The sequence below is a fragment of the Carassius carassius genome, chromosome 16, assembly GCF_963082965.1.
Source record: "Carassius carassius chromosome 16, fCarCar2.1, whole genome shotgun sequence".
Classification (NCBI taxonomy): domain Eukaryota; kingdom Metazoa; phylum Chordata; class Actinopteri; order Cypriniformes; family Cyprinidae; genus Carassius; species Carassius carassius.
In genome coordinates this window covers 30,970,999-31,257,911 of record NC_081770.1, presented here as the reverse complement: position 1 = coordinate 31,257,911, position 286,913 = coordinate 30,970,999, and the positions used below count along the sequence as shown (strand labels likewise).

Genomic DNA, 286,913 nt, shown 5'->3' with positions numbered 1-286,913 from the left:
GACACTGAACAAATGTTTTTATACATACTATGATTTTACCCACCGGAAAAAACCCAACGGAATGTGGGTTTTACAGAAACAACGTTTCTTTTTAAAGAAACAACGCCACCGCCTCACTGTGCTGATATAGCCAATGTGAAGCCCAGCCTATAATAAATAATATTTTAGCATCTAGATACATCGCAAATATGTTAACATTTGGATTTGTGCTGAATGAGAGATGTAGGCATCAGTTTCACCTTAAATTAATTTTTTTCTTGATTGAGGTTTTTATTTTATTTTAAATTTTTTGCCTAAATGCATAGCCTTAACTTTAGAGGATTTGTTGTAGAGAAAAACAAATTACTGTGTTTATAGTGTTTGTAAACATTTTGCTTTAGCCTACCACAATTTTAGCCTACATTATATCTGAATGTAATAGGGCTAATAAAATGCGATGTGAGCCTATATGCGACTTATGTTTTTTTCACCCTCAAACGCAATCTTATACAAGTAGCGTTTTTTTTTAAGAATGCAGCGATACCTACTTGAACATTTTGAATATCTTCAAAAAAAATACTTTAATGTTTTTAATGTGTTAATAGATTTTTTATTTTGTTTAGTATCCTACATTTGGCCAAAATCTAGAAAAGATGATGCTGTATTGGATGTCCAGATCTCTTTTATTATTATCTTTCATTATTATTATAGGCAAAGAAAATAGTAAAAAAAAAAAAAAACATTATTAAAAGGTATTATTTCTTTTCGAACCAGTTTCAGAACAGTAATAATACAGAGGAACACAGGAACAGAAAACATTAAAATATCGTTTCTGCTCAGAGTGAACCGATTTATTTATTCATTTTTATTTTATTTTGTTTTCAAGCCCTGGTAATATAAAATAGATATTTCTGTCATGAAATAGAAAACTATGAAATATACATTTTTACAAATCCTGGCTTTTAATCAAGCCCCCAAACCATAGATGTGTAAGACTAGGACAATTGTTTCTGTTTTCTTAAAACTGCTAGTGTTAAACATAATTAGAGCTTTCCAATGAAGCATTCATTATCCGCTCCCTCCAGCTGGTTTTCCCAAGACTTATTGCCATCTGTGGAAAGGTCAGCTTACTTATGTCTTATTTGCTCATAGGCGCCACTGAAACGCTCTCTTATACTTCCTGTCTTTAATTAACTCATGAATATCACATTACACACGCAGCATTGTCATAAATATTGAACCCTTTGCGAGGTATTCCTATAAATCTGGTAGTTATATTATATTATATTATATACCAGTGTTCCCCAATAACAGTTGAGATGTAATTACTTTATAAGTGTACACATCATTATCCACAAGAGGTCTTTTTTTTCCACATTTTTAATCAAATATCATTAATTATTCATTAATAAATAGCAAAACATTTTTGAAGAGCCGGGCCAAATAATGTTTTACAACTAAATGCATGAATCACTATCTCAAGTTCAGCAACAGACTGAAAAATCTGAAATTTTTGCAATAGTCCTCAACTGAAAAAATAAATAAAAATGTCACTGTCAACCTGATTTGGCCCAAAAATTATAGCTTTAAATAATCGCATTTAGCTGGAGACGATTTTGCTCTAACCAGAACTTTAACTTCTTAAAGGTACAATGGGTGATTGTCTTCAGATTTAAAAAAAAAAAAAAAAAAAAAATTATGCTGTTTGAAAGTCTCTTCACATCCCGATAGCAATCATTAAGTTAAATGGTCTAAATTTATTTATATGTATTTATATATTCTGTGGAAGATGTAGGACCAAGAAATGCTCATCCAATGAAAAGGCTTGTTCCGAGCATTTTGACTGACTTTCCAACCTGCCAGTCAACATATATATTTACATACCTCTGCACACCCGGTTCGTGCAGACAGGATACATCATCAGAGCGTTCACATATCCAGACAGCAAGAATGGCAGGCAAACATCAAGAACCTGATCTTCCTTCTTGGTACTGCAGTACTTCACCAACTGTACTATAAAGTTTTCTCAATGGTGAATGGCACATGATGTATTCTAGTAATGTTGTCTCTAATTGTCTGGTCTGTGTGCATTTATGGGTTCAAGGGGGCCTGGCTTTGGACAGCGATTTGCAGGGAAGGTGGAACATTTGCTTTCAGTGCTATTAGGCTAAAGTTAGCATTTTCCAAGAAGTCCTACTGTACATTTAGGACATAATAACAAAGCTGAATGAGAAGTTGGTCTTCCAGGATTAATTGGCAAGTAAATCTGAATATTCTCAACATAAAGATAATACAACATACCAATAATTTTTTTTCTTTGTCTTCGTCTTCCTCTTTCCAAAACAAAAAACAAGACCTCAGGGGAGGAATTCAGAAAAGAGGTTAGGCCCCAAAATCAAACCCTGAGGAACACCACAGTCAAATAGAAACTATGGATGAAGAGAATTCCCCAACCCTTAATGAAAGGGATATTTCCTTCAAATAAGAAGAAATCCTATTTAAAACAGTCCCTCTCAGACCTACAACATCCTCTAATGCTCAGTGTTTGAGTAAAAATCATTGGTAACCCGTAAAAAAAGCTGAGTCAGTGCTATGATCCTGCCCTAAATCCAGACTGGAAAACATCTAGCACATTCTTTTTAGCCAAAAAACATTCTAAACTGTGTTAGAACCACTTTCTTTAATATTTTCAAAATACAAGGCAGCTTTGTAATCAGCTGATAATCTATGAAATCCAGATGATCTAAAGCAGAAATTTTAAGAAGAGGCTGAAAAACCACTCTTTCAGTGCTAATTTGTCACTCTGCATCTTTACTAAATCTTTACTAAAGTTTTTGAGAATATCTTGGTTATATACATTACCCTCATTCCCGGATGGAGGGAATGGAGACGTTATGTTGTGACGACATGGGGGTTTACTTGGGAGCCCTGCTCTGACATTCAGAGGAAATTATTTCAGCCCACAGCTCTACAGTTGTCTGTCAGAGAGGTGCAGTGCGCCAATGCATAAGAGGAGGCAATAATCTGTGTGGAGTGAGCCCTCACCCCCAGGGGGCATGGCTCGCATTGGGATTGGTTGGCCAAGCCGATGGCATCCACTATACAGTGGGCCAACCTCTGCTTGGAGACAACCTTCCCTCTCTAATGACTTCCGTAGCAGACAAAGAGCTGCTGTCCCTTCAGGGGCCACACATATGGAGGTCCCAGAGATCTGGACATAGTTGCCACATGGTGCCGAGCCCCTGAGTAATGAGGTTCTTCCTCACAGGGATGCGCCATGGAGGGGCTGTCGTAAGGACCATGAGTTCTGAAAAACAGGTCTAGGTGGGCCAGTAAGGCGCAACCAGCAAGACCTGTTCCTCATCCTCCCTGACGTTGCACAGTGTCTGTGTGAGAAGGCTCACAATGGAAAAAGCATACTTGTGTAGAGCCTGAGGCCAGTTGTGTGCCAGTGCATATGTGCCGTGGGGGGCCTCGGTCAGGGAGTAATACAGCTGGCAGTAGAAGGAATCATGGGAAGCAAACGGTCTACCTGGGCTTCCCCGAATTGACTCCAGGTCAGCCAGATCATTTCAGGATGTAGTCGCCATTCTCCGGGGAACATGAGCTGATGTGAGAGCGTGTCAGCTGCATGATTGAGCTCCCCCGGAATGTGGACGGCGCAATGTGGGTGAGATTGAGGAGACAGTGCATCACTCACTGACAACCCAGGAGCCTGATAACCCGGAGGAAATGGAAACTGCTCTTTTTTCGAGAGTGTGGATACCGCTGGTCCAGAAACAAAATGGAACAAAGGATTCTCCACTTGACCCTTTCGCCATCTCCTGAAAAAGAGCTTTATCATCTTTTTGGAAGGCTTAGGGGCTGGCTGGGACACCTCTGGTGGTGCAATGAATGAAATGCTGGGACCGTCACGAGCCAGTCAAAGGAAAAAGAAATATGGGCACAAAGATGAAAATAAGTCCATTGTCAGAATTTGTAACTCTTGTGTTGTCCTCTGTCTATACAGTATAAGCTTTCCAACTGAAGATTCATGAGATTCATACCTTTGAGCTATTTCAGAGAAATGGTTTATCATTGGTTGATCTACATTCTCTACATTAGTAAAGATTCATTTGCACAATTCATGCTTGGCAGTTTATGAAAACTAGATTAACCATTTTGCATTTAATGACTTATATGATGAACTAGAGACTAGATGTTTTGAGGGGTAAGACTATTGCACAGAAACTATTTAATACATTTTGAGCAACATGACATTAGCAACTGATAATGTAGGAAACCGCAGATAAATGTGTGTAATGAATTGCGTGAATGTACAAAAGCAATCGCAACTTGTTCAAAAGAATGAGAATCTGGTTTTATGAAGTGTATAAATGACTAGTTGATGTGGAGGTTGTACAAGTAGTTTTGAGAATTTCATTTCTGATTTGAGAAATGCACCAAAGTGACTGAGAAAAATAGTAATAAGGTTTCCCTCTGAATAATTCAATTAACATTTTAATGAGGCTTTTTATTAATATTACTTCAGGATAGTTGTATCACTATTTTCCTAAATTTCTCTGCAAAAACAATATCAAAATTCCTTTTAATTCAGGAATTAGAAACATCACAAACTATATATATAGTAAAGACCAAAAGTTTGGACACACCTTCTCATTCAAAGAGTTTTCTTTATTTCCATGACTATAAAAATTGTAGATTCACACTGAAGGCATCAAAACTATGAATTAACACATGTGGGATTATATATGGAATTATATACATAACAAAAAAGTGTGAAAAAACTGAAAATATGTCATATTCTAGGTTCTTCAAAGTAGCCACCTTTTGCTTTGATTACTGCTTTGCACACTCTTGGCATTCTCTTGATGAGCTTCAAGAGGTAGTCACCTGAAATGGTGTTTCCCGAGAGATGCTTAGCACTTGTTGGCCCTTTTGCCTTCTGTCTGCGGTCCAGCTCACCCCTAAACCATCTCGATTGGGTTCAGGTCCGGTGACTGTGGAGGCCAGGTCATCTGGCGCAGCACCCCATCACTCTCCTTCTTGGTCAAATAGCCCTTAATGCCTTCAGTGTGACTCTACAATTTTCATAGTCATGAAAATAAAGAAAACTCTTTGAATGAGAAGGTGTGTCCAAACTTTTGGTTCGGTACGTACCTCGGTTTTAAAGTCACGGTTCGGTTCATTTTTGGTACAGTAAGGGAAAAAAATCCAAACATTAAACTGCAGGTTGTTTATTACTATAAACTTTTTTTTAACAATTTGTTTACACCTTTTTAAAATACTTTTTGATAAAATATATATAAAATAAAAAAGAATAAGAAATAAAATACTGCTGCAAAGTTCTCCACTAAATAAAATACTCTCAGTCTCAAACCAATATCATATAATAAAATATAATGAAAAATATAAATACATAACTATGATTACAGTGCAGCATTACAAATCCCAGCTTGTAGGCCTGCTCATATTTAAAAAATATATATAACTTTTCCAAAGTGTAAAGTGCAGCATCAACAGTTTCAGTTTTTAGACCTGCTCAGATTTCGTTATTGCGTTGGACCGATCATAATTAAGAGCAAAGGTCTGTTTAAATGCCGACGGGAGCTGCGTTTGAATTACAATAATTTTTTTCCTAGTTGTAGTGATGTTCACACTCGCGTGATGCCTTTTGAAAACCTTAGGCCGGTGACACACTGGCATATTGCACCTGTCAAACATAGTCTATTTTGCCGTCAATACTGTTGACGGTGTCCTTTATCAGTAGGCTTTATATTTATGCTCAACATGAAGTATAGATATTGTTGTCATGAAGACAAGATCCTGGTCTGTCGGCAGTCTCCCTTTATGTCACCTACAGTAGCAGCAGCGCACCAGTGCCGCGTCAGGGACGATTCTGGTGTGTAAAGACACAGAAAACGCGAAGCAGGTGTCACGTAACTGACACGCAGCAGAAACGCCACGCTCACGCCACGCATCCAGTTTGTCGCTGGCCTTAGAATCAGCTGCAGGGCGAGATCTGCACTGAACATGTAGACTTCCCGTGCACACACGTGCACCGTACCGAAAGCCCTGTACCGAAACGGTCCGGTACGAATACACGTACCGTTACCCCCCTAATATATATATATATATGTATATATACTGTATATATATATATATATATATATATATATATATATATATATATATATATATATATATATATATATTCATTGTACATGTGAAGGGCATTTAAGTGCAATATTGTTGTTCCAGAAGCAAAGCAAAACATCCAGGAACATGTTCTACCTTGCAAAATCATAGTCACAAAAGTCAATGGAAACAAACAATCTATGTTTTATTCCACTGAAGTAGCATTATGTTTATATCCATAATTATTCCAGGAACTGGTTCAACTCTCTGCATTTGCACATTCATGTATATTTAGCATAGTGCCTTGGCTTTATTTTGATGGCCCATGTCTGGGTAAGACCTGTAGGGCAGAGGACTCCCTACGAAGAATGTTTGTGGATGCAGTCTGAGTCTGAAGTTTGCCTTCCTGACTCCAGCATGGCTGCTTATGGAAATAAACATGCGCCTGACCCCAAGGCTTTAGTACTCAGGCACTTGATTCATGCTGTGGTCACTGTTTTACTGCACTGAAACCAAACACTCAAGCCTGATGGGTGGCATTTTGGGCAGCTGTAGAGACGGCCAACAGAGTTAAAGGTGGTGCCTTCTCAATGGAATCCACAAACCTCAAATGTAGCAGAATGTTAGACTTATTGTGTTAATTTTATCTATAAACAGATGTATAAAAGGTACTGTTAACAAATGTGATTCAAAATCAACATGAGTTTAAAAAGGGAACCTATTTTACTTTGCACACATTACTAGTCATTCCCAAAATGAGATTCCCAAAAGTCAGAGCCCAAAGGGTACAGGGTCATAGTGAAAAAAGAGGAACACTTTTTTTATTGTTATTCTTTTTTTATTATTCTCACACACAAAAAAAAATGAAACCTATGCAATAATTATAATATATGGTAAGAGAGAGAGAGATATTTCTGTCATGACAACTCCGAGACTTTCCACGGTCAATACATTTACAACATGCTGCTTTGAGCATGTAAGAAATATTGCTGCTGCGAATATAACATACATGAAATAACCCCATAGCATACATGATTTACCTTGTAGTAGACATATATAGGTGGAGCTGGGGAAGGTGGAGGGTTTCTGAAGCCAGCTGCACTGCTACGTCAAGCTCTAGTCAAAAATTTGAATGTTGAGCAGCGGGCTCAGTGGCTATCAATACAGATGAGAACCAATCAGCTGTGCCATGTGATAATGATCTCATTACGTCAGATTGAGTTAGACCTATTTGTAGTAAGTTCGTGAGAGGAAAGGAAGAGGACAAAGGGGTCGGCTGGACTGCTGACGAATTTATTAACTCAAACTCAAACCTTATAAACACCAATGGTGACTTTTACTCTGACATCAACACAGACATAATCGCACAACACTTCCGGGTTACTCGTTCCGGTTCCGTTTCCGGATCGCGTCAAGAGTCCGTCTCTCTCTCGACTGCTTCTGTCTCTACTGACGTTTTATACTCTCTCCGCGCCAATTACTGAAACAAGAGACAGATGTTTATAGTTTTTGCCCCAAACCACTCTCTTACCGCTCGTCTCCTGATTCTCTCGCGCGCTGCAGGCTTCGCTAAACCACGCCCCCCCCTGCCGTCTCAGGCCGGGGAGCCATCCGGTCTGCAGCCCCCCCCCCCCATTTCTGGAGAGGAAATCGGCCGCCGCCATCCGAACACCCGGCCTGTGGATCACCTTGAACTTAAAAGGCTGAAGAGCCAGATACCAACGAGTGATCCGCGCGTTGGTATCCTTCATGCGGTGGAGCCACTGCAGCGGAGCGTGGTCTGAACAGAGGGTGAACTCCTGTCCCAGGAGATAATAGTGGAGGGTGAGGACGGCCCATCTGATGGCAAGGCACTCTTTCTCTATGGTGCTGTTCTTAGCCTGTACTTAGCTGAGCTTCCGGCTAATGTACAGCACCGGCCGTTCCTCCCCCTCTATCTCCTGTGGCAGGACTGCACCCATCCGACACGTCCATCTGCAACAGAAAAGGGAGAGAAAAATCAGGAGAGTGTAACAACGGCCCGCCACACAGGGCAGCCTTGACCTGGGTAAAGGCCTGCTGACATGGCTCCATCCACTGGACCGTATCTGGCACCTCCTTTTTAGTAAGGTCAGTCAAAGGGCTGGTGAGGTCCGAATAATTAGGAATAAACCGTCTATAATATCCTGACAGCCCCAAGAACTGCCTTACCTCCTTTTTGGTCTTGGGACGTGGGCAGGTCGCAATAGCGGCTGTCCTGTCAATTTGGGGACGCACCTGTCCATGCCCCAAGTGGAAGCCCAGATACCTTACTTCCACACGCCCAATCGCACACTTCTTTGGGTTGGCCGTGAGTCCCGCCCCCCTCAGCGATCTCAGGACAGCCCTCAGATGCTGCATATGCCGCTGCCAATCATTACTAAATATAATGATATCATCCAGGTAGGCAGCCGCATATGCAGCATGGGGCCGCAGAATCTTATCCATGAGGCGCTGAAAGGTAGCCGGTGCCCCGAACAACCAAAATGGAAGGGTAACAAACTGGTGTAATCCAAACGGCGTTGTGAAAGCTGTCTTTTCTTTGGATAATGGAGACAAGGGGATCTGCCAATAACCCTTTGTTAAGTCCAATGTCGAATAAGATCAAGCAACTCGTCAACCCGTGGAATTGGATACGCGTCAAATTTCGACACAGCATTCACCTTGCGGTAATCCACACAGAACCGGACTGAGCCATCCGTTTTCAGAACTAAAACAATCGGGCTCGCCCAGTTACTATTGAATTCTTCTATTACCCCCATGTCAAGCATTGCGCCCAATTCAGCCTGAACTACCTTTTTCTTGTGCTCAGGTAAGCGCTACGGCCGGCTGCGAACAACCACGCCCGGCTTGGTCTCGATATGGTGCTGAATCAGGTTAGTACGGCCCGGTAGGGGCGAGAAGACGTCGGCAAACTCTGCCTGTAATTTCGTTAAATCAGTGAGTTGGGACAGCGAGAGGTGATCTCCCCCTGATGGTGATTGTGGTTTGACATTCGCCTCTGGTCCGAGATCATTCTCCCCGCCAATCACCGTTGCCAACATCACTGATTCCGCCTCATTCAATTTCTTTAGGAGGTTGAGGTGAAAGATCTGACGGGCCCCGTTCCTATCGGACCGTATTACCTCATAATCAAGATCTCCCTCGGGGCTGGCGTCCATAGAGAAGCTCAAAGGGGGAAAACCCCGTGGAGGCTTGTGGGACCTCTCGCACAGCGAATAACAAGGGCTCTAGCCACCTATCCCAATTCTTGGCGTCTTCTTGAACGAATTTACGGATCATGGATTTAAGTGTGCGATTAAACCGTTCGACCAGGCCGTCGGTCTGTGGGTGATAGACGCTAGTTCGAATCAATTTAATGCCCAATAATCCGTATAGTTCGCGTAGCGTACGTGACATAAATGCCGTGCCCTGATCGGTGAGGATCTCTTTCGGAACCCCCACCCGGGAGATAAGACGAAACAGGGCATCCGCAACACTCTTAGCGGAAATGTTGCGGAGGGCCACTGCTTCAGGATATCGTGTTGCATAGTCAACTATGACTAATGCAAAGCGATGTCCCCATGCAGATCGCTCTAATGGCCTGATGAGGTCCATACCAATTCTCTCGAAGGGGACCTGCATTAAGGGAAGAGGGCGCAAAGGCGCTTTTGGGGCGGCCGGTGGCTTCACCAACTTACATTCCGGACAAGACGCGCACCACCTGCGCACGTTGTCGTGAATGCCCGGCCAAAAGAAACGGGTCATGAGGCGATTCAGTGTTGCTGCCTGTCCCAAATGGCCCGCCATAGGATTAGAATGAGCCACATGGAAAAGCATTTCCCTGTGGCTCTTCAGAATCAACAACTGGGTTGTATTCACTTTTGTCCGAGCATCTTGGGTCACTCGATACAACCGATCTCTTAAAATGGCAAAATACGGATAGGTGAGCGTGTGGGCAGGTTGGAGAGGCTGGCCATCGATGGAGTGGACCTGTTGAAACACTTGTTTTAATGTCTCATCCTGAGACTGCTCCAGAGGAAAGTCATTACTCTCCGAGAGAATAAGTCTACCGATTTCGCTCGGTTCCTCTGAAGCAGAATCCAGCGGCCCTGGCTCAGTTTCTGCCACCTGCACCCGCGCGGCCTCCTTCCGCGAGGCATCCGCACATAACAACCCCAATAAAACCGTAAACGCGGACCAATTAATTCCCAAAATTATTGGATGCCGGAGGTGGGGACTAACCGCCACCTCCACACTATGCTTTTGTCCCCGGAATTGAATAACAATCGGGACCACCGGATACTCCACCACATCCCCGTGTATGCACCGCACCTTAGCCACGCAGCTTGTATCCAATGCCCCCGGTTGAATCAGGCTTTGATGGATTGAGGTTTGGTTACGTCCTGAATCCACCAAGGCCGGATATGTACCCCCCTTGATACTCACAGGTATTTGGTACTCGCCAGCCTGACCGGGGGTGGCCTGTGGGACATCTGGGACCCTGATCATCGTCCCCACCTCCATCACTGGACACCTGTCCACGAAATGCTCCGGGTCCCCGCAACGCCAACAGGCCAGCCCAGACCTCCCCGCCGCCCCAGTGGCAGGGAGTGGATTGGAGAATTGGCGCGGAGCAAATCCCTTTGGATTCGCGTAATGCCCTTGGTCAATCCCGCCCCCGGGGCAGGACACGAGGAGGGCCGGGTGGACAGGACCTAGAGAGAGGGACAGGTCGAGAGAGAGAAGCGGAGGAGAGAGAGGGAGAGAGAGAGAGAGAGATGTTAAGGGTTCGCCGACCCCTGGGCACGCCACCATGTGGTCTTCTGCTAGATGGATGGCCGAGTCCAGTGACGTGGGACGGTGGCACTGGACCCACTTGGCTGTTTTCTTTCTTCGGTAGCCGAGCGATGAATTGCTCCAGCACCACAAGGTCGATGATGTGTTCCACGTCACTCCCCTCGGCCAGTAGCCAGTTGCGGCAGGAGTCCTGGAGCTGCTGGGCCATTGCGAAGGGCCAACCAGATTCCCCCAGGTCCAGGGAACGCAACCGCTGGCGATGCTGCTCTGGGGTCTGGCCGACCCGCTGAATGATGGCCCTCTTTAGGTCGTCAAAGACTAGGAGGTTCGCCACCGGCAGCTGTTGTGCGGCCACCTGGGACTCGCCCGAGAGCAGGAGGATCAGAAGGACTGGCCATTGGTCGCGGGGCCAGCAGCACGCTTCCGCTGATTTTTCAAACAGTTCTAGGAATACTTCTGGGTCGTCTTGTGGTCCCATCTTGTGGAGGGGTAAGTGAGCGGGAATCAAGGGCGGTCCCGTGGCCTCGGCGCAAACCTCCCGGTCGATCCAGCTCTGGAACCTCTCGCGGTCTTCCTGCTGGGCTTGAAGGATGGCGTGGAATCACTGCTCCTGATCCGTTTTCAAGTCCAGCAGGGCCTGGTGTTGCTCCTGATGTAGGGCCGCGAGGGATGAAATAACGTCCGCATATGGCGTAGAGGAGGGACTCTGCATAGCGGCGGCACTCCTTCTTCCTTTCCCGGGTTTCGGCACCAGTGTAGTAAGTTCGTGAGAGGAAAGGAAGAGGACAAAGGGGTCGGCTGGACTGCTGACGAATTTATTAACTCAAATTCAAACGTAAACTTTATAAACACCATTGGTGACTTTTACTCTGACATCAACACAGACACGATCGCACAACTCTTCCGGGTTACTCGTTCCGGTTCCATTTCCGGTTTGCATCAGCAGTCCGTCTCTCTCTCGACTGCTGTCTCTCCTGGCGTTTTATACTCTCTCCGCGCCAATTACTGAAACAAGAGACAGGTGTTGATAGTTTTCACCCAAACCACTCACTTACCGCTCGTCTCCTGATTCTCTCTCCCGCTGCAGACTTCGCTAAACCACGCCCCCCCTGCCACACTATTGAACTGTGCCATCAGAGTTTCTTGCCAGAAATTTTTATTTCACTATGTTTCTCATAGTATGAACATAATGTAGTGAAAGAACATAACATTTCTTGCATAAACATGACACTTTTAAAGAGGTCATTGGGTGCCCATTTTCCACAAGTTGATATGATTCTTTAGGGTCTTAAAGGGGTCATATGATGCTTTTTTAAAGATCATTATTCTGTGTATCTGGTGTAACAGAACATGCTGACATGCTTTAATGTAAAAAAAACACATTATTTTTCAAATACTATACATTATTGTAGGTCCTCTATGCCCTGCCTCTCTCAAATGCATCATTTTCTACAAAGCCCCTCCTTCCGACAAGCACAGTGTGTTCTGATTGGCCAGCTGACCTATTGTGATTGGCCAAACACCGCAGGCACTCGTTTGAAATGTAACATGTCTTTCCAAAATCGCGAGCTTCATCTTTCAAAATAAATGTAAAGATAGTTAATAATGTCCTTAGTTTTACCATCAGTTCAAGCCTGAAAGAGGAACAGAGTCACGTAGTGAAGCTCATATGTGTTTGCAGTACACAAGACATGGACTGTTAAGACAGCTGACTCCACTGTGTGACCGTCTCTCTCTCTCTTTCTCTCTCTCTCTCTCTCTCTCACACACACACACACACACACACACATACACGCACACAAACACACGCAATGCACACAACTCTGCATTTGAACATTCAATAGCTAATACTTAAACTAATGACAAAACATTCTTACAGTAGCTGATTCAGAAGCGCCAGATTGTCATAGCAAAGTCAGATTTATCTCCTCTCCTAGGTTCATAAAATGGTTGTCCATAAAATGTGTTGCTGTTTGTTTGTAAGTAATCTTTAAGATTCCTAAATGCATCTACTTTTGGAAGGCCAAATAAAGTGCTTTTGCTTTCGCCTAGATAGACACAGCATCTCCCTGACATGGCTGCTTCAACACTAACTGTGTTACTGAAACCACGCCTTTTTTCCTTGCGTGAACATTTGGACGGCATTACGCAAATATTTTCACATACAGGTGCATCTCAATAAATTAGAAAGTTGTGTAAATTTTTTTCAGTAATTCAACTCAAATTGTGAAACTTGTGTATTAAATAAATTCAATGCACACAGACTGAAGTAGTTTAAGTCTTTGGTTCTAAATCCCATCATATGACCACTTTCATTAAAAGGCTATAACATACTTTGTTTAAAATGTCTCACCCTTTTAACCATGCCAAAAACAGCTCTGCACATAGCAACTCTTTTTGTTGCATGTCTCTTTAAATGCTAATGAGCTCTGCTCACCCTGCCCCTCTCTTCCATGGGGTGAGGAGCCATTGTCAAGAGACTGTTTTCTTTAACCTAGTGATGGGAAGTTCGGATCATTTTACCGACTCAAACTTTTGAATCTCGTTCAGAAAAATGAACTAATCCTTTTTCGAGTCATTTCGTTCATTTCGTTCATTTTAGCAAAATGTAATTAAAATGTTACGTGTTACTCCTCTGCATCTTCAGTGGCTCAGGTATCAGAGTAAATGACAAATGCTATTTTCATTATTACATCCAACAACAAAACACCAACATGCAGAGAAAAAAAAAGAATTAAGAAATTATTCACACAACTAATTTATTGTCCTCATCTGTGGCAATATTTTACAACCCATAACAATATTTAATCTTATTCTTTTTTTTATTTTATTTTTTTGCTAATTAAAATCTGTACACACACATGCATTCAATTTTGCAAAAACTCCCATATATACTGTAGCAATAGTTTTTTTATGTTTGAATGGGGTGGTTTTTCAGGCAACTCAAGAAAGAAATATTTAGCAAAACTGATCACATGATCATTGTTTAATGTACTATAGCCTCCAAGAAACACCTCATACATGGCCAAACTCAAGAATAAGGGGCCATGGCTCCACCTCCGGCCTCAAGGTGCTCTGTACCACCTCAACCTGTTGCCCCAGATCCTGCACCAGAACTTCTCTCTCAATTCCAGTGTGGACCACTGGGCATTTGGACTCACCAGGCTCCCTTGGTTTGTCGGCTGCACCTGGGTCAGACATCGACACTCCACCACTGCAGAATTGTGGGTCATCTACTCCTTTGCTCTCCACCCACTGGCTTCGGCTCAGTCTGCCCTCGCTCAGGCTCCGATTCTTCCCTCGTTTGCTCTAGCTCGCCCCTCAAGATCCCCACTTCCATTTAGGGGAGTCGTGGCTGTGGCATTATCACCTCCACCATCATGGTTTCTCCCTCCAATGACACCAACTGTCTTGGCTGCGGTCTGGGTCATCTTCCGCTTGCCTCTGTTCAAGGCTATCCAATTGTTGCCACCTCCATTACCACCCTCTATTTTTTGGTTTTGCCTCCTCCTAGTTGCCCATTCTCCTCCAGAGCATCCTCCTGCATCCCTCAAACTTTGTGTACCATCGCTTCATCATCTCCCCTTTTTCATTGCCTCCTTATCAGCATGGGGCAAGGACATGCCTTCAGTCACAACACATGGACTTAGTTTTCAGTCAGTACAGTTTTCCCTTAGTTTGTTGTTATGGACACTCTGTAGTTTCAGCTGTGCACTAATCAAGAGTTTCACTGTTGGGTCTTGTTTGCTCGTAGGTGGATTTACCCTGTTCAGATTAATGTCATTTGATCTTCATCCTCATCATCATGTGGGTTTCACAACCACATTGTTACAACGTTACATTCTTAGAGTAGACTTTTCTTTAAAATGGTACAAAAGGTTTTCAAAAACATATGAAAACAACATGAACACAAAGGGTACTTTTCTCAAAACTTGATACATGTGTTTTAAACTAATTATTGAAAGATTTTTCTTTTGTATTACAGTGGAAACTCGTGTTATTGACCTGACTGCATTTATTGTTGCCTTTTATTTGGAACGTTCTTCGGTAAGTGTTTTACTAAATTTCACTACAATCTGGATTCAAACATGGAAATATTGTAAGTAAACCATTAAATAACCTCTAAGACTAAAATATGACTTCTTCTCAAATCTTTATATGTAATATGGAAAAGACCATGCCAATTTCCAAAGACTGCTTTTCAAAACTAAACACAGATGTTGCCTCAGTCTGAAAGAGGAGAGAGATGCTTTACATTAATAAGTTTGGACGTTCAGGATTTTAAATGCAGTGGGGTCTTTTTTTCTTCTTTGCATGAAAAGGAATGCTCAGGGGGCTAGCAAAACTATTCTGCGTCAGTTATTTATTGCTCTGGCGCTCTTTCGAGGTTAGCAAGTCTGCCAGCTATTGTTTGGTGTTTTGTAGAGGATGGGACACAACAGGCAGTGTGAATGTTACTGGGAAATAAAACTGCTGCTTTATGCTAATGCTAACCTGTTTCTGTGTTTGTACAGTATAAACTGAATCTCCAATGCGTTTGAATCTAACATTAAGAGACACTTTGAGTACTGTATTTTCAGTATTACATTATGCATGAACTTATCTTCAGAAATGACTAGGTCACTGGGATGCCTCAGAAAAGTTGTTTAATTAGACTGGTTTAGAAACACATCCACCAGACACCAATCAGACATGTTTCTTAAAGAGACAGTTTACCCAAAAGAATGTTGGCAAAAAAAAAACATTAGCCCATGACTTCCATACTATGATAAAAAAAAAAAACACACTTTGAAAATCAATGGCTACTGTTTGGTTACCAGCATTCTTCAGAATATTCTTGTAAAAATAAAGGTTCTAAAAGGATGCTTTCACAGCAATGCTGTAGAAAAACCATTTTTGGACCTCCTTTCAGAAAACAGTTCTTAAAATAACATTAGTTTTATTAAAACATTAAACATTTTAAAGACCCTTTTTCCAGTATAAAGAACCTTTTAAGCATCGAAAAGGTTGATAGATGCCAATAAGGACCATTCGTTTTAAGAGTGTAGTTGTCACAATAAAACTGAACACCACAATAATTCTTCAAAGTAATAGTCATATCTGTTCATTTCGGCTCTGGAAACTCCATGCATTGGTCTATGGAGTTGATGGTATTACTTTAACTGTGTTCTGATCATTTTCCCTCACAAAGTGCTCTACCAGATGTAAAGAGTTTCTTGTTTACTGGAAACCTACTTCCATTGCTATTCTGACATTTCAGTTCACATAAATGTCATGATGTCATGTATGGCTATAGATCATTTTGATTATACATATGGATTCATGCTCTTGTCTCTTATTGTTATTTTCGAGATGATGGCTGAATAGATCAGACATATTTTAGGGTCACGTGTGAAACTGAGGAAAATTACAGAAACTTTATCCATAAAAACTGTACTTTTACTTATTCTTTCTGCTTTGTGTCAACTTTTTAAAAGTTAATTTTTTTTTTACAAAATTTGCTCTTGAACATAAACACTTGTCTATGTATTGACTCGTATGAAGTTTAGTGATTCACCACTCTTCCAGTGGTGCTGGTTTTCAAGTATTTTCTATTTTTTATTTTTTTACACTGGCATTTCAAAACATTCCTTGAACAAATATTTTACTAAACGAGTTTTGGAATGAATTAACTTACATTTGTGATTCTGGGGTCACCACGAGGGGGGAAAAAAGATAACAGATAATAAATGATGTTTATCTGAAAGTGTAACAATGTAAATAGGTTTTCTTCAAGGGGTAGTTCTTTAAATGTGTTATTTATTCATTTATTAAATCAAGATAATCTTAATGAAAATGAGAAAGTTTGATTTGGCAACAAGCTGAAATTTAGTTAAAAATGTTTTGATAATATTTAGTTTACATTTAATCATTTAGCAGACGCTTTTATCCAAAGCATATATGTGTATGTATGTATATATGTATGTATGTATATGTGTGTACCAACATTTTAAAATTAATAAAGTCATGTCATTACATAACAGTAAACATAGTAGTGCAACAGTGAATGAGATTGTTACTTCCAAAACACTGCATTTACTACAGTTTTTGTATCTAAAACAGCTGTAGTCTGTTTGTTTTGGATAATATCACTTCCATAGTAAGGGCTATGGAAAAAAATCTCAGACGGAGAATGGAAACTACAGCTAAAAACTGGGCTTGAGCTGGTTTAAATCTTACCGCAAACTCATTATTAGCCTAATCTCAAGTTCAGCCCTGGAGAGCAGTGCCTACCATAACAATGGGCTGACGTGTGTCAATCCCGCTCATATTTTGGTACGTGCAGTGTGGTCACATCATGTGAGGCCTTGCTTCATATTTCCGCTTTTATTAGCTGCTTGATTTGCCACAAATGAGTGTGGCATCCGCAGTGCTGTTTAACATCTTGTCCATGCGATATAGATGAGATGCTCTTTAAGCCTCATTAACATCGAGCGCTGAGCCTTTCTGGATTTAAAGGACTCCTTCATACTGTGGTCTCTACTCTTTTTCTCTGTCTCTCTCTATTTTTACAACATTAATTCTCCACGACCTCACTGGAGAAAAATGCTGCTTGCGTTTATTTCCCACAAAACAATCCAAGGGTGCCGGGTTAGTCAGCAAACCGTCAATTACTATAGTAAAATCACTGTAAGGCATGGACTTAAGGACTCAGTGTTGTCTTAAAGCAATGGTGACCACAGTAAACAACAAACAAAACAACAACAACAACAAAAAACGTATTGTTCTATAAGTAGTTACATATAATAATAATAATAATAATCATGGGCGGGGAGTGTGACCAAACTCCTACACTGCATAAAAATAATAATCATAACAATCTTCAGTATATTTGTCTTGTTTGCAAGTAAAAATATGTAAATATCCTTAAAAAGAGAGAGAAAAGTTAAGTTAAAGTGCTTAAAAATGTGTATAATGATTTGTTTTTATTTTGAATAAGTTGCATTTAAAAAACAGTGCTGTGCATCTACAATATAAATAAATACATAATTAAATAAATAAAGGAGAATAGAAATATAGATCTTAAATTGAATAAAAATTACAAATACTCATTATTATTATTATTATTATTATTATTATAAATAGTGTTGTTAAGTGTTAACCCCCCCCCCCCAAAAAAAAAAAATATATAAATAACATTAACAAAAATATTAGTTTGTGTAAATTTGATTTAATGCAAAAGGACAGTAATGATTAGGATATATATATATATATATATATATATATATATATATATATATATATATATATATATATATGGCTACCATCTAAAATTAACTAATTCAATAAAAAGAACTTAATTAGTAATAATTATTATTAGTAATACAGTTACTATTAACATATTAGACAAGCCACACTTGAAGCTGTTGTAAAATAGCTGATATACACACATCTATCACGAGAATTCTATAATAACATCTTTATGGGACGTTGCTATGGAACCACAAACTACTAAACGCTGCTTGCATGCACATCCTTTAATAACAGGTTTGTCCTCGTCTTGACTTGTTTGGGACACACTCCGCTCTGTAAATTCTCTTCATGTTTCATTGTTTCATATGCAAATAACTTAAAATACTTCTTCGGTCAGAATTTAAAGGCATGGATCTATTTTACAACCTACATGCATACTTAAACAACACTAGATATGGAAACAACATTCTTAAATTTGAACTGAATGTAATGTTTTCGAACACTTAATTGCATGTTAATTGAAGTAAAATGAAAAATATTTAACATTTATATTAAATGCATTTACATATTTCTATACATATATTTGTGTGTGTGTGTGTGTGTGTGTGCGCTTTGGTATGTCAATTTTGTATGTAACTTCTTTAAAGCAACAACAAAACATTATTAAAACAATGTTTTTGACAATCTACTTAAGTGCACCTAAGTGACCTTTTGTTTCCATTCACATTATATATTAAAATACATACAAATTTACTTTTATAGAAGATACGATGTACACCACAAGTGCACAAAAAGCATGATTTTATCATTTCATGGCAGTTTGTATCCTCCACACTAGTACGAAACCTTGCAAGAACTGGAGAGCCCGGTGTTTCGCACATGCTGGATTCATTTTCAAAGTCATTACAAGAACCAAAAAGCAATACATCTCGAACGCCGCTTTTTAACCATTGCATGAAAAGCACACATTAGCACAGCTGGCCACATCAAAGGCGGCACTGGGCTTCCAAGAGCAGCTCTCGGGAGAGCCGGGAACAGAAAGTAAGAAAAGCAAAAAGGAAGAGCGCTCGGCTTAAAACAAAAGGAAAATAAGTCGAGGGGTTTCCTGGCCACCGTCAGCACGAGCCTATGAGCTGTCAGGGGCCCCGGGTTTAAAAAGCAGGGGCTGGAGGTTTGAGGAGACACTCCTTCCCAGCGTCGAGGTGTGCTCTGAAGTCTCTGCAGCTCGGGATGTGTTTGTTTTACAGCCGGGCCCCCGGCGTGCTGCTCCTCCTGGCCCACCTCCTTCTGAGCACCAGTCTGGAGCCCGTGGGTAAGGACACAGCGCTCCCATTGTCCACATCTCTAAAATTAGCACAGACTGAACTGTAGTGCAGTTTAACACTGCTTTGTGGAAAGTCTGGGGAAGTCGTGTCAGGGCAGGCTGGCAGAAGAGTTATCTCTGAGAAGGACAGGTTGTTTATGGCGTGGTGTTTGTTTTTCTAGCTGAATGGGAGAAGGAACCGGCGTACTGGAACCATCAGGCCAGACGCACGCTACAGACTGCCCTCACACTGCCACTACGAGCGCATCGCACCAAAAACATCGTCCTCTTCCTCGGAGATGGTGAGTTACCGACCCCAACGAACACTGCTGGTCAGTCCGTGGAACTACACGCTAGAGACAAATAGAAAAAAGAGAGGCCACTTGAAAATCTCTGGATTTAGGATTTACACAGTAATTATATGTTTACATAAAACATTGTTTTTGGAGAATTCTGTAATCTACTGCTGAGATTTCTTCCAAATTTTAAATAAAAAAGTTTTAATTTAGAGCTTATTTTTACTTATTTATTTTTTCAAAATGGTCATATTCAAAAAGATTTTATATATGAAATATGTTTTATATTTATTTTGGAATGCAATATTTTGGATTTTTTTTTATTATTATTTTTTATCACAGCAAATGAAAGCATTTGTTATTTTGAACAAATGACATTCATTTTCTGCAAAAATAAATAAATAAAAAATAATAATAAAAAAACTCTAAATGCCTTTAAATCTTAAATAATTTTGTCATTTATAGTTTTATTTATTTATTTAAAAAAAATTGCGGTCAAAATAAGATGCTAAATGTTGATTTCCTAACATTTCTGAAGTTAAAACATTGGTATTGTGTTGTCTGATAATGAATATAAACATATCTGAAAACATCACTCGCTTATATTTATTTTGAAGACAACACAAAACAAATGTTTTAACTTCAGAGGAGTTAAGAAATAAATATTTGGTAGAATAACCCTGATGTTTACACCGAATGAAAGCATTTGTTATTTTGATCAAGTATCATTCATTTTATCCCAAATAAAAAAAGAAAAAATCTAATTGCCTTTATATTTTAAATAATGTTGTCATTTAGAGCTTTTTATTATTTATTCATGTTATTTTATTTATGTATTTTTGCATACAGTACAATTACCAAGGTGGTAAAAATAAGATGTCAAATATTGATTTCTTATGAACCCTTATGAAGCTATTTTTAAGACAACGCAAAACAAATGTTTTAACTTCAAAAGAGTTAAGAAATCTATATTTGGTGGAATAACATTTGTTAGTTTAACCAATTGTCATTTTCTACAAAATGACAACAACAAGGCTCTCATTTGGGAAGAAGTGTATTCAGTCTTTCATAGACTAAAACAAATATCAACATTTTACTCAAACTCATACCTGGCTAATCCAGAGAAACTGGCCATTTTCAAGTGGCCTCTTCGTTTTTTCCATAGCTGTATACAAATGTGTGTCACTACAAGCATTCATAAGCACTATTTTGTCTTCTATTTTCTCTTAAAAGTATACTTTTAGGTAATTATTACAGTAACGATATACTTTCAAAGAATATACTTAACTGTGAACATGTTTGCTAACACTTTTCACATTTCAACTGCAACTTAACGGAAATGTACTACAGTTTAAATGTATATTAAATGCAGCTGAACTTTAGAGTGCTGTTCACATACTATAGCACATTAAAAATATATTAACTTTAAATTTGAATTATATTCAACTACTTTACATGTGCTTTAGTGTGTTAGTCAACACATTTAAATAAGTGTATATTTTAAAGCACATTTTATTAAAACGTATTGACTTAAAATATGCCAGTTTCCTAAGATTTGAAGTGCACATCAAATTGAATTAAACACACTTCTGTTTCTTACTAAATGCTATATTTTTAATTAAATTTACATCAGACATTATACATTAGGCAGTATTATTCATCATGCTCATATATGTTTTAAAAAGGTTATAAAAACTCAACACTTCATGTCTGTTTAGCTTTTATTTGGATGATATTGAGTTGCTGATCCACCTGTGGGCCTAGTCTTGTGATAATGATGGGTTGACTGTATATGAGCCCTGTTTCTTCGTCTCCTGTGGAGTGGATGAGCGGTGTGGGTCCAGGGCCAGGCTGTGATGTTTCTCTGTCCATCTGTCAGGGATGGGAGTGTCGACGGTGTCAGCCGCCCGTATACTGCGAGGTCAGATGGAGGGACAGTCAGGGGAGGAGACACTTTTGACCATGGATACATTTCCATACGTCGCCCTGTCCAAGGTCTGACGCTTCTCTTTAATCATCCACAGATAATTCTTAGCAATCTAGTTGTGCAATTATATGGAGGCAGGTTTGGGATGTCACATAAATGAAAAGCAGAAACATTCAACACCTATTTACTTACTTTCCTACTACACATCAGTGTTTGTATAATGTTTCATATAATTTAATACAGAATTAATTCATAGAATTAAGGGTGGGGGGGGGGGGTGTTCTGACACCCTAATTAAATGAAAAAAAAAGTGGTTCTTAAAAGTATAAATTATATTAATTTATATAAATATATATTTTAATATATATCTTAATCTATTTATATATAGTTTATAATACTTTTATTATTATAGAAAAATATAATGTACAATTTTATTCTTATAAAATACTTAGGATTATATCTATGTGTATTGGTTGAGCCAATGTTTCTGCATATAAAATAAATAAAATTAAATAAAAATCACCATTGTCATTGGTAAATCATAATTATTACATGAAAGATGATGAGATATTAAGTCCTAGTTATGTGATGAAAACAAAAAGTATGGGATAAAAAGTAATAAGTATGAAATAAGGAACTAAAAAGAAAAATCATAACTTTTACTTTTATTCTGATAATTTTTTTATTTATGTCATAATAATTAATTTTATGTCAACTGTTCTTATTACATACATTTAGAATTTTTTATCTGATAACTGTGACTTTCATACTTTTGACTTGTTATAATTTATTTTTATCATCATTTCTACTTCTAAGTCATATTGTGACTCATATTTGTACTGTTAACTTTTTGTCATATTTTGACTATGTTATAATTCTATCACAGTGTTTTACTTTTTGTCATAATAACAACTCTCATACTTTTGACTGTTGTCATAATAATTTTTAATTTTGTAGATTTTACTTTTACTATCATGATTATGACTCATACTTTTAAAGTTTTTTTTCATAATTTGACTTGAATTGTATTTTTATTATAATTTCTACTTCTTATCTCATAATTACAACTTAGTATCTCATAATGCAGATTTTTAAGTCAATTATAATAAACCAAAGCATGACTTTTTTTAGCTTTTCTTCTGTGGCAGAAATGGTCTTTCATACTGTGTTGATAGCAGCACAGGCACAGTTTAAGATATGAAAAGTTATCGGTTGACTGCAGATTATGCATTCCTGATAGGTTTAGATAGCACTGCAACCTCTGATCCTGGAGAACATGAGGACGAGGGAAAGCTGATAACACGTGTGAAGTATCACAGGTCAGATTAGGGTCTCATGAAATTGTTTACCTACTCATTATACGACCCAAAAGCTATGTTTTGAACAACAGAACTATAAGTATTTGATGTACCGAGTTGATGTGTTTCCAAACAGACGTACAGTGTTGACAGGCAGGTGGCGGACAGTGCTAGCACAGCTACGGCGTACCACTGCGGTGTGAAGGCTAACGCCAAGACAGTGGGTTTGAGCGCTAAAGCAGTAGCCTATGCGTGCAACACCACATTTGGCAACGAGGTTTTCTCAGTGTTACACCGTGCCAAAGCACAAGGTATTTTCCATTCGTTTTTGCACTTACAGACATGCAGCCGATGTTTTTCCTGTTGTTGCTGCTGTTCTTCTTAAAGGGACAGTTCGCTAAAAAAAATGAAAATTCTATCGGGTTGTTTCAAATCTGTATGAGTTTGTTTCTTCTGTTGGGCACAAAAGACACTATTCTGAAGAATGTTCCATTTTTGTGATCATGCGGTATAAATGTGACGACGCATGTTTGTGTGTGCATATATCCAGGAAAGTCTGTCGGCATCGTGACCACCACCAGAGTGCAGCATGCATCGCCCGCTGCCGCGTACGCCCACTCGGTGAGCCGCAGCTGGTACAGCGACGCAGACGTGCCCTCCGATGCCCGCCGGCAGGGCTGCACCGATATCGCCACGCAGCTGGTGACCAACACTGATATTGATGTGAGCCAAAACCCATACAGTTTGATGTCATGTGATTAACAGAGGTGGAAAGTAACGAATTACATTTACTCGCGTTACTGTAATTGAGTAGCTTTTTTGTGTACTAATACTTTTTAAAGTAATTTTTTTAATCTGCAATTTTACTTTTACTTAAGTATATTTTGTTTAAAGTATTCGCTACATTTTAAAACACATTAATTACTGAGTAAAAAATAAAAAAATTTAAAAATCGCTCCCTGGAAACTACGTCAGTAAATAATGGGCAGGAGGGCAAACTGGCGCTAAAATCACAAGAAAGATGCAGACAGTCAAAACAGGCGTTAGTGGTGCAGACACCGCTGAAAACGAAACCCCGTCATATTCTGAAGTTGAACTCAAAGGAAATTAAGTGAACCCTGGCCATATGTATGCTCTATTATGCAGTGTAAGCTGTACTTGACTAGGAAGACCAAACTAGCAGCTTATAAAATCTCGACAAGACATCAACCCTTCGCAAGAATGTAGAGGTAAGCTAAATAATTGCATCGTTGCATTGGGGGTTAAAATGAAGCTTTGACATTTTAGCAAGAGGTTTTGCACAAATTAGCCACAAAGACAGTGGTGAGGAGTGTGCTATATATATCGTCTGCGATAATATCATATTTTTTATTTTAATGATGTGCATGCGCATTTATAGTGCGTTCTTTCACTGTGTAATTCAGTCTCCTAAAATGCATTTAGAATGATCACAAAATTGAAGATATAGGGGCAGAAAATTCACATATTTATATAATTTCATATATTAAATCAAAATCACACGAAGAATGCCATCTTTTCCTCCAAAAATCATCATGAATATATACATACATATATATAACAGTTCAGTAAACAAGTTAATTAAGAGACTTGCGTTTTAGACACCATATTGCCTTTTTTTAGCTCTATTTCTACAACAGAATATAATTCCAAACACAGCCACCAAAGCACAGTTTTGCGTCTCTGAGCAACGTGACAGTGTTTCGTTCCTGAATGAATCAACCGTTTAAATGATTCGGTTCAATCGCAATGACTCACTTATTAACAGTGACTTGCTGACACATACTGTCCATTTTAATTTCACATTTAATTTATCTTGTGATTTTTTAAAAATAATTAATTTCTTATCCTTTCAAATGAGTATTCAACATTTTATGTCTTGTATATCAAAACATTATTCATGCATTTGTAACTGCAGGTTAAATGCATTCTTGTCCTGCACTAAACAGTGTAATACATCTAAATGCCACTTCCAATGAATCTTCTGCATTTCCTCTGCATTAAAAGATGAGTTTGTTGATACTGATTTGCCTGGTAACAGCCCAAATGTTTTATTATTCTAAATAACTGATTCCTTTAATTAAAAACAACTAGTTTGAGATTAATAGACCTATCCCAGGGGTCAAACTCAGTTCCTGGAGGGCCGTAGCCCTGCAGAGTTTAGTTCTAACCCTGCTCCAGCACACATATCATGTAGTTTTCAAATAAACCTAATGCTGAGTCCCAATTAGCCTACTTATACTACGACCTAAAAGTATGTACTTTTTTGTGAGGAAAAAGTACATACTTTTGAGTGTGTAGCAAAAGAGTATGCACGTTCTGGGACATACTTCGATGACGTCATGCAACATGAACAACGTGGTTGCCTAGTTACGCACACCACAACTGTTAACGTTTCATTCATTCTTGTATGTCCAATAACATTTTATTTACTATTCCCATCTTTTTTTCTCATTGTTTTTTTTCACAATACATTTTACAATTGTATTCTTCTACCAAGTTGAGGGGTGAAGAAGCAGGGCGGCGTCGTAGAACCAAACGCAGGTCATTTGTGAGGCGGCTGGTTCTGACGTTCATGTGCAATGTGTGTATCAAAGCCATCGCAAAGCTCCTCCCTCCCGCACGCAATGGGTTGTGGGCAATATTAGCACTTAGAGTGTGCATTGATCTTCACTTCGAATTCTAACCGGAAATAGTAGACCATCCGGGTATCTTTGGAATACTCTTTTCAACATACTACGATTTGGGACGTACTAATTCTAGTTTCGTTTACTATTTAGGACGGATAGTATGCGAATTGGGACTCAGCGTAAATGATTAGATTAGCTTGATCAGGTGTGTTTAATTAGGGTTAAATCGAAACTGTGCAGGACTGTGGCCCTCCAGGAACTGAGTTTGACACCCTTGGCCTGTCCCATTTTTGACTCCCTCCCACTGTTAAAATGTAACTAAGTAATTTTTACTCTGAGTAAATTTTAAATGAGCTACTTTTTACTTTTACTTGAGTAGATTTTTAGACTGGTACTTTTACTTGTACTTAAGTAAAATTTCATTAATGTAATGGTACTTTTACTTGAGTAGAATATTTTTGTACTCTTTCCACCTCTGGTGATTAAAAATACAGAGTGGCTATTTACACTAAGTGGAATTAGCCTGCCTTGTTGGCAAGATGCTTTTTACTCTAAATCCACCAATCAACATGTGATTGGGCTACTCAACTCTACAAAAGATGCTGATCTAACTGTAACTCCAGTCGTGTAGATGGTAAAGTTTGTGCGGCAGTCTTTTTGGCGCAATCGACCCGAGTTCGAATCCATCTTTTGTCGCATTCAAAATCTTATATCACATTGGAAAGGCATTTATTTTCAATAAAAATGAAGTAAATAATAAAAAAGTTGAAAATTAAGTCCCAACAAGGTTGCATCCATTTAATAGCTTGAATTAAAATTATAATTTACACTCAATGTGTTATAATTGCATACTGTTTTCTAATGTACCACAATACTTAGGTGCAGATAATAGCCAATATTTACAAAAAGTAGTATAAATAACAGAAAATCCTGCCATTTTAACAGTGTAAATAAAATCTAATTTACACGCTGCACAACTGCACATACTGTTGAGAGCAATTCTACCACAGTTTTTCACATTTATTCTGAGAGTGTACTATTGTATGTACTAAATTTAATATACTACATTATATTGTAGTCAACATTTAAAGTGGATAAAAAATAATAATAATAATAGAAATTATTATTTTGTCCTAAGACAAGAATGAAACCTTGATGAAAGGTTTTGATCCACTTCAAATGTTGACAAGAGTATATTATTCACAGTTTAGTTTGGGAACCTATTCTCACTATTAACTAACTATTAACAATTACTTTTGCCTCAATAAACTCCTAATTTGCTGCCTATTAATAGTTAGTCAGGTATTATGGGGTAGATTAATGGATCTAAAAAATGGTCATGCAGAATAAGGCATTAATATGTGCCTTATAAATACCAATAAACAGTAGCTAGTAATATGCATGCTAACATAGTTAATAGTTACCAGTATATTTGTATGTAATTTACAGTATTTTTGTTGCATTTAGTGTAAATTTACCTGTTCAATTTTGATATTGTCACCCCAGTTGAGATATTTCTATTTATAAAAATATAATAAACTAACTCCAGTTTAGTTTTTGTTGTTAGCTTGTAGCACAGTCAGCTATTTTTATTAACCAGTTGCTTGATTGCTGTTTAACTACTTCCTTATGATTCAGCTTAGTAAGCTAGAGGTTCAAAGCAGCTTTTACAGCAATATAATAACATAAGTTAAATACAAAAAAATGGTCGCTTTTCAGTGACTGTACACCGCATTTGTGCACAAACCTGTAGCCTGAACACATAATACGTATGCATGTGACATTACCATTTTCACAAATTAACATTTTTGTAGTTTATACAGAGATGATAGCTATCAATGTCAAAAATAGCACTTCAAAACCCTTTCTTTTAAAGTTAGCGTTTTCAGGCATCAAAAACACTGTTGTTGTGTACATGAATGGCTAAAACATAAAAAGTTATAGAAATACTATTTGCTACTGGAGCAAATGTTAATGCAATGGGTAAATGTAGTTTCCATTTACCACTTTAAAGGTTTACCCAACAAACTTCCTTTCCTAGAACCCAGGAAATGTGAAAAGTGACTTTGCCGTCATTTGCCAAATATGCATATTTTTGAAATAACTGAAATTTCTGTCAAGAAACCTGAAAATGTTAATATATTTGAAATGGGAAGTTCACAAATTTTAAATATGTCTCCATTTTAGGTAATTCTTGGCGGTGGCCGAATGTACATGACACCCAAGGGTACCCCTGATCCAGAATACCCCTCTTCATCTTCTCGCAAAGGGACTCGCAAAGACAAAAAGAACCTCATTAATGTCTGGTTGAATTCTCGTAAGGTATCTCCAAGAAATTTGTGTATTGCGGCACTAACTGTGTATGTAAATGACCACTTACAGTTTTACGTGATTATCTGTTTTATTTATTAGGGAAGAAATGCGCAGTATGTCTGGAACAAAGAGCAGCTTAATGCAGTGAATGTTAAAACAACAGACCGCCTGATGGGTAATGCCAGTTTATAAGGTTTCCACATTGACTTACTGACAGTATTTGTCTGCTGAAATGACGTTCTCATTCATATTTCTCATTCAGGTCTGTTTGAACCCAAGGACATGAGGTTTGAAGTGTTCAGGAATCGCACACGTGACCCCTCTATTGTGGACATGACAGAGAAAGCCATTCAAATCCTCAGCAAGAATCCCAAAGGGTTTTTTCTCTTTGTGGAAGATGAGTATATAACATTTACTCTGGTGTTACAGTTTAAAGATATTCTGCTAACAGTGAAACATGCCTTTCTTTGTCCTTTACGAGGTAGAATAGACCATGGACACCATGATGGGGTTGCCAAGCTTGCTCTGACCGAAACCATCATGTTTGACCGTGCAATCCAGAGAGCATCTGAGCTGACCAGTGAATTGGACACTCTCACTGTTGTCACTGCAGATCATTCCCATGTCTTCACTTTTGGTGGAAATACCCCCAGAGGCAACCCTATTTTTGGTATATACTAGTTTACTTTACATAATGGAAATTAAATAATGAGAATGTAATTTCTGTCATCAGAACTCTCTGAAAGCTTTAGCATGTAAATATAAATGACAATGTTAATATGTTTGGTCTTGGTGGAATAGATCTGCTATGCTGCTGTTGCAACGGCAGAGCAAGTATTTGCTTCAGCCAATGCATCCACAGACAAGCTGCTGTGAGCATCTAAGGAATACCGCTGTTGCACATATAACATATATGAAATCACCCCCATATACAACTTACATGGTCACTATGTAGCAGGTCTATACATGTGGAGCTGGGGAGGTGGAGAGTTTTTGAAATCAGTGCAACTGCTACAGCAAATACTGGATGAGTATTTGAATATTAAGCAGCAGCTTATTGACTCATCAAGCAGCTCATCAGCTGCTCCATGTGAATAATGAAGTAGTGTAGATCCTCCCTATAATTCTTTTGTGTGTGTGTGTGTGTGTGTGTGTGTGTGTGTGTGTGCTTTTAGCCCACCACACATTTTGCGGTGACAGACTAGATGTCTCCCTTGCAAAAAGTGTTTATTTGTACAAAATTGTACAAAATTGCAGATAATATAATATGAATAAAATGAAAGCCACTTAAGTGTACTTAAAGTGAGTACACTTTCACGAGTCTGTTAACACACTTAAGTACACTTTTAAAAAGAGCTTTTTGTATTAATGTCAAATTAAAAGCTACATTACATTTTAAGTCCATATTGACCCCCCCCCCTCCACCCAAAAAAAGAAAAGTTGGGAGTATACACTATTGTTACGGCAGCGACGAGAGAAGTGTGGATCCATTTGCAAAGCTTTATTATTAATCATGGTCAAAACAGGCAAGGGTCAGACAATGGCACACAGGCATATTGAGGGCAAGACAAGAGTAATCCAAAGCAGGCATGGTAGATCGGCAGATAACAGTATCCAGAAGGCTAGGTGAGAAAATAATCCAAACACTGGCTAGAGCCCAGGCGAGGGGCAAACAATATCCAGAAAGGCAAGACAAGAGGGTAATCCAAATACAGGCGCTAATTGAGACACAGGAGCTCAAAACAAAGACAGATCTGTGAGCAGTGATATGTGCTAACAATACTCGGTGTTGGATGGTGGTGTGAGACTGATTCATATAGTGTGTGTCATTGGTAGCAGCTGTGTGTGATTGGTTTCATGTGAGCTTGTGATTTAGTGCAATGGAGCATGGGAAATGTAGTCCAGGGTGATGTGCCACAGTTTGTGAAGTGCGAGAGTCAATGTAACGGAAGGGTGACCTGGTAGCAATAGAACGGATGTCCTTGGACAGAAGTATTACACTACTACACTAGTATTACACTGCATGGCCAGTGTTTCAGTGCTTTTTTCCCCCCAGGTCTGGCACCCAAGAAGGCTGAGGATAATCTTCCATACACTAGTATCTTGTATGCTAATGGACCAGGATATGCTCATGTAAACGGAACAAGAGGAAATGTTTCAGAAGTGGATTATTGTAAGTATTGCCTAAATTAGTTTACTACCTGTGACTTATTTTGTTTTTAAACACTAATACCATATCTTACTTTATTTGTAGTCGATGAAGAGTACATGCAACAAGCGGCTGTTCCTTTAGAATCAGAGACACATGGAGGGGAAGATGTGGCTATCTACGCAAAAGGCCCTATGGCTCATCTCTTTCACGGAGTCAAAGAACAGAATTATGTGGCCCATGCGATGGCTTATGCAGCGTGTCTAGAGCCATACACTAACTGTCCACTGCATCTTCATGGCTCAGAAGGCTGTAAAATAACTCTTTCAATACCTCTTATGTCAATAACCGGCGTGTTTTGGCTTTTCATGAGATGACAGATTCTAATGCATGAGTGATTGAGGCCCCAGGACTCTTTGGGGCTTTTTGGAGATTTATAACCCAAATAGTTTATATTGTAATTTGGTGCTCTTAGGAATTGCAATGTTGTGTATATAAATGTAAAGTTTTTTTCATGGATTTATTTTATAATCAGATATTTTTGTATATATTGGACTGTGACTATAAATTTCAAACATGTTAGACCAATAAACATTGGTCATATTTTCAGTGTTATCAGCTCTTGTGATAAATGTTCTGTGCCCATCAGATATCGAAAGCAATTATATATCCATTACTGTACGAAGGGTTAGAAAACTTGCCGTTAAGCCATGATAAATATATATCTTGTACATTTGATTTAAATATGGTTCCACTGGCTATTTTTGCATGCAGGGGATGAATGAACTGATAAACATAGAATGCAATGCAATTACATTGCTTAAAAGCATCTGCCAAATCTGTAAATTTTAATATTGTTAACAAGGCAGGGTTGTCAAAAGTGTTAGCAAAGCAGATAAATCAACATTTTGCACAATATATTTACAGATGATCTTGTTGATTAACTGAAATGAATTAATCAGGGCTTGTTTTGAACGGACAAGAACAGTGTAAAATAATATAAAAGTGCAGTACAGTACAGTTCATTTTAGCATAGAACAGAATAATTCAGTAAAGAATTAAAGAAGCACACAGGATGGTTTTGATAACAATTTAGTTCAGTACAAAACAGTTCACTGCAAAACAGAACAAATCAGTAAAAAACTGGAGAGTACAGAGCAGTTGAAAAAAAGAGTTTGATTTAGACTAGTATAGTTCCATTCAGAAGAGCAGTATTCAGTTAAGAAATGTACGTTGTACTAAAAAAAAAAAGATAATTATAAAACACAGGAAAAGCAAGTTAAGGAAGTTAAGGAAAGCAAGTGCATTGTAATTTACGTTAACAGTTGTAATGGTACAATTCAGAACAATCCAGTGAGGAACAGAACAGTTCAGCACAGAACAGTCCATTCGAAACAAAAAACAGCACTCAACAGAACAGTTCATAACAGAAAAGCACAGGATGATTCAAATTTGTTTTGAGTTTAATCATTTAGTTCATTATCAACAGTTCAGAAGAGAACAGAACTGTTTAAAATACAGAACAAGAGACTAGTACACAGTACTCAAATTAATCATTCAGTTACACGAACAGTTCAGGACAGAACAGAATAGAATAGTTATGTGCAGAAAGAACAAGTTAGTAAAGAATAGTATAACAGTTATTTACTGTAAACTCAGTATGGTTCAACTCATTCAGGCCTGAAAAGAACTGTTTACTGAAGAAAAGTACAGTTTAATGAAAAAAGAAAATCAGTTAAGTATTATGCTTTAAGTACTACAATATAGTATAAAGCCGTTTAGCGCAGAACAGCACAGGAACAGTACATTTAAGTAAAGAACAGAACAGTGAAGTGCACTTCGGGAGAGAACAACCAATTAAGGAAACAACAGAATAGAACCGTTCAGTAAAAATGAGTTTAAATCAGTCGAATTTATTCACTCAGTTTCGGTGAAGATCAGTTCGCTACAGAACAGTTCAGAAAAGTACAGAATAGAACAGTTCAGTAAAGAACAGCAAAAGCATAGAACTGTTTATACCAGAAGAGTATTGTACTGTGTATTACTGTAAAGAAAAGTTCAGTTCGGTAAGAAAATAGAACAGTTTGGAAAAGAACAGTGTACTGCAAAGAAGTTCAGTGCAGAACAGTGCAATTTACTGAAGAACAGTATCATTCAGGACAATTCAGTAAGGAACAGCAAGGTGCAGCACAGAACAAAATAATCCAGAAAAGAACAGTATGGTGCAAAACAGTTCAAAAGAGAAAAGCAAAGAACAGTTTAAAATCAGTAGTTTAATCACTCATTTCAGTGTTAATTCGAGAACAGTTCAGGACCGAATAGAACAGCTCAGTGAAGAACAGAATAGTGCACTTGCTGCAGTTCAGTAAATGACTGATTGGAAGAGAAAAGCACAGATGAGTTTAATTATCCTGTCCAGTGCAGATAAGTTAATTTCCTGAACAGAACAGTTCAGTAAAGAACAGAGTAAGCACAGAACAGAACAGTTCAGTATAGTACTGAACTTAAATATTCAGTTTAGTGCAGATCAGTTAATTCCAGAACAGTTCAGAACAGAACAGTGCAAAACACAGAGAAATTTGGTAAATAGGATGGTACAGAACATTATGCAATGCATTTAGTTACTAACGGTGTATTTCAGTAAACAACAGTTCAGTACGGAACAGTTCAGCAATGAATATAAAAAAGGCCAGTTTAGCGCAGAAAAGCACAGTTCAATAAAGAACAGCACAGGTTAGGGGGAAAAAAATCACAGAACTGTACAGTTATTGATACACATCAATATTTGTATCATTATATAGCCATATCTCATCACATCACATGGCCACGAATGATCAGTACATGATAAAAAGTACGTTTCAAAAGAGGGAATGGGAATGACAAATGACCTTTGGTCTGTAAGAAGACTATATACAGGAGGGAATTGAATAGTTTTACAAAGCTGTCAGTGCTGCTGCAGTCAATCAGACCATGGCTACACAACAGACCCTTCTGATTATTGGAATATTTCTTTTGGTAGGATTTGATGGATGTTTCTCTGTTATTCCTGGTAAGTGCTATTCCATAGCTTGAAATTATAAATTTTCTATCCAAACAAATTAAAATCAAACAATGTTTCTTTTCTGGAATCAATTTAAAGAGGAGGAGCAGAACCCAGACTTTTGGTATGTAAAGGGTAAAGAGGCTCTTCATACATCCCTCTCCATGAAGCCCAACCTGCACCGTGCTAAAAATCTCATTCTCTTCCTCGGAGATGGTGAGTTAAATAGAAATTAGAATTTCTTGTTTTTGCATTGTTCTGTTTAATAATCTAGAATGTATTGTAGAATTTTAGCCACAAAGTATCTTTCTAGTCATTTTTGTAGATTTTGAGAATTTGTCAACATTTATTTGCTATTACAATAAATCTTAAATAAACACTGATGAACTTCTGACCGTGTCTGAATTTTGGGTTGCAGTTCTGCAATGTAAAGGTCCGTTCACATCAAGAGCTATAACTATAAAGATAAATATAGTGAAAACTGATAACTGTACTTAACTGATAACAAAGTGTGATATAACTGACAGTTGATATCTGACATAGTTTTTCTTGTCTTTTTAAGGTTACATGGTACAATTTTACATATAGCAGTCCTAAAGGACAGAAAGAAAAAAAAATTAAAACTGCACAGTGGCTTTAGATTAGATCATCAGATTGTTTACTTTAAGATCCCTTAATTAGTTGTACATATTTAGTCATAGTTATCAAATGTTATAAAACGTATCAATAGATAAGAAAGTAGTATTTTCCCCTGAGAATTAGACTTTGTAAATTGCAACTTGTGAGTTTATATCTTGCGATTCAGACTTTTGTTTCTTGCAATTGGGAGTTCATCATGCAGTCAATTTTTTATTCAGGGGAAACATGCTTCCATACAGTATGCCTTATTTACTTGTGTGCCTTAAAGTTGTGCAATGTGTTCTTTTTGACATATAATGAGGCATGGGAATCAGCACTGTGACCGCAGCCAGAATTATGAAGGGACAGATGGAAGGGAAGACTGGAGAGGAGAGCGTCTTAGCCATGGATACATTCCCTTATCTTGCTCTCTCCAAGGTGAAGAAAACTCACTGGCTAGATTGATTCATAATTGATTGATAGATCCAAATACTCTTTTATAACACTGGTGTTTGTTTTTGTCCCTGTGTAGACTTACAACGTCGATCAGCAGATGCCTGACAGCGCAGCAACAGCCACTGCATATCTCTGCGGTGTGAAGTCAAACTATGGGACTCTGGGTCTCAGTGCAGCTGCACGCCGCAAAGACTGCAGCTCCGCTAAAGGCAATGAGGTCAAATCAATCCTGCATCAGGCAAAGATGGCAGGTAATGGCAGGGAAGACCAAATACCAGGACAGTTAACCCATTAATGCAGCAATTTTTCATTCAGAGTTAAGCAGATGTTCAGTTCAGAGCTATCTCATAGTTCATAGTGCAATTCTTTTGAAATTTGAAATGTTTTTTGCATGTAAAGAAGATGATTTCAAAACGTCAGAATTAGGGACTTGGGGATACATATCAAACACACATATATTTAAGGAGGAAAAAATCAAACTTGTGATTTTATGTCTTATAATTGTGATTTCATATTTTATAATTTCAACTTCAGTTCCGTCATTCGTGACTTTATTTCTTCATATTTCACAATGTGAATTTATATTGTGATATTATTTGTGACTATTTCTCATTTAAACTTTATGCCTCGCAATTTCAACTTTATGTCTCATCATTGCAACTGTATTTCACACAACCTGAACCTTATATGATATAATTTCATCTTTTTTTCATCATTTCAACACTTTTTACACACAACATTATTTCTTACAATTGAAACTTTATATATTACAACTTTGACATTATTTCAACTTTATCCTTATTGGCGTATTCTCACAAACCTCTATTATCTCATAATTTTACATTTACTTCTTATCATTCTTGTGATTGTGACTATATCTTTATATTTCACAATGTCACTTTGACACATTCCCACAAACCTCTATTATCTCATAATTTAAACTTTATTTCTTATCATTCTTACGATTGTGACTATATCTTTATATTTCAGAATGTCACTGACGCATTCCCACAAACCTCTATTATCTCATAATTTAAACTTTATTTCTCATCATTCTTACGATTGTGACTATATCTTTATATTTCACAATGTCACTTTGACACATCCCCACAAACCTCTATTATCTCATAATTTAAACTTTATTCAACGGCAACTTTATTTCTATATCGTACAATTTGACTTTATATCTCAATTGCGACTTCTTTTGTCTTTTCAATATCTCATAATTTAAACTTTATTTCTTTTAACTGTGACTTTACTGTATCTCACAATTTTCACTTCATATTTCAAAATTTGAACTTTATATATTTTTTTCTTTAATTCAACTTTATTTCTCCTAATAACGACTATGAACTAGTGACTCATTCTCAAACAGTTGAACATTGCTACTTTGAACCCTTTGTACCTTTACTGATATATTTTATTGGTTAAAGGATGAGTTGAGGCTGATCTTATCTGTGACAAAGCTACACAGTTGAAGGCATTATCAGTTACGTAATGTGCTTATAATAACCTTGGACTGGCTTTAAATTTTCCAGGGAAGTCTGTTGGCATAGTGAGCACGACACGTGTCCAGCATGCATCACCTGCCGCCAGTTACTCCCACACCCCTGAAAGAGGCTGGTACAGTGATAAAGAGCTGACCTCTGAAGCTATCGCAGGTGGATGCAAGGACATCGCATACCAACTCGTTCATAATACTGATATTAATGTAAGTTCCTAAACCAGTAAACCGAATTGAACCGTAGCTAATCAGTCGCTGACAACAGTCTCGATTGTGAAATCCCTCTGTTATTTTATTGTAGGTAATTTTAGGTGGCGGAAGGCAGTACATGTTTCCCAAGGAAACGGCTGATCCTGAATACCCTACAGTTACAGGGAGCCGAAAGGACAAAACAAACCTAGTTGATGTTTGGTTAAAAAAAAGAAATGTAAGTCAAACCTCTCCAAAAATATTGAAAATGAAAATCCTGTCATCAGTTATTCATGAAGTAAAAAAAAAAAAAAAAAACTTTATTATAGAACATGAAAGAAGATGTTTAGAAGAATGTCCGGGTTGTTTTTTTCCATACATTGGAATGAGGATTTTTTTTTGTAGAAATCCAAGTCAATATTTGTGCATATGTTTGCGAATCTCATCCATGCATGTCCATATCCAGTTTGTCACAAGAATCAATCATGACTGGCGGGACATTTTACACAGTCTCTAATGAGTGACTCGAGCCATCCATTCCCATTCCCATTCATTCCAATGGCAGTTTTTGTTGGTTTACATATTGGTTAACTCCATTTGTGCTCTGTGGAAGAAGTTAAAGTCTTTAGAACAACATGATGATGAGTAAAATTTGGACAAACTACACCTAACTACAAACAAACACTTTTTTTCTTCTTTAGAGTGCCAAATATGTGTGGAATAAAAAAGATTTTGATGACGTCAAAGAGGACAATACTGATTACTTGATGGGTAAGGCCTCCTCCTCCATTTGGTGGGAAATCATCCATTTGTTATGTTGATCTACATCATACAGTATAACATTTCCGTCACTGGTTCTCAACCTTTTTGACTTCAAAGCTCCCCATTGTCCACAACAACATTCAAATGGCTTTATGTCTTTTATAGTAGTCTAATCCTTATTAAATGTTGTATATACTGGAAAAGCATTAAGCATTAAATGTCTGCCCAATCAAATATTTTATATTTATCATAAAATTGGCAATAGAATTTACTGTTTTAATAATTGACATGACTCTTCCACGTCTAGAAATCACACTTTTAAAAAAAAGGCTACCTCATATAGGGCTTTTAAGACTCTGGGAATCCTGGTTTTTCAAAAAAAAAAAAAAAAAGAAAAAAAAGTTGAGAGAGGTGAATTAAAACAGGTTACAGTTGGACCATAAACCATGATGATATTCTCAATGGCTTGTACAGCTGTTTAATATTTTGATTCATCATTAAATCTGTATTTGATCACAGGGATTTGTAAAACTTATGTTAATACTGTCCAACATGAAGCAATGTTAGTTACACTCTCACACAGGCACAGCATGCAGCAAAGGTTTAGTTTTGTGTGAAAACATGGTGGAAGACCAAAAGTGGTTTGAACCATCTGTCTTCAGAAACATTTCTGTTTATAAGCACATCTGTGTTTTGTTTATGGGAAACCGCTCTATTTCTGCTGTTCCTTAAGCGCCACCTGCTGTCTGACAGTCAATATACATCCTCGTTCAGCCCATCTGGTGTTTTTCTTCAAACCAATGCAAAAAATCAGACCAACATTTTTTGCACTGTTATAAATGTTAATAGGTTGGTTGATGAAAAGATAATGTGCACTCTTAAAATCTAAACAATTTGTATCTAAGGTATCTACAATCATTGACAGAGCAGATAAAATGCTTATAATTATTCATCATTTTGCCTCATATTGCTTTTCTTAAAAGTGGTTTTAAGTCTGAAATGTGACACATCATTTTAAAACTTTGTTAGTACATGCTAGTAGAAAACATAGCATGTTGTTGTCATGTAAAATCTGGCCATTGCTGTTAATGTAATGCAATGTTATTAATGTTTCTACTGTTGTTGCAACTATTACAAACTTAACAACTAATGGGAATAAAAAAAAAAAAAAAAAGAATGTTAAAATAGGGGTCCCCTAGAAAGGTAGCAAACCACTGGTCTATGTCATAAAAACAAGTTATTTTTATTAATTACTTAGCTATTAATTACTTGAGCACATTTCTTGGTAAATTGCTAATAAAAAATATACATATACCCTATTTCAAATTTTAAGTCATGTTAAGTGATTTTATTGCTGTGCTCAGGGCTTTTTGAGCCAAAGGACACCAGGTACGAGCTGGAACGCGATCCTTCAATGGACCCATCGTTGACTGATATGGTGGAAAAAGCCATCAAGATTCTTCGCAGAAACCCGAAAGGATTCTACCTCTTTGTGGAAGATAAGTTGATATCATGTCTTGTTTCCATTGCGTAGCCCATTACCTGTGTTGAGCATACTTATATTTGTGTGTTTATTTCCTGTACGTGGGAGAATAGATCACGGCCATCATGCAGGGCAGGCCAAGTACGCTTTGACGGAGGCTGTGGAGTTTGACAGGGCCATTGCGCGGGCGGCTGAGCTGACAAGTGAACTCGACACCTTGTCCGTGGTCACTGCTGACCATTCCCATGTGTTTTCCTTCGGTGGCTACTCTTACAGGGGCAATCCTGTGCTAGGTACGCACATGCAAAATTCATCCATGAGCTGCTGAAAACCAAAGTTTCTTGTTTGTCCACACCTTTTGAAATTAAATACTGACAATGGCTTGAAGGGATAGTATACCAAAAATGAGAGTTCTGTCATCATTTACTCAACTTTTTGGCATTTCAAACACGTTGGACTTTCCTTTGTTGTTTGGAATCCAACCAACTTTCACTCTATGGGCAAAAACTGTTAAATACATACTCCAATAACGTGATGGACAGTAAATTATGATATATATATATATATATATATATATATATATATATATATATATATATATATATATATATATATTATATATGGGGTTATGACTGAGCCATTATTTCTGCCTAAGATCCAAAATATTTACCCAGCAGAAAAAAAAAAAAAAAAAAAAAAAATCTCAGTAAGAACAAATCTGATGTTATTATGGGATTAAGAATGACTCATTTACCTTTTTGTCTTTAGGCGTTTCTTATGCAAAAGCTGAGGATGGCAAGAGATTTACTAATGCACTTTACGGGAACGGTCCAGGATACCAGATTGTGAGTGGAACTCGTCCTGACATGAATGAAACAATCTCAAGTAAGTTTTATGAGTTTAATTGTTATTCCCTCAGGTGCAGAAGAGCATTTTTAAGGGCATGGCACAAGCTCAGTGTTATGGCAATGCAGAACCCCATCTCGTGGTCATGCGTGTCACTGCAAGAAAATCAAACAAAACTCTTTTCTTTTGCATTAATGGTATAATTCACCAATAAATAAATACATAAAAATTAAAATTCTTTCATCAAACTGTATGTCCCTCTCTTCAATGGAACACAAAAGACTGAACTCTTCCATAGTAATCCATACGATGAAACAAAGTTAAATATAAATATTATATGAAAAGCAGTAAGTTTAAGTACTAAAATTACCTCAACAACAACAAAAAAAGAATTAAAAAAAATTATATTATAATTGACACATAACACATTGACTAAAAGTTACAATTTAAAATGGAAACATACAAATAACAGCCATTTCAAAATATTAATGTGCACTCCAAATTTGGAGTATTTTTGTACTGAAAAGTTATTTACTGAAATAACATCCTCGTAGCTCTCACTGAAGGTTTTACAGTGCATTTGAGCATGAATAAGATTGACTGCTGAAGTCTTTTCATATCATATGAGGTCTGGAGAATTAGAAAATAGATTAGTTGTACTTTCATGGTGCTTTTTTAATTTTCTGTATACCTCATACTGTACAAGTTTTAGTATGAACTTTCTTTCTTTTATGGTGAATTAATAAATAATTGTATAATGTAATTTATTACTATGTGACTCTTTCAGGCAGTGATGAATATCTTCAGCAGGCTGCTGTGCCTCTAGATTCAGAAACTCATGGCTCTGAGGATGTTGCTATTTTCGCCAAAGGCCCGATGGCGCACCTCTTCCACGGCGTCCAAGAGCAGAGCTACATTCCTCATGCTATGGCGTACGCTGCCTGTCTTGAGCCTTACACCGACTGCCATGTAGATCATCTACAAAACTATGGCGTCTGCACTAAGTTCAGCCTCGTGGTTCTGATGCTGAGCTTGCTCTCCTCACTCGCCACACTAATGCAATGTGACTAAAGCTTTTTATGTATATTTAAATCACAATACATTTGCAGGTTTTTCGCATTCAACTGCAACATTTAGACAACTGAGGGGCAAGTTGCATAAGTTCTGCACTGGATCTGTGTTTGCAATGAATGTTGGATGAGATATAATCTAGATCCTCTGTGAGGACATGGATAAGTGTTGGACAAATGCTGATTAATGTATCCCAATAAAGGTGAACAATGACACAACTGAGTATGTTACTGCACAAACTGCCCTTAAACAAGCATTGCTTTAATGGACAATTGAAATTGCTGTTATAGGCTTATCTTGACCAACATACTTACATTAGGCGTATTTATTGTAACATGCATGGATTTATGTAACATGCATCCAGACATCAAGTCCTGCTGGATTTCTAATGAAAGCCAATTTGAATTCTTGTCACCTGAGAAGATCCAGTTTTTGCCTCACTAGATAGAAACAGATGATTGCAATATTGAGAAAAAGATCTTAGGGATACATTTACACAACAACATAAGCATTTGCGCCAGTTGAGCTTCGCTTACAGACAACAAAACATCAAAATGATGCCCATTCATTCTGTGAAAAGTGACTGCAAAAGCTGTATTATTCATGCCAGGGCAGTAGGTGGCGGTCACTTAAAATAATAATAATAACTGACCCTTCAAATATTAGATATTTACTATTAAGTTAACTGACAAAAGTTGTTATCAGGCAATGACACACCTAGTTAGTAATGCTAGTTAATGTTTCTACTATTCGTAAACCTTTTGATATGATCTTTTATGAATAGCAAAAACAAAAGTGCAATGAGGAACAACACGTAAATAAACAACAATAATGAATTCTATTTGCAATTTGGAAAATTCCTAAATTCAATTACACGTCTAACAATATTCTTCTTGGTTTCATGAATAGCTCAAGGTGGCCTCCTGCAATATTTGGTAATATTAATATAATATAATAATATAATATAATAATATCCAATTTTTGCGGCCGAAATCCAGTCTTGAGTTTCCTCATGGAGATATCGCAAATTCATTCTTTGCCACTAGGTGCCTCTTTTGGAGGTTAAAATAGCGGTTTTCCTGATAACGCTGTACACAAAGCAGCACTGCGCTCACAAACGCTGCTTTTGTCTGGCATTACGCAGGCAAGATGAAATGGAAATGAGACCAGTCACAGCAGATTGCGTCATGCAAAGGAGGCATTTGGAAAAATGTATCCTTAAGCAAATCATTTGGGAGTCGTTGAGCAAATAAGGTAAAAATAAATGCATATTATAAGACAATGAAAGTGTTTTTGACCTTGCATGCAGGGGCGAAAATCTCATCTAAATGTTGTGGGGGACAATAAACATAACATTTGTACTTAATTGTACTTAAGGTTATGTGTACAGAGAGGAAAGCCTTACTATTGCATGGAGACCGTTCCATTATCCTTCTTCTCAAAGTTTCTTTTCGGTTCAAAGAAAAAGCTGACTAAGGGTGCTTTCACACTAGCACTTTTGGTGCGCACCCGGGTTCGATTGATGTCAGAGTTCGGTTCGTTTGGATGATGTGAACGTTGTCTTCCGTACTCGGATGCACACCTGTGAACCGTACCCGAGTCCGCTTAAAAACTGTGGTCTGGGGTATGCTTCATGTGAACTCTGGTGCGGTTCGCTGCTAATGTGAATGTAATCGCTGAAGTGAACGGCTTTTAATGACAAATTATTTGATGAAAATGTGTGTTTGTGTGTGTGTTTCACTCACTTTCCTGATGAGTTACTGACGCGCTGCAAGCAGAGAGCTGTACATCTCATTTATGTTTGCCTTCAATGTTCTTTAGAGCATTTTCAGTACATTCGTAAAACAGACGCAAGTGCCGTTATGTTCCGAAGCTTTATAAACAAAACGAACAGTTCAAAAACGTAATACATAAAAGTGCAGAGAGTAATGTTATGCATTTGCCGCCTTCTCCTGCGCTGTCGTTACCAAGCAACGGGGTAAACAGCTGCTGGCTTGATGACGCAAGCGATTCGGGGTTCGGACTCAAATATTATAATATGAACACAGTCCAGCGGGGGCAGGGGGAGGGGGGAGCAACCCAACTCGGGTTCGGACCAGGCAAGTGAACCAAGTGTGAAAGCACCCTAAATTGACGAAAACATTCTTCAAATCAATTTTTTTTGCAATGTTTTTGAAGTTGTTTACACAATCAAGCCACCAAAATACAATGGAATTTAACTTCAACTTTTATTTATTTATATAGCACATTTAATAGCAATGTTGTTGCTTCACAGTTATAATTAAAACATGCATATATAAAAACATTTGCCATGCCTAGCAAAATGAAGGCATACACACTCTTAGACATACACCCTCATACAGCTGTATAGTGAGATCGGTATAGACGTGAAAGTGAGGGGGGAAAACGAACGAAAAAAAAAAAAAAAAAAAAAAAAAAAAAATTATTACGTCAATGACTGATTTGTTCAAAAAGTGGATTCATTCAGTTAGGAAACACCTCCTCAGTGTGTTTCCCAAAGACGCAATTAGTGCTGTTACTGCTGTAGCTTAGTTTTCAACTTTTTTCATTGGTGAAAGAGCTAAAACAGGCAATATGGTGCCTAAAATGCACTTAATATTAACTTCTTGTTTATTCAATTTTTTATAAAAATCTAAGTTACATTTGTTATGCTAATATCTGGAGAACAACTGCACTCTTAGTATGATGTTACATTAGATTAACTATATTAAATGAAATAAACCGACCAGTGGCGGCTCGTGAATTTTTAAAATAGAGGAGGCAAACTAATTGTATTGGTCTGGGGATCCCTGCCAATTGTTATTATTATTATTTGCTTAACCACTTTAAAATGGCTTTTTGGCAGCTTTTAGTCCGTAGAAACCGTAAAGAAAATATATTCAATATCGCTACTCATTATAAATATGAGGCAAAGCAGGGGGAACTCGAGATGTTTAAAACTTTTTTTGTTGTTGCTCAGTTTGCATTTGTATTGTTTTACTACTAACACAATTAGTTTAACTATATATCATTATATTATTTACAATACACATATTTCAATTATATTTGGGGGGGGGGGCAACCCTCAGATAGGGGGAAGGGGCTTACCGATAGGTAAATTCCGCGGCAAAACCGCGCACTTGGCATAGAGTTCAATCTATTGAACGCATTCTACAGCCTCATTTACAGTCCTGTAAAATATTAAATATAGCGCTACCCTGACTGAGACCTATTCATGTCCATTATGTTACCTCTGACACATTTATGAGATACTAGCTGATAAATCTGATGAAGTTTACCTTGGTTAAATGCACAAGAAGGACTCCTGTTCTTGACCTCACAGCCCCAACAAACATGGCGATAGTCCCTTGACACGTTAGAGTTACGTTTCTATAGCAACGTTGCGCAACTCTCGCGATAACAACGACCGCGAGACTGACTGCGGCGCCCTATTTCCTTTCCTCGCTGTAAGTGCGAGGGCAACAGCAGAAATCGAGTCATCAACCATCACAAACTTTAGTCACAAGCAGCGTTTAAGTTTTATTTGTAGGCGAGCAACACACCAGCTGTTCACAAGGTAGGCCAGGGTGTAGTTTCTGAAGCGCCCCGGCGTGTTTGAGGCGTTTGTTAGAGGCGTAAACAGTGTAAAAGAGGAGTTGTAGGAGTGTTTGACGGTTATGGCAGCATCGCGTCCCGTTAAAGGGATCCTGAAGAACAAATCCAGCATCAAAGCCCGAGAAGAAGAGCCAGTCCAGGACACCCCAGAACCAGGAGCCCCGTTCAACTCTGAAGACGACCAAGAGTGAGTATCGTAACTAGTCTGTAAAACCGCTTACATCAGTCAGACAGGGCGGCCATAGCATCTGTCAATCAAACTCTAACATGATGTCCTGAACTAGTGTACTTAACCAGTCCTCTAGGTTGAGTTTAACTGGTTTTCTCTAGTAAGAGTACTGGGTTAGTAGCTTGGGCTGCTAATAGATTAGCCACTGACCTGTCATGTGACGCAGAACCATCCTGCTGGGTTGAACACAAGTCCATCCAGACCTCTTCTTTACTAACCAGATGCATTACAATATGTCTTTGAGACTGTTATTTACATGCACTGCTCAGTGGTGTACGTTAGTTGAAATATGTGTGTTGTTGTTTTTTCATTGGCAAACGTATACATTATGTAATAATGACGTTAAAAACTCTTTAAACCGTTTTATTATTAATATTATTATGCGTAGACGTCCAAATTAAATATGATTTGGGACATTAGGATTGTTAGAAATTTCTTAAAATAAATTTCAGCGTATTAAAAATATGAATAAATGGGATTTCATCAATTGTTAAGCATTAACTGGGCAAAAAAACTTCCAAGAGCATTCGTGAGACTTATTTCACCCAACACTTTTTTTACTTTTAAGCCAAAATTCTGGTTAAAGTTATAGTTTTTATTCTCTCTCTCTCTCTCTCTCTCTCTCTCTATATATATATATATATATATATATATATATATATATATAATATATTATACACTACCGTTCAAAAGTTTGGTATCAGAATTATTTGTAATGTTTGTTTTTTTACAGGGGTTTCTTCTGCTCATCAAGGCTGCATGTATTTGATAAAAAAATACAGGAAAAAGTGTAATATTGTGAAATATTTTCCTATTTTAATATACATTAAAATTGTATTTATTTCTGTGATCAAAGCTGAATTTTCAGCATCATTTCTCCAGTCTTGAGTGTCACATGATCCTTCAGAAATCAGTTTAATATGCTGATTTATTATCAGTGCTGGGAACTGTTGTGCTGCTTAATTTTTTGGAAACTGTGATACTTGTTTTCAGGATTCTTTGATTAATAAAAAGTTAAAAAGAAGAGCATTTATTTAAAATATAAATCTTTTCTAACAATATACACTATCGTTTAAAAGTTTGGGTTCAGTAGACTTTATTCTTTCTTTTTTTATTAAAACTTTTATTCAGCAAGGATGTCAGATTTATAAGAAGTGAAAGCAAAGATTTATATTGTTGGAAAAGATATATATATATATATATATATATATATATATATATAATATAAACATACTTGTACTTGACAATATGACAGTATTTTTAACGAATGTAGAGGTGTGTGTATTAGACACCCTTCAATCTGTAACCGTTAATCGGCAAAAGCCAACAATAGCCGCATTTCCACTGTCGGGCCAGTGCAAGCCAGGGCTTAAAGCGGGCCGGGCGGGGCTAATAGCCTCGGGCCAGTAGCACCGAGGCCAGAATAGCGCAGGGTTTCCACAGTCAGGGCCTGAAGCTCTGCTGTGCGTCACTAAAACACGCCCAAATAATTACACGCCCCTCAGGAACAACGTCATGCAACCTCATCATTTCACCAACAAAGAGAAGTTATCAGAAAATAAGTCACTGGAACATGCGCGATCACAAAACAAACATGATAAAAGCGGCCGTTTGTTTGTATGCTTTGTTATATATTCAAATTCAAAAGCATCGATGTTTTCACTATAGAATAAGTGATACATTGATCATATTGATTTAATTTATCAGGACTCAAAATTAATCACACATAAATACACACTTATTTCTATTTTATTTATTTTTAACGGTTAAAATAGCCTGCTTATTCAGTCGAGTCTGTTTCTGTTTATTTGTAGCCACAGTAGCCGTCACATTTAGAATGAATGATAATATCTCTATTTTTATAAAAGCTCCCGAACAAAAACATTATTATATTTTTTTATGAAACTCTGCCTTTGTTCATAACCCCTCCTCTAGCCCCAGCTGGCCCGCTTTGGCCCAAGGTTTTCGTCGGGCCAAAAAACCCTGGCCGTTGGCCCCCGAGGAAGCCCCGGCGAGGCACGATCAAGCCCCGGAAGTGACAGTGGAAACGTGACTAGCCCTGGCACGCACTAGCACGCCCGGTTTAAGCTCGATAGTGCAAACGCGGCTAATGAAGAGGGAGAATGTGTGCGCTTTGTTCTCAGATCCTGCCGTTCTCAGCACCATCAAAATAAAAGTCCCACCTCAAATACGTCGACAAAACATGAAAACTTATCAGCTGATACGTTATCAGAAAAATGCCAAATATCGGCCTTCACGACATATCGGTCAACCACTAAATGTATACCTACAGTACAATAAAATAAATATTTCTCCATTTACATAAAATTCATGATTATTATAACACACTACAAATATCTTAATGTTCTAAACCCTTAAATAAAACTGCGATATCTGAAAAATGCCAAATATCGGCCGATATATTGGCTTTCGCGACATATCGGTCGACCACTAAATATATACCTACAGTACAATAAAATGAATCTTTCCCATTTCCATGCCTAAAATTCATGATTATAACACACTACAAAAATCTTAATGTTCTAAATAGTTAAATAAGACTAATATTAAAGCCATAAAAAACACTTGAAATAAACACAAACTAAAATAAAATTTCCGCAACATTTAGTGTACAAGTGTATCAATGATTCTAAAATAACACTGGTTTTTAAAAATAGGCTTGTTGTTGGCTTTTGGGGTGAAACGACTTTCCCAGCATTGATATCTTTTAAATGATTTCTTTAGTAATTAACGAAAATCTAAAATTATTAAACATTAAGTCAAACCAATAACACTTGTCCTGTCAGTCTGGCTATCATGAAACACAATGGTCACTGCAGATTTGTAAAATTAGAAGAGCGATTTTCTGCCTGAAGGGTGGCTCATGTATAAACTGATCTCATTCACTTTGACATTCACTCGTCCAGAGACACTCTTAGGAGTCGTGAATGTGTGACTCTCTGCTGATGCACTTTCTTTCTTTCTTTCCTGGAGGTCAGAGAAGTTCTCATGTCAAGGATGCGACCAAAATAATGCCGGTCCCATTTCCGTGTTAACTGAGCCGACTGACTTTATCAATACTCGGCACACGTATTGATTTGTGCTTTTAGGTCAACCAAAATTTGATGTTCAGAAACATCGATAAAAGGAAGTCCTAAACCTCCTGGTTCTGGAGAGCTTGTTTTGTCACTATGGCTCGTGTCGATGTATGTAGGTGTGCTCTTTAGCTTTCCAGCTTCCTCTGCCTCCTTTTCCTCTCTCGCCAGAAGACATTGTTCTTGTATCCAGCTCTCCCACTCTTAGGAAAATAGGACACACTGTAAGAATGGCACTTATTACTGAATTCCTGTCCCGTGAGACAGCTGAGCCGACTGCAGTGACACTAAATTAGACACTATTTAAAAAATTAATTAATTAAATGATGCACCTAACTACTCGATAGCTAAAGTATTGTTCATTGTAGTATCATATTATAATATTTCTCTTGTCCCACAGCAAACAAATAATGAATTAATGTCAAAGTGTTAATTTAACATTTTTAATGAAATAATCTAATAACAGTGTATTAGACAAAACTGTTGAACAGAGGCAGTAAAGTAATGTAGAAAAAAAATGGGATTTGGGATTTACATCGCTGTCAAAATAAACATCAGACAAACAGGAACTTAGCGGCCAATGGCAACAATGTATAAAATGCAAAAGTTTGACAATATTTTGGCCTTGACAATATATTGGATAACCACTAATAATCATCTTGCTTACTGTTCAAGAGAGACTACTATTAGTTTCCAAAATATGTCCCTTTTTTACATCTGAAATGAGCTGTATTATATTAGTCGCTTTGTGATAGAAGTTGCTCATTTAGATTCATACCAAGTTTGTATTGCACATTGACTATATGTTGGTCTTATTGAATAAATTAGGACAAGTTTAGGTTTGGCATTTAGAATGTTGTTTATAATGAATGTCTCTTCAATTTAGGTTTGTTACAGAATTAAGTTTAAATGATTTACAGCAGAGTGGTAGAACTGGATGTCAGATGACTTTAATAATGCTTAAACTTTATATTTGTTTATTTTTGGCTAGTGGTTTTTGTTGTGGTATTGAAATAATTGAAATAGAGAATTGTAAAATGTAATTGGTATCTAAAATATTGGTGTCATATAAGCTTATTTATTATAATACAAGATAACCGGTCAAAAACAATGATAACAGCAACTATTTTATTGTTTTGTGGCAGTGCCAGTGAAAATGTTGGCAGGGCAAGTACAAATTTGAAATACTCGACCGGGCCTGTAGAAAAAAAACCTTAGTGTTGGGATCCCTGCAAAATATCATTTTTTAATGATTATATTATTAGGTCTAATGAAAACAAAGTAGCCTTAAAATATTACGTTGTAGGGCTATGAAAAAATACAAGGGCCTTAATTTGCAATTAAACAATTAGCAACAGGTGGGTTTTTTTTGACAGTAGGCAATTTTTTATAATTTGTCACTTTCTTTTTTTTTTTTTACAAAATATTTATGCATTAAGGAAAAAATATATAGAAATTTAAGTAGATTAGCATTTATTACAAAACCTAATGTATTTTAACTACGGAATCAGATTCATTGTAATTTAACATTTTGGATTATATATTTTATAGTGGATTTATGTGATTGACAGATGGAATAAATTAGTATCACATTTTTGGAAATTGTTCAAATTCTTTGATTCCATCTTACGGATGTCTAAAAACATTGACTAAGTGACTTTGCATTTTACTCTCTACTTGTTTCTCCACTGTATTTGTCCCACCTTTATCCTGTACGAATGCAAGGGCCTTATTTTCCTTACAATATGTTTTGTTTCTCAAACATCTGCAGTAGCAGGAGAGCCATGATTCTTTGACAACTTTTTTGTTACTTGAGAGATCAGGAGGATATCCTGTACCAGCTTGTAGATCTCATTTTTGCCTGAAATTTTTTCACTTGGTGATACAACTGTATAAATTCTACGTTTTCACAGCATTCGGGTCTCCTAACCGCAGACAAGTTCCTTGTGTTGTGCTTGCTCTCCAAATAATGCCGCGTTTTCACCGCAGGAACTTTACCCAGGAACTGCCCCTCAGAAAGTCCCTGCTGATGAGGTGGTACTTTTTCAAAGTTTCGGAACTTTCGGGGGCGGGACTTGGGCGCTAAACATCCTAATTGGTTGAGTTCACGCAGCATTGGTTGAGTTCAACCACCGTTTATTTGGATCATTTTCAAAATATTACTGTTATTGTGTCATGAAAAGTAATTTAGTAAAGTGCCTATTTAAATATGTGTTTCGCCGATCTCTGAGACGGTGAGCTCCACGCGATCAGCGTGACAAGCTTATGTATCCACCGAGAGCAGCCTCACCTCGGCTAGACCTTCTGATGTGTGCCGCTTGCTCTGATGTCTCTTTAGTGGTTAAACAAAAAAATAATTTGTTTTGGGTAAATCTAACAGGTTATCTTTGGTCTGTATTCAATTTATCTATATTTTAAAATTAGGGATGCACGATCATGATTTTTCATGGCCGATTTCGATTCCGATTTTTTAAAAAGGATGAAATTAAAAGCAATAATTGCATAGTTCTACAGTCCAAACAACACAATCAACACACATTCAATAAGATGTTTCTTAATCAGCATTCAGTATTTTAGTTTTTAAATTTGGTAAAACAAGGTCTGAGACTTAATAAAGTGAAACTTAATAAAAGTATGCTATAGAAATACATTATTCCAACATGTTAAAATCAAATAATGTTGGTGCGTATAAAACAAAGATGCAAAGTGTTTCATTCATCCAATTAAAAAAAAAAAAATTAAGGTAATGATTCACATCTATATTTTTTTACTTGAGCCAATGAAAAATAAATAACTATTGTCTCAAGTTAAAAAAACATAAATGTGAATCATTACCCTAACAATTTTTAATTGGATGAATGAAACCCTTTTTTCAGTGTGCTACAGCAGGTGATTTTTAAATCAAATTCAGTCGATATAATTAAGGTAAAATAAAAATAATTCTTATCTTATTTTGTACGCCAGTACAACAACGGCTGTTCGCTTCCTGTTATCTGTGCCTCAGACGTGTAGCTCTGTCTGCACTGCCAGTGCTGAATGGCTGCCCGTGTCCTGTGCACAGATTTCGAAATACTTCCACACAAATGGAATAGCGAATGATTACAATGTAGCCTGTGCACGCGAGCGCACTTCCGGAAAAATCGGCCGAAAAAAGAACAAAAACAGATTTATGGCAGGTCAACCGGTGCATCCCTAGTTAAAATGAAAATAAAAAAGGCAAATTTATATAATATTTTGTTTCATTGTAATGGCTCTATATATACACATATCCCTGAACTAATAAATTTCTACAGCTGTTATTATGTTTAAATGAAAACGAAAGGAGGCAGTGGTTTTTGATATCCTATTTCGTTTTATTTTAAATATACAGTGAAGAAAATTGCAGTAGTCAAGGCAAGCTAACTGAAATTATCAAGCACACTGCTGTTTGCAGATTTACCGGATTTGCATCGTTGTGGACATCACACTCCCAAATCGAGTGCGCAAAGTCTGAACTACCGAGGATGCACGTCCTAAATCAGCATACTTCATATTGAGAAACGCGCGCAGACCTACGTCACCAGTCTATTTGCCTAATCTTCCCGGTACTTTACACTGCGGTGGAAACCCAAAAAGCAACAGGTCTTGGGGGAAAAAAGTTCCTGGGGAAAAAAAGTTCCTGGTACAAATGTTCCGGGTAATTTCGGTGGAAACGCGGCATAAGTCACTACACACCACTTGCTCATGTACTGTTTTTCTAACCAATGATCTTTTGACCTCTACTACATGCAACCGTGCACTGTATGCTCCCATTTGATACAGAAACCTGAATGAAACTAATCTCTTGGTTATTTAGTGAGGGGACATGACTATCTATTCTGTGCAAAGGTTAGCATTGCTCAATTGGTCCTTGGTCCTGCTTTATGTTCATCTTCCTGTCTGTAAATCTTGCACTGATTTCATCCAAGACCATCCAAAAATAATCTTCAAAAGAAAAGTTATTTTGAAATGCTATAGTTAAAATTTGCCATTTTAAATCAGGTTTAAGTGGTTTTCCACAATGGCTTTGTAACGCAGCACCTCATCCGAACGCTGGTTGTGTAACTGTTTTTGTTCCATGTGGATTGGCACATTTGACTGCTACTGCAGAAGCATTAATGATCTAGTCTGCGGTGTTCATGTCACCAAACCCACTCGCAGGGTTTTCATTAGACTATAAGAACACAGAAAGAATAGATTTGGACTACGAAAGTAATTGGTTTACAACTAAAATGTGAAAGATTGTATTTTATTTATTCTTCAATTCAAAATGAATTTGAAATTTGAAATTAAATTGATTCAGTAAAATAACTTTTCTCAATAAAGCCATCCCAACTCATGCTGGTATTGGCCACTTAATTTTGCATCAAATGCATTGTTTGAAAGGCAGTCGGTTGAAATTAATTGTACTTTGTGGTTTGCTTTACAAAACCGCACTAGCTGTAGAACTGTATCATTTACTTGAGATATGAAAGAGGCCCTTGTCTGTCAGTCTTTTCATTTGTCACTAAAGGCTTGGTATATTTTGCAATGTATGCCACTTGGTGCTATTTTTTGTGTCCGCTGTTTCCAAGGTGGTAATTAAAGGTTCAAAGTGGGACAGTCCTCCTTTTAAAGTAGCATATCTCAGTGGGAATATTTGCATCAGGGCTAATAACTAATCTATAATCGTATGTTAAGCTTTGTGTTTCTGTCTGTTCTTATAGGAAGAAATCTCAGAAATGGGATGAAATGAACATTTTGGCCACATATCACCCGGCAGATAAGGACTATGGGCTGATGAAGATAGACGAGCCCGACACGCCGTTCAACAGGTAAGCAGCACTCAAAACTTTACATTAACGCTGTTTAGAACATATCTGTGTAAATATATGAATTCTAATGTGTTTGTGCTACTTCGTGGATTCAGGAGTGAAGCTGCCGCCACCCTATTAAATGTAAAAAGAAAAGAAAAATGTGCTTGTTAGAACAAATTGGATTGAGTGGATTTTCTAACTAGTAATTAAATGGACAAAACAGTACTTTAGAAAAATAAAATAAACTATTAATAACCTTTTCTAGTAGTCAGGACTGTGCACTGTGCAGAGAAAAAGTCCAGAAGTGAGTTAAATTAGGGATACACTGATATGGAGGATAAGCTTTAGACTGCACTGCATTTATTTAAGCTACAGTTTAAAGAACAGAAATTGTTAAAGATCTGATCTCTTGCTGAGGCTGTATGAATTGGGAATATGGGTTGTTCAAAGTGTTGCTCTTCTCTCTGGATATGTTAATGCCCTGTCTGCAAAATGCAAGAGCAGCACTGAGGGTGCAACTCAATATGACAGGGCAAATTTGCGGAACAGGTCATGCTGTCTTTCTCCCTTCGGGCTATCGGCCAAAAATCTCCTGTCCCTTTTAGGATGGTGGGCGATGACGAGGATGAGGGGGCGGTCAGCGATTCTGAGGGGAACACTGTCCTACCCGCAGAGGACCTTGTTAAGAAGTAAGTGATGCATGAATGCTATCTCTGATATGGATGGAAGGGGAATGGAGGGATTCTCAAAATGTTTTAGGCTCCAACATTTTAGGCACCCCACCTATACTCCATCCATATCATAGAATCTCACAGCAAAGTCATAATTGTATGCAGTGTTGTGCATGAACGCTTTCAATGAACGCGTTCATATTTTCGCCGAACGCTGAACTGAACGAATCACTTTTCATACAATGAACGTGAACGAGAGCGGCGCTCACTCTGGCAGGAATGAACAGCACACGCAGTTCACGTTCACGCTCATTTGAAAAGTCAGGTTTTACCAGGGCTTAATTTGAGCCGGAACATGTTCAGTCACCTCCGACATTGGATCCGGCACCTCATGTGTCACTAAAATTAATTGCCTAAATGAAAAAAAAAATTACTGTTTGTGTAGTGTTCAATGTTTGTGAAACATGACTTGCGCGCTTGTTGTACTAGTTGAGATTGCTGTAAGCCTCGATCGTTTCACGCAGGGGAAAAATGTCAAAAAGACAGGAAAGTTTGCTTAACTTTTTCAAATACGCTGGACAGTCAGATCCCAAACAAGCAAAAATCGTTTCCGCTGATCAAAAAGGAGACCACGGTGGACACAGTAGCCTAGTATCGATATCTCGTTATTTCGACATAATAAGGGGACCTTCTAATCTGCAATTAAGCCATATTAAGCGTTCTTATAATGGTTTTCTTTGGGAGGAAAATGCTTTTTTTCATTTTATGGGCTCATCTGATTTTTTGTACATAGCATAGCCTATTTGTTAGGATTTTAGTATCATAATGATTAGGCTAATAAATGCATGGACCATTATCCGTGAACTTGATTTGAACAAATGCCTTTAAACTTGTGTGTGCAAAATTCAGAATTAAATTAATGTGCAGACATTTGTACAAATAGAGAGTAGGCTATGTAGGCATACTATACTGTTGTAGCCATTAAAAAAAAAAGCGTGTTTCATATTTGTTAAAATATTATAATGTTATTTTTTTTTTCCATTTATGTTGATTTATGAAAAGTGAACAGCATGACCGAGTAAGATAGGATGCGCAATATGAGACATGGAGCGGGTCAGACATGATTTTGACCGTTGAAGTTGTTATAGAAAGCCTTTCTTTAAAGTGAATTTCGTTTTGTATAAATTGTATCTTAATTTTAATCAACTTTTCATCAACCAATTGCCTGTATTTAATGAATAGGCCGATGAAACAAATATAACGGAGGTGCCCGCGCGCTCACTTGCATTGCACGTCAACTAGAGCACATCCTAACTTAACGAAACTCAGTGTATGCCTCACACAGACATGACAAATACATCAAATACACAAAGCTTGAAATGTATAAATAATTGTCTCTTGTTTATTGGTACAATAATTTTGATTAGTTTTGGAGTGGCAGTGATTTGCAGCTGGTAATGGATGGTAAAGAGGTTTTATTGAGTAAGATAGTGGCCTATCTTAAAAAGAATTTAACAAATGAACGTGAACTAGTTCGTTTTTAGATATGTGAACTTAGTTCATTTAAAAAAAAAATGAACTATGAACATTAACTAGTTCATTATCATCTGTGTGAACTGAACTTTGAGCTAGTTCTTTTTAAGTATGAACTGGCACAACACTGATTGTATGAAACAGCTTATAATAGAAACGCTTTTGTAATTTTAATATGGGCTTTCTTAGTTTAAGATCCAAAATCTGTGTTTGTGCCAAGAGCAAAACCAGAAAATCTATGCATAAAAAGGCAATTTAAAAAAAATTATAAAGGCATGAAAAAAAAATCTAAACTTCTAAAATTTTAATTTGAAAAAAAAAAAAAAGTAATTTTATATAAGTTACACACATCACTTTATTATTGTAATACTGATAACTGGACAACTGGTTTGTACTTTTGAAGTGCTGAAATATATCCCATTTTTACTTTTTGTGTGTTAAAACAATGCAATAGTGGTGCTTTCTCTTTTCTATTTACATTACACTAGATGAAACGGAGTCTGTGCACAGAGCCCTCTTTTCTGAAAAAAGGAAATGCTGTTTACACAAAGATTAGGCTGCTTTTACACTAGATAAAGCTTTGACAGAGCATTTGATGGGTAAAAACGCACAATAGCCATTGAAAGCTATAATAAGAGTCGATTTGAAAATCAAGCAGAAATACAGCAAAATCTATTTCTAAAAGCAATGTTTGGTAACATAATGGACCACAACTGTCCCAAACCTTTGTATTTTTTCTACCATGTTAGTCTGCCTTGACATCAGTGGTTTCACAGTGATGGAGTGTGTTTAAGTAACCTATGTAAGGAAAGCTCATTAAGATACAACAGCTGTGAGAACAGAGTATTTGTATTATTTTTAGTTTCCTGCTTCCTTTTTAGTTTAATGTATTTAACAATACATGATCAACCAGAAGTCCGAACAGATGTCACGTCACAGCCTACAGGCGAATCAGCGGTCGCAGCAACTCAAGCAGAGCTGCTAACCTCTTTCACAGTAGTGTTTGCACAGCGTCTTCTGTCTGACTGCTTCTGTTTGGAGTTTCACTCAAACACGCTCTAAATGTGCTGTTTGCTATTTATCATTTCATGGGACTGTGACTAGCGTAGTTTTCATGTCAGACACAGTTAACTATGACGTTTTACAATTTATTGTATTTTTACATAGTAAAGCAACTTGCACACATTATATTCACAATTAATGTTATTGCATTGCATTGCATTTTTGGAAGTGCCTTTCTTAATATGTTACAGACAGACTAGATGGCTTGCTATTATAGAAAAAGGAAGTCTTCTGAAAAGATCTAAGCCTATTAATTTTAAATGACAAACAAATTTTAGCAGTGCTCACTTTCAAACCAAGCAGCTTTCGGTTGGTCAACATGACAAAAAAAACAAAAAAAAAAACTTGAACCCGGTGATATATATATATATATATATATATATATATATATATATATATATATATATATATATATATATATATATATATATATATATATATTAGTAATAGTATATATGGCCACACATTTATATCAACCAACCTTACTAAAAAAAAAAAAAAGTTTGGTTCCGGTTGGTTGTCCGTTGAGGTCATTGGTCGGTAGGGATTTTTTTTTTTTTTTTTAAATTTTTTTTTTTTTCTCTCCAGTGGCAGTTTTACACACACACACACACACACACACACACACGCGCGCGCGCTGATTTTAAATGTGTGTACCGGTACTTTTACGACAGTGATTCTGTATTCCCGTTTAAAGTCTGTTGTTGCCATAGACACGCAAAACGCACACACACACACAAAAAGCCTTCGCGGGAGTTTGACAGGCGATCACACACACACACACACACGCGCGCGCGCTGATTTTAAATGTGTGTACCGGTACTTTTACGACAGTGATTCTGTATTCCCGTTTAAAGTCTGTTGTTGCCATAGACACGCAAAACGCACACACACAAAAAGCCTTCGCGGGAGTTTGACAGGCGATCTCATAGTAGATTAACATGGAGGATTTGAATTTGAAAAACGGAGTGTACAGACATCTTTTTGTAGTCAAACAACATTCTTTATGTTCATTTATGTGGTTTATTTGATTTTGATGCTATAAATTAACTAGAAGCAAGAGACGGATCAGTTAGTTTTAACTGATGATCTAACTTCTGTTCGACACATTCAAGAGCCACAAAACGGTATTTATTGTTTACATTTCTTTAAAAAATGACCACATTTGAAAGGTGAAATAACCAAATGAGACTTTGTTTCATATTAAAAGTAAGCTGGTAATGTTAATGTCCTGTCTGTCAGCATGTTGTCAGTGCCCTCTCTGTTCCGCGATATATTGTTTACTCCCCCCTCCCCCCGTGTTTCTCTTAATGTTACGATTTCCAAACCTTAAGTTATAGCTCACTTTAGGAATTGACAGTTAAAGGGTTTTGATGCAATACTTAATGGTTTTTAACGGATTACTTAAGTTTAAAACAGCATTTAAAGGAAACTGTAATTTAATTAACGATGTGTGAAAGACCGTTCTTTCCCCAGTCTCATAAAATAAATTTGGGTCGCACATAAATTGACAGGGTCGGTCGGAAACCGGAACCAAACAAATTTTTTTTTTAGGCCTTATTTCTATAGAGGCCATTCAACTTTTGCAAGAAGTTTGATTGACAGGCGATCTAACCAATCATAACCCCAAATCTGCCGTTTTGTTTTGTCCGATAAACAAACCAGCCAGGAGAGTACATTAACTTTACTGGACTTGAACTTGAAAAATGGTGTGTATTGATGTCTTTCCGCTGTTGAAACCAAATATCTTATGATATTCATTCATGTTTATTTAGTGCTGCAATAGAGCTACACGATTAATCGTTAAAAGATCATAATCACGATTCAAACACCCATGCCATCCCATTTTTAAATGTTTGATTAAACCTATGAAAAAGTCAAATCGGATAATTCGAATCTGTTTGTGCTGCTGCTGACAGTCTTTTCAACTACACAGTATTATTTCTCTCTTACAGTCATTCATATTACCACAGAAATACTGGGATGGAAGTTAATAGTTACCTTTCTAATCTTTTTGTATTCTATAAATATAAAAAAGACCTCTAACACTAACTTGCTCTATTTTTTTTCTATTCCATCTGTTTTCTTTTTATGTATTATATTATTTAAAAACCCATGCTACGTGTACTGCATTTAAGCTAACTGAGTCTTGTTATATCATTGCTCTTTTGTTGTTTTTGATTGCTTACAATGTCCTCATTTGTAAGTCGCTTTGGATATAAGCGTCTGCTTAATGACTAAATGTAAATGTAATATTGCAGCAATAATATTTTGCCTCACACTATTTTGTGAATCGTGGGAGAATCGTCATCTCTATTTACAAGGTATTTGTTCACTCTGTGAGAAGGTGATGTGTGGCATGAGCGCACCATGGCTTGTCGGTAGGGCTGTCACGATTATGAAATTTGGCTGACCATTAATTGTCCAATAAATAATTGCGATCATGGCGATTAATTGTCTGTTTTAGGGCTTTGACGATTAATTGTCTGTTTTAGGGCTTTGACGATTAATTGTCTGTTTTAGGGCTTTGGCGATTAATTGTCTGTTTTAGGGCTTTGGCGATTAATTGTCTGTTTTAGGGCTTTGACGATTAATTGTCTGTTTTAGGGCTTTGGCGATTAATTGTCTGTTTTAGGGCTTTGGCGATTAATTGTCTGTTTTAGGACTTTGGCGATTAATTGTCTGTTTTAGGACTTTGGCGATTAATTGTCTGTTTTAGGACTTTGGCGATTAATTGTCTGTTTTAGGACTTTGGCGATTAATTGTCTGTTTTAGGGCTTTGACGATTAATTGTCTGTTTTAGGACTTTGGCGATTAATTGCCTGTTTTAGGGCTTTGGCGATTAATTGTCTGTTTTAGGGCTTTGACGATTAATTGTCTGTTTTAGGGCTTTGACGATTAATTGTCTGTTTTAGGGCTTTGACGATTAATTGCCTGTTTTAGGGCTTTGACGATTAATTGCCTGTTTTAGGGCTTTGACGATTAATTGTCTGTTTTAGGGCTTTGGCGATTAATTGTCTGTTTTAGGGCTTTGGCGATTAATTGCCTGTTTTAGGGCTTTGGCGATTAATTGCCTGTTTTAGGGCTTTGGCGATTAATTGTCTGTTTTAGGGCTTTGGCGATTAATTGTCTGTTTTAGGGCTTTGACGATTAATTGTCTGTTTTAGGGCTTTGACGATTAATTGTCTGTTTTAGGGCTTTGGCGATTAATTGTCTGTTTTAGGACTTTGGCGATTAATTGTCTGTTTTAGGACTTTGGCGATTAATTGTCTGTTTTAGGACTTTGGCGATTAATTGTCTGTTTTAGGGCTTTGGCGATTAATTGTCTGTTTTAGGGCTTTGACGATTAATTGTCTGTTTTAGGGCTTTGTCGATTAATTGCCTGTTTTAGGGCTTTGACGATTAATTGTCTGTTTTAGGGCTTTGGCGATTAATTGTCTGTTTTAGGGCTTTGGCGATTAATTGCCTGTTTTAGGGCTTTGGCGATTAATTGCCTGTTTTAGGGCTTTGGCGATTAATTGCCTGTTTTAGGGCTTTGACGATTAATTGCCTGTTTTAGGGCTTTGACGATTAATTGTCATACAAATTGTTGTGATTATTTAATTGAATCCCTTGTAAGTTGTCACTTGCAATAACACATTAATACACTTAAAGCCTTTAAATATTAAAGTAATTTATTAAATGAAAAATATGTATCTTTCAGAAATGTGTACATTTAAAGAAAAAATGTAAATGTATATGAAAGTATAAATAATAAAAACAATCACCATAAAGTTACCATAACACAAAAAGGACTGTCGTGTCAATATCTCAAACTAAAGTAAAATATAAATATATTTTACAAATTTGAAAATTCTGTAAATAACAGAAACAATGAATCACAAATATAAACTATGACCATAACAGAACAGGCCATAAAAGTCCAATTCTGAAACAAAAACAATCATGCTGGTAGATTACGGGAAAGGAACACTAGCATGTTGACCTTTTCTGGCTTAAGACAGCATCTAACTGGGGTGACAATATTGCCAGCTGTACTGAACATTCTTTCAGAAGCAGTACTTGTTGCACAAATGCACATGTACTTTCTTGCCAACTTGGAAATCAAAGGAAACCTGAATTCATTCTTTCCACCACATCAGAGGGTCTGCCGAGTTATCTAGTGCTTCTTCCTGTAGGTACCTTGACAGTTCAGCATCAGCTTGCTCTCTTTTTGTTAAGCCATGTGTAGAAGGTTGAGCTTTTCTTTTCTGCAGCAGATCACACAGTCTCTTCTTTTTTGGAGGAGGTGCAGAAGATGTTGTAGGCACATCATCATCTGCTGCAGCTCTGTCAGACACTGTAAAAAGTAAAGGGGTAGCTTTTACCTTAAGCAGGATGTCTACCTAATATAACCCTTAAAAATTACTTTTGTTAGTGTAATCTTGTGTTGGTGTATATATACACTGAATAAAACCAGTTAATTTAGATTGCAGCATGAACATTTTTAGGTCATATTTTAGGTAAATATTTTACCGTGTACTTCCTACCTTGTTCAACATTGTGTCCTTCCTCTGTCATCTCCATTATCTCTTTTAAAAGCTGGCCTTTGGTGTCATCTATAATTGCAGCTTCAAAGTGGGCCCTGTATCTTGGATCAAGAAGGGTGGCCTTTCTCAGGAGCTCTTGAAGTGGAGCTGGGCTATACTTTTCATCAAGTACAGCGCACATTTTTTTCTTGATATTTGAAGTAAGAGTTGTGTCATTGGAGTCAGGGGATAAGAGTTCATCTTTTAAAAGGTCTAGAACAAGGTCTTCACCGAAGACACAGTAACATACTTTTCCCCTGATAGAAAATCTGTGAAATCAGCCACAGGTTTCAGTGCCGCATTAATGGACTCAAGGACAGATACATCTTGCCAGGTCGGGTTTAGGTGTCCATGTTTTCTGTCATCAATCAGGACACGTCTGATTGCAGGTATTTGCTCCAGAACTCTGTCTATCATTTTTTGTTTTGTTCCCCAGCGTGTAGAGACATCCTGGAGGAAATATGACATGTTTGTTATAGTTTATATAATTATTAACTATATATATATATATATATATATATATATATATATATACATATATATAAAATAAAAACATTAGTTTTAGAGATTATATAATATAATTTACAGTAGAAAATTGGTTTGAGGATTATAATATATTTTTTAAAAGATAAATTTACTTTATACTTGTTTTACTTAATTTAATATACAAAATAAAAATACTTTTAATAAAATATTTAACTTACCAGAACTAAATTATGCTGAGGAATGTCGGCCTCCATCTGTGCCTTTTTCAGGTCTCTTCTTTTTAACCAGCTCATGCTGAACGTGTTCACCAGATTCCTGCAAAGTCCTAGGGCACGTGCTGTGCGATCCTTCTCACTTGCTATGGCATTTGTAACAGCCAAGTGGAGATTATGGGCAAAACAATTTAGCCTTGGCCAGCCAAGTTTGCCCACTGCAGCCACAATATTAGCCCCATTATCAGTGGATATGCAGGAAATTTTTTTCTCATCTAATTCCCAATCTGATAAAATGCACTTAAGAGTTTCTGAAAGTGTATCAGCAGTATGGTTCTCTGGGGTGTATCTTGTCTCTAGACATTTTGATACTAGTGTCCAGTCAGTTGTGAGGTAATGTACTGTTAGGCTCATGTACGGGGTCATATTTACACTGGACCACATGTCTGTTGTGGCTGAATAAAAATCAATTTCTTTCAAATCCCTGAGGATTTCATTCTTCACTTCTCTGTATAAATTTGGAATTGCTGTTTTGGAAATGTACGTTTTCCCTGGCAATTCATATTGCTTGTCAAAGTTGTAGAGCATTTCTATAAATGCTGGTTTCTCCACAGTATTAAAAGGCTGCATTTCCTTAGCGATGTATCTCGTGACACTGTCGGTCAGTGTGCGCCATTTCATACTGTCACGTTTATATTTTGTTAGCCGTTCGAAGGCCTGCGCTATTGTCACCTGACTGGAAGTATGAGCGGCTGTGGATGACTTCAAAACTTCGGCGAACTCTTTTGGGTGATGTGCTTTCAGGTGATTCCTAAGATTTGTGGTGTTGGCAGCTTTCGATGGTATTTCTCTCCTACAAATTTGACACACTGCCGTGTCAATGTCTTTTGGCTGTCCTTTATCATCGGGTGTAAAACCAAAATGTGCCCAGATCGGCGCTGTCATTTTCGGCTTTGAAACTAAATCCATCTTTGTTAAATAACTGGGCTGCTCTAACTCAAAATGATGGAGAAATCAACAGGGCAATATCATTTGAATGCAATGCTCGTAATTGCTCAGCGTAATGAGTTCAGAGGGAGACCGGTAGAAGTAGAGTGCTGCAGGTACTACAGCGCCCCCTTGTGTCTTCTAATAGTGGGCAATAATAACGATCATCTGTAATGACCGCGATTAGACCAATTAATCGCGATCAAACGATTATTTAATAATCGTGACAGGTCTACTTGTCGGACGTCGCAACAGTAACGAAAGGGGGTGGGTCTTTGTGAAAGGTCAATTTACATACACCTCAATAAAATCAAACTTTATTGGAGCAGTGCTGGGGAAAGTTACTTTCAAAAGTAATGCATTATGATATTGTGAGTACTCCAATAAGTAACTAACTGCATTAGTTACATTTTATGTAAAGTAATGCATTGTGACTTTTTGTCACTTAGGCTCGGCTTGCTTAACATTTAAAAAAAATAAAGTCATTGAATAAATGGGAAAACAAAGTAACTTGCATTACTTATTTGAAAAAGGAACAATGCAGATATTTTTGTTGTAAATCAAAAAGTTTTGATACTTTAATAGTTACTTAAAAAAAAAAAAGTAGGTAATTGGCGTTACTTGTAATGTGTTATGACATAAATGCAAAAACAAATGTGCTTCGATGTCATTGATCTATCACTGTTTGATTTAGTATTTTTATTATTAGGTGACCTATTCATTTAAAACAACGCAGCGACTATTGGATTTTATGTAAGAATTCCCACCAGAATGATTATAGATTTTCTTGTCCTGAGAGGAAGGCACTTAAAGTCTTTGAATGAATAGAAGAGGTCCGTTTTAATGCAGGTTTTGGATGTTTGAATCTAGATGTGTGTCTTTTAAAAGCTCTGAGATGGATGTGAGTGAGTGGTTTGTCTGCCGCAGGCCTGTAACTGAATCTGAAGCTGATGTTAGCGTCCAAGAAGAGCATCCCAAGCCTCCTAGTAATACAACTGCTCTGCTTTAGTCCCACTCGTCTTCACTTTCTTTCTCTGGCTGTATTGCTGCTGTCTCTTTTGTCATCATCGTCCTCCTACGGTGTCGTTCTTTCATCACTCTGTCTCGTGTTTCCCTCAGGCACATGTATTTTATGCTCTCCTACCCAGCATTAATTGGGGTTACTGTGTGTGTGTGTGTGTCCGGTTACTCCTGAGAGATGCTTTCCTTAGAAATCTGGTCACATTAACTGAAATACTACAAAGACCACCAGGGTATATGAAAAACTTTCTTAATAAGCTGCGCTGGGTTGTGTTTTAATAACATTAGCTATTAGCAATGAGAAGGCCATCCGAGTCCAATTTAATTGAAGAACTTAAAGGGGGGGATTTTTTTTTTTTGCATTATTAGCTGCTGTCAAGTCCTCCTGGTTAGTTTCTACTTCGAAGTTGTCGATATGGATACAGTATGATGTGCACAAAGTGATTTTGGTTAGATTTAAATAGATGTTTTAGGTAATTTTGTATTAATTTTTTTTCACTTCATGAAAGACAGCAAGGTTTTTAGCATTAGTGCATCAGCAATGCACATTAAGTGTGTTATTTTAGCTTTTTTGTTTGTTTTATTTGTATCGTTTAGTTTAATTTGATGTACTAAAATCAACATTAAAATTAAACTAGATAAAAAAAACTAAACGGACATAAAAAAGTGACAAATGCAATACAAATTAAATTAATATTATATTTAAAACATTTATAAAAATTTAAAAAAGCAGAAAATATACAAATAAAAACTTTATAATATTATATTGTAATATTATCTTGACACTTAATAGAAATCTGTATGAATCCCTGACTCTTTCTGACTTCTGTGTGTCTCAGGCTGGCGGCGGCAGCAGCAGCAGCGGAGGACGCAGGATCTCGCTTCATGGAGGAGCCGGACGAGGAGAGCAGTGAGGAAGAGGAGGAGGACTTGGGTCCGGAGGATCAAGGTGACACATGTGTCTCTGTCTCTGCTGACCTCAGATTCACCTCGGTTTCATTTGCACCGTCAGCCAGCGGCTCAAACACACACTGCTCCACAACCCTGTCTTCTGTCTCTTTTCCTCAGTTTTCTCAGTCTAATGCAGGGTTACAAAATAAAGTGCTTACATATAGTAACACTATTGTAAGTCCAAAATATATGTTAACACAATGATAATTGCATGTTCTGCGCGACTCTGTGTGAATGAGTGAATGGTTTGTTTACTACATGGACTGAAGCATGTGACGCTTGCAGTAATGAGGATATAAATACATAAACAACATCAGCAGAACTGTTCTGAGTCACTTCACAAGCATTTTACCATTTCATTTGAGTAAAACCAGTGTCAAAATAAAAGTTCATTTTTACATTAAGGCATTGTGCTAGAAATATTAGCTATGTGATGCTGCTACTACTGTTGAAAAAAATTATAAATACTTTAATAAAAATTAAAAATACTTTATTTTTTTTAAAGAAATAAATCACACAATATTTCTTCCATGTTTTAATTTTAATAGCAAATCCCCTTTATTTACCAAAAATAAAATGTTTAGATTTCATTAAGACAAATTAAATTTGGGTGAAACTTGTTTACTGTTTTTCATAATTATATTACATGTAGAAAAAATTACACAATTGTAAATAAGTATAAAGAATGGCATTGGTTTTATTTTTATTTAGCTTTTTTTTGTGTTTTACTTTGGTACCGAAATTGGTACAGAGAACTGTGATTTTTCAGTGGTATCGGTACCAAATACTGAAATTTTGGTACCATGACAACACTAGTCAGAACATTTTAAAAACAGATATATGAGTGCTTTTAGATACTGAAATACTTTTTGAGAGAAGCAGTCAATCAGCGAAAGTTAAAGGCTAGGGAACGTGCTGAAGTTGCATCGCGTACCCTGTCAGTGTCGTGCGCTTGATTAGCCCTTTGTTGTGATAAACAGTAAAGTCTGTTCTTCTGAATTAAATTTCCGTTTTGTCAAACGGGTATTGAAAAGGTTAGTATACAGCGACAGCCCTCGTGTGAAGACTGAAGAGTGTAAAGACAATAGACTCTACCGTGCGAATTCACCATGCAGGGACATAAGTATCGCTTTTCATTCATCCTCTCTTCTGCACCTTGCTTCACTTTTGTTTGTTTTTGTTTTTTATGACCAGCTCTTACTCTCAACACACACTATATAGGCAGCACAATCCTAACAACCTGTACACGTTTGCCTACATCTGCCAATACATCTACTTTGTTTTTCTGTTGGTCTCTGGTATTGTCCGTCTGCGGTAAACAAAGCAGATTTCATTACATCTATTACTAGTCATTCAAGACTAAACCTCATGGCTGTGATAGAAACATGGTTCAAAGCACCAAAGTGGTTCAAAGTCACTATTACCCACCCTTTTAAAATCTAGTCGTTTATTGACCCCCAGGACCACTAAATTCTCACGTTCTGCAGACAGTGCAAAGGTAGAGTACAGTAACTTTAAAATAGGGGTAAAATAAAGTTTGAAGCTCACAATTTTTTAATGTAGATAATTTTCATTACTAAAACATCTAATTGTTAAATTTCCAGTGTCCTACCTGTAATTATTTTGGCTGGACGAGTAAAAAACATTAAAGTTGTTTTCCTCAGTTTCACACGAGTTAAGGTCTTTTGCCTTTGTAGGGCAGTATACATGTATAATATATAACCAAGTTAATGAGAAACGTAGAACGTTTATTTGCGGAACGAATAAGAAAGCTTGGAGGCACGGCATACACCTTGATGTCAAAATAAATAAATCACACGAAGAAAAAAAAAACGCCAAACAACGTGGAACCATTTAAATAAGAAACAAATGTCTAAAAAAAGTTCCAAAATCTCAAATATTGCATTTCGTTTGGAAACTAAATCATCCGTCGTCATCTTGTCTGTCTCTCTCCTCACTGGAGAAATTAAATCTAATCTGTGATGCGACTGTCGTTCGGCAAGCTACATTGAGCAGCCACGTTCAGTTTTTAATTGTAGTGTCTGTTCTTTTACTGAACTAAATTATTTTTATTTTACTATAAAGATCTCAACGACAGTCAGGGTCGGTGTCGCGATTTATATCTGAACTACAAACTTTCATCCCAGTATATCTGTGATGATATCAATGACTATAAATAAAACAGTGTAGTTGAAAAGACTCTTTGTGAAGCCATATCTTACCCAAATATGGTAGCATTCAGCTCTGCCAGCAGCAGCACAAACAGATTTAAATGCTCTGTTATTACTTTTTCAAAGGTTTAATGGTCACAAGCCAATATTTGTCATTTACAAACGGGATCTCATGGGAGAATCAAGATGGCGATCTTTTAGCGATTAATCATGCAGCTATAAATAAAGCCGCACATGCAGTATTGAGCTTGATGTACTGGTGTACTTTGTGTGGAAGGAGATCAGTGGATTTCTGTGTTTAGAGCTCTACGTGTTTTGTCTTTCCTCAGCCAGAAAGAAGCAGTTTCAGATGATGAGGAAGATGCATTATAATGAAGGTATGAACATTAAACTAGCTCGACAGCTCATCGCCAGTGAGCTGGAAGAGGAGGAAGACGAGGACGAAGAGATGAAGGATGACACAGAGACCGAGGACATCACCGTCGACCCCCCACAAGATGGTAAATGAACAGTAGTTTAACCAGCTGTATGTGATTTAAGCCGTGGTCACACTAGAGTTCGAGCATGTGAAATTGTTTGTGATATGACGTCGAATCATAAATGTAAAAACATACAATCTACTCCATGTTCCTGCAGTGCAGCAGTTTTAAATTGATGTACTTTTAATTCAGGTAGGAGGTCACATGGTATCACGTGATGCGAATTGACCGTCCAGAGTTTACCAAACTTGAACTTTGGAGCGCAGCGAAATGTGAAACTTTTGCGTGTACTGTCTGATGCATTTGCATGTGTATGCATGGAAGTCAATGGAACTGGACTGAACGCCCCTAAACTCTATTGACCTGCGCTGTACTGTACATGTAGTTTAATAAATTTTTTTAAAATCTGCAGGCAAACAGAAACTTTCACATGCTCTGAGTGAACTATGATGCTTCGATTGCATGTTGTGTGAAGATTTTTTCACTTTGTTGAAAGAGGAGTCTTCAAGCACGGTCTGTGACCACAAGAGTTCCCTTGAGATGCTGGAAGGGCTTCCAGATGCTCTCTAAAGATCAGTTTAGGACAAACTACTTCAAAACAGAGGAGAGACTTTGTTTGTTAGCAGAGCTTGATAAGTCGAGCACTGCTATTGCTCAACTTTGAATAAACCTTCAACCCGACATATTTACCCTGTTTGATCCCGGAGAGCTTGACTTGTGAAATAATAATAGTAAAAATAGTAAAAAAATAAAAGCATTTATGATCTTGGGATAATTTCAGTTGATTGAATAATGTTTTATTGTATTTTCTAGTTCTGTTTCAGGTGGTCAAATACAGAGTTTTAGTGCCAACAAAAGATTCCACAAAATTCCAAACATGTTTAATAAATGTTTACTACTACTACTCAAAAGTGTGGTGAATAAAAAACAAATATCCAAGGATCACGTGACACTGAAGACTGGAGTAATGTTGCTGAAAATCAGCTTTGATGTAATGAAATGAATAGTAACTCCTCCGTCCCTTCCAGCAGATGCCTTGGATTCATAAGGATGTCAGGATGTGTCCATCTGCTCCTGTCTTGTCCCATGAACGTCTGGAAATTGGTTCAGCTCCAGGATTCCCCTCCACCCCCCGACATATCACCCAGCTCCCTCATTTGCCAAAGGTTCACTGTCATACCGCTAGAAAGGAGACTGTTATCATAGCGCTCCAGACCTGGACTCCTCTGACCAGTGACCTCTCTCTGATTCCCCACTGTCTGTTATTGGTTTAATGTCCTCTGAACAGCATGCTCTCTGCTCGGGGGGCACAGATGTGCTCTTGGGCTTCGACACACACCGCTCACACGAGCTCTGCTGTATGCATGGCTTTTCAAAACCATGTTTAATTAGATTGGCACTAATAGTATATAACAGGAGAGTATTATAAAGCTAGATAGAAAACTACTGATAAGCAGAGCGAACCCTTTGGTTGTTTCTGCAGAAGCTTTTAAAGGTGCGCAAGAGTTCTGACGGTTTTGACACTTACTGAGCTTTCTTTGTTTTGATTGATTGCCTTTTTTGATTGATTTGTTTCTGTGATTACTGAAGAACGTAATTATCCTGTAGTACCAAAATAATCATTTTGACACCTTGACCCAGCTTGAAATCGCAGTTCTTATCCTGGTGTATTTATCAATTTATAGTCATGAATACTCACACAATATATATATATATATATATATGTAGGTTGTATAACAAAAAAACTAAATGGGTGAATATTGCAAAACCTGACAAGAACATGTATAGGCCATATTTTGGCTTCAAAATCAAAAGATAGAATAAATCTGGTGAAGGTTATTTTTGCTCATTACTTTAATCCCAAATTATCGTTACTTGAATTCAAAACGACTCATTACTGTAATGGAAAAAAATGCTCAGACTCATTGCTGTAATATATTCAAACTCTAAATACTACTGTAATGTTTATGAGATCTGACTAATTACCATAATACAAAATCATATTCTGGCCCTGTACCAGAATGCCAAAAATATATATAATAATAAATGAGTAAATAAATATAAACTCTTATTATATATATATATATATATATATATAATATAATATATATATATATATATATATATATATAAAAATAAATAAAAATATATATATTCAGGCTTGTTATTATAAAATAAATACTCAAAAATATTCTGATTTACTGTAAAAAATATTCTGACTCATTACCAAAATTCTAAAAAAAAAATCAACACCTTGCTTAACTGTAACATGGAAACCGATAATAAAACAAAAAACATCCAGATGCATTACATTAACGAATAAATAATAAAATATCTGAAAACGTTAGTTCGTATAAACTTGATTTGGGTATAATTTTAATGAAGGAACCAAATAATAAACACATTTTTGTCCTTTTGATTTACTGAAAACAAATTCTAATAACAGCAATAAAGAAGCTCTTGACAGGTGTTATGTAATTCACCCACATATATCGAGACTGAATGCATTTTAGACTGTTTATTGTACACATAAAGACGAGGTCTGTTTCGGAGATGTTCCTGTCGTTGTGAATGTGTTTTCACTAGACCTGCCCTCGACTCGATGGCGGGAAATGATGTAATCTGTCAAAAACTGCTGGACACATTGAACACAGGAGCGCTTTGAATATTTCTGAATTGGTTACCAGTTTTTAATGAGTAAGGATGAAAGAGGTCTGGTTTGGTCCTGCACTGTCCCATCAGTCATGGATATGCACTCATATTTGAGTTATGTCAACTATATTTTAATCCTGCATTCATACATCACAAGTGCTTTGATTTTATCATTATGTTGAACTTAATTTTTTTCTTCTTCACACGTTCTGAGTAATTTGACCATTTCTGTGTCCAATGTATTCCTCTCCAAGATTGTTTGTTTCTTTACCTAAACAGGATTGTCAAATGAAAATGTACGTATTTGTCAGTGATTAAAATGTTGGTATGAACTTGTTCTGTTGACTTTGATTTTAAGTAAAGAATGCCACATATTCTCAAAAAGAAAAAAGTTACCACACAAACAACTATTAACTATTTTCGCGTCCGCACCGACACCGCAACGGACGATTCATAACGAACCCCGCCGAATTGCTAGTACCCCAAACTAGCTCAATTTAGTTTTGAGGTAGTGAAACGCGGTTTTTTGTCGGATTCCCCGGTAAAATTCACATTTCGGTGTCTAAATATCATGTTTTTAGGCTCGCTTCAACCCGCGGCAGCAGTGTTAAAGTAGCGCGGGAAATCCCTTTCTGTCCGTTGTTTAAATGCGCGTATGCGCCCGCTTTTAACCGTCAGGTGGATTCTGATTGGTTGCCAGTGTTTTTATCATTTAAATATTCTAAATTGATTTTTTTATCATCCTTGTCCGTGAATTATCATTCCTTGACGTCATTATAGCTGCGGTGTGGAGGTTTCTATTCCCATAGACAAAGTGTATCAAAAATGTATTGTTGTCTTCTGATATGAACACCATTTTTAGGCATGTGCTTTTAATCAGAGACAGTTTATAATAAACAACGTTATCGTATGTGGGTTTGTACCATAGACTGTATAAATAAAAAAATAAAGAAATGTAAAAAAAAAAAAAATAAAAAAAATATATATATATTTATTTATATTTATATATATAATACAATTTAAAAGATTAAAAATCTAAATGCTTTTTGATTAAATAAATACAAGTAAAAAATATATATATATTTGATATAATGAAATACTTTTTAATTAAAAATATATATCTAAAAAGTTTTATAATTAAAAAAATGAATATATATATATATATATATATATATATATATATATATATATATATATATATATATATATATATATATATATATTGGTATAGTTGTATTTTCCAGAGAAATAAGTACATAAAGTTAACATGCTTCCAAAACAAATGCAAACATAATATGGTGTTTTTATGAATTAGTACAATAATAATAAAAAAAATAGACGCAGCACTTTTAAGAGAAGTGTAAACAGGGCAATATGGATAAAAATAATTTTGAATTTAAAGTTTAATTTTAGTTGCCAACATTTGGTATTGTTTTCCCGATAACTATATTAAAAACCAATGACTAACAAAACTATTTTTTATTATTCTTTTAAAGCAGGTATTAACATATTTTATTATTATTTATGGAGTTCTGAAGTAAGAAGCGCATGTGACTCTCACAAATCAAAGTGCAGGTCAGAAATCAACCACTAGATGTAAGTATTTCACACAAAAATACAGTGAATACAACAAACTTGATCATTGCATCGCAGGAAAGAAGGACCTTTCGAGCTTGAAAAAAATAAATAAAATGCATATAAAATCACACCACGATATCTGTGGTATATAATTGGTCGATGACTAATTTCAAACAGCGAAACTGCATCAGTAGTTTCACTTTGACTAGATCTGGGAGTGAACCTTTTCCTCAGACGTGGATCCTGGCGCTTTTTCCCAAACTAAATCCAGTGTATTTTCCAAGCGATTTATAAACGATACCGAGCCAATCTGACGCAATCTGTGATGCTGCACCGAAATCATGAACTATTTGGTGAGGACAGGACTGGGAAGGGACTCGCTCGTCTGTTTCTGGCCGTGTCTCAAATCTCAGACACTAGCAAATGTTCACCGTTCCTGTCACTTATTATTGATTTATTTCTCCTCCAGGGGGCGCTTAACGGCTCAAACGACCGATTTAGTCGCATTCAAATCTCCAGTGTATTTTTATCGAACTAAACACATTTGTACACTACAACGTATATGTATTAACCTATGATTACAATCAGTGAATGACACCTAAAACGGAGAAATACACGCTTTAATCGCAAACGACTGTGATTGGTCCATCCTAATCAGCGCTTAGAAAAGTAACAGGTGGCATCGCTAACCGCTGGACCCTAAAGTAACACCGAGCAGCATTTAACAAAGCCCCGCCTTCCGAAGGCACGTCAGCCAACCCGATGTGAGGCTCAAGATGATTGACGTTCGAACTAAAACTAAGCCCCGCCCATTACGAAACAACGGTTGGACGCTAAACGTCCTTTTGCTCGAATTCGTTTCTGTTCTGCAGGACGAAGCCCGTGGCTGAAAAACGAAGGCTAGATAGGCAGCGCACTTGGATTGGAGACACTGCCTCGTTTCCCCGCATCAGATCAGTCAGCACTCGCTAATGCCGGAGGAACTAGATGTTAAAAACCAGTTCTGCAACTTCATGTGCCTCTGACACGAGCAGGTCACTCTTCAGCGCTCATGTGTGGAGCTCACTCTGGATCCGGGAGTGAACTTTGAGCTGCTTGTGTCTGTACTGGAGCTAATGCTAGCCTGTTAGCTCATAATCTGTGTTTATAAACCTGACCAAATCAAGATGAAGATTACTGTGGATTTCGAGGAATGTCTCAAGGATTCTCCCAGATTCAGGTGAGAAAGACGGTCAATGACGGCTCATTGATTTATTGCCAAATATGAAGATTTTTGGTTTAAATGTTTAATTTCTGTCCCATCTGGTTGTGGTGGGTGGGACCTGTTATTAGGTAGAAATTTGGGATGCTAAACTGGAAGATTGTAGATTCAAACTACAAACAAAATCAAATAAAATTGATTTAATGACTTATCAGCTCTGGACCTTTGAGCAAGACAGTTAAAGGGACAGTACACACACACACACACAAAAACTTGTTACTAATGTATTACTTTTGTGGAAAACCAATGCGAGTGGATGGGGACCGGAGCCGTCAAGGTCTAAAAATGGCAAAGCATACCAAAAACCTGTCGTTATTAATAGTCCGTACGACGTGTACCATTGCAAATATGCCACAAAAGTTTAAGAAAGCCTAATACGCAAGTTAAACGTAGCTATTTTTAAAGCTTGACAGCCTCACTCCATTCACTTCCATTGTGTGTAAAACAGCAGTGTGAAGCTATTTCAAAAATCCCTTGAAATACAACACGAGGGTTGTAGGATATGTCATCTTTTACTTCAGATTATTCCAGGAATGCTAAACCTGTATTAGGTGATTCTGTAAAGGACTGTTTAGTAAGCCTCCTCGAATCGTATGTAGCTCGAGTGAATCTCTGTGGAAGAATAATTTGTGTTTTGGCTCCTTCATCTAACCCCTCCTCTCTCAGGACAACAGCCTCTCGGAAATCAGGAGCAGCTGTTCATGGAAAAAACATGGAAAAAGACGTTCAAAAGTGTTCATTCTTGGGTCAGAGAGCCGCCCTGGGTTTAACTTGGAGGATGTGAAACCGCTGGACGGTTGCTCTGAATCATGCTCTTTCTTACGCAAAGAGAAAAAGTACTCCGTTAACCACTGATGTTACATTTTCTAAAAAAAGAGAGATGCTTGGCATTGTAAAACTGGCTGTGTGATGCCATAGTGATCACTTCCTCAATCCCTGACTGAAATGGCTCTTATCAGGAGTTTATATAAAGACTAACACATTTACAAAGTCATGCAAGTGTTGTTTCTTCTTTTTTTTTGTACTTTAGTGTGCACTTTTCTCCTATCTATGATCTGAAGGTTATCTTTCCACACAGAAGTCATCATTTCACACCGTACAGTTGCAAAGTTTCCACTGCTCTCGTACTAATTTTTCCATTTTCTGTTTGTCTTGGCATTGTGGATGAAAATGGGCCTCTCGGTCCACGTGGAACGTCCTCTTGACGTCTGTTTCCATTTATGTTTTGAGTGCGAATTTATATCCGCTTTAATCAGAGTTTTGTTTTGTTTTTAGTAAATGCATTTCTCTTTTAGCAACTTCTCTCTTCGTCTTAGACTCAAACCCATTGTGTTGTACTTTATTATAAAACGGAGAGTTCGGGTCCTTGATTCTGATTGGCTGAGCCGCGTTCCAAACTGTTGTAAAATACTCTACAACCATACACCTTTGTTTGCATCGGTGTGTTGCTCTGCAAGCACTTTGTTGCAACATGAGGAACTATATTGTTTGGCGGGAGAATAATGTTTTTATTAATATCATTACACTTCATTTGCTCTGTTTTATTTTGTGAAACCTTATTATACATGGAATACGCGTTTTATAAAAGCAGTAACATAAGTTAAAATATTTTTTGTTCTAACTAACAACACCCATTAGCTGTTATAAATTCACTGTAAACCACAGCTTCTTGTGGATTATTGCTTAAATACACCACTGAAGTTAGCAGAAGCTGGAGATTACAAATGAAATGAAGTTAGATGCCTCTTTGCTTGTTTAAAGAACAAATATAAAGACATATTTTTTTGCTCAGATGTGTGTTTTAGTTAACTGAAGGCAACAGTTTGTGGTGGTTTTGAAAGGATAGTTCACCAGAAAATTTAAATTACCCCATGATTTACTCTCCCTCAAGCTGTCTTAGGTGTAAATCACTTTCTTCTTTCAGACAAATACAATGTATATTTACAGCTTTATAATGGCGGTGAATGGTGCTCAAGATTTTAAAGTCCGATAAAGTGCAGCAATCCATCATAAAATGGCTCCGTTGGTTAATAAAGACCTTCTGAATTGAACTCATGCATTTTTGTATGAAAAATACTGTCAAAAACCACACAAAAACAGCATTTTAATTTTTTATGGGTACACCACATGACATTTTAATTTCATAAAATTATATAAACTTTTATTTATTTATCTATTGAAAATGGTATGTAAATGTTTTTAAAGAGCACCTATTATGGGTAAAGAAATGTTCATATTTTAGTTTTGGGAGTCCCCAATAACAGGTTGACATGCATGCAAGGTCAAAAAATGCTTTCAGTATCTTTATAATATGCATTTATTTTCACTCAATGATTAATTTCTCCAAACCCCTCCTTTGGGAACCAGTTGATCTCATTTTAATTTAATCTCGCCTGTAATGTGTGATAAAGCAGCGTTTATGAGCGCAGCGCTGCTTCGTGTACAGTGTTACTGTGGAAACAGCTATTTTAACCGCCCCGAAAGTGGCACCTGGTGGCAAAGAATGAGTTTGCATTTTCATTCAGACCAACCGAAAAGACCAACAAGTGGGCGGGTAATATGCTAATGTTTCATATTGATGTCAACATGAAGCGGCCTGGGATTTGTTTTAAAAATGACTCGTTTCAATGATTCAGAGTCGACTCTTTCTTTTGAAGGACAATAACTTTATACACAGTGCACTTTCAACTTTGAAGGATGTCTTCAGTCACTTAGAGCTGTGTGAAAGGTTTCAGAAATCCATAATAGGGGAATTAAAACCACATGAAACCACCATTTTCCTTTTCAGCTTTGTCTCGGACTCTCTTTTGTTGGCGTTGTGGTGGTTTCTGAATGACCGGTGGCTCTTCTTTCTTCTTATAGTTGGCAAGGATTCACCTGTAAAATTCCCTCCGTGTCATCTCATTACGATGTGTTATTGTTTTCTAAAAATCCGAGGTTTAGCTCATTGGGAACTCCCTCCCCCTCTCATTCATCCCAGATTGTTTCCCAACAATTGCAGGAAGAGATTCACGAGAGAGGGGCTGAAATCCACTGCTACGGCTCCGTCCCAGTCAGGAATTTCTCCTGATGATCTCACCTCCCATGATCCCCCGAGCCTGGCTCTGAGCCAGCTGAAGACTCACCTCCAGATCTTTCATTACGTCTCCCTCCTGGTAGTAATTGTGTTTTTATTCTCAAACACTTAGCGGAAGGTGGGTGTGATTCCTCCACTCAGTCCAGGTGACGAACACATCCCTGTCCACTCTTTAGAAACAGTTCTGCTTTTGATGATCAACGGTGACAAGTAGAGGTCTGATGTGGTTTCCTGCTTCTCAGTTGTTTGGGTCGCCTGTATTGCCTCTTGTTCTTTGATGCTGGTTCTCTTATTAATGTGGTCCCACATCACTAATGAGGTTATCCAGACACCAAACCGTGTTTGGGTGAGTCCCATGATACCTATCATAAACATGACTGGTTATACGTATGCCACTCGAAAATCAAAAGAAAGAAGAAATTGTCCTTTGCATAAAGAAAATTAAGCCTGTATTAAGACCATTGGGCCTCATTAAACATTCGTAATATAGAGGTAAATTCGGAGTAGTTTGCGCGTAAAACAGACTTTCCTGAAAACTCTCCTCCGGGGTTTAAAAAAGCTTCATAAACTTTGATAGTTAAATCTGTGAATGTTATTGAATTGCAATAATTCACAAATGGGGCGTTCGTGCATGCTCCTTCACAATTAGCACAATCCCTGCCTATAAATAACAGCTACGCAAATTGCGTGTCTAGGAACGCAGTGGAATATTCTGGTCTACTTTCTCAGCTTTGGCTCCAGTATATTACATAAATGCAAAAATCAAGGCAGTAACGTATCACTATTAACTCTTGTAGAATATTATTGAATATAAAAATGCAGTAACAAGCAACGTTAACTACTTTATTGTTGTTCAGTTGTTGAACAAGTAGGATGATTGGTCGGTGTAGTATATGTCCCGCCTCTCCTCCATTGATTGGACGGCTGGTTAAAAAGGGATCGTGAGAAGCGATGCGTTTTACACAAAGCTAAACAATTTATCAACTCTCAGATACCAAAAAAAAAAAAAAAATTGGAGCAAGCGAACTTGTAAAATATTATAATGGCAGTGCATCAAAATTGAGAATCATTAGTTTGCCAAAAAGAACACAAAGTTTTTTTTGCTACACGTGGTAGCAAAGTAGTATTTATATCGTACCAGCTAACATATTGAAAATACGAACACTTTCATCAATCTGAAAATGTATGTCAGAACAGCTTTACATGATTTACGCACAAATTAGTTCTGCTCATGTTTCATGAATGAGGCCCATTGTGTTTAAGTTCATAAAATGGAATACCATTATGAACCACTAACAATTATTTTATTCCCCCCAATTTTTTTTCTCTTGAGTTTACATTTGCCTCAATAAATCAATCAAAAAACCTGAAAAAAAAAACCTCGGTCAATGGAAGGTTAGTTCATGTTTTAAAAATGTCTTTATATTTATAGTAATTCTAAAAATATAATTATAGTTATGAAATAATAATATTTGATATTTCCAAAAGCATATTTCTTAAAAATAAACATTTGCATGTGAGAAGACAGTACAAATGCGTTCAGTGTGTAAGAAAAAATGTCTTAGAATATTAATTAAAACTAATGTTGTCAAACGATTAATTTTAGTTTTTTAAAATTTTTTACCTTATATATGTGTGTGTACTGTAAGGCTATCAACGAATATTCTAAATTCAAATATATATTCGAATAGTGAAAAAAAAAAAAAAAAACTAATTTCGAAGGTGAAAATTTATATTTGAATTAAAAAAAAAAAGTGGTTCAGGCAGTCTAGCACAGCGTCACTGCTGAAAGTTGACACGTCTTTCATGGAAGATGGCAGAAAGGGCAGAGCCCAACTCGACTGCTGCAGAGAAAGTGATTTTAACCCCCCAAAATCTAAAAGCCCTGTCTGGAAGTACTTTGGATTTTGGTCTGTAGCAGGTAAAATTGTTGACCCGCGAGATAAAGTTGTATGCAAGCTATGTAAGATACAGTTAGCATGCCATTCGACCTTTGTGTTAGCGTGTGTTGTTAAATGTGTTCCTCCTCATGAATCACACGGTCTCTATGAGGCAATGGCCTAGATTTCATTAGCAGCAGTCGCTTCACTGCGGTCGGCACTTTTCCAACCGGCGGCTCCAGCCAGAGCTGTTTTGGGAAAATCTCTGGGACCAAAATAAGGAGCAGACGTTTTTTCAGGAAGATGTGCTGCAGAGTCGTAACTCTGCTGATTAACCAGAACCAAGAGCTTTGTATTATAACGAGATAACGGCAGAGTTACAGGAAGGGAGCGGTTTAAAATAGACTGAATACAGCCATGTGTTTCAGGAGGTTTAGTTTAGCTGTGTGTGTGGGATAATGAAGAACAAAGGTGATGCTCTGTGTGTACTTTGGGCCCTTCATGAATTTACATATAGTGGAAGATTGTGTTAAATGTCCCATCATGACCGACCGTTTCCTGGAATAACCATAAGTGGATTTAAAATCTATTGTTCGCCTGAAATCATTAAATAAAACTACTACTTAAAATCATAACTGCATGTTGAATACCAGGAATGCGCTGATACTGGTTGATATAAAGTCCATAATTATTTGAGTGTTATGACCGATAACAAAATTCTGTGATTTTTAAATTATAAATGAGGAGTTTATTTGCTAAAAACGTCTATAGAACTCTTTTTCCACAATATTCCACACGGTTTAGATCCTGTTGTTGACACTTCAATGTTTGCAGTGATTTATATCTCCAACGGTTAATGAAGAAATCATGAGTGAGTGATTGTGAATGACTGAAATCCTGCTCTGTCCTCAACAGGGCAATCATCGAGGAGGCGGAGAGCGACGTCTGTGAGCTCGAGTCCAAACTAGACAAGGTACGTTGAGATGCCGAAATGTAGAGAGCATGGCCAATGTTTCCTACAGTAATCAGTTTTTGCCGTCTTTGTCCTACTTTTAGTATTTTATTACGTATTAAGTCGTATTATAATTCATATTATGTTTAGGGATGCAACAATGTATCGGCCACCGATATTTATCAGCCGATTTTTCCTCAATTTATAACCATCGGCCTCATCTGAATGCTGACCAAAACTTTACTGATGTTTTAGTAAGTTTATTGTGTCCTTTTTCACTCAAAAAAAAAAACTGTTGCATTATCATCAGAATACAGCGAATTACACAGCACTTATTACAACTAACAGTTAACAAATATATACAGATTTCATGCCTTTTGCCTTTCATGCTTAATAAACTGACTGCGTGCTTTCATTACCCATATAACTGTGTAGACTAGAAAACCCACTAAAATAAGAGTCCCGCCCTAGTGAAGGAGATCTCATACTCATTTAAACTTATAAACAATATTAAAATGAGTACAAAAACAAATGGGAAGATTAATCATAATAAAGTATGTTACAATAAAGGATTAATATGGATGTAATTTATACAGTGGTGTTATTTTACATTTGTTTAGTTTAGTTCTGCACTTGAAAACTGTTAAACCGAACTTAAAAAGCCCTGTTTATTTATTTAGGATGTATCTTCGTTCTGTTTTATTCATGTAGGCCTGCTAAATGTTAAATGAATCCAGTCCACGTTCATTAGAAATTATTTGATGGTGCAGCAATAAAACTGCTGGTATAATTTAATACAGGTGTTTCTAAACTTGTGCACACACTATTACAAGCTATTTAAAAACAAAGGAAAACAAGAAAAAGAGTGAACCCCCACCCCACGGTGTTGTCGCACGTCGATTATTATTGTTGATTAAAATTTCCCCACCATCACAACTAGAGGGCGACCGATATATCGGGCCGATATTTGTCATTTTTTTATATATCAAACATTTTATGCAAGTATTATGACCAGTGCTTTATTTTTTTGATCTTGTTCTGCAAAATATTCGATTTTGAATTTTTGCGTTCCGCTAGGCCTATTTGTTTAAAAAAATCCGGCATTTACAGAGCATTAGATCGAGACATGAGTGCGTGCGTACGAGGACGAGCGAGCGCAGGTTTGATTAGATGTATTTGGAGGTTATTGCTCACGTCTCGTTCTGCACATATCCAAAGGTTTCCATATTCGCAATGCATCTGGATGTTAAACTATACCGTTTTTTAATGTAAACTAGACGGAAAAGATCATCCTCTAAACATAAGCAAAAAGGCTTTATATTGTTTTATATCGGTATATCGGCCCCCCTGCTTTCCAAGATATCGGCATCGGCTGTCAAAAAACACACCACTAGTTAAGACCTCAGGAAGGAAGCAGCAGCGTCTCACTGTAGTCTTAGTTTGATTTGAGGTCTTTCCTGTTGTACTCCATATCGAGTGTGAAAACAGCAGCGGGACTGTCAGAGTGAGAGCGAGCCATTGTTGGGTCAGATCCAGACCCGCCCAGCGAGTGACTCGGGCCGCTCCTTCACTTCCTCCTCTCGCCGAGGAAGGATGTGAGATCTTGAGCAGGAGCTGCTGCAGCTTGTCTTTAGGAATCAACACAAAAAGATGTGTAATAAATGAGCATCCACATTAACATTATACAGGTGCTACTAGCAAGCACCAAAATAATGTGTGTGTGTGTACATGCATATAGGCTCAATTATTACACCTCTCACACTGTGCACATTTACAAACTAGTGCTGATTTTTAAGAAAAGCTGGTCATTTTCTCAAGTCATATATTCTGTTTTGTTGATTTAAACATCTAAAGTGTGATACAATTATATACGGTGACAAAAAGATCAGTATAATAAAATTGTGTTTTGCAATGCCTTTATAGTGACAAAAATACAGTCATTGTATTTCAGTTAATTATAGTGTCATTTTGTTGCAGCAGTCAATTATGAAAATGCCAGACTTTATCTTTTAACCTAATATTTGTATTTTATTTAGTGTTTAATTTCATTTAGTTTATTTATCATTGCGATTACTTTTTATTCATTAGCAAAAAAAAAATAATAATAAAGTACAAAAAAATAAAGTATCTACCATTTCTCCAAGACACTTTGTAACCCTTTATTTTATTTTATTTTATTTTATTTTGACCACTAACAAAAAGTACCAAAAAGAAAGTTCTGCATCTTTTTTTGTGTGTGTTTTTTGAAGGGGGTGCTGGGTTTTTTTTTATGACCCAAATAGTACCAAACACTTTTCTAATCAGTCAAACTTTATTTTATAAGCAGGTTTTTTTTTATTTTTATTATTGGAATGTTTATTATTATGTTTTGGACACACCAATAACTTTCTAGATATTAAAAAATAATCAAAGTCAAATTTTATTTTTTAACCTACTATTTTTTGACCACTAACAAAAAAAAAAAAAGTGCAACAAAAAGCACAAGCCACTTTTCTAAGCAGTCAGACTTGTGTTTTGCCTGACAGATGAGAACAAGCCAAAACAAAATGCCACAGATTTATACATGTATGTTTTATCGGTTTGTGTTTACTGTATATTCATGCGTCTGTGTGCTGTGCGTTGTGTTTAGCTGGTGAAACTGTGCATTGGGATGATCGATGCTGGAAAGGCGTACAACACGGCCAACAGGCAGTTTGTGAGTGGGATTCGGGAGTTGGCGCAGCAGTCTGCCAAAGATGATGTGATCGAGGTGAGTGCAGACGATTAGCGTAATAACCAATCAGCTCTTATTAGCCTGACACCGGCCATGTGAAAGCATCCCTGGAGTGAAAACTAGTCCAGTGTGTTTGGCTTGCTGTAGTATGATGTGCCAATTGAAAGAGTGCTGTTTATTCAGGGATCGTTTGAAAGCATGCTTTTGAAACATTGGCTACACACCAGCATTCATAGTCTTTGCATATTTACTTTCCTGCTTCTTTGAAATATCCATTGTGTACACTCCATTGTACTATGAAAAGACACCAGTGTATTTCCTCAATAGGCATTTGGTGCAGGTAAATATCCCTTCACTGATCCATCTGTAAGAAACCCTTCATCAACACCAAAGGACATGTTTTAACATTACTTTTTTTTTTTACTTAAAAATAACAAATGTTATTGCATTCAGATCCAAGTCCCTTCCAAAAAAGACATTTGTGATGGTTAAAAAAGAGAGAGTAGAAGAATTATTATTTATTTATATAGGCCTTTAGGTCTTGTTTTGTTTTATGGTCAAATTAGACTTTTTTTTTTTTTTTTTTTGAGACTCATTTTGCCATTTTCTGCATTTGTGCTAAATAACCATACTTTTCTTGTTTTCTGTCCTGTAATCTGTACATAACCTTTGTATCGTTGTCTGATTTCTTCACAGTCCAGTCTGAACAAGTTTGCAGAGAATCTTCAAGAGATGATCAACTATCACACAGTAAGACAATCGTTTGTCATAATGCATTATTGCCTGTGACTTCTCCTTTTTTCTCCCCTTTTTAATCATTTTTGTCCCAAAAAATGTAAATGTGCTGACATGCTGAAAATGTTGACCTCAGGCAATGAACAATTTCCCTCTTTCCTCTCGAGCCAATAGCTGCTGTAGTTTTGATTCTGTAATCTTTTTGTTTCAAATACATGTAGATCAGGACAGTTCGTAATAATTCTGGCAATTCGACGCTGGGAAGTGATTTTAATTTCAACTACTGTACATGTGATATCATGTACAGAGCATGTTTTTATTATTATTATTCCTGAAGTATAAAGGCAGATTCGGCGCTCCTGTTGCTGTGTTTTAGACTGGAGCTCCACGAGTCAGTGTTTCAGTCTGTGGTGAGGTCAGCTGACCTGTGGTTAAAGAACGAAGCACATGATCTTAAGAGCACACATGCATCTTGATGAAGCTTAAATGTGTCAAAATCATGTGATAAATGTAAAGTTGTAGTCAAGACCATCTTAACAGAGACCAAAACCACGTTTACTGTCTAATAACTAAATGTCTCATATTAAATCATTAAATATAGTTAGAATAATAATAAGACACTATATATATATATAAATATATATATATATATATAGAGAGAGAGAGAGAGACAGAGAGAGAGAGAGAGAAAGAAAGAGAGCTGTTACTACTAACAACAAAATGAATCTTTGCACTAAAGAGGTATTACATTTACAACTATTATAACTACATAAATATTGCTGAGATTAATTGTTTATAAAATACAATTTTTAATATAGAAATATCAAGGAAAAATTGAATGATGCTTTTAAGTAAAATCGTCAGGAGGCTGGGTGGCGGCAAATCAGCTTTGAATCATTTAAACTGATTCACTTAAAGCTGATTCTGTGTGTGTGTGTGTGTGTGTGTGTCTACATATGTCTATATGTAAATTTATGTGTGTGTGTGTGTGTGTTTATTTTTATGTGAAACATTACAAAAACATCAGAGTAAGTTTGTAATGCATTACAGTAATGAGAATGCAAAAAGAAAATATGGTGAATTGTTATTAAACTAATTTAATACATTTATTTTGCAGATTTTATTCGACCAAGCACAACGATCAATCAAATCACAACTGCAGGCATTCATTCGAGAGTGAGTATCGTAACGTTACGTAGTTTTCTCAATTTACACGGTTCTGATCCCTTCATTATTTTAGTAACTTCGTCAATTAATACCAAAAAATCATGCTACCAATGTAATGCTAATATGTATTTTAAATTATGCGTTAAATGTTTTCATGTCCAAGTGTCATGTGGCCAACATATCGGGTTTTTTTTTTTTTCTTTTTTTTTTTTTTTTTTCTTTACGATAGTACAGAATATAATTTGAACTCAGGACGCCTGTAGCACAACGACACTATATGTCGAGGCTAGGGATATGCCGGTATCAAATTTTCCTGTTGAGATTAATTGCTCATGCTTTAATCACGGTATACAGTGTTATTGAAATTTAGTTTAACAAAAGTGGTCATAATCCAGTATAACAGGTTAAATAACTTTTTTTTTCTTATAAAAAAATAACTGAATATTTAAATACAATAAAGCAATACAGAAAAAAAATTAAGTTTTACACAGATTAAAGTGCAAAAGAACTACAAAGACCCACTTTACAATAAGACCTCATTAGTTAACCATTAACATTCACAATGAGCAATAGCTACATTTGCTACAGAAGTTATTAATCTTTGTTAAAAAATACCCGTCTTACTCATGTTATTTCATTAAATGACACAGTTGCAACTAAATATTATTAAATATTTGAATACCTAAGATGAATGAATGTCCAGAAGAATTTTTCATTGGCAGTTTGTTAACTAATGAAGCCCTAATGTAAAGTGAGAATGACCAATAAAGAATCCAAACACTTTCAAACAATATCTGGGGCATGTTGTAGTCCAGATTAAAATGAAAACAAAAAGGTTTAAAATAAATAGCCTGTTAAGTCTAAATATTTAAGTATTTGGCACTGCGAAGAACATCATAGTGAATACACAAACCTGAATTTCTATTTAAATATGTTTTAGAAAGTAGTTCAGCTGCTTCATTTATGGGGTTTCCAGGGTAAGGGCTGCATTTTCTGCAGTTTAGCGCCATCTGCTGTCAGAGAGTGAATGTCCTTTGATTCAGCTCGTCTCTCATGTGTTTCTCATGCTGCTTGTTTACATCAGAGCACACACACACTCTTTCAAGCAGCAGCATACAGCGGTGTTGTGCATTTTGACCAGCTGATGGGAATAGTATTCTTAAAATGCATCCCAAATTCTTAATAATTTGTAATATGTAATTATTCACGGTATTTAGAAGTGGCCACGATAACAATATCATTCATATTTATTACCGTGATATATTGCATTAACGAATACCGCACATGTCTCGTTAGGGCACTGCTCAAAATGCAATCGGCGCAGACAACATGCATTTTCAATAGTTTCAGCACCAAAACAAGTTACACTTTACATGTCATATTTTATCATCAATTTGTGATTACAGACCCTCAGCTTTTACAGCCGCCCAACCGATTTGTATCTGTTTATCAGTAGACTCCATACACAAAAGCCATTTGTCCCTTCTCAGCTAAAGCCAAGAGTTATAATGGCACTGTTTCAGCGAGCGTCGAGTGCACATTTAAGGAATGGTATTGCTGTGCGCAGGGACCTTCGGAAATTCAAAGAAGCGAAGAAACAGTTCGACAAAGTGAGCGAGGAGAAAGAAGCTGCCCTGTCCAAAAATGCCCAGGCGCCTCGAAACAAACCGCACGAGGTGGAGGAGGCCAGCGCCACCCTCAACGCCACGCGCAAGTGCTTCCGCCACATCGTCCTGGACTACGTCCTGCAGGTGAGAGCGGCGACTCGGGGTCAACCTTTTTACAGATCCCTGTGCCGTTACATCACAGTCACAAGACGCATGCTGGTGCTATAGATTCACTGGAATTAATACTGTGTTCAAGGTTGTTTGCAAGAGAAAGAAGGGATGTTTTGAAAGAGAAAGAATCTGAAGCTTGTCACACAATGCTTGTGTCCTCTCAGTGCACTTCCTGTGTTCAGCAGTGACCGCACGAGATCAGTTTACACGAGTCCTCTTTGTGAGGTCAGACTAGCGGCTGTAATTCAAACGACTTGAACGTTATCGCCGTAGGTTGACCTTTCTCTCACAATGATGTGTAACAGCTCTGCTGTGTGTGTGTGTGTGTGTGTGTGTGTGGTGTGTTGCGCCCCCTGGAGGCTCAAAGAAAGGACTGCTTATGGTTTAGGAGTTCAGGAAGCAGATGCGTTGGATGTGATAGCAGACTGTCATTATTGAAGCATTAGTGGTCAGTTTGCCAGTGTTCACTTTTAGTTTGTTTGTGTTTGTTTGTCTTTTTTGATATGGCATTTGCATAATTTTTGGTTTTTCATTATTTCACTGTGGCTCAAAATAGCATAGAATTGTAGTCATTGTTGTTTAGAATATGTGTAAGAAGAAACCAAATGTATAAAACTGACTAAACATACTAAAGATATATCCCAATGTGCACTTGTAGATATTGCATAATATAATTTGTCTTTGTTGTTGCTGACAAAGCAAAGTAAAAATGGAAGAAAACAAATAATAATTTCCAGATGAACTCTGATATTCCCCTTTTTGGAAAGTCCCCAAATTAACGGTGACCTCGTGGATTTATTGTTTTTTTTTTTTTTTTTAACTTGATGTCAGTAAAAAGTACCTGTTCTTTGAAGTAAGGAATTGATGTATGTATTTATTTATTTTATTTCTCAGATTAATGTGCTGCAGTCCAAGAGACGATCAGAAATCCTCAAATCGGTAAAATATTTTTGTTCATTATTTGCAGTTAAGGCATAAAGGGTTAGTTCACCCAAAAATGAAAATTGTCATTAATCACTCACCCTCATATCGTTCCAAACCCGTAAGATCATGGTCAGAAAGATATTTTTTTTTTTTTTTTTTTTTTTTTTTTTTTTTATGAAATCCGAGAGCTCTCTGACCCTCCCATAGACAGCAATGCAACTGAAATGTTCCCAGACCCAGAAACGTACCAAGAAAGTTGTTAAAACCATCCATGTGACATCAGTAGTTCAACCGCAATTTTACAAAGCTACGAGAATACTCCTTGTGCGCAGAGAAAACGGAAATAAAATTATTCAACAATTCTTCCCCTACAAATCATATATTTATCGAGAGTACCACGATGCTTGTGCATTGCTTTCCTCTGCACGAAAACAACGCACAGCACATGTGTGTTTGTCAACAGCATCACGAGTGCGCCAAAATGCTACTAGGGTGACGCGGAGGCAAAGTCATTATTTTTGTTTTCTTTGGCCACAAAAAGTATTCTCATAGCTTCATGACATTACGGTGGAACCACTGTTTTACTGATGTCCTGTCTGCGTTTCTGGGTCTAGGAACGTTTCAGTCGCATTGCTGTCTATGCAGGGTCAGAAAGCTCTGGGATTTCTTCAGAAATGTTATAATTTGTGTTCCAAAGATGAACGAAGGTCTTACGGGTTTGGAACAACATGAGGTTGAGTAATCAATGACAGAATTGCCATTTTTTGATTGAACTATCTCTTTAAGATTTATTGGGTGATGTTGGAGTTGTGGTGTTATTAAAGGTGTGGTGTGTTGTACAGATGCTGTCCTTCATGTACGCCCACCTGACCTTCTTCCATCAAGGTTATGATCTGTTCAGTGAACTACAACCCCTCATGAAACAACTGACCGGACAGGTACATCATATCTATCTCTCGGTTTGTCTGTCACACAATCTGTCTATTTATCTGTGTTGTACAGTTGATCAGTCTCTCGTATGATCAGTTTTTTTATCCGTCTCTCAGTCTGTGGTACAGTCTGTCTTTGTCTGTCTGTCATGTAATTTCTGTCTCTACCTTAAAGCGAAAGCTTGTTTTCTGCGCCGAACGTTTTCATTTCCCCCCGCAGACATCTGATGGGCACGTGAAACCTTGTTTCAGGAATGTGATGGGATTCTCGAGTCGTGTGATTGGCCACTGCTTACACAGGCCTCGCACTGGAAACAGGAAGTTGAATTGAGTGTTTAAAGGGTTTTCCCTGTCTGGGAGGTAAATTGAGTGCGTTTGAGATGGCTTAGTTCAGAATGGACGTGAAACATACGGCACAGGGTCATCAGGATTTGTTTTCTGCCGTCATTATGAAGCTGGATCGAGTGGAGCGATTATGTCGAGAGATTTGGAGGAGCTGCTCGCAGGTCTGGACTGCTTATGATACCTCTGTTTATAAATCCGATCATAAATGAACAGAAATGAAGAAACAGAATAACTAGTAATATTAAAATAAAAACAAATAGTGTTGTAAAGTAGTTCGTACTTTTCCTAAATGTATAAGACTTTCCGACTCAGCTGTTAAGAATTCTTTTTATATAATTTATCTACGCTGTAGTGAAAAAGCTTGTCCACATATAAAACAAATAGCAGTTTTATAGATATAACGCCACTTTTAGTCCCAATAGTGCAGCTCATGGTTGATTCATGCTCACAGGTTTGGTCAGCTGGTCAAGTCTTTGTCAAGCCCCTCTCGAGAGTGGAAACTTGAGGTTGTAACTGCGACAGGGAAAAACATTTCCCATCTGATATTATCAGCCATGCATCTGCCCGCCTCTTTCCTGCCAGATCCGAACAAAGCATTCGACGCAAATACCGCACATGATCTTTTATGTGTTGTGTTTCCATGTTTGATACGAGGTGATGGACGCTGGCTCGCTGTATCTGAACAAATAAAGTGCACAGAGAGTCTATTACAGTTCCTTTCCTCAACTTCCCCTGTAGAAAAGAAACACAGGGCAAGTTTCACTAGTACTATTGGTTACACATCGGGTCAGTGATTTGAACAAACCCTTAGCCTTTCCTAAAATATGACCAAAAAAAGATTTGGCAGATATTAAATTGTCAGCAAGTAATTTAAAACATCTCCTAATATTGACAATATGAGCAAATGTAAATGGAGTTGCATATGGCCCGTTTTATTACATGGCTTTTCCAGGTCTAGAAATCACACTTAAAATTTAAATGAGAAATGTCTAGATTTGTAGTTGTTTAGAAGCTTGTTTTAGATCATTTTGCTGTCTTGACCTTTCTGTTTGATGAAGCATGATCTGAAGAGCTTGTTGAATAGAAAGAGCGTATATATTGAAATACATTGTTTCAGTAGTTCATTTACTGGATAATGGTAACATCCACTGATATATTAATGTTAAAAACCTAAACCTGGTAAAAATCCACTTGGTAATAATTCAATCCAATTTAAAGTTGGATTGAAGTCCTTCAGTGTAGTAGAATATTCCCATAGCTAAGCTTGGATTTGGCGATCAGAAAGGTTTTGAGTTGCTCTTGAATTTGTTTAGCAGTGTGTAGTAGTGGTGAAGCAGTGTATTATGGTCTATCTTCATCTTGGGATATGGGAAAATAATGAGGCAAGAGTGGTTTTCATCCAGATATAAGGAAACAGAACATCTTCCCATCACATGACTGGTGTTTTAAGTGGTTTTTCACTGGCAGCCATGCTTTTAATTCCAGTTTTACAAGTTCAGTACAGTTTTTTAATATAAGCACCTTCTTTATAGGTCAACCCAAATGGCTCTGAGATTTCTTGTCCTGTCTTCGTGCATTGAAACCATTCCTCATGTCTGTCTTTCAGCTGGATCAGCTGGTGGTCGACTCCGCAAAAGAGAGGAAAGATATGGAGATGAAACACTCGACTATACAGCAGAAGGTACAAGAGCTCCTCCAAACATTAGTTACCCACAAACCCCTAGTCATCGCACACTATACAGGGCCAGAAAATATTTGTTGTTTAGAGCGACAAATGAGTTTTCACTGCGGATGAGGCTTTGCAACACACCAAGCTACAAAATCATGTTGTTGATGCTTTTTGAAACCGAATATCCTTCCCTACTCTCCTCTCTTTGGGTTTGACCTTTTGAAACAATCTGAAGGACACAAAGTGAGGCTTCTGCCTGATATACTGTCAGGAATTTCAATCAAATTTGGTTCAGCATCCAATTCAACAAAAACTGAGCCCAAATGGAATTCTGCATGGCACATTTTTCTGCAATATCGAGGATTTAGCAATTTGCTCCGTTCAAAAAATGTTGCAATGTAGATTTCGAATCTAGTTCAGTTTTGTTGAACAGTTAACCCATAGAAAGCAGCTTGGTTTTGAAGAGACCTCTGTGTGGGGGTGTGTTATATTTATCGGCTACGATTATGTCGTAAATTTTGTTTCAACAACGTGCAAGCTGCCAGTATGCAAAAAAACAACAACCAAAAACTAAATCATGTCTTGAAATTCAGAAAGCATTCACTGTGTGATAAAGCTTATTAGAATGCAGTTAAAATCCCCAGATACTGTAATTCATGTTATGAAAGTTAAAAAATACCCTTTTTATGTTTGTTTTCTTCTTTCAGCACGTGCGCAATGCAATGGTCTCTTTCCCTTTTTTTTTTTCTCTTTCCCTGTTACGCTAATTAAATTAGATGCAAACTAAGCTGGTGAAGAACATTTTGAGAATCTCAGAGCAACACCATCATGTTTCATTCCTAATGAATCTGTTAAAGGTCCCATGACATGAGAATGTCACTTTATGAGGTTTTTTAACATTAATATGCGTTCCCCTAGCCTGTCTATGGTCCTCCAGTGGCTAGAGATTTCGATAGGTGTAAACCAAGCCCTGGGTGTCCATCTCTGCCTTTGAGAAAACGAGAGCTCAGACAGACGATCTGGAGTCTTCCCCTTATGTCGTCATAAGTGGAAAGGTTACCTCCAATTTCTCTGCTTGGCGCACCCAAATATTTAAATTTAATTCAGTCGCAATGTCAGCACAGGCGTTACAAACAGACTTTTATGATATGGATTCGACAGCACCGCCACAAACAGTGAGTAACAGTGTTCATTAATGCCTGATCTGTGATCAGTGAGTTCTGATGTGTAGCTAATTATTCAAGTTCACACAGACTTTCTTTCTAAATCGTTTAATACTGTTTATGCATCAGTGAATCAAGCCAGTGACTAAACGATCAACTTCACGCTGTTTCTCTTAGTAGCATGAAACAAATCTTTTATTTAAATTGTGATTTAACTACAGAGAGCGATCAAAGAACGCTCCCTTTATATTGTTCGGAGCTATCAATCACACACCGAGAGTATATCTGCACACTTGGCCAAACTGCCGTTATAATCAATGACGCTGTTATGCTGCACAACAAAGCTCTTACTGTATTCATGTTGATGTTGTGTTTGCTATTAGTTGTGGTGAAAGCATTTTGTGAGAGAAAACACGTTGCAATGAAGAGATCACTGCATTCATGCGATAAACAGACTCTGTCTACTCAATGCTCATCACTGCAGTGATTCATGTGATGGGAAACGACCAAAAAATAATGCTATAATCAACACTTCCACGATTCGGGAAGTGAATTTGAGAGGGGTTCCACATGTAATACACATTTCAAATGCAAAGATCAGCCAATCGTAACAGAGTCTCACAGCATAACAGAGTCTCTGGCTTCAAACAGAGCATTCAAGCCAGAGGATTAAAATCGGGATATAAAAATGCCTTTTATTGCTACATTTTAAATGTAAATATCATACTTACGATATAAATACACCTCGGGAAACATAAAAAAAAAAAAAAAAACATAAAAAAGAAAACAATCCACATCATGGGACCTTTAATGAATTTAACAAATCACTTGAGTCAGTGATTTAATGATCCATTGACAGCCACCTGCTTTATTTCTAAATGAATCTGTCTTTTTGAATGAATTGTTTGAGTGAATCATTCAATGACTCACTCATTAAGGAATGGATTTGCTGCCACCTACTGGATGTATTTTTGTATCTACGCGCTACAGACATCCCGAGCTCAAATCCCGACTCCAGAGGGTTTCCCGATCCCGCCCTCTTTTCTCTCTCCCACTTTGCTTCCTGTAAGCTCTGATCTGTCCTATCATAATAAAGGCTAAAATGCTCAAAAATAAATCTTAAAAAAAGATTAATAATGTAAAAAATCCAAGAATATATAATTATTCATCAACATCGCAATCTGCCAATATTTCTCTAATGCAGAGACACATTAAAATGCAGTTAAGCTAAATTCGTGTATATATATATATATATATATATATACGTATCGTATTTTCCGGACTATAAGTCGCACCTGAGTATAAGTCGCATCAGTCCAAAAATATGCCATGACGAGGAAAAAAACGTATATAAGTCGCACTGGACTATAAGTCGCATTTATTTAGAACCAAGAACCGAGAGAAAACAAACAAACCTCTCGCGGCTGTAGATGGTAATGCTTTCTCTCGGTTCATGTCAAATTAATTTTGATAAGTCGCACCTGACTATAAGTCGCATCACCAGCCAAACTATGAAAAAAAAAGTGCGACTTATAGTCCGGGAAATACGGTATATGTGAAAATAGAGACAGAGTAAAGTAAGCGCTCCTTATGGCAAGATAAAAAAATATATATATATATTATATATATTGTATCTTGCCATAACAAGCACTTACTTTACTCTCTCTATTTTCACTCATGCTCTCTCTCTCTCAGTTGTTAACCTGCTGTCTCTTGTTTTCTGACTGTTCATACGAGGCTGTGCTGCAGGTGAGTCTGTCTCTTCTGGCTGTCCGTCTGAACACTGACTGATTCACCATGACACAGATGCATGTATTAATAACCTTCATTAGGCATGCACTTTTATGTCAGTATGTTATCAAAGTAAAGGGTTGTAATTTGACTGTAAAAACCTGGAAGAAGTTTGTTAATCACTATTGTACTTGAATAATTAAATTCTCCTAGCAGAAGCGCACCGTCTAAATGTTTAATGCTCTGCTGGGATTGGTGGATCCAACACATGAGCCACAGTTAATGAATTCATTCATCAACCACGCACACACACACATGCTAGAGCTTTCCTGAAGGGGAGGAGCCAGCAGTAGATACCAAGGCTAATACTAGACTTAGTCTGCATATACATGGATGTACATAAACCGATATAGTGCGTAGAGTGACGGTAGACGACCTTGACGGGACAGTCACTGTAATGTTAGGAAGTTAGATGCAGCGTCACCGCTGACACACACACACACACACACACACACACTGCTCTGTTCGGCATGAAGATCTTCAGCAGGTTTCACTATGTGTGGTATCTGGTGAGTCAGTCATGTTTTTCATAGTTCACGTTCTCGGTTTCTTTTGACTGTATGCGGTTATGAGCACGAATGAGTCTTGTTCGTGAGACATCATGCCTAAATACTGACTTGCTTTGCATTTAGATATCTGGTCATTGTCTCTTGTAGTGTGTTGTTCGGTATGCTGATGTGGTTTGTTTTTATGTAGCGTTATTTCATCAAAAAATAAAAAATAAAAAAATTGTTCTATACATAATTACAGGTTTGGATTTGAATTTATCAAATTCTATGGCTGATAACACTGTTTAAATGAATTTCATTTTATTTTTGAAGAATAATTTCAGTTTAATAACTCCAAGAATGTCAGGTTTGTAACCATCAAGTAAAATACAGAAGGTAATTTTAATAATTTTACTTGCAAAAGTTGTAATGATGCTTATCTTAGAATTAGTAAAATTCTACCTAAGAATTTTTGAAGAATTTCAGCCTTTTAATTAGACTTTTTACTTTGCTACAGTTATGAGACTTATAAACTTTACTTGTTTCATTGCACAAACTGAAAATGTTCATAAAACAAGATATGGTATAAAAAATAAAAAAAATCATGATCTTCAGGTCACTGACCCTTAAACTTATGCCGCTTCATTGAAGTATTTATAGTATTCTGTGTTTATAATCTAAAGGAAAGAGGTTTCTCTGTGCTTTAATAACAGCTGTAGCCCCAGTCTTTGGTCCTGCATGGCACCCTCAATATATTAAGCAGCCTGGGTCGTGTATCAGATCAGGTTACAGAGAAATGGAAACCTGTTAAAAAAATCTGTTTTTTAATAACTGTTGGTTCTGTCGTGTTGCCCGCCTTACTGTAAACATACAAGCTAAGGCTCATACTGAAGTCGTGGTCAGCAGTTCACTTTGAGGAGATTTATTTTTTAACTGGATCCCAAAAAAGTGAAAAATAACCCAGTTCTTTTAGTGTTCACACTGTTACTGATTCAGATATATATATATATATATATATATATATATATATATATATATTAGTAGTGCGGTCTAGAGCAGATCAGACTGGATTCCCGCAGCATGCGGGACAAGCCGTAAACTAACCTCCTCTACTAGTATGACAGGATACTCTTATCTGTCTTCAGCTGCTTGAGGATTCACAGACAGAAACGCAGGATCCAGTGACGCTCTAGTGTTACTGTAGCTCTGCTAGTCTGAGCTCAGCCAGGCTTGACTTAACTAGTCTGAGCTCAGCCGAGCTCACATAACATCTACGGGAAGAAGGGATCTTAGATTGTTCAGGAGGTGAACAAGAACCATATCTTCAACTACTGTTATGTTATGCCCACTGCGCTAGGGCTGGGTAAAAAATAGTGATTTCTTTATTGTAATTGATTCTCATTTTTACAAAAACGATATCCAAAGAATAGATTAGTCTAGCCTGTTTTCAGTTAATCACAGTAAGCTTTATGCTTTGTTACTTTTGATATGAAACGCATTCTCAGATTTCAAATTCTGTCCATTTTATTACAATATTCAAACAATAAATGCTGTTTTGGCATGACCTATTGCTTTAGCACCTTCAGCATGTTTCAGATGCAGCATGAAATAAAACAAGAATAAACATACGAAGACATGTTAAAAATCTCAAAAAAAATCTTTTAATATGACGCAAACGGCAAATTTTGAACAAAAATTCTTAATTCCCACCAAAAAAAGTTCTTACGCTTGCTTGAGGTGGTTTTTGACTTATACGAGAAAGGGTTAATGCAAAAAATGGAAGATGGAAACGCATTTGCTGAAAAAGTTATTTGATGCGCATTAAAAGTCATGTTACTTTGCGTAATGGGACGGCAAAACCTTGGCTTTTTGTGGGATCAGACAAAATGTGTTTATGAGTGATTATACTGTATGAGTATTGAATGTTGATCTAATAATTACTGTATTAAGATCTGAAAAGCTCAGTTCAACACTGTTGTCGTGCTCAGGACTTCTCAAATGACGACACCAAGCTGGAGTACAATGTGGACGCAGAGAATGGGATCGTCATGGAGGGATATCTGTTCAAGAGGGCCAGCAATGCCTTCAAAACCTGGAACAGGTCTGGGACAAGACTTCAAATCATACTGTGTCCGCTTACGTAGACACTGACTAAATGTTCATTGTTGGTGACTGCGTTTTCTTCACAGGCGGTGGTTCTCAATTCAGAATAATCAGCTAGTTTACCAAAAGAAATTTAAGGTAAATGTATAAGAAGAACCAATGGTAATTTCTATCTCCAGCTGTGTGTTTAGCACTTATTTAGTCATTTTTATTTTAGGATAACCCTACGGTTGTGGTGGAGGACTTGAGGTTATGCACCGTCAAACACTGCGAGGACATCGAGCGCAGATTCTGCTTCGAAGTGGTTTCTCCAACAAAGTGAGTTCTGATTCCCATATCAGTTATGATTCGTTTTTGCAAGGATTACAAGTCATGTTCACTACTTGAACACAATCATTTAAATGTTATACAATTATATTGTAATTTTTGTTCTGCAGTTGTCTAGAATTATAATGTCTGATATCGTGGAAATTGTTGGTCATGTATACAATACAAATCGTGTGTTAATGTAAATGTTACATTTGTTACAAACGTTGCATCTAGTGTTTTTGTTTAACTAGTGTATAGTGTAACCCAAACTTAAATTAAAATAGTTTTCAGTAATTGCGATATATAAAAAAAATAATTATGCCATAAATAATTATTGGTGACGCTTTATTTTAAGGTGTCCTTGTTACACGTTACATGCATTTACTATTGCAGTAACAATAAATTATGCATAATTACATGCAAGTAACCCTAAAACAAACCCTAATCATATGGTAAGTTAATATTACTCAGTACTGGAATATATAATTACACTGTAACAAGGACATCTTTTAAGCATAGCATGAAAAAAATGTCATAGCTTAGGCCAAAAATGAATTAATTATGGATACCCAGCTGTTTTTTTGTTTAGTGATAGTTGTTCATGAGTCCCTTGTTTGTCCCTGAGCAGTTAAACTGCATGCTATTCTTCAGAAACATCCTTCAGATCCCACAAATTCTTTGGTTTTCCAGCAATATTGTGTATTTGAACCCTTTCCAACAATGACTGTATGATTTTGAGATCCATCTTTTCACACTGAGGGCGACTGAGGGACTCATATTCAACTATTACAGAAGGTTCAAACACTCACTGATGCTCCAGAAGAAAAAACCATGCATTAAGAGCCGGGTGGGGGGTGAAGACTTTTGAACCGAATGGAGATGTGTACATTTTTCTTATCTTGCCCTAAACAACATATTTTTTTATTGTTTAAAACTTCCCTTCAAAGGCTACAGAAGATAGTTACATGTTTTACCAGAAGACAAAATAAGTTAAATATTACCCTGATCTTCAAATTCAAAAAGTTAAATGCATGGTTTTTCCTTTTGCTAAATCGCTTTTCCTCCATCTCCCAGTTTGTCTAAAAAAAAAAATTGATTTATGGATGTTTAACTGGAAAACAAGACGAAATACTGATAAATACGATGCTTATTTTTCAGTGCGTATGTCATACTGTTCATATGATCGATGTTGTTTCTGTTAAAGGAGCTGTATGATGCAAGCAGACTCTGAAAAACTCAGACAAGCCTGGATCAAAGCCGTACAAAACAGCATCGCCACAGCCTTCAGGGACAGAGCAGAGGACGCAGAGGTAGCGCAGCTTCTCTCTCATTGGCTAGTTCATGCCGCGCTGCAGGCGCCTTGCTAACGGTGCGATGTGTTTGTCAGAAGATGGACGGGAAGTCGTCCACGTCGCCGGTCAGCCTGGACTCTGCCGGCGAGGTGAAGGAGAGGAGTCTGAAGGGCGAGAGCGCGCTGCAGAGGGTCATGGTCATCGGCGGGAACAGCGTCTGCTGTGACTGCGGTCAGCCGGAGCCGTGCTGGGCCAGCATCAACCTGGGCATCACACTCTGCATTCAGTGCTCGGGCATTCACAGGTGTGTGTGTGACAGAGGATACCAGACAGTGTGTTGTGTGCTTTATTAACAATACTGGGGTTTGTTTGTTTGTCAGGAGTCTCGGCGTTCATTTCTCGAAGGTCAGGTCTCTGACGCTGGACACGTGGGAGCCTGAGCTGCTCAAGGTGAGTCGTGATGAACATACGCATGGACAGATGGCTGTTGAGCAAACAAACATCTGTCCAGATGCTGCCGTCCTTCAGAGAACATCAGCAGCTCTTTCATCTGCTAATCATCTCGTACGCCGTGAATTCAGAGGTGCTTTTCTGACGCACTGCGGATCGTGTAGCAAGTTTAGTTTTTCTCTTCAGATGTCTTCTTTTAAGAAACAGATTTGATTATAAAAAGACGTTTGTCAAAAAAAATCCTCTTTCCAAAGTGGTCCAGCTTTCGAATAATAATAATAAAACTTCTTCAGTTCTTATGTGTGAATGAATAATGCATTTAATTTTTGTATAGCTGATGTGTGAGCTGGGAAATGGTGTCATCAATCAGATCTACGAGGCTCGGCGGGAAGAATTAGGAGCCAGGAAACCACAACCGGGAGATCCCAGGTACTGCACAGGAATTATATATTTCATAAATATATGTTTTAACATGTAATTGGAAATTAATGGTTTTGTTAAGTAAGAATGCATGGAATTGATTAATATTGACAGTACGGTTACATTTGTGATGTTTAAACAAGATGATAAATGTATATTCTTCTGCATATTAGAATGATTTCTGAAGGATCATGTGACACTGAAGACTAAAATAGTAAATTAAACATGGAACAAGAAAACCCCAGATGACTTTCTACTAGGGATATGCCGGTATCAAATTTTCCTGTTGCGATTAATTGCTCATGCTTTTATCACGGTAAACGGTATTATCACGGTATTATAATTATCATTATAAAGGGCTCATAATACAGTATAACAGGTAAAAAAACTGTTTTTCTTATAACAAAAATAACTGAACATTTAAATACAATAAAGCAATACAGAAAAATATATAAAGTTAAAAGTTTTGCACAGATTAAAGTGCAAAAGAACTAATAAAGACCCATAGGTATCACTTTACAAGACAGAAGTTATTAATCTTTGTTAAAAAATAAAAGTTTTAGTTAATGTTAGCTCATTAAATAATAGTTTTTTTTCTAACTTTAGATTTTATCAACATGTTATTAAATATTGGAATACCTAAAATCTATGAATGTTCAGAAAGTATGTTTCATTGGCAGTTTGTTAACTAATGAATTAATGTTAAAAATGAAGCCCTAATGTAAAATGTAAATTAGCAATAAAAATATCAATTTCTATGTCATGTTGTAGTCCAGATGAAAATATCCTATTAAGACTTAATACTTAAGTATTTGGCACTGTGATGAACATCATAGAAAATACACAAATCTGATTTAAAATGATTAAATATGTTTTAGAAAGTAGAGCAGCTGCTTCATTTATGGGGTTTCCAGGGTAAGGGCTGCATTTTCTGCAGTTTAGCGCCATCTGCTGTCAGAGAGTAAATATGCTTTGATTCAGCTCGTCTCTCATGTGTTTCTCATGCTGCTTGTTTACATCAGAGCACACACACACTCTTTCAAGCAGCAGCATACAGCGGTGTTGTGCATTTTGACCAGCTGATGGGAATAGTATTCTTAAAATGCATCCCAAATTCTTAATAATTTGTAATATATAATTATTCACGGTATTTAGAAGTGCTCACGATAACATTATTGTGCATATTCATTACCGTAATATATCGCATTACCGAATACCGGCACAAGTCTACTTTCTACCATCACTAATGAAAAACTAGATGCACGTTGAGGGGTGAAAGCTGATCATTTATGTCTCCTCAGGCATGAGGTGGAGGCCTACATCAAAGCCAAGTACGTGGATCGCAGGTTTGTGCGGAGACGCTCTGAAGACGAGATCAGACAGAAGGTTTTATCTCTGAGTCAACAGCACAAACGTCTCAGCGGCTGCTCTGAAGCTCGCTCTGCCAGAGCACCGTCAGCGTCTGCTTCCTCAGGTGAGAGGGTGTCACGTCTGCTCCTTCCTGCCGCCTGCGTTTAACCTCTGCTTGTGGCCCTCCGTCAGCATCCGGCTGATGTGTTGGCATCAGCTCGACGGATGACTCTGTGTTTCTGCTCCTCTCTGTGTGCCATCCTAACGCTGCTCTGGGCTTTTGTGTTGCTGAAGTGAACCACGGGTCTCTCTTCTGTGTAGATGAGCTCGATTCGCTCTTCTCCTACTTTAACTCCTCCGCCAGACCCTGCTGTCGTAAGTACAGCTGTGTGTGTGTGTGTGTGTGTGTGTGTGTGTCTCCCACTCAGCAGAACTCACAGTGTCACAGCTGCATCACTCGTCATTTCACCAGTGTGCATCTGAATTGAGTTGAATCCAGGGTTATTATAGCAGGCTTGAACTTAACCTCAACTAAACTCAACTGAAAAAATAGTCAAATAGACAACAATTGTTACTTGTTAACTGAAATAAATAAAAGCTTGTTAACAAGGCAACATTCCCATGTTTTACTAAAAGTAAATGAAAATAAAATTAATAAAAACTACATGGACATTTAAAAACAACAAAATAAAATGAAAAACAAAAATGATGATAAATTAATACAAATGTAAAAAAAACTAAACAAAAAAATGTCTTTAACATAAGTAACGAAAGCAGAAAATGACACCGTCGAAATAATTTTGTTAATATCAAAATATAATAGTATTTTGACTAACTATTTTTGTTTGGCTTTGGGGGTTTTTTTAATATAAATTTTTGCTTTTTTTAATCGGTTGGGTTCTTTTTGTAGTTTTTGTTTTGATGTTTTGTGTAGTATTCAGCTTTTTGTTTTGTTTGTTTTTTATTTGTTAAATTTTTGTATTGTTGTTTTGTTTATTTTTGGGTAGAGGATTTTTTTTCTCATGTTATTTAATAATATTTTAATAATTCTAATAATTTTCTCTTATTAGCTTTTTTGTTTGGTTTTTTTATTTATTTATTTATTTGATATTTTCTTTATGATTTTCGGCTTTGATTTGCTTTTTGTTTTGTCAACTTACAGCAACTAATTGTACAAAATAATTTTTATTTCTTTTAAAATAATACGTGCTTTACTTTTAAATAATAAATGGCTCTGGTTTTGTATGATTCACCAGTGCATGTCAAATTTAAATGCATCACATTACAGAAGTATTATGAATTATGAATGCTGTTTTATTTTGATCTTAAACACAGAAAAACCTTTAAAATGTTATAAAAATTTACATATAAGCAAAAAATTTAACGAAATTAGACAAAAGAATATATTATCATGAATCGTATTATAGTTAATCATAAACATAATTAACTAATATCATTAATTTTGACTAATAACAGCTATTTATTGCCATTCATGTATATTCAGTCATGCACAATAGATTTTTTTAAACAGGAAAACACAATAAATGCTTTTACTTTTAAATAATACATTTGTAATATGTTGATGCATTTATTTAACTAATTAGACATTAAACATTAGAATTAAATACTGTTAGGGTGATTATAACTGACACAAAATAGATTTTTACATTTTCCTTAAGCACTAAACGTCCACTAACCTGTTAGCAGTTTACTTTGTAAAAGTCAAAATGTGAATCTTTTCATTATACATTATATTACATTTACATTTACATGTATTCATTTAGCAGACACTTTTATCCAAAGCGACTTACAAATAAGGACAGTGGAAGCAATCAAAAACCACAAAAAGAGCAATGATATATAAGTGCTAAAACAAGTCTCAGTTAGGTTAACACAGTACACCTAGCATGGGCTTAAAAATAATATAATAAATAAAAAGAAAAGAGATAGAATAAAAAAAGAATAGAGCCAAGCTAGTGTTAGAGGTCATGTGTGTATATATATATATATGTGTATATATATATATATATATACATTTGCAAAATAAATGAAAATAAAATAGAATACAAAAAGATTAGAAAGGTAGTTAGATCTTTTTAAAGAATAGAATTAGAATAGTGATGTTAAAGTTAGAGGGTCTAATATAGATGTGTTTTCAGCCGATTCTTGAAGATAGCTAAGGACTCAGCTGCTCGGATTGAGTTGGGGAGGTCATTCCACCAGGAGGGAACATTTAATTTAAAAGTCTGTAAAAGTGACTTTGTGCTTCTTTGGGATGGCACAATCAAGCGACGTTCACTTGCAGAACGCAAGCTTCTAGAGGCACATAAGTCTGAAGTAACAAATTTAGGTAAATGGGTGCAGAGCCAGTGGTAGTTTTGTAGGCAAACATCAATGCCTTGAATTTTATACGAGCAGCTATTGGAAGCCAGTGCAAATTGATATACAGAGGTGTGATGTGTATACTTTTTGGCTCATTAAAAATTAATCTTGCTGCCACGTTCTGGATTAATTGTAAAGGTTTGTTAGAGTTGGCTGGAAGACCTGCCAAGAGGGCATTGCAATAGTCCGGCCTGGACAGAACAAGAGCTTGAACAAGGAGCTGTGCAGCATGTTCAGAAAGAAAGGGCTTGATCTTCTTGATGTTGAATAAAGCAAATCTGCAGGATCGGACAGTTTTAGAAATGTGGTCTGAGAAAGTCAGCTGATCATCAATCATAACTCCAAGGCTTCTAGCTGTTTCTGAAGGAGTTATGGTTGATGTGCCTAACTTGATGGTGAAATTGTGATGAAACGATGGGTTTGCTGGAATCACAAGCAGTTCTGTCTTGGCAAGGTTGAGTTGAAGGTGATGGTCCATCATCCAGGAAGAAATGTCTGTTAGACAAGCTGAGATGCGAATAGCAACTGTCGGATCATCAGGATGGAATGAGAGGTAGAGTTGAGTGTCATCAGCATAGCAGTGGTATAAAAAGCCATGTTTCTGAATGACAGAACCTAATGATGCCATGTAGACAGAGAAGAGAAGTGGTCCAAGAACTGAGCCCTGAGGCACCCCAGTAGTTAGATGTTGTGACTTGGACACCTCACCTCTCCAAGGTACTTTGAAGGACCTATCTGATAGGTAAGACTCAAACCAGTGAAGTGTGGTTCCTGAGATGCTTTTTGCCAGTAGGGTTGATAGGAGGAGCTGGTGGTTAACCATGTCAAAAGCAGCGGACAGATCAAGCAGGATAAGTACTGAAGATTTGGATTCCGCTCTTGCCAGTCTTCAACAACTGAGAGCAAGGCAGTCTCAGTTGAATGTCCACTTCTGAAGCCAGATTGGTTGCTGTCAAGGAGGTTGTTGTGTGTGAGAAATGTAGAGACTTGATGGAATGACGATGAGGGAATGAGATGAGGGAAAAACACCAGTGTGGTGGGAAGTGTTGATGATGTGAGTGCAGGTACAACTGCAGGAGAAATGGCTTGAAGGAGATGAGATGGAATAAGATCAAGCGGGCAACTGATGTGTTTAATTTTATTAATGAAGAAGCATGCAAGAATTAGACGAATTGTTAATTTTGTTATGGTAGTATGTCATTTTAGCAGTGGAGACATTAGCAGAGAAGGAAGTTTTTATATTAAACTGTAATCTCTTAAAGTTGTTAAACTTACCATCACAAGTTTCAGTTTCAAATATTGATTAATTAAACTAATTTCACATCCTGATTGCTAACTCAAGTTCATGTTCACATCAAATTTAGTTTTAAATTGAATTCAAATGATGAAGTTTGCTCAGTGGACACCCTGCTGGCTTTCATCATCTCTCCGTCACTCAGCATCCCATCATGTATTTCCATCGTCTGCTCCTTTGGACGTTTTTGTGCATTTCCATTAATGACTCAACGACTCAGTGAGAGGTCAGTGTGGTGTCCCTCATCACCAGCAGAGCAGAAACTGATGCTGACTCTGTGTGTTGTGCTTCAGATGGCCCAGAGCTGCACATCTCCGAGCCTCAGGAGGAGGGCTGTGGGAGAGGTGTGGGGGTGTCCTCCGAGCCTCAAGAGGGGGTGTCCTGCGAGCCGTCGCCGGGCCTGCAGCTGTACTGGGGCTCTTTCTGCCGCAGTCTGCCGGACATGGCCGAAGCTCTCGCTCATGGAGCAGGAGTCAACTGGACCCATGCTGACGAGCAGAAAAGGACGCCGCTCATAATGGCTGTGCACGGGGTGAGCACACACACACACACACACACACACGTCATTCATACACAGGAGGAACACTGACAGATATATCACACATATTCTTCTGTGTCTGAGGGTGTTTGGTGCAGTATTTAGCTTTTTGATTTTGTGTTTTCTTTTGGGTGTTTTTTTTCATGTTTCGTTTTTTATGTTTATTAATATTTTTTTTTCATGTTTTTTGTGTTCTGTTGTGTTTTTATTAGTTTTTCTTTCTTGTTTTTTGTGTTCTATTGTTTTTTATTTTATTTTCATGTTTTTTGTGTTCTATTGTGTTATTTTATTTTTTTCATGTTTATTGGGTTTTTAGTTTTTTTTTAATGTTTTTTGTGTTCTTTTTTGTTCTTTAGATTTTTCAGGTTCTCTTTTTTATTTTTGTGTTTTGTGTAGTAATTTGCTTTTTGTTTTTGGCGTTTTGTTTTATATTTGTTTTGTTTGATCTTTTTATTTAATTTTTGCTGTGTGTTTTGTGTTTCTTGTTTTTGGTTGGTGTTTTTTGTTTTAATTTTGTGTTTTGTGTAGTATTTTGCTTTTTGTTTTCTTTGGTTCCGGGGTTTTTTGGTCAAGTTTAGCTTTTTGTTTTATTTTTTGAGGGTTTGGTTTTTTATTTTGCATGATTTGGTTTGTAGTATTTAGCTTTTTTGTTTTGTTTTTATTTTAGTTTGTTAGCTTTGGTTTTGGCTTTGTTTCATTTGTTGCATTTGTTTTTCTGCTTTGTTTTGCTTTCAGTTTGTTAACAACAATTAATTGTACACGTTATTTTATTCATAAAATATCGAGTGCTTCTCTTTCAAATAAGAAATGGTTCTGGTGGTTTTATCGTATGATTCATCAGTTCATGCAAAAATGTAAATATGTTACAAAAGTATAATGTGTTATGACTGCTGTCTTGAAAGTGTGTGATGGTTTATCCCCTGTGTGTGTGTGTGTGTGTGTGTGTGTGTGTGTGTATCAGGGGTCTCTGGTCACGTGTGAGTTCCTGCTCCAGAATTCAGCCAGTGTCAACCAGCAGGACAGTCTGGGCAGAGCACCTCTCCATCACGCCACTATCCTGGGCCACACCGGGTCAGTCCTGCTCAGCACACAGCTCTTCTCTAGAGATTAGTGTCTTTCTGACCCTTTTTTTGAATGTTGTTTGTTCTGCTGCAGGCAAGTGTGTTTATTTCTAAAACGGGGAGCCAATCAGAACGCAGCGGATGTGGAGAATCAGACGCCGCTGTCAATCGCCGTCGAGGCAGCTAACGCTGATATTGTCACGCTGTGAGTTTCCATCTCCGTTAGCCGTGTCGAGACATTTGTGTCCGACAGAAAACATGAAGTGTGTAATGTGGTCTTGGTTTGTGTTTCTACAGGCTTCGGCTGGCCAAGATGAACGAGGAGATGCGTGATTCAGAAGGTCTGTACAGTCAGTCAGGGCAATATAACTCTAACAGCCCGACTGAAATGCAGTATCGGAAATGTATGGAAGAGTTCATAAACTTACAGCTCAGAGACTCCTAACATACGGCGAAACCGCCACACACTGTAGCGAACGCACAAAACGACGAATGTACCCCCGGGATGGGTTCATCTAGTCTAGTATTTTAATCTGAAGTTAACAATGACAGGATGTTGCTGCTGGAACATGTGCAATAACTCGACGTCTTGTTTGCATTGTGTATGTTTGTCTTAAAACTGTGAGAGTGTAGTGAAAACTCAGCCCAGTATTCACGATCATTCCTGATATTAATCACTTCATTATACTTGAAGAAGTGAAACGGTCTGAATCGAATCAGTATGTTTAGAAATATTACATTTATGAAGACGTAGTTCGTCTGTACAATTCAGTATTACCGTATTATACGGTAATGTTTTCTCTTGGTTCATTTCTCTCGGTTCATGTCAAATTAATTTTGATAAATAAGTCGCACCTGACTATAAGTCGCAGGACCAGCCAAACTATTAAAAAAAAGTGCGACTTATAGTCCGGAAAATACGGTAGTTCTGCATTAGGCAACACTGTTATTTAACCATAGATAATATATCGTAATTGTTATGAATGCATGTTTTGGTAACGATAGCAGTTAAAAAAAGGCATCTATATTGAAAATCAATTTTTCTTTAAAAAAAAAAAAAAAAGTATATATATATATACATACAGTCCAGACCAAAAGTTTGGAAACATTACTATTTTTAATGTTTTTGAAAGATGTTTCTTCTGCTCATCAAGCCTGCATTTATTTTATCAAAAATACAGAAAAAAAATTTATATTGTGAAATATTATTACAACTTAAAATAATTGTTTTTAAATTTATTATACTTTAAATTATCATTTATTTCTGTGATGCAAAGCTTAATTTTTAGGATCATTATCACATGATCCTTTAGAAATCATTCTAATATGATGATTCATTATCAAAGTTGGAAACAGTTCTGCTGCTTAATATTTTTCAGAACATGTGATACTTTTTTAGGATAAAAAGTAAAAAAAAAAAAAAAAAAAAAGAAGCTATGTTTTTAAAATATAAATATTTAGTAATAACAATATACACTACTGGTCAGTAATTTGGGGTCAGTAATTTTTTTTTCTTTTTTTTTGTAAATAAAATCAATAGTTTTATTCAGCAAGGATGTGTTAAATTGATAAAAAGTGATAGTAAAGAAAATATATTATTAGAATATATATTATTAGAATTTTTTTTTTTATTGTGAATAAATGCAGTTCTTTTTAACCTTTTATTCATCAAATATATTAGACAGCAGAACTGTTTCCAACACTCAATATAAATCAGAATATTAGAATGATTTCTAAATGATCATGTGATCGACTGATGTCACATGTGACACTGAAGGCTGGAGTCATGATGCTGAAAATGCAGCTTTGCATCACAGGAATAAATTATTTTGTTTAAGAATATTCAAATAGAAAACTATTATTTTAAGTTGTAATAATATTTCACAATATTACTGTTTTTTTCTGTATTTTTATATCATGTAGCAGCCATTTGTTTTATGCAGATCAATTAAAATTTTACAGAATTCACATTTAGCATTAATTATATACATATATAATGTTGTTTTTTTCTGTAATAAAATTATATATATATATATATATATATATATATATATATTTTTTTTTTTTTTTTTTTTTTTTTTTTTTAAGTATGCATTTTAATTTATTATGTAAAAAAAAATATTTTTTTATTATATTTAAATGTTATTGTCTGTAAAATTGTATTTTATGTAGGTATTTTTTTTTGTGGAATAGCTAAAATATTTTAAGTAATCCGATTATTTATGTATATTTCAAGGGAAATGTGACAGTCAGAGTGTTGCTATAAATATGTATTTTGTATAATTTAATTTGGCGTCCATGAATGTGCCGAATCATTAGCTAGAGTTGTGTGACTGGCTTGGGTCACAGAGGGGCGCAGTCGAGCTGGACTTCACTGCTGCTCCTCCTGAAGACTTTCCTCGTGTCTCTCCTCTTTCAACACTTCTCTGCTGCAGCCTCTTTACAGAGCACAGTCTCAGGTTTATCATCATGCAAATAATAAAACATGAAGGTGTTTACAAGGTCGTGAGTGATGAATTATAATAAGACTGTTGACTACTGTTTTAGATATTTGTGAGCTGCTTCTTTTTCCTCTGTCACTGTTGATCTCTCACGTAACTCAAATCTTTGCTTTTTTTCATCACTTGACAGTATTTCATGCTAAGTATCAATGCTAATAGTCAATAAACGTACTTCATACGCATCGTTTCTCCTCTTCTTTTCCTCCTCCTGTGATCTCCTGCTGAGTTTCTGCTCTGAAGTATCACAGGTATGCGCTCGTCTCTCTGTGTCTGTGAGGGGTTTGATTATAGCGTTTAGTGTTGATGCAGGTCAGTCCCACTCTGCCTCCTTCATAATCGAGCGCTTTTCTCTCTGCAGGAGATGAGACGTACCAGGATATCTTCCAAGACTTCTCACAGATGGCATCGAACGACCCTGACAAGCTCAACCGCTACTGAGCAGGTTCACACCACAACAACCTCCTCCTAACTGCAGTTTGGGATTGATTTATTTTTTTTTATTGCTAGGTTTTGTCTTAATTGACCTTTTTTTTTTAATGAAATCAACGTCGTTGACGCTTGCATTTTTGTTGTAATTGTAGATCAAACTATTTCCTATAGGATTTAGTTGATGAATCCATTGGCTGTATCTTTATGGATTATCAGATGAATGTGTGTTATGTAATATTTGAGCCGTAGGACTTCATTTATGAGACGTGCTTCACAAATGAGGTGTTTTTAGCTAAATAGTACATTTTGGTAAACTGCATTGGTGTCTGGTTGTAGAGCGAGGATACATAATATCAATTATGAAAACTATTCTTACATTACGTCGTGTACTTGTTCATTTTTGGAAGAGAAAATCTTGTGAAAACTGGTTTTAGCATGAACGCCCCACTTTCTTTATATGTCCAAACAGTATAGAAGTGAAACCACGGTGTAAGGGGTGTAAATTGTGTATATTCTGTACATATGTCATCTTGGGCTGGGACTTTTTTTTTTTTTGTCTTTGTGGTACTTCAAATGTTGTAATAAGCTTGATTTGTTTTTGATGTATTCATTCTGTAATCATCTCTGTATGATCCATGCAGTTTTTAAGATTTTATCCACTGCCAATGTCTGACTGAAAATATATTATAAATTGTTTTCGCTATAATTTGTTTTTATAATGCCTTCTTATTCGTGAGCTAAAAATATATATACATATATATATATATTTTTCTATCCAGTAGTCTAACCCGTCTCGTTTCTACCGTCCACTATCAGATTGTAAGAAGCCGTCTCCCAGGCTGGGGTTGCCATGTCTGTAATAGGCTCAGCTTGCGGCAGAGGCTGATGTTATGTAAACACTGGCACTCTCTGTAAAACACTGCAGGCGTTCAGTCGCTCGTGACGGGATGATCTCATGCCCCTGCCAGCTGTGCACTGACTCACCTTTTCATATCATGCACTTTTATAAACTGAGAACTTTGCCCTTCACACTGCTTCAGGAGATTTATTTATAAACCTTGTAAAGTAAGAAGGCTCACGCCATGCGTTTATGGTTATTGCTAAGCTTAAAGCCAAAGTGAAGGGTGAGCATATAAAACAAATCAAGCACTGAAATGGTTTTAAAAGTGAATGACTCGACTGTAAACTATTTTAAATAATGTCATGTCGTCATTTCCAAGTGGCGACTGGGCAGATGATAAACTAATTTAATTTTATTCAAGCTAGCGTCCTCCAGGCAGCTCTCCTTGCTCTGCGGTGGAGAGGAAATCTGCGGTTGGCTTCCCACAGAGAGACAAAGAGCCACTGCTTGAGTCCGTTTCCCCTCCATAAATAAATACATTTGCAAAAAAACAGAGGCGGCAAGGTCCATTAGTGTTAGTATCCAACCCTCATCCTGACAAGCGGTCCTCAAAAGAGTTCCACCATAGTTAACTGTTATTTTAAACCTTTCCATACTTGTAAAAAAGCAAAAGCTACGGCGTAAGATTGGGACTGCTAATGCTTCAATTCTGAACACAAGAAGCCAAACTCTGTCATAGCCTACTTAACATTACCATCAAGTGGAAACTGTAGGAGACCACCACGACCTTTTTCATGGCCCACATTTGTTCTACCACTCTGCTTAATGATTTCTTTGCCTAATGAACCGAAGTCTTCTCTCTTCTTTCCAGAAGTTGACCGTTCAAGATTGACTCGTGAGTTCACTTTCAAAAAATCACTAGCATGCAAGCGTGGAGAATCTAAACAGGCTTTGTGGCATTGGTACTTTGACTGTAATGATGAATGAAGATGGAATGAAAGAGAACTGTCAGCAACATACTTTCACGCCGCAATCGTCCTCCTAATGGCTGAAAAATTGTGGATGTTTGTTGCCCTATTTCATCCATTTAGCCAACTGACTCGCATTGCTTTTCTATTACTCTATTCTAACTTCCCAGAATAGGGAGGCCCCCGTAGTCGCTCTCTCCAGTGGAGACACTTTTAAGAGCAGAGTCCCAAGGGTCTCATCAACTACACCTCAGTGCCTGGCCAGCAAATGGCTGGAAAATCTACTGAATCCGTGACAGTGAATCTGGCTTGCAGCTGTGCTCAAAGAGAGAACTCGGACAGGTTAGCCAAGACCCTGACCAACACAAGAACCCTCTGTTGTGGAGGTTAATTCAATCAACATACGGCCTGTGATACTATCAGTGTCCAAAGTTTCTTGGCACTGTCTGCTCTGGAAGTGTTTATTTAATTCGAGAAACACTGGACATGGAGACCCAATGAAACACATTGCGAAAGCAACTGGAAGCTCTTCTGTGGTCATTGCTAAGACAAACCCTAAACTATTTTTCAGTCACCACAACAAATAATAAATTGTATAGGTCCTTGTAGTGTTCAACACTTCCTTATCCTGTTCTATAACTGAAAATAAAAATAATAAGAAGAATTATATATATATAAATATACATACACACATACACACAAAGCACTGAAGACAGACTGTCCCTTAACAGAAGCTTATCAGCTAGGTTCATCTCTTATATAAACTCAATTCCTTTGGAATAGTTCATGGGATGTGGGCACTGTAGACATGCAATCATGGCAACAAACAGTTTACTGTCAAACAAGTCCTTATCAAGATGGTTTGAAATAAAGGACTTCAGTTGTGGTTGAAATGAAAAAGCTGTGGAGACTCTCAGAGTCAAGGTATAAGAAATTAATAAGAATTAATGCATCTACAGAACAATAATAAAAAAAGACTTTCTAAATAAGTATAAAAAACTTGGCATCTTCCATTGTCTGTTAATCTCACATGATTGTTCTCAAACGAAAAGATCGCAGTTCCAATTGATACCACTGGAAATCCTGCAGGTCATTGCAACCTGGTTCCATATTGCCACTTTTACAAGATAATCCTCACTGCAGAGCACAAGATCCAGGGGGTGTGGCTGGATCCAGATCCAACTCCTGACACCTTACATAAACCTGAACCTACCCATCTCCCCTTGATCCCTGATCACACACATCTCCACCCCTAAACCAACCCCTGACCAGTCAACCCACCCATCTCCACACCTAAACCTACCCATCTCCGCCCCCCTGATCCCTAAACCCACCCATCTCCACCGCTAAAGCTACTCTTCTCCACCCCGACCTCAAAACCCACGCATTTTCCACCACAAACCTACCTCTCTCCACCCTCTGATCCCTAAACCCACCCATCTCCACCCCCTGATCCCTAAACCCACCCATCTCCACCCCTAAAGCTACCAGTCTCCACCCCCTGACCCCAAAATCCACCCCAAACCTACCCATCTCCACCCTCTGATCCCTAAACCCACCCATCTCCACCCCTAAACCTACCCATCTCCGCCCCCCTGATCCCTAAACCCACCCATCTCCACCCCTAAACCTACCCTTCTCCACCCCGACCCCAAAACCCACACATTTCCACCACAAACCTACCTCTCTCCACCCTCTGATCCCTAAACCCACCCATCTCCACCTCTAAACCTACCCATCTCCACCCCCTGATCCCTAAACCCACCCATCTCCACCCCTAAACCTACCCATCTCCACCCCCCGATCCCTAAACCCACCCATCTCCACCCCTAAAGCTACCAGTCTCCACCCCCTGACCCCAAAATCCTCCCCAAACCTACCCATCTCCACCCTCTGATCCCTAAACCCACCCATCTCCACCCCTAAACCTACCCGTCTCCACCCCGATCCCTAAACCCACCCATCTCAATCACCTTGATGTGGATCCAGCCATGCCCCCTGGATCTTGTGTTCTGCAGTGAGGGGCTACTGACTTTAAAGAGAGCCATTGGTCCGATGCTTGTGTATAATTACAACATTGTATTTATGATGTTCTGCAATTATTGCCAAGATCTATTAATTCCCTGACTCTTGAGGAATCATAACATCATCCCTGTCCCCAGTTCAAATGACCAGTCAGCATGTCCATCACTGCACCCAGCAAGTACAACAAACAGAAGGCTTTCGACCACCTCCAGAGCCTGGACACCCATCATAAACAGTTCTCCAACACCACTCTGGCCAGCCTGCTGACTGACCGAACGAACAAAAAAGGTTGGCTCTTGCCATCGGTTCTGTCATTAGTGCGGCTTCAACAGACTGGTACTTCACGGCAAAAAGCGATGGAGGTATTTGTTCACCAACAATCATTCTTGGGCGGGACATGCCATTCTCCGAGTGTTTGCTTTGACCCTTTAGGGTCATATCAATACAAGTCTCTGTTTTCCCTGGTATATATATCACCTTGTATGGTCACATACTCAGAAACGTGCAATAAATGAAAGATGTTGACAACATTAGTTTAATAATATAGTGGTTTCATCTGCTTTCATTCAGTTTACAAGAGCACGGTCCATCAAGAGAGGCTGATGATGACTGGGGTCTGTTTTGCAAGGTCTTTAAAAAAACTATGGAACACTTTCTTTTTCTTATTTGGAAAACAAACTACTGAAGATCTCTGCAGTTACGACAGAATTTACAATCAATTCTGTAAAAAGTTCTCTGTTCTAGTTCTAGACTCCCATATATAAATATATATATATATAAATCCATTAAGGGCATATAGTGAACAAATTAGGTGAAAAGTGACTAAATGCCTCTAACAGTCACTTGGGTAGTTTCTGTAGAAAGCATGATATAGAGTTCATGTAAAAAAATGTGGATTGTTCATTTTTCCAAGAAAATACTGTCACTATGACTGATGATGATGTGAGTGAACTGAATGACGTGTCTTTCCTCCAGACAGTTGGTTATTATTTTTTAACTATATTTTATGTAAATTGAGATTTAAAAAGATATTAGCTATAGTGAGTGGATGACCGTGGGAAGATGTTAATCTCAATTTGTACATCTTAACCACTTCTGTGTCTTCAACCTTTCATTGTATATACTGCAATTTGCATACATGAGTTTGTTATGCTATTTAAAATAGAATAGCATGTCTTCTCAAAACCATACCATGTCAACTACCCACCTTATTCAACATAATTGACAATAATACCAAATTAATCAAATACCAAAAATACATATAAAGCATACAGCCGATCCACAACAATAAAAGCACCCAATCTCATGTTCAACATATATATATTTTATTGTAATGACTGAAACCATTGTGTAAAACATCCGTCCAGGAACCACGATAGGCCAAGTGGAGGAAACAACGTAAAAATAAAAAAAGGGGTGAGCATTTGAGTAGACGTGTAGCGGTGCATGCAGAATTGATAACACCACCTGCAAAAAAGAGTGGAGATGAGCACATGCGCTTCAGCGAGTTTTGATGCAAAAGTTTTGGCACCCCGTGAGGCAGCATAATATCTTTATAATTCTTTTTTTTTTTTAATGCTATACCATGAAGTTTCTAGAGAAAGCGGCATAATGTGATGTTTTCTAGACATCAGAAATTCTTATAGTAACAGTATTGAGTTGAAAAAGTCAAAAGGTGACAAACACGCTGTGCAAAAGTTTTGCCACCCTTTTAATTGTGTTGATTACCTGTAGTCACTTATTTCTGTTGAAATGATAATTATCTGGGGTGCCCAAACTTATCCATCAAATTGTATCGGAATTTCATTAAATTTTAATTTAAATCTTTCTTAGTTTAGCGTATTCACTTATACAAAAGTAAAAAAAAAAAGAAAATGTAGAGGAAGTACCTGTAAGGGGGCGTTTCTCACTCGTCTATGTATTCGAAGGGTTCTGGAGCCTCGGGCTCCTGTTCTTCCTCCTCGATCTTAGGCCCATGAGCAGACACGGGCTCCACAAGCTCCTCCTCTTCCTCACTGGTGTCTTTCAAGATGATGATGCCACCCGTGTGTAACTGGGAGCGACAATGTTGATGAAGGGGGTTACTATATGGTGTGACAGTCCAACTATATACTTTCAGGCAAAATTAGTTGTCTACATGCCTTGTTTAATGCAAACTTCAGAATCATGTTTGCACATTTTCATATCTGGTCTCCTAAAATGCAAAAAAAGTCTGCCAGCAGATTACTAAACTGCAGCTCTCATTGCTGTTTATTAAGCAAATGTCTTCTCTCTGAAGATGTTTCTTTCATCGGCAGCTCATTTTATTTCATTTTACAGATGAAAACGGTCACAACAGGCTCAAATCAATGGAGTCAGACTCACAGGTTTGAAGGGCTGGTATCTGCAGCTGTCGGGCATGGTGAGGACCTTGAGCTGGGCGGCCATGACACGGGCTGGGTTCTCCAACATCTGGAAGTTTGGCTCTGGCTCTTTTTTCTTTTCCTTTTCTTTCTCTTTTTCCTTCTCCTTCTCCTTCTCCTCGTCTTTCTTCTCTTTCTCTGCTTCTGCCTGTGTTTCCTGCATCAGATAAAGACCAAATCACTGGGTTTCTGCAGTACATGACATGCTAAAGGTATCTGGAAGTGCTGTGGGACATGCATACCACTTCCATCTTTTCCTCTTCCTTCTCTTTCTTCTCCTTTTCCTTCTCCTTCTTCTTGGCTTTAGCTGTGATGGACAGAACGGCGGTGGAAACCTGACACAAAAACAGCGGGTTAAGTTACACCACGAAATCTGGCACTAGAACATTGGTTTTTGGTATCGAGTGGAGTTGTGACAAGCCAGGTGAGAGTTCATGATAAAATGGTTAAAACAGACCTTCTCTTTTTCCTTCTCCTTTGGCACTTCCAAGGGTGGAGGGTAAGCAAAGGTGGAGGGCTTGCAGTTGGATCGATACTGCACCTTTGGCATCTGTTAACAGGAAATAACTTATTCATTCAAAATTGAAGTGTAGATTTAAGATTTAACTTTTATTCTGTTCTCTTAGAAATATTTTTATATCAAACAAGTCTCCTGTGTGGTTTGTTTGAGAAGTGTTATTTGGAAGTCATTGCCCCTTTACAGCCTTTCATAGGAGTCACATAGGAGGTTCAATGACAGTTAGGATGTTGCAACAGCCACCAAGTTCACTAGTTCACCAAGTTTTTTTTTTGAGAGTACTCTTAACATGCAGTACTTGTGCCTCAAGCAATGAAGAGGACAATTTTGGTAGCATCGGCTTTACCTAGTTTTAACATTTGCGTTAACCCCAGATTAATCCAAACCTTTCCCTGAAGAATCTTGATCGCTGGTTCAAGTGTGATCAATTGGGGTTGGAGCTAAGCTACAGGACAGTGGCCTTCCAGGAACACGATTGGACACTTCTGAACAAACCACTTTACCAGTGCTCCAACTAGCATGCATGGATTAATGGTTTGGCTCCAAACTGGATACATGGGGATTATAAAGTTTGACACTTAATGCATACAAATGTTTCTCTTATATACGAGGGAAGTCAGTCATGTTGAGGTTGCACTGGGTTGCTTTATAGGCTGGAAGATGTTTCTTCTTACCTTCAGATCCTTGTTGAGGCCAATGATAGCTGTGGGTGTGAAGGCCAGAGACAGGAAGTGAGAGAGTGGGAACCAGAACCAAAACTGGGTGAAGACCAAGAGACCCACCACAGATGGCATGTGGGTGTGGCCTGTGCGTGACTGCAGAGAGATCGTCACATTACGACCGCCTGAGAAGAAGCAGAGAGATGGTGTAAGCAAGCTCCTCTGGAACTCCAACCCAACTCTTCATTACCAAAGCTTCTACAGCGAAAAATGCTACCCATCAGAAAAACAACACTCCATGTGAAATACTCTCCCGAATCGGTGATAACCTGTACTGGGTTTGTACAGAAGCTCATATTTGGGAAGCTGGGGGCAAGAGCATCTTGAAGGTCGATGCATTCTTTCAATATTAATAGGCAAGCACCCGTGGGACTGAGTGAATGATATTTGCTTGTAGTGGCATGAAGACGTGGTGCTATCTTGTTTGGCACGCCACATTCTTGTCACGATCCTATCAGCTTTTTTCACAAAGTCTTAAAACGACTTACCTGCTCTGACATGCATACGAAAGGTTTGCTTTCACCCTCACATTTAGCACAGAACACACAACCATTCAGTTATTTGAGATAAAGACTCTATAAAGCACAATAACCCAGAGAGAGAAAAAAAAATTCCATTGGCATTTTTGGCAATAGATGCATTAAAAAGATGAAAATTCTACTAAACATTTTTCCTTTATATTCCATTAATGAGAAGAAGGTAAGGCAGAATGCAAAGAAATAAATGAAATGAAGCACACAAAAGTCTAGTCTAGAAACCTTAAATAGTCACATCTGATACTGACCTGCATCTAGGATGCCCTGAGCCAGGATGGCCCCAAATTTGGCCATCACATCATCGTGCTTGTCACTGATCACCTTTGAGTACAGCTGTCGAAACTGGTTCACCTATGGAAAGAAATAGCCAAGGTACAGCTGATCTCTGATATACAACAACTGATGAACGAGAACAGGAAACGAGATACAAAATCAAAACGTACCCTATTTTAAATGGTTCTGGTCTTAATTTAAAAGATGGTTTCTCAGGGATTTGACAAGGTCAATACAGATTAATGTGAGAAATGACTTAATTCGCTTTCCAAAATATTAAATAAACACTTCGATTCTGTTAAATGAAGTCTGTTCGAAGGCATTTATGAGAATCATACTCCGCTTTCTCTCCCCAAATTTTCAGGCCAGGGTCATAAAACATGTGGCTAGCATGAATTAAAGTCTGCCCGGAAGGGATATTTAACAAATGATTGCCATTATTACAACTCCAGCCTTTTATTACACCATAAAACAGGGATTTCAAATCAATGTTACTTTCATGTGGCAATAAAATTCGCAGTCCAGTAATAATCATGTGGTAAAACCGAAGGAAAATCACCCCAAGAAACAAGCAAATGTACCGTGACTACACAACCACATTGTAGAAATGATTCGACAAAAGTCTGATATTATAAGAGGTGAATATTTATAACTTTAGGTGCACACTAGAATCAATAATAAACAGTTAAATGACAGACTATTGTTCATTTTCAGTCTGTGTAGTCTCTCAAGCCCACAAAAAAATTCCTCTAGCTAATGTACATCTGTTAATCTAGAACCTCATTCATTGGTGCAACATGGCAAGGATTGAAAAAGTTGAAAAGTCAATTGAAATTGAAAAGTCTTTTTTTAACACTTACGAATCCCAAAAGCCAAATAATTAACCTGAACCACCCAAAGTCACACATCCCCCTTACCTTTGGACAGGTGACCTCCGTCTGCTGGATCATGATTAAAGCCGAAGCGATCAGCGCCCCCTGTCTTACGTAATTCACTGGGTCATTGGACATCGGCTCCAGGAGATTGATTGCTTCCTGTTTAAGGAAATTGTCAATGGAAGCAAATCAATTATGATTATGGAAAAACAGAAGCATATCCTACACATACATACACACGCAAACAAACATGTATATTGTATATAATGCGGTTTTTTAATTAACTTCTAAATTATAAAATTTGTTTTTGAAATTACTGTATTCTGTATTGAGTATTGATATACACAGTGGCTGTCATTACTTGTTTCATAACACATTTAAACATATATTAAATAATTAAGAAATCACTAGCAGGTAAAATAAAATATAATGTGTATACAGTAGTCTATTTCGCGAAATGCTCTTCTCTAGACTTTATTTCTTTAGTGGCCCAACAAGCTGTGGACACTGATGACTTGCCTGAGGTAAATGAAATGCTACGTGACATCTTGTGATTACGTGAGGCATGAAATGTTTCATTTATTCATTTATGTTTATTTCGCTGTAAAACTAGTGGTAAAGAGTAGGGCTGGGACAATAAACCGATGCATCGCGATTCGTGGATCGCTTCTGATATTTTACAGAAGGCATCGTGATTCTCTCTTAAGCTAAGCTCAGAATCAATTCCAGAGAGAATTGCGATGCCTTTGGAAAATCTCAGAACCGATGCAGAATAATTTTCGATTCGTGATGCATCGATTTACTGTCCCAGCCCTAGTAAAGAGTAAGGGAGGATAGCGCTCACTCGCGCTCTGTGCTACCATTTGAACTGAGGTCTTTATACAGCAATCTGTCGCACAACAAAGAGGCATTTATTGTCAGAATTTCCAGATTTTTTTACACATAATTTAAAAGACTTGGTTTCTTATGAATGCGACTTTATTTCTTGTTCCCAATGAAGTTCCACTCATACAGTGGTTAAAACAATGCTGTATTTGTTCGATAAACAGGAGTACCAAACTGAAAGACTTGCCCAGGAAATTTTCGATACGAATACGTACACCGTTACAACCCTAGCACATGAACTTTTCATCTTTTAGTTTGGTTAATTTAAGATGGGATTTAGGGTCATATTTGATCTTTAAGTCAAATCATTTTGAATTACAACTACACTGAAGACGGAGCCCAAACCAGCAAGTTTGGCGCACAGATCATTGAGAGCTCAGGTAACATTACACAACATACCATCATATTTCCGCGATTGAGTCAGCAGTTGTTTGGAACGATTATTTCAAAATAAAGCCAGAGTTTGTTTGACAAACGGAGCCAAAAAAGGATTGTGTCGGGACAGCAAAAGCAGAAATTATATTGCAGTAAAACCTTGACCAGGTGCATAGATTATGGGCCCAAAGCTGAATTTGTGACGCATTTAAACAATTAAAAGTGTGGGAGATCTTAGCTCACCAAAAAACTTCCAACGACTCTATTTGGGCACCTGAGAGAGATTTGTATTAGAGTTATTATTAGTTAAATAGTCAAGACCATCTTCATATTCCATTTTTCCAGCTCACCCATCGAGGGAGTTGAGTGGTTAATGGCTTGAGTATCGTCCAAGGCATTGGTTTTAATCTCATCTCCACTCGAGAGGTAAATGTGCCATCTGTGACTCTTCCACTGGTAATGCAATTAGTCACAGAACCGACCTGAGCATGCATAAGAGCCAATACCATCTCTCAGGATTGTTGTAAGACAGTTCAAACATCTCTCTTGGGTCCTGGCAGATCTTGCCCAGCTGTCTTACAGACTCCTTTAATAATCGTTCAGCCATCTAAACTTTAACAGTTATATAAGGGCTCCAGACTGTGACTTAAATGACCACAGATGCAACAACAATAATGACTGAACAAGAACTGCTATTGTTGATAAATTAGAAGTTACAGTACCCATATAAAGCGATACAAATCTTGTAACAAAACGTTACTATATCAAATCTCAGAGCTCTTAACAAAGTTATAAATACCCAACTTTATTTGCATACATACATTATACTCACATGTTGTACATATGATAAATCGATATGATGTGTGTATATTATAAGCTATAAGGTGTTTGAACACGGTTGTGTGGCTGCAGTGCTTGAAAACAACCACCCTATAAATGGTACAAATCCACTCACTCGTGGTTTTATCATCCCAAAAAATCATAAACAGTCTCTCCACACTAGCAGTTCCAGACTATGACTACATAGTCAGAGAAAGTCCCGCCCATTTGTGACCCTCTCTGTCCCATTAACATTTCACACTTCACAAACGAGGCTCAGTTCAGTTCTGGAGTTGTGCAAAGATTGCTTGTGAAAGAGAGATCGATACCAATGCTTTGTGCGCAAACATCCAGACTCCATAAAAGTAAGCACCACGCATCATATTTTGTTTTCCAAAAGAGCTTCTTGGCTAATGTTGCTAAAGCTACAATTGTCAATGCCTGTTTTCACTAATGCTGCCTTTGCGTGCTACCAGAATGATTGTGTATAGGAATGGGGTAGTTAAAAATTGCGTTTTGAAAACTCGCGGCAACAGTGTTAAATTAGCCCAATTTCGTGGGAAGACTGCGGACTTTGCAACACTTTAAGGGAGGCGGAAGCCCCAGCTCATTTTCATTTAAAGTGGACATACACTTAAACCGAGCATTTTAGCTCATACCCTAAAAGTGGCAAATTCAATAAGCTACAAAAAAAATTATCTGTGCTGTATTTTGAGATGAAACTTTGCATACACACTCTGGGGAAATCAGAGAACAATTTAAAATATTGTATCAATGCGTTCTATGGCACCTTTAAATGTATTAACAAGCTAAGAGTACCGAGCACAGATACAGTATTGATCCAATCTCACCTTGTTCCCAGTGCCAGCACAACAGATGCCCAGAGCCATTGCAGCGCCACAGCGGACGTGAGGATTGTAGCTTTCAGACAGCAGAGATACCACACTGGGACACTGTTCTGGAGTCCTGTAGACACAAACACAAAACACTTGAAGCAAAGACCATCCATTTCTCCAAATGGTTTATTTTCTCCGACAGCAATACTTTGGATCGACTGAAGGAATGCGAGGCTTTAGTTCTTTGTACAAAGTTTATGCAAAAGGACTATTAAACTGGTGTGCAGCCAAACTGACATTTATAACAAAATAATCTAACTCTATAAAACGCTACAGGTTTCCATTCAATAAGCATATCTGAAGTATGCACATGAGTTTATTATGAACGAAACATAAAAGTATGGCAATGGGAATCTTAGGCCATAAATGTGACGAGACTTTCTGGCCTAATATTCTGTACTTCGGTACAAAGGCATGATAGATGTTTTATTGTCCAAAATGTGATTCTTTGGCTTTTAATACAATTGAACGAAATCTATAGAAAGCTTCCATATGAACAAAAATATAAATTTCTGTTGAGAACATAGTTTACCAATTACAGGTTGGCACAAAAAAAAAAAGAGAAACGTCCTTGAAACGGTTACTGCAAGACTATGTAAATCTTCTGTTTAAATCCGTGGTAATGGTAATCTTAAATAGCCTGAAGGTCTAAATGGCCATGCAGGAATAAACTAATCAAATAACAGCCTCATTTTCCTCATTAAATCCTCCTTAGAGACTCTGCTATCCCAAAACTCTCATATGTCACATAACACAAAGTCACTGAAAGGGAGCAAAGTTATTACACTAAAGAGAATTAGTTCTTCTCATAGACTTGAATTAGCTATTTACATTAAAAAACAACAAAAAAAAACTAACACAATCAATCAATCTAGGGATGGCACTGATATAGAAATTCTGACAAAAACCGATAACCTAAACAATGTCCATTATTATAAAACCTTACTTCTATATACTAGTATTACGTTTCATAAGCTGTTTTTTCATTACCTCTCAAATTGCGCAAATTGAAAATATGCCAGCTGTAAACATGAATTTCGCCAAAAACCTCCATATAATCGCAATACTTTTTAACACTCACGTTTTTTTTCTCCCACATTTAACGGTCACCTGGCTTACCCTTCGAATTAAAAATAACGCCTAGTGCTGTGGCTGTGATATATATACGCAAACATAGCAACATCTGTCACCGAGACTTGTCGCCAGAAAAAAATAAAAAGACATTTTAGTTTAGCATAACATTCGTTAATAAAAGCGCATCATTTAGCAATTTTTTTTTATTAAATAATGCAAAGGTTTTGTGCAAATTAGAAATGGAAACAGATATTAAAGCGCCAATCTAAATACTTTAAAGCTTCAAGCAAAAAGTATCAAATATTATTAACTAAAAGTTAATAATATATCTATATATATTTCTATATAAACATGGCAATGAATTCAAATAAGTATCTAATCTTTAATTCAGACTAATCTGCTCGACATAGATCATTTGATTGCAAAATGCTCAATTAAGATTAATTGTGCATAACCATATTTGTAGTTTGTATAATACCAGGTTGATTTAAAATAAACTGAATTAAATTTAAAAAGTTCAGTTTTGGTCCAGAGCAACAACAAACACAATCTCGTCAGTAATAACAGACAACACGTCCAGTTAAGACAACTTCTTGAACCCTTTCCACAGGCCAAACCATTTCCGTGGGAAGCTAATCCACCATTTAGTACTCGCATACAAATGCCAACTAGCAATAAAAAGGATTTGACTTAATCTTTCATCAGGCTGGAATTAATGAGTTGTGCTGGATATCAAGGGCCGAACTTGGCAAGCTGAGAAATACAGTTTCAACACTGAAGTTGGGAACCTTCTGTACAAATACAAATCTTGGCCAGGGTCTTATGGTCATCCAGGGCCATTTATTCAATCTAATCCTGACTGGTCATTTGGGTTTTAGAGGCTCATCTCAGATTCAGACTGGAGCTTCATTTGTTGTCACACACAAATCTAGATTTGCCTTCAATATTTTCTGGTATTCATTCATAACCACTTGCCAATTTTATAAAAAAAATTATATTTAGGCATTTACAAAAAAAAAAAAACAATGTTTGCGCTCTACACTAATACACATGCCTATGCATCTATAAGTAAAAAAAAAAGAAAAACAGAAAACCATTATTTAAACACTAATGAAAAAGTACTAAACATTCTAATAAAAAAATAAAAACTTTATATGCACAACTTGCACTCGTTCAATGTCAAAGATCACTGTCCCCAAAAAGCTAAATATACATACATACATACATACATGTATATATATATGTACATATATATACGTATTATTCCTTCATAAGAACTGCTTTGTCTTACTTCGCAAGCACAATCAACCTTAACAGCCTCTTAATTCTTTAGCTAAAAGCTCAGTCCTAAATTTGGTTTTGTCTGATTTAAGTTTTTTCTTGTTAACTTTCATAAACAAAAGACAAAGTCTGACACACTCCAGGACTCGGAGGCATTCACGGTTCAAGAGTTTCCCTTTGCCAGACGTTATCCAACGCACCAGTTAAATTAACAAACAAAAGAGTCCCCTCCACCAACACCAGTCCACTTTTTTTTTTACTAGTTTATTATTAAAACAAAGACTTCATGTTTGCATACATACTCGCAATAGAAAAGTCAAAGAGTTTCAACTGAAACATTTCTCATTAGACGTCTACAAAACTTTGGGTATAAAAGCAATTGCGTGAATTTTAAAAGAATACATTTAGGTCCGATTATTATCATATATCATATCAGATTATTATTCAAATAAAATGACAAAAAGAACAAAATTACTAAATGGCTCGAATAAAGGTTTTTTAATATTAATAAATTAATTAATTAATAAAATATTAATAAAAACAATAATAGTTCATCAAAATTATACTATTATAACTACTCTTTTAATAGTTTAAAAAAGCATTCAGAATGAGCCTCTTTTGTTGGCGTTTTCAACCTCTAGCTACACCGTGTCAAGGTGGGAAACAGATGTGTCTGTGCAGCACATAGCGGTACTGGGAAGGACGAGTTGGATGAAGATTGTTCACAGCTTGGCCTCGCAAAAGTCATTTAATGTGAAAGTCAGAGTCAAGTCCTCAATCGATACTTCTTAAAATACGACAGATCAACCACAGAAGCGACCCGCTCAGTATTCAGAGGGTGTTAAAGGGCAATCACGCTCCATCTGGATATACAGACAGCTGAGGGAAATTAGCAGGGTGCTTCAAGGTCCAAGTTTGGATAGAAACCCAATAGCTCAATAGAAACTCAATAGCTTAAAAAAAGCATCAAAAACACCATGTTTCTTCATTTTTGGCAAGAAGTAGGTGGCAGGGATGTGCTAAACCATTTTTTTTAAATGACTAGTTGACTGAATGAAAGAAAATGGATAAATCACGTTATGGAAAAAGTATGAATGACAAAAATAAACAGCAGCATTGCTGCATTGAAGAAAATGACCCCCCCAGGATCCCAGTGTCGACACATTCATCCAGGTTTAACTCGTGAGAGAGCGAGAGAGAGCAAGAGGCAGAGGCAGAGCGAGTCAGTGAGCAGACACAGAATGAGAGAGGAAGGCTTAGAGGACATATGGAAGTTTTAGACCGGTTGGTGATCATGGTAGGTGATGCGGAGAAGATCTGGGGATTCGTCCAGACCCTCGAGAACAAGGACATTCCTCAGCATGCAACTGAAATGTGAGATAATATCTGGATCCGTTCCCACAGAGAATTTGGTCATGTACTTTTTTTGGTGTACATATAAGATGAGAGTTCACAATCGGAGGAATGTTTCGTGAAGTAGCACTCATTTCATTTGCTTAAAAGATGGGGGAAAACAAAACGGTGAATGATATGGAATTAAGCTAGAGGAAATCTTCAGGTTTGAATTCGGGGTAAGTGAAAAATAGACTTAAATTTCACAATATGTTTTTTTCATGGAAGAATGTTTAATGTATTTAGAACCATTTTAAATTTTGAAAATATATATAGTTAAATGTAAATGTAATTTGATGAGATAAAAACAAGGTATATTAAGCTTATAATGGGGAAAAAAAATACTTCAAAGAGTGGTAAAGTTAGGAAATGAAATAGTCTACATAACAGAAATAAAAAATTGAGGTCAATTCATGTTATCCTACAGTAGTTATTTTTGTCTATAAATGCCAGATTTTTCCTATATTTCATAAAATTATATACATATACACTTTTTGTCTATTTCACCACACTCATTACATAACGTTATGCTAGAAGGAGCTATTTCGAAATTAAAACGAAGTTATGAAACCCAAATTATTCTGTGAACATAAACATTGTTTATGAAGTCATCAGATTGATTGAAGTAGATAGGAATACAAATTACTCCATATGGTCAACACTCACAGATCATTACTGATAGCTACTTCCTTGCTTAATCAAGAAACATGGCCTGGAACACGTACCACTAATCACATCACAAGAAAATCTAATTTATCATACATTAGTTTGAAGACCACTGTAATGTTCATATTCGCAGGAGAAAGAACAAAGATGGTCAGGACCTTGTCTACCATGTGACTAATCCGGTCTCTTATTCATCTGGAGATAATAATTTGAAAACTCTTTTGCTCAAGCAAACACAAGTGCATTATTTGAACTTGAACGTACCACCACCCTCGGACCAGAGGGAGTCTGTGACAATGCTGGACGAGCTCACGGAAAAAACTAAAGCACAACTTTCCAAAGCAGAATGGCTAGCAGTAGCGTCTCCTCTACGCTGGAGCTCAACCAAACAGGGAGCGAGAATTGGGAATCCCTCCAGCCTGGAGAACCACTCCGTTGGGCCGCGCTGCTCATTCTTCTGGTTATCATCCCCACCATTGGTGGAAACATCCTGGTCATTCTGGCAGTGTCTTTGGAGAGAAAACTCCAGAACGCCACTAACTTCTTCCTGATGTCTCTGGCTGTGGCCGATCTGCTGGTGGGATTGCTAGTAATGCCCATCGCTCTGGTGACTGTACTATTTCGTAAGTAACCCAAACATTAATTATGGAGGACTGTTTATTGTAGAATTTATTAGCAGATGGAGTCGGTGTCCTGATTTTTTTAAAAGCTTTAAAGTTTCTCAGAATTACACTAAAACCATATTAAACGGCGATGAAGACCATGTTTCGCTTCCCCGCACTGACAGAATGAATACACACAGAAGTCAAGCACTCTTCAAATTGTTTCTGGTGTAAACATGCCTCACAAGCTTCAAACTACACAACATCTGCCAAGCTACTGCTATTATAGTTCTGATGCCAGCTTGGCTTTCAGTTCCGATGCCAAAACCCCCAGTCGGTCTATTATTTCTCATTAATTAGACCTGATGACATTTATTGAACCTTATTTGCTGGACCTTGTTTACTAGATCATAATCTGGCTCTTGAACAAGGACCTTAAAGGGACAATTCAGCAATGAAATTCTGTTGTTATTTGCTCAACTTCATGTCACACCAAACCTTGGGACTTTCAATTTTGTCTGAGGTTTGGAACAATATTACAGTAAATAAAAGTCTGGATTTCCATTTTTAGGGCAAACTATGCTTTTAATAGAGCTGGGTAGATTACTTAAAAATTATAGTCGGTTACTGATTCCAAATTGCATGGCGAAAATTGTAGTAAAGTGACGTAATCAATTACATTACACATTTTAGGTAATATAATCAGTGGGTACAATAATACAATGTGTGTGAGACAATGGTAACTCTAGATGTTAATTTTTTTCAACACAATAACTCGTGACTAAATGCAATCATAAAATTAAAAGCAACCTTTACCAACTGGAGCAATTCAAAGCTTTCAGTCTTGTGGAGGTAAGATGTGCTCGCTAAAACATTAAAACCAAACGTCCACCAAAGGCTAGATTCACATCTGTGGACCAGGTGAAGACGGGAACTGAAGTTAAAGCCATGGCGCTTGATAAAGAGTCTCAGCAAGGCTAAAAACAAGAGCTTACTATGGAGAGCACAGCACAAATGTGTTTCTCTGAGAACGAGAGAAATATTTACATGAGGAAGTTGAGACTTGGCGGGGCAAACCTAAAGTGTGGTTGAGCAGAGTGAGTCTTTATTTTGCTTTCAGCAAGAGAGGGCACACTTGCCTGTCAGCCTTTATGGGAACTAGGGCTGGACGACATGGTGAATATGTTCGCTTAGATTTTGTGTCTCGCCTAAAAAAATCTAAGCAATATCATAATGATTTTCATGTGCCTTGGCATTTGAACAAAACGGTGTTATCATCCAAAATCATTTTTATGGGGATTCTATGTTGTATATTTACTAATGTGTTTGGGTGAATAATATTTGAACAAACCTTTTACACATTTTTATTGTTTTAGTTCTTAGGTTGTAGTCAGATTAGCCGGGATTTTGTGAAAAAAAAAAAAATACATCCAATGTCTATTGTCGACAGTGATGTATGAAGCACTATTCCCAACACAATCACTTTTAAACTAAGTGGCTATCTGTTGGTCAACACAGCCAATTAGGATTGCAAAATCTGTTTAAAATCTTTCACCCTTAAGCTAAATTCCCAATTGCATGGATTCCTATTACAATGACTTTTGCAATGGAAAATGGTAAGTGTGACCGCAATCATTCAACATTCAGAATCCATTGAGCAACAATGGCTTTTTGAATAAAATGTATGTGACCGGGAAAAACAGGATAGTTGATTTAATTGACGATTTACAAAAAATGCAAGGAAACAATACAGAATAGTATAATCTAATGCAGGTTAGTCTAGTTTAATGCAGGCTGTTAATCAAAATTAATCGCATATTTACATGAAAGTTTTGAAATATACTTTTATACTGCAGTAATTTCAAATGCAATCTTCAAATTAATGTAAAAACAATATAAAAATATTTGTTTAGTGGCCTCTTTTTTTGACATCTCTGAAATTGTTATTTTCTTTTTTAACCATTGACTATTCAACATTACAATTGAGAGGTATCAATTTTAACATTTATAAGACTTTAACAAATAACTTTTATTTTAAGTTAACTTAAAACAAACCTTCACATAAACCCATTATAACAAATGTCATATTTGCATGTGCCCTTTAACAAGTAGGAACTATAGCCTTCTGCTCACCAAGCCTGCATTTATTTGAACCATTTATTTTATTCTGGTTAAATTAATTAGCCTACAAAATGACTGCAAAACATGCTGGATTCAGAAAGCCCACCTGGCGATAATGTAGCCGTCTCTGACGAGCTTCTATGAGGATATGTTTAGTGAAGAGGGGTGATCTGATCCATGCCAGTTTTCAACATCTGGTTATAGGCTCTCCAAACCATGGAGGTCCACTCACACACACAAGTTTGGAGATACACTACGGTTAAGGTCCATAAAGGCTAGAAATCATGTTTAAAATGTAAGCAAACATTGTAATAATGAGCCCCAAAAGGTTTTTACAAAAGGCAACTTTGTGAAAACCAGTATCCTGAAGTATTTGGAGCAGCTTATTATGAGTTTTACCACATCTGATTACACAGTGTGTGTCATCTCTCTCTCTACCTCTCATAACTGTGCTCAGACTATTCTCTGCCGCGCTTCTAATTGCGGGTCTCTGTTCTCGCGATATTATATCTTTATATCTTATTTAAAGTTATAGAACATTAACTTTAACCTTAAATTTCACTCCCTACAATAATAGTAATGTAATAATAATAAAGTACAGCGTTTTATTTACTCAAAAAGAAAAGTAAAAAAATAGAGATCTAACGTTAGTCAATAACCAGCTGGGGTTAGTCATCTTTTCTAGATTTTGGCCAAATGTAGGCTACTAAAAAAAAAAAAAAAAAATTATATCAACACTTTAAAGACATCAAAGTTTTTTAAGATATTTAAAAATATTTGCTGCATTGTAAAAAAAAAAAAAAAAAAAAAACGATGAAAGTTTTGAAAGTGAAAAAAAAAAACAAGTTGCGGCATTGCATTTTATTAGCCCTACTACTTTACGAAATATTGAAGGCTAAAATGCCTGTAGTCTAAATCAAAATGTTTACAAACATTATAAAAACAGCTATTAGTTTCTCTCGAAAACAAAAGTTTAGGCTATAAACGTCAATCCAAAAAAATAATAATTAAAGATGAAGCTGATGCCTGCATATCTCATCCGGCACGAATCCAAATGTTTCCATGTTCCCGACCTATCTGGATGCTAAAATATTATTTATAATATAGTGTTTGTACTTTTATCTACATAAAACATCATCCTTCAAATCGGCTTTATCAGCACAGTGAGGCGCGGTCACGCTGAACGCAACACGTTGTAGCTACAACAGAGCAGTCTAACTTTTTATTTGTTTCTTTATTTTATTTTGTTAATGTACAGGCTTTAATAAAGCAAAATGATGTGTCAGCGCGATGGTCAAACCAAAGCTGGTTGATTATATAGAAGCAAGACATTATTGTCAGCTTTTGCAAAACAATTAAAACTGTAAAGCTTTTGCAAAATAAAGAAAACTTCTCTCTGCAGTTTCGTTTTCCTTTCCGAAAACTTTGGGACGTGTCACAATGAATTTAGTTCCTTGAACCGGTTCAGAGCCCTGTTTTAAATAGTAAAAAATCTTTCAAAATGTTACTGTTTTTGCTGTCATTTGGATCAAATACATGCAGGCTTGATAGATACTTATTTAAAAACAAATGTTTGACTGGTAGTGTATATTGTGAATAAAATTGTTAATCCAAAAATAAAACATCTAATCACTTACCTTTATTTTGTTTCTTATCCATATTATATACTTACGAAAGATGTTAGGCAGAATGATGTGTCATTCAGTTAATTTTCATATAGTAATTAAATGGTAATTAAGAAGGTTTCTCTGTCATCTCATTTCGTGTCAAATATATATATTTGTATAAATTAATTGTATAATAATTGTAATAACATAATATTATTTCCCAAATCTGAAGTGATAAGACAATATTTTATTTATTTGTTATGTGTAACAGTAATTTGACTAATTGCAAGAGCTGAATAATCAAATTCTATTGATTAATCGAAGATTAGTCGATTAATCGTTCTAATAATCGTAAGATTAATCGACTATCAAAATAATCGTTTGTTGCAGCCCTAAAGAAGACCAACTCGATTACAAATGTATTGTTTATTTCATGTAATTTATTTATTTTCCTACCATGAAGAATCTGTGATTTACAACATACTTGATGTAATCTGAAGTTCCTCATAGGTGAATGAAAAGAAGGAACAAGTTAATACTAACTTTGATTATTTTATATGAAAGGTTTGGCCTGCGTTTTCCCGAAACACTGAATGGCACAATAACTGCCATGATGAAAAGCCATGCTAAGTTAGCGTGCATGAAATAATGAGGAAAGATGCCTTTAAAATGTGTGTCCCATCAAAAAAATGACAAAAAGGTCTCAGAGGTGGTCTTAATTTAAATTCAGACCGTGCACTGATTTGTGCTTAATATTCTGTTCATATTTCAGACTCCAGGTGGCCCCTTGCAGATTTCCTGTGCCCTATCTGGTTGTTCCTGGATGTCTTGTTTTCGACTGCCTCCATCATGCACCTGTGTGCCATCTCCCTCGACCGCTACATTGCGATCAAGAAACCAATCCAGCACAGCCAGTTCAAGTCCAGAGCTAAAGCGCTGGCTAAAATAGCACTTGTCTGGCTAATCTCTATAGGTATGCCATAATGTTAGTCATTTGCCTTTAAAGATGCAGAATATTTCCATTTTCAATTGTAAAAACACAAATGCCACAGTTTCCTTCCAGAAGACGAAGAGGCTTATAAATGGGAAAAAACTCATATCTAGAATTGCATTACCTACATTTAATACAATGTGAAATTATACCTTTACACAAATCTGGAAAATCCCAGTCTCTAAGTGCCAAACCGATCAATGATCTCAACACTTGTTGTCTGGAAAACTTCATTTCATTTCTCTCACGTCACTGACTAAACAGTGAGCTTCTATTATTTACACAAACAAACAATTTACTTTTAATAATCGGTTTTAGTGATACTTGGACGTTAGCTTGTGGGGGGTGGGATGAAAGTAAACACCTTGCAAATCCTGCTCGTTAATATCAGTCCAGACGATAAATTTGGCTGCGTTGTTTGGACAAGCTCAATGCACTGTTCTGGAATCATAAAGCAGTTTCACCACCATGAAAGGCAGGCCACGTGCTGTGTCACTTCAACATTGACCATGAAACTGTGGACTCCTGAGAATGACGTTGCATATTCTCACGTTTGACAAAGCACTATTACTGAGAGAAAGCAGCCAACAGGAGCTGATGGTTATAGATGCTTAAACTGAGAGACTTCAAATCCAAGATGTATTATTGATGTTGTAATTGCTATTGTTAGTAATGATTGGCAAATGTATAAACTATACAATTGTAGCACAAGAGTTCCACAATATCCACTATACATCTTATGCATTTTTAGTTTATTTTACTGTGCTATAAATTTTGCTCTTATAAGACGCTGTATCAAGTTAAAACATGCTACGTAATGCTACATCAATTTTTTTTTTCCAACAACAGATTTCATCTCATGTGAGCACCTCTTAAAATCTTAATCGGGATCAGCTGAACCCCACACAAACTGAACTGTTCAAGGCTTCTGCAGAACCAGTTAGTCAAACAGTTGTTTTGGAAATCCACCAATTCATAGCATTGCTTAAAAACAGAAGGTAGCTGCCAAAAGCACAAAAAATACTTTTCGGTGGGCAGGAGCTTACAAAGGGAATGACTGACTATGCTAGGGGTCTCCAATCCAATACTGTCCTACAGATTTCAACTCCAACCCCAATCAAACACACTTGAACCAGCTAATCAAGGTGTTCAGGGCTACTTGATAATTCAACCTATGCACGTGTAGGCCTGGACTTGGACCTAAATGAGTTGGTGTAGACTTCTACACTGGTTGGAGTTAATCTCTCCATGAAGGTTTACATCTAGGTGAAGGACTGGACACCATGGTCAGATAACGTTTTTGCAGATTTCCAACCCTGCACATGGTGAGCTAGGTTCTGCAGATTTCAGCTCCATCCCCAATCAAACACACCTGAACCAGGTAATCAAGGTGCTCAGGGCAGCTTGATAACTACAAACAGGTATGTAACTACAAACTGAAGTCTGCAGGGCGGTAGCTCTACAGGAGCAGAGTGGGAGATCCTTGGACTACGCAGTTACGTAGTCCACTTGTGTCCAATCCTGCTCCTGGATAGATCCCTTCCTGGATAATTTAATTCCATCTAGTGTCGAAGTCCAGGTCCAAATCCAGGCCACGGACCAGTGTAGATTGAATCAGTCAAGAATGACCCCAGAAAAAGGTCAAGTACAAGTCGAGATGAGACCTGAAGTGGATCTGCATGATTCAGACAATGTAAATATGCCATGCTTTGAGGTAAATGAAATTGGTCTTAAGTACTACCATCCTGACACCAAAGTGCTCCAACACACCTGCCTAGAAGTTTCAAGTAATCCCGAGGACCATGTTTAGCGGGTTCAGGAGGAAGGTGCCCCTCTGGGTGCAACACTGGGCACACCTGAAATCAATTTTATTAAGTTTAATCATTCAAATGTTTTATTTAAACCTTATTCTCTGTTAAATGTAATGATTGGTCTTTCTCCATCAGGTATTGCAATACCAATTCCAATCAAAGGGCTACAAGTCTTCGACCATCCAAACAATGTCACGTTCAACAACAACCACACCTGTCTGTTGTCACCAGAAGGTTTCGGGGACTTCAAGGTGTATGGGTCTTTGACGGCTTTCTTTATACCACTCACAATTATGATGATTATCTACTTGCTGACAATCCAAGTACTGCGCAAGAAGGCCTATCTTTTGAGATCGCGAGCTGCAAGGCCCAGCATTTCCACTGTCTTCCACCAGGAGTTGCCGGTTGTCTCTTCGCCTAAGAAAGTGGTCATTGCAAATGGAATAAAAAGGGACCGAACACTGCATCCCGTCACAAGGGATGAGATCCATCTCCGCAGGATGTCCACCATAGGAAAGAGGTCCATGCAAAACTTGAGCAATGAACAAAGAGCATCAAAGGTTCTAGGGATAGTCTTCATGTTGTTTGTTGTGATGTGGTGTCCTTTCTTCATTACCAATGTGGCTTCTGTACTCTGTCAAGGGTGCAACAGTAATCTAATGGACCAGCTGTTGGATATCTTTCAATGGGTGGGCTACGTTTCGTCGGGAATCAACCCGCTGGTTTATACGCTGTTCAACAAGACATTCAGGCAGGCCTTTAGGCGCTACATCACATGTAACTACAGACGTGTAAGGACTCCAAAAATGCAACGGAGAAGCAGAATTTCTTTTCGGCCATCAGTGAGTGAAAACTCAAAACGGTTTATGAAACACGGTATGAAGAATGGCATCAGCACTGTAAGTTATCAGAGTCCTCTTCGGCGTTGTCCTATGCACCTGCAGACCTCTCTGAACATCACGCTGGACACATTGCTTCTGACGGACAATGAAGACTGCAAACCTGACGAACACGTTAGCCACGTGTAGTGCATCCGATACACTTCAAATAAGAAGCCAAGATAGAGATGTGCCAGTCGTTCAGTGCCGAAAGCCCACAAGTTCTCATGGGAACCAATGAGATATGGTCTAAAATGGTTCAGAAGGGCTGCATAAAATGGTCGGGGGGTTGTTTTGCATGGTCGCCAATATCACATTCAGTCACACTTTATTTTAAGGTCCAATTCTCACCATTAACAAATCATTAACCACAACTTTTGCCTTCAATAACATCCTAATTCGCGGCTTATTAATAGTAAGTAAGGTAGTTGTAAAATTTAAGTACTGGGTAGGATTAGGGATGTAGAATATGGTCAGGCAAAATATGTGTTTTATAAGCACTAATTAACAACTAATATATAATAACAAGCATGCTAATAAGCAACTAGCTAATAGTGAGAATTGGTCCTTTACTAAAGTGTTACCTGATACTCCATCTTAATTCCTTGGATTGGTAGATAGATTCACACTTAATATGACTGTCTAAGAACCCCCAAAAGACAAAAATAGCTTTGGGGTGTGAAAGTAATGCCAGCCTAATAACTGGTGGTACTGTGAAAATAGACAGTACTTATGGCAAAGAGAGGAGTATTTTTGCACATCCCAAAGTTAGTAGACAGGGTCTAAAAGGGAAGCCAAAATAAGACATCTTCTCTATATAAAGGACAAGTCTTGAATAAATAACATCTCCACTTATCTTCTGTATACAATGAATAAATAATACATGCTTCACTAAGTTATGGCAGGTCTTCTTTACCTCTGTAGACTGATCTTGAATCAAAAATGCCTTTGTATATGTAAGAAATAACTTTGTAGATACTGACATTTTGCCAAATAAACTATTGCCAAATAAATTTTTTCCAGATAAAAAAGTAGTTGACATTATGATTTTATTATGCATTCAGACAATATTTCTTGCACACTAACATAACTATGAAGTGCTTGTTTTGGCTAATGCTTAAATTTATAATTGCACACAAAACATGTCAACAGTGCTACTTTGAAGTTGTTCTTCTATGAGGAAAAAACAACAACAACCATGTTTTCCAGCATGATCTTATGGGGAAAAGATTCCATTCGCATTTGTAGTGAGTGATCAATCAACACCCAGAAAAGAAGAAGGTGTACAGTCATGATTTGCATGTGCAGCAGTGATAGGAGGCCTGTCAGACAGACGACAGAAACCTGTTGAATTGCTGTAGCTCTGTGCAATCTCTAAACACAGGAAGGATTTATATAGATTTATTTATTTTTTTTTAACTCACAATTGATCATGGGAATATCGCATGGCCTTTTTAGGGCTTAAAATAGTTCAGCAGTTCTACTTAGCCAAGAACCAGAGGGGGCGTCTCAGGGGGAACTTACTGCTGGCAAAATAATAAATAAATAAAAAAAAGAGAAGCATATGGGACAGCACAACATGTTCTACCCTTGCATGCAGAGTGTTTAAAGGTGCAAGCTGTTTTCGATCGAAATCTGTGGTTGAGCCTATGATTAAAAACTACTTCAAAGTATTTTTTTTGTCTTGAAACTGGTGACTTTGAGGTCATCAAATGTTTAGATTGATCCATAATCAATGCTGGCTATTTCAGGATGTACTCAACATCCAGATGTTTTGAAGTGTGTAGTGTAGCGGACATGACCGTAAACCAGACTAATTAAACCGACCAGTCCATTTGGAAAATATGTATTTTCAAACTAAAAACGAATATGCATACTAGTAAATGGAACCACAGTGGGGGTTTTTCCTTCCATTTCTACAAAAAATCTCCATCCACATGAAAACACAAATGCACGCTATAATGCACTTTCTAGAGCTGGTGGCGATATAATCTCAGCCGCATAGCCATGTTGGCTAATTAGAAGCCTGTAAAAGTTTCAAGTAGGGGGAGATAATAGCGCAAGCGGTTACATAAAAAGTGTTGCGTTTATGTCCGGACGAACAATCAAACCACATAGAAAAAACTGCGGTTATGTGTGAACAGGGCCTTAGAGGTGTGCGAGATGTATCGTCTATAATAATATTGTAATTGTTGTTTTAGCGATGTGTGATTTGACCAAACAAAACCACTACAGAGTACACGCATACAAGATGTGAAGTTTAGAATAAATGTGAGTGCGCTTTTAGAGTGCGTTCTTTGACTGCATGATTCAGTCCGTTACAAAATTCAAGAATTTGGGACAAAAAAATTTTCTCGATATCGCGCACCCCTAGCTGAAGAACTGCATAAGAGATTATGACAGAAATTTCCATTTCCTCTACATACACTCAATGCCGAAACACTAGGCAGAGGCACAAAAGGATGCCAATAAAGCAAGTGCCACAGGGCATGATAGGAGGAAGTGATCCATCTCTTAATGGGACTAAAATCAACTCCTGAGGAGAAGCGCTTTTAGAAGACTCTCTGTAAAGCGCTGCAGAGGAATGGGTGGAATCTCGTCTGTGTATACATTAAGGGCTGATTAATCAGGGTTACTGGAAAGCTTTTAGAGAGCGGCTCATCCCGATGAGGTCCGTTTATAATGGAGCACAGGATGAGACGACAGGGAGCGTTGATGAGAGAGAGACAGAACCATACCTGAACAAGATGAATCCAATGGACTCCACAGCAGCCCTCCGAACATCGTCGTTCACATCACTTACCTGACCGGAAGAGACACCAGAAATCAGAGCGCTGCATTTGGATTAAATGGGGTTTCCCACATATCCACAATATCAATATACGTCCTCCTCATGCAAGCTAAACCTCAATCCCTTAGTAAGCAACGTTTGGCATGAGCAAATACAAAACGACGTATGGAAATGTCGCCATCTGCAGGAAATGCAGGATAGACGCCCTGCTGAACACAAAAATAAACCTTAAAAAGAAAAAAAGAAAGACTTTCAATCTGTCGCTGCCCTGACAGAGATTTTATAAAAAGGTTATTAAAATGATCATATTGTAAAATACTACATCTTATCTTATGTTAACGTTTGCTAGTGTAAGACTCACAGCCACGTGCAGCAGTCGTCGGATGGCTTTGTTGTTCCCAGAGCCGCAGTACGCCATGGCCACGGTGTACATTCCCGAGCGGCGCAGGATGGGGTCCTGTCGGGACAGGGAGATAAAACAGAAGCTCAATGCACCGTCTGCGCTGAAGACCAGAACCTCTTAATGTATTCACAGAGTAAACATGGCCTTCTGGAAACAGTTAAGACTGCTAAGAATGTATTCTGCCTGCTAGAGGCACAATTATGATTATACAAAATAGCCTAGAAAACATTAGGAAACTAGGGGTGTGTGTGATACAATATCTCAATATTTCCTGGGATTTTATCTATATGGTAAAGAAAAAGTTCACCCAAAAATAAAAATAAATATTTGCATTGTAGACATAAGCCACTTGAGTCTACATGTAAACCTTGTGTATTTTGAGAGTATTAGCACAAAAGATAACTTCAATAATCAGGCGCTGTTTCCCAGGCTTCGGGTGTATGCAGCGCTCAGTAAAAGCACAGGTCAGAGCAGCGCATGATTGAAACATTTAAAAGCACATGCAAACAATGAGAGAGTAACTCTAGCACTGAGTTAACACTGCTGTGAATGTTGTGGTGTTGTACAGTATATGACGGTGGCGCCAGAACTGCTGCTGATATAATGTGTGCTGTAGCACGATACTACGATATTTCTTCAAAAGCAGATCGTGGAGACATTTTTATCGTCCACGATCAAAAATAGTCATAACGAGAGTTGTTCCGATACTAGTATCGGAAATATCACCGATACCACAACAAATTCTGGCATCGGCATCTGCGAGTACATGAACCCATATACTGATCCGATACCACTTTCTTAAACAAGACCTAGTTATGACACTAGCTTTGCCTAACCGCTGCACGGTTCTTCTTCGCTGCCCAGAATGCATTGCAAACACAGGAAGTTGTTGCAGCTGCGTTCAGTCGCTTCAGTGTTAGTCTAAGCGCAGGGCTCCAGACTGTAGCCGAATATATACTAGTGCCTGTGAAAATTAAACTGCAAAATACTATTTAAATATTACTCCTGCAAATTCTACATCTCTGTGGGTGACGGGCGCAGATACGCGGGAGCTCGCTGTTTTGTAGTCTCTGCCGTGTGTCACTATATGAGGACAGGAACGCATAAACCGTCACTTCACGAGAATTTACCGTTTCATTTGAGGAAACTGTCATATCATAAACACAGACACTAAAAGATCTTCATGGCAACTCATCAAAATAAATGTTTGGTTTAACATGAGGAAATTGACAATATATTAAGGTACTGTTGTAGATTTAGCTACATCTCTATGTAGTAATAATACGTCTCTATTAATAATAATTATGCCTAGACGGTTGCTTGTTTTTTTCACTTGTTTTGTTGTAAAGAGATTATCTGATTAATATATAATTTTTTATATTCAGTTTTTATACAGTTATATTGTAAAACTAAAATACCCTTTTTAGTTTGCGGTGTTAGATTTTTGGCTGCATTTGAAGTTCTTTTTCGCTTAAGAAAATAAATAATATAACTGTCAAATTCATGTCAGATAATAAAAATACTGTAATAAATACAATAGTTCACCGTGTATTTGTTCATGTTTTATTAAGGGATAAGCCTAAAGCACTTCATAAAATAATTCTAGCAATTTACACAGGGCTAGTAGTATATACAGCTGTATATACAGATACACAGCCAGGTATCGGATCAGTACTCGGTATCGGCCGATACCCTGAGCCCAGGTATCGGAATCGGGAAGAGAAAGAGGGTATCGGAACATCTGTAGTCATAACGCACACCCCTAATTTGGGCTGTTACCAACCAAATTAAATCAGTATCAACAAAACTCATCTTTTCAATGCAGAGGAAACACAGAAGCTGCATCTGTAGTGGCATGTAGATGTATTTACACACTGTTTAGTCCATAACTAGAAGATATCTTGAATTTTGTGATTACTTTTTTTTTCTTTTTAAGATACAATTAAGGGTATGTACGGAAATAGTTTTGACTTAAAATATCTGTAGATACTCAGTGCTCACCTTATCTCTACACAGACTTTCAATTAGAGCATCGGCCTCTTCCATCCGTCCATACATCACCATTGCGATGCCAACAGCCAGTCCACGCAGGATCTTCTCATGCTGGGTCTCCTGAGCGTAGCCCACCATGTCCTCAATGGCCTGAGCCGACTTTGAGCCCAACATCACCAGCCCCAGAGCAAGACCAGACGCCTCTCCTGTGACAACACCAATTAACACGATGACAGCGAGCTTGACGTAGAATTACAGGCCTAATGCTGCCCATTTAAACTACTAGAACTACTGATAAAGGTTCACGTTTTTTAATGAAGCAGCCAAAATAAGATGAACATGCTGCACGTGCCTGTTACTGCGTCATCTTGATAGAGGTTTGATTTGAGCAGGTCGTAGACGTCTTGGCGAGCAGTGCCCAGGGCAGCTAACCCGAGACCCAGAGCGCCACCGTGTCGAACAATCTGTACAGAACAATTCGATATAGAGAGTTATTCCTGGTTTCTGGAATAGGCGAGCAGTGAAACTTTTATGCACATACATCATTACTGGCATTCTTCAGCTGGCTCAGAAGGTAGTCAATGATGTCCCCTCCGTGATTAGCATGGATCAGCCCGAGAGCGTACAGCCCTCCTCCTTCCTGATAGGCTGATCCAGGTGAGGTGTCTTTGGGCAGGTAAGTCGCCATTAACTGTAGTGCTTCCTTTTCATGGCCCTGGACACGAAATAACATTTTAAGAACATAATATATTCCGGTAACTTTCTGCAGATGAAATATAAACCTCCTGGTATGCTGAAATGTCTCATTGTTACGTGATGCAATAACAGGGCTGCATGCATTAACATAATGTACAATGATTGTATAACGCAAGTTCACGTGCTGAGATGCGGACACGCTTTTCCACTTTTAATGTGCATTTGGAAAAGCAACATACGCCGAGCATCTTCCCTTGTAATGACTTACAATGAGAAGCATTTCTAAACCTGATCTGATGTGGCTACAGTAAATATACTGTAATAAAGGCTATGTTGATTGGAACTGGCTCACAAATATATCATGAAAGTGCCCGAGATGGCTTAAAGAACACCGAAAATCCATAGATTGTGGCAGGCAAGTGTTTATTGTTTTTATATTTCATCATTCAAAAGTTTAAAATTATATATTTGTATTCAGATACACCATTAGCAATGGCTTTATCTATATTAGGGATTTCCTGGAAAGTCATCAGTGTTACTTCTGTGATGCAAATGTTGAGTTTCTGCACCATCCTATTTTGGGTACAAAATTTAAAATATTGTCAAAAGAAATTAATTCGTCATTTAATAATCCACACTTTTTCCCAGTGTACAGAAGTTTATAGGAGACTTTTGTTGTTAATTTGTTGCAAAAAAAAAAAAAAAAAAATCACTCTGGTGTGCCAAGGCATTAGAACCGAACCGAAAAGCATGTATAAAAAACTGAGGTATGTATTGAACCGTGGACTAACTGTATTGGATTGTATTACCTACTAAATACACAAATGACACATGTAAAATAAACTAACGAACAAAATCACTCACATATTAAATCTAAAATCAGAAAAAACACACCTAAAACAAAGGCAAACAAACAAAACACATTTATCTAAAACAAAAGCAAACCATTCAAACAAAAAACATGCATCTGAAAATACAAAATGTGTAAAAAAAACCAAAAAAAAGCAAAAGCACACGTACAACAAAAAGCAAACATCTTAAAATAAACACATATGCAAACAAACATGTAAAAGAAAAATGTAAATAATAGAAAAAAACAAAAAGCAACTGACATGTAAAGCAAAAGCAAGCAAACATCTTAGAAGCGAACAAACGCAAACATGCTACAACAAACATAGCAAACAATCACCAAACTGCTCCTTTTCATGGGAAGCATCTTGAGCATACAGACAATGCTAACCTTATGAATGACGCCAAGACTGGCTGTTGCTGTAAATTTGGCCCAGTTAGTTGCTCTTGCCAGCCACTCCAAATTCTCTCTGTAAAATACAAAGGAGACCACTGTCATAATGTGTTTTCTTGTTATCAGTATCATTAAGGATTAGCGAGACGAAGCATGTGACTGTGCTTTACCGTAGAAACTGGTCACTCGTTGTTCCCGTGTGCATGAATGAGTTTGCTATGACTGTCGCTGTGTGACACACCGAATTTCGCACTGCATCCTGAAATGAGTCAATTAGATTCCCAAATTGAGTATACCAACATCTAGGATTTGATTCACGTGACATTTGCTTGCGCTGATATCAAATACCATTGGAGGCTTTAACCCGTTCCAGAGCTGGATTCTCACCTTTGTGTTTTTGAGGATCATCAGGTCTGTGTTGTTGTTTCGGATGAGGAACTGGAGGTGCAGCTCGATGGCCATTTCTCCGCTCAGTATTTTAATCATTTTTGAGTTCTGGTCTTTGGGCTCACCCTTCTATTTGAAGACAGTTAAATACACTTTAAACATTGTTTTACACAAGACTGATATATCAGATGAGCTCAAAGACTCACCACGTCTGCAGCTTTTCCAGCCGGAGAACTTCCCGCTTTATCCTCCGTCTCCATGGCATCACTGAAACAATAACAACATATTCAATTCATCTTCCGAATCATATTAGTAAAGTTTCTTAGAATTCAAATTCTTTTCGTTAAAATAGCCCTCAAGGATGCGAGTTCAAGTGAAGTGTTTCACTATGATTAAGCCGGTGACTCAAGAAAACTAACTTGAATAAATACATTTACAAAAACAAAAAATGCAAAGAAAATGAAGCCTACTTTAGGACCATTATTCATTTTGCAGTGACGTTTCTAATTGTCAATGAGAATGAGACCCTGTATGTTTTTTTTTTAAATAAATAAAACAACAAATATAAAAACAACAGGGATAAAACAACAGTTTTCTATAAAAAAGGAAAATATATACATAAAACTACTATTATCTTGACGGCTGAATGTGCTTTTTGAAGCTTCAAAACTCTGGCACCCATTCACTTGCATTATCTTCCACTTTTCCACTGCGTGGTACGACTCAGCTCTGTTTGCGTTTCCACTGCAGTTTAGTATCTCTCTTTAGAGTGGCTGGGATTATTCACATGTCATTATATTTGCACCCCCTCTACTGCCACGACGCCTAAAAAAAATGTTTTCATTCCACGTCGCCCCAAAAAACTCTCACTGGATCCACTCCTCTGCTATCAACGAGAGGAGCATCTGTACTTTCCCAACAGACCTCAAAACCATTTTTTGGTTATTAAAAAAAGGTGCAGTCATTCAAAACGGTTGCGTTTGATCATTCACTGGCTTTTTTGATTTAAATCAAAATTGTGTCGCAACTTCAATGACGCAAGCAGAGACAACTCTCTCCAGCCAATCGGTGATCAGCAGGGTTTACGCGTCACGTTTTGGTAATGGTACAATTCACTTGCAACCTCAACCGAGGTGGTACTAAAAAAAAGTACCAGGAAATGTAACCCAGTGGAAAACCCCCCAGAAGGGAACCATAGCACGTAGTGGAAAAGCACCAACATAGACTGAAAGATATGATTTCTCAGTTTATTTGATGCATCAATATGCAAGCGGTAACAAGCCTACCTGTCTCTCTCTTGGGTGGGCACAGTGCCGGTGTTGGTGGACCCGGGCACGGCGGGGATGGGTGTGCCAACGGTCCGCAGGTTCTGGATGACAGAGGACAGGAACTGCTGGCTGGCGCTCTCATACAGGTCAAAGCAGATCTGATAGGCCATCAGGAGGTTATCATCTTTCACAAGCTTCTCCAATATATCGCTCACAGCTTGAGGGTCGTCCAGGAAAATAAGACACTATGATGAAAAACAACAACGTCAGAGAGGAATCCCTGAACGCAGAGCAGGATAAAGATCAGTGGGCTCAGGACAGGTCACCTGGCAAACGCTAATGAAGTCAGGCTTCTCCAGGTTCATGTACAGCTTGACCAAAACTCGGAGAACGTCGTTACGAAACTTCTTGTTCTGCATGAGGGACATGCAGATCTTCAGGCTGTAGGCCAGCAGACCACCAATGTCCTTCTGTGGGAAAACCAAACAAAGGTCTGCGATATGGTTCTTGAAATGACAGTTCACCCAAAATTGTTTATCCCTTTAAGATCAATATTCAATGTCTGACTCTGCAGATAAGTAACATACAGATTCCAGGATGGTTTTCTCGAAGATGTCCAAACGGCGGGTCTCCAGCGCGATGCCGATGGCTTGTTTGTACATGTGATCGCCCAAGCAGCGCTGGAACATCTTGTTGACGATTCCCTCCAGACGAGGATCGATGCTTTTCTTCTCCTCATCCTCTGGCAGCTCGGCGTTCTCCACGCGCAGTTTGGTGTAGTGATCGATACACTTGGCTGATGGCCACAAAGACAAGGGTTGGTAAGATTTATGTTTTTGAAAGAAGTATCTTCTGCTCTCCAAGTCTGTGTTTATTAGGGCTGCAGCGAATGGTAGATGGTCCATGATCCGTACGAACCAGGCCCCACGGTTCGGCACAAATGTGATTTACGGATTAGAAGTATTAATTGCTATCAAATGAGTTCCAGCGACAGCTCTTCACTTACCAATAATGGTCTCCACATACTCTGAATTGTCACTGACGTTGAAGAGATCTCCAGCGCCCAGAGCGTAGTTTAAGGACTCCTCAAAAGCTCCGAGGTGGTAGAAGACTTTGGAGGCCACCAGTGCAGCAAACTCTCTGCTACAGAATGTCTCGTCCTCGTACAGGACCTCGCTGACAGACAAACACTGAGCTCAACACTTCACTGGTGTCTACACATTCACTCTTCATCACTTTACACTACAACACTATCATTGGAATGCTGATATACTTCTCCATTACATTTTTTTAAGCATTTTTTGGACAATAACTTCATATAATTTTAATTTAAAATGATATAATATTAATTTACTTTTATTGATATTATATTAATTACAACCCGAATTCCGGAAAAGTTGGGACGTTTTTTAAATTTTAATAAAATGAAAACTAAAAGGCTTTCAAATCACATGAGCCAATATTTTATTCACAATAGAACATAGATAACATAGCAAATGTTTAAACTGAGAAAGTTTACAATTTTATGCACAAAATGAGCTCATTTCAATTTTGATTTCTGCTACAGGTCTCAAAATAGTTGGGACGGGGCATGTTTACCATGGTGTAGCATCTCCTTTTCTTTTCAAAACAGTTTGAAGACGTCTGGGCATTGAGGCTATGAGTTGCTGGAGTTTTGCTGTTGGAATTTGGTCCCATTCTTGCCTTATAAAGATTTCCAGCTGCTGAAGAGTTCGTGGTCGTCTTTGACGTATTTTTCGTTTAATGATGCGCCAAATGTTCTCTATAGGTGAAAGATCTGGACTGCAGGCAGGCCAGGTTAGCACCCGGACTCTTCTACGACGAAGCCATGCTGTTGTTATAGCTGCAGTATGTGGTTTTGCATTGTCCTGCTGAAATAAACAAGGCCTTCCCTGAAATAGACGTTGTTTGGAGGGAAGCATATGTTGCTCTAAAACCTTTATATACCTTTCAGCATTCACAGAGCCTTCCAAAACATGCAAGCTGCCCATACCGTATGCACTTATGCACCCCCATACCATCAGAGATGCTGGCTTTTGAACTGAACGCTGATAACATGCTGGAAGGTCTCCCTCCTCTTTAGCCCAGAGGACACGGCGTCCGTGATTTCCAACAAGAATGTCAAATTTGGCCTCGTCTGACCATAAAACACTATTCCACTTTGAAATAGTCCATTTTAAATGAGCCTTGGCCCACAGGACACGACGGCGCTAATGGACCATGTTCACATATGGCTTCCTTTTTGCATGATAGAGCTTTAGTTGGCATCTGCTGATGGCACGGCGGATTGTGTTTACCGACAGTGGTTTCTGAAAGTATTCCTGGGCCCATTTAGTAATGTCATTGACACAATCATGCCGATGAGTGATGCAGTGTCGTCTGAGAGCCCGAAGACCACGGGCATCCAATAAAGGTCTCCGGCCTTGTCCCTTACGCACAGAGATTTCTCCAGTTTCTCTGAATCTTTTGATGATGTTATGCACTGTAGATGATGAGATTTGCAAAGCCTTTGCAATTTGACGTTGAGGAACATTGTTTTTAAAGTTTTCCACAATTTTTTTACGCAGTCTTTCACAGATTGGAGAGCCTCTGCCCATCTTTACTTCTGAGAGACTCTGCTTCTCTAAGACAAAGCTTTTATAGCTAATCATGTTACAGACCTGATATCAATTAACTTAATTAATCACTAGATGTTCTCCCAGGTGAATCTTTTCAAAACTGCTTGCTTTTTTAGCCATTTGTTGCCCCCGTGCCAACTTTTTTGAGACCTGTAGCAGGCATTAAATTTTAAATGAGCTAATTAAGTGGATAAAAGTGTAAAATTTCTCAGTTTAAACATTTGCTACGTTATCTATGTTCTATTGTGAATAAAATATTGGCTCATGTGATTTGAAATTCCTTTAGTTTTCATTTTATTAAAATTTAAAAAACGTCCCAACTTTTCCGGAATTCGGGTTGTATTACTATTATTATGATAATTAATTACTAACTTTTACACTTAAATAGTAGTATTATAAATTGTATTTTTTTTTATAATTTCTTCTTTTAGCTTTATGATTTGAAAAATAACATGAAAATAACTGAATGGCGATAAATTGCCATTAATAAAAGGAAATAAATCGAGAAACTAAACTATTGCAATAATGCTACAGTATCGTAAAAAGACAAGCAATTAATAAAAATAAGAATTATTACCATTCACAATAGACTTTTGGATTTAAATTATAATTATACTTTAGATAATAATGAATATATTACTATTCCAGTAATACTAATGTACTGTAAATAAATACTCAAATTATTATTGTCAAAATTGCAAACAAAAATAAATATATTACTATTTCATTCATAGTATTACAAGACAAATTAATTACTAATACCAATAATTAGTAGTATTAAGTATTTAATTTAAAAATCACTAAAAAAGTATCACTAATATACTGTCCAATAAAAATGAGTATTTCATACTAATAATGTAGTTTACAGAATAGCTGTAAAATTATAATATTACCACAGTTTTCCTCTAGATTCATGCCGTTCACACGGGGTACACTTTACATTAAAATAATAATAATAATAATAAATCATCTTAATAATAATAATTAGTATTATTTGTAAAAACCACACCCCTGATTAAACAAGTTAGAGCATAATTTAGACGGGTTCATGGCAATTTTATGTGCAATTCTCTTTGAAAACAATCAGTCGATGTTACTTACATCTTGTCCACAGACTCTGAAATCTCAGCCCAGAAGTCATTGACAATAGAGTTGAGTTTATGAAGAGCAAACTCCTTTAAGAGAAGAACAACAGACTGTTAATGACACCTGAAGTTAATCATGTTATCTGTGTTTGACAAGAGCTGATCTGTACCTTGAGCTGCGGCTCGTCTTCATCCAGGAGCGAAATAATACCAGCTGCACAACAGACAAACACCATCAGTGTACAGTACATACTGAGAGAGAGAGAGAGATATGCACACACACTCTTGCTCTCTATCCATCAATCTGACAGTTATATCAGTCTCTTTCTGCCAATCCTTCTTATTTTTAATGACAGTGACATGACAGATCTGCTACAGAACGAGCTCAGACATACGTTTCATTCACACATAACATATACATGTCTTTCTTACATGTTTATACAGTCAGGCGCATATAATACATCCGGTTTTTAATAAATCGCGCTAATTCGTTACTTTCGGTTGATGAGGTAAACAAACCACGTCTGTCAAAGTCGTTAGAAACATTAGCTAACAGTTACACTCTCAGTCACTCCTGTATGTAAAAGCTGAAGTAGTAAGTTATATATTAGAGCACATTTATTGTTATAAAGCACGAATGAAGCGCTAGCTCGTTAGCCGCTAGCTGTGTGACTCAGCTAAATCAAACGCGCTCGAGCTCGTGCACTCACCGGCTGAAGTGATCATGTTTGTCTGTGTCCGTCACCGGATCTCCTCCAGCACAACGATTTAAACACACAAACAGTGAGAAGAAGAAGAAAGTTTGTTTCACTCTCAATGAAACGGTGTAAGCGGCGAGCGATCGACTGCTATTACACAGCAGCAGCAGCAGCAGCGGGGAATCAGACTGATCTCCGGGGCGCGCCGGCGCTCCGCCTGAACCGATCACTCGCTGTTTACTGGGAAATCACATACTGCGGAATACGTGGACGCGGCTGTTATCAGATGTTACAAAATAGTTATTTAATGGGAAATAGCAATTATTTTTAAATGAATGTTTTAGGTGGGCGATAATAAAAACGAACTGTTTCCAGACAGGCTTTGTGGCGGTCAACCCTACAGCGGCTCTTCTTCGTCTTCTTCTTCTTCTATGGGATTTTACGGCATCCAATAAGTTGCATTGCTGCCGTCTATGGATGTATTACTCTATTGCACTATATATACTTTTATACAGTCCAGTGTCTATTAAAAATGTAAAAAGAAAGAGTTTTCCTTTCTCGGTTACCCCTACTTCTAAAATAGTTTTCAGAGATATTTCTTCCAAACCAGTTTCTCGCAATTCTCTGAATAAATCTTGTCTTTGAAGGTCATATTTTCTACACGAAATCAACACATGTTCCACTGTCTAAGGTTCCAAACATGAACACAAGCCACTTTGATGTTTCCCAAAATAAATAAATTGCTATTCAAAAATGTGTGCCCAATCCTCATTCTAGAAATAATAACTTGTTCCTTACGACTTATCCCCCTCTATTATAAATATTAACTCAGTCCGTTACCCTACTAGAAAATGAGAATAGGTGTCTCCCTTTGATTTCTTGCTCCCAAAACAGTTGTCATTTTTTTAAATAGTTTCCTGCCATACTATACTTTTACCCTTCGCCTTAGATTTAATTTAATTTATTAAATCTTAATAGATTTAATAAATTAGATAGCCAATTTATCAACCTTTTCATTTGATGCAATACTGGGACCCACATAAATGATATTTCTACCCCTCTCTTTTTCCCGTCTGTAATTAGCATCTCTTTTTCTCTCTACTCGGTGGTCAAACACATAAGAGCTTTTAAATCTGAAAATAAAATAACAAAATACAATAATATAGTAACATAAAACAGCAAAATACAATAGCTAAATACAACAAAAAAAATAATAAAACCGCAAAATAAAATTAACAAAAATAGCATAAAATACAATAACAAAATAAAATAATAAATAAAAAAATTACATAAAATAAAGTTACATTTAATAACATAACATAAAAGCATAACTCAAAATAATATAGAAAATAAAATATCGAAATACCATAAAATAACATAATAATATAACACAATAAAATAAAAACATGGAACAAATTCATTTCTGTTTATAAAACTCGAATAAATTTAGTATAAAAAAAATGTCCGCCTGTAGTACCTTTGTACATTTATTGTGTTGATTTTAGTCACTTTAATAGTTACAATTATATTGTTTTAATTTAACTTACCTTCCCCCATCCCAATTATTTTTAATGTTTAATGTTTTTTTAAGTACTCACATTTCACTGCTGGTTATATATGCTCTATATAATTGTGTATGTGACAAATAAAAAAAAAATCTTGAAAATGTAGGCCTATTTAACTATTGAAGTCAATAACCTCTCCAAATTATTCAGTGCGCGAGTGATCAGTTCGAATCATTCAGAATGAATCTTGAACCGATTCAGACCACAGCTATCGAACTTGATCAATTCATTGAAGAGAATCGACTCAAATGAATCACTCGCTTACAAACAATGATTCAATAGTTCAGTTTGTAAACAGCGTGCAGAAAAAAATGTTAAAGCCTATTGTGTAGCCACGAAGACGAAGACAAACGTCGAATCAACCGAAACCAGTCAAACACATACGTCCAAGTGCATATTAACAAAATGCAAAAATGCGTTCTATATGAATGACTAGTCTAACGTAAACTCTTCCGTTTTCATTTATTCACCAATGTGTCTGGTACAGCATTGAAAACGTTTTAAACAGCTAAATGCATCACATTTCTTGTTTTCTTCAGAATACCTCGTTTATTGGTCGAGTCGATGTAACAACATGTTTCTTTTATTTAAAAACAACAGCTGATACAGTAGTGAGTCACAGTGTTCAGGAATGGTCACATTAGATTATTTAATACTAATAAACTCTGTATGTTACTGTGATTGTAGTGATATAACCTTCTGAGATAGCAAAAAAAACTGTATCATGTATAATGCTCTAGCAGCCTTTCGTTGCCTTCATTTCTCACTTCTATGAATCTTCCTGACTGGCCAGTCATAGTGCAAGAGTATATGACCTGTGTAGCACACAGGCACACAGATTGAGGCTTGTTCTTTATCTTCATTGGTCTATTGGCAAAGCCGACATGGCGTCAGTCTGCTGTGGCCCGCATCTGCAGTGGGATTCCTTCCTCAGTCACATTCGTATTGGCTGGAAGAGTTAAGATGGCAGATTAGTTGATAGCTAAACAAACAGGTTTCAATCTGAATGCTAATGAGCATCCTCAAACCTTGCTGCCAACTATTGGTGTTTACGTCAGCTTGTCCTCTGTGTGTCTTTCTGAAGAGTCCCGGGAAACATTTCAGTGGCCAAAACAAACTGCTTTTACCGCCAACAGTGCTATCTGCAACATAAAGAGCCATTGAGAAAGGACTCGTTAATCACATTCTTTCTTTCTTTTTTCTAGGGGCCTCTATTCATTATAGTCCCCCAAATCATGTGATTCGGCTAGAGTTGTGACCTACATGAAGCTGAAAAGATGCTAGTTGGGCAGCACACTCGGGTTTTGAGGCTATAATGCCACAAACTACTGTCTAGATAAACAGCTCACTGTATGCTAAACTGCTAAAACATGCGGATGTTTTTTTGGCAATGATATCCTACAATGCTGTCTAAGTAGGTTCCCCAGTACGTTTATAGAAGATAATTGGAAAAAAGCTGTCTAGCTAGGTAGCGAAAAAAAAAGCAAGTCAGGACCACATGCCTAGGTAAGCATTTATATGAAAAACAATAGAAAAGCAGTGCGGCGAAAGGCAAAAAACATGTTGTTGTTATAAAAAACGCAACATGAGGGGTGTTAAATTTGTTAAAAGCCCATTCAAACCAATGACGATAACTAAGAGGATATCAATGAAGGTTTAATTATCTTTCTAAATCTTGGGACGATTACTCTATAGTTATATGGATAACAATTGATACTGAGAAAAACATGGTTTGAATCCCTTTCAGAGTGATTTTTTTTTTTTCGGCTGATGGACGATAAAAACTTTGACAGCCAATCAGAATTCAGTGACTCTGAAGAGCTAAAATATTTAAAGGGCCAGGGCGTGCTTATAATGCACAGAACGATATTGCGCATTAAGGAGGACACTAATATAATTATCATTATAGTTATATTTGTAGCTATCGCAACTTTTAAAATTTTTTTTTATTGAAGTTCAGTACATGTGTAAAAAGAAAAGCGCAATGGCCAAGTGTATAGCGTTAAGTCTAGTGCACGTTTGCATAGAAAAACTATTTTACAATTTCGCAAAATTCATACAATCTCATTCGTGATTTTTTTCGTACAATCTTCTTGCGCCGCACAGACAGTTAGGTTGGGGTGGGGTTAGGGGTGGTCCATCATGTTTCCTTTCTTCAAAAAAAAAAAATAATAATAATAATAATTCATACTTTTCCGTAATAATCACATCATACAAAATCGTACGAAATCGCCTTTTCGTAAAGCACATAATATCGTGTTGGACTATGACACCCAACAGACCTGTGGAAATCGAGCCCTTCACAGCCCTGCAGGTGTTCCACTTGATCTCCTGTAGCACATCCGGGGACTTTGTGACGTAACGTCCGGTCCATATGGCCTGCGGGGGGTGGTTAATGAACACCGCTCGCAGGGATCGATCCAGGAACTCCACTGAATCGCGACTCTGTGATTGATTGATTGGGTCGGTGTGAACGAGTCCCAGCAGAGCAGGACGGAGAGCGTTCCTCTTGATCCGAGCTCTCACGTCCTTCAGAATCTCCCTCAAAGACACACGATTCTCTTTATGACACACATAATCGTGTTTGAAGATGAATATGATCACGGCGCACTGAATGGCTCTGTGTTTTCCGCCGCTGAATCGGCTCGAGCTCACGGTTCTGTTCTCGAGTGGATCTGGTTTCTCGCTCTTGCAGAGATCGGATGAATTCTGTTCTGTGTGCGATTGGTTATGGCTGCACACGTTTGTTTGGATTTTGATTTCGCCGTTGCTGGTTTCTTCGCGCTCCCCGTTATTAAACATGTCCGCGATGAAGTCTTGTAATACACCGGTGTCTCCATCAGGTCCTCTCACAGCGCTTATTAAATGAATGCTACTTTTTCCACCGATCTGATGCAGAATTTGATGGAAAGAATTATCACGCTCGCTTTCTGCAGCCATTGCCGTCTTCACCGGACAGCTCGTTTATTTATGTAGGAGTAGACAAAGTTGTGGACACACAAAAGTTATTTGGAAAAACTCCCACGAGAGCATTTCGACGACGAAACCTCGCAGTGAAAGTGGACGTGTCTCTCCGACTCATGTGTGGGCGAGGTTTATTTACACAAGATTGACAGGCTGGCTGTGAAGGTGGAAGTGGTACGCGTCTTCTGATTGGCTGAGCACGTGTGTAGGCGGGGCTCATGCACACATGATTGACAAGCTTGTCGATTGGAGTTAAGGAGGAGAAGCTCCTCTGATTGGCTAAGCACATCTATGGGCGGGGTTTACGAGACGATAGCGAAATCTTTTTTTATTAGTATTAATATAAAATACCTTCAATTTGTAAGTTCCTCTTAATAGAATTTTAAAAGTGATTTTAATTTAAATAGTAACTATAAATAACAAAATAGAGGGCTATCAAAATCTCTGCTATCTTTTCATTGTTTTTTCCCCTTTGTTTTTCCTCAGTATTTTGACTCTGGATTATTTAGATTAAGAGTAGAATGGCGTGGTTTTATAATTTGTATTTATTTAATTTTTCCTTAATTAAAAACTTAATATAAAACGTGAGCTTTCAAAATCTCTATATGTAGACATTTATATTCAAACAGCCCTCTTCTGAATATTTTCAATCCCCAAAAAGACCTAGTTTTGTAATCAATGATGAACCGAAGGCATGGGTAAACAGTCCTCCTGACCTTTAACCAGGCTCTGACTATTTGCATTCTACTAAAATGTCTTCTCAAATAAACCATGATGAAATTACTGTAATCATTCGTTTAAATTTGATCTGTAATGTTATCATGTTTACTGTTCAATGTTAAATCCATTAAAACATACTGAGTGATTTTAATAAAAGACTTTTGTGTGTAATAATTCCATTATTCAACTGCTCAGTAGCATGCTGTGGAATACATACATTAAAAAACACTAAGACATACAGAAACTTGAAACCGTTTCCCTTAATTTGGTTTTTAAAACAGGAGTATATGACCAGAAAATCAATTTATACTTCATTACCAAATACCTTATCATAAGAGAACAATGAGATTCTCTATTTCTTTTAATTTCCCATCGCTGACTCTGGTTTATCTGCATTTTTAACCTGCCAGGTAGTTTTACAAGAATGTAAACAATGTAAAGCATTTACATTATTTTTTTTTGTAATCTGCAGATTGTTACAAGTGGGACTTCACTATATAACTAATGTCTTCCTAATTAGATGGACTCATCTGGTGTGAGTTTTGGAGTTAAAGCTAGAAAGATCTTTCTTTTCATCAATGTACTCATGACAATGTGTCTTGAGGGGACTTTTGACTTGATAAAACACAATGGAGCAACACCAGCACCCCAAATCATCTCTGACTTCAGAAACTTTGGATTCTGTGCCTCTCCAGTCTTTCTCCAGACTCCAGACCTTGATTTCCAAATGAAATGCTAAATTTATTTTCATCTGAAGAGAGGACTGTGGACCACTGATCAACAGTCCAGTTGTTTTTCTCCTTACCCCAGGTGAAATGTTTCTGACCATTTTTCTGGATCAGGAGTGGCTTGGCTCTAGGAATGTGACAGCTGTAGCTCTTTTCCTTAAGACGTCTGAGTGTGGGGACTCTTGATTCGCTGACTCCGGCTTCAGTCCACTGCTTGTGAAGCTCTCCAAAGTTCTGGAATCGGCTTTTCCTGACAATCTTCCCAAGGCTTTGGTCATCCCTGTTGCTTGTGTACCATTTCCTACCACACTTTTTCCTTCTAGTCAACTTTCTATGAATATATTTTGATACAGCACTCTGTGAACAGCCAGCCCTTTCAGCAATGACCTTCTGTGGGTTAACCTCCTTGTCCTTTCTGGACAATGGTCAAGTCAGTCGTCTTTCCCATAATTGTGGATGCATGTTCTAAACTAGTCCAAGAGGTACCCAGTATTTATACTCAAAATTAATCAAACTAATCAAGCTCAAAATGAAATATTCTAATTTTTTTTAGATACTAAATTTTTAATTTTCCTAAACTGTAAGTCGTGACCATCAGAATTAAAACAAAAAAAACCTCTTGAAATATTTCAGTTTGTGTGCAATAAACCTAGAAAATAAGAAAGTTAGCTTTTTTAATTAAATTACAAAAAATAAAGACCTTTCCATTATATTAAATTTTTTTAGGTGCACCTTTAGTGTACAGGCGTAAATTAGCAGAAGGCGATAAATTGTTTTAGCCTTGATGTGAAAGCACCGTTCATTGATGATTTACCTACACTGGATGCAACAAAGCGACTGTTGCAAATTGTTTGAACTTTATGTCAATACATAATAAATAGAATGAGGCGACAGTTTACTGTCAGGGATTTCAATTTGTCACATCACCGCATCCAGACAGCATTACTGATTGTAATAATATAGCAGTAGTCCTGTCGCTCGCATCATGTGTAGAAATTCCAAAACTTTTAGATTTTGTATAGATCTGAGAGATTTTTTTTTTTATTATTCACACTGAAAAGAGCAGCAATATTATAACATAAACAACATATTAAATATTTCACAACAAAGCTTAAGTGATTGTTGAGTTCAGAATGAAAAAGTGCATGACTTAAACTAAAAATGAACTAAAACAGAAAAAAGAGAGAGAGAATATATATATATATATATATATATATATATATATATATATATATATATATATATATATATATATATATATAATTAACATTTTAGTTGTTTTATTGGTTCTTGTAATCACAGTTTATAGTCAAAATCTATCTATAGAAAATTCAGTGAAAAACATTTGGACACCTGACTGGACATTTCATTCAGAGATTGTTTGTAGGGGATTGCAGTTTTCCATGTTAGATCCTTAGGTCAACAATTTTCTTGATTTCTTCACAGTAATCCTGATTGTCCCGCTACTGTTTGTGTGCTTGAAAAACTGCAAAGAAAATTGATAAGCACTGAAAGCATTATAATAAAATTTTTACATTGATGAATTCACCTTATTTTTCCCATAAAAACAGCCACGGCCATTTGTAAACTTAATGTGCCTGGCATCCAGTGTTATCCTCTTACAGCTATTTTTAGCTGTACATGCTTAATATTGCAAACTGGTGTATCTTACAATATCATTTTAATCTATTGAATTATGTACATATAGATTCCCTAAATGGACATTTGCCAAAATATACAAACTTTCGTGCGCTTTCGAGAAACCATTGTGTGCTCAGGAGAAACTATTGCATGCTCATGAGAAATCTTTGCCTGCTAACCAGAAACATTTGTTGCTCATGAGAAACTATGGTGTGCTCTTAAGAAACTATCACGTGCTCACCAGAAACTTTTGGGTGCTCATAAGTAACTATTGCATGCTTTCGAGAAACTTTCACATGTTCTTGAGAAACTTTTGCATGCTCTCAAGAAACTGTTGTGTGCTCACAAGAAAAAAATTTGTGTGCTCTCAAAAACATTTGCATGCTCAGAAGAAACTTTTGTGTGCTCTCGAGAAACTCTCCTATGCTCACAATAAACTTTCGCATACAAGAAACTATGGCATGCTCACGAGAAACTTTCGCATACAAGAAACAATGGCATGCTCACGAGAAACTTTCGCATACAAGAAACAATGGCATGCTCACGAGAAACTTTCGCATACAAGAAACAATGGCATGCTCACGAGAAACTTTCGCATACAAGAAACAATGGCATGCTCACGAGAAACTTTCGCATACAAGAAACAATGGCATGCTCACGAGAAACTTTCGCGAGCTCACGATAAACTTTTGCATGTTCACGAGGAGCTACTGCATGCTCACAGGAAACTTTCGCATGCTCATGATAAACTTTTGCATGTTCACGAAAAACTATGGCATGCTCACAAGAAACTTTTACTACTCACAAGAAACTTTCACGAGCTCATGATAAACTTTTGCATGCTCACGAGGAACTACTGCATGCTCTCGAGAGACTATTGCATGCTAACGAGAAACTTTTGTGTGCTCTCGAGAAACTAATCAATGCTTGCAACAGTTGTGCTGCCAAATTTTTGGGGGAAATCTGCAATACTTTTGTTTTTCAGGATTCTTTGATGAATAAAGTGTTAAAAGTATAATATATAATATAATTAGTGTTCTTGTAGCTCAATTGGTAGAGCACTGAACTATTAAGTGCAAGGTTGGGGGTTCGATTCCCCGGGAACACATGATATGTAAAAATTGATAGCCTGAATGAACTGTAAGTAAAGCGTCTGCTAAATGCATAAATTTAAAAGAACAGAATTTATTCAAAATATAATTTAACACATCCTTGCTAAATAAAAGTTTTAATTTCTTTCAAAAAAAAGAAACAATAAAAATGTACTGACCCCAGACGTTTGTACTGTAGTGTATATTGTTAGAAAATATTTATATTTTAAATAAATGCTTTTCTTTTTACTTTTTTTTCATCAAAGAAAACTGAAAAAGTATCAAAGAACTGATAATAAATTTGCATATTAGAATGATTTCTGAAGGATCATGTGACACCGAATACTGGAGTAATGATGCTGAAAATTCAGCTTTGCATCACAGGAATAAATAAATAATTTTTATTTCTTGTATTTTTTATCAAATAAATGCAGCCTTAATGACCATAAGAAACTCCTGCTTTCCTGTGTTCTGATTCTTGCCTGAGTTTTTTCGATTACCCTTTCATCTTGTTTTTTGGATTATGTTTGCACCTTGCCTGGACTATTGTTCGAGTTCATTGGATTACCCCTCTTGTCAATCTCTCTGGATTATGTTCGCCGATCAAAGAACCATGCATGTTTAACAGATTACTCTTGTGTCTTGCCTGTGCCATATGTGTTTGCCTGTCTTCTAAATAAAGCTTTGCAAATGGATCCGGACGTCCCGTGTCTTGTTTGCTCCATATAACACTGACCAAACTTTTATTAGTCGCTTAGTCGCAGAAACAAAAAATTTAATCCACAAAGTCAAACAGTCTGTGATGAACAGATCATTAACGGCTGGTCCATGTGGTAATACAGTACATTGGGCAGGACATCCAAACACTTGCATGTCATTCATCGACCTCAAATATGGCTTATCATCTGAAATATGTAAGTATTAGCAACTTTACATGGCTGCTCAATCTAATGTAAACCTACATAAATATGTGCTATTGAAGGGTATGGGTGGAGTGTGGAAATTGAACAATAGCGCTCACTGCATGACAGATGGAGGTGCTGGTGCATTCACTTGCTCTTAAAATACTCCATCATTTTTGCTTATACAGATAGGAGCAATACATCTTTCAAATCTGCAAAGACTCTAAATTTATTTTGTGCACTCATGTTGACAACAAAACATTGCCCTTTTGTAAAACAATGAAAGCAAACAGGAATGCCCTTTCTGCCACCTTTGTCTCTTTGTATACTTACCTTACAGATATGAAAAACATCTATAGAGAGTGAAATGTCTACTTTCAAATTAACCAATTCAAATGGAAAACATATATTATCAGATTATGTAATCTATACTGTGGAGATAATGAGTCAGTGTTTCTGACTTCATCTCTTAAACTTAAAACAAAGAAAGCACCAGTGTATCAATGCATTATTAAAATGTTAATGTAGCCTCCTTACTGTTTTTCCCTGACACATTTATAATAATTTATTCCGCCAGTGTGCTGTGGCAAGCTTTATGCATGTGCTTGAGCGCGTATTAGGCTATGCAGGCAATTAAAGGCTCATTATAATGATTTAATATTTTATTAATAAATATTAGTGGTGGGCCGTTATCGGTGTTAACGTGCTGCGTTAACGGGAGACTCTTATAGGGCAATAAAAAAAATATCGCCGTTAATCTATTCTCAAAGTTGGGTTGAGAGCTGGGTCTATACTAGGCGAGCTATGAAGAATTTCACCTTGATATTTTAGCGCGGATGTATACCTAGCCGAATGTGTAGGGGGCGAGAACGAGTCTTCGAACCTGTGTGTATGCCTAGTGTGAAATTACCAGATCAAACGTGACGTGCTAACATGGATGCAGCTGAAGCCGCCGGGTTTGCTTCAGGGAATTTTTTTTTTTAAGAAGCTTACCAATGGAAACCTCGACAAGATGCACGCCTGTTTCACACATACTCCGTCTGCAGTGCGTATGCAGTCCGTGTGCGTTACATATGTGGTGCAGAAGCAGCACGGACTCATACTCATTGTGCTTTCACACAGGACGTGTTTGCAGTCTGCTACTCGGTACGTGAACAATCGCTGCACTGCTGCAGACGCACCGCTCCTGGAACGCACTGACAGACCGCAACCACGTGAATGCTGGAATCCGTTAACATGGGTGCGTAAAAAAATACGAAACGCATACGCACTGCAGACAAATTATGTGTGAAACGGGCGTAAGGTTGTTTGCACCTTGTGCAATGTGGAATTAGTTTACAGCTTTCTCAAACACTTTGTGATGCATTTTGGAAACAGGAGATGAGCTCCTGGTCTAATGCACCACCTGGCTTGAGAAACCGGTTCTAAAAGACTTACTTTTAGTCATTAGGCTATTTTATTTGGGTAGCACACATATTCTGAATGCCTTTGGCAGAATTCAAATGAGCCATTTTAATCTAGATAAATCTAGATTAATTCCAAGATTACAGTGAGATTAATCTAGATTACCACCACCACTAATAAATATGCAATTAGTCAGCTAATGCTTAAAGTGAACAACTATTAGTAGGGCTCTATCTATCTATCTATCTATCTATCTATCTATCTATCTATCTATCTATCTATCTATCTATCTATCTATCTATCTATCTATCTATCTATCTATCTATCTATCTATCTATCTATCTATCTGTCTGTCTGTCTGTCTGTCTGTCTGTCTGTCTGTCTGTCTATCTATCTATCTATCTATCGCTCTCTCTCTATATATATATATATATATATAAATAAATATACAGTACAGACCAAAAGTTTGGACACACCTTCTCATTCAAAAGGGTTTTCTTTATTTTCATGACTATGAAAATTGCAGAGTCACACTGAAGGCATCAAGGGCTATTTGACCAAGAAGGAGAGTGATGGGGTGCTGCGCCAGATGACCTGGCCTCCACAGTCACCGGACCTGAACCCAATCGAGATGGTTTAGGGGTGAGCTGGACCGCAGACAGAAGGCAAAAGGGCCAACAAGTGCTAAGCATCTCTCGGGGAAGTCCTTCAAGACGGTTGGAAGACCATTTCAGGTGACTACCTCTTGAAGCTCATCAAGAGAATGCCAAGAGTGTGCAAAGCAGTAATCAAAGCAAAAGGTGGCTACTTTGAAGAACCTAGAATATGACATATTTTCAGTTTTTTCACACTTTTTTTGTTATGTATATAATTCCATATATAATTCCACATGTGTTAGTTCATAGTTTTGATGCCTTCAGTGTGAATCTACAATTTTCATAGTCATGAAAATAAAGAAAACTCTTTGAATGAGAAGGTGTGTCCAAACTTTTGGTCTGTACTGTATATATATATATATATATATATATATATATATATATATATATATATATATATATATATATATATATACTGTATATGTGTTTATGACAAAATATCAGCTTACCTTTTCAATATATGTAATGATTTCCTCATTGTTCAGCTCAACAAAGGATCTCATTTTTAAACTTATGTATGCAACTGCTGTCATATCTATAAAAAAATCAGATTCATATTATCATATGTGAATAAAACTTTAATCTATTTACAAAACCTGTGCTGTGAATAATAATAATATGAAGAAGAAATAAATGGACATATAAAATTAACTTTGCTTACTTTGCAGGACAGCATCTGGAGATGAGGGTGTTGATTGACTTGCTTGTTGAGTTGTAGACACAAGTTGGGTTGTTGTCAGATTAAAAGTAAATGTAGTTGTTGAGGTTGGTGCATCAGTTGTTGATAGACTGATAGATGTTGGTGCAGTTGTTGTTGGTGCAGAAGTTGTTGGTAGAGTGCTAGATGTTGGTGCAGTTGTTGTTGATAGAGTGGTGGATGTTGGTGCAGAAGCTGTTGGCAGAGTGCTAGATGTTGGTGCAGTTGGTGTTAAGGCTGGTGCACCAGTTGCTGATGAAGAGGTAGATGTTGACGCAGCAGTTGTTGCCAGAGTGGTAGATGTTGATGTAGTTGTTGTTGATAGAGTGATGGATGTTGTGGCAGGCGTTGCTGACATTGGTGCAGTTGTTGATGTAGTAGTAGATGTTGGTACAGTTGTTGTTGGTGCAGAAGTTGTTGGTAGAGTGCTAGATGTTGGTGTAGTTGTTGTCGATGGAGTTGTAGATGTCAGAAAAGTTGATGTTGAGGCTGCTGCAGTTGTTGTCAATGGAGTTGTAGATGTCAGTACAGTTGATGTTGAGGCTGCTGCAGTAGTTGTAGATGGAGTAATAGATGTTGGTACAGTTAATGTTGAGGTTGGTGCAGCAGTTGTTTGTAGAGTGATAGATATTGGTAAAGTAGATGTTGATGGAGTGGTAGATGTTGGTCTAGTTGTTGTTAACAGAGTGGTGGATGTTGGTACAGTTGTTGTTGGTGGAGTGGTAGATGTTGGTGTAGTTGTTGCTGAGGCTGGTGCACGTGTTGTTAACAGGGTGGTAGATATTGGTACAATTGTTTTTGATGGAGTAGTAGATGTTGATGCAGTGAATGCTGAAGTTGGTGCACTTGTTGATATTGTTTTAGATGCTGGTGCAGTTGTTGTTAACAGAGTGGTAGATGTTGGTACAGTTGTTGTTGATAGAGTGGTAGATGTTGGTACAGTTGCTGGTGCAGTTGATGTTGGTGCAGAAGTTTTTGGTAGAGTACTAGATGTTGGTGTAGTTATTGTTGATAGAATGGTGGATGTTGGTGCAATTGTTGCTGAGATCAGCGCAGTTGTTGATGTACTGGTAGATGTTGGTACAGTTGTTGTTGGTGCAGAAGTTGTTGGTAGAGTGCTAGATGTTGGTATAGTTGTTGTCGATGGAGTTGTAGATGTCAGAAAAGTTGATGTTGAGGCTGCTGCAGTTGTTGTCAATGGAGTTGTAGATGTCAGTACAGTTGATGTTGAGGCTGCTGCAGTAGTTGTAGATGGAGTGATAGATGTTGGTACAGTTAATGTTGAGGTTGGAGTAGCAGTTGTTTGTAGAGTGATAGATATTGGTAAAGTTGATGTTGATGGAGTGGTAGATGTTGGTCTAGTTTTTGTTAACAGAGTGGTAGATGTTGGTTTAGTTGTTGCTGAGGTTGGTGCACGTGTTGTTAACAGGGTGGTAGATATTGGTACAAATGTTGTTGATGGAGTAGTAGATGTTGATGCAGTGAATGCTGAGGTTGGTGCAGTTGTTGATATTGTTGTAGATGCTGGTGCAGTTGTTGTTAACAGAGTTGTGGATGTTGGTACATTTGTTGTTGATCCAGTGGTAGATGTTGGTGCAGTTGATGTTGGTGCAGTTGTTGTTGAGGTTGGTGCAGTTGTTGATAGAGTGGTAAATGTTGGTACAGTTGTTGTCGATGGAGTTGTTAATATTGGTGCAGTTGTTGATATAGTGTTGGATGTTTGTGCAGCTGTTGTTGAAGTTGGTGCAGCAGTTGTTTTTAGAGTGGTAGATGTTGGTGAAGTAGATGTTGATATTACAGTTGTTGTTGATGGAGTGGTTGATGTTTCAGTTGTTGCTGATGAAGTGGTAGATTTTGGTGCAGTTGATGTAATGGCTGGTGCAGTTGTTGTTGATGGAGTGGTTGTTGTTTGTGCAATTGTTGTTGATGGAGAGGTAAATGTTGGTGCAAATGATGTTGTGGCTGGTGCAGTACTTGTTGATGGAGTGGTAGATGTTGGTGCAGTTGTTGTTGATAACATGGCGGATGTTGGTGCCGTTGGTGTTGATGGAGTGGTAAATGTTGATGCTAATGATGTTGTGGCTGGTGCAGTTGTTGTTGATGGAGTGGTTGATGTTGGTGCAATTGTTGTTGATGGAGTGGTTGATGTTGTTGCAGTTGTTGCTGATGGAGTGGTAGATGTTGGTTCAGATGATGTTGTGGCTGGTGCAGTACTTGTTGATGTAGTGGTAGATGTTGGTGCAGTTGTTGTTGATAACATGGTGGATTCTGGTGCAGTTGTTGTTGATGGAGTGGTAGATGTTGGTGCCGTTGGTGTTGATGGAGTGGTAAATGTTGATGCCAATGATGTTGTGGCTGGTACAGTTGTTGTTGATGGAGTGGTTGATGTTGCTGCAGTTGTTGATGATGGAGTGGTAGATGTTGGTGCAGATGATGTTGTGGCTGGTGCAGTAGTTGTTAATGGAGTGGTAGATGTTGGTGCAGTTGTTGTTGATAGCGTGGTTGATGTTGGTACAGTTGTTGTTGATGGAGTGATAGATGTTGGTGCCGTTGATGTTGATGGAGTGGTAAATGTTGATGCCAGTGATGTTGTGGCTGGTGCAGTTGTTGTTGATGGAGTGGTTGATGTTGCTGCAGTTATTGATAATGGAGTGGTAGATGTTGGTGTAGCTGTTGCTGAGGTTGGTGCATGTGTTGTTAACAAGGTGGTAGATATTGGTACAATTGTTGTTGATGGAGTAGTAGATGTTGATGCAGTGAATGCTGAGGTTGGTGCAGTTGTTGATATTGTTGTAAATGCTGGTGCAGTTGTTGTTAACAGAGTGGTAGATGTTGGTACATTTGTTGTTGTTGGAGTGGTAGATGTTGGTGCAGTTGATGTTGAGGTTGGTGCAGTTGTTGTTGAGGTTATTGCAGTTGTTGATAGAGTGGTAAATGTTGGTACAGTTGTTATTGATGGAGTTGTTAATATTGGTGCAGTTGTTGATATAGTGTTGGATTTTTGTGCAGCTGTTGTTGAGGTTGGTGCAGCAGTTGTTTTTAGAGTGGTAGATGTTGGTGAAGTAGATGTTGATGCCAATGATGTTGTGGCTGGTGCAGTTGTTCTTGATGGAGTGGTTGATGTTGTTGCAGTTGTTGCTGATGGAGTGGTAGATTTTGGGGCTGTTGATGTAATGGCTGGTGCAGTTGTTGTTGATGGAGTGGTTGTTGTTTGTGCAATTGTTGTTGATGGAGTGGTAGATGTTGATGCCGTTGATGTTGTGACAGGTGTTATACTTGTTGATGGAGTGGTAGATGTTGGTGCAGTTGTTGTTGATAGCGTGGTTGATGTTGTTACATTTGTTGTTGATGGAGTGGTAGATGTTGGTGCCGTTGATGTTGATGGAGTGGTAAATGTTGATGCCAATGATGTTGTGGCTGGTGCAGTTGTTGTTGATGGAGTGGTTGATGTTGCTGCAGTTGTTGATAATGGAGTGGTAGATGTTGGCGCAGTTGATGTTGATGGAGTGGTAGATGTTGATGCCAATGATTTTGTGGCTGGTGCAGTTGTTGTTGATGGAGTGGTTGATGTTGGTGCAGTTGTTGCCAGTGATGTCGTGGCTGGTGCATTTATTGTAGACACAGTGGTAGATGTTGGTGCAGTTGATGTTGAAGTTGTTGCAGCAGTTGGTGGTAGAGTGACAAATGTTGGTTCAGTAGTTAGTGATGGAGTGGTAAATGTTGGTACAGTTATTGTTGATGGAGTGGTTGATGTTGGTGCAGTTGTTGTTGATAAAAAGGTAGATGTTGGTGCAGTTGTTGACAAAGTTGTTGATTTTGGGACAGTTGTTATTGGTGGAGTGGTAGATGTTGATGCCAATGTTGTTGTGGCTGGTGCAATTGTTGTTGACAAAAGGGTTGGTGTTGGTACAGCTGTGGTTGAAGGAGTGGTAGATGTTGATGCAGTTGATGTTGTGACAGGTGTTATACTATTTGATGGAGTGGTAGATGTTGGTGCAGTTGTTGTTGATAGAGTGGTTGATGTTGGTGCAGTTGTTGTTGATGGAGTGGTAGATATTGGTTCTGTTGATGTTATGGCTGGTGCAGTTGTTGTTGATGGAGAAGCTGTTGTTGGTGCAGCTGTTGTTGACAGAGTGGTTGATGTTGGTGCAGTTGTTGTTGATAAAAAGGTAGATCTCGGTGCAGTTTTTGTTGACAAAGTGGTAGATGTTGGTGCAGCTGATCTTGAGGTTGGTGCATCAGTTGTGGGAAGAGTGACAAATGTTGGTGATGGAGTGGTAAATGTTGTTGCAGTTGGTGATGGAGTGGTTGATGTTGGTACAGTTGTTGTTGATGGAGTGGTTGATGTTGATGTTGATGGAGTTGTAAATGTTGATGCCAATGATGTTGTGACTAGTGTTATAGTTGTTGATGGAGTGGTTGATGTTGCTGCAGTTGTTGTTGATGGAGTGGTAGATGTTGGTGCTGTCGATGTAATGGCTGGTGCAGTTGTTGTTGATGGAGTGGTTTTTGTTGGTACAGTTGTTGTTGATGGAGTGGTAGATGATAGTGCAGTTGTTGATGGAGTTGTAGGTGTTGATGCCAGTGATGTTGTGGCTGGTTCAGTTGTTGTTGATGGAGTGTTACATGTTGGTGCAGTTGTTGTTAATGGAGTGGATGATGTTGGTGCAGTTGTTGTTGATGGAGAGTTAGATGTTGGTGCAGTTGTTGTTGATGACCCAATGGTTGTGGTTGATGTTGGTGCAGTAGCTGTTGACGGAATGGTTGATGTTGGTGCTGTTGATGTAATGGCTGGTGCAGTTGTTGTTGATGGAGTGGTTGATGTTTGTGCAGTTGTTGTTGATGGAGTGGTAGATGTTGTTGCTGTTGATGTAATGGCTGGTGCAGTTGTTGTTGATGGAGTGGTTGATGTTGGTGCAGTTGTTGTTGATGGAGAGTAAGATGTTGGTGCAGTTGTTTTTGATGACCCAATGGTTGTGGTTGATGTTTGTGCAGTAGTTGTTGATGGAATGGTTGATATTGGTGCTGTTAATGTAATGGCTGGTGCAGTTGTTGTTGATGGAGTGGTTGATGTTGGTGCAGTTGTTGTTGATGGAGTGGTTGATGTTGGTGCAGTTGTTGTTGATGAAGAGGTACATGTTGGTGCAGTTGTTGTTGACAAAGTTGTTGATGTTGGGTCAGATGTTATTGATGGAGTGGTAGATGTCGATGCCGTTGATGTTGTGGCTGGTGCAGTAGTTGTTGATGGAGTGATAGATGTTGGTGCAGTTGTTGATGAAGTGGTAGATGTTGGTGCTGTTGATGTAATGGCTGGTGCAATTGTTGTTGATAGAGTGGTTAATTTTGGTGCAGTTGTTGTTGATGGAGTTGTAGATGTTGGTGCAGTTGTTGTTGATGGAGTGGTTGTTGTTGGTGAAGTTGTTGTTGATGGAGTTGTTGATAATGGTGCAGTTGTTGATGGAGTGGTAGATGTGGATGCCATTGATGTAGTTGCTGGTGCAGTTGTTGTTGATGGAGTGGTTGTTGTCGGTGCAGTTGTTGTTGATTGAGAGGTAGATGTTGGTGCAGTTGTTGTTGACAAAGTTGTTAATGTTGGGACAGTTGTTATTGGTGGAGTGGTAGATGTTGATCCCAATGATGTTGTGGCTGGTGCAACTGTTGTTGACAAAAGGGTTGATGTTGGTACAGTTGTTGTTGATGGAGTGGCAGATGTTGATGCTGTTGATGTTGTGACTGGTGTTATAGTTATTGATGGAGTTGTAGAGGTTGGTGCAGTTGTTATTGATAGAGTGGTTGATGTTGGTGCAGTTGTTGTAGATGGAGTGGTAGATGTTGGTGATGATGATGTTATGTCTGTTGCAGTTGTTGTTGATGGAGTTGTTGATGTTGCTGCAGTTGTTGATGGATTGGTAGGTGTTGATGCCAGTGATGTTGTGGCTGGTGCAGTTGTTGTTGATGGAGTGGTAGATGTTGGTGCAGTTGTTGTTGATGGAGTGGTTGATGTTGGTGCTGTTGATGTAATGGCTGGTGCAGTTGTTGTTGATGGAGTGGCGGTTGTTGGTGCAGTTGTTGTTGATGGAGCGGTAGATGTTGGTGCAGTTGTTGTTGATGACCCAATGGCTGGTGAAGTTTTTGTTGATGGAGTGGTTGTTGTTGGTGCAGTTGTTGCTGATTGAGTGGTTGATGTTGGTGCATTTGTTGTTGACGGAGAGGTAGATGTTGGTGCAGATGATATTGTGGCTTGTGCAGTAGTTGTTGATGGAATGGTTGATGTTGGTGCTGTTGATGTAATGGCTGGTGCAACTGTTGTTGACAAATGGGTTGATGTTGGTACAGTTGTTGTTGATGGAGTGGCAGATGTTGATGCCGTTGATGTTGTGACTGGTGTTATAGATGTTGATGGAGTGGTAGATGTTGGTGCAGTTGTTGATGGAGTGGTTGATGTTGCTGCAGTTGATACTGATGGAGAGGTAGATGTTGGTGCTCTCGATGTAATGGCTGGTGCAGTTGTTGTTGATGGAGTAATAGAAGTTGATGCCGTTGATGTTTTGAAAGGTGTTATACTTGTTGATGGAGTGGTAGATGTTGGTGCAGTTGTTGTTGATAGAGGGGTTGATGTTGGTGCAGTTGTTGTTGAAGTTGTTGCAGCAGTTGGTGGTAGAGTGACAAATGTTGGTTCAGTAGTTAGTGATGGAGTGGTAAATGTCGGTACAGTTATTGTTGATGGAGTGGTTGATGTTGGTGCAGTTGTTGTTGATTGAGTGGTAGATGTTGGTGCCGTTGATGTTAAGACTGGTGCAGTTGTTGTTGATGGAGTGGCTGTTGTTGACAGAGTGGTTGATGTTGGTGCAGTTGTTGTTGATAAAAAGGTAGATGTTGGTGCAGTTTTTGTTGACAAAGTGGTAGATGTTGGTGCAGTTGATAGTAGAATGGTAAGTTTTGGTGCAGTTGATGTCGTGTCTGGTGCAGTTGTTGTTGACAGAGTGGATGATGTTGGTGAAGTTGTTGTTGACGGAGAGGTAGATGTTGGTGCAGATGATATTGTGGTTTGTGCAGTAGTTGTTGATGGAGTGGTAGATGTTGGTGCAGTTGTTGTTGTTGATAGCGTGGTTGATGTTGGTGCAGTTGTTGTTGATGGAGTGGTAGATGTTGTTGCTGTTGATGTTGATGGATTGGTAGTTGTTGATGTCAATGATGTTGTGGCTGGTGCAGTTGTTGTTGATTGAGTGGATGATGTTCCTGCAGTTGTTGTTGATGGAGTGGTAGATGTTGGTGCAGTTGATGTTGATGGAGTGGTAGATGTTGATGCCAATGATGTTGTGGCTGGTGCAGTTGTTGCTGATGGAGTGGTAGATGTTGGTGCTGTTGATGTAATGGCTGATGCAGTTGTTGTTGATGGAGTGGTTGTTGTTTGTGCAATTGTTGTTGATGGAGTGGTAGATGTTGGTTCAGTTGTTGTTGATGGAGTGGTAGATGTTGATGCCAATGATGTTGTGGCTGGTGCAACTGTTGTTGACAAAAGGGTTGATGTTGGTACAGTTGTTGTTGATGGAGTGGCAGATGTTGATGCTGTTGATGTTGTGACTGGTGTTATAGTTATTGATGGAGTTGTAGAGGTTGGTGCAGTTGTTATTGATAGAGTGGTTGATGTTGGTGCAGTTGTTGTAGATGGAGTGGTAGATGTTGGTGCTGATGATGTTATGTCTGTTGCAGTTGTTGTTGATGGAGTTGTTGATGTTGCTGCAGTTGTTGATGGATTGGTAGGTGCTGATGCCAGTGATGTTGTGGCTGGTGCAGTTGTTGTTGATGGAGTGGTAGATGTTGGTGCAGTTGTTGTTGATGGAGTGGTTGATGTTGGTGCTGTTGATGTAATGGCTGGTGCAGTTGTTGTTGATGGAGTGGTTGTTGTTGGTGCAGTTGTTGTTGATGGAGCGGTAGATGTTGGTGCAGTTGTTGTTGATGACCCAATGGCTGGTGAAGTTTTTGTTGATGGAGTGGTTGTTTTTGGTGCAGTTGTTGCTGATTGAGTGGTTGATGTTGGTGCATTTGTTGTTGACGGAGAGGTACATGTTGGTTGAGATGATATTGTGGCTTGTGCAGTAGTTGTTGATGGAATGGTTGATGTTGGTGCTGTTGATGTAATGGCTGGTGCAACTGTTGTTGACAAATGGGTTGATGTTGGTACAGTTGTTGTTGATGGAGTGGCAGATGTTGATGCCGTTGATGTTGTGACTGGTGTTATAGATGTTGATGGAGTGGTAGATGTTGGTGCAGTTGTTGTTGATGGAGTGGTTGATGTTGCTGCAGTTGATGCTGATGGAGTGGTAGATGTTGGTGCTGTCGATGTAATGGCTGGTGCAGTTGTTGTTGATGGAGTAATAGAAGTTGATGCCGTTGATGTTGTGACAGGTGTTATACTTGTTGATGGAGTGGTAGATGTTGGTGCAGTTGTTGTTGATAGAGTGGTTGATGTTGGTGCAGTTGTTGTTGATGGAGTGGTAGATGTTGATGCCAGTGATGTCGTGGCTGGTGCATTTATTGTTGACACAGTGTTAGATGTTGGTGCAGTTGATGTTGAAGTTGTTGCAGCAGTTGGTGGTAGAGTGACAAATGTTGGTTCAGTAGTTAGTGATGGAGTGGTAAATGTCGGTACAGTTATTGTTGATGGAGTGGTTGATGTTGGTGCAGTTGTTGTTGTTTGAGTGGTAGATGTTGGTGCCGTTGATGTTAAGACTGGGGCAGTTGTTGTTGATGGAGTGGCTGTTGTTGACAGAGTGGTTGATGTTGGTGCAGTTGTTGTTGATAAAAAGGTAGATGTTGGTGCAGTTTTTGTTGACAAAGTGGTAGATGTTGGTGCAGTTGATAGTAGAATGGTAAATTTTGGTGCAGTTGATGTCGTTTCTGGTGCAGTTGTTGTTGACAGAGTGGATGATGTTGCTGAAGTTGTTTTTGAAGGAGAGGTAGATGTTGGTGCAGATGATATTGTGGTTTGTGCAGTAGTTGTTGATGGAGTGGTAGATGTTGGTGCAGTTGTTGTTGATAGCGTGGTTGATGTTGGTGCAGTTGTTGTTGATGGAGTGGTAGATGTTGTTGCTGTTGATGTTGATGGAGTGGTAGTTGTTGATGCCAATGATGTTGTGGCTGGTGCAGTTGTTGTTGATTGAGTGGATGATGTTCCTGCAGTTGTTGTTGATGGAGTGGTAGATGTTGGTGCAGTTGATGTTGATGGAGTGGTAGATGTTGATGCCAATGCTGTTGTGGCTGGTGCAGTTGTTGCTGATGGAGTGGTAGATGTTGGTGCTGTTGATGTAATGGCTGATGCAGTTGTTGTTGATGGAGTGGTTGTTGTTTGTGCAATTGTTGTTGATGGAGTGGTAGATGTTGGTGCAGATGATATTGTGGTTTGTGCAGTAGTTGTTGATGGAGTGGTAGATGTTGGTGCAGTTGTTGTTGATAGCGTGGTTGATGTTGGTGCAGTTGTTGTTGATGGAGTGGTAGATGTTGTTGCTGTTGATGTTGATGGAGTGGTAGTTGTTGATGCCAATGATGTTGTGGCTGGTGCAGTTGTTGTTGATTGAGTGGATGATGTTCCTGCAGTTGTTGTTGATGGAGTGGTAGATGTTGGTGCAGTTGATGTTGATGGAGTGGTAGATGTTGATGCCAATGATGTTGTGGCTGGTGCAGTTGTTGTTGATGGAGTGGTTGTTGTTTGTGCAGTAGTTGTTGACAGAGTGGATGATGTTGCTGAAGTTGTTTTTGAAGGAGAAGTAGATGTTGGTGCAGATGATATTGTGGTTTGTGCAGTAGTTGTTGATGGAGTGGTAGATGTTGGTGCAGTTGTTGTTGATAGCGTGGTTGATGTTGGTGCAGTTGTTGTTGATGGAGTGGTAGATGTTGTTGCTGTTGATGTTGATGGAGTGGTAGTTGTTGATGCCAATGATGTTGTGGCTGGTGCAGTTGTTGTTGATTGAGTGGATGATGTTCCTGCAGTTGTTGTTGATGGAGTGGTAGATGTTGGTGCAGTTGATGTTGATGGAGTGGTAGATGTTGATGCCAATGATGTTGTGGCTGGTGCAGTTGTTGCTGATGGAGTGGTAGATGTTGGTGCTGTTGATGTAATGGCTGATGCAGTTGTTGTTGATGGAGTGGTTGTTGTTTGTGCAATTGTTGTTGATGGAGTGGTAGATGTTGGTGCAGATGATATTGTGGTTTGTGCAGTAGTTGTTGATGGAGTGGTAGATGTTGGTGCAGTTGTTGTTGATAGCGTGGTTGATGTTGGTGCAGTTGTTGTTGATGGAGTGGTAGATGTTGTTGCTGTTGATGTTGATGGAGTGGTAGTTGTTGATGCCAATGATGTTGTGGCTGGTGCAGTTGTTGTTGATTGAGTGGATGATGTTCCTGCAGTTGTTGTTGATGGAGTGGTAGATGTTGGTGCAGTTGATGTTGATGGAGTGGTAGATGTTGATGCCAATGATGTTGTGGCTGGTGCAGTTGTTGCTGATGGAGTGGTAGATGTTGGTGCTGTTGATGTAATGGCTGATGCAGTTGTTGTTGATGGAGTGGTTGTTGTTTGTGCAATTGTTGTTGATGGAGTGGTAGATGTTGGTTCAGTTATTGTTGATTGAGTGGTAGATGTTGATGCCAATGATGTTGTGGCTGGTGCAGTTGTTGCTGATGGAGTGGTAGATGTTGGTGCTGTTGATGTAATGGCTGATGCAGTTGTTGTTGATGGAGTGGTTGTTGTTTGTGCAATTGCTGTTGATGGAGTGGTAGATGTTAGTTCAGTTGTTGTTGATTGAGTGGTAGATGTTGATGCCAATGATGTCGTGGCTGGTGCAGTTGTTGACAAAGTGCTAGATGTTGGTGCAGGTGTTGTTGAAGTTGTTGCACCAGTTGTTGGTAGGGTGACAAATGTTGGTGCAGTAGTTGGTGATGGAGTGGTAGATGTTGATGCCAATGATGTTGTGGCTGGTGCAGTTGTTGCTGATGGAGTCGTAGATGTTGGTGCTGTTGATGTAATGGCTGATGCAGTTGTTGTTGATGGAGTGGTTGTTGTTTGTGCAATTGTTGTTGATGGAGTGGTAGATGTTGGTTCAGTTGTTGTTGATGGAGTGGTAGATGTTGATGCCAATGATGTCGTGGCTGGTGCAGTTGTTGTTGACAAAGTGATAAATGTTGGTGCAGGTGATGTTAAAGTTGTTGCACCAGTTGTTGGTAGGGTGACAAATGTTGGTGCAGTAGTTGGTGATGGAGTGGTAAAGGTTGGTGCAGTTATTATTGATGGAATGGTAGATGTTGGTGCAGTTGACGTTGAGCTTGGTGCAGCAGTTGCTGGTAGAGTGGTAAATGTTGGTGCAGTTGATGGTTGACTGGTAAATCTTGGTGAAGTTGATGTTGTGTCATTTGCAGCTATTGTTGACAGAGTGGCTGATGTTGGTGCAGTTGTTGTTGATGAAGCGGTAGATGTTGGTGCAGTTGTTGTTGACAAAGTTGTTAATGTTGGGACAGTTGTTATTGGTGGAGTGGTAGATGTTGATGCCAATGATGTTGTGGGTGGTGCAACTGTTGTTGACAAAAGGGTTGATGTTGGTACAGTTGTTGTTGATGGAGTGGCAGATGTTGATGCCGTTGATGTGGTGACTGGTGTTATAGTTGTTGATGGAGTTGTAGATGTTTTTGCAGTTGTTGTTGATAGAGTGGTTGATGTTGGTGCCGTTGATGTTATGGCTGGTGCAGTTGTTGTTGAAGAAGTTGTTGATGAGTTGTTGATGGTGCTGTTGAGTTGTTGATGAGTTGTTGATGGTGCTGTTGATGTATTGACTGGTGCAGTTGTTGTTGATGGAGTGGTTGATGTTGGTGCCGTTGATGTTATGGCTGGTGCAGTTGTTGTTGATGGAGTTGTTGATGAGTTGTTGATGGTGCTGTTGAGTTGTTGATGAGTTGTTGATGGTGCTGTTGATGTAATGACTGGTGCAGTTGTTGTTGATGGAGTGGTTGTTGTTGGTGCAGTTGTTGTTGATGGAGTGGTAGATGTTGGTGCAGTTGTTGATGGAGTGGTTGATGTTGTGACTGGTGTTATAGTTGTTGATGGAGTTGTAGATGTTTTTGCAGTTGTTGTTGATAGAGTGGTTGATGTTGGTGCCGTTGATGTTATGGCTGGTGCAGTTGTTGTTGATGGAGTGGTTGTTGTTGGTGCAGTTATTGTTGATGGAGTGGTAGATGTTGGTGCAGTTGTTGTTGATGGAGTGGTTGATGTTGTGACTGGTGTTATAGTTGTTGATGGAGTTGTAGATGTTTTTGCAGTTGTTGTTGATAGAGTGGTTGATGTTGGTGCCGTTGATGTTATGGTTGGTGCAGTTGTTGTTGATGGAGTTGTTGATGGAATGGTTGATATTGGTGCTGTTGATGTAATGACTGGTGCAGTTGTTGTTGATGGAGTGGTTGTTGTTGGTGCAGTTGTTGTTGATGGAGTGGTTGTTGTTGGTGCAGTTGTTGTTGATGGAGTGGTAGATGTTGGTGCAGTTGATGTTGATGCCGTTGATGTTGTGAGTGGTGTTATAGTTGTTGATGGAGTTGTAGATGTTTTTGCAGTTGTTGTTGATTGAGTGGTTGATGTTGGTGCCGTTGATGTTGTGGCTGGTGCAGTTGTTGTTGATGGAGTTGTTGATGTTGCTACAGTTGTTGATGGAGTGGTAGGTTTTGATGCCAGTGATGTTGTGGCTGGTGCAGTTGTTGTTGATGGAGTGGTAGATGTTGGTGCAGTTGTTGTTGATGGAGTGGTAGATGTTGTTGCTGTTGATGTTGATGGAGTGGTAGTTGTTGATGCCAATGATGTTGTGGCTGGTGCAGTTGTTGTTGATTGAGTGGATGATGTTCCTGCAGTTGTTGTTGATGGAGTGGTAGATGTTGGTGCAGTTGATGTTGATGGAGTGGTAGATGTTGATGCCAATGATGTTGTGGCTGGTGCAGTTGTTGCTGATGGAGTGGTAGATGTTGGTGCTGTTGATGTAATGGCTGATGCAGTTGTTGTTGATGGAGTGGTTGTTGTTTGTGCAATTGTTGTTGATGGAGTGGTAGATGTTGGTGCAGATGATATTGTGGTTTGTGCAGTAGTTGTTGATGGAGTGGTAGATGTTGGTGCAGTTGTTGTTGATAGCGTGGTTGATGTTGGTGCAGTTGTTGTTGATGGAGTGGTAGATGTTGTTGCTGTTGATGTTGATGGAGTGGTAGTTGTTGATGCCAATGATGTTGTGGCTGGTGCAGTTGTTGTTGATTGAGTGGATGATGTTCCTGCAGTTGTTGTTGATGGAGTGGTAGATGTTGGTGCAGTTGATGTTGATGGAGTGGTAGATGTTGATGCCAATGATGTTGTGGCTGGTGCAGTTGTTGCTGATGGAGTGGTAGATGTTGGTGCTGTTGATGTAATGGCTGATGCAGTTGTTGTTGATGGAGTGGTTGTTGTTTGTGCAATTGTTGTTGATGGAGTGGTAGATGTTGGTTCAGTTATTGTTGATTGAGTGGTAGATGTTGATGCCAATGATGTTGTGGCTGGTGCAGTTGTTGCTGATGGAGTGGTAGATGTTGGTGCTGTTGATGTAATGGCTGATGCAGTTGTTGTTGATGGAGTGGTTGTTGTTTGTGCAATTGCTGTTGATGGAGTGGTAGATGTTAGTTCAGTTGTTGTTGATTGAGTGGTAGATGTTGATGCCAATGATGTCGTGGCTGGTGCAGTTGTTGACAAAGTGCTAGATGTTGGTGCAGGTGTTGTTGAAGTTGTTGCACCAGTTGTTGGTAGGGTGACAAATGTTGGTGCAGTAGTTGGTGATGGAGTGGTAGATGTTGATGCCAATGATGTTGTGGCTGGTGCAGTTGTTGCTGATGGAGTCGTAGATGTTGGTGCTGTTGATGTAATGGCTGATGCAGTTGTTGTTGATGGAGTGGTTGTTGTTTGTGCAATTGTTGTTGATGGAGTGGTAGATGTTGGTTCAGTTGTTGTTGATGGAGTGGTAGATGTTGATGCCAATGATGTCGTGGCTGGTGCAGTTGTTGTTGACAAAGTGATAAATGTTGGTGCAGGTGATGTTAAAGTTGTTGCACCAGTTGTTGGTAGGGTGACAAATGTTGGTGCAGTAGTTGGTGATGGAGTGGTAAAGGTTGGTGCAGTTATTATTGATGGAATGGTAGATGTTGGTGCAGTTGACGTTGAGCTTGGTGCAGCAGTTGCTGGTAGAGTGGTAAATGTTGGTGCAGTTGATGGTTGACTGGTAAATCTTGGTGAAGTTGATGTTGTGTCATTTGCAGCTATTGTTGACAGAGTGGCTGATGTTGGTGCAGTTGTTGTTGATGAAGCGGTAGATGTTGGTGCAGTTGTTGTTGACAAAGTTGTTAATGTTGGGACAGTTGTTATTGGTGGAGTGGTAGATGTTGATGCCAATGATGTTGTGGGTGGTGCAACTGTTGTTGACAAAAGGGTTGATGTTGGTACAGTTGTTGTTGATGGAGTGGCAGATGTTGATGCCGTTGATGTGGTGACTGGTGTTATAGTTGTTGATGGAGTTGTAGATGTTTTTGCAGTTGTTGTTGATAGAGTGGTTGATGTTGGTGCCGTTGATGTTATGGCTGGTGCAGTTGTTGTTGAAGAAGTTGTTGATGAGTTGTTGATGGTGCTGTTGAGTTGTTGATGAGTTGTTGATGGTGCTGTTGATGTATTGACTGGTGCAGTTGTTGTTGATGGAGTGGTTGATGTTGGTGCCGTTGATGTTATGGCTGGTGCAGTTGTTGTTGATGGAGTTGTTGATGAGTTGTTGATGGTGCTGTTGAGTTGTTGATGAGTTGTTGATGGTGCTGTTGATGTAATGACTGGTGCAGTTGTTGTTGATGGAGTGGTTGTTGTTGGTGCAGTTGTTGTTGATGGAGTGGTAGATGTTGGTGCAGTTGTTGATGGAGTGGTTGATGTTGTGACTGGTGTTATAGTTGTTGATGGAGTTGTAGATGTTTTTGCAGTTGTTGTTGATAGAGTGGTTGATGTTGGTGCCGTTGATGTTATGGCTGGTGCAGTTGTTGTTGATGGAGTGGTTGTTGTTGGTGCAGTTATTGTTGATGGAGTGGTAGATGTTGGTGCAGTTGTTGTTGATGGAGTGGTTGATGTTGTGACTGGTGTTATAGTTGTTGATGGAGTTGTAGATGTTTTTGCAGTTGTTGTTGATAGAGTGGTTGATGTTGGTGCCGTTGATGTTATGGTTGGTGCAGTTGTTGTTGATGGAGTTGTTGATGGAATGGTTGATATTGGTGCTGTTGATGTAATGACTGGTGCAGTTGTTGTTGATGGAGTGGTTGTTGTTGGTGCAGTTGTTGTTGATGGAGTGGTTGTTGTTGGTGCAGTTGTTGTTGATGGAGTGGTAGATGTTGGTGCAGTTGATGTTGATGCCGTTGATGTTGTGAGTGGTGTTATAGTTGTTGATGGAGTTGTAGATGTTTTTGCAGTTGTTGTTGATTGAGTGGTTGATGTTGGTGCCGTTGATGTTGTGGCTGGTGCAGTTGTTGTTGATGGAGTTGTTGATGTTGCTACAGTTGTTGATGGAGTGGTAGGTTTTGATGCCAGTGATGTTGTGGCTGGTGCAGTTGTTGTTGATGGAGTGGTAGATGTTGGTGCAGTTGTTGTTGATGGAGTGGTTGATGTTGGTGCTGTTGATGTAATGGCTGGTGCAGTTGTTGTTGATGGATTGGTTGTTGTTGGTGCAGTTGTTGTTAATGGAGTGGTAGATGTTGGTGCAGTTGTTGTTGATGACCCAATGGCTGGTGCAGTTTTTGTTGATGGAGTAGTTGTTGTTGGTGCAGTTGTTGCTGATGGAGTGGTAGATGTTGGTGCAGTTGTTGTTGATGGAGTGGTAGATGTTGGTGCATTTGTTGTTGATGGAGTGGTTGATGTTGGTACAGTTGTTGTTGATGGAGTGGTTGTTGTTGGTGCAGTTGTTGTTGATGGAGTGGTAGATGTTGGTGCAGTTGATGTTGATGCCGTTGATGTTGTGAGTGGTGTTATAGTTGTTGATGGAGTTGTAGATGTTTTTGCAGTTGTTGTTGATTGAGTGGTTGATGTTGGTGCCGTTGATGTTATGGCTGGTGCAGTTGTTGTTGATGGAGTTGTTGATGTTGCTACAGTTGTTGATGGAGTGGTAGGTTTTGATGCCAGTGATGTTGTGGCTGGTGCAGTTGTTGTTGATGGAGTGGTAGATGTTGGGACAGTTGTTATTGGTGGAGTGGTAGATGTTGATGCCAATGATGTTGTGGGTGGTGCAACTGTTGTTGACAAAAGGGTTGATGTTGGTACAGTTGTTGTTGATGGAGTGGCAGATGTTGATGCCGTTGATGTGGTGACTGGTGTTATAGTTGCTGATGGAGTTGCAGATGTTTTTGCAGTTGTTGTTGATAGAGTGGTTGATGTTGGTGCCGTTGATGTTATGGCTGGTGCAGTTGTTGTTGATGGAGTTGTTGATGAGTTGTTGATGGTGCTGTTGAGTTGTTGATTAGTTGTTGATGGCGCTGTTGATGTAATGACTGGTGCAGTTGTTGTTGATGGAGTGGTTGTTGTTGGTGCAGTTGTTGTTGATGGAGTGGTAGATGTTGGTGCAGTTGTTGTTGACAAAGTTGTTAATGTTGGGACAGTTGTTATTGGTGGAGTGGTAGATGTTGATGCCAATGATGTTGTGGGTGGTGCAACTGTTGTTGACAAAAGGGTTGATGTTGGTACAGTTGTTGTTGATGGAGTGGCAGATGTTGATGCCGTTGATGTGGTGACTGGTGTTATAGTTGTTGATGGAGTTGTAGATGTTTTTGCAGTTGTTGTTGATAGAGTGGTTGATGTTGGTGCCATTGATGTTATGGCTGGTGCAGTTGTTGTTGATGGAGTTGTTGATGAGTTGTTGATGGTGCTGTTGAGTTGTTGATGAGTTGTTGATGGTGCTGTTGATGTATTGACTGGTGCAGTTGTTGTTGATGGAGTGGTTGATGTTGGTGCCGTTGATGTTATGGCTGGTGCAGTTGTTGTTGATGGAGTTGATGATGAGTTGTTGATGGTGCTGTTGAGTTGTTGATGAGTTGTTGTTGGTGCAGTTGTTGCTGATGGAGTGGTAGATGTTGGTGCAGTTGTTGTTGATGGAGTGGTAGATGTTGGTGCATTTGTTGTTGATGGAGTGGTTGATGTTGGTACAGTTGTTGTTGATGGAGTGGTTGTTGTTGGTGCAGTTGTTGTTGATGGAGTGGTAGATGTTGGTGCAGTTGATGTTGATGCCGTTGATGTTGTGAGTGGTGTTATAGTTGTTGATGGAGTTGTAGATGTTTTTGCAGTTGTTGTTGATTGAGTGGTTGATGTTGGTGCCGTTGATGTTATGGCTGGTGCAGTTGTTGTTGATGGAGTTGTTGATGTTGCTACAGTTGTTGATGGAGTGGTAGGTTTTGATGCCAGTGATGTTGTGGCTGGTGCAGTTGTTGTTGATGGAGTGGTAGATGTTGGGACAGTTGTTATTGGTGGAGTGGTAGATGTTGATGCCAATGATGTTGTGGGTGGTGCAACTGTTGTTGACAAAAGGGTTGATGTTGGTACAGTTGTTGTTGATGGAGTGGCAGATGTTGATGCCGTTGATGTGGTGACTGGTGTTATAGTTGTTGATGGAGTTGCAGATGTTTTTGCAGTTGTTGTTGATAGAGTGGTTGATGTTGGTGCCGTTGATGTTATGGCTGGTGCAGTTGTTGTTGATGGAGTTGCTGATGAGTTGTTGATGGTGCTGTTGAGTTGTTGATTAGTTGTTGATGGTGCTGTTGATGTAATGACTGGTGCAGTTGTTGTTGATGGAGTGGTTGTTGTTGGTGCAGTTGTTGTTGATGGAGTGGAAGATGTTGGTGCAGTTGTTGTTGACAAAGTTGTTAATGTTGGGACAGTTGTTATTGGTGGAGTGGTAGATGTTGATGCCAATGATGTTGTGGGTGGTGCAACTGTTGTTGACAAAAGGGTTGATGTTGGTACAGTTGTTGTTGATGGAGTGGCAGATGTTGATGCCGTTGATGTGGTGACTGGTGTTATAGTTGTTGATGGATTTGTAGATGTTTTTGCAGTTGTTGTTGATAGAGTGGTTGATGTTGGTGCCGTTGATGTTATGGCTGGTGCAGTTGTTGTTGATGGAGTGGTTGTTGTTGGTGCAGTTATTGTTGATGGAGTGGTAGATGTTGGTGCAGTTGTTGTTGATGGAGTGGTTGATGTTGTGACTGGTGTTATAGTTGTTGATGGAGTTGTAGATGTTTTTGCAGTTGTTGTTGATAGAGTGGTTGATGTTGGTGCCGTTGATGTTATGGTTGGTGCAGTTGTTGTTGATGGAGTTGTTGATGTAATGGTTGATATTGGTGCTGTTGATGTAATGACTGGTGCAGTTGTTGTTGATGGAGTGGTTGTTGTTGGTGCAGTTGTTGTTGATGGAGTGGTTGTTGTTGGTGCAGTTGTTGTTGATGGAGTGGTAGATGTTGGTGCAGTTGATGTTGATGCCGTTGATGTTGTGAGTGGTGTTATAGTTGTTGATGGAGTTGTAGATGTTTTTGCAGTTGTTGTTGATTGAGTGGTTGATGTTGGTGCCGTTGATGTTGTGGCTGGTGCAGTTGTTGTTGATGTTGCTACAGTTGTTGATGGAGTGGTAGGTTTTGATGCCAGTGATGTTGTGGCTGGTGCAGTTGTTGTTGATGGAGTGGTAGATGTTGGTGCAGTTGTTGTTGATGGAGTGGTTGATGTTGGTGCTGTTGATGTAATGGCTGGTGCAGTTGTTGTTGATGGATTGGTTGTTGTTGGTGCAGTTGTTGTTAATGGAGTGGTAGATGTTGGTGCAGTTGTTGTTGATGACCCAATGGCTGGTGCAGTTTTTGTTGATGGAGTAGTTGTTGTTGGTGCAGTTGTTGCTGATGGAGTGGTAGATGTTGGTGCAGTTGTTGTTGATGGAGTGGTAGATGTTGGTGCATTTGGAGTTGATGGAGTGGTTGATGTTGGTACAGTTGTTTTTGATGGAGTGGTTGTTGTTGGTGCAGTTGTTGTTGATGGAGTGGTAGATGTTGGTGCAGTTGATGTTGATGCCGTTGATGTTGTGAGTGGTGTTATAGTTGTTGATGGAGTTGTAGATGTTTTTGCAGTTGTTGATGATTGAGTGGTTGATGTTGGTGCCGTTGATGTTATGGCTGGTGCAGTTGTTGTTGATGGAGTTGTTGATGTTGCTACAGTTGTTGATGGAGTGGTAGGTTTTGATGCCAGTGATGTTGTGGCTGGTGCAGTTGTTGTTGATGGAGTGGTAGATGTTGGTGCAGTTGTTGTTGATGGAGTGGTTGATGTTGGTGCTGTTGATGTAATGGCTGGTGCAGTTGTTGTTGATGGATTGGTTGTTGTTGGTGCAGTTGTTGTTGATGGAGTGGTAGATGTTGGTGCAGTTGTTGTTGATGACCCAATGGCTGGTGCAGTTTTTGTTGATGGAGTAGTTGTTGTTGGTGCAGTTGTTGCTGATGGAGTGGTAGATGTTGGTGCAGTTGTTGTTGATGGAGTGGTAGATGTTGGTGCATTTGTTGTTGATGGAGTGGTTGATGTTGGTACAGTTGTTGTTGATGGAGTGGTAGATGTTGGTGCTGTTGATGTAATGGCTGATGCAGTTGTTGTTGATGGAGTGGTTATTGTTTGTGCAATTGTTGTTGATGGAGTGGTAGATGTTGGTTCAGTTGTTGTTGATTGAGTGGTAGATGTTGATGCCAATGATGTCGTGGCTGGTGCAGTTGTTGACAAAGTGCTAGATGTTGGTGCAGGTGATGTTGAAGTTGTTGCACCAGTTGTTGGTAGGGTGACAAATGTTGGTGCAGTAGTTGGTGATGGAGTGGTTGATGTTGGTGCTGTCGATGTTGTGACTGGTGTTTTAGTTATTGATGGAGTTGTAGAGGTTGGTGCAGTTGTTATTGATAGAGTGGTTGATGTTGGTGCAGTTGTTGTAGATGGAGTGGTAGATGTTGGTGCTGATGATGTTATGTCTGTTGCAGTTGTTGTTGATGTAGTTGTTGATGTTGCTGCAGTTGTTGATGGATTGGTAGGTGTTGATGCCAGTGATGTTGTGGCTGGTGCAGTTGTTGTTGATGGAGTGGTAGATGTTGGTGCAGTTGTTGTTGATGGAGTGGTTGATGTTGGTGCTGTTGATGTAATGGCTGGTGCAGTTGTTGTTGATGGAGTGGTTGTTGTTGGTGCAGTTGTTGTTGATGGAGCGGTAGATGTTGGTGCAGTTGTTGTTGATGACCCAATGGCTGGTGAAGTTTTTGTTGATGGAGTGGTTGTTGTTGGTGCAGTTGTTGCTGATTGAGTGGTTGATGTTGGTGCATTTGTTGTTGACGGAGAGGTAGATGTTGGTGCAGATGATATTGTGGCTTGTGCAGTAGTTGTTGATGGAATGGTTGATGTTGGTGCTGTTGATGTAATGGCTGGTGCAACTGTTGTTGACAAATGGGTTGATGTTGGTACAGTTGTTGTTGATGGAGTGGCAGATGTTGATGCCGTTGATGTTGTGACTGGTGTTATAGATGTTGATGGAGTGGTAGATGTTGGTGCAGTTGTTGTTGATGGAGTGGTTGATGTTGCTGCAGTTGATGCTGATGGAGTGGTAGATGTTGGTGCTGTCGATGTAATGGCTGGTGCAGTTGTTGTTGATGGAGTAATAGAAGTTGATGCTGTTGATGTTGTGACAGGTGTTATAGTTGTTGATGGAGTGGTAGATGTTGGTGCAGTTGTTGTTGATAGAGGGGTTGATGTTGGTGCAGTTGTTGTTGATGGAGTGGTAGATGTTGATGCCAGTGATGTCGTGGCTGGTGCATTTATTGTTGACACAGTGGTAGATGTTGGTGCAGTTGATGTTGAAGTTGTTGCAGCAGTTGGTGGTAGAGTGACAAATGTTGGTTCAGTAGTAAGTGATGGAGTGGTTGATGTTGGTGCAGTTGTTGTTGATTGAGTGGTAGATGTTGGTGCCGTTGATGTTAAGACTGGTGCAGTTGTTGTTGATGGAGTGGCTGTTGTTGACAGAGTGGTTGATGTTGGTGCAGTTGTTGTTGATAAAAAGGTAGATGTTGGTGCAGTTTTTGTTGACAAAGTGGTAGATGTTGGTGCAGTTGATAGTAGAATGGTAAATTTTGGTGCAGTTAATGTCGTGTCTGGTGCAGTTGTTGTTGACAGAGTGGATGATGTTGGTGAAGTTGTTGTTGACGGAGAGGTAGATGTTGGTGCAGATGATATTGTGGTTTGTGCAGTAGTTGTTGATGGAGTGGTAGATGTTGGTGCAGTTGTTTTTGATAGCGTGGTTGATGTTGGTGCAGTTGTTGTTGATGGAGTGGTAGATGTTGTTGCTGTTGATGTTGATGGAGTGGTAGTTGTTGATGCCAATGATGTTGTGGCTGGTGCAGTTGTTGTTGATTGAGTGGATGATGTTCCTGCAGTTGTTGTTGATGGAGTGGTAGATGTTGGTGCAGTTGATGTTGATGGAGTGGTAGATGTTGATGCCAATGATGTTGTGGCTGGTGCAGTTGTTGCTGATGGAGTGGTAGATGTTGGTGCTGTTGATGTAATGGCTGATGCAGTTGTTGTTGATGGAGTGGTTGTTGTTTGTGCAATTGTTGTTGATGGAGTGGTAGATGTTGGTTCAGTTGTTGTTGATTGAGTGGTAGATGTTGATGCCAATGATGTCGTGGCTGGTGCAGTTGTTGACAAAGTGCTAGATGTTGGTGCAGGTGATGTTGAAGTTGTTGCACCAGTTGTTGGTAGGGTGACAAATGTTGGTGCAGTAGTTGGTGATGGAGTGGTAGATGTTGATGCCAATGATGTTGTGGCTGGTGCAGTTGTTGCTGATGGAGTGGTAGATGTTGGTGCTGTTGATGTAATGGCTGATGCAGTTGTTGTTGATGGAGTGGTTGTTGTTTGTGCAATTGTTGTTGATGGAGTGGTAGATGTTGGTTCAGTTGTTGTTGATGGAGTGGTAGATGTTGATGCCAATGATGTCGTGGCTGGTGCAGTTGTTGTTGACAAAGTGATAAATGTTGGTGCAGGTGATGTTAAAGTTGTTGCACCGGTTGTTGGTAGGGTGACAAATGTTGGTGCAGTAGTTGGTGATGGAGTGGTAAAGGTTGGTGCAGTTATTATTGATGGAATGGTAAATGTTGGTGCAGTTGACGTTGAGCTTGGTGCAGCAGTTGCTGACAGAGTGGTAAATGTTAGTGCAGTTGATGGTTGACTGGTAAATCTTGGTGAAGTTGATGTTGTGGCATTTGCAGCTATTGTTGACAGAGTGGCTGATGTTGGTGCAGTTGTTGTTGATGAAGCGGTAGATGTTGGTGCAGTTGTTGTTGACAAAGTTGTTAATGTTGGGACAGTTGTTATTGGTGGAGTGGTAGATGTTGATGCCAATGATGTTGTGGGTGGTGCAACTGTTGTTGACAAAAGGGTTGATGTTGGTACAGTTGTTGTTGATGGAGTGGCAGATGTTGATGCCGTTGATGTGGTGACTGGTGCTATAGTTGTTGATGGAGTTGTAGATGTTTTTGCAGTTGTTGTTGATAGAGTGGTTGATGTTGGTGCCGTTGATGTTATGGCTGGTGCAGTTGTTGTTGATGGAGTTGTTGATGAGTTGTTGATGGTGCTGTTGAGTTGTTGATAAGTTGTTGATGGTGCTGTTGATGTAATGACTGGTGCAGTTGTTGTTGATGGAGTGGTTGATGTTGGTGCCGTTGATGTTATGGCTGGTGCAGTTGTTGTTGATGGAGTTGTTGATGAGTTGTTGATGGTGCTATTGAGTTGTTGATGAGTTGTTGATGGTGCTGTTGATGTAATGACTGGTGCAGTTGTTGTTGATGGAGTGGTTGTTGTTGGTGCAGTTGTTGTTGATGGAGTGGTAGATGTTGGTGCAGTTGTTGATGGAGTGGTTGATGTTGTGACTGTTGTTTTAGTTGTTGATGGAGTTGTAGATGTTTTTGCAGTTGTTGTTGATAGAGTGGTTGATGTTGGTGCCGTTGATGTTATGGCTGGTGCAGTTGTTGTTGATGGAGTGGTTGTTGTTGGTGCAGTCGTTGTTGATGGAGTGGTAGATGTTGGTGCAGTTGTTGTTGATGGAGTGGTTGATGTTGTGACTGGTGTTATAGTTGTTGATGGAGTTGTAGATGTTTTTGCAGTTGTTGTTGATAGAGTGGTTGATGTTGGTGCCGTTGATGTTATGGTTGGTGCAGTTGTTATTGATGGAGTTGTTGATGGAATGGTTGATATTGGTGCTGTTGATGTAATGACTGGTGCAGTTGTTGTTGATGGAGTGGTTGTTGTTGGTGCAGTTGTTGTTGATGGAGTGGTAGATGTTGGTGCAGTTGATGTTGATGCCGTTGATGTTGTGAGTGGTGTTATAGTTGTTGATGGAGTTGTAGATGTTTTTGCAGTTGTTGTTGATTGAGTGGTTGATGTTGGTGCCGTTGATGTTGTGGCTGGTGCAGTTGTTGTTGATGGAGTTGTTGATGTTGCTACAGTTGTTGATGGAGTGGTAGGTTTTGATGCCAGTGATGTTGTGGCTGGTGCAGTTGTTGTTGATGGAGTGGTAGATGTTGGTGCAGTTGTTGTTGATGGAGTGGTTGATGTTGGTGCTGTTGATGTAATGGCTGGTGCAGTTGTTGTTGATGGATTGGTTGTTGTTGGTGCAGTTGTTGTTGATGGAGTGGTAGATGTTGGTGCAGTTGTTGTTGATGACCCAATGGCTGGTGCAGTTTTTGTTGATGGAGTAGTTGATGTTGGTGCTGTTGATGTAATGGCTGGTGCAGTTGTTGTTGATGGATTGGTTGTTGTTGGTGCAGTTGTTGCTGATGGAGTGGTAGATGTTGGTGCAGTTGTTGTTGATGGAGTGGTAGATGTTGGTGCATTTGTTGTTGATGGAGTGGTTGATGTTGGTACAATTGTTGTTGATGGAGTGGTAGATGTTGGTGCTGTTGATGTAATGGCTGATGCAGTTGTTGTTGATGGAGTGGTTGTTGTTTGTGCAATTGTTGTTGATGGAGTGGTAGATGTTGGTTCAGTTGTTGTTGATTGAGTGGTAGATGTTGATGCCAATGATGTCGTGGCTGGTGCAGTTGTTGACAGAGTGCTAGATGTTGGTGCAGGTGATGTTGAAGTTGTTGCACCAGTTATTGGTAGGGTGACAAATGTTGGTGCAGTAGTTGGTGATGGAGTGGTTGATGTTGATGCCAATGATGTTGTGGCTGGTGCAGTTGTTGCTGATGGAGTGGTAGATTTTGGTGCTGTTGATGTAATGGCTGATGCAGTTTTTGTTGATGGAGTGGTTGTTGTTTGTGCAATTGTTGTTGATGGAGTGGTAGATGTTGGTTCAGTTGTTGTTGATGGAGTGGTAGATGTTGATGCCAATGATGTTGTGGCTGGTGCAACTGTTGTTGACAAAAGGGTTGATGTTGGTACAGTTGTTGTTGATGGAGTGGCAGATGTTGATGCTGTTGATGTTGTGACTGGTATTTTAGTTATTGATGGAGTTGTAGAGGTTGGTGCAGTTGTTATTGATAGAGTGGTTGATGTTGGTGCAGTTGTTGTAGATGGAGTGGTAGATGTTGGTGCTGATGATGTTATGTCTGTTGCAGTTGTTGTTGATGGAGTTGTTGATGTTGCTGCAGTTGTTGATGGATTGGTAGGTGTTGATGCCAGTGATGTTGTGGCTGGTGCAGTTGTTGTTGATGGAGTGGTAGATGTTGGTGCAGTTGTTGTTGATGGAGTGGTTGATGTTGGTGCTGTTGATGTAATGGCTGGTGCAGTTGTTGTTGATGGAGTGGTTGTTGTTGGTGCAGTTGTTGTTGATGGAGCGGTAGATGTTGGTGCAGTTGTTGTTGATGACCCAATGGCTGGTGAAGTTTTTGTTGATGGAGTGGTTGTTGTTGGTGCAGTTGTTGCTGATTGAGTGGTTGATGTTGGTGCATTTGTTGTTGACGGAGAGGTAGATGTTGGTGCAGATGATATTGTGGCTTGTGCAGTAGTTGTTGATGGAATGGTTGATGTTGGTGCTGTTGATGTAATGGCTGGTGCAACTGTTGTTGACAAATGGGTTGATGTTGGTACAGTTGTTGTTGATGGAGTGGCAGATGTTGATGCCGTTGATGTTGTGACTGGTGTTATAGATGTTGATGGAGTGGCAGATGTTGGTGCAGTTGTTGTTGATGGAGTGGTTGATGTTGCTGCAGTTGATGCTGATGGAGTGGTAGATGTTGGTGCTGTCGATGTAATGGCTGGTGCAGTTGTTGTTGATGGAGTAATAGAAGTTGATGCCGTTGATGTTGTGACAGGTGTTATACTTGTTGATGGAGTGGTAGATGTTGGTGCAGTTGTTGTTGATAGAGTGGTTGATGTTGGTGCAGTTGTTGTTGATGGAGTGGTAGATGTTGATGCCAGTGATGTCGTGGCTGGTGCATTTATTGTTGACACAGTGGTAGATGTTGGTGCAGTTGATGTTGAAGTTGTTGCAGCAGTTGGTGGTAGAGTGATAAATGTTGGTCCAGTAGTTAGTGGTGGAGTGGTAAATGTCGGTACAGTTATTGTTGATGGAGTGGTTGATGTTGGTGCAGTTGTTGTTGATTGAGTGGTAGATGTTGGTGCCGTTGATGTTAAGACTGGTGCAGTTGTTGTTGATGGAGTGGCTGTTGTTGACAGAGTGGTTGATGTTGGTGCAGTTGTTGTTGATAAAAAGGTAGATGTTGGTGCAGTTTTTGTTGACAAAGTGGTAGATGTTGGTGCAGTTGATAGTAGAATGGTAAATTTTGGTGCAGTTGATATCGTGTCTGGTGCAGTTGTTGTTGACAGAGTGGATGATGTTGGTGAAGTTGTTGTTGACGGAGAGGTAGATGTTGGTGCAGATGATATTGTGGTTTGTGCAGTAGTTGTTGATGGAGTGGTAGATGTTGGTGCAGTTGTTGTTGATAGCGTGGTTGATGTTGGTGCAGTTGTTGTTGATGGAGTGGTAGATGTTGTTGCTGTTGATGGAGTGGTAGTTGTTGATGCCAATGATGTTGTGGCTGGTGCAGTTGTTGTTGATTGAGTGGATGATGTTCCTTCAGTTGTTGTTGATGGAGTGGTAGATGTTGGTGCAGTTGATGTTGATGGAGTGGTTGATGTTGGTGCCGTTGATGTTATGGCTGGTGCAGTTGTTGTTGATGGAGTTGTTGATGAGTTGTTGATGGTGCTGTTGAGTTGTTGATGAGTTGTTGATGGTGCTGTTGATGTAATGACTGGTGCAGTTGATGTTGATGGAGTGGTTGATGTTGGTGCCGTTGATGTTATGGCTGGTGCAGTTGTTGTTGATGGAGTTGTTGATGTTGCTACAGTTGTTGATGGAGTGGTAGGTGTTGATGCCAGTGATGTTGTGGCTGGTGCAGTTGTTGTTGATGGAGTTGTAGATGTTGGTGCAGTTGTTGTTGATGGAGTGGTTGATGTTGGTGCTGTTGATGTAATGGCTGGTGCAGTTGTTGTTGATGGATTGGTTGTTGTTGGTGCAGTTGTTGTTGATGGAGTGGTAGATGTTGGTGCAGTTGTTGTTGATGACCCAATTGCTGGTGCAGTTTTTGTTGATGGAGTAGTTGTTGTTGGTGCAGTTGTTGCTGATGGAGTGGTAGATGTTGTTGCAGTTGTTGTTGATGGAGTGGTAGATGTTGGTGCATTTGTTGTTGATGGAGTGGTTGATGTTGGTACAGTTGTTGTTGATGGGGTGGTTGATGTTGGTGCAGATGTTGTTGATGAAGTGGTAGATGTTGATGTTGATGGAGTGGTAAATGTTGATGCCAATGATGTTGTGACTGGTGTTATAGTTGTTGATGGAGTGGTTGATGTTGCTGCAGTTGTTGTTGAGGTAGTGGTAGATGTTGGTGCTGTTGATGTAATGGCTGGTGCAGTTGTTGTTGATGGAGTGGTTTTTGTTGGTACAGTTGTTGTTGATGGAGTGGTAGATGATAGTGCAGTTGTTGATGGAGTGGTAGGTGTTGATGCCAGTGATGTTGTGGCTGGTTCAGTTGTTGTTGATGGAGTGGTAGATGTTGGTGCAGTTGTTGTTGATGGATTGGTTGTTGTTGGTGCAGTTGTTGTTGATGGAGTGGTAGATGTTGGTGCAGTTGTTGTTGATGGAGTGGTAGATGTTGATGCCAATGATGTCGTGGCTTGTGCAGTTGTTGTTGACAAAGTGATAAATGTTGGTGCAGGTGATGTTAAAGTTGTTGCACCAGTTGTTGGTAGGGTGACAAATGTTGGTGCAGTAGTTGGTGATGGAGTGGTAAATGTTGGTGCAGTTATTGTTGATGGAATGGTAGATGTTGGTGCAGTTGACGTTAAGCTTGGTGCAGCAGTTGCTGGTAGAGTGGTAAATGTTGGTGCAGTTGATGGTTGACTGGTAAATCTTGGTGAAGTTGATGTTGTGGCATTTGCAGCTATTGTTGACAGAGTGGCTGATGTTGGTGCAGTTGTTGTTGATGAAGCGGTAGATGTTGGTGCAGTTGTTGTTGACAAAGTTGTTAATGTTGGGACAGTTGTTATTGGTGGAGTGGTAGATGTTGATGCCAATGATGTTGTGGCTGGTGCAACTGTTGTTGACAAAAGGGTTGATGTTGGTACAGTTGTTGTTGATGGAGTGGCAGATGTTGATGCCGTTGATGTGATGACTGGTGTTATAGTTGTTGATGGAGTTGTAGATGTTTTTGCAGTTGTTGTTGATAGAGTGGTTGATGTTGGTGCCGTTGATGTTATGGCTGGTGCAGTTGTTGCTGATGGAGTTGTTGATGAGCTGTTGATGGTGCTGTTGAGTTGTTGATGAGTTGTTGATGGTGCTGTTGATGTAATGACTGGTGCAGTTGGTGTTGATGGAGTGGTTGTTGTTGGTGCAGTTGTTGTTGATGGAGTGGTTGTTGTTGGTGCAGTTGTTGTTGATGGAGTGGTAGATGTTGGTGCAATTGTTGTTGATGTTGTGACTGGTGTTATAGTTGTTGATGGAGTTGTAGATATTTTTGCAGTTGTTGTTGATAGAGTGGTTGATGTTGGTGCCGTTGATGTTATGGCTGGTGCAGTTGTTGTTGATGGAGTTGTTGATGGAATGGTTGATATTGGTGCTGTTGATGTAATGACTGGTGCAGTTGTTGTTGATGGAGTGGTTGTTGTTGGTGCAGTTGTTGTTGATGGAGTGGTTGTTGTTGGTGCAGTTGTTGTTGATGGAGTGGTAGATGTTGGTGCAGTTGATGTTGATGCCGTTGATATTGTGACTGGTGTTATAGTTGTTGATGGAGTTGTAGATGTTTTTGCAGTTGTTGTTGATAGAGTGGTTGATGTTGGTGCCATTGATGTTATGGCTGGTGCAGTTGTTGTTGATGGAGTTGTTGATGTTGCTACAGTTGTTGATGGAGTGGTAGGTGTTGATGCCAGTGATGTTGTGGCTGGTGCAGTTGTTGTTGATGGAGTGGTAGATGTTGGTGCAGTTGTTGTTGATGGAGTGGTTGATGTTGGTACTGTTGATGTAATGGCTGGTGCAGTTGTTGTTGATGGATCGGTTGTTGTTGGTGCAGTTGCTGTTGATGGAGTGGTAGATGTTGGTGCAGTTTTTGTTGATGACCCAATGGCTGGTGCAGTTTTTGTTGATGGAGTAGTTGTTGTTGGTGCAGTTGTTGCTGATGGAGTGGTAGATGTTGGTGCAGTTGTTGCTGATGGAGTGGTAGATGTTGGTGCTGTCGATGTAATGGCTGGTGCAGTTGTTGTTGATGGAGTAATAGATGTTGATGCCGTTGATGTTGTGACAGGTGTTATACTTGTTGATGGAGTGGTAGATGTTGGTGCAGTTGTTGTTGATAGAGTGGTTGATGTTGGTGCAGTTGTTGTTGATGGAGTGGTAGTTGTTGATGCCAGTGATGTCGTGGCTTGTGCATTTATTGTTGACACAGTGGTAGATGTTGGTGCAGTTGATGTTGAAGTTGTTGCAGCAGTTGGTGGTAAAGTGACAAATGTTGGTTCAGTAGTTAGTGATGGAGTGGTAAATGTCGGTACAGTTATTGTTGATGGAGTGGTTGTTGTTGGTGCAGTTGTTGTTGATGGAGTGGTTGTTGTTGGTGCAGTTGTTGTTGATGGAGTGGTAGATGTTGGTGCAGTTGATGTTGAGACTGGTGTTATAGTTGTTGATGGAGTTGTAGATGTTTTTGCAGTTGTTGTTGATAGAGTGGTTGATGTTGGTGCCGTTGATGTTATGGCTGGTGCAGTTGTTGTTGATGGAGTTGTTGATGTTGCTACAGTTGTTGATGGAGTGGTAGGTGTTGATGCCAGTGATGTTGTGGCTGGTGCAGCTATTGTTGATGGAGTGGTAGATGTTGGTGCAGTTGTTGTTGATGGAGTGGTTGATGTTGGTGCTGTTGATGTAATGGCTGGTGCAGTTGTTGTTAATGGATTGGTTGTTGTTGGTGCAGTTGTTGTTAATGGAATGGTAGATGTTGGTGCAGTTGTTGTTGATGACCCAATGGCTGGTGCAGTTTTTGTTGATGGAGTAGTTGTTGTTGGTGCAGTTGTTGCTGATGGAGTGGTAGATGTTGGTGCAGTTGTTGTTGATGGAGTGGTTGATGTTGGTACAGTTGTTGTTGATGGAGTGGTTGATGTTGGTGCAGTTGTTGTTGATGAAGTGGTAGATGTTGATGTTGATGGAGTGGTAAATGTTGATGCCAATAATGTTGTGACTGGTGTTATAGTTGTTGATGGAGTGGTTGATGTTGCTGCAGTTGTTGTTGAGGGAGTGGTAGATGTTGGTGCTGTCGATGTAATGGCTGGTGCAGTTGTTGTTGATGGAGTGGTAGATGATAGTGCAGTTGTTGATGGAGTGGTAGGTGTTGATGCTGGTGATGTTGTGGCTGGTTCAGTTGTTGTTGATGGAGTGGTAGATGTTGGTGCAGTTGTTGTTAATGGAGTGGATGATGTTGGTGCAGTTGTTGTTGATGGAGTGGTAGATGTTGTTGCTTTTGATGTTGATGGAGTGGTAGTTGTTGATGCCAATGATGTTGTGGCTGGTGCAGTTGTTGTTGATTGAGTGGATGATGTTCCTGCAGTTGTTGTTGATGGAGTGGTAGATGTTGATGCCAATGATGTTGTGGCTGGTGCAGTTGTTGCTGATGGAGTGGTAGATGTTGGTGCTGTTGATGTAATGGCTGATGCAGTTGTTGTTGATGGAGTGGTTAATGTTGGTGCAGGTGATGTATTGGCTGGTTTAGTTGTTGTTGATGGATTGGTTGTTGTTGGTGCAGTTGTTGTTAATGGAGTGGTAGATGTTGGTGCAGTTGTTGTTGATGACCCAATGGCTGGTGCAGTTTTTGTTGATGGAGTAGTTGTTGTTGGTGCAGTTGTTGCTGATGGAGTGGTAGATGTTGGTGCAGTTGTTGTTGATGGAGTGGTAGATGTTGGTGCATTTGTTGTTGATGGAGTGGTTGATGTTGGTACAGTTGTTGTTGATGGAGTGGTTGATGTTGGTGCAGTTGTTGTTGATGGAGTGGTAAATGTTGATGCCAATAATGTTGTGACTGGTGTTATAGTTGTTGATGTTGCTGCAGTTGTTGTTGAGGGAGTGGTAGATGTTGGTGCTGTCGATGTAATGGCTGGTGTAGTTGTTGTTGATGGAGTGGTAGATGATAGTGCAGTTGTTGATGGAGTGGTAGGTGTTGATGCCGTTGATGTTGTGGCTGGTTCAGTTGTTGTTGATGGAGTGGTAGATGTTGGTGCAGTTGTTGGTAATGGAGTGGATGATGTTGGTGCAGTTGTTGTTGATGGAGTGGTAGATGTTGTTGCTGTTGATGTTGATGTTGTGGTAGTTGTTGATGCCAATGATGTTGTGGCTGGTGCAGTTGTTGTTGATTGAGTGGATGATGTTCCTGCAGTTGTTGTTGATGGAGTGGTAGATGTTGGTGCAGTTGATGTTGATGGAGTGGTAGATGTTGATGCCAATGATGTTGTGGCTGGTGCAGTTGTTGCTGATGGAGTGGTAGATGTTGGTGCTGTTGATGTAATGGCTGATGCAGTTGTTGTTGATGGAGTGGTAGATGTTGGTTCAGTTGTTGTTGATTGAGTGGTAGATGTTGATGCCAATGATGTCGTGGCTGGTGCAGTTGTTGACAAAGTGCTAGATGTTGGTGCAGGTGATGTTGAAGTTGTTGCACCAGTTGTTGGTAGGGTGACAAATGTTGGTGCAGTAGTTGGTGATGTAGTGGTAAATGTTGGTGCAGTTATTGTTGATGGAATGGTAGATGTTGGTGCAGTTGACGTTGAGCTTGGTGCAGCAGTTGCTGGTAGAGTGGTAAATGTTGGTGAAGTTGATGGTTGACTGGTAAATCTTGGTGAAGTTGATGTTGTGGCATTTGCAGCTATTGTTGACAGAGTGGCTGATGTTGGTGCAGTTGTTGTTGATGAAGCGGTAGATGTTGGTGCAGTTGTTGTTGACAAAGTTGTAAATGTTGGGACAGTTGTTATTGGTGGAGTGGTAGATGTTGATGCCAATGATGTTGTGGCTGGTGCAACTGTTGTTGACAAAAGGGTTGATGTTGGTACAGTTGTTGTTGATGGAGTGGCAGATGTTGATGCCATTGATGTGGTGACTGGTGTTATAGTTGTTGATGGAGTTGTAGATGTTTTTGCAGTTGTTGTTGATAGAGTGGTTGATGTTGGTGTTGTTGATGTTATGGCTGGTGCAGTTGTTGTTGATGGAGTTGTTGATGAGTTGTTGATGGTGCTGTTGAGTTGTTGATGAGTTGTTGATGGTGCTGTTGATGTAATGACTGGTGCAGTTGTTGTTGATGGAGTGGTTGTTCTTGGTGCAGTTGTTGTTGATGGAGTGGTTGTTGTTGGTGCAGTTGTTGTTGTTGGAGTGGTAGATGTTGGTGCAGTTGATGTTGATGCCGTTGATGTTGTGACTGGTGTTATAGTTGTTGATGGAGTTGTAGATGTTTTTGCAGTTGTTGTTGATAGAGTGGTTGATGTTGGTGCCGTTGATGTTATGGCTGGTACAGTTGTTGTTGATGGAGTTGTTGATGTTGCTACAGTTGTTGATGGAGTGGTAGGTGTTGATGCCAGTGATGTTGTGGCTGGTGCAGTTGTTGTTGATGGAGTGGTAGATGTTGGTGCAGTTGTTGTTGATGGAGTGGTTGATGTTGGTGCTGTTGATGTAATGGCTGGTGCAATTGTTGTTGATGGATTGGTTGTTGTTGGTGCAGTTGTTGTTGATGGACTGGTAGATGTTGGTGCAGTTGTTGTTGATGACCCAATGGGTGCAGTTTTTGTTGATGGAGTGGTTGTTGTTGGTGCAGTTGTTGCTGATGGAGTGGTAGATGTTGGTGCAGTTGTTGCTGATGGAGTGGTAGATGTTGGTGCTGTCGATGTAATGGCTGGTGCAGTTGTTGTTGGAGTAATAAATGTTGATGCCGTTGATCTTTTGACAGGTGTTATACTTGTTGATGGAGTGGTAGATGTTGGTGCAGTTGTTGTTGATAGAGTGGTTGATGTTGGTGCAGTTGTTGTTGATGGAGTAGTAGATGCTGGTGCCGTTGATGTTGATGGAGTGGTAAATGTTGATGCCAGTGATGTTGTGGCTGGTGCAGTTGTTGTTGATGGAGTGGTTGATGTTGCTGCAGTTGTTGATAATGGAGCGGTAGATGTTGGTGCAGTTGTTGTTGACAAAGTTGTAAATGTTGGGACAGTTGTTATTGGTGGAGTGGTAGATGTTGATGCCAATGATGTTGTGGCTGGTGCAACTGTTGTTGACAAAAGGGTTGATGTTGGTACAGTTGTTGTTGATGGAGTGGCAGATGTTGATGCCATTGATGTGGTGACTGGTGTTATAGTTGTTGATGGAGTTGTCGATGTTTTTGCAGTTGTTGTTGATAGAGTGGTTGATGTTGGTGTCGTTGATGTTATGGCTGGTGCAGTTGTTGTTGATGGAGTTGTTGATGAGTTGTTGATGGTGCTGTTGAGTTGTTGATGAGTTGTTGATGGTGCTGTTGATGTAATGACTGGTGCAGTTGTTGTTGATGGCGTGGTTGTTGTTGGTGCAGTTGTTGTTGATGGAGTGGTTGTTGTTGGTGCAGTTGTTGTTGATGGAGTGGTAGATGTTGGTGCAGTTGATGTTGATGCCGTTGATGTTGTGACTGGTGTTATAGTTGTTGATGGAGTTGTAGATGTTTTTGCAGTTGTTGTTGATAGAGTGGTTGATGTTGGTGCCGTTGATGTTATGGCTGGTGCAGTTGTTGTTGATGGAGTTGTTGATGTTGCTACAGTTGTTGATGGAGTGGTAGGTGTTGATGCCAGCGATGTTGTGGCTGGTGCAGTTGTTGTTGATGGAGTGGTAGATGTTGGTGCAGTTGTTGTTGATGGAGTGGTTGATGTTGGTGCGGTTGATGTAATGGCTGGTGCAATTGTTGTTGATGGATTGGTTGTTGTTGGTACAGTTGTTGTTGATGGACTGGTAGATGTTGGTGCAGTTGTTGTTGATGACCCAATGGCTGGTGCAGTTTTTGTTGATGGAGTGGTTGTTGTTGGTGCAGTTGTTGCTGATGGAGTGGTAGATGTTGGTGCAGTTGTTGCTGATGGAGTGGTAGATATTGGTGCTGTCGATGTAATGGCTGGTGCAGTTGTTGTTGATGGAGTAATAAATGTTGATGCCGTTGATCTTGTGACAGGTGTTATACTTGTTGATGGAGTGGTAGATGTTGGTGCAGTTGTTGTTGATAGAGTGGTTGATGTTGGTGCAGTTGTTGTTGATGGAGTAGTAGATGTTGATGCCAGTGATGTCGTGGCTGGTGCATTTATTGTTGACACAGTGGTAGATGTTGGTGCAGTTGATGTTGAAGTTGTTGCAGCAGTTGGTGGTAGAGTGACAAATGTTGGTTCAGTAGTTAGTGATGGAGTGGTAAATGTCGGTACAGTTATTGTTGATGGAGTGGTTGATGTTGGTGCAGTTGTTGTTGATGGAGTGGTAGATGTTGGTGCCGTTGATGTTATGGCTGGTGCAGTTTTTGTTGATGGAGTGGCTGTTGTTGACAGAGTGGTTGATGTTGGTGCAGTTGTTGTTGATAAAAAGGTAGATGTTGGTGCAGTTTTTGTTGACAAAGTGGTAGATGTTGGTGCAGTTGATAGTAGAATGGTAAATTTTGGTGCAGTTGATGTTGTGTCTGGTGCAGTTGTTGTTGACAGAGTGGTTGATGTTGGTGCAGTTGTTGTTGACGGAGAGGTAGATGTTGGTACAGATGATATTGTGGTTTGTGCAGTAGTTGTTGATGGAGTGGTAGATGTTGGTGCAGTTGTTGTTGATAGCGTGGTTGATGTTGGTGCAGTTGTTGTTGATGGAGTAGTAGATGTTGTTGCTGTTGATGTTGATGGAGTGATAGATGTTGGTGCTGTTGATGTAATGGCTGATGCAGTTGTTGTTGATGGAGTGGTTGTTGTTTGTGCAATTGTTATTGATGGAGTGGTAGATGTTGGTTCAGTTGTTGTTGATTGAGTGGTAGATGTTGATGCCAATGATGTCGTGGCTGGTGCAGTTGTTGACAAAGTGCTAGATGTTGGTGCAGGTGATGTTGAAGTTGTTGCACCAGTTGTTGGTAGGGTGGCAAATGTTGGTGCAGTAGTTGGTGATGGAGTGGTACATGTTGGTGCTGTTGATGTAATGGCTGATGCAGTTGTTGTTGATGGAGTGGTTGTTGTTTGTGCAATTGTTGTTGATGGAGTGGTAGATGTTGGTTCAGTTGTTGTTGATGGAGTGGTAGATGCTGATGCCAATGATGTCGTGGCTGGTACAGTTGTTGTTGACAAAATGATAATTGTTGGTGCAGGTGATGTTAAAGTTGTTGCACCAGTTGTTGGTAGGGTGACAAATGTTGGTGCAGTAGTTGGTGATGGAGTGGTAAATGTTGGTGCAGTTATTGTTGATGGAATGGTAGATGTTGGTGCAGTTGACGTTGAGTTTGGTGCAGCAGTTGCTGGTAGAGTGGTAAATGTTGGTGCAGTTGATGGTTGACTGGTAAATCTTGGTGAAGTTGATGTTGTGGCATTTGCAGCTATTGTTGACAGAGTGGCTGATGTTGGTGCAGCCGTTGTTGACAAAGTTGTTAATGTTGGGACAGTTGTTATTGGTGGAGTGGTAGATGTTGATGCCATTGATGTTGTGGCTGGTGCAACTGTTGTTGACAAAAGAGTTGATGTTGGTACAGTTGTTGTTGATGGAGTGGCAGATGTTGATGCCGTTGATGTGGTGACTGGTGTTATAGTTGTTGATGGAGTTGTAGATGTTTTTGCAGTTGTTGTTGATAGAGTGGTTGATGTTGGTGCCGTTGATGTTATTGTTGGTGCAGTTGTTGTTGATGGAGTTGTTGATGAGTTGTTGATGGTGCTGTTGAGTTGTTGATGAGTTGTTGATGGTGCTGTTGATGTAATGACTGGTGCAGTTGTTGTTGATGGAGTGGTTGATGTTGGTGCCGTTGATGTTATGGCTAGTGCAGTTGTTGTTGATGAGTTGTTGATGGTGCGGTTGAGTTGTTGATGAGTTGTTGATGGTGCTGTTGATGTAATGACTGGTGCAGTTGTTGTTGATGGAGTGGTTGTTGTTGGTGCAGTTGTTGTTGATGGAGTGGTTGTTGTTGGTGCAGTTGTTGTTGATGGAGTGGTAGATGTTGGTGCAGTTGTTGTTGATGGAGTGGTTGATGTTGTGACTGGTGTTATAGTTGTTGATGGAGTTGTAGATGTTTTTGCAGTTGTTGTTGATAGAGTGGTTGATGTTGGTGCCGTTGATGTTATGGCTGGTGCAGTTGTTGTTGATGGAGTTGTTGATGGAATGGTTGATATTGGTGCTGTTGATGTAATGACTGGTGGAGTTATTGTTGATGGAGTGGTTGTTGTTGGTGCAGTTGTTGTTGATGGAGTGGTTGTTGTTGGTGCAGTTGTTGTTGATGGAGTAGTAGATGTTGGTGCAGTTGATGTTGATGCCATTGATGTTGTGACTGGTGTTATAGTTGTTGATGGAGTTGTAGATGTTTTTGCAGTTGTTGTTGATAGAGTGGTTGATGTTGGTCCCGTTGATGTTATGGCTGGTGCAGTTGTTGTTGATGGAGTTGTTGATGTTGCTACAGTTGTTGATGGAGTGGTAGGTGTTGATGCCAGTGATGTTGTGGCTGGTGCAGTTGTTGTTGATGGAGTGGTAGATGTTGGTGCAGTTGTTGTTGATGGAGTGGTTGATGTTGGTGCTGTTGATGTAATGGCTGGTGCAGTTGTTGTTGATGGATTGGTTGTTGTTGGTGCAGTTGTTGTTGATGGAGTGGTAGATGTTGGTGCAGTTGTTGTTGATGACCCAATGGCTGGTGCAGTTTTTGTTGATGGAGTAGTTGTTGTTGGTGCAGTTGTTGCTGATGGAGTGGTAGATGTTGGTGCAGTTGTTGTTGATGGAGTGGTAGATGTTGGTGCATTTGTTGTTGATGGAGTGGTTGATGTTGGTACAGTTGTTGTTGATGGAGTGGTTGATGTTGGTGCAGTTGTTGTTGATGAAGTGGTAGATGTTGATGTTGATGGAGTGGTAAATGTTGATGCCAATGATGTTGTGACTGGTGTTATAGTTGTTGATGGAGTTGTTGATGTTGCTGCAGTTGTTGTTGAGGGAGTGGTAGATGTTGGTGCTGTCGATGTAATGGCTGTTGCAGTTGTTGTTGATGGAGTGGTTTTTGTTGGTACAGTTGTTGTTGATGGAGTGGTAGATGATAGTGCAGTTGTTGATGGAGTGGTAGGTGTTGATGCCAGTGATGTTGTGGTTGGTTCAGTCGTTGTTGATGGAGTGGTAGATGTTGGTGCAGTTGTTGTTAATGGAGTGGATGATGTTGGTGCAGTTGTTGTTGATGGAGTGGTAGATGTTGTTGCTGTTGATGTTAATGGATTGGTAGATGTTTTTGCTGTTGATGTTGATTGTGTGGTAGTTGTTGATGCCAATGATGTTGTGGCTGGTGCAGTTGTTGTTGATTGAGTGGATGATGTTCCTGCAGTTGTTGTTGATGGAGTGGTAGATGTTGGTGCAGTTGATGTTGATGGAGTGGTAGATGTTGATGCCAATGATGTTGTGGCTGGTGCAGTTGTTGCTGATGGATGGGTAGATGTTGGTGCTGTTGATGTAATGGCTGATGCAGTTGTTGTTGATGGAGTGGTTGTTGTTTGTGCAATTGTTGTTGATGAAGTGGTAGATGTTGGTTCAGTTGTTGTTGATTGAGTGGTAGATGTTGATGCCAATGATGTCGTGGCTGGTGCAGTTGTTGACAAAGTGCTAGATGTTGTTGCTGTTGATGTTGAAGTTGTTGCACCAGTTGTTGGTAGGGTGACAAATGTTGGTGCAGTAGTTGGTGATGGAGTTGTAGATGTTGATGCCAATGATGTTGTGGCTGGTGCAGTTGTTGCTGATGGAGTGGTAGATGTTGGTGCTGTTGATGTAATGGCTGATGCAGTTGTTGTTGATGGAGTGGTTGTTGTTTGTGCAATTGTTGTTGATGGAGTGGTAGATGTTGGTTCAGTTGTTGTTGATGGAGTGGTAGATGTTGATGCCAATGATGTCGTGGCTGGTGCAGTTGTTGTTGACAAAGTGATAAATGTTGGTGCAGGTGATGTTAAAGTTGTTGCACCAGTTGTTGGTAGGGTGACAAATGTTGGTGCAGTAGTTGGTGATGGAGTGGTAAATGTTGGTGCAGTTATTGTTGATGGAATGGTAGACGTTGGTGCAGTTGACATTGAGCTTGGTGCAGCAGTTGCTGGTAGAGTGGTAAATGTTGGTGCAGTTGATGGTTGACTGGTAAATCTTGGTGAATTTGATGTTGTGGCATTTGCATCTATTTTTGACAGAGTGGCTGATGTTGGTGCAGTTGTTGTTGATGAAGCGGTAGATGTTGGTGCAGTTGTTGTTGACAAAGTTGTTAATGTTGTGACAGTTGTTATTGGTGGAGTGGTATATGTTGATTCCAATGATGTTGTGGCTGGTGCAACTGTTGTTGACAAAAGGCTTGATGTTGGTAAAGTTGTTGTTGATGGAGTGGGAGATGTTGGTGCAGTTGTTGTTGATGGAGTGGTTGATGTTGTGACTGGTGTTATAGTTGTTGATGGAGTTGTAGATGTTTTTGCAGTTGTTGTTGATAGAGTGATTGATATTGGTGCTGTTGATGTAATGACTGGTGCAGTTGTTGTTGATGGAGTGGTTGTTGTTGGGGCAGTTGTTGTTGATGGATTGGTTGTTGTTGGTGCAGTTGTTGTTGATGGAGTGGTAGATGTTGGTGCAGTTGATGTTGATGCCGTTGATGTTGTGACTGGTGTTATAGTTGTTGATGGAGTTGTAGATGTTTTTGCAGTTGTTGTTGATAGAGTGGTTGATGTTGGTGCCGTTGATGTTATGGCTGGTGCAGTTGTTGTTGATGTTGCTACAGTTGTTGATGGAGTGGTAGGTGTTGATGCCAGTGATGTTGTGGCTGGTGCAATTGTTGTAGATGGAGTGGTAGATGTTGGTGCAGTTGTTGTTGATGGAGTGGTTGATGTTGGTGCTGTTGATGTAATGGCTGGTGCAGTTGTTGTTGATGGATTGGTTGTTGTTGGTGCAGTTGTTGTTGATGGAGTGGTAGATGTTGGTGCAGTTGTTGTTGATGACCCAATGGCTGGTGCAGTTTTTGTTGATGGAGTGGTTGTTGTTGGTGCAGTTGTTGCTGATGGAGTGGTAGATGTTGGTGCAGTTGTTGTTGATGGAGTGGTAGATGTTGGTGCATTTGTTGTTGATGGAGTGGTTGATGTTGGTACAGTTGTTCTTGATCGAGTGGTTGATGTTGGTGCAGTTGTTGTTGATGAAGTGGTAGATGTTGATAGAGTGGTAAATGTTGATGCCAATGATGTTGTGACTGGTGTTATAGTTGTTGATGGAGTGGTTGATGTTGCTGCAGTTGTTGTTGAGGGAGTGGTAGATGTTGGTACAGTTGTTGTTGATGGAGTGGTAGATGATAGTGCAGTTGTTGATGGAGTGGTAGGTGTTGATGCCAGTGATGTTGTGGCTGGTTCAGTTGTTGTTGATGGAGTGATAGATGTTGGTGCTGTTGTTGTAAAAGGAGTTGATGATGTTGTTGGCGCTGTCGATGTATTGGCTGGTGCAGTTGTTGTTGATGGAGTGGTTTTTGTTGGTACAGTTGTTGTTGATGGAGTGGTAGATGATAGTGCAGTTGTTGATGGAGTGGTAGGTGTTGATGCCAGTGATGTTGTGGCTGGTTCAGTTGTTGTTGATGGAGTGATAGATGTTGGTGCTGTTGTTGTAAAAGGAGTTGATGATGTTGGTGCAGTTGTTGTTGATGGAGTGGTTGATGTTTGTGCAGTTGTTGTTGATGGAGTGGTAGATGTTGGTGCTGTTGATGTAATGGCTGGTGCAGTTGTTGTTGATGGAGTGGTTGATGTTGGTGCAGTTGTTGTTGATGGAGAGTTAGATGTTGGTGTAGTTGTTGTTGATGACCCAATGGTTGTGGTTGATGTTGGTGCAGTTGTTGTTGATGGAGTGGTTGATGTTGGTGCAGTTGTTGTTGATTGAGAGGTAGATGTTGGTGAAGTTGTTGTTGAAAAAGTTGTTGATGTTGGGACAGTTGTTATTAATGGAGTGGTAGATGTCGATGCCGTTGATGTTGTGGCTGGTGCAGTAGTTGATGGAGTGATAGATGTTGGAGCAGTTGTTGATGGAGTGGTAGATGTTGGTGCTGTTGATGTAATGGCTGGTGCAATTGTTGTTGATGGAGTAGTTAATGTTGGTGCAGTAGTTGTTGATGGAGTAGTTAATGTTGGTGCAGTATTTGTTGATGGAGTGTTAGATGTTTGTGCAGTAGTTGTTGATGGAGTGTTAGATGTTGGTGCATTTGTTGTTGATGGAGTGGTAGATGTTGGTGCAGTTGTTGTTGATGGAGTGGTAGATGTTGGTGCTGTTGATGTAATGGCTGGTGCAGTTGTTGATGATGGAGTGGTTGATGTTTGTGCAGTTGTTGTTGATGGAGTGGTAGATGTTGGTGCTGTTGATGTAATGGCTGGTGCAGTTGTTGTTGATGGAGTGCTTGATGTTGGTGCAGTTGTTGTTAATGGAGAGTTAGATGTTGGTGTATTTGTTGTTGATGACCCAATGGTTGTGGTTGATGTTGGTGCAGTAGTTGTTGATGGAATGGTTGATATTGGTGCTGTTGATGTAATGACTGGTGCAGTTGTTGTTGATGGAGTGGTAGATGTTGGTGCAGTTGTTGTTGATGGAGTGGTTGATGTTGGTGCAGTTGTTGTTGATGGAGTGGTTGATGTTGGTGCAGTTGTTGTTGATGGAGAGGTAGATGTTGGTGCAGTTGTTGTTGACAAAGTTGTTGATGTTGGGACAGATGTTATTGATGGAGTGGTAGATGTCGATGCCTTTGATGTTGTGGCTGGTGCAGTAGTTGTTGATGAAGTGGTAGATGTTGGTGCTGTTGATGTAATGGCTGGTGCCATTGTTGTTGATGGAGTGGTTGATGTTGCTGCAGTAGTTGTTGATAGAGTGGTTGATTTTGGTGTAGTTGTTGTTGATGGAGTTGTAGATAATGGTGCAGTTGTTGATGGAGTGGTAGATGTTGATGCCATTGATGTCATTGCTGGTGCAGTTGTTTTTGATGGAGTGGTTGTTGTTGGTGCAGTTGTTGTTGATTGAGAGGTAGATGTTGGTGAAGTTGTTGTTGAAAAAGTTGTTGATGTTGGGACAGTTGTTATTAATGGAGTGGTAGATGTCGATGCCGTTGATGTTGTGGCTGGTGCAGTAGTTGATGGAGTGATAGATGTTGGTGCAGTTGTTGATGGAGTGGTAGATGTTGGTGCTGTTGATGTAATTGCTGGTGCAATTGTTGTTGATGGATGGGTTGATGTTGGTGCAGTTGTTGTTGATGGAGTATTTAATGTTGGAGCAGTTGTTGTTGATAGAGTGGCTGATGTTGGTGCAGTTGTTGTTGAAGGAGTGGTTGATGTTGGTGCAGTAGTTGTTGATGGAGTGTTAGATGTTGGTACAGTTGTTGATGAAGTGGTAGATGTTGGTGCTGTTGATGTAATGGCTGGTGCCATTGTTGTTGATGGAGTGGTTGATGTTGCTGCAGTAGTTGTTGATAGAGTGGTTGATTTTGGTGTAGTTGTTGTTGATGGAGTTGTAGATGTTGGTGCAGTTGTTGTTGATGGAGTGGTTGTTGGTGAAGTTGTTGTTGATGGAGTTGTTGATAATGGTGCAGTTGTTGATGGAGTGGTAGATGTTGATGCCATTGATTTCATTGCTGGTGCAGTTGTTTTTGATGGAGTGGTTGTTGTTGGTGCAGTTGTTGATTGAGAGGTAGATGTTGGTGAAGTTGTTGTTGAAAAAGTTGTTGATGTTGGGACAGTTGTTATTAATGGAGTGGTAGATGTCGATGCCGTTGATATTGTGGCTGGTGCAGTAGTTGATGGAGTGATAGATGTTGGTGCAGTTGTTGATGGAGTGGTAGATGTTGGTGCTGTTGATGTAATTGCTTGTGCAATTGTTGTTGATGGATGGGTTGATGTTGGTGCAGTTGTTGTTGATGGAGTAGTTAATGTTGGTGCAGTTGTTGTTGATAGAGTGGCTGATGTTAGTGCAGTTGTTGTTGAAGGAGTGGTTGATGTTGGTGCAGTAGTTGTTGATGGAGTGTTAGATGTTGGTGCAGTAGTTGTTGATGGAGAGTTAGATGTTGGTGCATTTGTTGTTGATGGAGTGGTAGATGTTGGTGCAGTTGTTGTTGATGGAGTGGTAGATGTTGGTGCTGTTGATGTAATGGCTGGTGCAGTTGTTGTTGATGGAGTGGTTGATGTTTGTGCAGTTGTTGTTGATGGAGTGGTAGATGTTGGTGCAGTTGTTGTTAATGGAGTGGATGATGTTGGTGCAGTTGTTGTTGATGGAGAGTTAGATGTTGATGCAGTTGTTGTTGATGACCCAATGGTTGTGGTTGATGTTGGTGCAGTAGTTGTTGATGGAATGGTTGATGTTGGTGCTGTTGATGTAATGGCTGGTGCAGTTGTTGTTGATGGAGTGGTTGATGTTTGTGCAGTTGTTGTTGATGGAGTGGTAGATGTTGGTGCTGTTGATGTAATGGCTGGTGCAGTTGTTGTTGTTGGTGCAGTTGTTGTTGATGGAGTGGTTGTTGTTTGTGCAGTTGTTGTTGATGGAGTTTTAGATGTTGGTGCAGTTGTTGTTGATGCCCCAATGGCTGGTGCAGTTGTTGTTGATGGAGTGGTTGTTGTTGGTGGAGTTGTTGTTGATGGAGTGGTAGATTTTGATGCAGTTGTTGTTGATGCCCCAATGGCTGGTGCAGTTGTTGTTGATGGAGTGGCTGTTGTTGGTGCAGTTGTTGTTGATGGAGTGGTAGATGTTGGTGCAGTTGTTGTTGATGAATTGGTAGATATTGGTGCTGTTGATTCTGAGTTTGGTGCAGTAGTTGTTGATGGAGTGGTAGATGTTGGTGTAGCTGTTCCGGAGGTGGGTGCAACTGTTGTTAACAGAGTTGTTGATTCTGGTGGAGTTGTTGTTTGTGCAGCTGATTATGTAAATGAAAATAAAACAGCACAAGAAGAAAGAAGAAGTGTTAAGAGAAAAAACATGGCAGATAATAGTGACCTATAGTCGAAATATTCAAAAATGGAAGCAACATCTATGTGACCTATAAAAAAATTGTTTTTCAGTGTTTGTGATACTCTGTTTGAACATGGTTCTAAGTTATTTTCAGTGCTACAAATGTGTAATTTTCATCTGTGACTGAAGGCTAGTTACATTACAGAAACATGATTATATTATCCTTGATGGCCAATAGGTACATTGAAAAAAAAATCAAGCTGTTTCATATATATATATATATATATATATATATATATATATATATATATATATATATATATATTGTATCTAGTTCTCTCTCTTCAAATTATTAACTGAATTGATATTTTTTAGTTGGCTTAACTTTTACTGAATTAGTTTTATACATAATAGCCTTTATTTAAAAACAATCTGCATTTATAACTTTTATAAAAATGCAGGCTTAAAACAATAGTTAACCCCAAAAATGAAGATTTGCTGTTAACTGACCTAAGGCCATCCAAAATGTAGGTGACTTATTTATTCAGTAGAACAGTAAAGGAGTTTTTGGGCAAAACAATATTCTATACCAATTCATAAGTTTTGGTATAAGCCAGTTTTTGCGAGCCAAAAAACATATAAAGACAAGACCAGATTACCAGTGGTTACCAATCACCTGATGACACATTGAGGTCTTATGAATCGAAACAGTCACTCTGTGGTATTAATTTGATCTTGTCTGTATGCTTTTTTGACCCTCAAAAAACTGCAGCCATTGAGGTGGCGTGTATGAATCACCAAGGATCACTGTTTCAGATAAAAATCTTCTTTACTGTTCTACTAAAGAAAAAAAGTCACGGACATCTGGGATGGCCTGATGGTCAGTAAATTAACAGCAAATTTTCATTTACGGATTAACTATCCCTTTAAAATGCTCCAGGTGCCAAACATTACATTTGTAATACAACTGCAAAATAAATTTTAAACATTTGTTTAATGAACTTAAAAAAGTCTAAGCAAGTTAAACTAAATGTTTGCGAAGTTTAATGAACTTAAAAAAGACTAAACAGGTTCAAGTTCAAGTTCAACAAATATTTACAAATATTACTACGGTTCACAATTACATCTTTAAAATTAGGCAAAAGTCAAGTCACCGCTATTTATGTAACGCTTTTTTGCAATACAGATTGTGTCAAAGAATCTTTACAAAAGGAACCAAAACTCCATCGTTCTTCTCTGGCCAAACAAATCCAGCAGTTTAATTCCAGGCTGCAGCAAAGTCAGAATGTGCAGAGGACTCATCTGGTTCCCGTGGTCTTGTCCCGGTGGCCATCTAAGTGACAAGGTCTTCTGAGGGAATCATTCTCTGGGGCTCATCTAGCTGTCATGGTCTCCGCTGACATTCAGGGCTGTAGAGATCATCTCTATGTGCTGTTCCACCATCTGGACTGGTTACGGACTGGATCTGGCTGGCTACATTCACCACTAATAATAGTGCAGATGCCGCTGAGAACAATAAAGCATGTTATAATTGCAATAAAATCTCTAAACATTTACACATATCACCTGCAATGAAAACAACAAAGACTTAGTCTTGAAAGTACACACACTGTGTATTTGCAGTCGAGCAGTCTGGTCACATGCCAGTGTTTGGTGCCTTGGAAGAAGTGACTAAGTTGCATCTGAAAACTTGCAATGATGACGAAGCACTGATAAAGCCTTTGACCACGCCCTGATGGAGAAAGAAAAACACAGTTTATCTAAAAAATTTAATGATGCCTATCAACATGCCAATATCAGTTAATTAAATTTGTGATGAAACAGAAGTTGCAACCCCCTTTTGGAATGACTAGCTCCCTTCTGAAATGCAATTCACGAGACCAGAATCGCAATTTTGAATTCGCTCCATTTAAAAAGAGCGACATTTCATCATGGCTTGTTGTTAGTCATGTTTAATGTTGTCTTTTAAGTTTGCACATGCAAATATCCATTCAACACGCCCTGTTACCTTAAAATAAGCATATTACTGTGGTTTGCATTGCACGTTTCAAAGATTTCGGTTCAGTCACATCAAGCATCAACATGGCTTATAAAGAGAGAACGACTGCACAATCTCTTCATGTTTTTTAACAACACACCAAAATTAAACCTAAAATTTATTATAGTAACAGCTTTTGACATGTACAGATTAAACAAGATGAAAGACCATGTTCCCTTAACTTAAACAGTCCTTTCCCACAAATATAAAATTCATTCAATGCTTATTCTATGTTTTTATGAGGATATATGTTGTACGTTTGTGTACAAATATATTAGTTTTAAATAAATTGTTTACACCTTTTTAATATATATGCGTTTTAATAAATTCAGTCTAAGTACAAATATTTATTGAGTGCAACTTACCTGACACATGAACTACACTTAAATATTCACTTTACTTTCGACATACAGCTTTTAAAACACTTCTAAATATCCACGCAAAACTATTTTGTCAATAAAATTAGTCTAAAAAATAAGATGAATTTAGTGGCACTTACCCGAGATGTGAATTTAACAAGATGGGGCTGCTGTTTCTCCAGTGAAGTCACTCATGGTTCGTGCACATGTGGAATGATCTCAGTATTGACTGGATTTGTTTTTATTAGTTTAGTTAACACTTGCAGTCTGACATGTTGACTGGATTTGAGAATAACCCTTCATTAAACGTGTTAAAATTTTATTTTTGTACATCTTCTAAATGAAGCTCGAGCGATAAAGTTAGTTCAAGTTATTAATATTTTAACTTATTCATTTTTTTTTTAAAATTACAATTTAAGTAATAAATAATTAAATAAGCAAAGTAGTTAATAGCTGCACTTTTCCTTACACCCTTGTTAACCCTGGGGTTCTCCTACCTAAATTTTTATTTATCCAACCAAAAGAGGAATTACAATCTCTACAAAAATGTATACATAAATCTACAACCCGAATTCCGGAAAAGTGGGGACGTTTTTTAAATTTGAATAAAATGAAAACTAAAAGACTTTCAAATCACATGAGCAAATATTTTATTCACAATAGAACATAGATAACATAGCAAATGTTTAAACTGAGAAAGTTTACAATTTTATGCACAAAATGAGCTCATTTCAATTTTGATTTCTGCTACAGGTCTCAAAATAGTTGGGACGGGGCATGTTTACCATGGTGTAGCATCTCCTTTTCTTTTCAAAACAGTTTGAAGACGTCTGGGCATTGAGGCTATGAGTTGCTGGAGTTTTGCTGTTGGAATTTGGTCCCATTCTTGCCTTATATAGATTTCCAGCTGCTGAAGAGTTCGTGGTCGTCTTTGACGTATTTTTCGTTTAATGATGCGCCAAATGTTCTCTATAGGTGAAAGATCTGGACTGCAGGCAGGCCAGGTTAGCACCCGGACTCTTCTACGACGAAGCCATGCTGTTGTTATGGCTGCAGTATGTGGTTTTGCATTGTCCTGCTGAAATAAACAAGGCCTTCCCTGAAATAGACGTTGTTTGGAGGGAAGCATATGTTGCTCTAAAACCTTTATATACCTTTCAGCATTCACAGAGCCTTCCAAAACATGCAAGCTGCCCATACCGTATGCACTTATGCACCCCATACCATCAGAGATGCTGGCTTTTGAACTGAACGCTGATAACATGCTGGAAGGTCTCCCTCCTCTTTAGCCCGGAGGACACGGTGTCCGTGATTTCCAACAAGAATGTCAAATTTGGACTCGTCTGACCATAAAACACTATTCCACTTTGAAATAGTCCATTTTAAATGAGCCTTGGCCCACAGGACACGACGGCGCTTCTGGACCATGTTCACATATGGCTTCCTTTTTGCATGATAGAGCTTTAGTTGGCATCTGCTGATGGCACGGCGGATTGTGTTTACCGACAGTGGTTTCTGAAAGTATTCCTGGGCCCATTTATTAATGTCATTGACACAATCATGCCGATGAGTGATGCAGTGTCGTCTGAGAGCCCGAAGACCACGGGCATCCAATAAAGGTCTCCGGGCTTGTCCCTTACGCACAGAGATTTCTCCAGTTTCTCTGAATCTTTTGATGATGTTGTGCACTGTAGATGATCAGATTTGCAAAGCCTTTGCAATTTGACGTTGAGGAACATTGTTTTTAAAGTTTTCCACAATTTCACAGATTGGAGAGCCTCTGCCCATCTTTACTTCTGAGAGACTCTGCTTCTCTAAGACAAAGCTTTTATAGCTAATCATGTTACAGACCTGATATCAATTAACTTAATTAATCACTAGATGTTCTCCCAGCTGAATATTTTCAAAACTGCTTGCTTTTTTAGCCATTTGTTGCCCCCGTGCCAACTTTTTTGAGACCTGTAGCAGGCATTAAATTTTAAATTAGCTAACTAAGTGGATAAAAGTGTAAAATGTCTCAGTTTAAACATTTGCTACGTTATCTATGTTCTATTGTGAATAAAATATTGGCTCATGTGATTTGAAATTCCTTTAGTTTTCATTTTATTAAAATTTAAAAAACATCCCAACTTTTCCGGAATTCGGGTTGTACATAAATCCATTCTGCTCTTATCTAGTTCCCGATGGATCACCAGCTATCATGAACTGTTATGAAACTGATCATGTGGGAACAGCTACAACAGCCTAATGTCCCTTTAGTAACGAACAATTTAGTAATGAGCTGTGTGTAGCAGGGTAAGGTATTAGCCCAGATATGATTGGTTGACGTCATGCCAGCCTGGGAACCTATCAGTGTTCCTAATCATTCGTCATTGGTTAAAATGGTTTAAATCCAAAGAACCTACCAGTGTTGGGATTGATCCTATTAAAAAAGGAATGGTTTGATTACTCAAGATGCATCATCCTTGGTACTAGATCATTGTGGAAAGTCATGGACAAAGGATAGGGTTTGTTGCATCTTCCTGTTGGTGTCGCAAGTAGGCCTTTTTCAGGTTAGTTTCCCAATTCTGAGAAGAGGATTTGCTTTTTATAAAGGGGTTTTATTGTTGTCTTTTGTTCATCAGCATGCTAGCAGCCATGGTCTCGTGTGGTTAGGAACCATGCGTTTTGCTACATTGGAATTCTCTCTCGGTATGTATGATGGGAGGTTGTCATGTGTTTTTATGAGTGTAATGTAGGTCATCTTTGTTATGTTCAGCAGGTGTAACTATACCTCCAGGGGTTTCCAGCACCTTGGTTGAAGACGAATGTACATCAGTATGACTGCACTGCTGCTTTGTGTTTAGTGTTTTGTTGTGTAACCGTTTAACTGTTGTGATATTAATGTCTTAGTTTATACCAGTTATTATGTGGTTTTATGAATAGGAACTTTTAAAGCGGGGGTTTTATACTTTCAGTGTGTCCACTTGGGGTAGTGTGGTGTTTGGCCAATTGTATTGCAGATACTTTTGCAAGGAGCAGTTTCACTGCTGAATTTCTGTGTTTATTCTGCTCACGTTTTGCAAGTGACACGATTTTTAGCTTGAATTCACAGCAAAAATAATAAAGTATTTCATTTGTTGATTTAATGTTAATATACTGACCTATTTAAAGTACTAATACCTGTTTTGATTATAATACAATGATAACCACCAAAACAGGTGGTGATGTGAAAGTCAAACTACAAACTGAGAAGGGAAATATTAATACATAGAAGATGCACAGTGTCATTCACACAAACACTAAACACCACCACCACGAGAAAACACTAAAAATGCAATAAACATTTATTTTACAACATCTGATGTAAGATAAAACCCTCGTGTACACATCTAATGTGAAGAGACATGCAGGGAATTCTGGGAATATCAATAATATGTTTTTTTCACTGTAAATTATACAATGACATTCTTTTTTTGCTTCCATATTTCTCTGTAAAATTACAATGAATGTAATGACAGTTATTCACTGTATATAATATGCCAAGTTACTGTTAAGCAATTTACAGTTTTTTAATGTAGCATATTTACAGACTTTTACTGTTTAAATCACGTGCAGAGTTATATTAAAAACTTTTTTTCTTCTTCTTTGTAACTAACAACTTGATGGTATTTGTTTCTATGTTTTTACAAAAATACATAGATTATTCAAAATGGTAAAGTAGAACAGATTTTCTATATTGCTAAATAAAATTGATCATATCAGGACACAATATATTCCTATTTATAAACATTTTCATGACCCTGATATTGTTCACTTATATAAAGCACACTATATGCATAATAATAAATGAGTAATATATACACACATATTTATTTAATTCAATTTTTGCAGATTTAAATATTGAGATTTAAATAGACGTCTTACCTGTTGGTATTGATCTACCAATCAGTAAAGCCAATTCAATAAATATAATAAATCGAAACATCTTTCGGGGTTTTTGCTACCAAACCTAATACCAGAAAAACAACCTCTGAGAAGCAACCTAACATGAGTAATGCAAATATAAAGATAAATCCTCTTCTTCTGCCTGTAAAATGACTGAAGACTGATGTGTTTGACATCAAACTAAAACTTGTCATTGAACTCCACCCACCAGTTCATTCGTACTAATATAACAGGTTCTCAGAGAATGTCCCTAAGAGTTCAGTGAGATTTATTTTTGTGGTTTGTTTTTTTGATAAAAAAGGGGACTCATTATTTAATTTCTCATTCTGATCATCAGATGTTTGTGAAACTTGTTAAATTGTCTCAGCTGTCTAACTTTTATATGTTAATAGTAATATTTATGCATTAAGACGTTTGTTTTCATTCAAATTTTCTTCACAAAAGAAGACCCTCAGCTCCAACTGTAATCAGCAGAATCGTTTTTGAATGCAAAATGTGCCAAATGAGTTGCGTCTTCTTGTAACTTTTATCTACTAATTTATTTTATAAATCAGAGTGGCTACAACATGTTGCAAGTCATTAACAAAACTTGCATCAAAATTTCAGTATGAGGAAACATCATGTAATCAGTCATTCTCTGTATACTATTGACTGTATACCCTAGTTATTTAAGAGGGGGAGCTTGATGGATTTGTAATCGATATCATTGGCATCTATAATCTTGTCATTTTAATCTGTCATCTATGTTTCTTAATAATCTTGATGAAATAGCTGTAGAAGAGAATAGATTTAAAGAAGCAGAGATTCTTTGGTGAACTATAGGCCATTCAATCTATTTGAATTAAATTAGTTTTAAATGCAAATATATTTGAGAAAATTAACTGATACGTCACTGCCAAGTTTATTTATTCTTGAAAGTTCCCCATGGCTCACTCTGGTTAATTCAATTGAGTAGCTATCTGGATAACTGCCAAGTTTCTACAAGCTTCACCTTTTTCAAGGTAGATTTAAGTAGATTTCCCAAAATGGATAATTTGCTGAAAATGTACTCAAGCTAAGGCAATCCAAGATGTAGCTTATGTGAGTCAATAATGATCAGTATCTCCAAATCTGTTCAGATGAAAAAACAAACTCATCTACCTCTTTGGTGGCCTGAGGGTGAGTACATTTTCAGTAAATAAAATGTTTTGGGTAAACTATTCCTTCAAGATTAACCTTAGCAAAATAAGTAATGTTATGTTGGTCAATCTAACTGAGAAAGAAATTGTCAGAGTTGTTTTCCATCACATTCCTTAGGCCAACAATTTTCTTGATTTCTTCACAGTAATCTTTATGGTCCCGTTTGCTTGTAAGTGCTTGACAAACTGCAAAAAAAACAAAAAAAAAAACAAAAATAATTATAAAATAATATTTGTTAATTTAGCCCCAAAATAATAATAAAAAACAGCTTCTATATCTAATTATTAATGCTAGCCAGATATTTTTTTCTTGTAAATATTGGAAATTAATACAACATGTAGGTACAAGTCAGGCTGAAAGTAAAAAATAAATAAATAATAATAATTGATTTCAGATGCCTTTTTTAACTGTTGCTCTGCCATGCTTGTTCATTATTATTTTTTTCTCGTTCAAAGTTAGTCATCATTATTACCCATACTTATACCCATACCAATACTTTGTCTTGTCAGCAGTAATATGAATATTTAAGAATAGTCTTTCAGCTGACATGCCATGCATTTTAGACTTGTAGCTGCAGGTGATTCTACTGTCAGCCAAAAGACACATTCTAAAGTCTTTAAGAGAGTTGTTTTTTTTCCTGCTGTGGCTACATCACTTTCCATTGTAATTGCTTGACTTGTTTATTTATTTATATGTACTGATTGCTTGAAATATTTAGTTTTTAATTCTTCAACATTTCGATAACGTCAATGCTTACAATTAGGCAAAAAAAAAAATAAGTAGAAAACAACAGCTTACCTTTTCAATATAAGTAATGATTTCATCATTGCTAAGCTCAACGGAGGATCTCAATTTGAAAGTTGCATATGCAAATGATGTCATATCTATAAAATGAAAACACCAATTAGATTCATATTAGCATATGTGAATAAAACTAAAAACAAACTCTGAATGGAGATTCATGCAAAAAATGCATTATCAGGTAAAACATCTTTGATTACTTTGTGGGACAACATCTGGAGATGAAGATGTTGATTGGCTTGCTGGTTGAGTTGTAGATATAACTTGAGTTGTCATTTGAGAAGTAGGTGTTGGTGTTCGAGTAGAAGTTAATGCAGTTGATATCAATGTTGATGCAGTTGATCTCGAAGTTGTTGGTGCAGGGGTTGTTGCTGTTGTTGAAGGAACTGTAGATGTTCCTGTAGTTGATTTGGATGTTGGTGCAGGGGTTGTTGCTGTCGTTGATGGAACTATAGATGTTCCTGTAGTTGATTTAGATGTTGTTGGAGGGGTCATGGCTGTTGTTGATGTAACTGAAGATGTTCCTGTAGTTGAATTGGATGTTGGTGCAGGGGTTGTTGCTGTCGTTGATGGAACTATAGATGTTCCTGTAGTTGATTTAGATGTTGTTGGAGGGGTCATGGCTGTTGTTGATGTAACTGAAGATGTTCCTGTAGTTGATTTAGATGTTGGTGCAGGGGTTGCTGCTGTTGTTGATGGAAGTGGCGATGTTCCTGTAGTTGATTTAGATATTACTGCAGGGGTTTTTGCTGTTGTTGATAGAACTGTAGATGTTCCTGTAGTTGATGTAGATGTTGATTCATTGGTGGGTGAGTGAGATGCAGATGTTGTTGTAGCCGATGTAGATGTTCGTGTAGGGGTCGTTGCTGTTGTTGATGTAACTGTAAATGTTCCTGTAGTTGATTTAGATGTTAGTGCAAGGGTCGTTTCTGTTGTTGATGGAACTGAAGATGTTCCTGTAGTTGATTTTGATTTTGCTGCTGGGGTCGTTGTTGTTGGTGTTATTGATGGAACTGTAAATGTTTCTGTAGCTGATTTAAATGTTGAATCAAGGGTTGTTGCTGTTCTTGATGGAACTGTAGATGTTCCTGTAGTTGATGAAGATGTTGATTCGGTGGTGGGTGAGTGAGATGCAGATGTTGTTGTGTCTGATGTAGGTGTTGGTGCAAAGGGTGTTGCTGTTGTTGATGGAAATGTAGATGTTTGTGTAGTTGATTTCGAGGTTAGCGCAGGGACAGTTGCTGTTGTTGATGTAACTGTAGATGTTCCTGTAGTTGATGTAGATGTTAGTGCAGGGGTTGTTGCTTTTGTTGATGGAACTGTAGATATTCCTGTAGTTGATGTAGATGTTGATTCATTGGTGGCTGAATGAGATGAAGATGTTGTTCTAGCCGATGTAGATGTTGGTGTAGGGGTCGTTGCTGTTGTTGATGGAACTGTAAATGTTCCTGTAGGTGATTTAGATGTTAGTGCAAGGGTCGTTGCTGTTGTTGATGGAACTGAAGATATTCCTGTAGTTGATTTTAATGTTGCTGCTGGGGTCATTGCTGTTGCTGTTGTTGATGGAACTGTAGATGTTCCTGTAGTTAATTTAGATGTTGAATCAAAGGTTGTTGCTGTTGTTGATGGAACTGTAGATGTTCCTGTAGCTGATTTAGATATTACTGCAGGGGTTGTTGCTGTTGTTGATGGAACTGTAGATGTTCCTGTAGTTGATGTAGATGTTAGTGCAGGGGTTTTTGCTGTTGTTGATGGAACTGTAGATCTTCCTGTAGTTGATGAAGATGTTGATTCAGTGGTTGGTGAGTGAGATGCAGATGTTGTTGTGGCTGATGTAGGTGTTGGTGCAAAGGGTGTTGCTGTTGTTGATGGAAATTTAGATGTTCCTGTAGTTGATTTAGAGGTTAGTGCAGGGACAGTTGCTGTTGTTGATGGAACTGTAGATGTCCCTGTAGTTGATGTAGATGTTAGTGCAGGGCTTGTTGCTGTTGTTGATGGAACTGAAGATGTTCCTATAGTTGATGTAGATGTTGATTCAGTGGTGGATGAGTGAGATGCGGATGTTGTTGTAGCTGATTTAGGTGTTGGTGCAAATATTGTTGCTGATGTTGATAGAACTTTAGATGTTCCTGTCGTTGATGTAGATGTTGGTGCAGGGGTTATTGCTGTTGTTGATGGAACTGTAGATGTTTCTGTAGTTGATGTAGATGTTGATTTAGTGGTGGGTGAGTGAGATGCAGATGTTGTTGTAGCTGATGTAGGTGTTTGTGCAATGGTTGTTGCTGTTGTTGACGGAACTGTATATGTTCCTGTAGTTGATGTAGATCTTGATTCAGTGGTGGGTGAGTGAGATGCAGATGTTGTTGTAGCTGATGTTGGTGCTGGTGCAAAGGTTGTTGCTGTTGTTGATGGAACTGTAGATGTTCCTGTAGCTGATATTAATGTTGGTGCAGGGGTTGTTGCTGTTGTTGATATAACTGTAGATCTTCCTGTAGTTGATGTAGATGTTGATTCAAAGGTGGGTAAGTGAGATGCAGATGTTGTTGTTGCTGATGTAGGTGTTGGTGCAAAGGTCGTTGCTGTTGTTAATGGAACTGTAGATGTTCCTGTAGTTGATTTAGATTTTAGTGCAGGGAAAGTTGCTGTTGTTGATGGAACTGCAACTGTTCCTGTAGTTGATGTAGAGGTTGATTCAGTGGTGGATGAGTGAGATGCAGATGTTGTTGTAGCTGATGTAGGTGTTGGTGCAAAGATTGTTGCTGATGTTGTTTGAACTGTTGACATTCCTGTTGTTGATGTAGATGTTGGTGCCGGGGTTGTTGCTGTTCTTGATGGAACTGAAGATGTTCCTGTAGTTGATGTAGATGTTGATTCAGTGGTAGATGAGTGAGATGCTGTTGTTGTTGTAGCTGATGTAGGAGTTGGTGCAAATATTGTTGCTGATGTTGATTGAACTGTAGATGTTCCTGTCGTTGATGTAGATGTTGGTGCAGGGGTTGTTGCTGTTGTTGATGGAACTTTAGATGTTCCTGTAGTTGATGCAGATGTTGATTCAGTGGTGGATGAGTGAGATGCTGTTGTTGTTGTAGCTGATGTAGATGTTGGTGCAGGGGTTGTTGCTGTGGTTGATGGAACTGTAGATTTTCCAATAGTTGATTTAGATGTTGGTGCAGGGGTTGTTGCTGTTGTTGATGGAACTGTAGATGTTCCTGTAGTAGATGTAGATGTTGATTCAGTGGTGGGTAAGTGAGATACAGGTGTTGTTGTAGCTGATGTAAATGTTGGTGAAGGGGTTGTTGATGGAAATGCAGATGTTCCTGTAATTGATTTAGATGTTGATGCAGGGGTTGTTGCTGTTGTTGATGGAACTGTAGATGTTCCTGTAGTTGATTCAGATGTTGGTGCAAAGGATGTTGCTGTTGTTGATGGAACTGTGGATGTTCCTGTAGTTGATTTAGATATTAGTGGAGGGGTTGTTGCTCTTGTTGATGGAAATGTATATGTTCCTGTAGTTGATTTAGATGTTGGTGCAGGGGTTGTTGCTGTTGTTGATGGAACTGTATATGTTCCTGTAGTTGATGTAGATGTTGATTCAAAGGTGGGTAAGTGAGATGCAGATGTTGTTTTTGCTGATGTAGGTGTTGGTGCAAAGGTCGTTGCTGTTGTTGATGGAACTGTAGATGTTCCTGTAGTTGATTTAGATTTTAGTGCAGGGCTTGTTGCTGTTGTTGATGGAACTGAAGATGTTCCTATAGTTGATGTAGATGTTGGTGCAGGGGTTATTGCTGTTGTTGATGGAACTGTAGATGTTTCTGTAGTTGATGTAGATGTTGATTTAGTGGTGGGTGAGTGAGATGCAGATGTTGTTGTAGCTGATGTAGGTGTTTGTGCAATGGTTGTTGCTGTTGTTGACGGAACTGTAGATGTTCCTGTAGTTGATGTAGATCTTGATTCAGTGGTGGGTGAGTGAGATGCAGATGTTGTTGTAGCTGATGTTGGTGCAGGTGCAAAGGTTGTTGCTGTTGTTGATGGAACTGTAGATGTTCCTGTAGCTGATATAAATGTTGGTGCAGGGGTTGTTGCTGTTGTTGATATAACTGTAGATCTTCCTGTAGTTGATGTAGATGTTGATTCAAAGGTGGGTAAGTGAGATGCAGATGTTGTTGTTGCTGATGTAGGTGTTGGTGCAAAGGTCGTTGCTGTTGTTGATGGAACTGTAGATGTTCCTGTAGTTGATTTAGATTTCAGTGCAGGGAAAGTTGCTGTTGTTGATGGAACTGCAACTGTTCCTGTAGTTGATGTAGAGGTTGATTCAGTAGTGAATGAGTGAGATGAAGATGTTGTTGTAGCTGATGTAGGTGTTGGTGCAAAGATTGTTGCTGATGTTGTTTGAACTGTTGACATTCCTGTTGTTGATGTAGATGTTGGTGCCGGGGTTGTTGCTGTTCTTGATGGAACAGAAGATGTTCCTGTAGTTGATGTAGATGTTGATTCAGTGGTGGATGAGTGAGATGCTGTTGTTGTTGTAGCTGATGTAGGAGTTGGTGCAAATATTGTTGCTGATGTTGATTGGACTGTAGATGTTCCTGTCGTTGATGTAGATGTTGGTGCAGGGGTTGTTGCTGTTGTTGATGGAACTTTAGATGTTCCTGTAGTTGATGCAGATGTTGATTCAGTGGTGGATGAGTGAGATGCTGTTGTTGTTGTAGCTGATGTAGATGTTGGTGCAGGGGTTGTTGCTGTGGTTGATGGAACTGTAGATTTTCCAATAGTTGATTTAGATGTTGGTGCAGGGGTTGTTGCTGTTGTTGATGGAACTGTGGATGTTCCTGTAGTTGATTTAGATATTAGTGGAGGGGTTGTTGCTCTTGTTGATGGAAATGTATATGTTCCTGTAGTTGATTTAGATGTTGGTGCAGGGGTTGTTGCTGTTGTTGATGGAACTGTAGATGTTCCTGTAGTTGATGTAGATGTTGGTGCAGTGGTGGGTGTGTGAGATGCAGATGTTGTTGTAGCTGATGTAAATGTTGGTCCGGGGGTTGTTGCTGTTGTTGATGGAACTGTAGATGTTCCTGTAGTTGATTTAGATGTTAGTGCAGGGACAGTTGCTGTTGTTGATGGAACTGTAGATGTTCCTGTATTTGATTTAGATGTTGATTCAGTGGTGGGTGAGTGAGATGCAGATGTTGTTGTAGCTGATGTAAATGTTGGTGCAGGGGTTGTTGCTGTTGTTGATGGAACTGTAGATGTTCCTGTAGTTGATGTAAAGGTTGATTCAGTGGTGGGTGAGTGAGATGCAGATGTTGTTGTAGCTGATGTAGATGTTGGTGCAACGTTTTTTGCTGTTGTTGATGTAACTGTAGATGTTCCTGTAGTTGATTTAAATGTTAGTGCAGGGGTTGTTGCTGTTATTGATGGAACCGTAGATGTTCCTGTAGTTGATTTAATTGTTGGTGCAGGGTTTGTTGCTGTTGTTGATGGAACTGTAGATGTTCCTGTAGTTGATTTAGATGTCTGTGCAAGGTTTGTTGCTGTTGTTGATGGAATAGTAGATGTTGCTGTAGTTGATTTGGATGTTGGCGCATGGGTTATTGCTGTTGTTAAAGGATCTGTATATGTTCCTGTAGTTGATGCAGATGTTGGTGCAGGGGTTGTTGCTGATAAAGCTATAGAGCTTGATGTAAATGCTGATTCAATTGTTGTTGTTAATTCAGGTGTATATGGTGTGGTGGATTTTGTTGAATAAATTGTAGATGTTGGTGCAGTGATTGTTGATGATGATGTTGTTGACTGAGCTGTAGATCTTCTTGTAGCTGATGTAGATGTTGGTGTAGGGGTTTTTGTTGATAAAGCTGTAGATATTGTTATAGCTGATGTAGGTGTTGGTGCAGGGGTTGTTGCTGATGAAGCTGAGGATGTTGATGTTGCTGCAGGGATTGTTGTTGATTCAGAGGTAGATGTTATTGATTGAGGTGTAGATGGTGGCGTTGTTGATTCAGATGTTGATTTGGTGGTTGGCAAGTGAGATATAAATGTTGTTGTAGCTGATGTAGATGTTGGTGCAAAGGTTGTTGTTGCTGTAACTCTAGATGTTTCTGTAGTTGATGTAGAGGTTGGTTCAGTGGTTGTTGTTGATTTAGATGATGATTCAGTGGTAAGTGAGTGAGATGTAGAAGATTGAGCAGGTGTTGTTGATTGAGGTGTAGATGTTAGAATTGTTGATTCAGATGTTGATTCAGTGGTTGGTGAGTGAGATGTAGATGTTTTTGTTTCAGATGTAGATGTTTCCTTAGTTGATGTAGATGTTGAATCAGTGATTGTTGATTCAGATGTAGATATTTGAGCAGATGCTGTTGATTGAGGTGTAGATGTTAGAGTTGCAGATACAGATGTTGATTTAATGGTAGGTGAGAGAGATGTAGATGTTGTTGTAGCTGATGTAGATTTTTCTGTAGTTGATGTAGATGTTGGTTCAGTGGTTGTTGTTGATTTAGATGTAGATGTTTGAGCAGGTGTTGTTGATTGAGGTTTAGATGTGAGAGATGTTGATTCGAATGTTGATTCAGTGGTCAGTGAGTGAGATGTAGATGTTGTTGTAGTGGATGTAGATGTTGTTGTAGCTGATGTAGATGCTGGTTCTGTGGTTGTTGAAGCAGATGTAGATGTCTGAGCAGGTGTTGTCGATTGAGGTGTAGATGTTAGAGTTGTTGATTCAGATGTTGATTCAGTGGTTGGTGTGTCAGATTTAGATTTTGTTGTTTCAGATGTAGGTGTTTCTGTAGTCGATGTAGATGCTGGTTCTGTGGTTGTTGAAGCAGATGTAGATGTCTGAGCAGGTGTTGTTGATTGAGGTGTAGATGTTAGAGTTGTTGATTCAGATGTTGATTCAGTGGTTAGTGACTGAGATGTAGATGCTGTTGTGGCTGATGTAGATGTTTGAGCAGGTGTTGTTGACTGAGGTGAAGATTCTGGTGTTGTTGGTTCAGATGTTGATTCAGTGGTTGGTGAGTGAGATGCAGATGCTGTTGTAGCTGATGTCGATGTTTCTGTAGTCGATGTAGATGTTGATTCAGTGGTTGTTGACTGAGACCTAGATGTTGTTGTAGCTGGTGTAGATGTTGGTGCAAAGATTGTTGCTGTTGTTGATGGAACTGTAGATGTTTCTGTAGTTGATGTAGATGTTGGTTCAGTGGTTGTTGTTGATTCAGATGTTGATGTTTTAGCAGGTGTTGTTGATTGAGGTGTAGATGGTGGTGTTGATGATTCAGATGTTGATTCAGTGGTTGGTGCATCAGATGTAGATGTTGTTGTTTTAGATGTAGATGTTTCTGTAGTCAATGTAGATGCTGGTTCTGTGGTTGTTGTTGAATCAGATGTAGATGTTTGAGCAGGTGTTGTTGATTGAGGTGTAGATGGTGGTGTTATTGATTCAGATGTTGATTCAGTGGATGAAGAGTTCGATGTAGATGCTGTTGTAGCTGATGTAGATGTTGGTGCAAATGTTTTTGCTGTCATTGATGGAACTGTAAATGTTTCTGTAGTTGATGTAGATGTTGGTTCAGTGGTTGTTGTTGATTCAGATGTTGATTCAGTGGTTGTTGAGTGAGATGTAGATGTTGTTGTAGCTGATTTAGATGTTGGTGCAAAGGTTGTTGCTGTTGTTAATGGTACTGTAGATGCTTCTGTAGTTGATGTAGATGTTGGTTCAGTGGTTGTTATTGATTCAAATGTTGATGTTTGAGCAGGTGTTGTTGATTGAGGTGTAGATGGTGGTGTTGTTGATTCAGATGTTGATTCAGTGGATGATGAGTTCGATGTAGATGCTGTTGTAGCTGATGTAGATGTCGGTGCAAAGGTTGTTGCTGTTATTGATGGAACTGTAGATGTTTCTGTAGTTGATGTAGATGTTGATTCAGTGGTTGTTGTTGATTCAGATGTTGATTCAGTGGTTGTTGAATTAGATGTAGATGTCGTTGTAGCTGATTTAGATGTTGATGCAAAGGTTGTTGCTGTCATTGATGGAACTGTAGATGTTTCTGTAGTTGATGTAGATGTTGGTTCAGTGGTTGTTGATTCAGATGTAGATGTTTGAGAAAATATTGTTGGTTGAGGTGTAGATGTTAGAGATGTTGATTCAGATGTTGATTCAGTGGTTGGTGAGTAAGATGTAGATGCTGTTGAGGATGATGCAGATGTTTGAGCAGGTGTTGTTGATTGAGGTGTAGATTCTGGTGTGTTTGATTCAGATGTTGATTCAGTGGTTGGTGAGTGAGATATAGATGTTGTTGTAGCTGATGGAGATGTTGGTGCAAAAGTTGTTGCTGGAACTGTAGGTGGTTCAGTGGTTGTTATTGAGTCAGATGTTGATGTTTGAGCAGGTGTTGTTGATTGACGTGTAGATAGTGGTGTTGTTGATTCAGATGTTGATTCAGTGGTTGTTGAGTGAGATGTAGATGTTGTTGTAGCTGATTTAGATGTTGGTGCAAAGGTTGTTGCTGTTGTTAATGGTACTGTAGATGCTTCTGTAGTTGATGTAGATGTTGGTTCAGTGGTTGTTATTGATTCAAATGTTGATGTTTGAGCAGGTGTTGTTGATTGAGGTGTAGATGGTGGTGTTGTTGATTCAGATGTTGATTCAGTGGATGATGAGTTCGATGTAGATGCTGTTGTAGCTGATGTAGATGTCGGTGCAAAGGTTGTTGCTGTTATTGATGGAACTGTAGATGTTTCTGTAGTTGATGTAGATGTTGATTCAGTGGTTGTTGTTGATTCAGATGTTGATTCAGTGGTTGTTGAATTAGATGTAGATGTCGTTGTAGCTGATTTAGATGTTGATGCAAAGGTTGTTGCTGTCATTGATGGAACTGTAGATGTTTCTGTAGTTGATGTAGATGTTGGTTCAGTGGTTGTTGATTCAGATGTAGATGTTTGAGAAAATATTGTTGGTTGAGGTGTAGATGTTAGAGATGTTGATTCAGATGTTGATTCAGTGGTTGGTGAGTAAGATGTAGATGCTGTTGAGGATGATGCAGATGTTTGAGCAGGTGTTGTTGATTGAGGTGTAGATTCTGGTGTGTTTGATTCAGATGTTGATTCAGTGGTTGGTGAGTGAGATATAGATGTTGTTGTAGCTGATGGAGATGTTGGTGCAAAAGTTGTTGCTGGAACTGTAGGTGGTTCAGTGGTTGTTATTGAGTCAGATGTTGATGTTTGAGCAGGTGTTGTTGATTGACGTGTAGATAGTGGTGTTGTTGATTCAGATGTTGATTCAGTGGTTGGTGTGTCAGATGTAGATGTTGTTGTTTCAGCTGTAGATGTTTCTGTAGTTGATATAGATGCCGGTTCCGTAGTTGTTGTTGATTCAGATGTTGATGTTTGAGCAGGTGTTGTTGATTGAGATGTAGACGGTGGTGTTGTTGGTTCAGTGGCTGGTGAGTGAGATGAAGATGTTGTTTCAGATGTAGAAGTTTCTGTAGTCGATGTATATGATGCTTCAATGGTTGTTGTTGAATCAGTTGTAGATGTTTGAGCAGGGATTGTTGATTGAGGTGTTGATGTTAGAGATGTTGATTCAGTGGTTGGTGACTGAGATGTAGATGCTGTTGTGGATGATGTAGATGTTTGAGCAAGTGTTGGTGATTGAGGTGTAGATTCTGGTGTTCTTGATTCAGATGTTGATTCAGTGGTTGGTGAGTGAGATGTAGATGCTGTTGTAGCTGATGTAGATATTTCTGTAGTTGATGTAGATGTTGATTCAGTTGTTGGTGAGTGAAATGTAGTTGTTGGTGCAAAGGTTGTTGCTGTTGTTGATGGAACTGTAGATGTTTCTGTAGTTGATGTATATGTTGGTTCAGTGGTCGTAGTTGATTCAGATGTTGATGTTGGAGCATGTGTTGTTGATTGAGGTGTAGATGGTGGTGTTGTTGATTCAGATGTTGATCCAGTGTTGGGTGAGTCAGATGTAGATGCTGTTGTAGCTGATAGAGGTGTTTCTGTAGTCGATGTAGATGTTAATTCAGTGGTTGGTGAGTGAGATGTAGATGCTGTTGTAGCTGATGTAGTTGTTGGTGCAAAGGTTGTTGCTGTTGTTGATGGAACTGTAGATGTTTCTGTAGTTGATGTATATATTGGTTCAGTGGTTCTAGATGATTCAGATGTTGATTTTGGAGCAGGTGTTGTTAATTGAGGTGTAGATGGTGGTGTTGTTGATTCAGATGTTGATTCAGTGGTGGGTGAGTCAGATGTAGATGCTTTTGTAGCTGATGGAGATGTTTCTGTAGTCGATGTAGATGTTGATTCAGTAGTTGGTGAGTGAGATGTAGATGTTATTGTAGCTGATGGAGATGTTGGTGCAAAAGTTGTTGCTGTTGTTGCTGGAACTGTAGGTGGTTCAGTGGTTGTTATTGAGTCAGTTGTTGATGTTTGAGCAGGTGTTGTTGATTGACTTGTAGATAGTGGTGTTGTTGATTTAGATGTTGATTCAGTGGTTGGTGCGTCAGATGTAGATGTTGGTGAGTCAGAAGTAAATGTTGTTGTAGCTGATCTAGATGTTTCTGTAGTCAATGTAGATGTTGATTCAGTGGTTGGTGAGTGAGATGCAGATGTTGTTTTTTCAGATGTAGATATAGGTGTTTTAGATTCAGATGTTGATTCAGTGGTTGGTGAGTGAGATGTTGATGCTGTTGTAGCTGATGTAGATGTTGGTGCAAAGGTTGTTGCTGTTGTTAATGGAACTTTAGATGTTTCTGTAGTTGATGTAGATGTTGGTTCAGTGGTTGTTCTTGATTCAGATGTAGATGTTTGAGCAAGTGTTGTGGATTGAGGTAAAGATGTTAGAGTTATTGATTCAGATGTTGATTCAGTGGTTGGTGAGTCAGATGTAGATGTTGTAGCTGATGTAAATGTTGCTGTTGTTGCTGGAACTGTAGATGTTTCTGTAGTTGATATAGATGTTGGATCAGTGGTTGTTATTGAGTCAGATGTTGATGTTTGAGCAGGTGTTGTTGAATGAAGTATAGATGGTGGTGTTGTTGATTCAGATGTTAATTCAGTGGTTGGTGCATCAGTTGTAGATGTTGTTGTTTCAGATGTAGATGTTTCTGTAGTCGATATAGATGCTGGCTCCATGGTTGTTGTTGATTCAGCTGTTGATGTTTGAGAAGGTGTAGTTGATTGAGGTGTAGATGGCGGTGTTGTTGGTTCAGATGTTGATTCAGTGGTTGGTGAGTGAGATGTAGATGTTGTTGTAGCTGACGTGGATGTTGGTGCAAAGGTTGTTGTTGTTGTTGATGGAACTGTAGATGTTTCGGTAGTTGATGTAGATGTTGGTTCAGTGGTTGTTGTTAATTCAGATGTTGATGTTTGACCAGGTGTTGTTGATTGAAGTGTAGATGGTGGTGTTGTTGATTCAGATGTTGATTCAGTGGTTCGTGTGTCAGTTGTATATGTTGTTGTTTCAGATGTAGATGTTTCTGTAGGCGATGTAGTTGCTGGCTCCATGGTTGTTGTTGATTCAGCTGTTGATGTTTGAGCAGGTGTTGTTGATTGGGGTGTAGATGGCAGTGTTGTTGGTTCAGATGTTGATTCAGTGGTTAGTGAGTGAGATTTAGATGTTGTTGTAGCTGACGTGGATGTTAGTGCAAAGGTTGTTGTTGTTGTTGATGGAACTTTAGATGTTTCTGTAGTTGATGTAGTTGTTGGTTCAGTGGTCGTTGTTGATTCAGATGTTGATGTTTGAGCAGGTGTTGTTGATTGAGGTGTAGATGGTGGTGTTGTTGATTCAGATGTTGATTCAGGGGTTGGTGCATCAGATGTAGATGTTGTTGTTTCAGATGTAGATGTTTCTGTAGTTGATGTAAATGCTGGTTCCCGGGTTGTTGTTGTATCAGATATAAGTGTTTGAGCAGGTGTTGTTGATTGAGGTGTATATGTTAGTTTTGTTGATTTAGATGTTGATTCGGTGATTGGTGAGTGAGATGTAGATGTTTTTGTAGTTGATGTAGATGTTGGTGCAAAGGTTGCTGCGGATGTTGGTGGAACTGTAGATGTTTCTGGTGTGTCAGATGTAGATGCTGTTGGTACTGTAGATGTTTCTGGTATGTCAGATGTAGATGTTGTTGGAACTGTAGATGTTTCTGGAGCATCAGATGTAGATGCTGTTGGAACTGTAGATGTCTCTGGTGTATCAGATGTAGATGCTGTTGGAACTGTAGATGTTTCTGGTGCGTCAGATGTAGATGCTGTTGGAACTGTAGATGTTTCTGGCGCGTCAGATATAGATGCTGTTGGAACTGTAGATGTTTCTAGTGCGTCAGATGTAGATGCTGTTGGAACTGTAGATGTTTCTGTAGTTGATGTAGATGTTGGTTCAGTGGTTGTTGTTGATTCAGATGTTGATGTTTGACCAGGTGTTGTTGATTGAAGTGTAGATGGTGGTGTTGTTGGTTCAGATGTTGATTCAGTGGTTGGTGCGTCAGTTGTAGATGTATTTGTTTCAGATGTAGATATTTCTGTAGTCGATGTAGATGCTGGCTCCATGGTTGTTGTTGATTCAGCTGTTGATGTTTGAGCAGGTGTTGTTGATTGGGGTGTAGATGGCAGTGTTGTTGGTTCAGATGTTGATTCAGTGGTTGGTGAGTGAGATGTATATGTTGTTGTAGTTGATGTAGATGTTGGTGCAAAGGTTGTTGCTGATGTTGGTGGAACTATAGATGTTTCTGGTGTGTCAGATGTAGATGCTGTTGGAACTGTAGATGTTTCTGGTGTGTCAGATGTAGATGCTATTGGAACTGTAGATGTTTCTGGCGCGTCAGATGTAGATGCTGTTGGAACTGTAGATGTTTCTGGTGTGTCAGATGTAGATGCTATTGGAATTGTAGATGTTTCTAGTGCGTCAGATGTAGATGCTGTTGGAATTGTAGATGTTTCTGGCGTGTCAGATGTAGATGCTGTTGTTGCTGATGTATATGTTTGAGTAGGTGTTATTGGCTGAAGTGTAGATGTTGGTGTTTCTGATTCAGATGTTGATTCAGTGGCTGGTGAGGGAGATGTTGTTGTTTCAGATGTAGAGGTTTCTGTAGTTAATGTAGATGTTGTTTCAGTGGTTGTTGTTGATTCAGATGTAGATGTTTGAGCAGATGTTGTTGATTGAGATGTAGATGGTGGTGTTATTAATTCAGATATTGATTCAGTGGTTGATGAGTTAGATGTAGTTGCTGATGTAGATGTTGGTGCAAACGTTGTTTCTGTTATTGGTGGATCTGTAGATGTTTCTGTAGTTGTTGTAGAATTTGTGTCAGAGGTAGTTGTTAATGCAGTTATAGATGTTTGTGCAGCTGGTGATGTAAAAGAAAAGAAAATAGCAGAACTTGAATCAATGAGATACTGCTTCATTTCTCTTTTTGCTGTCTAAAAACTGGACACACAGATCGGATTTCTGATCAACAGATTAAATTAGTCTCTGCTGAATATGTGATAGTTGCAAAAATGATGTGCATTAAGCCTTGAATATATATATTTATATTTGTAAATCATGATTATTAAAAGGCAAGAGTGGTGTGTGTATATATATATATATATATATATATATTGTCACGATCGGTGTTACTGGAAACACGGAGAGAGAACCAATTGCAGGTAAGTCATTTATTAAAGGGTTATCCAAAGGGGTAAACAGTCCAGGCAGGGGTCAAAACCAAACATAATCCAAACATGAAAACAAGACAAGAAGACAAGGCAAGGGCAAGACTGATTTGATGGACATGAATAATCATAAGACATTAAACAAGGACTCCGTAACAGAGACTCAGACAGACCGGGTATATATACACAGAAGGATAATGAGGGAACAGGAGACAGGTGGGGAACAATCAATTACTCAACAAGGAGGAAGGTGACCAAATAAGGGAACAGGAAGTGATAAGGTGACAGACACCGTGAGAAAGGAGGACATCTAGTGGAACCCCAGAGAACACAACCCAGACACTGTGACATATATATATATATATATATATATATATATATATATATATATATATATATATATATATATATATATATATATAAATTTCTATTGTACCTGTTCCTGGTGTTTACTATGTTACTATGGTAAATATGTTACTATGATATAAACTTATATAAATAACAATTTGTATGCTATTATTATTACTTTTTTATCACTGCATTTGCTTTTTTTTTGCTTTTTAATTATTTATAGTACTTAAAATTAATGCAGTTTAACAGTTATTCATGCCATTTTTACAATTAAGCATTTTTATTTATTTTGCTCTATTACATGCACAAGTTCAATAGTATAAAAAAGTATAATATCTGATATAATAAAGAAGCAGAATTTGTAACAATTAGATATTTCAACAATACGCAATAGTAATAGTGATACTTGAGCAGCACCACAAGTGTACAAATTTTTTTTGCATAGTGTTTTTCTTATTCTTTGATGTTTACATATGTTTACATGTACTGTATATGTTATGACTCATACTATTCTTATAAAACATCATTTAATTTGTCAAATAAAAACTACCAGCATTTTACTATTACAACCCGAATTCCGGAAAAGTTGGGACGTTTTTTAAATTTTAATAAAATGAAAACTAAAGGAATTTCAAATCACATGAGCCAATATTTTATTCACAATAGAACATAGATAACGTAGCAAATGTTTAAACTGAGAAATTATACACTTTTATCCACTTAATTATCTCATTTAAAATTTAATGCCTGCTACAGGTCTCAAAAAAGTTGGCACGGGGGCAACAAATGGCTAAAAAAGCAAGCAGTTTTGAAAAGATTCAGCTGGGAGAACATCTAGTGATTAATTAAGTTAATTGATATCAGGTCTGTAACATGATTAGCTATAAAAGCTTTGTCTTAGAGAAGCAGAGTCTCTCAGAAGTAAAGATGGGCAGAGGCTCTCCAATCTGTGAAAGACTGCGTAAAAAAATTGTGGAAAACTTTAAAAACAATGTTCTTCAACGTCAAATTGCAAAGGCTTTGCAAATCTCATCATCTACAGTGCATAACATCATCAAAAGATTCAGAGAAACTGGAGAAATCTCTGTGCGTAAGGGACAAGGCCGGAGACCTTTATTGGATGCCCGTGGTCTTCGGGCTCTCAGACGACACTGCATCACTCATCGGCATGATTGTGTCAATGACATTACTAAATGGGCCCAGGAATACTTTCAGAAACCACTGTCGGTAAACACAATCCGCCGTGCCATCAGCAGATGCCAACTAAAGCTCTATCATGCAAAAAGGAAGCCATATGTGAACATGGTCCAGAAGCGCCGTCGTGTCCTGTGGGCCAAGGCTCATTTAAAATGGACTATTTCAAAGTGGAATAGTGTTTTATGGTCAGACGAGTCCAAATTTGACATTCTTGTTGGAAATCACGGACACCGTGTCCTCCGGGCTAAAGAGGAGGGAGACCTTCCAGCATGTTATCAGCGTTCAGTTCAAAAGCCAGCATCTCTGATGGTATGGGGTGCATAAGTGCATACGGTATGGGCAGCTTGCATGTTTTGTAAGGCTCTGTGAATGCTGAAAGGTATATAAAGGTTTTAGAGCAACATATGCTTCCCTCCAAACAACGTCTATTTCAGGGAAGGCCTTGTTTATTTCAGCAGGACAATGCAAAACCACATACTGCAGCTATAACAACAGCATGGCTTCGTCGTAGAAGAGTCCGGGTGCTAACCTGGCCTGCCTGCAGTCCAGATCTTTCACCTATAGAGAACATTTGGCGCATCATTAAACGAAAAATACGTCAAAGACGACCACGAACTCTCCAGCAGCTGGAAATCTATATAAGGCAAGAATGGGACCAAATTCCAACAGCAAAACTCCAGCAACTCATAGCCTCAATGCCCAGACGTCTTCAAACTGTTTTGAAAAGAAAAGGAGATGCTACACCATGGTAAACATGCCCCGTCCCAACTATTTTGAGACCTGTAGCAGAAATCAAAATTGAAATGAGCTCATTTTGTGCATAAAATTGTAAACTTTCTCAGTTTAAACATTTGCTATGTTATCTATGTTCTATTGTAAATAAAATATTGGCTCATGTGATTTGAAAGTCTTTTAGTTTTCATTTTATTAAAATTTAAAAAACGTCCCAACTTTTCCGGAATTCGGGTTGTACATTTCACTATTTCAAATAAATAAGTGAAAAAGATGTGCACATTGTCAGTATTCAGATTGTTCTCAGAATTAACATTTCTTCAAATAACAAATTGTATTAATTTTATGTTTGACAAAAATACATAGATTATTCAGAAATGGTAAAGCTATTGAAAACAGATATATTCCCAAATAAAACCTATCATATCTCTCAGTATATTACTATTTTTTTTTAAACTATATACTGTATAAGATTTAGTTCACTTACATTATCTGCACACACACACATACATATATGCATCGTAGACTGTAGTTATCATTATACTTCCATATACATCTCAAAAATCAAATATAAATAATATAAATAGACATCTTACCTGTTGGTATTGATCCACCAATCAGTAAAGTCAGCCCAATAAAGGTAATACACTGAAACATCTTTCACGTTTTTTTGCTACTAAACCTAATGCCAGAAAAGCAGCCAAACATGTAGTCATAATGTACTCACTACACAGACTTGATAAACTGCTCTTAAACTCCACCTACTCATTAAATTTTACTAATAAAACAGGTTCTCATAATGAGTCACTAGTGAAAAAAAAAATATTTTAAAGAAATACACAAAAAAATACAAATACTGTACAGAGTGTGTCGAAAAATCTTTTAGACAAAGACACCCAAACATTTCTACAGTGTTATATCAAATTGCAAACAATTACTACATGTAAATGTTATAGTTGTCCTGATACTTTCTGACTGCATTGTCACACTTCCCATTAAGTAACACTCACCACTCCTTAACGGTAAGGAACAAAAGATGTTCTTGTAACACAAATAGAGATGCACAACATAAACTGTATATAAGAGTTAATGACCAGTTCAGATTTCTTTCTGAAAGTTTAGTTGTCCAGTTGAAGAGGAGCTTTGAAACCTGTGTATTATTTCCTGGTTTTGTGTACAATAACAATATATTTAGCGGTTTGTGTTTCTATTGACATAATGATTCTGGTTCATGGCTGAATGGGTTGGCATTCCAACAAACCTTAACGTAATTAACAATGGATCAAACTATGTCAATAATGCTGTTCTACAAAGACACACACACAGAGAGAAAGCAGACTACTGTTTTCTGTTAGTGTACAATGTGTTTGATTATAAAAACCTTATTCATAATACAGATTCCAAGCAATTAGCTTTGGTTTTAGAAAATTAAAAGGAATTATGAACCTTTGTTGATCACGGCGCTTAAATGCCGTTATAAACTAACAGGAAAGTATTTTAGAACATTCTTGTAAGATTCTCTCAAAGTTTTGAACAAAAGTTCTTAGAATGTTCGTTTAAAATGATCAGTCTTAAATAACGTCATCAAAAATATATTTATCCATTGTTCATTGAATGTTTTTTTTTTTTTTTTTGTAAAAATGTAGTTAGTCGAATGTTTTTTTAAATGCTACTACTAATTAATGAATACCTTAGCCTTATTAGAATTCAGAGCACTGGGGATTACATTTCATTGAAGCCCGTTTCACTAAAAAAAAAAGGGTAATGGGTACTTTTTATCTCACAATTCTGACTTTTTTGCTGATATAAACTTGCAGTTTAGAATTATGAAGTCAGAATTATGGGAAATAAACTCGCAAGTGCATGAAATAAAGTAGGATTTGCAATATATATACTCGTAATTCTGACTTTTTCTCACAATTGCGAGTTTACATCTTGCAATTCTGACACCTTTTCTTAGTCTCATGATATAAATAAGCAAGTTATAAAGTCAGAATTATGAAATATAAACTTGCATAAAGTTGGAATTGCAGGATATATATGCCTGTTCAAATGTACTTCAGCCAAGACATTGACTTTTTACTTCTAGATGCACCATTATGTCTGTCAGAACTATCAATTTATAGTCCTCGTCTATTCCACATGACCTTTATTTTATGTTCATCAGGACATCAGAAGAATGCATCTATAGAGGCACACCCCTCTGTAGAAATTCTAACCTTTTTTGTCACCTACCATTTACATAAGAATAAAAATGAATGTGATCCCTCAAGTTTTTTTCTAAACAAAAGATGCAATGCATCTGTTCTGAATATTCCTGTATGTGTGTCTTCTTACTGTTTGTTTGTTTGTTTGTTTGTTTTTTAAATACAAGAGATGCTCAGTCATTTCATTTGTTTTATATTAAAAATAGTAATGCAAATGTAGCCATAGTGCCCAGATTTATTAGATGCATACATTTTCACATATTTTACATGATGCAGTCTCTGAGAACTCTCTGTTTTCGCTGAACCCTCTCCTTCCAAAATATGAAATGTCTTCTGATTTGTTAAAAGTGCTGAGTAGTAACTGATTACATGTAATCTGGATTACGTAATCAAATTCCAAAAAAATAAGTGCTTGTAATTACCAGTGTTGGGTATAACGCAATTTGATGTAATACTGTAATTTGATAAACTATTTTAGTAACGGAGTAATTTAACGCATTATAATTTTCGAAATAGTAATTAGAGTATAGTTACAAGCCGAGGTCTCTATACGTTACTGCTGCGTTACACTGCTGACAGAATGCAGTGTTTTATAATCTAGAGATTGTATAAAGCATGTAGTAGGCCTACACGCACTGTCAGGTCAAGTGCCAGCAAAACTTTTTTATTATAAATATCGTAAAATAAATTATGCATATGTTTATTGTGTTAGAACAGAGATTGCGATAAACTGAGATTTTTTAGCGATTATAAAAGCAGCGCTATTTGCTGGCATTCTGCCATCCAAACCATGCATGCAGCCGCTGCTTGACAAACTACAAATAAATAATTACAGTTAAATGTACAGAAACATTTGTGGAAACTCATTAAATAATAAAAAAGTGAGAATAAACATAACATTTTGAGAAAAAACTCAAAGTTCTGAACAAAAGTTCTTGCACATTAATAGAATGTTCATTTAATGATCTGAATGATTCAATGATCTGGTCTTAAATTAAGTTATCAAAAATATATTTATACATTTGTTCGTTGAATTTTTTTTTTAAATAAAACATTAATAGAGATGGGATAGAAGAAAAGCATCTATAGATTGAAAACAAGCTGGAATGTGGACTGATTTGACCACAGCACACCTTTTCTTTGTCTTTTTGATTATCTGAGATGAGCTCTGGCTCAGAGAACTAGGTGGCATCGCTGTATAGAACTGATGTATAGCTTACTCTTAGAGTAACAGAGATTCAAGTTGCATTTCTTGATGCAACAGCAGACTGTGTTAAGTGACAGCAGTTTTCTGAAGTACTCCTGAGCCCATGTGGCTATATTTCACACCGCAGCATGGCGGTTTCTTATGCAATGCCATCTGAGGGCTCAAAGGTCAAGCACATTCCACTGAGATTTGCTGCCTTGCCCTACATGTACTGTGATTTCTCTGGATTCCCTGAATTTTTTTCACAATATTACATGTGGTGGTTGGTGAAAGACCTAAATTCTTTGCAATTTTGCATTGTGAAATGTGATCTTTGAGTTGTTTGTCACTTCTCTCGTGAAATTTGGCACAAATTGATGACCCATGATCCAGTGGCAGAGCCATAGGGGTGTACAGGGTGACACCGCAATAATTAAGATTATTAATATTTCAATTACTATATTAATAATTTCATTTTCTTTGTTTAATCATTCTGAAAGAAGTGTTATTTTATCTTCGAGCTCAATGATCCGATGCATCTGGTGTTCCACATTGTGCTTGGTCTGGTCCATTTCCAGCCTGCATCAATATCTTAGCTGTGTCATGCCGATATGCTGTTTCCATTCAGATCAAATCACAACAACGTTGTGCGTGACGCAGCTGAGATATTCTCATATTGCGCACAAAAAGTATTCTCGTAGTTTTGTAGAATTGCTGATGAACAACTGATGTGACATGAATTAATTCACAGATCTCCTTGCTACGTTTCTGGAACATTTCAGTTTCACCGCATCCCTGTCTATGCGGGATACCATCAAAAATATCTTAATTTGTGTTCTGATGATGAACGAAGGTCTTACGGGTTTGAAACAACAGAATAATTAATGACAGAATTTTCATATTTGGGTGAACTAACCCTTTAATGTATAGTATCTCATGTTATCACTCAATGAGTGTTTCAACCGCTAGAAAACATGAACAGAATTGCTCTTTTTATTATAATTAATAAAATGTACAGATATAAAATTATTTAAAAAAATGGTCTAATATGAACTTTTATACAAAACAATTTACTTTTAACCTTCAATAAGGTTCCCTGTAGAGTTTAGTTTAGAAAAACTAAAGATAAAGTGTACATTAATAAAAATAAAGTGTACATTACCAGTCAAAACCTGATTTTAATGTGTTTTTTTTTTTTTTACCCTAACCCTAAGCCTAAAGGTAAATGCTGTTTTTCTGAACATTCTATTAATCGGGAAAAAAAACTTCAGATGAATGAAAAACTCTGTTTTCAACTTAATAATATTAGAATGATTATGGGTAGGGTTAGGTTTAGGAGTAAAGATTGGGTTAAGTCTATATTTTTGGACAATAATGTTGATCCAGGATCATCAGAAGGTGTTGATCCAGGAACATTTCTTACTTGGCAAAATCATGGCGACTGAATTGGTTCATACACAAAACACATTTATATTAGTCAGTGAAAACTTTGTAAATCTTTAATTTGTACATTTTTAAATTAAATAAATAGTTAAAGAGAATTAACAAATCACAGATTCTCAATTTTATTGAAATTTAGAAAACGTCCCAATTTCTCTGGAATTGGGGTTGCACATTGACCACAAAAAGACGAGCCCTTGAAGGAACTCTTTCAGGGGATTAGTCACCTGCTTTCATAAAGGCATCCTATTGATGAGGAAAGTAATATGAACTACTTTGAAAATTGATATTATAAAAACTTAAGAGCAACTGCAAACAGCTCAACAGCAAGATTTTAAAACCCCCCTTTGTTAACAAATAATGTAGTTCAAAACCACGATACTTCACTCTCAGTTCTATTATTGAATGCTTTTCATTCTTTGACAATCATGACATCAAAATAACCTGCATAGCAAGCTTTGTTTGTATTTGCAGGAAGTATTTTTGCTTTGACTATTCTTAGTCAGTTTGATTTGTATTGTATTGTATTGCACAACTATTATGAAACAGTAGAGCATGGAACTGGGTTATAAATTTTCATGAGCAAAGTAAAAAGTTCGCCAGTGAGAGCAGTGTCACTACTGAATCACTGTTTTTCATATATTCCCTTATGTTTCGTGAGATACAATAGCTGTATTATTGCAAATATTAAAGGAGAAGTCTGTGGCATCAAGCAGAATTACGAAATAATGACATGCTGGTTTCCAAAACCTTACTCTGGTTAGAAGTCAGTATACAAATTACTCATGATTTTGAAAACAAGATGGCATTTAAAAAATATCAGTAGATCCAATAAATTAAACCAAGGGTCCCCAAGAGTTTGCTTTTGAGGTGTGTTTGTGATATTTTGAATGCTGTGATTCATTTTGCAAGAGATGTGAGGCATTTTGCATTTAGTGTGTGCAGTTCTTGGATTTGTAAGTTTTTTATAAAAAAGGGGAAAAAAAGAGGCATAGTTTTGAAAATGTGTATAAGCAATTTAAAAAAAACTGTAACAATAAGAAATAGTATTAGTGATGCTTGAGCAGCACCAAGTGTATTGTATAATACTCTTTGGATAATTCACTTATTGGATAATAAATCCAAATAAAGGTAGCAGTAATTGTATTATTTTGTATTTATTTTTTTATTTTATGTTTGACAAAAACAACTATAAAGCTTATCATATTAGGATATCTCATAATATATTGCTGTTTTTATTATTGTTGTTTTGTTTTTTAATAATATATGGAGCACAAAACCAGTTTTAAGTCGCTCAGGTATATGTTTAGCAATAGCCAACAGAATTGTTCATAATATGGTTCAAAATTATCGATTTTTCTTTTATGCCAAAAATCATTAGGGTATAGTAAAGATCATGTTCCATGAAGATATTCTGAAAATTTCCTACCGTAAATATATTAAAACTTAATTATTGATTAGTAATATGCATTGCTGAAACTTAATTTGGAGAATTTTAAAGATGATTTTCTGAATATTTAGATTTTTTTGCACCCTCAGATTCTAGATTTTCAAATAGTTTTATCTTGGCCAAATATTTTCAGATCCTAATAAAACACATCAATGGAAAGCATTTATTAAATCTAGATTTCACAAAATTGACATATATGACTGGCTTTGTGGTCCAGGGTTACATATAATATACATATTATTACATATTATATATAATTGACTAATAAACTACATATGCATACATATTCAATAATATTAATATATACACAAACATTCTTCTTATTTTTATTTTTTTGTGCTTTAAAGACTTATACTTCCATATACATAACATACTAATATTTAGATTTAAATAGACGTGTTATCTGTTGGTATTGATCTACTGTACCAATCAGTAACACCAATCCAATAAATATAATAAATAGAAAAATCTTTCAAATGTATTTATTTATTTATTTTTGCTACCAAACCTAATATCAGAAAAATTACCTTTGCGAAGCAACCAAACATGAGAAATGCAAACTATTATACTGTCCTTATACTCCACCTATTGATGCAACTGATGCTATTTGTCCTGATGCAAATGAACAACTTTCACATTCTGACTGCATTGTCAGACTTCCCATTGATTACAATAACATCACCACTCCTTTACGGTAAGAAACAAAAAGTGCCCTGATAACCTAAAAGAGATACACAGCATTACTCCATTCTTCAGTGTCACATATTTATATGCTGTATAATATGCAGATACCATAATACAACCTAGGTAGTAGCTGATTACATGTAATCTGGATTATGTAATCAGATTACAAAAAATAAATACTTGTAATTATATTAAATGACATTTGAAAATCATTGAAAGTCGTTATCAGACTACAATTTTTTTTTGATTACATGATTACATATTATTCATGCAATGGCAATACATTTTCATAGATAATTAATCGCTAATTATTTTTTTTAAGTTTTCCTCTTTGAAAAAAGCCTACTGCTTAAATAAATTCAGAAAGTCTTGCAGTTTTTTGGACGTTCACTAGTCAGGGGACATTTAGCCAATGTATTTAGAAAAATAATTTCAGGTTTAAAACTTTTTTTAACATTGCATGAACTACTGATTAACACATTATTGGTTATTTAACCATGTATTACTAAAGCTTTGGAAGTATTTTGTCTTTCAAACACATTAATATGCACTAGTTCATGTTATTTCTTATTTACATGTAATGCAGGCATTTCAACTTTAACCAAATGTACTGTATTTACTTGGTGTACCCTTATGGCGCGTTTCCACCGAGTGGTACGGTACGGTACGGTACGGGTCGGGTCTGTTAACCATGATTTGGCTAGCGTTTCCACCGCCAACAGTACCCTTACTTGATAGGCGTGGTGTATTCCAGAAAGGCGACATTGTTGCGACGTTGTTGTAATTTAAAAATGGCGCCTCGTGTGTTGTGTCTTTCCCCTTGCGGCACGCGCAAATGACGATTCTCTGTCAACCAATCAACGTTCTGCAGTGAGTCTAGCTCCACCCTTTAGTACCGTTCCACTGTGCTAGGTACCCCAACGGAAGGGTACCCAAAAAGTGGTACGGTACGGTTCGGCTTTTTGGTACCATTCTCAACTTTTGGCAGTGGAAACGCAAATAAAAGGGTACCGACCCGACCCGTACCGTACCGTACCACTCGGTGGAAACGCGCCATTAGATTTTAAAATTAATATTTTAATAATTAATTATCACATTTGCATGTTCTCGGTTCTCTGTTTATTATAATTTTTTTTGGTAAGTGTTTTATTTTGATTGATGTTATTCTAAAATTCTATTAATTTGATTAATTATTAGCTTGTCATTAATTTCACAAAGCCAGTTAATTTATCGAACTCCAGTTTGGGAAACCTTGAAAAAACAATGTTTATTGCACTTCGTGTTGATAATTACAACAAATGGGATGTTTTTTTTTTATTAGTCTTTGCATTTTTATATCAAGATTATCCCATTTAAAGCAATATGATAAATGACTAAGGTCAAAAGTAATCTAAAAGTAATCTGACTACTGTACATTACCCAAAATGTGTAATGTAATGGATTACATTACTATCTACAAGTTTTGCCATATCATGAATCAATTACACTTTGTAAGTTCAGATTTATTTCTGGTTGTTTGGTCTCCTGTTTATTTCCTGGTAAGTGTGAATATTAAAAAAGTTTTGGTGCTTTGTGTTTCTATTGACAGATTGAAATGTTTCTCGGTCATGGGTGGATCCTATGTTCCAGTAAACCTGAAAGAATAAGTGTTTACAATGGATCAGTCTATGTATGGCATGCGGTTCTGCAGAGACAGCCAGAGACTACTGTATACATAAAAGCTTCTCCATTGTTACAGGTTTCTACCAAGTAGCTTTGTTCTTAGATGGATGATGTTTGTCGTATTATGAATTAAATTAAACACAATGATAGGAAATGTTATCAGAAGTTTCTGGCAAGGTTGTTTCACTTTTATAGAATGTTCATTTAAAGTTTTCTAGTCTAGTCTAGTAAAGAGAGTTTGACTGCTAACCCTAAGGTTATGGGTTTGAGTCTCGGGCCATATTTCAATACTTTTGAATGAATTCTGTATAAATCAGTTTAAAATCACCCAAAAGACGCAGGAGCTTTATTAAACAACTCTTAGAAAAATTGCGAAAGACAACAATTTCCAAGCTAGGATTGGTTAAATAAAATGGGTTGGGCTCAACAAAGGTGTATTTGCATGCACATTGTAGATATCTATAAACATATTTTGACTAGTCAAATTGTTAATTGCAGATATCTACATTGCAATTATGCCTAGTCACAAACCTAAATGCAGATATCTCTAAATATAGCTCTTCCTAGTCAAGGAAGCAGATATCTTTAAATGGGTTTTTGTTACGGTGTCTGGTCTGTGTTTCCCCGGGTGTCCACTAGTGGTCTCACTTCCCCATAAGCACTTCACCGCAGGCACTACATTTCCCACATAGCTTTGTCCCTTCATCACAGTTAATTGCACACCTGTTATTGCACTCAGCTGTCTCCACTTCCTTCGTTATCCTGTCTATAAATACCAGTCTTTCTCTTTCTGTTTTCATGGAGTCCTTATTTTACGTCACCTGGTTTTCTTGCGTTCCCTTGTGTTCTCTAGTTTCTAGTTTCCTGTTTGTTTTGTTTCTGGACTGATTTCATGGTTATGACCTCCTGCCTGTTTGGATACTGATTTTGGATTACCCATTAAACACACTGCTCTTGGATCTCTCGTCTCCTGTGATCTATCGTTACAGAAGGACTCCATCATGTCGAGATCCAGCAGATTTCGTGTCCGTTCCCCAGCCAGCATGGAGGAGCTGAGGGAGAGATTCCAAAAATTAACCACCCTCCATCAAAGGGGGAATGAGGTGGGTGGTGTGGCTCAGGAATTCTGGACCCTGGCGGTAGGATTGGGAGATAAGTATGCGGTCTGAAAGACTTTTTCAACGCCTGTATGGTCGACCCTGTACCGGAAAAGGAAATGAATGAGCTGGAGGTCTTTGATTTTTGGGGGTTAATACTGTACCTGCAACATCGGTCTCAGTGGGATACCCCAGCCACACCTGTCTCTCCAGGTGGGATGGCCGACTCTAGACCGGGGTCTCCAGACAGGAGGACCGCCAGCCCAGCGCCACTGCACAATATGGCTGCCAGTCCAGCTCCACAGCACAAGGTGGTCGCCAGCCCAGCACCACTGCACAAGATGGCCTCCAGCCCAGCACCACTGCACAAGATGGCCGCCAGCCCAGCGCCACAGCACAAGGTTGTCACCAGCCCAACGCCCACAGCGCAAGGTGGCCGCCAGCCCAGCGCCACAGCACAAGGTGGCTGCCAGCCCAGAGCCACTGCACAAGTTGGCCGCCGACCCAGCGCCACTGTACAAGATGGCCGCTGGCCCAGAGCCATTGCACAAGATGGCCGCCAGCCCAGCGCCTCTGCACAAGATGACAGCCACAGGTGACCCTCCAGGGTCGAGTCAGGTTCCCGTTGGCCCTCCAGAGTCGAGTCAGGTTCCCGTTGACCCTCCAGAGTCGAGTCAGGTTCCTCTTGACCCTCCAGAGTCGAGTCAGGTTCCCGTTGACCCTCGAGAGTCGAGTCAGGTTCCCGTTGACCCTCGAGAGTCAGGTCAAGTCACCATTAACACTCATGAGTTAAGCACTACCACAGTTAGACCTCAGGAGTCAAGTCAAGTCACCGTTGATCTTCATGGGCAAAGTCAAGTCACCGTTGATCTTCATGGGCAAAGTCAAGTCACCGATGATCTTCATGAGCAAAGGCAAGTCACCGATGATCTTCATGAGCAAAGGCAAGTCACCGTTGATCTTCATGAGCAAAGTCAAGTCACCATTGATCTTAATGAGCAAGGGCAAGTCACCAATGATCTTAATGAGCAAGGGCAAGTCACCGTTGATCTTCATGAACAAAGTCAAGTCACCGTTGGTCTTCATGAGCAGAATCAAGTCACCGTTGATCTTCCTGAATCCAGTCAAAACACCACGGATCTACCACTTATGAACTATCAAAGACTCTCCACGTCTCTGCTGAACTACCAGAGTCTCTCCACATCTCTGCTGAACTACCAGAGTCTCTCCACATCTCTGCTGAACTACCAGAGCCTCTCCACGTCTCTGCTGAACTACCAGAGCCTCTCCACATCTCTGCTGAACTACCAGAGCCTCTCCACGTCTCTGCTGAACTACCAGAACCTCTCCACGTCTCTGTGGAACTTCCAGAGCCTCATCACATCTCAGCTGAACTCCCTGAGTGCTCGACTTATCCTGTCGTGGCCGAAGAGGCCATCCAGGAACTCACCGCCTGCCCTGTCATGGCCATGGACACCATCTACCATCTCCTCAGGGCCACGGAGGCCACCGTTAACCTGTTCATGTTCTCTATTTCAGGCTTACCTAACCAGACTTGCTCTTCTGTGCCATCAATCCCACTGTGGTGGTCTTCGGCGCCGCCCTGGTGTGCTCCGGTCTCAACCGCACGGCTGTGGTGGTCTTCTGCGCAGCCCTGGTGGGCTTCTGTCTCGACCGCATGGCTGTGGTGGTCTTCTAAGCCGCCCTGGTGGGCTTCTGTCTTGCCCGCACGACTGTGGTGGTCTTCTGCGCCGCCCTGGTGGGCTTCTGTCTCGACTGCACGGCTGTGGTGGTCTTCTGCGCTATCCTGGTGGGCTTCTGTCTGGACCGCACGGCTGTGGTGGTCTTCTGCGCCGCCCTTGTGTGCTTCTGTCTCGACCGCACGGCTCCAGTTCCACCTTGCTCCACCCTGGATTCCTGCCCTGTCGGCTTGGCCCTGGGCCCCTGAACTTTCTGTTCCCTCCTGGCCTTGTGTTTTGTTGTTTTTTTTTTCTCTCTGTTTCCCTCTATGGACCTGGCCCTCCGTCCCTCCCCCTGGTCCTCCGCGGGTCCACCTCCCTCCTGGTCTCCTTGTTGTTGTTTTGTTTTTGTTTTTTGCACTTCCTGTCTCTGTTTCCCTCTGTGGACCTGGCCCTCCTTCCCTCCCCCTTATCCTCCCCCAGACCACCTCCCTCCTGGTCTCTGTGTTCCTTGGTTTGCTCTTCTGGTAGCTGCTCCGTAGAGGAGGGGGTAATGTCACGGTGTCTGGTCTGTGTTTCCCCGGGTGTCCACTAGTGGTCTCACTTCCCCATAGACACTTCACCGCAGGCACTACATTTGCCACATAGCTTTGTCACTTCATGACAGTTAACTTCACACCTGTTATTGCAATCAGCTGTCTCCACTTCCTTCGTTATCCTGTCTATAAATACCAGTCTTTCTCTTTCTGTTTTCATGGGGTCCTTATTTTCCGTCACCTGGTTTTCTTGCTTTCCCTTGTGTTCTCTAGTTTCTAGTTTCCTGTTTGTTTTGCTTCTGGACGGATTTCATGGTTATGACCTCCTGCCTGTTTGGATACTGATTTTGGATTACCCATTAAACACATTGCTCTTGGATCTCTCGTCTCCTGTGATCTATCATTAAAGTTTTGACTAGTCATAATTCCAATTCAAGATATCATTAAATATGATTTGTCTAGTCATAATTCCAATTCAAGATATCTTAAAATGTGATTTGCCTAGTCAAAATTCCAATTCAAGATATATACAACTGTAGTTTGACTAGTCATAAATGAATTGCAGATATCTACTAATGTATTTTGGATATCTTTAAAAATGTAGAATTAAAGGTATCTTAAATTGTATTTTGATTAGTCAAATCAAATGTAAAGATATCTTGAGTTGGGATTACAACTAGTCAAAACTCATTTGAACATATATCTAACTGAATTATTGCTAGTCAAATTGTAATTTGAGATATCTGTAATTAGAATTTTGACTAGGAAAATCATATGTAAAGATATCTTGAATTTGAATTACAACTAATCTGAAGATTATTTTTTTTATATTTTTCAATGGAAGTCAATGGAAGATTATGACTAGTCGTAATAGCATTGTAGATATCTGCAATGTGTATTATGATGAGACAAAATGACATTGTAAACATCCTCAAAGCATATTATGACTAGTCATAATCACATTGTAGATGTCTTAATTCTAATTACGACAAGTTATAATTGCAATATAGATATCTGGAATTACAATTGTGACTATCCGAAAATATATTTATGGATAGTCAAATCCAAGTTTTAAATGCTAAAATGGCTTGCCATATGCTTCAAAACTGCTCTGAACACAGTGCTCTACCCTTCCATCTGATGGACAATAAAAATTCTTACACCAACTGTATCATTTAGATGCTTTGTTCATTGGGATTTCATTGCAAGGTTTAATTGTCTATTTAATAGGCATATGTGTCATAGCAAGGTGTGTGTGCAGCGATAGAGTTTCACAAATTTATTGTATTTTGCACAGTAAAATTACAATAAAGACTTTATTTTTTTATTCTATTTTCTTTCACAAAACGTAATTTTTCATTGCATTTAAGTTTTGTATCTTGCTTGCAAAAGAACACAAACATGCACATTGTTAAAAAACACAAACTCAGTTATTGCATTTACAATATTTTACAATAATATGTTTTCTTCCTCGCCAATGTGAGCTGTTGATAACAGAGGACGGCGTTTACAAGCAGCAAAAATTATTGTGGTTAAGGAAAGACTTGTATCCTTTTTGGGAACAGTGTTTGAGCCCGCAAGGTGTTTTAAATTTCATTCAGTCAACTGACTGTCACATGTCATTGTTTTTAATAGTAGTACTATAATTATCAACGATACACCATGTAAAACACTACATGTAGGCATGCTGACTGATATAACTTTAACATTACACTAAATGTATCACAGTCGTCACACTTTGTATTTAGTTTTCACAGGTCACGTGACAGCTAGCCTCATATCAAGCAATACTCTGGAACACTGTTTCGTAAGCACTAATGTGTCAAAAACTCGAAACGTGTGTCGACACTAGCTGTCGATCTACCTATCCCCACGATTAATATAATAGTCTATTTCATATCGATGCTAATATTGAGGTAATATCCTGCAGTAGTTTAGTGTAAATGTGCCGTGTTATTGATCACAGAGAGAGATTTACTCAGACAGTCCGTGTTGTATCATGGTGAAAACCTGTTGATATTGTTCGAATCCAAGCAAAGTGAAAACCCAGACTTCAAACGTGTGGCTGCTGATCTCTCCAAAACTCCCAAAGAAAACAGGCCTTTTTATAGTTGCATGATTATTTGTATCCCTCATTTCATGTTTTTGTGTTGAGAGACCCCCGACCTTTTACATAGCCCATAAAATATACTTTAGGAATAGTTAGGCTTGATTAATTACTCACATGTATTATATGTAGATATTTTTAAATAATGGGAAAAGACGTGTGCTCCTATTGTGCCTACTTCTACACTACAGTATATTCCAAAAGTCTTCTGAAGTCATGCATTCTTTCCCTCCATTCATATTCATATTTTTTTGACTGTAAATGAGTAATATGTTGTTGGTTTGAAACAGGGATAAAGAAGAGGTGAGTCCTGTTCTGGAGCACTTCATAGCAAGGAAAGCTGATCTGCTGTTTGCTCTATCATGAAAAATAAAATAAAAAACATCTACAGCAGCAGATGAAAGGTAGGAGGAAACTGGAGGTGAACTGTCTGAATAATTTCAAATTGAATTCAGTATTTGATTTCTATTATAGCAATAGTTCAGCTCACTCATGTATTCATTTTTATGCATCTCCAAACTCATTGTTTTTTGAAGAATATCTATAAAAACACCTTTCATTTTTTTTACCTGTATAATTGTTATATTTATAAACAGTTAAATCATTATAAATATTTATTTGTTCCCTATCAGTCGGTCACGTTCGACATTACGAATGGGGATCTCGCCCGAGAGCCCAATCACCTTCGAGTGGTACAAAACGAGCCAATGGTACACAAAGTACCTTGGTCTGCGGGATTTTCATCGTGAGCTCCGCCCCGCAGAGCAGGTATATAATGAGCAACGCAAGCAACTCGCATTCAAGCTTTCGCTTCAGAGCCGAGCACATCGCGTGCTGCTTTCACCGGAGTGCACCAGGAAGTAACTGGCCGAAACCGTTCTGGTCCTTCCTCCGCCTTCACTGCCATCGATGGAGGGGCGGCGAAGGGGTATGCTGGGATTCCCGTGGTGGAGCATTCTGTTGCGATGCAACTGTGTCCACAGAGTGCCTCCGCTTGGCGTGGTGGTCCCAAGCTGCCCTCCAAGGCCTTTAAGTTCTCATCCACGCTTGTGGCTGATGCTTACAGAGCTGTGGGCCAGGCCGCTTCTGCCCTGTATGCCATGGCCTCACTTCAGGTCTATCAGGCCAACCTGGCGCAACCTGTCTTTGCCCCTAAGCCTGCCAAACGTCAGGCCAAGCAGCGTTCTTGAGACGGGCGACCCGGAGTTGAAGGCGTCAACTCGTCAGGAGATCAGGACCTCTCCTTCCCCTGGAGGAGGGCCGGGGGAGAATCCTTCCCAAATCAACTAACAGACATCTGTAGAGCTGCAAGCTTGGCGACACATTGGTGAGATTGTATAATCTCCGTGTAGAGCCCGTGTCCTCCCGGGTACTCGCCCCTTCGGGCCAGTAAGGACCTGCTCGGTGTCAATCCGCTTGCTGCGCCATTCCACTCCGCGGACTGGATGCATGCGCTATTCCCCTCAGGTGAGTTCCTCAGTCAGAATCCTGGGTTCCTCCAGCACTGTTTATGTCCAACACTTGCGTACATGCCCTTTGGTCAGTCATGTGTGGGACTAGGTGCCTCCATGTGTTGTGATTCCCCTTTTCTGGGCAATCCCAAGTGTGTATGTCCACAGTAAGTCTGTCCTCAGCATGTGTCTTTCCCTTGGCAAGCCCCTTGCCAGCTTTGTCGTTGAAACTTCCACACTGCGGGCTGGGTACCTCAGAGTTCCTATGTTTCACCTTGGTGGATACCTGCCTTCTGTAAGTCCTCCTACGGGCAGGCAGCCTGCTAGCATACGTCCAGCTGGAATATGCTACCCAGTGTTTTCTGTGTGAGCTATAGTCCCTCACTCGTGCTGGCCTTACAACAGGGTGCTATCACTCACACGGGTCACTGGAAGACAGCCATGTGGCGCTTTGTAAGGGATCCCATTCGTAACGTCGAACATGACCGACTGAAAGGGAACGTCTTGGTTATGTATGTAACCCTTGTTCCCTGAGGGAAGGAACGGAGACGTCACGTCCCCTTGCCACATTGCTGTTTCGCTGAATGGCCGGGTCACTGGCTCGGCTCCTCAGCGAAGACTTGAATGTGAGTTGCTCGCGTTGCTCCTTATATACCCACTCTGCGGGGCGGAGCTCGCGATGCAAATTCTGCAGACCACGGTACTTTGTGTACCATTGGCTTGTTTTGTACCACTCGAAGGTGATTGGGCTCTCGGGCGAAATCCCCCTTCGTAACGTCTCCGTTACCTCCTTCAGGGAACGAGGGTTACATACGTAACCAAGACGTTTTTGTTCATTTCAATCATTCATTCCTCAATCGTTTAAAATGCATTTAACCTTGAGAAGTATATTTTAAAACCTTTTTTTTTAAATGATTATGATGGTATAAGGAAAATATATAAATTTTTACTTGATGCATTCACCTGAAACTTGGTTTAAAAGTTTTAATTGAGTTCTTTTTTTTTTCTTTAGAAATGTGAAACTAGATTTTCAAAATACTTTTCATTCAGTTGCATGTCAGTCAAATGTGAATATAAAAATAAATGTTGTCAATCAAAAGGCCCTTTGTCCATTAAGACATGTACCCTCCAGCTGGAAATCACAATGATCCTTTGTCTTATTCGGGATTTGATTCGAGGTGTGCTACTTTTTCGGCTCTTTTTAGAAATGGATGTCTATATATTAACACTAAAGAGATTAGATTTTTTTTGTAAAGTAGATATTGAATTGAAATGAATATTGACCCATTTTTCCTCAGACTTTCTTCACTAATGAGGGGCTTACAGAGGTCTTTGACTTTTGTGTAATTTTCCAGATTTCTTGGTGTTTACTCCATTAAACTTATTTGCATTTTGTTTCTGTATGTACACAGTAAACACTTCAAAGAAGATGACTTTGCAACAGCTATGTGGAAGAAACAGTCTGTATCCCGGGCCCTGAAATGGTTTGTTTACCTGATTTTCCCTCATTTTAAATGAAATTAACTTCTTTTTATTATTTAAAAAATAGACTAAAATATTATGTTTTTATTTCTAAATTGCATGAAGTCTAAACTGTCAGGAGGATAAATATCAAAATGACAATTTTTTATGACTAAGAGGTGTACACTCAAGGTTTAAGCTATATGGAAAATATATTCTGTTTTACTTTATGGTTACACCACTATTTTTTTGTTGTTGTTGAGTTATTGCATTTAAAGTTTCTTGACGCTAAACTCTTAAATACAAACTATCATAGTGAGTAGAGAAAGTTATTTTTTAAAAGTAATGTATTACAATATTGCATTGCTCCATTAAATATAGACATTGTAGATAGATAGACTCACTGCATTCATTGAATTCAGTTGTTGTGTGGAGTTGTATAGGATTTGTACAACATCTTAAGGGTTCTGTGAGCACTGGATTTTGTAATAATTTTAGTATACCGTAAACTCTTCCAAAATGAGTTTTGACGGAGCTCATTTATTATTATTTTTTGTTATTTTGCATAGACCTGTTTCAAGAGGCTGCATAAGCTCTTGAGAAACTTCAGATACATATCTAGGTGAGCTGGATCATCCTGCCTGTCATAAATACATGACACTACAAGTTTCCTCAGAATATTAGCTTTCAGAGTTAGAGGTAACCAGATACAGTCTTGTGTTTAAGGATTAGTTCACCCAAGAATGACACTTTGCTGAAGGTTTACACACACTCAGGCTATTTGAGATGTAGAGGAGTTTGTTTTTTCATCAGATTTGGAGAAATGTAGCATTGCATCGCTTGCTCACCAATGGATGTGGATGGGTGCCGTCAGAATGAGAGTCCAATCAGCTGATTTAAATATCACTAGTAATCCATACCACTCCAGTCCATCAATTAACGTCTTGTGAAGCCAAAAGCTGCATGTTTGTATGAAAAAAATCCATAATTAAGGCCAAATAATCCATAATGAGTTTTCTCCAGTGTAAAAGTAATTTAATCTGAATCAGGGGAGAAAAATGCACAGATCAAGCACAGATCTCTTCTCAAGATGTTAACTGATGGACTGAAATGGTGTGGATTAGTTGTGGATTATAATGATGATTTTTATCATACATCTTAGATGGCCTGAGGGTGATTTTTAGAAAATTTTCATTTTTGCATTATCAGGACGTACATTTTAAATGTCGAGTATTTGAGTACTGATGAAGTATTTTTGTAATTTATGTGTTCATCTGATCTTGGACCTGTGAAACCTGGCTGATGGGACATTTAACCCTCATTGCACTGGGTTGACATAAATGTCCCATGTGGAAGAAAAAACCCCACCACCTTTGGTTTGTATTCTGCTCCTGGTACGACGCTAACTGCATCTCACGATCACTGCTAAATATAAATGTTTTATCGCATTTTGTCTTAGCTTAACATCCTGGGGAGTGAAAATGGCACTCGTGCGAAATTGCTGGTGCTGGATGCCTGCACACATGTGTGCATGCTTGTTTAATTTCCTGAAAATGTTAACATTTTTTGTGAACCGCTTTAAAGAAATTGCTTAAATTACCGGAGCAGGAAGCTGCCAAAGAGCAGGAAAAAAGACCGTGGAAACAAGTGCAGAGAAATTGCGTAAGATCCTAAAAGAAAAGAAAAGGTAATGTAAACGACACCATATCGATTCACATTTTTATCCCTGTTAAGCACATATTTGGTCACATACACACTGCACAGAAAGTGGCTAACATACGGCATGCGAGTAGTAAATTTAAGTTCTCTTTCATGTCTTATTGCACTTCAAATGTCAAATAAACAGAAGTTTACACAAAAGTTACAAACAGTCAGTTACGTCCGTGAAAGTAAACAGCTGGGAAGGAAATTGCATGTTTATATTAGATCTTAAGTGACAGCACTGTAATACAGTACCCCTACCACTGTTAATATGAGCCAAACAATAAAATAAAAGCAGAAATCACTCACTGCTCTGGACTGATTAACATCTATAGCTTTAATAAGAAGACATATCTTACTTGAATGCTGCTTTTCAATGCTCCAGGGTGAATATAAACATGGCAGATTGTGTGTGGCTCACTCAGGGTGGGATGTCTGATAATACAGCAGTGTCTGTCAACAGTCGTGGGCGGGGCTTGTAAATGTGACATCACATTGTACAGATTCCACAAACGGCTGGTTCTGAGACACTGCTTATGATTTATGGGCATTAAAAGAAAATGAGCGGGTGGATTTTTATCAATATAGGATGGTTGTGAACACACTGCCAACACACATTTATGATAACATATAAAAGTGAATTTTGTTTAATAGGTGCCCTTTAAAGGTATAGTTCACCCCAAAATTAAAATTCAGTAACTTCGGAGTTGTTTCAGACTTGTTTGAATTACTCTTTCTCAACATCTGATAAAACATTGAGAATGTTTAATTAAATAATTTTAAACGGAAATCCGAGAAAATCAGTTTTTTTGTCGAAGAGCTGTTCCAGATCGGATTCAGCACATTGATCAAAACAGATGGAGTAGATTGCTTTCATCAACACCCCTAAAGCTTCACTGTCCTAAAATACTTCCTGGATTAACATTTTATTCGGCTACATTAGGCATATCTGCTTTAAATGCTGTTTAAAGGGGTCATATGACGCGATTTCAAGTTTTCCTTTGTCTTTGGAGCATTACCAAGCTGTTCGTGCACATATAAGATTTGTAAAGTTGCAAAGATTACAGTTTCAAACCTAAAGAGATATTCTTTATTAAAGTTAAGACTCGTCCACGCCTCTATAAAACACCTCGTTTACACACGTTGCCACAAATCTAAGTCACTGTGTTGGACGATTTGCATAACGACACCCAAATGTATACGCAACCAATGGAGGTGCAACTTTTCCTCGCTGTAGTATTGTTGCTGCTGTCGCTGTGTCTTGGAAACGCTGTGTTTCAAAATATGGTAAGGGGCGTGACATTTCCATCGCACACATGAAGTGTTCAGCCAATCACAATGCACTGGATATCTGACCAATCAGAGCACACCTTCGCATTTCAGAACGATGAGCTTTGTAAAAATCCACACGTTTCAGAAGGCGGGGCATAGAGGAGCAACAGTATTGTACATTATGTTGAAAATACTGTTAACCCGCCGTTTGATCGCGTTGTTTTCATGTATCTGCATACAATCACTTATTTCTGCTGCTGCTTTGGAGATTCAGTGCTCATTCAGAAGATGTGTAATAGTGCCTCCTACCATATATTAGTGAAAACATGGAAAGCCGGAAAATTATTTCAGTGGCAGGGAAAAAGTTAAACTATATCGCCTAGCTCTGATTTAAAAATGGTTTGTCACTGCCAAAACTTTGCATAGTGTATGTGACTACTGAAATCTTTGAGTATATTTCCATCAAAAAAAGTTAAGAACTCTTCTATTTTATGGTTTTAATCATTACCGATGCCCCATTTTCTGATGGGGCTCACGATGTGGTGCAAGTTTCACTGTGATGTTTGCTTCCATGTAGAATGAAAAAGAAAAGGAAGTGGCCGACATCTTCCTCTACATCCTCACTCTTCTTCAACAAGTCGTAAAAAGTCGAAGAAAAGAAAACTGCCGGCACTCGTGTCACGACAGTAAAAACACAAGCAGAGAGTGTCTTATTGTAGCAATAAAACGGCGGAAGATGACAAAGAGTGGTTTCCCGCTTCTGCTAACACATCTACTTCCTACATCGAATCCATAAGAAAACTCATCAGCGAAGGAGAACAGTCTTGGAGAAAAAGCCAATGTGAAGATTGCAGAGGTAGGTTAGATGATGCTATCGACAGAAGTCTGGAGAACCTCAAACATGGAGCCCTGTCTGAAGCGTCTTGACTGGGATGTCCCGATGTGATAGGTGAAGTTAGAGATCGATGCACTGAATGTGCCAGAAACAGGAGGGATTCCTCCTCTGAAAACTGAGATGTGGCCAAAATGCATGATGCTAATGATGACTCAGTATTATAAATTGCATTCTGTATAATGTCAGTGTTTAAATAAACAAATGTAATGGTCAAAAAAGTGCTACCGTGTAGTGTTTGTTCTTGTCTGTTGGAGCAGGGGTTTAAAGCCAGTCATCTGCTAAGCCACATTAAAGTTTTAGGACTTTGCATACTTAAATATAATGCAGAAATAATAATATGCAGAAAAATATAAAGTTGCATTTGAGAGTTGACTTTGTAGGGTAAACTTAAGGTTCATTTTGATGCTCTTTTTGATATTATAATGAATTAGTAAAATCTTGAGACAGTCTGCTTTTGCAAAAAGAGAGAATAATAATTGGATTTATTCAAATCTATGCTTGTGGTTTTTTTTTTTTTTTTTTTTGCAATAAACACTATTAAAAAAAATCTTAATAAACTGGCCATTTTTCATGCACTTAAATCTGAAGCTGAAGGAATGTAAAATTCTTCCTTTGTTGACAAAAAAAACTTAGTTTAAACTATTGTTATATATATATATATATATATATATATATTATTACATTATTTTAAGACATATGATGAGGACATGAAACCTTTATTGCTACCTGGGTTAACACAATTTAAGATACAGTTTAAAGAAAGTATGAATATAAGTTTGATATAGGCCTATTTATTGGATTATTGTTTTAGTTCAATATTGCCACTGTACACATGAAATATTAATTCAAAATGTCGTTTTTTTTCAGATTCAGTGTGTAGTCCATCAGAGGGCAGTGTAACACTGGGCATCCTCTGTAATGGGCTTTGATGTCCTTTTGCCCTCTCGAAATATTATAATCACACAGCCTTACATTAACTGAAGTACAGTCCATTAAAGTCAAATGCAACACATACATACCATTTTCAATGAAAAAAAAAGTTTTAGGGTGTTTTTACCCACTTAAGTAGTATATCTTTGTATGTTATTGTATAATTTTGTTTTCTTTGAAATATGGTTAAGTGTACAGCTAAATGTCCTGATAAGCAAACATAAGTTTGTAGGCCCACTCTTTTTATTATAATATATATATATATATATATATATAATGAAAAAAGCACATATATACCTGTGTAGCAGAAGATGTGGGCACTAAAGGTCCACTAGTCCTTGAGGAAGTGGTAATAATGGCTGTGGGCCTATGACAGACATGACTGCGTTTGATGAAATGGCAGATTTTCCGTCCACGATTTACCCATCATCCCTCTGTGCCACTCAGTGATGGAAAACTGCAGGCCCTTTCAGAGGAGAAATGTGGATTGTATGAAGCTATTCACTGAAGGGATAATCACACTGAGGAACATGCTGACTATGAAGAGGCTTTCAATTCAAGCTGAAACAGGAAAAATACATCTTCTGGTTAAATTAAAGGAAGGACCTACTGAGTTTTTGGAGCATGACTTTATGCTCAAAAGGAAAATGAACATTAAGTCTTACTAGTGCCTTATATTTTTGATTAATTAGAACGTAAAGGCCATTTAAACTTCTTGGACAAAGGATTACATTAGCTATAATAGCAAGAAAGAATAACTCTTCCAGCTGTAGAGAAGCTCATGGGTTTATTTTTTTTTTTGTTTTCGTCAAAGATAATGTAACTGCGATCATCTCTAGCAATGTGATCCCATTTGCAAATCTTTGTGGGCAAAAAACAATAAAAAGGTAAATTTTCCATTGTTAATAGTGTAGAGATGTACGAAGCATGGCTCACACAAGTCACTTTCAAACCAAGCAGTTTTTTTTGCAAATTCGCGTCACGTGGCCATCGTCACTTGAACACTTGAGCTTAATTTGCATGGGCAAGTTTTTCGCGCTCATGCTAAACTTCCTAACAGAATGAAATCCCGTGAAATTTCACAGGAGCAAACGGTAACCGCACCTTGAAATATCATAAAAATGTTTGGGATATTCATAGTAATGTTCTGGGTTAAATACACGTTTAATGCAAGTTAAGCTCAATAGACAGTATCTGTGATAGTTAGGCTACAACAGAATAACTTCTTCAGATTGCAAAATTGAGTAAACCATATTTACAGTAGGCTACTTACAATGTATCCCATGTCTGAGGTGAGGCAATATCCCAGCTAATTTTGTTACAAGAACATTCTCCAGATATTGAGTGTTTTTTTTCCAGGAACATAGAAAATGTCCAGTTTTCTTGATGTTAGAGGAACGCTTTTAAAGTGTATTATGCTCCTCAAACATTCTGTCAAATAAATTTTTATTTACAATTCAACATTCTAGGAACTTTGATGTGTAACATTCCAAGAACATAAAAAGATTCATTTTCAATGTTAGTAGAATGTTATTTAAAGGTTATTATGATATTCCTGAAACATTCTTTCAATCATTCAAACACCTGCTGTGAACAAGCACTGAAAGAAAGAAAAAAAGAACACAAACTACAACTTTCTTCAGCCACAGCCTTTGATGAACTGAAGATAAAATACATTAAATCTCTCAAGATCTTATTAAACAACTGCACAAACAGCATTACCAGCTTGACTTACAGTATTACTAGTACAGAAGTTCTTATTGAGATTAACAGAAGTTTAGATGTTGATGTCTTATTAAAAATGTTTTAGGTCACTATTATGGAGATAAGTGTTTGATTTAGTTGTGCTCTTGACCTTTGACTATTGTTGAGTTGCTTCTTTTTCAGCGGTAGCAGGAGTTTTTTGAAAACTTTGCTGCATTGACAAAGCAGTTCAACATGTCTGTTTTAGTGACAAACTAATGACTATATTAAAGTGGTTAACAGTTAACTGAAGCTTGTGATGCTTTTGGAGTTGGTTGATCAAATCTTGAGAGATTTAAATCTTGTATCTTCAATTCATCTAAGGCTGTGGCTGAAGAAAGGTGTAGTTTGTGTTCTTATATCTCTTTCTTTCAGTGCTTGTTCACAGCAGGTGTTTGAATGATTGAAAGAATGTTTCAGGAACATCACAATAACCTTTAAATAACATTGTACTAACATTAGGGAAACTGAATATTTTTATGTTCTTGGAATGTTACACATCAAAGTTCCTAGAATGTTGAATTTTAAATAAACATTTATTTGACAGAATGTTTGAGAAACATAATAAACTTTAAAAACGTTCCTCTAACATCAAGAAAACTGGACATTATTTATGTTCCTAGAAACAACACTGAATATTTGGAGAACATTTTCTTGTAACAAAATTCTGTTAGCTGGTATGGCGTGATAATTGTTAAATACCAAACAAACATTAAACTATATCATGAAACTAATTGTGTAGTTTTCACCACATCTCAAACAATGATGTATTGTTTTTTAACAATGTGAGGTACAATCACTTTAGGCTGGCTGTTTTTTTTTATCAGATCAAGAAAAAAATATCACATTCATAGAACTTCTATAGCATACTTTCTGGCTTACCTGTTTTTCTTCTTATTAGCAAAACACTATTTTACTCAGCACGTTCAAAAACACATTCAATCTTTTTAGTTTAAACTGCTTTCCAAAAAGCATCCAATCAAACTCAAGAAAAAAATTACAGTAAGCAAATGCGCTTGCAACAAATCACTATGCAAATGAGCAGATATTGTGGCGTCCCTGCGCACGCCGTCTACAGGCTTGTTGTTGTGGCAATAACCGATGATGCAACACGATTAGCGTCTAACACGCTTTTCTGTGCGATGACATTTTGCACTGCTGTCCCATGTATTCAAACGCATTTGAATATACAGGTTTAGAAAAGCCTGTGAATTGCATTACACTCGTGCCCTAGAAAAAAGATTTGGGTTAATTTGGCAAATACGAAATCTCTGAGTCTACAACAGCGCTATAGAAATACCCAGACACGAGGATGGAAATTTCAAGAGAGCAGAATTTCTGAGACAGGAAGGAGAAAAAAGTGCTGACTCCGGTTGCTGGGACCGGCCTTGGCTAAATCCAGTGAAGAGATATGAACACTTTCTAATTTGCTTCCCCCCTATTTTAATAATAGCTGTGCATAAGTAATTTATGAAAGGCTAGCCAGCACTAGGCATGGGGAAATTAAACTCATTTTATCGTAAAGCAGGTGGATTTCTATTTATCATTAGCATGCATACAATTTTCCCAATGTTATTCCTCATACTGATGGAATGTAACCAAATAATGTATGAAGGTTTTTTTAGGCTTGTGCACAAGTGAAATTCAAAGATAAAAGTGCCAGGCGCTTGCAATTTTCTGCCACCCCAACCTAATTCTGGAAGCTTCTTATTACAGCACAGATTCATTTGCTCTGAGTTAAAGCGACATTAGGATTCACATCTGATGAAATGCAGGACGTCCTTTGTATCATTAGTCGCACGCCGCCTTCAAAAGACGTGCCAATTTGAACCTCCTCCAGCAGAAACATTTATATTACATTATGAATTATCGCATCTGTGTCAACATTAAAACTGTGCCATCTAAAAACTTGTTTTTATATCAAATGTGCATGTTTCCGTCTGTTGTGTTTGTATGGGAACATGTGTGGGACGGGGAAAAGCGCTAATTCGGAATATATATGAACCTGGGACATAAGCAGATTACGGCATTTAGAATGGTTTGTTATCATAATATTCTGTGCAGCATATTGCAAACTTGTGTTGGCCAGTTTTAAACATGCCGTTGAAGATCATAGTTAATTCTGCTGATTTATGGTAATTCTGTGGTGCTATCACACGTGGCATCAGAAACACTAACAAGCTTAGCATAAGCTCCTGCTGAAACCTTATGAGGTTTGAATTCCTGGAACGACTGCGGACGGTGGAGCAAAAATCTCACTTCAGCAGAAACGGGCCGACTCCGGCTCAAAAAATTAGTGCTACTGCATATATTTTTGCAAGGGAAGGTAGTCTGGGCCTTGCTGGAAAATGCCATGTTTATACATTTGGGGAAAGTCAACTCTTTTCCACAGTTATTACTACTGTGTTGAATTATGCATGAGTAAGTACATCTTTATTTTACAAATAATAGCAGATAACCTATCTGTTAAATCTGTAGATTATCTGATCAATATTTAGGGATTAGTAAGTGATATTTCTTATATATTCTCATATATGTTATTTAAAAAAACACTTAAAGGTTTATTTCACCCGAAAATTACTCAACCTAATGTCGTTCCAAATCTATTAAAACCACGCAACAACGCTTGAGCATAGCAAAGGCCAAGCAACCACACCGAAAACCTTAAGAACTTAGCAACACCTTAGCAATCAAGCTGTACACTTTAGAAACCACACAATAATACTTGAGCTCAACAAAGGCTTAGCTAACCCTGAACACTATAACAACCGCTTATCAACACCCTAGCAACCTTTTCATAATTGAACACAACTTGCAGACTGATGATAAAGAGTCTCTATAAAGATGGGACTCAGAAATCGTGCTCTTTAGACACGCGGCAGCATTCGGTCACGCAGTCCAGCTGGAAGCATCATTTCACGACCTCTAAACCTTTCCCCCTCATTTCCCACGTGTGATAATTCAACACGGGACCGAACCGTCACTTGTAACAGGTTGCTTGGAAATTTCATTATTATAAACTCTCAGTATTATCGAAATTATACATTTGGAGCGCGGCTCGACAAAAACGGGGGAAAGATGAGGACAGTCTCATCTCATTAAAAGAGATGAAATAGTGGAATTAGCTTCAATCTAATTACAAGCCACACTATCTAATGTAAAAACATGCCTGTTTTATTTTTTTACTCTTATTCATTTGGACTAGTAATTAGTTTTGGCCTATAAAATGCCACCCTTTAATCATCCAAAGGCAGATGTGATTTGCAGTGCAATTTAATCTTGCTTTAATGAAGAACTAATGGATGCATTGCAAATTACTTTTTTTCCTGTACAGGAGGGAAAAAATCTATTTCCTGCTTTTGAAAAGATCAAGAGTATCTTTGATAATAGCCGGAGAGGGCCGGAGAGCTCCACTGCATCGAGCCAACAAGCTCTTTTACTCGACTCGCCATTCAATAGAAAGGAGGCCACAATTAGCAACAAAGCAGTGAAAATGCATCCGTACAGCAGAATCGCTCGCACCCCTCGGCTCCCAGAGCCTTGTTAGCGGCAGGGCTAAAGTGTCACGGAGGAACAATGGGCCGTGATAAATTACCCTTCTCCGAAAAAAAAGATGTACAGCTAATTTTCAATTATAGCTAAAAATGCATCACAGATTGAAGAGAAATTGGACATGCGCGGAGCGCGAGCGAATAGATACGCTCGCTCCCATGTCAGCCTCATCAATTTCGTCTGATTATGAGAAAATAATGATCATTTCTCATTCAGGAAGATTTGAGAAGAGTTATGAAAACACTGATGTTTACAAACTGCACGGCATCATACGCGATGGAAATTTGAGAAATGTAGCTTATTTAATAATGATAGGACCGTGTTTATTTGCATTAAACAACTACTCTTCCTGACAGTAATATTGAGGCGTGTTTGAGCAGATGAGCCCTTGTAGTGCACTCAATAGGATTAAATGTGCTCTTGTAGTGTACTTTAAATCATAAAATTGTTGAAGAGTTAAGACTGGCGTCTGAAATTTTCTTCTAAAATTTGCATTTCTATAAGTTTTAACTTTGTTGACATTAGTTAATAAAACTGTTAGTTCATGTTGGTTCACAGTGCATTAGTTTTATTAACACATACAGCTTTTGTTCTTAAAAAAACTGTAGGCTAGTAGATGCGGAAATGAACATGATCTAAGATTATAAGTGCTTGTTCATTCTCAGTTCATGTCTAACGTTAGCAAATTGCTAAGTGTTAGCATTTCCGCCACGTGTAGGCTACTTTTACTTGTTTTGAAACTATTAGATAAACTAATACATAGCAAATGTATGATTTTTGTTAGCATTCGAGGCAGTCAGCGTTCTGACTGAAATATTAAAGATGGATGTCATCATATAAATGCACTGAAACTAAGGAAGGGGCTTGTCCAAATGAGACCTGGGGTATCTCGGTGTGTACGCGTGTTTCCTAAAAATGAGAGAAGACGAAATCCTAATAGAAGTTGGGCTTAACTCCAGAAACAGCCCGCCTGTATATCTGATTACTGGGGGGCCAGTAATTTCTTTTTTAAATAAGGGAAAAATTGGATAGAATGAATGAAATTTCCCTGTCGTAGTGCAATGATGGTACCACGGGAGATTATGTATTTTTATAATCATTCATCAGCGGTGAGAGTGCTCGGGCTTAGCATAATGGAATTGGTAAACTGGTTTAAGTCTGAACACGGGCTATACTATCAGTCAGACCATAAACGCTTATACGGAGAAGCCCGTCAGACGCTGTGGGTTATTTCGCCAGCAGATTTTACACATGTGGGGTGAGAGTGATTGCGGGAAACCCGGCCCCAAATATTTATTCCCAGAAAAAACATTTGAATTACATTTGCTGGAGAAATGTTCCTGAGCTTTGGACCCCCAGACATGTCAATGCATATCAAATATCTGTTCTGCAAATAAAAGGAAACTTTAGTTAATTGTCACTTTGCTTTTCCAAGTGTTTGAACAGACTACATCTGAGTCGTTTTTATTAATAATGTATTATATGTTAACATTTTATTTTATATTTATAAGAATTATTCAAATAGAATTTCTAATAAATATATAGTACACTAAACACTTGGCACACTACATATATTATTATACAACTAACATTCCATTATATTAAAAAGTATTTGTGTAGCTTGAAAATGTTTACTTTTTTTCAGTGTCTGAAATCATTTTATGAGAATATCTAAATAAAACTATTGATATTTCACCACTAGATGTCAGTATCAGATTTGCCCCATTTTTCCAACACACACATATACACACATACATAAGTCTTTATGTGAATATTTACTGTATGTAAATATGTGGAATAATAGAGATTCATTAGTATGTAAGTGTAGAATTCACATTTGTCAGTCAAAGTAAAGTAGCCCGTGCAAAGAATAATTTGCTTATACTATTAACTGATATTAAATGTACCAAGTATCAAAGGTACAAGTGAATGACATGAATAATGGTGCAGCTGATTATGCAGTAGTCATGGTAACATGGATGATTGACGGGTGCTGGAGTCTAGGATATCTCAAAATATCTCTGCAACTTTCAATCTGAGCGAATTAAACGTGCTGGCCTCTGCCACAATAACACAGCATTTATATGTAATGTCCAGAGCGATGCATGTTTTCCCAGTTTGCATTGCTGGATTTATAAATATATGATTGATAAGGAAAACAACTCTATTACTATTGCAGATAGTGGAGGTTAGTAACCTGAAGAAATGCCTGACCATAAGTATTAAACTTCATCTCATCTCTAATAATAAACTAATTCGCTAAGAATATTGTAGCAACTGTTTAGCAACCAATTAGAAATGCTAAACAATGCACTAAAACACAAGAACAGCTTGGCAACTTCTTAAAGGGGTCATGTGACATTGCTAAAAAGAACATTATTTTGCGTATTTGGTGTAATGAAATGTGTTTATGCAGTTTAAGGTTAAAAAAAACACATTATTTTCCACATACTGTACATGTGTGTTTCTCCTCTATGCCCCTCCTTCTGAAACACGTAGTTTTTTACAAAGCTCATCATTCTGAAAAGCGAGGTGTGCATTGTGATTGGCCGAATGCCTCAAGCATGTGACAGAAATGTTACGTCCCTTAACACAGTGGTTTTCAACCTGTGGGCCGCGATGGTATTGCAGGTGGGCCGCCAAGTACTATTAAAATAAATAATATATTTCATATATATAATTAAATAAAAAACTCTGCTGACTCTTTCCCATTTTGCTGAGCGCTGCCAGTCCGAGTTATTTTCTGTTCATTGCCAGTTCATTCTAGCGCTGTGTGATTAATAGAAATCGTCATAAAAATAACGATTTGAGCATGCGCGATTTCTAAATTGCTTTATAGCACGATTTTCGGCGGCCCTGACCTCCCGCATTATGCTATCCGATCCAATCAGAATGCAGCGCTACTAGCGCAAGAACAGAACAGACTGGGCATATGCCTAACTCCAGGTTCACACACTGTCTGTAATGCGCCTTTTTCCCCAGCCCATATTTCCAAGAGAGTTGTGAGTTTAAGTGAGAGGAGACACGTTTTAAGGGAGCACACTCTCCGCGCGAGAGCAGCGTGTATCTGAGCAAGCACATCTGGTTTTGTGACAGAGCAAAGGAAATCTGCGTGTGAGCGGAGAAATTTGTACTCGTGCATTATTTTAATGTGCTTTTGTGTTACAATAATGCGCTCTCTCTGCTGCTTCTGCAACGCACACACATACTGTATACACACTGCAAACGTGTGAACCTGTATAATGTATAACAAATATATTTCAACACCTGAGTATAGTGATTATTTTGACTTATGTCTTTTCTAGAAACGTTACATCTTTTGGATAAAGCTCTAATTTGTTTGCTTTTGGAAATATGTTTCAAATTCATCCTTAATGTATTTATGACTGTAAAGCATAAATGTGTGCATCAAAATTGTGATTAAAATCGAAATAGCAAAATTTATCACAAAATCGCGATGTTTTTTTTTTTTGTCCATATCGCACAGCCCTAGTTCATTCAATAAATACAGTTAACAATCTAGCTTCTGAGTACTTTGTTATTAACCCAACAATAGCGGGGTCAGATCTTTTTTTTGTTTTTTGTTTTTTGCAGTGGGCCGCGAGTTGAAAAAGGTTGGGAACCACTGCCTTAACATACTTTGATGCCGTCTCCCGGCATGACAAGACAAAAACAACAAAACCCATAACAAACAAGGCATTTGTTGCATCCAGTGTTTTCTGATCACTGTTTTTAAGCATTGCGCTGCGTATCGTGCAGCAAAAACATAAAATCATGTCTGCATTTGTGATCGGAGAAACAACAAACAACAAGAGCTACTCTACACTGCTCAACACTAGCGATTGAATCATAAAAAATGGCAAATTCTTTAAATATAAAAAAACGTACTTACAGGCTGTGCGTCAGAAGCTCCAGACTGTCCTTGCAAAGTTTGAACTGTCTCACTTTATAGAAACAGCTTTTGGGCAAAGACCCATTGTAGGCTAGTCTGCAGGTTCAGGAAACAGCCCACCATAAAATACATCATACAGCGTCACAGACTGCGGGCTTGACTGAGGAACGGAGCAGATTCGACAAAGGAGCGGCAAACACATATGATGACCCTGAGCTGGACTCTGCTTCGTCCACGGTGAAAGCCAATCTGGCGATCCACAGCACAGATCAGCTCTAGGCGTGACCAGGTGGATAACATTCTCTATTGGAAGGCCAAACAAAGTAGTTTCGCTTTAACAATGAAACACACAGCATCTGAACAACATGGCGACAGCGGCAACAGTGAGAATAAAAGTTACGCTTTCTTTCTTTGTGTGAACATCTTGGCAGCATTATGCAAATCTTTCCACATAGTGACGTAGAAATTTGGACAAGTCTTAACTTTTTATTTTATTTGATTTGAGACTTTAGTCTTTGCTACTTTACAGATCTTCTTTATGCACCAAGAGCTTGTAACACTCCAAAGAGAAAGGAAAAATTTAAATCACATCATATGACCCCTTAAAAAAAAAATTTGTTATACTGTTAATACTTTATTTTTCTTTTAATGCATGTGCTACTTATAAACTTTGCAGTATATGTTTAAAGAAATGTGAGTGTTAATTTAGCTCTCTCAGATTAAATTAATTTGAAAAGTGTTATCATATACTTTCTAGTCACTGATTAACAAGTTTTAAAATTGTAGATTTCAACTGTAGCCTATTAACACACTGTATCTGATAAATATTACAAATAATGAAGTGTTTTCTTATGTTCAATGAAAATTACAAACTTAATATGACTTTCACAATGACCATAACATTTAAGCTGTTAAAAAAAGAAAATAATAACAAAAATTATCAAATTAATTTATATCCAAAACACAGGCTATAGTTTAAATTAGTGTATTTTGTTCGATTACCCATAACTCTACATTGATTCAGATTTGTGATTCACAAAACAAATCAAATTAATCATTTAGGCAGTTTGAACCAATTTCAAAATGTAGTGAAACTAAGAGTCAACAGAACTAATTATACTTGAGTTAAGGAAGTACTGAACTACTTAGTACTGTTTGTTTATACTTCATCTGTCAATACTTTATATCATCTCAGGCTGAAGTACTGTATGTAGTATGAAGGAGTCCCTCAGGGTTCACTGCTGTGCCCTGTAAAGTTCTAGAACTTTACCCAGCATCCTCTCCGCGCTCAACATGGAGGAACTGACGGTGGAGGTCCGTGGCTCCAATGGAGCTTATTATAAGGTAACTACACAATTTTACTTAATTCCGTTTTACTATACACACGCACGTGTCTCTTAAGAAAGCAAGGATGATAAAACCTTCAACAAAACATAAAAAATTAGCCAAATCATGTACTTTGACGCGTTTAAATAGTGCTCGACTCTGTGGCTGTTAGCCGTTAGCCGGTTAGCTGCTGTGTGGGAATAATATTTAAATACAAAAACATGACTTCATTCAGTGCTAATGTTTATATAACCTCAACTAGAAATACAAAAGTGGTTTGAATTACGAGAAAACGAGTTTCAAGGTCATAATAGTTGACTTTTGGTTTCAGTTTGTTTATCTGCTAATGTTAAGTTGTAATTTATATGTTATTATTCAGTCAGGTTCGTTCGCTTTTGTCGTTTTTCAATGATTTATTTGAACAGAACCGCAATTAATGTTCAGATAAAAGCGAATAATTCTCCAACGCTAGAATAAAAAAACAGTATTTGTGCTTTGTTGTTCATTACAAACATGCTATGGGTCATATTCGTTGGTTTTACTTACATTAGGCTATAGTGAAGCTTATAATAACCTATTTCCTACTACGAACCATTTATGATTAAAACAAGCTGTTTAGTTGAACAAGTGATACTGGTATGTGGTTTCGTTTGAGCTAAAACGATGCCAGGAAGCACATATTCATAATTTAAGGTGTGGTCAGAAATGATCAGATCTTGTATTCACAGACCAGATTTGGTTTCTCTCAAGTAATTTCCAAGTGTCTGTAGTTTGCTTTACTTTACACATCATGCATGAATGTATAGCTTTCTACACAGAGAGTGGGCTATATATTAATAAACACAAGTGCCTGTTGGAAAGTCTAATTGAAGTTATTATTCCATCTCCATCTGAGGCACGTCAGCTGTTCACTTTCCATCTGCAGCTGTCATTCAGCGCAGCAGATATTTTAACACCGGTCTATTTTGAGATCAGGTTTAGGAGATACCAGCTTCCATTTTGGAGCCAGTTGCCATTGAGAGTCAGAGTTGACCACCTAGTATTGAAATATCAGTTTATTTATTTATTTTATTTCATATTCCATTGCGCGCACTGAACAAAACAAAAAAATGAAACCAATTGCGTTTCAGCTGACGAATATGGCTGAAACTAATATTATTGAAGGATTCATTTAAAAAAGCTGGCTCATAATTGTCAATCTATATGTTTATTATTGTGTGCATTTGGCTGGGAAAACAATATTGATAGAGAAGACTACAGTGTTAGTATTTTATATAATTGTTTTTAAAGTTTTATTTTATACTATTCCCCAGTTTCATTAAGCCTAGTTCTAGATTAAATTGTAAATCTGAGCTGTTTCACAAGAAAGAAACGTGCATTGATTGATCTTTTTTTTTGTCTCAAGATGCACACCAGTAATGGTTTTTCTAAATTACGTTTTTTTTTCTTTAATTTGACTTGTGGCGGTGGCGCTTAATCATTTTAATCTCGTAACTTTTGGTTATTTTAGTATTATTTAAATACTATCATTGCTTTTATTGATATTTTGAATCGGCTTTCAGTATAGTTTTGTAAGATTAATTTCAAACTAAACTTTTTCTATAATTTTCATTCAGTTTTGTTTATTTCAATTAACAAAAATGTTTTTATAGTTTTAGCTAACACTGTTTTCACAGAAAATGTAGTATTTAGGCCTGTCACGATTTGATGTGCGATATATAACCCCAGAAATAATTGCGCTGAGCGATATTATTGTAATTTTTTTTTTTACAATAATATCAAAAGACGATTATGTGCCACTGAATATAAAATCATAATGTAACAGCCAAATAATGCAAGAAGGCCTACACACTTCCAAATGACAACAAACTTTAAATTTGTAAGAATATTTTGATCATGGAAATTAAGTATCAAATTATTAGATGCCTTAAAATCTTGATTAAATAGTAAATAAACATTTTCTAACAAGAACTGCAAAGTACAAAAAAAGAACAATGCACAAAGAACTTATTATTATTTTTTTTTTGCAGATTCTATCTGCAGATAGAAACTTTGTAGAAGCATTTTAAAAATTTGAACTAGCACCTCATGACTACGCCACTTTATACACAATAAGCTGCAAAAGGAATGTAAAATAACATGGTGACTAATTTTTAAGTAAATATAAAAGGCGATATATTTTGTCACCAAAAATTATTGAGATCATGTACATATATTGCGTGATAAGTTGATATATTGATTGTAGCGACAAGCCTAGTATTTAGAGTAAATTAGTAAATTTAGAAAATTTTGCAATCTCACTCACACTTGATGAAGCTTCTATTAATGTGTTTATTATTTTTATGACTAACATTGATAGTTTTATTCAATTTCAGCGTTATTTAGATTCGCGGGAATCATAATAGTTTTAGTTAACGATGATAATGCATCAAATTCGCAACTTGTATAATAACGATAGCATCGGTGTATTCCCTTTTTACCAAAACGTCCTTTTTTTTTAACAAATCATTTTATCAGTTGACGTACTTGTTTACATTAATTTCAATAACTAATACTGCATCTCGTTATTCCAGGGCTTTGTCAAAGACGTGCACGACGACTCACTCTCCGTTTCGTTCGAAAATAAGTGAGTAGAAGCTAATAGTTTCCAATCATGACACGAATGCTTTTGAAATGAGCTTTGGTTGACGAGCATCATTATATCAAATTGATTTTCTCAGCTGGCAACCTGAAAGACAAGTTCCCTTCAGCGATGTGCGCTTACCACCTCCCGCTGACGGCAAGAAAGAGATCACCGAAGGAGAAGAAGTGGAGGTGCAGTGAATATGCCTTTTATTGTATTTGTTATACTTGTATTATACTTGTACTTGTATACATGAAAATAGCCTAAGATGCTGACGTGGGGGTGAAGTGAAATATACCTATATATTAGGAGTATTACACAGCCTTTCCCAGCTAGAAGCTTGTTTTAATAAAGTGAACTCACTTAAAGAGTTTCTTAGTGTAATTTCGCAAGAAAAAGTCTTAATATAAAGAAGAAAAAGTTTTTATTGTATTTGTTGTACTTGTATTTTTTTCATTTGTTTTTGCCATTAAAATAGCCTAAGATGCTGCCGTGGCATTAAACAACAATATGCTACTACTGCTAGAAGCTCTAAACGTAGCTCTGTGTTCAGATTTTGTCGCGAGCTAACGAGCAGGAGCCCTGCGGCTGGTGGCTGGCTAAAGTGCGCATGATGAAAGGAGACGTGAGTGTGATGCACCTAAACTTTCTATTTCTTCAGAAGAGCTCCGAGTTCACTTTCACTTTTGTTTCCTGCAGTTCTATGTTATCGAGTACGCGGCATGTGACGCAACCTACAACGAGATCGTAACGTTCGAGCGTCTTCGCCCGGTCAACCGCAATAAAGCTGTGACGGAGAACACATTCTTTAAGTGCAGCGTTCCTGTGCCAGATGATCTCAGAGCAGCGTGAGTACAGGCCTCAGTATGGTAAATCATGCTTAATGAGGTGCATCCTGGGATGGTAATGTTTACCATTTACATGTATATGATATGGTATAACATATTTATATGTTGTATTTATATAATATCTAAACAAAAACTCAGTTCTTGTCATGAGGATAGCCTTGGATGCTGACATGGCAATGAAAATAAATAACTGCTTCTCTATTAATATCTAAACCGAATAGAAGCTGGCACTTGTATTTGGTGTTTTTAGTTAATTTATTTAAATTCTGTTTTTATTGATGTTTTGGATTAGCGGCTATTTTGGTTTACTTTGTTTTTAAGGTAATACGATATATTACAAATAAATAAGTAATGGCAAATATTTTTTAATATAAAAACTTCATAAAGAAATATATTTGAAGGTGAAATTTATTTGTACTTAAGTCTTAGTTTTTTTTCCAGTTGTTTTCAAGTCTTTCTAAAAAAAGTTAATAAAAAAATATATATATATATATTGTACTGATCATATATATATATACATGTAATTGTTTTCTGTATTTTATGAACTGTTCCATATTTTTATATTTAAAAACACACACACAAGTATAATTTACTCACAATTTCACACATTTAAAAAGGATTTGATCATAAATGTATTAGATGATAAATTGAAAAAAAAGGATTTCTTAGAAGCATTTTTCTTATTATAATATTTTGTACTTTTTTTGTATGATTTTCTACTTGCGTCCATTAACAAATGGCTATTTGAGCCATAGCCTTGTGGTTGAGGTCATTTCCTGATGACCTCAGCAGTGAGATCATTTCCTGATCCACACTTAACATCACAAAAAAAAAAAAAAAATGACTCTAATGTTGCAGTAATGAGTATCACCACCAAGAATGAGCAAGAAACTAAATGTCTTAAAAACAATTGCTAATTTGGGTGTGAAATGTGCATAATTATCTATTGCAAAAAAATAAAATACATTTGTGTTCATTAAACCATGAGCTCATTTCTTCTTTGCCCATGTTAGATGTGAGAACGAACAAGCCCACAAGGATTTCAAAAAGGCGGTCGGAGCCATTCGGATCGTTTACAGCCCGGAGCAGAGTGAGCTGACTGTACTGGTGAGTCCCAGTTAACCTCGGCTCTTCTGAGAGTAGGTTTACACATGACCAAGTCTTGATCAACATGATGTTCCCCAACACCACCAGTCCATGAACGAATCCACCGTCAAGCGCGTCTCTCTGCTGAGTGACATGCACTTACGCAGCATCCGCACCAAACTCCTGCTCATGTCCAGGAACCAGGAGGCCACCAAACATCTGGAGGTGAGTCAGCTCTTTAGTGTTAAAGTGGGACGTGTGCAGCTCACAGAGTATTAACCAAGTGAAAACCTCTGTTTGTAGAGTACAAAGCAGCTGGCCTCGGCGTTTCAGGACGAGTTCACTGTGAGAGAGGACCTCATGGGTCTGGCCATCGGAAGCCACGGCAGTAACATTCAGCAGGCCCGAAAGGTGCCTGGAGTCACCGCCATCGAGCTGGACGAGGACACAGGGACCTTCCGGGTGTACGGAGAGGTGCGACCGCTTCCTGTGCACACTGATGTTACATTATACAGCTTCTCTGTTTACTGATACCGTTTGTTCTCCAATGTTCATTGCAGAGTGCTGAGGCCGTGCAGAAAGCAAGGAATTATCTGGAGTTTCTGGAAGATTCGGTGCAGATTCCTCGCAATCTTGTTGGTATGTATTTATTCATTTAGAAACAGATTGTATAAAGTCAAATGTAAAGGTTTAGCTTATTTTAGCATTATTTACTTTCAGTTAGCTTTTATCTTATATTTCAGTTTTCATTTTAATTTGAGTTTTATTTATTTAAGCACATTTATGTTTTTTGGGGGGGAGGGGGCATAAATTAATTTTTATTTCAAGTTAAGTCATTTTAATATTCCAACAAACCTATTTCAGTTAGTTGCCAATGCTAAATTTCTACTTTTCATTTTTATTCTTATTTATTTATATTTTTTATTAGTGAAGTCTTTCATATTATATTTATTTACTTAATAATTATATTTATTATTATTTCTGTTGTTTTTATTTTTTGCATTAATTTGTTTTTATTTAAGGTTTAGTTACTTCAAATTATTTTTTTTTAAATGTTTTTAAAAGTTTTTCGCATGATATTTATATTTTGCTTTATTGCAGCTTTATTTTTATGACATTTTATTTTATTTTTTATTTTTTTTTGAAGAGTGACAACATTTTAGTGCAACAGGGTTAAAAAAAAAACTAAAACTTGACAGCTGTTTATTATTATTATTATTATTATAATACATATTATTATTGTTTTAGATTTTTGTTTCTTTAGGCAATAATTTATTTTTATATTATCAGTTTATATTATAATATTTGAATATTTGAATGAATATTTGAGCAAACCTATTTCAGTTAGTTGCCAAAGCAGAATCCTAATTTAAGTCTATTTTAAAGTTTACATTTCTAAAAATAAGTTTAATTTTATGTCTAATTTAAATTGTCTAAATTAATTTTATTTGCAACAGGAGTTAATTCGCAAAAGTTACAATATGAGGCGGGAATTTTGTTAGAGACTGTAAATATTTACACAAAAGCATTAAAATAATGTTTGGATTACATTTTTAATATCCAATTGACTTTACCCGACAAAATGGTGTTAACATATCATTTGTCACATTTTCTCTTTCTAGGGAAGGTTATCGGAAAAAATGGCAAGGTTATCCAGGAGATAGTGGATAAATCTGGCGCGGTGAGAGTGCGCATCGAAGGCGACAATGACAACAAACTCCCTCGGCAGGACGTAAGACACCTGAAATTAGCACAAATAAAATTATATATATATATATATATATATATATTTACACACACACACATCCAATAATGCATTTTATTCTTTTTTGTTTAATAGGGAATGGTGCCATTTACATTTGTTGGTACAAAGGAGAGTATCAGCAATGTACAGGTCCTACTGGAGTACCATATTGCTTACCTAAACGTGAGTATCAGTATCAGCCGTGGTGCTGGAAGGTGGCCGATGTGTTTGAGAAACTCAATCGCTTGTTTGTGTTGCACAGGAGGTGGAACAGCTGCGGCTGGAGCGCCTGCAGATTGACGAGCAGCTGCGTCAGATCGGGGTGGGCTACAGGCCCGTCCCAAACCGACCCGCCGATAAGGACAAGAGCTACGCCACTGAAGAGAGCACATCCACCACCCACATCAACCGCTCCTACACCAACAGGGGCCGCGGCCGCCGGGGGCCCGGGTACACGTCCGGCTATGGTAGGGCTTCTGGTCTCAGATCTCTCACTTAGGGTGAATCTCTGAGAATAATAAAAAATATATATTGCAAACTGTTCTTTGGGTTTTCCAAATGTGCATGCATAATTTGTGACAAGATCCACATGCAAAATACAATTAAAAATACAATTTGCAATCCCAAAATCCACATTATGACACATCCGTTTATGACATATCAGTCAATCAGGATAAAGTATTTTGCCGATAATTAAAAAATGTAGGCTAAAATATCGGCCGATATATCGGTTGACCACTAATGTATATGAAACATTATTCCTGCGCAGGCACTAACTCCGAGCACTCGTACGCCTCGGAGACTGACTCTGAGCGCAAGGAAGAGCTGAGCGACTGGTCCATGGCAGGAGAGGAGCCCGAGCGTAACCCCAGACAGCAGAGGGACAGCAGGAGGAGACCGGGAGAGGGCCGTGGACGGGGACGCGGAGGACCCGGGGGCAGAGGACGCGGCTCAGGAAGAGGCTCTATTAGCTCAGGTATCCTGGCTCCCTTCAGCCCTTATCAGGAACACGGTTTATTCACGGGTTATGAAATCTGTTTTATTTTGTCCCAGATTCCATGCTAGTTTCCTCCAAAGTCCTGCGGTCTCTGTTTATTCTTTCTGCACTCTATTTTAATGGTTTTGTTAAATTCTGACAATCAGAGACCATGTCTAATCAAAGGATATATTTAAACAATTGAATAATTTACTGATTTAAATGCAATATGAAACTTTAAATTGTTTGAGATATTGAATTGTTTTATTTCTTTAAATTCTGCTTCACAAGTCAATACAGATGGATCATCGAAATCAGTGGTAATCAAATGAATTTGTAAATCTTTGGCTGTTTTATAGCGCAAGAAAGGTTTAGTGTTTAAATTAAAACATGAATGAAAAAAAATTGTGTGATATTTCTTCATGTTTAAAAAAAAAAAATTGAGACTGTACTATTTCACTATAGTATTTACTGTATTATAGCAATATATTTTCTTTAAGGTAAAAAATACAAATGTTTCACAGGGTTGTATTAAAAGACTTGACATCTGCATTTTTGGCATCAGAGAAATAAGTCGCTATATTAATGTTTTATGGAGAATTATGGCCATTATTTAAAAATGTATTCCCTCGTTTTAGTTAAATTGTGGCTCTAAAAATAGTACAACATGGCCATGATTTTCCTAAAAAGAGGGAACAAGTTATGTTGTGGTAACAATTTAACAAACTTGAAGAAACATGCTAATATAAAATGTTTCTAGATATTGATAAGTTGAGAGAACAAATTCTTAATTTATAGCCACGATAACCTTGTGTTTTATTTCTCCAACGTGATGTATGAGGCTCTGTAATGATTACATTTGTCTTTTTATATTGGATGAGTATATCATATATTTCATTGTTTCAAAGCAGTATTTTATATGTAGGCATTTCTGTCAAATAAAATAATTTCATCAAAATGAAATGTATTTAGTATTTGATCACTTCTGTATTTTAAAACCACATTTACGAAATATATAAAAGTTTTACACAGGCAAGCACTTAAAAAAAATTTTTTTCTAGTTGCTCTGTATTATTATAATTTTTTTTCCTTGCGTGTTGCATTGCCCAGTAAATACTTATTTTAGTTCTTGTCTTTCATGTCAGTCCTGAAGGATCCAGATATAAACCCGTACAGTCTGCTGGACAACACCGAGACGGATCAGACGGCAGACACGGATGCCAGTGACTCCCAGATGAACACCAATCGTCGCAGACGCTCCCGTCGTCGCCGCACAGATGAAGACAGCACAGTCATGGACGGCATGAGCGAGTCCGACAACACCTCCCTCAGCGAGAACGGCCTCGGTGAGCTGCAGGACTCTCACTCTAGAAACTGATACAGTACACAGATTGTAGCTGTTTCAGGTTTTTTTAAAATCATCAAATTATAAATATTACAGAAAAAATGAACAATCTACTTAAATAGTGTCAACAGCGAAGAGGTAGAATATTCTGCAGGAACACATACTCTCCTCTCATCACAACACAAGTGACTTTATATTCATCAAATAGTATAATAATAAAAAAAGAAAATAATTATTTTTACAGTGAATGCACAAAATATAGGGCTGGGCTATATGTCAAAATTTCAGAACGTTTGACCGATTCTAAAAAAAAAAAACGTTTTAACGATTTTTAACTATTCAACTTGAAAATGTAACTATTCTTTATTAACCCTCTAGTTAAACAAAATTCTGTTCCAAGTGCAGCACACATGAAGTTGTCAACATGATTTAAATGTTAAACAAATCATTTAAGTGTCTTTGCAGAAAAGATGAATGAACTACAACTACATCTTGTCTTATTAACTTGTCTTATACATATTATATGTTTAGAATTAATACAAGGAAAATGCTTAAAAAAATCTAATTCAAATTCAAAATGACTGTAGGTATGAACACCAGTAGACTTTTAATAGCTATAAATGTTCGGTAAAACCAATGAACAGCAGTTTCCAGCCCGTCACCATGATGCAAACATAAAATATGAGACTTAAAGTAGTAGTTCTTTAAGGGTTTTATTTTTCCATTGTTTTTTTCTGTGTAAACAGGGACATGTTTGACTGTTGCGCTCGCATCTATTGCAGCATCAAACGCCTTTCTAAAAACACTGCACTCAAGTTAAAACAGTTGCATGTTTTTCCTACACCTGCGTTTCATCTTTATCAACACAAAAGCGTATTCTGTGTGAATGGCACCTAGCTGTACGAGTGCTTCACACGTGAGCGGCTAATCATGTGCGCTGACATGCGGTCGGATCATGCTTTTCTCTTTATGGTTATCATTGGACTATTATGAAAGTGTCTAATTCTAACGTTTGGTAATATTTCTCTTCAAAATCGCGATTCCTTGATTAAAAAAAAACAATTATTGTAGCAAAACATTACATTCATTTACATTAATTTGATAAAATCTGAAAAATTGCCCAGCCCTAATATATAGTTGCATATAAATATTTTCATAGATCTTTAGATTTTTTACTTAACATTGAGAGAAATTCCACAAACTGCGACCAGCTCGAATGGCTTTTTCCAAAACGGCTGTCAGTGTCTAAGGTCAGGCTTTCCAACGGTCTTTTGTAGATGATGCTGAAGCTAAACCACAGCGGCGCAATCGTAGCCGCCGACGCCGTTTCCGGCCTCCTGAGGAGAGGCAGCCAGGTACCGGTATGAATTAACACTGGGTTTGTGTTCATGTGAGTGTTAGTCCAAACTGCATGGCACTGATCACCTGGAATAACATCAAGACTTCAAACTAAACCCACATGATCAGTCAAACGTGCCAGATATCAACAGCCTGAGGCAAATAAAGAAAGTTATAGGTACAGCCCGACCGATATGGGTTTTGGGGCCCGATACCGATACCGATAATGGCCGATATTCTTATTGTATATTATACTGAGAGTAAAAGACGAGGACATTATTTACTTTATAGCATTGAGTCTCATCAACTAAGTGACAGTGCAGCATTAAATCACTATTCAACAGACTCAGGCCACTACCACACTGCCATCTGTTGAACTGCACAAAGATACTAACATCTCAATCTGCTACTGACAAACTATGCTGACTTACCAAATGTGATGTGACCGATGTGAAAAGCATAAATGACATGAAAGTTATGTCATTAATTACTCAACAATTCATCTCATCCGCGTCAACCTATAGCACTATTTTGGAGAGTATCACATATGTAAACAATCGTACGCGGATACGTTGTTTACGTTCAGTTCAAGGCGTAAACCATGTAAAACCTGCGAATGGGGCTGCTGCATTCACCTAGCTTTATAACATTACGGTTGATCCACTGATGTCAGATGAATTATTTTAACAATCTCCTTGCTATGTTTGGTGAAATAACATCTAAAAGTGATGTTCATCTGGAATGTATGATTTAAAATGTTTTTTTTTACACAATTGCGTATAAAACATTTATTTTAATGCAGTAGGTGTTAATTTGCATGGAGTATGTACAGTAAATGCATGTAGGTATGTTACCTCAAAAGATTCTGTAATTTACTCACCGACATGTCGTTCCAAACCCTGAACAGAGAAAGCTTTTTTTCCCCAAAAACTTCACTGTTTTAGTTTTTTTTAGCAGCCAGTTAAGAAAGGCTAGATTTGAGAGCTCTTGTAGAGGAACAGTATTAGTATTTAACATGTGGTCTGTTCTTCACGCAGAGATATTTCACTCTCATTTTAGAATAAAAAATGCATTTTTTCAAAATGTTCTTTCTTCTGATGAAATCACCGACATCTCTTGCAGTTACTGTGGCTGACTACATATCACGAGCTGAATCTGAGAGCAGACAGAGAAACCCAAGAGATATGAGGAAGAACAAAAAGGACATGGTGACTCCATATTTCTTCTTTTCTACATCTTTGTGATTAGTTTTAAATTAAAGAACAGGGGTGCACAATATTTACGATGTTTAATCATAACTATAAACACACAAAATTGTATATATATATATATATATATTTTATGGACGATAAGGGCGATTTAATCGTTTGTTTATTCACAGGAGATTATTACAAAGACATACTATTTAACTCCTATTTTACAATTCATAATTTTTCTTTTTATATAGCAGATTTCAAAATGAATATTTATATATTTTTTGTGCAGTGCATTACCATGTTGTGATCAGGGTTATTATAGTTAACTACACCAATTTTGGTGAAAATTTAGAGAATTTCTCATTTTCATTTTGTCAACGAAATGTGCTAAAACTAAATTAATAATTAATAAAAACTATATAGACGTAAAAAACTCTAAAATGACGACAAAAAAATTGTCAAAAGCGGTCGAGATGGAAAATATAAAAAGTAAGAACTAGGCTACAAACCATTTGCTTTATTAGATTTAAACAAAGAGGTTTAGTTATATAATATCACTTATCAGTTATCTACTATAATGTTGCCTTAAATGTGATTATATATTTTTTTATATTGGTGCATCTCTAAAGTTATATTGACTTATTCAGTAATCACCACCAACAACTAGACTATTGATGGAAACTCATTGGTCAAGTTGGCGTATTTAGATGAAAGCTAAGTGAAGAGCTTGGCTTTTAATCGCACCAGTTTTCTGTCGTCCACAGGGTCAAGTGGACTTCATATCGGAGCACAGCCCGGCTGAAGCTGTGAGCAATGGCCCCACCAAAGTGGACGATCAGAGCAAAACGCCACAAGCCTCCACCGAGAAGACGCCCAAAGCCAAGCCAGCCGTCGTCAATGGAGTCTCCTAATCAGTTCGGTTTCTTTCTCCAAACTCATAACCTTTACGATTTTACAATAGTGCTTGTACAAGCTTGCCAAAGATAGACATACAGACTTCCACATTCTCGATTGCACTTTTCAGTTCCTTCACTATGGAACAGATAATTACAATTTAAAAAAAAAACTTGTCACACCTGTTTCTGATCAGATGTTGTGCCTTCAGAGCATAGTTTCAACATTATGTTGGCTGGCTATAGAGCAAACAAACCGAGAAAAAAAAAAAAAAAACAGCAACTACTTGTCTGAATATGGAAAAACTCCCAGACATCCTTAGCTGCTTTTTGTTACGTTTTAATATGCAACCACTTCTTCACGAGGGGTTATGGGAAAAAGAGGACGTTTTGCACTGAATAGTCATTTCTTGAACTTTAGAATAATGTTAGTCTGGAAACTGGTCTGCTAATTGTCTATTTTAAATGCTGTATGTACAACACTTCCTGAACGATTGATTGGGTTTCATCCTTTGTCTGTTGTGTTGTTGTAATGGTGGCAACCGAGACAGTTTCGCTAAAGGAGGTTTTTTCTTTTTTTGGTTTATTTATTTTTAAATGTACAGTATTTAAAATTAACGAAGCAGTGGTTTTTAACACTAAACTGCCTGAAATTCTTAGCGCGCAGATTACAAATTTGGACTACTGAAAGATCAATTTCCAGATGTTCTGTTCTGTAAACTACGTTCGTTAGTCCTTATGGTTTTTTTTAAAAGATCATTCTGGTTGTTTGATGTGCAGTATGTTTTGTATGCAGGTAGTTCATAAATAAACATTTGATCTTCCAGCCAGCCTTTCAAAGTTGGTGCATCTCTTGTTTTTTTTTTTTTTTCTGTCCAAACAAGGTTCCTGAATACTTTTAACAATACACTTTTAACGTTATTTGGTGAATTTTCACTGGCGAATTTGACCGGAAAGAAAAAAGTAGGTGTAGGAATTACTTTGAAAAAGTTGTCTTTTAGAAATTTCTATGACATTTCACAAATAATAACAATAAACAAACATTGGAACTGAATTCAGATTAAATGTGATTTTTGCTGTTCACACTGTTATAAAAGCTACTGAATTTAATATGGGGCACAATTAGCTGTGGTGTGTATATTGATTTATTTGCATACAAAAGGAGATGAGATCTAGATGAAAAGATGGTGTTTAATGATCACGTAAAAATTCAAGTGCATCAGACAGGGCTCGATCAAACATTCGATGACGATCTATTTCTTCATCTGTCCATCAAGTAAATCTTTAGCCTCGTTGATTTTTGCTGCCAGATATGGAGATCCGCCTGCCGAGGAAACACAAATAACACTGATGGCTCAGAGGAGTTCATGTCCTGATGAGTTTTGAAGCTTTTGCATTTTATGAAACATTGAGTCTCACCTCGGTCAGGATGGTTTAAAATCATCAGTTTTCTGTGTGCCTCTCTGATCTTGTTTTTGTTAGCGGTAGGACTAAAGGAAAGAATGAAATTCACATGGGTCAAACTCTGTACAGTCCCTTCCTATATACTATAATTTGGATTGGGTTTATTAATGTGGTTCTGAGTCAGAAAGCAGATTAAGGGCCCATTCACACCAAGGATGATAACTATAAAGTTCCAGTTATCCTAGTTCTAAGAGACTAGTTAAGACAACTCCACAGCTATAACAATAAAAGCCTGTTCACACCAAGAACAAAAACTATAAAAAAAGATAACTATTAGTATCCACACCAGTGCATGATAACATTATTATAAGAATGTGCTGCATTTATGTCATCTGCTGCTTTAAATGCTCAATCTCTTTAAATCAGGTGGATTCTGATTGGCTGTCAATGTTTTTACAGTTCAGGAAAGACAACAACTGCAACATGCTCTTATAATTAACAGGGAAAAAAACAGCATTTTATGTGAATGGCCAAGCAGATTTTAGAAAAGAAATGGTATAACAGGGTTGAAAAACAAACAAACAAACACTCAAATCGCAACTGTCAGCTGTACATATTCTCAGATTTCAATTTAATGAGCATTAGTAATAACAACCACACTAATATATTCTAAACTGTTGTGTAGTGGTGGACCTAACCTTGGTGGAAATGTTAAGATGTAAAGTAATAATAAGCAGATTTTTTTAAATAAATTAAATGTTAAGTAACAGGGTTGAAAAACACTCAAATTTCTAGTTTGTCAGATGTACATTACAAATTACGTTATTATAAAATATAATACAATATTCTACATTTTTGTGTAACAGGATGGAACTTAAAACAACACTTAACAGTGAAAATGTTTTGGGAATTTATAAATGTGGTGCCTCAGGGATGAATACGCAAATTTCCACCTCATCAGTTGCGCATATCTGATGAGTGAGTGAGTGAGTAAAGTGACATTCAGCCAAGTATAGTGACCCATACTCAGAATTTGTGCTCTGCATTTAACCCATCCGAAATGCACACACACAGAGCAGTGAACACACACACACACTGTGAGCAAACACCCGGAGCAGTGGGCAGCCATTTATGCTGTGGCGCCCGGGGAGCAGTTGGGGGTTCGATGCCTTGCTCAAGGGCACCTAAGTCGTGGTATTGAAGGTGGAGAGAGAACTGTACATGCACTCCCCCCACCCACAATTCCTGCCGGCCCGGGACTCGAACTCACAACCTTTCGATTGGGAGTCCGACTCTCTAACCCTTAGGCCACGACTTCCCTGATTATAAATGAATGACCGTTATTAAAAACAGCTACTCTTTAAGATATTGGAAATGTACATGACGTAAATTAAGATTATGCGTATTTTAGAAAATAATCATAAAAAGTGGAATAACAGGGTTGAAAACGATATATTGGCTGTTGTTGAAAACAACTACAATGTTATATAAACTGTTGTGTAACAGGACGGAACCTAACATGGTGGAAATGTAAATAATATAAATTAAACTTAAACTGATTTTAGATAAAAATTATTAAATGTGGAATAACAGGTTTCAAAATTTCTACTTCGATAGTTGGACATATTTCTTGATTACAAATGAATGACTGTTATTAAAATTAACTACAGCGTAATATACACTATTGTTTAACAGGATGAAACTTACAATATTCCCTGATTACAATAAAAACAACTGCACTCCAATATATATTATAGTGTTATGTAACAGAATGGAACCTAACGTGCAAATATAAGTGATGTAAAATATATTAAGCAGATTTTTTAATGTGGAACAACAGGGTTAAAAAAAAAAAACATCAAGCTCACAGTAATATAATTTAAACAGTGTCTAGGCCGGATGTGAGCAGTGCGGCACAACAAAATGAAATAGAATATAATTAGTGATGCTGTCTACACTGGATGTATGTTTACACTAGACATATGATGATGTACTGACACTAAGTTCTAATGATTTTTAACAGTCGCTTTGTCATTTCCAGTGTAGACAGACTTTAGCTGTTGCGTCCAGTGTAGACACAGTGTTAAGAGTGTTGTGTAACAGGACGGAACCTAACATGGTGGAAATGTAAACGATGTAAAGTAAAATTAAGCAAGTTTTTACATTTATGAAATGTAGAATCATGGTTGAAAAAGAACAACAACTACACTGTTATATATTGTGTGTTGTGTAACAGGGTGGAATCTAACTGGAAGCAATTAGGTTGGTGTAAAATAAACAGCTGTAGGTCTGCGATGTGTCAGGGTTAATAGATATCCCTTTAAATTCAGACTAACAGGGTGGACATTTCTGTTAAACAAACTATATATTTCGTTGACTTGATTGCAAATAAATGCACAGACACTATTTAACTGAACAGAGATGACATAACTGAATCCAATGATGAACTGCCTTTAACTATCATTTTTGCATTATTGACACTGTTTTCCTAATAAATGTTGTTCAGTTGCTTTGACGCAATGTATTTTGTTTAAAGCGCTATATAAATAAAGGTGACATTGACATATTAACAGAGTGGAAAGCAGGAATAGGGATCTACATTTTTTAAAATAAATGATCTGTATTTCATTATATATTAAAACACTTGTGCTCTGGGAACACAGTGATTATAATGTATTAACTATATGTTTAAATACCCGTATTATTTTGTACCAATATATAAACTTAAAATGAGCAGTTAGTGTAAACAAGATATTTTTTTCTCATTGACAAATACATAATTTGTGAAAACAGACCTGATGCCAAGAATAAGGGAAGCTTCTCTCCTGGTTATCTTCGGTTCAAAACCACCTCTGTAGTATCCGCTACCAAAAGCCTGTCACACATAACATAATTTCTTAAAATGCAATAGTATGAGTTTTTTTTATATAATGTATGGATTACATGATAAGAGGAATATAACGTGCCGATTTGGATGCCTCCAGAGCTAGTTTCACTTGTGGCTCCATGTGTTTCATAGCTTGCATTGCGTAGCGACCTGTAAAAATGGAAACAATCAGGCTTCATTAACCAATGGATGGAAATGTTCCTGTGCAGATTTCTCATATTTAGCTGGGATTGTACCTGCAAACCCTGCTGCTGCCAGGGTAAGACCCACGGCCACCATGGTACTAGCCTGAAACACACAAAACAATAACCCTTGATTGTGCAATCTGCATTAATCAAGAGGCAATCTGCATTATTTAATGCAACCACACATCCCTTACATACAGACCATTTCTCATCCACAGCATTGATTGCATGTATCATAATCATATCTCACAGTTCTCACAATTTACAGAGGCAGACAATATTAACTCATGTCCACATTGCAAAAGTTCCACTTGAGGATTTGTTTTATATCGTGAAGATGAAATATAAATAAACATAAAAAAACAGGTTTTGACCGAATATCAAAATGTATTTATATGTCCGAATATCTACAAACACGAATGATTAGTTGAGACAGTCAATCAGTAACAGGACTGAAAGTCACTAACAGTTAGCATGTGTTAATGCTACATTTAAAGGACTTAATAAACGAAATAAAATCACGTCAGACTGTGTTAAAGTGAAGGAGGGAGTACTTACCATTTTCTCTGCTAAGATCCTGTGTTGCGATCGTCTATGATCATCACTTTATTCATCACTGACTGCTGAAAGTCAGACTCATGTCTGTGTTGTTGTTATGCTGTCTTTTTGAACCTCAGACTGCGACCTGCCGTAAAACGAGCCAGCACGTCGCAATCACAGACTGCGATGCCGGAGCTGACGTCGTAAATCTTCAGTTGCAAAGAAGGTAGAAGTTAGAGCTTCTTGGTTTGATGCTGTGCAGAAGTGTAAGGTATCCATAGTAACAGTAGAGGTGTTATGACTATCTGATGGCGTTTATTAATGAGAAGCTGAGTTTGAAAACAGAAACCTATCTGTACATAACAAATACACGTATATAAAACATATAAACGTGATATAATGTAAGCCTAGACTTTATATATGACCTGGAGGAGTGAAATAATTTAATGAGACGAAATATATTAACATATTTCACTGATAGAGCACTACATTATGACTGAGTGCCATATTTCAATTTCTAAAATTGACATGTCTGTTACTGTTTGCAAAAATCTAATTTTCAACACTGATGCAAATAGCCACATTTTTTGTCAAAGGTTATAAATAAATAAACAAATAAACAAACATAAATAAAATCACTATTTCTATCGTTTAAAAAAAAGGAAAACATAATTGTAAAGTATTTATAAATCATGGTAAAGTTTGTTGTACTAACGTAATTTACCCTAATTTATGTATTTTATATATATATAGACTGTATTACAATGTTGTCTATGATAAAATACTGAGAATAAAAATATTTTTTACACTATTATCTCATGATTCAGACTTTATATGTCATAATTGTTTAGGTCATAATTTTGACTTTTTGTTTTAAGACTTTTTTGTGTCCCTTTATGTACAACCCGAATTCCGGAAAAGTTGGGACGTTTTTTAAATTTTAATAAAATGAAAACTAAAGGAATTTCAAATCACATGAGCCAATATTTTATTCACAATAGAACATAGATAACGTAGCAAATGTTTAAACTGAGAAATTTTACACTTTTATCCACTTAATTAGCTCATTTAAAATTTAATGCCTGCTACAGGTCTCAAAAAAGTTGGCACGGGGGCAACAAATGGCTAAAAAAGCAAGCAGTTTTGAAAAGATTCAGCTGGGAGAACATCTAGTGATTAATTAAGTTAATTGATATCAGGTCTGTAACATGATTAGCTATAAAAGCTTTGTCTTAGAGAAGCAGAGTCTCTCAGAAGTAAAGATGGGCAGAGGCTCTCCAATCTGTGAAAGACTGCGTAAAAAAATTGTGGAAAACTTTAAAAACAATGTTCCTCAACGTCAAATTGCAAAGGCTTTGCAAATCTCATCATCTACAGTGCATAACATCATCAAAAGATTCAGAGAAACTGGAGAAATCTCTGTGCGTAAGGGACAAGGCCGGAGACCTTTATTGGATGCCCGTGGTCTTCGGGCTCTCAGACGACACTGCATCACTCATCGGCATGATTGTGTCAATGACATTACTAAATGGGCCCAGGAATACTTTCAGAAACCACTGTCGGTAAACACAATCCGCCGTGCCATCAGCAGATGCCAACTAAAGCTCTATCATGCAAAAAGGAAGCCATTTGTGAACATGGTCCAGAAGCGCCGTCGTGTCCTGTGGGCCAAGGCTCATTTAAAATGGACTATTTCAAAGTGGAATAGTGTTTTATGGTCAGACGAGTCCAAATTTGACATTCTTGTTGGAAATCACGGACGCCGTGTCCTCCGGGCTAAAGAGGAGGGAGACCTTCCAGCATGTTATCAGCGTTCAGTTCAAAAGCCAGCATCTCTGATGGTATGGGGGTGCATAAGTGCATACGGTATGGGCAGCTTGCATGTTTTGGAAGGCTCTGTGAATGCTGAAAGGTATATAAAGGTTTTAGAGCAACATATGCTTCCCTCCAAACAACGTCTATTTCAGGGAAGGCCTTGTTTATTTCAGCAGGACAATGCAAAACCACATACTGCAGCTATAACAACAGCATGGCTTCGTCGTAGAAGAGTCCGGGTGCTAACCTGGCCTGCCTGCAGTCCAGATCTTTCACCTATAGAGAACATTTGGCGCATCATTAAACGAAAAATACGTCAAAGACGACCACGAACTCTTCAGCAGCTGGAAATCTATATAAGGCAAGAATGGGACCAAATTCCAACAGCAAAACTCCAGCAACTCATAGCCTCAATGCCCAGACGTCTTCAAACTGTTTTGAAAAGAAAAGGAGATGCTACACCATGGTAAACATGCCCCGTCCCAACTATTTTGAGACCTGTAGCAGAAATCAAAATTGAAATGAGCTCATTTTGTGCATAAAATTGTAAACTTTCTCAGTTTAAACATTTGCTATGTTATCTATGTTCTATTGTGAATAAAATATTGGCTCATGTGATTTGAAAGTCTTTTAGTTTTCATTTTATTAAAATTAAAAAAACGTCCCAACTTTTCCGGAATTCGGGTTGTAATAATTATGATTTACCAAACCACAATTCTTCATTTTCTTTATGTAAAACCTGCATAAATCTCATAGGTGTGACTCAGTATCTCATCATTCCAGTATTTTATCTCATAATTGTGACTAAGTATATCATCTTTTCCCATTGTTACAAATGTTTTTTTGTTGCCATAATTTAGAATTTTGCTCATAAATATGGCTTATTGTGTCACAATTGTCACTTTTTATCTCATAATCACGACTCATAATTAAAAGTTTTATGTCCTAATTATGACTTAGTATTCCATAATTTCGACTTAGGTCATCATTTTGACTTTTTGTTATAATACTGACTTAGTATTTCACAATTTTTACTTTTTGTAATCTCGTAATCATGACTAATATTTATCAACTTTTATGGCATTATTATTATAGACGGTTTTCCTCACAATTGATTAAATTATAATATTGACGTATGTCATAATTGTTTTCGCTGTCATAATTTCAGTATTCTCCATAATTATGATTTAGTATGTCATAATTTGGATTTTGTGTCTCATAATCATGACTCATAATTTGGACCTTTTATGCCGTAATTATGATTTAGTATCTCATAATTTAGATTTTTTTTATCTCATAATTCAAATTTTGATTGACGTCATAATATTATTATTTACCATAATTTTGGCTTAATATGTCTGCATTTTGACTTTGTATTTCAATCATGACTCATAATTTTGGCCTTTTATGCCATATCTATGATTTAGTATCTCATAATCTTTACTTTTTAAACTCAAAATTCCGATTTAGATTTTTGTCCTAATTGGTTTTGTTGTCATAATTTCAGTTTTTTTTGCCACTATTATGACATAGCAATTTATAGTTTTGATTATTTAATCTCATAATTGCAACTTTGATTTGTCACAATTGTTTTGTTTTCATAATTTGAGCTTTTTGCCATAATTATGGAATAGTATGTCATAATGTTGACTTTGTATCTCACAATCCTGACTTTGATTCATGCCATAATTCTTTTTTTGTTGCCATCATTTTGACTTTTTTGCCATACTTATGGCTTAGTATGTCATACCGTTCACTTTTTATCTCACAGTCATGGCTTCTAATTTTGACCTGTAATATCAAAATCTTTAAGATTTATCAAACCACATTTTTTGTTACTTTTGGGGCTGGGACGTGCTTCCGCAGATAATACAATTCAATTTCAATAACTCTGGCAAGTTTCCCCAGGCTGACTTCAGACTCTCAGAAAACACAAGACAAACCGCGGAGGGTTCTTCCCATCGGGATGGATTTCACTCCAGCAACACAATGAACGGCAGAAGGTCCTAATTATTGCCCCCTTCATTTGCATAATTACAGAGCTTTTTCTCCAGCAAAGGACAGTATAGAAATTGTAAATTGTAGTGGACGGGGCCACAGTCATCGAAAGTCACGTCTAATGACAAACGCGTCCCCTGCAAGCTCCTGGCACGCCGACTGGATCTTCAAAACGATCCAACGGTGTGCGAAAAATGAGAGTTTTGCCCCCAAATCATATGGAATTAAAGTGTGGGGTGCATACGCTGCATCTCCACACAAAAAGCCCAGAGGAAGCAGCCATTTCTGTTGGTTTTATTAAACCAACCAAGCAATTTAATTCTTTTGTTCAGGAGAGTTCTACTTCATTGATTAACAAAAGCAGGGATATCATTTTTTTTCAGCCTTTTTCAAAAGCCTGAAATGTCAAGCCTTTTAAAGCAGATTATTCTGCCTGTGTGCAGTGAATGCAGCCCGAGTAACCTTTTGTCTACAATTAAACATTCCAGCATAAATATAAAAGAAAATCAGAGATGGGGAAGATTGACTCAGGAGAGATTGGCGAGGTAGATCCTCACACTGATAGTGCAAACAGCTTGCTTCTAATTAAATATGCCACCGAGTCTCAAAGCATTTGCTTTCTGCCGCAGAGAGAGGAAGCTGCTGAGAATGAGAGGAAGAAATGTATCGCCCCATCTCTCCGGCCGCAGGCTTCCTTTGGGCATCTCAAGGTATTTGGGGATCTTTGTGTGTGTGTGTGTGTGTGTGTGTGTGTGTGTGTGTGTGTTGTTTGTTTGGATAATTATTTGCTTTAATATCAAAGGCTATTCCTGCCGGGAGTCGCCTGAATGGAGTGCAAATCAAAGTTCTGGGCTTGTTTATGATGCACACTTTGAAAATTGGGCTTGACGATGTGACTTTGGGGACGCGAGGTGTTTATTTGCCATTTGCTCAAGGCTCTTGCTGTGGGGAGCTTTTATGGAAATGCTTTTTGCAATGGAGAACGTCTTTAAGGGCTTGCTGTTTGCACGCGTGTTTACTTGTAGAAGTTTGATGACGGGGTTTATTAACCCTCGAGTCACAGATAGTTAGAATTAAGAGGAACGTGAGGTTCAGATTTCTGCATATTCGGTTCTTGGCCAAAATGGCAGTTTTTGGGTGCAACAAAATTTTACACAATTTAACATTAGTCTGTGATAATATTTCAGCTTTTCAAGGAATGCAAGAGGCTAAACTTGACATAGTGTCAAGGGTTGTTTGTTGCTCGACTCTTTATGTGTTTTAAATATGCTTGTTGAAGATTAAACATGGTTCTGACAATGTCTTATGATGCAAACATAATATCTTAAATGTTACAAATATAGGAATCACACAATTTACTCTTTATTAACATTATTAAGCAGATTATTATTAGATTATTATTAGATAGATAGATAGATAGATAGATAGATAGATATATATATATAGATAGATAGATAGATAGATAGATAGATAGATAGATAGATAGACAGATAGTTTCATACTTGAAAACTGTCAAAATATCTATAAAATAAAAAATAATGTAGATAAAGTCAAAATATTTACTATAAAATATCTATCTATCTATCTATCTATCTATCTATCTATCTATCTATCTATCTATCTATCTATCTATCTATCTATCTATCTATCTAAACACAATTCTCTCTCTTTTCTCTCTGTATATGCATGTCTATATATTTAATTGCACATTTTTATTAATATTTTGACATGATCTACAAGTATGGCACTATTTATGTATGAATGAGTTATTTGAAGTTATAAAGTTGTAATAAAGCTTCTTAACTACCATGAAAAAATGTGGTCAAGATCATGAGATCTTTGTTTTATTATTTTTTATTTATTATAAGTAATAATTCTTTCTGAAGAGAGTGCAGGAAGAAGTCAAACACATGTCTCCGTCTGCATTTATGGGTATTAGAGATTTGGAGAATCTCTGTTGAAACAGTTAATGACTGCACTCCAGGTCATGAGAAACTCACACACGTCAGGCTCACGTTATGCTGAATTTTACTTACAGAAATAAGACTGCCACGTGTGCGGAAAGGAAACAAGAAATATTGGAATCAAATTGGCAGATTTCTCCGCAGGAGCGTAATGTGCTTCAGTAATCCCTTTATCAAATACTACGATTAAGTGCTTTCACTGGAAGCTGGCTTGACAGAGGATATGTAAATATATTTGAGGTCACTCTATCACCTCGTTTAATTTTATACTAGAAGTGTGGCTTATTAATCTTAGGAGACAAAATGACAATGAGATTTCAAATATGTAACACTTAATTCACATATTTGTGCAGTTTTTCGTGATTCTCTTCAGTGTGCCATTTTTAAAACTGCTAAATCATACACATTAACATCAATCTGATCGACGAGATGTATGCTTTTGTGTTAAACAAACTTTGCATCCTCATCTACAGTAAGACTTAGCCAGTGTGTCAGTAGATCAAATCATTTCACATATCATACATATAACCATACATTCAAACAAAACTCACTAAAACTGAAAGCTATTCAGTGATCAGTGAGTGTCTAGAGCAAAGATTTGTTTCTTTACTCTTTCATAAAGGTCATTTTTATTAACTGTTGAGGCTAGCTGGCCAAAAATGAGTACAAGGACCTTAACCCCTTTGCATGAACCTTAACCCTTTGTAATAAGTTAGACCATGTGATTTTTAAAAACAACAATTAAAAAAAAAAAACTTTATTTTTTAAAAACAGGAATATTAGAAGTAGAGTAATACAGCATTTAAAAAATATATATTTTACATTTAAAATTATTTTCTTTATTTTTAATGATAAAAGCCTCTGCTAAATGCATAAATGTAATTTGAAATACCCTCATAGTTGAGGATCTGACATAACAAAATACATCATCCATTGCAGGTGAAATTGACCCACAAACATCATAACCATTATAAAAAAAATTGGCATGTACATAAGCACATCCCACAGTAGCATCTGTCTGCTCTCATATGAAAATATGTGCGATGAATAACTAGTAAAACATTTGGTTACGGAAATGTTGGGAAAAAAACTATGAAATGTTTATTATGTCTTGTGTAGAATTAAAACCATTTAACAAACACCTCAAAAACTTTAATTTTTACTTCTTTTGGGGAAGTTTAAGCCTCCCCTGTAATTCACACAATGAAATTATGATTAAGTTAGTGGGACTTTGAACAATCTTTTTTTTTTTTTTTGTATAATAGTGTTGCATAGCATTGTGCACTTCACTACAGCAATCAAAAATACAGTCAGATTAGCTAAACATTTTGACAAAACTTAGCTAGTAAAAATGACTGTTATCTGTTGTCAGTTGTGTAGCGATGTATTTAACACTTCGGCTTTATGCGAAATTTCCAATTGCGTAAATTTTCCTATTTATATGACTGGATTTCGCCTTTGAAGATTTGCTAAACAGCAGTAAATAGGTCCACATCTTAAGGGAGGATTCATTAAAGACGTGTTCTTGTGTCCAAAAACAATTAGATGTAGCACAACAGAACTGAACATAAGGCAAATAACATAATCTCTTATCCATCGGCAGATATGTTTGCTCTGCACCCGAAATCATCCGATTGGTCCATTGTTTTGAAACTGACATTGTTTCACTGCAGTGAAAAACTATATCTAATTCACTCTTTCCAAACCCTTCGTTTCAGTCACAAGCTCCATCAGAGCTTTCCCTAGCATGTACAAACACTGAGTTTGTGCTAGAAGATGTATGAATGACATCAGAACAGCTGTTCCTCAGAATGAACGATTGCGTCTCGTATGATTTGAAATGAATCCAAATTGCAATTCCTGCCAGCAACATTTGACCTTTTCCCATTCGGCTTATCAAAAGCTCATGCAAATGGGGACGGAGGCAAAAGTCTGTAATTACAGGAATTAAATTTGCCGCATCTGCTCTGCTCAGCCTTAGCCTCCGTGGCCGTCTGTAAGTGAGCATTTTTCAGGTGGCCTATTGAATCAGCCGTTCATTCAGATATCTTGAACAGGAAGCATCATGTGGATGTCTCTCTCATTTACTGATCACCGTCCCCCTCTTTCTCTCTTTTAGTTGATGTACATTTGGTTTTTCAAGTGATTACAAGTAACAAAACTACCATATTGTTAGTGTTGTTGCTTTTTCGAGTCTAACTTTTCAAGATTTGATTTACTTGTCAAACTGTCATTTAGAAAAAGTAGTTAGCTAAGGTATTAGCTGCTAACAAAAGTAGCTAGCTACACTGATGCTACTTAAGGAGGAAATGAAAGGTTGTCACATTATAGACACTCATAACTTGTCAAGTTACAAACTGCTCTTGATTTGATTAATTCGTCAAACTGCTTTTTAGAAAATTATGTAGCTATACTTCCAGAATATTAACAAATATGTAGCTAGCTAAACTGAAGGAGGCGATACTTTGGGAGGCACATTAGTCCAGTTATATTCTACTCATAGTTGATCAAGTTACAAACTTCTAATAATTTGATTAACTTCTCAAAGTGTTTTTTGGGAAGTTAGTAATTAAAAAAATAAAAATAAAATTGTAAAACTGGAAAAAACTGCATTATCTTGAAAACAACTAGGCTACAGTCACACTGAATGTAGTTAAGTAAGTTTGTTAACTTTTACTAAATCCACAGTAACATTAGAGAAATTTCGGCAAAGTTTTGTGGGCTGAACAATATTTATTATATAAATTTCATCCAGTATAGTAACCATGTTCAAACAAGTTATACTGATTAGCACGGGTTTGAGGCTTGGTGGTGCTATGGAGCAATTTTTGCTGCAATTTTTGCTGCTGCGCAAAACAAGATATTTCCACTCGTAGATATTAAATTGTTAACTACAAGGAAACACACTCACATGAAAGGCAAGATCGCAAAAAATAAAAATAAAAAAAATCCTTGCACAGTACTATGTTTTGACTTTTTAACATGTAATTTTATCATGCTGCGAGATTTGCAAACTGTTACTTTTGAACGTTACCATCAAAAATACAGCTTCACATGCATGGGTTTTCTAACTACAGCATTGCACTTGAATAGCTCTGGTACAAATTCTGTGAAACTATGGTTCAGCAAAACAGCCCCGTAAAAAAAAGAAGATAAAATTGCACGGTTGCATCAGCGAATGCATTTTTTTGATCTCTTTTACTTTTGTTTTCACTAATTTCTGTACCGCCTCAGTATGTGCCTTAATCAACATGTAAACGCTGCAATACTTGCCTGAAACAGCGTAAAAAAAAAAAAAATCATCACCACAGTCACGTGTATCTTTTGCGGACACTCACTGGACATCTCACTGCTGCACAACATACAATAAGAAACGTAATATCAGTGTTGCAGAAGCATTTCCAGTTCATTTTTATTGATTTTACTCCAGAACATCTTGCAACAATGTATATTTCTCCTATAAAGCCACCGAAACCACATTATCAGAAATGTCACTAGCATTCCAGTATTCCAGGTGGTTTTTGGAATGTTGCTGCAAGTAACATTTGGAAACTCTTAATTGTATTCCCATTGGTTGTGCGTAAAGATGAACAAACTCTTGGCAAATTAAAAATTTTAGTTAATTTGGTTTATTTCTTTGGTGCACTTGTGTTGAACAGCATTCGGCTCGAGCAGAAGACAATTGCGCACTCAAACGCAAAGGGCCAGTGGCTACAAGACCACCAAAATGCGTTAACAGGAATTTTCGAAACAACAATTGGCAGGTGCTTTTATCAGGGGTGACCAACATATACACCGGGAATCAAACCCATGATCATGAAAATTTGAAAATTCCTGTGTTTTGGGGGTCTTGTAGCCACTGGCCCTTCGAGTTTGAGTGCGCAACCGTCTTCTGCTCGAGTCCAATGCTGTTCAACACAAGTGCAGAATAATGTAGCCCAGCGCTCTGTTTGTTCCCACTTCTTTTTCCGTCTGCCACAGGCTGTAATTATCTACAGCTGAAAACAAGTGCATGCTCAAATGCCCATTGGGCCATAGAAATGGAATTATAGCCCGCGTCGCTTTCCTTTCTCTGCAGAAAGAATGCTTCTTTTTGTGGCGGAGAATGTGTGTTTAGTTTAGTTTGAACTATTTTGGCAAGGAGGGGGCTCTCGACGGGCCAGCCGTGCGCCACGTCTTTGTTAAACGTCTTGATGATGGAAAATTGATCAGGCTTGAATCAGAGGTTCAATATATGGTCTCCCTCAGTCTATTGTCTAGGTGAATTGCACATGGTGAAGGGCCACAGGCAGGTTGCTATTAATATGACAGCCTACTCCATATCCAGCTATAATTTCTAATGAAATGCTTAATCTCCATTATTTTGATCCAGGCGGGCGATAGTGTAGAAGAAAAGGAGGGAAGAGGGAAAAAAGGCTTTTCTTTGCGCTTTTCCGTACGAGAAATGGCAAACCGATCATTTTTGTCAAGTTCTTTTTGAAGCCGACCGAAATGCTTGTGGATTGCCACAGTTTAAAAAGGCACCCAGATAAAGCCATTCAAGGCACTGAATGCAGACGCCATCTGTTTTTTTTTCTTTCTATTTCCTCTTTTTTCTTCTCCTTTTTCAATCCTTGTAATCAAATTTGAGCAAAATCAAATGGAGGGGGAGTTTCAATGAAAGTACCTTTTGTTGGGCTGAAACGAGCAAGTAATTTACAAACTGCTCGTCCTTTGTGTGGGAGGCTAAAGGAAAAAAGAAATCAGTAGCTTTTAAAGCTAGGCCTCGCTGTGACTCCGCAGATAATGAAAGCCGTCTGTGTTGTGGGCTAGAGAGCATTTCAAAGGCAGGCCTGACTCAGGGTTACACTGCTAAAAAACCTGCGTGTGTTTGTTTTGTGCGGAGAGCAGATCCAGTCTTCAACGCGGTACGAGTCGGCGAAGGAGGACGCCCGCTTTCTGCTGGAAACCATTATTAGACGTTTGGGAATCTAAGAGGACTTGAGTCGGCTTCCCCTCTCAGAAAACGTACAAGTGGAAAGCCTCTACATTTTTCCCCTGCCGATTCTTGGTGGAATATTGCCGGAAGGTGAGTCCCTTGGGATTTCTTCTACTGATGATTCCCGTCAGTCCGTGCCATGTCTGTGCCAAAATGTAAATGAGTTTTTTTTTTTTTTTTTTAAGATGAGCAGTGATTTATGGCTGGGTGCAGGAGTGTGGTGTGCATTCACTTGGCTGTAGAGGGCAGAGCATGTAACCTCTTACTTCAAGGGCTTTTACCACAATCTGTCAAATTACAACTCAACTGTTGATAATTAGCATAAGTATAGAATTTCAGTGCTTCTGATTTGCATTCAGTTTGTTCATTTTGCATGGTTTGAAAAAATTATATTAGAAAGTTAACTTTAGTTGGTGAGAGATCAAACATTTCTTGTTTGGCTCAGTGGCTTGGTTTCGAGAGAGATTCTCCCATAACCCTGAAGTATTTTTGTTGCAATGAGCAAGTCATCTTTGGGATTTTGTGATTGACTGTACTTATTACATATTTATAACATATTTATAACAGATTTTCTTTAAATGGCACCGAACAATGCGTAATGCATATGCACACCATAGTGCATTCATCTTATGCATTTCATCTGCAAAAGTTTTCAGTTATAGGTGCTTTTATTATAATTAGCCAAGTTTCAAAGCCGTAGTTTCACTCCCGCATCTCCATTAACAATAGACAAGCTGCAGCATATTCAAATGAACCAGTATATTGAAATGTCAAAATTTGCACTGGAACAAAAACCGGGCAAAATTCAATCTGAGTCTGAATAGAATGTTAAATAAGTCGACTCTCTACCGCCACCCAACCGTAAGCGTCTCCCGCGTCAGGCCGCCCATGGGAGAGGCAGTCAGTCAGGCGGAGTGCATCATTTACTGCTCATTCTGGACAGAATGCATTCTGGGATCATTCATGTGTGCATTATAGCAGAAATTATGCAATCTGTATTGATACAGGATTACAATGCCTTGCCTTTACCATTAATTTTCACACTTAAAACATTACTTTCTTGCTAATACAAGTAAACAAATCAAACGTGTTCGTAGAAATGCACTTGCAACGGAAATCAACGGGGCAACTGTATTAAACAGAAATATTCCTTTTGAAAGTTTAAAGTATGTTTAAAGTACATTTCAAATACCTTAAACAATAAGAAGAAAGTATTTCATATATTTATTTACAAACTGAATTACGAGTCAAAATTATTGCTTGTGGTGACTGACATTATGCCACAGGCTTGTATATAAGTGGAATAAAAATTTTTTGTACAATGATTAAATGGCACTTCAGATATGCATTTCAAATACGTTAAACGATAGGAATAAAGTATTTAATATATTTGTTAAACTGAGTTATGAATCAAAATGAATGCTTGTCGTGACCGACAGACTTGTATGTAACTAATATTCTTTTTGTACAATGTTTAAATTGCATTTCAGATGCATTTCAAAATAGGTTGAAATATTGAAACAAAGTGTTTGTTACAATATTTGTAATTTTTTCTTTTTACAAAAACTGAGTTACTTGTCAAAATTATTGCTTCCGCTGACTGACAGACTTATGAATATTATTTGTAAAAATTTTTAATTTAGTTTAAATCCATTTAAAATCCATTTGAAGTATGTTTCTGATATGTTAAATAATACAAAGCAAGTATTTCATATATTTATTTATAAACTGAGTTATGAATCAAAATTAGATTAGTACGTAACTGGAATACATATTTTTTTTTAAATGTTTAAATTACGTTTCGGAAGTATGTTTCTAATATGCTAAACGATAGAAAGAATTTAATATATTTGTTTACAAACTGAGTTATGAATCAAAATTAATGCTTGTGGTGATCGTTAGACTTGTATGTAACGGGAACATTCTTGTTGTTCAATGTTTAAATTACGTTTAAAATATGTTTCAAATACATTAAAAGACGAAGTGTTTCATTATTTGTTTTTTTGTTGTTGTTTTTATACAAACTGAATTACGAGTCAAAATTATTGATAGTGGTGACCGACAGACGTGTATTTTCCCGGAATATTCTTTTTCGCACAACATTTAAATTACGTTTCAGATACGTTTCAAATATGTTAGAAGACAGAAACAAAACGTTTCACGTATTTTCCGCCAGTAAGAAGGCATTCCCCATATGTGGCTCATCAGTGCACTAATAAAAGCTGATAAATGAATGGCGCGTCCCTTAATGTGTGTAATCATGTGTCAACGTCAGTGTTTTACGCTACCAGCTGAGGTTTATCGGACAAATCTGTCTCAATTATGTGTCATGAACGCATCCCCCTCAAGGGCGTCAATACCAATGAGTTAATGGGCTGCTAAAGGAGGGGTTTGTGCAGAAAGGGTGGGCGGTGCTGACCACCAATTTCAGCCCAATGAGCCGCGGCCAGTCAACTGCTGATGATCACAGCCTTTTTCCACAGGACCCAACGCCTTGCAGTGCATATTGGGTTCAACCGTCTGACCACTTTATTCTGATTCAGACGCTTACTAATGCTCCTGTGAAGTAGATTGGCCTAATATTGGACTAATTATAATAGCTTGAAAGGGTTATTTGAAGGTAATTATTTGGAGTATAGCCTAAATGTTATAATGTAATGCCAAGTAATACGTTTAAGAAAGGAACTTACATTTAATGTAATGTAAATGCGGAAAAACTTATCTTTAGTGTCTTTCGTAAACCGGTCAGTTTTCAGATTTTGAGACTTTCGATAAATTGTTGTTTATCTAGTGGAAAGAAATTAGCACAAATAAACACTTTTAAGCGATTATTTTATTGCACTATGCACATGTTTGTTTGCATCTGTAGATTTCAGTCTTAATGCATATGTTTAAAGTCTTAGTTTTTTCTCCTGCACTAGGTCAGAAATCTTCAATTCCTATCTATACTCTGAAGGCTTTTACAGAGGGGTTTGTTCATATATCAGCTGATTCTAAACTACGTCTTATTACTGAAAAAATGGTGAATATGTATTTATTTCTGGCGGCTGACATTATATTCTGATGTAAAGAGTGATGAAAAGTGATTTCCAAAATCTGTGTTATTTTAGTATCATTGAGATACTATTATTAACAGTTTGAATTTTTCATTTTTCATAAATTTGTTTTTTAAAAGTAATTTGTTTGTTTTATGTTATTAGATTTCTATATATTTTGTTATGTTTTAAATATAGTTTTTATACAGTTTCAGTTGTAGTTACTTTAGAGCATCAAGTTCATCTAAATTGAAATGAGAAATGTTGTCAGCTAGCTGAAATTGTATAGTTTTATTTATTTTTTTTATATTTTTGTTTGAGGTAGCATTTATTTCATTATTTTATCATTTTATTATTATTTCAAGGATATTTTTATTAATACGTTTGCACATTACACAACTTTTTTTAATATTTTGAAATATATATATTTTTTAATTTTTTTTTTCTAGAATCTGGCTTTATCAAATGTTCAGATTTCTGTCCCTGACATATATGCAAATAAGTGCACATTTAGTAAGATATAGCTTTATATAGTTAAAAAAACAATTTCACAATGCACACATATTTCTAAACCTAAAAGCAGGCTTTATTTTTATAAAGCTAAATATGTTTTTATTTATTTATTTATTAAATGCTGGCAGAAAACGTGACTCAGGCTATATGCTGTAGTGTTTTTCAGTTCATTAAATTGAGACTCTAGTCCAAATGGACCGAAAAGATCCGTGTCGATTTGCTGGAGCAATCAGAGAAGCCTGTGCGATTAGACTTAAGTACAGGAACATTGATGTAGGACTAATCTGAGAGCACTTTGTCTCTCTCAAAGCTCTCCGGGCAAGGCGTCTCGAGCACCTACTTGCCTTAAAACCAGAAATTAAAACGATTTATAGACAAACCCCGGCAAAGAGGACCCTAACCCTATATTTAAGCCCAGAAGTAGCGTTTCCACCTGGAAAGCTGTAATTAATAGGGCCACTGAAGTCTCACCTCTCCATAATCTTTAAATGTAAATGAGGGTTTAGCGCTGATATTACCGGACGTCCAGGAGACACTGCAGAATTAGGACCTCAATCTTGGTTTTTCAGGTTCACCTGATTCGGGAACCACAAGACTGGTGATAGCGAGCAGTTAGCAGGCTAATACACGTTTGCTACGGCAGCTTAATATTAAATTTACTGATGCTAGCAGTTCAAATTTATCTGCCTTGGCACAAAAACTGTCTATTCCAATCCTGCAGCTGTGATGTTTCATTAGCTCTGTGTGAAATAAGATTTTAACCAACTTTGCTGTGACTAAGCAGTGTGGAGTTGCTAAAATTGCAAACACAACCATAAAGAGGTGCTCGACTGCCCCTAACATGTGCTAAAGTCTCAGCCGTGTGAATGCAAATGGACTTTCAAGGCCGCTCTTGTCAGGAAGTAGGCATTGAGATGAGTACATAGAGCACAAACTGGTCAGGTTTATTTCTGCAACGTTTGCTATGAGGAGGGTAAAAGTCTTACATTGACCTTGTTTGCGTTCTTAATGCATGTCTCTTATTTTCAATGATATTTCAGTGTGCATTAAAAAATGTCAAACATGTTTA

The 286,913-nt window shown here is 38.0% G+C and overlaps 14 protein-coding genes and 2 long non-coding RNA genes across 23 annotated transcripts in view; 7 read left to right on the top strand and 9 right to left on the bottom strand.

Annotated features, from left to right (window-relative positions):
• The first annotated feature begins 19,248 nt into the window (after window positions 1-19,248).
• Window positions 19,249-30,586, top strand: LOC132159206 (intestinal-type alkaline phosphatase-like). The gene is made up of 11 exons (XM_059568750.1): window positions 19,249-19,459; window positions 19,633-19,752; window positions 21,626-21,741; window positions 23,108-23,282; window positions 23,522-23,694; window positions 27,807-27,941; window positions 28,032-28,107; window positions 28,195-28,329; window positions 28,411-28,602; window positions 29,989-30,105; window positions 30,187-30,586. The coding sequence occupies exons 1-11, from the start codon at window positions 19,378-19,380 to the stop codon at window positions 30,456-30,458; spliced, it is 1,593 nt and encodes a 530-aa protein (XP_059424733.1). The 5' UTR covers window positions 19,249-19,377; the 3' UTR covers window positions 30,459-30,586.
• A 2,449-nt stretch (window positions 30,587-33,035) lies between these two features.
• On the top strand, window positions 33,036-40,245 carry LOC132159205 (intestinal-type alkaline phosphatase-like). Of its 2 annotated transcripts, none has more exons than XM_059568748.1 (11): window positions 33,036-33,130; window positions 33,221-33,337; window positions 34,062-34,177; window positions 34,272-34,446; window positions 35,734-35,906; window positions 36,001-36,126; window positions 36,590-36,659; window positions 38,015-38,149; window positions 38,235-38,426; window positions 38,902-39,018; window positions 39,767-40,245. In XM_059568748.1, exons 1-11 carry the CDS (start codon window positions 33,052-33,054, stop codon window positions 40,048-40,050), a joined length of 1,584 nt encoding a protein of 527 aa, XP_059424731.1. In that variant the 5' UTR covers window positions 33,036-33,051; the 3' UTR covers window positions 40,051-40,245. The 2 variants fall into 2 exon arrangements, with proteins under 2 accessions (XP_059424731.1, XP_059424732.1); XM_059568749.1 differs by having other exon boundaries at window positions 38,902-38,978; window positions 39,767-39,945.
• A 3,226-nt stretch (window positions 40,246-43,471) lies between these two features.
• On the top strand, window positions 43,472-68,015 carry LOC132160129 (protein phosphatase inhibitor 2-like). 2 transcript variants are annotated; one of them, XM_059569846.1, is made up of 6 exons: window positions 43,472-43,852; window positions 51,714-51,821; window positions 52,409-52,492; window positions 63,182-63,291; window positions 65,794-65,964; window positions 66,975-68,015. In XM_059569846.1, exons 1-6 carry the CDS (start codon window positions 43,728-43,730, stop codon window positions 66,989-66,991), a joined length of 615 nt encoding a protein of 204 aa, XP_059425829.1. In that variant the 5' UTR covers window positions 43,472-43,727; the 3' UTR covers window positions 66,992-68,015. The 2 variants fall into 2 exon arrangements, with proteins under 2 accessions (XP_059425829.1, XP_059425828.1); XM_059569845.1 differs by having other exon boundaries at window positions 66,972-68,015.
• A 2,985-nt stretch (window positions 68,016-71,000) lies between these two features.
• LOC132160127 (arf-GAP with coiled-coil, ANK repeat and PH domain-containing protein 2-like) lies at window positions 71,001-105,321 on the top strand. 5 transcript variants are annotated; one of them, XM_059569841.1, is made up of 23 exons: window positions 71,001-71,392; window positions 77,306-77,363; window positions 79,972-80,091; window positions 80,752-80,805; window positions 81,908-81,966; window positions 83,525-83,708; window positions 84,630-84,674; window positions 85,502-85,597; window positions 87,540-87,614; window positions 93,033-93,145; window positions 93,234-93,285; window positions 93,365-93,465; window positions 94,661-94,766; window positions 94,844-95,052; window positions 95,129-95,198; window positions 95,533-95,627; window positions 96,920-97,092; window positions 97,263-97,343; window positions 100,938-101,176; window positions 102,144-102,253; window positions 102,338-102,448; window positions 102,541-102,603; window positions 105,104-105,321. In XM_059569841.1, the coding sequence occupies exons 1-23, from the start codon at window positions 71,340-71,342 to the stop codon at window positions 105,180-105,182; spliced, it is 2,346 nt and encodes a 781-aa protein (XP_059425824.1). In that variant the 5' UTR covers window positions 71,001-71,339; the 3' UTR covers window positions 105,183-105,321. The 5 variants fall into 5 exon arrangements, with proteins under 5 accessions (XP_059425824.1, XP_059425826.1, XP_059425823.1 ...); XM_059569842.1 differs by having other exon boundaries at window positions 71,002-71,392; window positions 102,541-102,584; window positions 105,103-105,321; XM_059569843.1 differs by lacking the exon at window positions 105,104-105,321 and having other exon boundaries at window positions 97,290-97,343; window positions 102,541-102,724.
• Window positions 105,322-110,315: 4,994 nt separating this feature from the next.
• On the bottom strand, window positions 110,316-143,113 carry psmd1 (proteasome 26S subunit, non-ATPase 1). The gene is made up of 25 exons (XM_059569839.1): window positions 142,942-143,113; window positions 142,402-142,445; window positions 142,248-142,321; window positions 139,514-139,683; window positions 139,095-139,303; window positions 138,834-138,977; window positions 138,526-138,752; window positions 137,446-137,506; window positions 137,240-137,368; window positions 137,023-137,111; window positions 136,850-136,928; window positions 135,455-135,628; window positions 135,266-135,377; window positions 134,923-135,119; window positions 132,880-132,975; window positions 132,466-132,530; window positions 117,260-117,374; window positions 114,372-114,488; window positions 113,430-113,532; window positions 112,601-112,770; window positions 111,867-111,959; window positions 111,652-111,744; window positions 111,372-111,566; window positions 110,897-111,060; window positions 110,316-110,474 (listed from the first exon to the last, which is right to left on the bottom strand). The coding sequence occupies exons 1-24, from the start codon at window positions 142,955-142,957 to the stop codon at window positions 110,914-110,916; spliced, it is 2,919 nt and encodes a 972-aa protein (XP_059425822.1). The 5' UTR covers window positions 142,958-143,113; the 3' UTR covers window positions 110,316-110,474; window positions 110,897-110,913.
• LOC132160125 (5-hydroxytryptamine receptor 2B-like) lies at window positions 120,921-130,716 on the top strand. Its single transcript, XM_059569838.1, has 4 exons — window positions 120,921-121,230; window positions 121,851-122,340; window positions 126,820-127,020; window positions 128,985-130,716. The coding sequence occupies exons 2-4, from the start codon at window positions 122,064-122,066 to the stop codon at window positions 129,875-129,877; spliced, it is 1,371 nt and encodes a 456-aa protein (XP_059425821.1). The 5' UTR covers window positions 120,921-121,230; window positions 121,851-122,063; the 3' UTR covers window positions 129,878-130,716.
• A 1,948-nt stretch (window positions 143,114-145,061) lies between the features above and the next one.
• LOC132160124 (uncharacterized) lies at window positions 145,062-147,594 on the bottom strand. Its single transcript, XM_059569837.1, has 3 exons — window positions 146,777-147,594; window positions 145,523-145,636; window positions 145,062-145,443 (listed from the first exon to the last, which is right to left on the bottom strand). Exons 1-3 carry the CDS (start codon window positions 147,432-147,434, stop codon window positions 145,385-145,387), a joined length of 831 nt encoding a protein of 276 aa, XP_059425820.1. The 5' UTR covers window positions 147,435-147,594; the 3' UTR covers window positions 145,062-145,384.
• An 8,131-nt stretch (window positions 147,595-155,725) lies between these two features.
• On the bottom strand, window positions 155,726-172,152 carry LOC132160241 (mucin-2-like; the record flags this gene model as incomplete). The annotated part of the gene is made up of 13 exons (XM_059569976.1): window positions 155,726-155,965; window positions 156,382-157,133; window positions 157,272-157,928; window positions 159,382-159,520; window positions 160,249-160,322; window positions 161,862-162,158; window positions 162,279-163,451; window positions 166,188-166,304; window positions 167,011-167,249; window positions 169,395-169,567; window positions 169,676-169,829; window positions 169,965-170,110; window positions 170,158-172,152. Coding segments are annotated over 13 exons (6,156 nt in total), but the record flags the coding sequence as incomplete, so codon positions are not given.
• Window positions 172,153-172,319: 167 nt separating this feature from the next.
• Window positions 172,320-182,379, bottom strand: LOC132160240 (mucin-2-like; the record flags this gene model as incomplete). The annotated part of the gene is made up of 9 exons (XM_059569975.1): window positions 172,320-172,372; window positions 172,672-173,077; window positions 173,557-175,604; window positions 177,919-178,126; window positions 178,249-178,525; window positions 178,640-179,435; window positions 180,669-180,748; window positions 181,232-181,356; window positions 181,693-182,379. Coding segments are annotated over 9 exons (4,680 nt in total), but the record flags the coding sequence as incomplete, so codon positions are not given.
• Window positions 182,380-185,239: 2,860 nt separating this feature from the next.
• LOC132160239 (mucin-2-like) lies at window positions 185,240-192,441 on the bottom strand (the record flags this gene model as incomplete). Its single annotated transcript, XM_059569974.1, has 8 exons — window positions 185,240-185,339; window positions 185,672-186,187; window positions 187,199-187,464; window positions 188,377-189,154; window positions 189,299-189,814; window positions 190,215-190,616; window positions 190,711-190,781; window positions 190,933-192,441. Coding segments are annotated over 8 exons (4,158 nt in total), but the record flags the coding sequence as incomplete, so codon positions are not given.
• A 220-nt stretch (window positions 192,442-192,661) lies between these two features.
• LOC132160238 (mucin-2-like) lies at window positions 192,662-204,520 on the bottom strand. The gene is made up of 5 exons (XM_059569973.1): window positions 204,513-204,520; window positions 196,630-196,904; window positions 193,555-196,547; window positions 193,014-193,186; window positions 192,662-192,791 (listed from the first exon to the last, which is right to left on the bottom strand). Exons 1-5 carry the CDS (start codon window positions 204,518-204,520, stop codon window positions 192,662-192,664), a joined length of 3,579 nt encoding a protein of 1,192 aa, XP_059425956.1.
• A 1,077-nt stretch (window positions 204,521-205,597) lies between these two features.
• Window positions 205,598-206,744, bottom strand: LOC132159204 (uncharacterized). Its single transcript, XR_009437831.1, has 3 exons — window positions 206,485-206,744; window positions 206,282-206,367; window positions 205,598-205,668 (listed from the first exon to the last, which is right to left on the bottom strand). It is a non-coding gene; the product is annotated as an uncharacterized LOC132159204 (long non-coding RNA).
• Window positions 206,745-211,994: 5,250 nt separating this feature from the next.
• Window positions 211,995-215,140, bottom strand: LOC132160237 (mucin-2-like). The gene is made up of 3 exons (XM_059569972.1): window positions 212,634-215,140; window positions 212,304-212,438; window positions 211,995-212,211 (listed from the first exon to the last, which is right to left on the bottom strand). The coding sequence occupies exons 1-3, from the start codon at window positions 215,138-215,140 to the stop codon at window positions 211,995-211,997; spliced, it is 2,859 nt and encodes a 952-aa protein (XP_059425955.1).
• A 39,249-nt stretch (window positions 215,141-254,389) lies between these two features.
• LOC132160121 (RNA-binding protein FXR1) lies at window positions 254,390-267,365 on the top strand. Of its 2 annotated transcripts, XM_059569835.1 has the most exons (17): window positions 254,390-254,494; window positions 257,050-257,102; window positions 257,197-257,290; window positions 257,653-257,724; window positions 257,799-257,947; window positions 258,961-259,054; window positions 259,142-259,258; window positions 259,337-259,507; window positions 259,594-259,672; window positions 260,656-260,765; window positions 260,874-260,960; window positions 261,040-261,244; window positions 261,547-261,753; window positions 262,899-263,099; window positions 264,376-264,453; window positions 265,559-265,644; window positions 266,397-267,365. In XM_059569835.1, exons 1-17 carry the CDS (start codon window positions 254,444-254,446, stop codon window positions 266,541-266,543), a joined length of 2,001 nt encoding a protein of 666 aa, XP_059425818.1. In that variant the 5' UTR covers window positions 254,390-254,443; the 3' UTR covers window positions 266,544-267,365. The 2 variants fall into 2 exon arrangements, with proteins under 2 accessions (XP_059425818.1, XP_059425819.1); XM_059569836.1 differs by lacking the exon at window positions 264,376-264,453.
• Window positions 267,366-267,698: 333 nt separating this feature from the next.
• On the bottom strand, window positions 267,699-271,724 carry dnajc19 (DnaJ (Hsp40) homolog, subfamily C, member 19). The gene is made up of 6 exons (XM_059569834.1): window positions 271,560-271,724; window positions 271,053-271,104; window positions 270,896-270,966; window positions 270,725-270,804; window positions 267,945-268,015; window positions 267,699-267,849 (listed from the first exon to the last, which is right to left on the bottom strand). The coding sequence occupies exons 1-6, from the start codon at window positions 271,560-271,562 to the stop codon at window positions 267,779-267,781; spliced, it is 348 nt and encodes a 115-aa protein (XP_059425817.1). The 5' UTR covers window positions 271,563-271,724; the 3' UTR covers window positions 267,699-267,778.
• Window positions 271,725-275,725: 4,001 nt separating this feature from the next.
• The window catches only part of LOC132160119 (uncharacterized), a 124,091-nt gene continuing 112,903 nt past the window's right edge, over window positions 275,726-286,913 (top strand). The window contains exons 1-2 of the long non-coding RNA XR_009437957.1: window positions 275,726-276,064; window positions 282,209-282,386. This is a non-coding gene — a long non-coding RNA (uncharacterized LOC132160119). The remainder of the gene's footprint in view (window positions 276,065-282,208; window positions 282,387-286,913) is intronic.

What these genes read in the sequence shown, in the direction of transcription:
- LOC132160127 (XM_059569840.1), top strand. Translation starts at nt 71,340, where the DNA reads ATGAAGATTACTGTGGATTTCGAGGAATGTCTCAAGGATTCTCCCAGA. An exon ending in GATCAGAAATCCTCAAATCG is followed by an intron (nt 84,675 to 85,501) that starts GTAAAATATTTT and finishes TGTGTTGTACAG; the next exon opens with ATGCTGTCCTTCATGTACGC. An exon ending in TCATAATGGCTGTGCACGGG is followed by an intron (nt 101,177 to 102,143) that starts GTGAGCACACAC and finishes TGTGTGTATCAG; the next exon opens with GGGTCTCTGGTCACGTGTGA.
- LOC132159205 (XM_059568748.1), top strand. Translation starts at nt 33,052, where the DNA reads ATGGCTACACAACAGACCCTTCTGATTATTGGAATATTTCTTTTGGTA. An exon ending in ATGTTTCTCTGTTATTCCTG is followed by an intron (nt 33,131 to 33,220) that starts GTAAGTGCTATT and finishes ATCAATTTAAAG; the next exon opens with AGGAGGAGCAGAACCCAGAC. An exon ending in ATTCTACCTCTTTGTGGAAG is followed by an intron (nt 38,150 to 38,234) that starts ATAAGTTGATAT and finishes TATTTCCTGTAC; the next exon opens with GTGGGAGAATAGATCACGGC.
- LOC132160237 (XM_059569972.1), bottom strand. Translation starts at nt 215,140, where the DNA reads ATGACAGCAACAACCTTTGCATCAACATCTAAATCAGCTACAACGACA. An exon ending in TCTACACCTCAATCAACAGC is followed by an intron (nt 212,439 to 212,633) that starts ATCTGCTCAAAT and finishes TCACTCACTTAC; the next exon opens with CACTGAATCATCATCTAAAT. An exon ending in ACAACATTTATATCTCACTT is followed by an intron (nt 212,212 to 212,303) that starts GCCAACCACCAA and finishes CAATCCCTGCAG; the next exon opens with CAACATCAACATCCTCAGCT.
- dnajc19 (XM_059569834.1), bottom strand. An exon ending in CTCTGGAGGCATCCAAATCG is followed by an intron (nt 270,805 to 270,895) that starts GCACGTTATATT and finishes TATGTGTGACAG; the next exon opens with GCTTTTGGTAGCGGATACTA. An exon ending in TCCCTTATTCTTGGCATCAG is followed by an intron (nt 268,016 to 270,724) that starts GTCTGTTTTCAC and finishes TCTTTCCTTTAG; the next exon opens with TCCTACCGCTAACAAAAACA.
- psmd1 (XM_059569839.1), bottom strand. An exon ending in AAGACGAGCCGCAGCTCAAG is followed by an intron (nt 142,322 to 142,401) that starts GTACAGATCAGC and finishes CTTCTCTTAAAG; the next exon opens with GAGTTTGCTCTTCATAAACT. An exon ending in ACTTCATTAGCGTTTGCCAG is followed by an intron (nt 138,753 to 138,833) that starts GTGACCTGTCCT and finishes TTTTCATCATAG; the next exon opens with TGTCTTATTTTCCTGGACGA.
- LOC132160125 (XM_059569838.1), top strand. Translation starts at nt 122,064, where the DNA reads ATGGCTAGCAGTAGCGTCTCCTCTACGCTGGAGCTCAACCAAACAGGG. An exon ending in TCTGGTGACTGTACTATTTC is followed by an intron (nt 122,341 to 126,819) that starts GTAAGTAACCCA and finishes TTCATATTTCAG; the next exon opens with ACTCCAGGTGGCCCCTTGCA. An exon ending in TGTCTGGCTAATCTCTATAG is followed by an intron (nt 127,021 to 128,984) that starts GTATGCCATAAT and finishes TTTCTCCATCAG; the next exon opens with GTATTGCAATACCAATTCCA.
- LOC132160129 (XM_059569845.1), top strand. Translation starts at nt 43,728, where the DNA reads ATGGCAGCATCGCGTCCCGTTAAAGGGATCCTGAAGAACAAATCCAGC. An exon ending in AACTCTGAAGACGACCAAGA is followed by an intron (nt 43,853 to 51,713) that starts GTGAGTATCGTA and finishes CTGTTCTTATAG; the next exon opens with GAAGAAATCTCAGAAATGGG. An exon ending in CGTCGACCCCCCACAAGATG is followed by an intron (nt 65,965 to 66,971) that starts GTAAATGAACAG and finishes CGTCCCTTCCAG; the next exon opens with CAGATGCCTTGGATTCATAA.
- LOC132160238 (XM_059569973.1), bottom strand. An exon ending in CATCAACAACAACTGCACCA is followed by an intron (nt 193,187 to 193,554) that starts GTCATTACATCA and finishes AAATTCACCAAG; the next exon opens with ATTTACCAGTCAACCATCAA. An exon ending in TGTCACCCTACCAACAACTG is followed by an intron (nt 192,792 to 193,013) that starts GTGCAACAACTT and finishes CCACTCCATCAG; the next exon opens with CAACAACTGCACCAGCCACA.
- LOC132160124 (XM_059569837.1), bottom strand. Translation starts at nt 147,434, where the DNA reads ATGGCTGCAGAAAGCGAGCGTGATAATTCTTTCCATCAAATTCTGCAT. An exon ending in GAAGGGCTCGATTTCCACAG is followed by an intron (nt 145,637 to 146,776) that starts GTCTGTTGGGTG and finishes TTTATGTTGCAG; the next exon opens with ATAGCACTGTTGGCGGTAAA. An exon ending in CACCAATAGTTGGCAGCAAG is followed by an intron (nt 145,444 to 145,522) that starts GTTTGAGGATGC and finishes TAACTCTTCCAG; the next exon opens with CCAATACGAATGTGACTGAG.
- LOC132160121 (XM_059569835.1), top strand. Translation starts at nt 254,444, where the DNA reads ATGGAGGAACTGACGGTGGAGGTCCGTGGCTCCAATGGAGCTTATTAT. An exon ending in CCGAAGGAGAAGAAGTGGAG is followed by an intron (nt 257,291 to 257,652) that starts GTGCAGTGAATA and finishes CTCTGTGTTCAG; the next exon opens with ATTTTGTCGCGAGCTAACGA. An exon ending in CCAGATGATCTCAGAGCAGC is followed by an intron (nt 257,948 to 258,960) that starts GTGAGTACAGGC and finishes TGCCCATGTTAG; the next exon opens with ATGTGAGAACGAACAAGCCC.
- LOC132159206 (XM_059568750.1), top strand. Translation starts at nt 19,378, where the DNA reads ATGTGTTTGTTTTACAGCCGGGCCCCCGGCGTGCTGCTCCTCCTGGCC. An exon ending in ACACCGTGCCAAAGCACAAG is followed by an intron (nt 23,283 to 23,521) that starts GTATTTTCCATT and finishes GCATATATCCAG; the next exon opens with GAAAGTCTGTCGGCATCGTG. An exon ending in CAGAGGCAACCCTATTTTTG is followed by an intron (nt 28,603 to 29,988) that starts GTATATACTAGT and finishes TTTTCCCCCCAG; the next exon opens with GTCTGGCACCCAAGAAGGCT.